The sequence below is a fragment of the Colossoma macropomum genome, unplaced genomic scaffold (assembly GCF_904425465.1).
Source record: "Colossoma macropomum unplaced genomic scaffold, Colossoma_macropomum, whole genome shotgun sequence".
Taxonomy (NCBI): Eukaryota; Metazoa; Chordata; class Actinopteri; order Characiformes; family Serrasalmidae; genus Colossoma; species Colossoma macropomum.
The window spans coordinates 25979647-26187974 of NW_023494795.1; the positions used below are offsets into that span (position 1 = coordinate 25979647).

The following is a 208328-nucleotide window of genomic DNA, read 5'->3' on the forward strand; positions in this document are numbered from 1 at the left end:
TGTTACCTCAATATTTCTATTCAATTACAAAATGAAAGTATTGATTTTTTAAATGGTGCAATTCAAGGCCTTTTAGCCAAATGCTGTATTTTTCAGTTCAGATTCTCTGTAAGTATATTACCTTATAGCATTAAACTCTGACATAGCATATATTATCACCACAGAATCTTTCTCTAAGCCAGTGTGTCCCAATGTTGCCCTTGTATTCCCCCTGTAGTACACAGTTTAGGGTCTCCTACTCTGACAAGCTCATTGTAGGGCTTATTAATGATGAGAGGCAGGGAAAACACTAAAATGTGCATAGCTGGATTTAAGTCCAGAAGCAGGACCGGGACAAAGTTATCTAAAGCAGTGATGCTTATGTTTTCTGGACAAAGTAGGCCAAATCTTTGACTAAAAGCAGCTGCATATCTCTCCAGTAAACACTGCATGAGAATACTATGAACATTCTATTGATACACTGAATTGACATTTCATTAGGCATGGCTACACCATACGTCCAAATGTTTGTAGACACCTGCTCATCCAGGTTTCTTTTGAAATTGAGGGTATTAACATGGACTTTGTTCCCCTTCCCTGCAGTAACAGCCTCTACTACTGGAAATACTTTATGCTAGATGTTGGAACATTGCTGTAAGGATTTGATTGTATTCCATCAAAAGAGCATTAGCGAGGTCGGGTGCTGATGATGGATGATTAGTTCTGGATCACAAACTCCACCAACTCATCACAAAGGTATTGGATGGGGCTCCATCACTCCAGAGAACACAGTTCCACTGCTCCACAGCTTTATATCCCTCTTTATACCTCTCTAGCTGACACTTGTCATTGGGCATGTTTACCTCAGGCTCATGTGTAGCTGCTCCAGAGCATCCCATTTTATTACCAATGCAATGCTATGGAGATGCTAACACCCATTTCAATGATACCTAACAATAAATAATAGAGCAATGCAAAATCCCCTCATACAGCACAAAAGCCAGCTGTGTTGGTTTTCCAGATTAATAATATTTATTTTACACAGATGTTTTTGCTTTAAACTGACCTACATTCATATTTCCTCAATTCCCAGACGTATGTTAGTGCTGGAAAATCTATAAATCCAGTTTATTTTGAGTAATAATTAAAAGTTTTTTAATGTATTCACCTGTGCGCTCCTGGTCTTAAAGGGGAATTTCACTGATTCATCCATTCCTGCCAGTCAGGCCTGCAATACATTCCAAAAAAAGTTGAGGTGGGGGCTGTTTAGGGCCAGAAATGAGGTAAAATCATTAAATAAGGATGTGATTTGAACCATGTTATGCCAACAAGTGATTCTAATCATGATTTGGCACTAAATCCAGGAAAGGCCTCGTCCTTTAGAAGCAAAGATGGGTCGAGGATCGCCAGATCACCAACAAATGTGCGAGAAAATTAATGCATTAAAAAAATGTTCCTCAAAGAAAGACAGGAAGGGATTTGGATATTTCACACTCTATGGTACATGATATAATTAAAACATTTAAGAAATCGGGGGAATATTATTAGGCGTAAGCCTAAGCTGAATAACTGTGCTCTCCAATCCCTCAGACAGCACAGCCTCAAGAACTGTCATTCATCTGTAGCAATACAACCGTACGGGTTCAGAATTACTTTGGAAAACCTTTGTTAAACACTACAATACATAGTTACATCCACAAATGCCAGCTGGACTAGCCTGCCTGCAGTCCCAACCTGTCCCCAATAAAGACTGAGTGGTGCATTTTAAAATACCTAAAAAGTGATCATGATAATTTTGTGTCTTTAGTCCCTAAACATCTTTTAAGTGCTTTTGAAGAATGGCAACATGACAAAGTGGTAAATGTTTTACCGTCCCAACTTTTTTTTAAACATGTTGTGAGAATCAAAACTGAAATATGTGTTTATTTTGAAAAAAAAATGACAAGGTAAAATATTAAATAATGTGCTGTTGTATTGTATTCAATGTAATACAGGTCAAAAATAACTTGACCAACAGCCACTGCTGATCTGCAAGCATCGGCAAATTCTATGTGTTATAAGTTTGTATTGTACTGTATCAGTGTAAGTCATTTTTAATGGTAATTTGAAAAATAATGGTCTTTGAGTTGGTCATTTCAAGAACCTATAGCAGTGTTTACTGCATAGAATCTTCACTTTATAAGTAGCCCTAGGTGAGCTCTACTTAAACAAAGACATTTAAAGCATGAAATATTGATTGATTAATAAATTCTTTACCCTGTTTTCTACAGTTTTACAGTCCTTCAGTGAGGCCTAACTGTGATATGTGCTTATCCTGATCATCACTCCAGTTGCAAACTAATTACTCGGCTGATTCATCACGAAGGTACATTTTAATCAGTCCATTTTTTAAACCAAGTATTTGATTTTAATCAAGCAATCATGAGCACGCTACTGCTCTGTAAGACAGATATTATCAAATGTGATTTTCCCACAGTTCATCAGTGGGCCTACGTGACTTTGCTGCATATATGTATGTTTGTTTGTGTACAAGTGCGTGATTATGCTGCTCCAAATCAGACACAATGAGGAGCATAAAGAGAGCTCCTGCCACAGCCTGGCTCCTCCACTCCACCACACGGCACAACAATGAGAGGAAATATCAGCCGAGCCCCATCCCTCTCCACCCAGATCAGCCACAGCGTCCCAAATCACCACGCTGTCTGCTGCACTGAGTCACCTACACTAAAGCCTCAAAGCGCTCAGGCCAAAGGGAAGTGTGCTACAAAGGGACACAGTCTATTTGGGACAAAGTCTTCCCCTTTCTGCTGGATCTTATCACTGTTTGTGCCGTAGCTGTGTAGAGTTCAGCAGGCCTGGTCAGACACAGCTGGCACTTTATGTGGAAAAACTGAGCCGCTCTCAGGCTCACAAAGCAAAGGCCTGAAATTTAATGACATGAAATCCAGAGATTTGTTCTGAAAAGCAGCACGCTGTAAAAAGTGAAGGTGCCTAAAAGAGATCTTTGGAGCAATGATGTAAACAAATCACTTCCCTAAAGAACCTTTCAGTGGATGGTGCTTTAAAGAGCCAGTCATGTAAATGAGACATTTTTAAAAGGCCCTGCTTTATTCCTGTATTTGTTTTGTATTTTTTCCAATTATAACATTTGTCTGGCTTCTTTTACCCTAAACAGTCACAGTTTATTATTACATGCCTGTTTTCCAACCTCTCTTAATCCTTAGAATTAAAAAATACTGTTGTTGTTGCTTGTCTTACAAACTGATGTATGTACATGAGCTCTGTTCTGATTGGCCACCCTGTATTGTGCCCCAGTTTGGGCTGAAGCACTCCCTATAACTTCTGCGTGAATGGGTGGAGCTAATCTGCCATAGGCGGAATAGGTGGATGTATGTAAATGAGTGTTTTTTTGTGACATCACAGAAACAATGATTTCAAAACAGATCATTTTTACAGCTTAGTTTCCTGATATGTACAGTATGGGAATGTGCATTTTGAATGGGACAGTACATTTTGAAATTTTAGCAAAACCAGCGGGCCCAAAGTCTTATTACACACTTCTATAACCTAAAAATTGTATTGAAGTCCCTGTAGTTACTGAATAATAAGCCTTAGTATGTAATAAGCCTGAGATTTTAAGGAGTTAAAGAACCTCTGCATCATGTCAAGGTTTTATACCAGTTAATTTTTTTTCTCAGAACTGTATGTCTAAGCCAAGAACTATTTATTTTAAGAATGTTCTTTGTGTACTTGTGCCAGGTTTTTCTAGATATTAGGCTTTGTCTTTTCATGATCTTTCTTTCTTGGATTTATCCTGATCTAGACTCACTCATTACAGTTTGTCTCACATCATTTCTGCATTTTGTCAGTTTCCAAGCATCCATGCCAATTCTCTAGTGGTTCAGACTGTGGTCAAACATGGAAAACGACTGAAAAATGTTCAATATTCTGCAGAAGACATTGTCTGACTGGCCTATATGTTTTGTTGTTGTTGTTGTTGTTGTTGTATATTGTTCCATTATATTTTCTTATACATAAGACATTTTTGATCATACACCGATCAGGCATAACATTATGACCACCTCCTTGTTTCTACGCTCACTGTCCATTTTATCAGCCCCATTTACTATATAGGTGCACTTTGTAGTTCTACAATTACAGACTGTAGTCCATCTGTTTCTCTGCATACTTTGTTAGCCCCCTTTTACCCTGTTCTTTAGTGGTCAGGACCCCCATGGACCCTCACAGAGCAGGTACTATTTGGGTGGTGGATCATTCTCAGCACTGCAGTAACACTGACGTGGTGGTGATGTGTTAGTGTGTGTTGTGCAGGTCTGAGTGGATCAGACACAGCAGTGCTGTGGCAGGTTTTGTTGATTTTCTAAGTAAAATATGTCAACTCTATATGCTGTAACATATGCCATTTTTCTGCAGATTTTCCTGCACAATTTATATTTATTTGCAGAGTACATGGAAAACACATCTCTGTAGAGGACGTGTTAACTTATTTTCACTTAGAAAATCATGGATGGATGATGGAGGGAGGAGAGAGGGAAAGTGCAGAAAGTGAAGACTTTGGGGGTGAGAGTGCATGTCTGTGATTAAGAGGAGGAGGAGAGAATGGGAGGAAGTGATTACACTCCAACAGTCCTCTCCCCACCTCTCCTCTCCTCCTGTCCCCATCCCTCCATCCTACAGGAAAACTGCTGCTGGCAGATAAGCACAGCCTGCTGCTAATTTTACACAGGAAACACAGGAAATGTGACAGCAAAGTTTTCCTCTCGGACAAACTGGCCTTGGAGGGGATCCTGTGTGCCTCTGGGCTGGACATACAGAGAGAGAGAGAGAGAGAGAGAGAGAGAGAGAGAGAGAGAGAGAGTGAGAGAGAGAAAGAGAGAGAAAAGAGAGAGGGGGTAATCAGACACATGCGTCCAGAGACGAAGCGCAAGAGAGAAGCAGAAAGGAGGATTCAGGAGGAGCAATAAAGAGAAGGAGAGGAGGAGTGAGGGAGCAGGAGGAGGCGGACTGAATGTGTTTCTTTCTCCTCTCTCTTCTCCTCTGTGTGTGGAAGGAGCGATGGCCGATAACAGCACTCATCCCATTCTGGAAATACTGCAGTCCTTCGGCTTGAGTAAGACACTTTACTGACCTCTCTCTCTCTCTCTTTCTCACTCTTTGTTTATCCCTGATGTTGTTTTGTTGTTGTTCTTGTTGTTTTGCTTTCTTTCTTGGTCTCTCTCTGTTTCTCCGTGAAATATATCCCCTCTCTCTCACTCTCTGTTTCTCTTACTCTCCTCCATCTATCCTTCATTCTCTTTGTATCTCTCTCAACTTTTCTTTTTCTTACATTCTCTCTCAGTCTACCTCTCTCTCATTCTTTTTCTACCACTTGCTGTTTCTTTCTTTCTTTCTTTCTGTTTATCCCTCTGATCTGCTCTCTCTCTCTCTCTCTCTCTCTCTCTCTCTCTGTCTGTCTCTCTCTCTCTCTCTCTCCTCTCTCTCTCTCTCTCTCTCTCTCTGTATGTTTTTCCACTGATTAACCAGAACACTGAGGAGTTAAAGCGTTCTAGACAGTGTGTGCAGTGCTGTGGTCAGTTTCTATCAGATGTGAAAACAGTAGCAGCTGAAGCTTTTTCTAGAGTGACCTGCAAAAACACTACAGAGCTGTTTTCCACTCTGTCTGTCCAAATGCCATTTCCAGATGATCACAGTCCGCTAGTCTAACTGCAGTGAGTAGCAGTTGGTGAAATAGTGATATAAGTTGCTGCTGAGATAGGCTAGTAGAGAGTTTGGACTGGTATATTCACACGTGTGCATTGCTGGCTTTTCCACCATGAATATATAGTTGCTGTTGGTTTTGGAGGTTAATAGAAACATGTTAATTTGGTAATGTCTTCAAGAATGAAGTCAGAGATGTGGAGAAAGCCTTGTTTATATCTTAATCAGTTTGCACTGTGGTCAATATAGCAATTAGGTAAAATCAAGGCCCACAATAACATGCACCTAGACCCCTTTCCAAAGGTGGTGCCTAATTTAATGCATGTGCTTGTGCATGTAAGAATATACTCACTGTTGTTTTTGTCACTTGAAAATGCCATTCGCGTGAATATTTCATGATGAATGGGCCAATAAAAATGGTTAAAATACATTAAAGCAAAGCTTGTATGGATTGGTCTACCAAACTGGTTCAAAGTCAAAGCTCAAAACACATTTTGGCCTTTTACCTGGCATAGCCTTCACATTCTTTTGCTAAGAATGACCATATGCCTTATGTTTATTTTATTAAAACAAATGATTAAACGTTCCATTCCATCACAACTAAAACAATCATAAGCTAATTTTTAACATTATGTAATAAGACCAGCCAGTACATGGCTAGCAAACACAGTTTTGAACAGTTGTACACACATAAAATCATAATATTTTATTATTATTATATTATTTAAAAGAAGAGTACCTAACTGCAGAAACATTTTGCGTCTTGGTGGTGACAATTCCTAATGTTCCATACTTTTTTTAAGACATTTACTTCAAATTTACTGCAAAACAGCGTGATCTAACTGCTCACCATGTGGCCATGAGGGACCGGGATGCAGTCCCACTTCCTGCTCTAAAATGCAGGGGTGTGGCTAAAATAAGACTCTGCCTAAGGACTAAAATTCTTTGGTTGAATCCCAAATCACTCCCTACTCCCTATATAGTGCACTACGTGAGTTCTGAAATGGTGCATTCTACACCCAAATATATGCACTGTATGTCCAGTAGGGACATGTGATTGAATCCCAAATGGCTCTTTGTTAGGCATATTTTACACTGTGTGGGTGTGGAAGCCATCCTTTTAAGACCTATGTAGGGCACTATGTAGGGAGTGGGAGCCATTTGGAATTCAGCCTTTTTGTTTTGGGAGTGACATGAAAATGTGGGACAGCATTTTCTGAATAATGCTTTTTTTAACAATTCAAACTAAAGGTAAATCTAAATAATTCACCTTAACTTTCAAATTCAAAATATCCTAAAAAACAATACTGGAAAAATATATAAAATATATAAGTATTATTTTCACAAGTTTAAATGTGGGGGTTAGGGTTTGGGACAGCCACCTCCCAGTAGAAAGTACTCTATAAATGATTACTTGTCATATGTTTAGCTTATTTCTGTCTCTATTAATATCTTTGGTTTATATCGATCATAACAAAATACTTGTAAATTTAACTACTGTCATTTCAAACCCTTAGATCAGTGTAGATCATTCTGCAGCTCGGAATTTTGATCATGTACCACAAGCACTGTAAAATGACCAAATAAGGTTTGTTTTGTTTATATTAGTGACCACAGACCAGGCATAAAGTGTGCTCTTTTTGTTCTCTGTTGTCATTTTAAAGAGGTGAAATGCTTCTGCCTCCACAATCACTATATATCTGCAGGGCACCTGGATGAAGCACTCTGTGCCAGAGTGAAGTGCTGAATGCCTCAGCAGAGCAGCACAGCCGGAAACTTCCGAAAATCTCAACTATTTTTATTGCACTTAGGAACAGAGCAGGAAGAAAAGAACTTCTATCGTCAGTCTATGAGTGATGCTGATTTACAATGGATCAAGGCACAGAACACACATTCCTGAATGACCCCTCATACGTCCCACCCTGATGATCTATAAGAACCGGATAGGTGGAGATGGTGGCAGAAACAAACCCTGCTGACCTTCTGTAGAGAGAATATAAGGCTATAGCTAGAAATGAGACATTAGGTGAGGCACCGAAATGACAATGGAGAACGGAAAACAGACACTTTACATGCAGTTGATGGCCGCTGATTTTAATAGACTCAGACTAACAATGGTGTTTATTTAAGTGAGAAAGCAACCTTGTTGATCTGTTGTACAGTGCTTCTTGATTCTAGGCTCCAAAACTATTTACAGTGAACTAAGGCTAAAAAATGATTAAAAGAAAAAAAAACATGTTGTTGTTGTAACAAAAAAGGAAAATATTAATTGTAATGTTACAGTATGATACAAAAGTCAGTGACCACCATTCATTTACAAATTTCCAGTCATATATTGAAACATATATTAAACAGAAAACTACACAGAAGCCTGAAAAAAAAATATATTTATTCTTTGTTACAGCTCTTCTACAGTTCAGTTTTAGAAGTTAGTTGCATTTTTTCAGTGATGCTGAGGTTTGGACTCTTGACAGCTACACATCCTTTCAGAACCTCATCCACAGGTGTTTCTGTCCATTCTTCTCACAGTGGAAGGATGGACAGAAACACCTGTGGATGTTTCCAGATCTGAAGCAAGAGTGGTGCTTGATTTTCTCCTCTCTCTCAAAGATGAAAGCTTTAAGTACTGTTTATCTGATGGGAACAGTTTTTGGTGGTCTACCGGGTCTTGCGCAGTTATTAAGAGTCCCAATTTATCTTCATTGTTTAATAGTTTTGGAAACTTATACTTATTTTCCTTTAACTTTTTCCATACTTATGCACATGGATTATGTTATATCTAATCTCTTCAGAAATATCTCCTGGAAAAAAAAATTGACTTAATGGCCATTTTGACTGGAAGTCTTTTGGGCAGTACTGTATGTTAATGTAAAAGGGTGGTTGGCACTTTTGAAATAGCGTTTTAACCCTTTAACACCTGTAACAGTGATTACCTGCCTCCACTCACATCTACAGTTACTGGATCATATGGTGTGGTGATAAGCAACACTGTAAAAAGTGGCTCATCAGACCTACCTAAAAAAATTACTTCATGTGGTAACAAGTAAATTAACTAGTACCTACCTAAATAACCTAACCCAACCTAAATAAATACTTTGAATGAACGATTCTTTCAATAAACTTAGTTTTTTAAGTTGAATAAAACTAGTTAAATTGCTTATTATCACATGAAGTAAATTTTTTAGGTAGATCTGATGAGCCACTTTTTGCAGTGAACCTTGAGTCTGAGAAAGGTGTTATTATTATTATTAGAGGTGTGCATCACTGACATCATAATGTAAATTTGATTGTTACTATTTAATTCTCTAGGAAACAGTTCAGTGCATCATAACATCTCAAATTCACTACAATTCAGTTTAATTTGATTATTATAGTATGAATCAGAATTTTTAGTTTAATTTTATTTTATTCAGAAGTTATACAGAAGCCATAAATATGCTGAAAAAACTGAAAGAACTATTTACACTGTCATGGAATACTTTGAAATTTGAAAATGCGAAAATATGCCTGAGAATTACATTTAATATTATTATAAATGATTACAATTGATTTTCACATTCAAAAATTAATGCAGTTCAACTGATGCCTTCATGACAACACTTCTAATAATGAGCCCCTTATTATTAAGTTATTATTATTATTATCATCATTATTATTATTATTATTAAAATACATCTGCTAACCCACACTGCTGTTTTTGTCGCTGTTGTAAACCTGCAGTTTCCTTTAAGATGAATAGATTTTTATCTATCAGTGTATATAGTATTCATTGAATTGTTCGTTTGTTTATTTATTTGTTTATTTATTTTCTCCTCACCTCACCTCACCCTTAGGGGATCTGATTCTGGCCTTCTGTCTCTCCATGGTGGTTGGTTTGGTGCTGGGCGCTCTGGTGTATGTGACCTTGACCTGGATGTCCCGTCGACGGGCTTCAGCCACCATCACCCGCCTGCCCTCGTCCCGCTGTGTTGGTCGCTCATCATCATCCTCCTCTCCGCGCTCCCGCGCCGCCTTTGGCCGCCACAACAGCGCCTATGACCGCCGCAGCAACAACAGCCTGGCCAGCGCCGCCTTCTCCTTCCACCGGCAGGCCTCCCCCACCAGCGACCAGGCTGACCTGCTGGGCCGCAAGTCCAGCTTCAGGGCCTCCACCTTCCATCCCCTGCTTCAGTGCAGTCAGATAGCCCGTGAGGCGGAGGAAGGTAGCCAAGGCAGTCTGCCCCGCACCCCCACCCTCACTAATAACCCCACGGCCACTGGCTCAACCACCACGGTCAGCTCCATGGTCACCCCTCCCAGGGCCAGGCCAAGACCGGACTCTTTTTGGGGGAACAGCGGCATGAGGGGTGTCCAAACCCCTCCACCAGCTTATGAGAGCATCATACGGGCCTATCAGGAAACCTGCACTTGAGCCATGAGTATGAGGTGACATATGGAAGATGAAGAGGTCCACAGACTTGGAAAAGGGAAAGGACAAGATGATCTGAGGAAGAAATAAAAGACTGGAGATGATGGACCTGAAAGGACCCAGGACATTTTTAATTTTTAAGGATTTTACAATAAAATTGAACAAGATTGATTATTTACAATAAGATTGATGCTACCAGTGGGGGTATAAACAATTATTAAAGAGATGTTCTATGGAATGGCTAATAACACTCAAAAAGTAATTATCCATGGCACTCTTCTTACAATTAATATGCCTTTAATATAAGCCAGTTTTATAACATTTCTATGGACAAAAAGTAAGATAAGTCTTTCTTATCTTTTGTCCATAGCCATGTTATAATAAAGGCTTTATTATATCAAATACTTATAAAAGATTTTATTATGACTTGGCTATAGACACAAACTAATACTTTGTCTATAGCCACATTATAAAATTATCTTTTTCGTTCTAAGAAGAATGTCTTAGATATATTTGATTTGTGCAGAGTTTTAATGCTTAGTTTTCATTGTATTGTTTGTGCTGTGTATACTTATGTGTGTGAAACAATGAAAAAAAGAGAGGGATTGGCAAGAGAGAGAGCGAGAGACAGAGAGAGTGAGAGAGAGAGAGAGTGAGAGAGAGAGAGAGATAAATAGAATAAAGGCCATGGGACTTTGACCCACAAAAGACAACATTCTAATGTTGGCAGTTATTTTCATGCAGTTTCAAAATAAGAACTGACAAGCCAAACAAACTAGTGTGAATAGAGGGGGAGAACATTCTACAACAGTGTAAATACGCAGAACACTCTAGAAAGGCATAGGCATGTATTGGAGGACAACATTCTAGAACAGTATGAATAGATAAATATATATATTATAAATCAGTGTGAATGGGGAAAATGTTCTTGACCAGTGCAAATGGGGAAAGCATTCTAGATCAGTGTGAATGGGGAAGACATTCTAGATGAGTGTGAATGGGGAAAACATTCTAGATTGGTGTGGATGGGGAAAATGTTCTAGATCAGTGCAAATGTGGAAAGCATTCTAGAACAATGTGAATGGGAGAGACAATTGTAGAACAGTGTAAATGGGGCAATATATTCTATAACAGCGTGAATGGGGAGAGCATTTTAGAAAAATGTGAACGTAGAACAGTGTGAATGGAAAAACAACCCAGAATGGTATGAATGGGATAGAACATTTTTAGACAAATGTGAATGTAGAACAGTGTGAATGGGGTGAGAGCATTCTAGACAGTGTGAATGGGAAAAAAGATCCAGAACAGTGTGGATGAGGTAGAACTTTCTAGAAAAGTGTCAGTGTAAAACAGTGTGAATAGGGTGAGAACATTAGGGAGTGTGAATGGAAAAAATAATCCAGAACAGTGTGAATGAGGTAGAACGTTCTAGAAAAGTATAAATTGTAGAACAGTGTAATTGGGGCAAGAACATTAGAGTGTGAATGAAAAAAACAATCCAGAACGGTGTGAATGTGGTAGAACACTCTAGAACAATGCTGGGGCTGTATGACTGCTGATACCAGCTTTCATCACTGTTTTGGCAGGATTAATGTAACCTAGACTGGGTGTTGCTACTATTTTGGAGACATTATTATGCAGACTGTGCAGCGAGTGAAATAGGTGGTGAGAGATTCATGACCTCACTAATTTTATGTGGAGTCATTCATTTAAAATGTCTCATTTTGAGTAAGTTTAGCCCACATAATGAAGGACTGACTTGGGGAACACACTGTATCATTATTTAACTGTCTATTTGCTTTTACTTTATAAAATGCTGACTTCATCCTTGCTGAGAAAAACGACTAGTTTCATGTAGGACACCTTTAAATCACATTAGGAACCCATCAAATGTATCTGGAATCAGTCCCAGAACACCTGCTAAACCATTAAAGTCCTTTACACTGTAATATCAACCCATTAGGAAAATACAAAACACAGTTACTGACTATTGGACACCACCAGAAATTAACAGAAACCTTTAATGATTTCTATGTTTTTTTTCAGCAGGAGTGTTTTTTTCTCACAATAAGAGATGGATTATTAAACATGTTATTAAGACGCTACAGTTCATGATCCGTCTTAAAAAAGTGAGCGTGTCTGAGTGATTCATTCAGTGTTTGGTGATCAGTAAATAGAAACGTGACTACACACCACAGAAGACACAAACATCCTGACCGTTTCAGTCTGCCCTTCACATCCCTGCCTGGATTTCCCTTTTCCCCGGAAAGGAATTCTTTCTGTGGGCTGACTTGTCTTTCACCTCGCGTATGATGACCTGTACCAGCTGCAAAATGACATCATTGCAAACTTCAAGAGGCCTCAAGTTAGTCAGCCAGCAACTAAACATCAGCCTGGGGGCGACACACGGTGGACTTAGCTACGAAATGTTCTATTTGCTCGTTCAGGCTTTGGTAAAAATATTACGGTATAAATGTTACCTTTAGATTTTAATGGTTTTACGGTAATCACGTGGCTTCGCCTTGCTTCCTGTTTACATTGTGATGGGCTGCTTCATTTTCCCCACCCGTTTTCGGCGCGCCTCCTTTGCCATGATTGGCAGACTGCTTGTGATTCTGAGCTACTAGCCTATCATAGCGCAAGACGCTAGATTCTACCAGCCAATCCCAAAACAGCAGGCGGGACTTGTCGGAGTACAGGTGGAACAAACGCCGCTTGTTTGCCCAAAAGTGGGCAAGTGTGTTAGTGAGAAGGTTATCATGCAGAAAAGCGAGTTCTCCTTGGCCATAAAACTGTACTTAGCATAGTCACTTCACACCAACTTACAAACAAGGTAAACAATCACATTTTCATTTAAGTTAGTTCCAAAATTAGCTCTAATGGTTGGCAGCAGCTGCTAGCAAGCCTGCTAACGCTAACCCAGTAATAGTTAGCTTTGCCCGCTGTGGATTCTCGCTTCTCGCACTACATAGTTAGTAACAGTTACAGCTTATTATTATTATTGTTTATATTATTATTAATAATAATTGAGTAAGTGAATGAATGGTTGCCTGTTTATTTGGCTACAGTATCCCATAGTTATATCATAAACACCATGAGCTGGTCTGACACGTTAGCAAACTTGTCAGACTTGGGAAACATGGGGTGAATCCCAAATCTCTCCTTGCTTGACATATAGTGCACTGATTAGGTGTAGATTCGGTGTAGAAAGCGTCATTTGTGCTGTGCAGTTCACTATCTAGGGAGTTAACCCTAATTAGGACTAATACACCCACGTACTATACCTTGGTTGTAACGTCACTGTACATACACTCTTAAAATGATAGTTATTTAAGGTTCTTTAGTAAAGTAAGTGGTTCTATTTAAAGCCATGAATTCTATATAGAACCATTCCATGCTTAAATGTTTTTTTGCGTGGCGAAATAGTTCTTCGGAATGACGGAGAATGGGTTGTTATGGTTCTATACAGCACCATACTGGTTCTATTGTTACAATCTCAAGCTTGTTAGAATAGAAGAACCCTTTTTGGTGCTATATAAAACCATTTTCAAAAATATATACAGCACATTCCCCATTAATCTGAAGAACCTTCTCATGATCCAAAGAACTCTTTTATCATGCAAAGGGTTCTTTGAGTGTTCATGGTTCCATATAGAACCATTTTCTTTAGCAAAGAACCCTTAAAAAACCATATTTTTTTAAGTGTATGTATAACCACATACAACACATTCTCCACCAGAACCATCATTTTTAAGAGTGTACAAAATGTGCTATACTAATGACTGTGCTACTAATGGTGGTGCACTGTTTTGACATACTATTTAGTGTGGTAGTATGTGGTTTTGGATACAGCCATAGGTTTGCTGTTCAGCCTGTGTTGAGTGCTGTTAACTTAAAGCCAAACATCTCTGTGATCTTTGAAGATGAGTTATTCAAATTAACCTGGTGTGTATGAACAGCTGTATTATACAGCCATACTCAGTAAAGCCACACTCTGTGATCTTACAGCTGAATTACACACATGAGGATTATGAATGTGGTGTACATGTATGTCCCTCCCAAAAAAAACCTCATGGCTTTTTTACCATACCAGGGCCTTTGATTTCATCATATATAAATGATAATAGCATTATTCTGTGAGATGAAAGGGCATAACATATCTCCATTGCTGTCATTCGGCTTTAAGGTGAATCGTGTATTTACTTAATTTATTTAAGATTATTTACTTAAAAATCGCAGATTGTAACTTTAATTTCAACATGTGAGCTGTGAGCTACACCAAAGCCTTGGCTTGAGTGAATAATCAGAGGTTTTGCTCACTTGCTGTTACCCACTGCTTCTCACCTTTTTGAGTCAATCTGCAGATGTCTGTGGCTGCCTTGCGCTTGATACCTTGCCGGAGGCTGTGCACTGCTGGTCCAGGCGTGAAGAAAGTAATTCCATGGAAGGATATTCGTAGGTTTTGTAGTATTCTCCTGTGGGTTATTATAATTGTCATTTAACTAGTACATGAAACTTGGCTCATTAACTATTGTCATTCATTTTACTCAATTTGTTTTCAGGGAAAATAGCTAAAGTAACTGGTGCTATCATAATGGGGTAAGTTTAGTATCTTACTATTTGTCCGTGCATTTGAAAAAAATGACTATAATGATCACTTTTTTCTACCCATTTTTTGTTAAACTATTTCCAATGCTGCTCCCTTCCTGTATAAAATGTGAGAAAAAGGTCCTTCAATATTTTTATTTAACTAATTAAAGTAATGTGTCAGAGAACACTCTTCATTTACTTATTGTCTAGTAAAAACAGCCACAGGGATGCAATTTACTCATTTTCTTGTGTCAGGAAAAAAAGGAAACGTATATTTAACAGAACATTACACAAATACTTCACCAACTAAATGTAGTATCTGTCTTTTTTTCGGTATTTAGTGGGTCCACTCTTCACCTTTATTACAGCTTCCATTCTCTTGAGGAGACTTGCTTTCAGTTTGTTTTTTGACACACCTCCAAAGTTCAGTCTTAGAAGTTGGTTGCATTTTCTGCTTCTTACCATCCAACTAATCCCAAACACATTCTGTGATGTTGAGGTCTGGACTCTGGGGTGGTCAGCTCATTGTTCTGAGAACACCAGCAGCTTCTTTGGCTGTTTTTCCTTTTCTCAGTAAGGGCTTCTTGACAGCTGCACATCCTTTCAGACTCATAGTGTTGAGTTGTCTTCTCGCAGTGGAAGGATGGACAGAAACACCCGTGGATTTTTTCAGATGTTTTCAGCAAGAGAGGAGCTTGATTTTCTCTTCTCTCTCGAAGATGAAAGCTGTACGTGCTGTTTATCTGCTGACAGTTTTGGTGGTCTACCAGGTCCTGCATGGTTGTTAGGAGTCCTATTTTCCGTTTTAATACATTTTTGAACAGTAGTTTTGGAAACTACTGTTTTTTTTTTCACCTTTTTATGTTGACTTTCTCCATCCTTATGCAAGTGGGTTAATTTCCATCTCCTGTCTCCTGAATATTGGATAACTTAATTGTACTTAATGGCCATTGTGACTGGAAATTAAATAAATGAAGAGTGATCCCTGATTTTACACAGTACTGTAATATTATATATTTTGTTAAAGTAATATTTTATGTCAGTCTCTTCCTAGAACAGAGAAATGAATTGTAACACTGCAATACTTCTTGTCACACAGCGGTTGTGTTTTCATCACTTACGAGGTCATCACCCTCGACCAGGCGGTCACCATCGACACTCGGGCTATTCTTCAAGAGAAGCAGAAGTCCTATATCTACCTGACCCCAGTCACTAAGAAAGAACAGGAGACCCTTGGCACCAGTATGTTCCTGCTTTTAGAAAAGTGCTCATCGATAATTGTATTGTACAAGAGAAGCAATTCAGGATTATAAACCTGTGCTCTGAATGACCTCTAGTGAGAAGCTAGTATATTTCACATAATTTTATAAACATTGCACTCCCACACGTACCCAACACTATACACTACAATTATATTCCCAGTCACAGATAACAATAGAGAAAGAGTAGCACTAAAACAAGGCAGTATTTTCCAGTATCCATCTTTTTTATAGATATAGATTTGGGAATTGTGGGCTGATACTAATATGCAGTAATTTTCATGTACATATCTGCAGAAGCCAATACTGATGCAGATATATAAAAATTTTTAAAATGTAGAAATTTGGACTGGATTCACCTGAATCACCATTAAAGAGTAATGTAACAATTATTTGTAGAGGGTTACAAATACAGTAAACTAAAGTAAAATGCTGATATTTTAGTGCTGTAAGACAGCATCAGCTAAACATTCTACTTTTCTGGAGTACAATAAATACTTCATTAACTATCGGTTGGAAAAATCAATTTAATCTTAATATCTGTATCTGCTGATACAGGTATGATTCTGATATCATTGTTTATAATGATGCCAGATCGTTTAACCTTTTTTTCAGGTCTCACTTACAAAGCCAGGAAGGAGCTCCATAAAGCAGCAAGAAAATTTATTGAAATTTCATCTCGGGTTCTTCATCATCCCCTGGATGGTGAGTAAATATTGACTTTCAAAATTGAGTTTTGCTTAATAGGTCGTTCTTTAAGTTCTTGTAGTGAATCTATAGATCGATGGCCCCTATTAAGCAAAGTTGTGTAAAAAAAGGCAGATTTCACCGTATTAATGACATGTAAAATACTCTGCATCTGATTCATGAAGCTTTCGTACGACATGAAAACGAACAGAGATTTTAGCGCAAATGATGAATCAGCTTCAGCGTGTGAAATCAAGTGCCAGCCTAGCTGTACCTCATTTACATATAGTTTACATGAAGCACGTCCTAATTCATGCAGGTGTTTCGGTAGGGAGCCAATAAAATGACAACATTCAGCGGCTTGTGAGCTCATGTAGGCGGAGTTTGAGATCCAGCACTGCTTCTCTCTACTGACCAAACTTTATAGTGTTAAAATTACAGAAAGAATAAAATGTGAAATAAAACAAAACATCTTAGTTTTTTAAGACAGTAGAATGTGATTGCATACTGTGGTTATTTTCCAGAAATAACATATTTAACACTGTATTGTTGCAGTGTACGAGATGCTTCTGCACTAGCTGTGTTTTGCATTGTTTATTTTTGCCACAGTGTCAGTAGTCTAAAAGTAAAGCACAGTGTAACATGTCTTTAAAAGTAACACATGTAAAATAGGTGCATCCACTTTCATAATGGATTGCCATGTGTAAAAAAATTAGTATTATCGTAATTTTCTATTGGTTGGTTAACTGTAATGTTTTTCAGGTTAAAATCTGTGCACACTCATGTTACGATCAGATTTGACTGTACGCAACTTAAGCCATTCAATTTGTGGAAGATAAATCTGTTTGAAAGATGAGTCTGTTTATGTATTGTGTCTGTTGATTCTGAATAGTGAGAACTTTCTGTATTGTCTCAGTTTGTTGTTCAGATACCGTTTGGCATGCGTGCATTTGTTCTTGCCATTTACAACCTCTGCAAATTCTTTGAAAGCAAACCCCACAGGAAGATAGATACAGCATGCATTATAGTTGAAAGACACAGTTCACAGTTGAAAGGTGCTTGTTTGTTGAGGAAACATCTGGCCTTCATATACTCAAGCTTCCTGTACACCTATATTTTTGCCTATAGGCCACTATAACTGTACACTTAGACAACCTACTTTTGCAGAAAGGCCTGTTAAACACTTTGGTCTAACTGTTGCTGATTTCTTTTTTATAGCTGTACATCTGAGGAAGTCAGGTTTGAATCTGTTGAGTAGCTTTGACATCAAAGAGTTCAGTTTTAGCAGTTAGCCAAATGCTAGAATCCAATTATAGTTCACTTTGTATTTCCGTCTCTGTAGTTATGTGCCGCTGGAGTTGATTTTGGTTTGACTAACCACACTAGGTGTGACTTACTGTGTTGATGTTTGAACTTATTTTGTATGTAGGAAGGAATGGAAAATCACAATGATTTAGTGTTATGAAATCTCAAATTTCACCACAATTTTATTACACAATATTAATATGACTTACAGTTGTTTTAGATATACACTAATTACATAAATTGACTGGTGAAATGGTTTATTGAATATTATTGTAATCAATTCGAGCATTCCAAAATCAATGCAGTTGAATGGCCACCTCTGGGTTGTTGTATTTAAAATGCTGATTTTTTTTCCAAATTCCTGTGTAATTTTAATCACTGAGATGTACACAGAGTCATTCAGAGTGGTTTTATGAGAGATGGTTCATTGAAGAGAAAGTTACTGACTCTGATTTCTTTACAGTGGGAGCACAAATATAGCCATTTTATTAACTACCACTCTCATGTAATAACTCTCTGTGAAGGAACTTTTAGAGGCATTAAAAACATCTGGTTCCTATCACCCCCACTGTGAGCAATTGAGTCAGTAAGTTTCTCTACAATAAACCATTTTAGATGTTAAAATGTAAAAAATAAAACTACTTTGAGGAGGTTTTCATCATTTACTGTGTAAACATTTTGCAAAACTTCAGTTCTCCTTTAAGTGTCTCATGTGAATGTGTCTGTGTTAGAGCGCCTAAGCCATCTGGATGCAGATCCTCATGAGTGTGCTCTGTGGCTGCTGCTGAAGAAGACCCAATCGACCATTTGGACAGAGCGACTGCAGGCAGTACGGGACCTGGCACACAATCATCACTGGCAGGGTGAGAAAAAACAGCATTTTTTCATTTCTAAATAATTATGTATACAGTACCTTTAGATTTAGTGTGGTTGACTTTAAAGTACTGCCTTATTAACATGTTGACGACATGGTTTGAAAGCAAATGACTGCTCTTTGGTTTAATGTTATTAATGAAAAGGAAATCATTTTCTCAGTCAGCTAGAAGGCACAACCGTCTAAGTGATATTGCAAGTTTGATCCTCAGTGATACAGCAGCCATCTGTTGCTGTGAGTCCAAGAGAGCATAATTGGCCTCACTTTCTCTGGGTTGGTAGGATGGCCCTCAGAAGCTGAGGACCTCCCTGCTGTTCCTACTGCCTTTACTGTCTTTAGTCTGTATACTATCTTTAGCCTGTTTTTTGATAATAATCTGACTAATCTAAAAATCCCATATATTTAAATAACGCTGAGCCTTTGGGTAATAAACTATTTCTGAATCTGAGTTATTCAGAAGACAATTAAATTATCTGTACGTTTCACAAAATGTGTATTAAAATACATATTTTTCACATGATGCTTGTGGTATTTCACAATTAAAATGTCAATTTGTTCCAAATGTTGAGATATATACTTTTTAGAAGCATTTTATGTTTTATCTCAGTGCTAAACATGCTCATTTGTGCTACAACATTTGCAACTTTTATAGCACCCATGCTCCATGCTCAAAATATTTATGTACAGACCTGCATTCACTAAAATAAAAAAAAACGATTTTAAATTTTAGGAGGTCCGGATTTTAGTTTGAGATATAACTATAGTTATAACTATAATTCTCCTAGGTGCTCAAGCCTATCCTAGCACTCAGTGGGCAGAAGGCAGGAAACACCCTGGACAGGTTGCCAGCCCATCACAGTTTAACTATAATTCTCTTTTAAAATAAGCAAATAACTAAATTCATAAATGAAGAAATAAATAAATGCAATTCATCAACTGAGAGAATTATAATCTACTGAGAATGATATGACTGACTACCTGACAGCTCTTATCAAAGTGTTTTAGGGCTAAATGTAGTTACCTGTTTTATGTTCATGACTGTCCGGTCTATTTCGCTAAAGTCTTGACTGTCATCTGCCTGTTTATCACAGCTATGTGACTTGAGATGCACTTGTTGGTCTATTATGCAATTTGTTTCTCTGAGGTGATTTACTGGCCTATTGTCTGTCACAGATTACCAGTATCGGACGGCTGCACAGGCTATAGACCACCGCACAGCTATAGGTCTGGCCCGTATGCCTCAGGTGGACCTTCGCTTCTTTCTCCCCCCACCTGCACTGCCTGAAGTGGAGGATGTGGGTATCTATCTCTATCTAACTATATAACAATACTTACACATTAAGGGCGTAACAATTTCAATATGTTCGAAACAGTTTTGAAATGTAAAACTGTATTGCCAGTATGCCTCGCTGTCTCTTCCCAATGTCTCTTATTTACAAAAAAACCTGACTTTTATGGAAATCACTGTCAGCACTAGGCATCTGGGTGCATCAAAGTAACGTGGGCAGGGAGGGGAAGGAGCATGTGCTCCCATGCACACTCCCATGCAGTGTTTTATTTTGCTAGAGGGCTTGTGTGGCAGACATTTGAAACATTTTCTATTTGAGAGCTATTATGGAAACAACAAATAAAATCAAGTAAAATATTTAAGACTGAGACATTTTTAATATATGAAATAGTGACAGTTGTTTGTAACCTGAAAATGTACATTGTTACACTCCTATTATGCATGTAATTGCATTCTGTCTTTGTCTGCTGTTCATGTTATGCTAATGGTGGATTATGCTGTTAGGAGTCTCTAATAGAGGATGGTCTGAGGCAGCTTCTTGCCTCTCTGCCTCAGTCTGAGGTGGATCAGTGTGTGCAGTACTTCACTTCACTTGCACTAAGAGAGAGCAGTCAGTCACTAGCCTCTCAAAGGGTGAGCACCAAACACACATGTACACACTATATTCTAGTGGTGGGCAATATGGAGAAAATATAACATTATGAAACACAATATTTAACAGTATTTATTTTTTTGAGGTTGGTAGACAAGTAGAAATGTGCAGATTGTTTTTTTGAGTTAAATTTTCAAATGCTGCCATTTTCGTTATATCCTATATTGTTCATCGCTGTCATAAGTTTTAAGTGGAGTAAGTTAAGCTAATTTTGCAGAGCTCGTGGGCTGGCAGTCTGGCACACTGGTCAGAAAATTGCAATCAGATGTTTTCCCCTAAATGTTCTGCCGTAGTTGTTCCGTGCTCTAAAAGAACTGACCACACCCATGATATAGTCAGTATTGTGACAAAATCTATCACGATAACATACTGTAGTGTCGGTGTAGAGTAAGACAAAGGGGAGGCCATGATTCCACCATGAAAATTGCTTTTTAGTATTAACCAGGACATACAAAACAATGAACTCACAAGGGAGCTTCACCCTCACAGTGACTCCTCCTCACACACAAACGACCCACCCACACCCCAGACACAAAACAAAACAAATAGCACATATACACACTTTAGACTAATTAACAATGACATTAGCAGCCAGTCTCTTTTATAGGAGGGCGCACACCTATTATGAGGCTTTGTGCCTGGCTGCTCACATAGCTACGTGTCTCGAGCTTCTCTGAGCCAGCGCCAGCCAGTGGCGGGTTCCTACAATACTTTCATATTGCCCACAACTACAGTATTCCCAAGCAGAATCATTGTAATGTAATGGAAAAATAAAGTGCTCTAGGGATCCTGAACTGGAATGGCCTCATTTATTTATTGTCCACTAGTGTCCTAATGGTCTTTGTGGATTTGTTACACTTGTAGGGTGGACTGTGGTGTTTTGGAGGGAATGGATTGCCCTATGCTCAGAGTCTTACCACCATCCCTTCTGAGAAGGTAGAGTCTTTCTGCCTGCAGGCCCTGGTGCAGCACTCAAAGGTGAACACATGAATACTTTTACAATTGCACTATATTGTGACTTTGTTTAGGGATGTATGGATCTTATTCGCTCAGTATCAATTCTGATGCCTGAACTCAGACCGTCAGTCGATACTGATCAATCTGGTACTAGTCATATTTTGTTTCTTATTCTTTAATTCAAAATCTGTATGTCTCAGTGTATAGAACTGCTTGGAATCATTCCTCAATGTGTAAGAAAGCATGTAGTCTCGCAGGGAAAGATGTGATCTCATAACCATAACGTCTGAAGACATCTATGAAAAATTTTGGGCTCAATGTAGATGGGAACATTGGCTTATGAGGGTGGGACACACTGAGTGTGAAATTTCTAAAACAATTCAATGCCTTGTGAAAGTGGAGCCTGGAGTAGGGGGTGCTGGGGCACTCATCGACATTGTCCAACAGACAACAAGCCTGTTGTTAGCTTATGGATGTATCATAATGAATGTTTCAGCGTGGCTGAAAGTCCCCCAAAAAACTAGCTAGTTTGTTTTCTTATTATTTGTACTCCAGATGTTAAAAGAGCATGGACTAGTGGAATTTGGGGGTTGGTTTTAGGGGGAGCTCACCATCATTTGTGGCAGATTTTGGGACAATCCAGCACCAAAAGTTGTCCCTGGATGTGTATTCATGTCACAACATCATGTCTATCCTCGTGAGAATAGATAACGTGAGGTTGTTAATACACATCACATTTTAATTGTAAAAGGAATAAAATAAGAAAGTAAAGTAACTGTTAGGCTACTAGCAACTGTTAGGATACTAACATGTGCTATTATAATTTTGTAACGGCCATGAAATAGGATTGAATGTAGATCTGCCATCTGATCTATATCCAATCTGTTTAAAAAGATTTTTTCCTAATAATGTTGCATACATTCTAATCCTGTCATCTGTCGCCTCTACATTTTTTGGCCCATTTCTTTGCTTTCTATCATGTTTTCTAACACCACGTAGGTCCCGAGTCATTGTGATCGCATAGTGGCCAATGGAGGGCTGCAGCTTTTGCAGAGGGTCTACCAGCTGCGACAGGATTCTCAGAAGATTCAGCGCAACATTGTGCGCATCATCGGAAACCTCGCACTGAATGAGAACTTGCACACAGCCATAGTGCAGTCAGGTTCGTTTCTTTAGACACTCTGCAGAGGTTCACATATCATATAAGCCGTTGGACCCTTCTCATTGGTTATTTGCACTTTCATGTGTACTCATTTCAATGCACCTGCTGTTATCAGTCTGACCAGATGTAGACCTTTGTTTATCAGGCTTTCTGCTAGTTTTTTAACTAAAGTAAAATAAAGTAAAAAGTAAAGTTGCTTGTCTTTAAACATGTAGTATAGAGAACGCACATCTATATTGATGAGTCTCTGCTTTGGGCCAATATCAGCAGAAAATGCTGGATCGGATATCGAAAGGGAAAAAATGAATGAATCAATTTAATCCTGTAGCAAATCTAGCTGGAACAGCACTCACTCTCACTTTTTGATGTTAGCTGTGTATTTCTTACTTTGAGGTAGTGATGTTTTGAATATTGAGTCAATAAGTTTTAAAAACAGCCAATTTTAAAGCTTAGTAGTTTTAAAGAAGTAAAATCAAATAGGCTAATACCCTACGTTTCTATATCAGTGTTGGTAAAGGAAAATAAAAAGTGAGATCATGCTGCCTACAAACATTTTCCAACAACTTTATTTGGTGTCTCTGATACAGCAATTCCTGGTGACCTCTGAGCCAAAACCACTTTCACTTGGGTCTGAAATTTTCATGGCACCATTTGACAATTGCCTGTCTGTACACGCAAAAACAGTGAACATTCTGTGAATAGTAATTCATTTTGCATATCAGTTAATCTATGTAAGTTTTTTTTTGTAAAAACTAAAAGAAGTAGCATTACTAAGTCAGGAGAAAAATACACTAAAGTAGGATGTGCATGTGCTGCTGTGAGTCTGCCTGTAAAGGCCAAAAATAATTTTAAAAAGTGTTGGGTCAGATTTTCCAGGGGTTTTTCAGACTTTATCGTATGTCTTTACATATTAACATCACACGCACAGTCAGAATGATGGCTTGATGTTTAGATCTCAAATGCAAAATTTACATATGATGATGAAGATATGATAACAATAGTAGAAAATTCAGTTATGTTCTCGGAAGGCATGACATTCACCAAGTTTTAAGTACTTTGAATACTCTTTCAAGGTGCTTGCAATCATCAGATTCATCCACTTGGGGAAAGGGTCCGAAGCACAGCCCATGTTACAAAATGCTGCTCCGCACATTGTGTGCAATTGCAAACGTCCACCAGAGAGGTCTCCAAATCCTTAAAGTGCACGTAGTGTAGCTTTAGGGGTCTTCTTCCTGTCCGAGTAGCCTTGGCCACAGTAAGCGATAAAGCCTTGCTAGGTTTGTCTGTCTCCCCAGTAGACAGATGGAACAGCTGTGACTTAATTTAATTTTTTGTCAGAATACATTCAGTACTGCTGCTGTGTGCTGATGTTGCATAACTGATGAATGTGCATCCCCTATTGATGTATTGGGCTCTTGGTGTAGGTTGGGTGTCTGTCCTGGCTGAGGAGGTGCAGTCTCCTCACATCATGCAGGCGTCCCATGCTGCCCGTGCTTTGGCCAATCTGGACAGAGATGCAGAAGTGCAGAAGTACCAGGACGGGGTCTATATTTTACATCCACATTGCCGCACCAAGTAAACAGTCTAACTTAACATCTTTTTAACTCATTCAACAAAATCATACACAGGTTAGGCTGGGGCATAGTCAGTAGGTGGAGGTATTTGGTGAATTATTCCTGATTAGCTTTGTCTCTGCACATTTTTAACTCAGTCAGCCCATCAAAGCAGATGTTCTATTTGTCCATGGCCTTCTGGGAGCAGCTTTTAAGACGTGGCGACAGAAAGACTGTGATTTAACAGAGGATGAAAAATCTGCAGGAGTACAAGAGGACTACACCGAGTGCTGGCCTAAGGTAAGGTATACATTTTATAAAGACGGATTACAAAGCAACAATTTTGGACAGCTTGAAATTCTTCACTGGTGAGTATTTTCCTTCATATCTGCTTTTATTGCTTACATTTCTATTTGACCTGCAGTCGTGGTTAGCAGCAGACTGTCCCAACCTCAGAATCCTGTCTGTAGAGTATGACACCCATCTCAGTGACTGGAGGGCCAAGTGCCCTGCTGAAAACCAGAGGTAAACACAAGAAAATAAAACACTTTGATTTTACAAAGCATTTTACCAAAACTCACAAAATAGATTCTGGTTAATTCTGTCTTTTAAATGTCTATGTCTTCCAGGAAGTCCTTAGCATATCGGAGTGGAGAGCTGCTGAAAAAGCTTAAGGCTGCAGGAGTCGGGGACAGGCCTGTGATCTGGGTGGCACACAGTATGGGAGGTTAGTTATTGGTGGGTCATAAATGAACCAGCATTCATCACTGACGTTATCCTTTTCAGTTTTCTCAAATTTGATGGTAATGACTCATTTAAAAAACAGGCGAAATGTAGTTTCCAAATTTCAATTTTTTTTTCAAACTTTCCTTAATATCATAAAGGGTTTGATGCAGTTTTAAAACATGCTCTTTGCTTCCCAGCCTATACAGCCCATATGTGGACACAAAGAGCCCGTTAAGACTACACTAAAAACCTGTTTTGTGATATAACAAAAATCATCACATTTACATATATGTGCCTATTCTGCCTACAGTAGTTTAAACCTTGCCTATTAATACTAAAGTTAGAAGGGGTGTTTCAGCCAAGACTGCTAACACAGCGAGACACAGTATAGGGCAGCCAATCAGAACAGAGCTCATTTATGTAAATTATTTCTAAAGCTTTGGGATAAAGAAATGTTTGAAAATGCTCATGTAAAAATAATTGAATTCAATGAATTTTTGGTACATAAACCCACACAATGCTATAGGTGTGAGGAAAAACTAAAATGCACAAAAAATGTAGAATATGGGCCCTTTAATGTACTGTAACTATAATGCATTTTGGAACAAAACTGTGCAGTTCAATGTATTTCACATTAGAAATACTATATTTTATATAAATACATTACAAATACACTGTCTATTTAAAAATACCTGCCCATGACTTTTTCCATAGTATGGCTGCCTAATAGTCTAATGGGTAAGGCTTCATCAGTATCTGAAGCCAGAACTGATGGCTAACTGATGTGTTACTTTACATATCTTCTTGTAATTTACTAGGTCTGCTGGTGAAAAAGATGCTCTTAGATGCCACAAAGGATCCTGAACTAAGTCCCTTGGTCAAGAACACGAAGGGTGTCTTATTCTACAGTGTGCCACACTTTGGCACTTTCATGGCAGAGTACTCAGTAAACGTGAGATATCTGCTGTTTCCCTCAATAGAAGTGAAAGAGCTCTGCCGAGGTTTGATGTTCTTTTTTTCTCTCTAAGCATCACAATTATCTTGTCATATATTTTGTGCAGTAATTCTGTTGCTGGCATTTGACAGATGACTTATCTTTCTAACCTCACAGATTCCCCAGCCTTGCGGGACTTGAATGAGAATTTTATTAGCATTGCCAAAGACCAGGAATTCAAGGTCCTGAGCTTTGCAGAGACACAACCCACGTCCATTGGCCCGATGATAAAATTATTAGTTGTTCCTGGTCAGTCTGCAGGTAGGTCAGCTTAATGGCACCCGCACAATTACGTAGTTTAGCTTTCAGCCACCTTAAAAGGGCATTCTGGCCTGAAACTAGCATTTAATATGTTATCTGTTGTGTTGCGTAATGTTTTTAATGCAGCATTGCACCCCTGAACTGAATTCACGATTTTGTATTCTTTTTTCATTTTCATCTGTCTCTTGCCACAATTCATGGTATTCTGATGACAACACACAATCACACTGCCATTTTAGTAACAAAAATAGATAACAAAGCCATATTACCGATCCAGCAAAGGTAATAAAAAAACTCACTTAAAGATGTAATAACCAGAAAACCATAATAACCAATATGTTTGAGTGTATTGAATTGCTTTTATTTTATTTGTTTCTGTAGGAATAACAAAAGATGAAATCTAAACAGCTGAGATTTCCTGCTGTGGTACTTCTGCTGCATCTCAAACCACATACTAGCAAACTAAATAGTGTAATCCAGCAGTTCCACTGGCAGATTACAGCTTTGTGGTGCTGTTCATTAGCTCATTAAAGTTTAGTGGTCTGTTCATATAAAACAAAATTGCTAAAAGTATAAAAATGTTTCTCAGCTGTGCGCATGTGTAACAAGGCTGATGAGTGGCCTGGATACAAGTGCTGCACCGTTTGAGGTGGAACAGAAAAGTTGAATAAGAAGCCAACTTCAGCTTCATATATATATATATATATATATATATATATATATATATATATAATATATATATATATATATATGTATGTATTTATTATTTAAGAGCTTTGGCAGCTTTGGTTTCCATTTTTATTAGTTTCTGTAAAATGTCACACATTAGAATTTACTGAACTTCAGAGTTATACGGAGTTATGCAGGTTTTACAGATTTAGTCTGCCAATTATGCAGATCTTCTCCTCATAGCGTTTCTGGAGAGTGTATGCAAAGTGGCCACATCTTTTCATCTTTTTGTGGCTATTTTGTTTGGTCTTCATTTACCTGTAGAGTTGTAGCTGTAGCAATCGTGATGAGACAAGCTATGTCGGAGTTACTGCTGTCTACCAAAATGGCGGTGGGGCGTTCTTAATGACTAATCAAATACAATGAACCAGCATGTATTGTGCAAATATGTCATACAATTATTGGCAATTGCCAGGCAATAAAGAAATTCACTAATATACCACTGATGTAGAGTCTAATAAATAGACGTGATATTTGACTTCCTAGAAGTAACGTTAGCTATCTGGTGTCCTTCTGATTTCCAAGTTTGTCCAAGTTAGACTTTGTTTGGGAGGAAAAAATAAACAAATAAACCAAAAAATGCCTCAAATATCCACCCTAATACACACGTAGTTTTTCAAAAGTTATTCCTTCTTTAAGAAACATCAACCAAAGAGGGTTTTTCCTAGTCTTTAAACCAGAAAATCTTAATCTCAGGACTGTTGTGGCACGTTTCTAGGAGGTGACTAAGCATGTTTACAACACATGTAGGAATGGTTCCATTTATCATCAGGTGCCCCTTTAAGAGTTTGGGAATTTCCCCTGGTGATTAATAAAGTACAGCTGATTGTCTATAATAATGAGTTTGTTGTTTGTGCATTTGGTTTTGTTCTAGAGCATTGTCAGAGATAATTACCACATTGAAACCCCTTTTTTCTAGCGTAAGATTGTGCAGTATCTGCATCACAAACTTTAACACCAACTTGTACTTTACTCTCCCTCCTTCAGATCTGGGTATTGGAGACCTGATTGAAGTCGACGTCGATCATCTTAACATTTGCAAACCTAAGAAGAAGGACACTTTTCTCTACAAGCGTAGCTTACAGTTTGTTCGAGATGCTCTTGGGGAGCAGATACTTTGCTGAATTTTCCTTCACTGTCCAGAGTTTCAACTGGGAGCTTTGTCTTTGTCATTCATCCACTTTCACATTTGTAGAGAAATGACTCAAGATTTATGAAAGAAGATAAATGAGAAGCATTTTTGAAACTGTACATTTGGGATACAGAATGTGGTAACTATTTCTAAAATAATCATGGTGCTTAATTTCTCTGTGATTTCACCTTTATCCCAAACCATTTTAACATTATACTGGCAGTTTTAATCCCACCATTCCAGTTAGAATGTATGTTTTTGTGAGCAGTTAACATGTCAACTCAACCACTATATATTAGCACCGATTTCCAGCAATTCATTTTATTTTGACTATGACCATGTCCTCTAACAGTTAACATTTTATTTATGTTTATTTATAATTTTTTTTAAACGTCATATAAACATTGATTACTGTACTTAAGGATGCCTTGTTTTACAGCTCACGAGCCTTTTTGGTATCCCTACCTCAAATGTACAGCCTAGAAAAGATTTTGATTGTATAAACCCAGTATTTTTGTGTACATTAATTTTAATGGCATAACTGAAGACTACGTCCTTCACATGGATTTCACTTTTAAATATTTGCCAAAAAGAATTGTCAGCGCATTAGCACAACAAATAAAGTGGCTGTGTTTGTCACTGTTTTGGATTTGGTTGTTAAAGTGTGATATACACATTTTGAGGATTGTTTTCAAACAGACAATGATTGATTACTTTCAGATCATTAACTGATGGTGCTCCATCATCCAGATAGTGCAGTTATACCCCTGTAGCTGACACTTATACATATAATTGAAGGTGACCATCCTGCATTTATTTAATTTCCAGTCAAAACTGCCACATGTTCAGGAGATTACATGAAACAAGGAGTTTCCAAATCCAGAGAAAATAATTGAAGATACAGGGAAAATAGGACTCCTAACAACCGTGCAAGACCCGGTAGACCACCAAAACTGTCCCCTTCAGATGAACAGTACTTAAAGCTTTCATCTTTGAGAGAGAGGAGAAAATCCAGCTGCTTCAGATCTGAAAAAATCCACAGTTGTTTCTGTCCATCCTTTCACTGTGAGAAGACAACTCAGCACTATGAGTCTGAACAGATGTGTAGCTGCGATGAAGGTCTTACTGAGAAAAGGAAAAAGACAAAATGAAGAACATCTTGTAATCAAACAAAGAAGCTGCTGGTGTTCTCAGAACAATGGACTGACCACTCCAGAGTCCAGACCCCAACATCACTGAATGTGTCTGAGATTGCCTGAATCATCAGAAGCAGAAAATGCAACCAACTTTTAAGACTGAACTTTGGAGGTTGGAAAAACATCCCTGCAGATTTCTTTGAAAATCTCAAAGTGAGTCTCCTGAAAAGAATAGAAGCTATAATTAAGGTGGACACAATAAATACTGAAATGGTTTATATTTAGTTGTTGAGTAATGTTCTGTTATATTATTGAAGAAGAAAATGAATAACTGGCACTTAGTGGCCATTTAGGCTGAAAATGAAATGAAGTGTGGGCTCTTGCCTTGGGGTTTGTACTCACATCAGTGTCACTGCTAGATTGAGAGTGGTCGACAGGGGTGAAAATTTGATCTGACAAGTCAGGTGGGGGGAGGGACCAGTGTCAGCTGGGCAGAACCTACATACAGCAATTGAAAAGTAAAACTACATGGAGAAAGTACACAGCAATTGTTACCCTACTGTTATATATCTAGCAGCCTGTGAACAATATTATTATCAGTTTTCCCCCTACAGTGGCAGTTACGACCCCACACTATGTAAATTTATGTCCTTTGTCTCATTTAGCACATCTATGAGCCAAACTCAAAACCTGATCTTTTTTTTATTCAACATTGATCATTTGTTTCTTTCTCCACACATCGTCCATCAAGCACATCAACACAGTGAAACGAAGTAGAAAGCTTTTATTTTTTTAATTTCGTTTTTATTATTTATTATTAAGGACGTCTATTGTCTATTTGGCAATGACTCCTGTAGCGGCTCATATAGGCCTTCCTTTCATGTCTGTACTCCACTACAGCAGGTGGCGCTGTCGCTGCAGAAACGTAAACGACTTAGTGCCAGAAAGCAACAAAGGGAGGACAGTGTTGTGTAAGTACGTTTTGCTCAAAAAGTAAAACGTTTTCAAACAATATTGCAGCCCAAAAGGATATAGATAGTAATATGGAAGGTGCGGGTGGGTGGTGTTTAAAGGTGATCAGTTGTGCCGCGCAGCATCGGATAGGTTTATTATTATTCTCATTATCGTTGTGGGATCATCTGGTTTACGAAGCTGAAGTTGGCTTCTTATTCAGATTTTCCGTTCCACCTTAACTGGGGCTGCAGTTACGTTCTGAGGCCTCAGTCCAGAATGTAACTGCTGCCCGATTTAAGGTGGAACGGGAAATTCGAAAAAGAGATGAAATGTTGAAATGTTCATATGCTGCCATCGTGTATAAACTGTTGTATGGTGTCTTTCTCTGGACAAACACTGGAGTCAAAGCCGTGAACTCCAGTAAAAGCAGACGGGATTCGCCCCACACAGCTGTCTGTGACTGGACCATGGCTAAGGGGGTCAGGGCTCCACTGGAGCCACTCTAGAGGCTTTATTTTAGTGGGAAACAGATTGTTTTGCTTAAATCTAGTAAGACTTCTAAGTGTAATTCCACCAGATTTCTGCATAATGAAATACGAAAACAAAGTAATCCAGGTCGTGATGGCAGCCTTAACTGCGGCCAAGAAATCAATCTTGAAGGTCTGGTTTGAACCTGACCTTTCTTTATCTCAGTTATGGTGTGGATATTTTCTGGACATTCTTATTCTAGAACGGACAACTGCCAGATTTTATAATGCCAAGGCAGCAACGATTCGCTTTTGGACTGAGGCCATTAATTATGTTAAGACTCTGTAATCATAGACATCTTGCTTATGTTGAATGTGTATGTGTATGTGCGTGTGCATGTCTATGATGTGTGTATATATATATATGTATGTACATGAATGTATGTATGTACATATACACAAATTCACATCTGAAGAGTTTAGCCCCTTAAAATCCCTGGCTTATTACATACTAAGGCATGTTATTTGATTTGATTATTAGATATATGCTGCCTGATGTATGACACATTGTTTTATGGTAGTTTTATGATAAAACTTAACATAAAATGTATGTTAATCTATTTATTTCAGTCCATTCATGGCGAAGGGGTACACGTAGGACATTGTGAGGCAAAATAATCCCCAAAAAAAAACTTTTTTTTTTTTTTTCCAGATTTAGCACTGTTTGCTATCAACATTACATAAAAACCCAGAAGACCTGAGTAGGGTCACTAGTGGATAGTAAATAAAGTAACTATATTTGTGTTGTAGACAACGATACCTGGTTCCTATCACCACCACTGTAAAGAAATCAGTGTCTGTAAGTTTCTCTACAGTGAACCATTTGACATCAAACCACTCTGAATGACTCTGTTTCAAGAACTGAATTATACAGAAATTTTGAAAAATTGGTGGAATTCCCCTTTAAATGGTTATGAATATATTGCCTCATGTCTAAGACATTGTTTTAATTAGTAATTAGTAATTGTTACATTTCACATCTAACCACTCTGAATGACATTTTTACACCTCAACCTTTGAATTATGCAGAATTATTTTTTAAAAAATAGTGGAATTTCCTTTTAACAATGTTTTCTTTATTCCCCCTGTAGATCTGAGTATTTATTCAGCGGTTTGGAAGTTGCTCCATAATTTTAAAAGATGGTGAACGTGCTGAAAGGAGTTCTTGTGGAATGGTGAGCCCTTTCTAATTGTAAACACTGATGTAGCTGTTATTTATGGCATTGTAAACAAAGGTTGCTTGACTTTTAGCTCACATTATATTTGTGTGTCAACCCATAGTGACCCTGCCATGAAGCAGTTCCTCCTGTATCTGGATGAGACGTCAGCACTGGGGAAGAAGTTTATTATTCAGGACTTGGACGACACACACGTTTTTATTTTGGCTGAAGTTGTGCAGATACTCCAGGAGAAAGTGGGGGAGCTCATGGACCAGAACTCTTTCCCCATCACCCAGAAATGAGCTCTGACATCTTGACTTTTCTCTGCTGTCTTTGTCCGTGGACATGACTGAGACTGAGTGGCACTGGATTGTCAGCATATTTTCTGTGATAAACATCTGAGACAAAACCAATCAAGAAGCAGGCGAAGATTTTTCTTTGTGTAGTTTATTGTGTCCATCCATTTGTTCTCAGGTTCAGTCGTTTACAAGTCCATGCAGAACGTTCCCATTTTTGACTATTGCATATTACAAACTTGTGCTACGGATGACTGTGCAATGCTTTTATTTTAATTTGAATGACTTTGATCTAAAATGACTGCAGGAAGAAATCTGATAAAATCATAATTTATTTCAATTGCTGTGAGAATATAAATCACATTGAACAGCAGTTCTCTCCAATATGATCATTGCTTTAATTTGTGTTTTTCCTTTGATTTATTGCACAAAGAGAGGAAATAAATCTCACTTTGAGAGGAAATGTTATAATACTCAAGTAAAGGTTCTTTGTACATTATTTGCTTCTGATTATTCTTTGAATGTATACCTGTAGCTCTGGAATCAGTCTGAAAGATGCTGAATTGGGTCTGTTTCTAATCAGTCAGCAGGAGTATGTGGATGACATAAATTATCAGGCTATGCAAAATGATTGGCATCCTGCAGTATTCAGCTAGACTAAAGAGCTGAGAGGAGGAGGTTCCTGCAGTGCTTTACACCTAAAAAAATAGGAAGAGAGATTAATGAGGGGCAAAAAACTAGAAAACATGCTAGTGAACAGTGTACAAGCGTAGTCCCATATGATATTACTAATGTACTACACACCCTTTACCTCAGTTCAGCTGTTCCCTCTGAAGGACGATCTGCTCTCTTGTTTTAAAGGGGCCATATCAAGGAAACCTAAATATTCCTTATCCTTTTTTTCTATGAAGTGTTTGATCTACTCTGTAAACAGATTAAAAACATACACTCCCCACGTCCATCCATTTGCAAAAACAAACCGGGTTGAACCTTTTGCGGTTGTGATGTCACATGATTAAAGTGATGCAGAGTATTGTTCCTGCAGACAATCTGTAGCGGAGTCATTGCAGTGGAAGAGGAGATGAAAACAATTTAACAGTTCCTGTCTGTTATTGTTATTTATATGTTCATGTGTTATTTTTGATAATGATGAAGAAAGACTCATTTTTTTATATATACATACATATATATATATATATATATATATATATATATATATATATATGTGTATATGTGGGTGTGTGTGTGTGTGTGTGGGGGGTGTATTTAATGAATGGAGTCAACCCTAGAAAATCTGTATTCATACATAACTATTTCATGATAGATGTAACAATTAAAATCTTTTAAGTACAAAGAAATCTAATTGAACATAAAATTAATTAACACATAAAATGAAATAAATCTAATTCAGCAGAAATTGAATTCGCACATAATATTCAATTCATACTGGTATACATTGTTCCTCCCACTATGAATTGGGGACAGTCATGTAGTTCTTAATACTGAGAACCAAATTCTTACACACAGTAGAATTTCGAGAATGTGCAGAATTATTTTTAGTAGTACTAATATTTGTTCAAATTGCATGTCTCATATTAAAAATTGCAGATTCCATACACAATTAAAAATGATGGTTCTTCAAGGGTTCTTTAGTATAAAGCTCTATAGTTCCACATAGAAACATTTCATGCTTAAATGATTCTTTATGTATAGTGAAATGGTTTTTCAGATTGATGGAGAATGTGTTGTAGATGGTTTTATATAGCACCAAAAAGGGTTCTTCAAGGGTTCTCTAGTAAAGCAAAAGGTTCTATATAGAACCATGAACATTCAAAGGACCATTTCCATGATTAAAGCGTTCTTTAGATTGATGAAGAATGTGTTGTAGATAGTTCTACGTAGAACATTTATGAAAAGGGTTCAATATGGCGCCAGAAAGGGTTCTTGTATTGTTAAGCTTGTTACAATACCAGAACCCTTTTTGGTGTTATGCAGAACCCTTGTCATAAAGGTTCTAACACATTCTCCACCAATCTGAAGAAACATTTCACCATGCAAAGAACCATTTAAGCATGCAAATGGTTCTTTGGGTGTTCATGGTTCTATACAGAATAACCATGTTTTTTTTAAATGGGTAAAACAAAACAACACGAAATATTCATCTGTGCGCGTGCGCGCGTGAAAGTTCACGTCGAGCGCGCGCCTTCGTCTCTCTCTCTCTCTTTCTCTCTCTGTGGCTGTGTTGTGTATCCGTCCACATCCAGTAAATGGACAAAAGCAGCGCCTCCTTCTGTTCTTCCTCCTTCTCCTCCTCCTCCTCCTCAGGTTCCTCTACATGAACCTACCTGTCTCCACAGCGCCATTCTCCCATCTCACGCACTGAATCCCCCCGGAGGAGGAACAGAAGCTGTAACATGAAGAAACGCTGCATGGACATCGGCAAGCTGCGGAAAATGAAGAAGCTCAAACTGACAGAGAAGCTCTCCGAGAGGTAAGACGGCCACACGGCGCTGCTTTTAGCGAGCCTGCTGCTGCTGAGGAGGAGGAGGAGGATGCTGTTGTTTTTGTGATGGTGATGGTTGTTGTTGTTGTTACGAGGCTGAAGCTTCTTCTTCGCCAGCTTGTTGTTCGAATTCTCCCGTTCCACCTTAAATGGTGCAGCAGTTACGTTCTGGTGCCTCAGGCCTCAGAATAGGAAGCCAAATTGAGCCTCGTGTTGTTGTTCTCGTTTTCTGTTCACAGTTCGCTGTAGGTCCGTTAATAACAGCACACTAGCTTCGACATGACCCGCTTAGCAGCCTGATAGTGACTACAGTCGACCTTTATCGATTAATGTTGTTCGAATCACCAGTGAAGAGGCCTGACTCACTCGTCTAAAAAGAGCCTTACAGCAAACATAGCTTCTCCACAAGCTTAACCACACTCAAGTTAGTTTCTTATTCCTATTTGAATATTCCGTTCCACCTTAAATGGTCCGGCAGTTACATTCTGCCGCCTGGACCATTTAAGGTGGAACGGAAAATTCGTTAAGCATCGACGTTGGTTGCTTTGTTCTCCTTTTGCATATCACATGCCTGTAAATATGTTTTTGCTTTTTTTTAGCCTGTAAGCTCCAGTTTTATTGTTACCACATCGTCAAGTCGAAAGCGCTTGAGCTTAGACGTTAATGTCTTTAGTGCATCGGAGATGCAGACAGAATGAACAAAGGAACGAAAGAAGAACAAGTCGAGGTTTTCTGATTGATTTGGGGTCTTTTGTGATCCATGTAAGAGCTGGAAATGAGAAAGGAGGGATATCAGAAGCGGAGGAGCGCACTGATGACCCTTGTTGTGTTTTGTTTTGCCTCACCGAGATGTATTGACTCAAGCCCAGGGCTCTTATTTATTGTAGTGTCGTAGATGGTCTTATTAGCATATCGTATCAAACATGTTTGTAAACTGTTTATGTAAGCATCACAGTTGTTTCCATCTTTCACGCTCCATAAATAGCAAACGCGTCAGGTCAGTGTCCAGCTCTGCTGCTGGAGAGCCAGACTGTTTTCTCTGTTCACCCACACATCTGATTCCGCTCATCAGGTAGTGACCAGGTCCAGTGAGTGAGTAAGTGTGTTAAAGAAGGTAATGACCACACTATGCTGGACTCCTTGCCCTTCTTGCTTTTGGTGCTGATGCAGCTGAGGAAATCAGACGTTGCCATGGTTACCAAACACAAAAGGATGCTGAAGGCAGAGCACAAGAACAAAGGAAATGAAAACAATAGGCCGTACATTCATTATGATAACGTCTATAAAGGTTCATATAGGCATGCTGTGTTTTTTTTTAATCGATGTCTCAGCTTTTTTTAAATGTCCTTTAACTGTAAACAAAGAATCCTAAGCTGGAGGAATCTGGTCCGTTTACTTTACATTCAGGAAAGACAGATTCAATGGCTGCCGTCAGCAAACAGTGAGGAGGGCACACGTTGTTTTTGTTCGTTGTGCCTTGTAAATTTTGTTGGAGAACAAGAAAATTAATTTTGAATGTGTTCCAAGATAAATACGTAAATGCAATAAAAGCAACTAAACCTTACTAAACCAAAGGTGTATCTTGCTTTTATTTTTACATGCTTTAACAGATTAAGGAAAGAATATCCATCTTTTATGAACATACACTGTTTGCCCAAATGCAACCAGACAGTGAATTCAGCTGCTTTAAAGCAGAATTCCACAGATATTTCAAAATTCAATAGCATTTCAGTGATTGATGTGTAAACAGAGTCTTTCAGAGCGGTTTGTTTTGAAATGGTTCCTTATAGAGAAATTTCATATTTCAATATTCATATTTCTTTGCAGTGGTGAAGAAGGGGTCTCAATGTCAGCAACCCGAGAAATTTCTTTGGGGGCTGATTTGATGTTTACATCTTAACTGTTTACTTAACTTTGAAAATCAGTGAGATTCTTCTTTAAAGCACATCCATTGCTGACACAGGCATTCAGTAATTCACACAAAGCTTGTATAATCTACTTAAAAAAGCATTATTAATGTGATGGGACCCTCTGGAGCTGCTGCACATGAGCCTAAGGTCACCATGCCTAACACCAGGCATCAGCTAGAGGGGTTTAAAGCCCCCAGCATTGGACTCTGGAGCAGTGGAACTGCTTTCTCTGGAGTGATGGAGCTTCATGGAGTACCTTTGGGATGAGCTGGAGTGGAGTTTGAAATCCCTAATGCTCTTGAGGCTGAATGCAATCAAATCCTCAGCAGTGTTCCAACATCTAGTGTAAAGCCTTCTCAGAAGAGTAGAGGATGTTACTGCAGCAAAGAGGGACAAATTCCCTGTTATTACCCTTTATTTTAGCCTTGAATTTAAAATTGCTTTTTCTCTCTGCTTTCAGTGCGTACTCTTTCCTGAAGTTCATGATAGTCTGGATCCTGGTGCTCTTGGCTGACTTTATTCTTGAGTTCAGACTGGAATATTTGTGGCCTTGTTGGCTCTTCCTTGGAACCGTCTACACCACGTTCCACTGTCATGGGCTGGTAGGCTATTTTACTTGCTGAATTTACTGAAACCCCACAGCAGCACCAGCTATGGCAATTATTAATGAACTATTCAGTTTGCAACAAGTGTATATGTAAACATGACATTATTCAAACCACTTACACTTTATGAGATTTTGGAGGCTTTAAAAACTACGTATTTGTTGAGTGCTCATGATTGTGAATTTGCAGTGAACGTTTCTTTGGAGCATGTTTAATACAAAATCAAATCAGTTTGTAAATACATGGAACTGTTAACATATCTTTGATAAAAGTTCTATATCGATGAATCAGCACTGGGAAGTTGGCAAACTGACTGCTGAAAATGCATATTTTGATTTCTGATGAGTTCACTGATGGGCACACTCGTTTATATGCATTTCACCATATAGCATTTGTGTTTTTTCCGGTAAAGTGTTTGCGATCTTTGAAAAGCTATGCATCATTTATCATTGTTCAGTTGTTTGGCCTCATTTTGTTTTTTGGCCTTTTATTACTCAATTAACAATCAGAATAATCAGTAAATAACTTAATTATTAACACAGTGACAGCCTTAATATACTACTACTAATATATTTGGTAGCTGATGGCTGTCTTTTTCATTTCTAGGCTATCTGTGTCGTGTTTGTGTGTGCAGCGTTTACCCTGGACATATTCTGCTTAATTTTTGTACCTCTACACTGGCTGTTTTTTGCTGCCAGCACATATGTCTTACTCAACTACATATGGCACACAGGTAAGCAGAGGAATATCCTAGTGTCATTTGACAGTTATTGTTATTTTAGCCTTAATATGCAGCTGTTAACTTTGTAAATGTAACAATTAATTTTTTATGTGTTTATTGAATACAGTTTATTTAATACCCATAGCAGACTTCAGGTGATATTTATGGGATAATGAGTGGTGGATAAGATGGATGGATGGATGGATGGATGGATGGATAGGGATGTCTGTCTATTATCACTGTCATATCTGCAACTTTTCTTTCCTTCCTCAGAGAAGGGCATCTGTATGTCCACTGTGACCTTATGGATTCTCCTTGTATATACGGAGGCCTCTCTCAGGTTGAGAGACCTTAAGAATCCATATGCCAACCTATCTCACTTGTTCGCTGCACACTGGTAGGTCCAGCCTTTCAAAATTTTTTTTGAAAAGATTATTATATATATAATGCATGCTAATGTTTTAGATAGTATTGTGTCTTGACATTGTATATACTATAGTTTCTTGAATCCCGTCTCCAGCAATGTACCTGATGTAAATTAAATCTGTATAACGCAATTATAATGTTCTTTTTTCCCAGCATTGGGTATCCACTGGTGTACATGGGATTTGATGCAACATGCTACTTTTCTAGCATCTTTAAACTTCGCACTCAAAAAGCGGTTCAGAGTGACAGTGACTTGCACATGCATCTCCTACAACAGTCCCTACCTCCATACACACAACTCTACCCAAAGCTGGGAGTGGAAGGCAAGGACAGATTCTCTTCTACCCATTTGTTTTGCCTTTGGTCTTGTAGAAAGCTTTGTGCAGAGGTCAGGATTTTGAATGTCTGGTTCAATGACCATAACCAATGTTTAACATGTTGTTGTGGCCGATATTAGGGCAGGACAGTACTGATTAAACTCAGTATCACAACAGTGTTGAAATATATCACATAGTCACAGTATCACAGGATATTTAAAGCTACAGTATGTATGTTCTGGAGATCTTGGAGATCTTTCTGGTGAAAATGTTTAATAGCATGCAACATTTTGAAATGGTGGCTGTGCTTCGGACCCTTTCCCCGAGCGGATGAGTATGATGTTTGCGAGCACGTTCAAAGAGAACTCAGTATGTTTAAAGAGAACTCAGTCAAAACTTGGTGAAGGAAGTGTCCTCTGAGGATGTAAGTGAATTATCTACTATTGTTATCATTTCTTCATCAGGATACTATTAATTTTGCAATTGAAACCTGAACATCCATCTGGTCCTTCTTTTTTGAGCCTGTGCATGTGACATTAATATGTAAAGATATATGACGTGGTCCGAAAAATTTTATTCCATGCTAGGCATGTTACAAATATTACATAATTACCTGATCAAAATTAGATGAGACACCTGCAATTATTTAAGCTTATTTAAGCAATTATTTTCACAGTTATGCTCCATATCGTATCACAACACACAAAATGTGAAATGAATGTGTTTATGTTGGTTTGGTTGAGAAAAAATTGTGAAAAAAGGAAAGACAAGTATAAGTTTTACAGGAAAACACAAACACAAGTTATAGCTGGGTGCTATCACATGTTTAGGGAAATCTTTTTGTTTATTAGCCAGATAGCTAGTGGTAATTTTTACACTCACATTCTTACAGTCTACATGTAAGCTTTGGTTGACTGTACGCTTTACTGTCATGACACTTGTCATTATGCATGCACAGGCTACAGTGCAGTATTAATGTCAGTATGACCTATTGTTAGTTACAAAAAGTAAAGATAGTTTGGAAACAAGATTGCCAATTTAGAACAAAGAACAAAAATTCCCATTCACCATGATTATATATGCATTAATGCATACATGAGCACAAATGGAGCACTAAATTATTGGTTGTGATTATCCTTATCCCAATATTAGACTAATAATAAAAGATTTTCTAATTTACTGAAAAATCATACTTTAAAATAACACTGATTTAATGTCCTTCCTTAAACTAGAAAATGCAATTACCATTACACACACATCTTAAAATGATTTGTTCTGTATTTAGATTCCAAATGGAGGACCAAACCAGGGCCCATGCAATACCAATGTCAAAATGATGCCATCATATCGGAGGACAAGCAGGACCTGGAGGACTGCTTCCAGCTCCGCAGACTTCAGGGCAGGGCTGAGAGAGACTCTGGGGACACAAAGACACTAAGAGACCCCAACCCTCAGCCTCCGGGGTCCAAGCCACATGGAGCTGAAGTGCGCTTAGCTTCAGCGCCTTTGCCCGACATCCCTGAAAACCTACCTCAGGAGGACTCGAGTGGTAAAGCTCAGAAAGCCTCCAAGACCTCCCAGGCTAAAGTGCAGAGGAGCTCCGTGAGCATCAGTACCAGCAAAGGGGAGAGGAAGCAAAAACCTCCCAAAGCCATCAGCTCCAGTGCAGATGCAGCAGAAAGGAGCTCAAACATCCAGAGTCTTCAAAATCCTCATGCTGAACAAATATCTAAGTAATGTGTACATTCTTTTAAAGTTGAACTCCTAAGCAAATCTAATCATGTAAATCTAAAAGAGTAAATAGAGTACTTCACTTCACAACAATTCAATGATTAATGATTTATTAGCAAATTGCTCAATGCATCATTAAATCCTGAATCAATTTAATTATTTTAATATCATTTTGGTAGAAATACACTGAATGTCCAAAATGCAGTCAGTGGAGAAACTGTTTACACAGTAAAATATACACCAAGAACAATGTGCCGAGCTGTTTTGGTATTGGAATAAAAAAAACTGGTATAGTATATATCAAAACTGTATTTGGACACACTATATGTCCACAGTATTTTACACTATATGTCCAAAAGTATCTAGACAGTTCACTTCTTCTTAAGTGATAATGTGCACTCATTGCTAATATAGGGTTCAATTGTACACACATAGCTTGTATAATCTACCAAGAAAAGCATTTACAATAGAGTGGGTCTCTAAGGGGCAGCCGCACGAGTCTAATTCATCATGTCCTGTGGCAAGCATCAGCTAGAGGGATATGGAGCTCCATCCTGTAGCTTTGGGATAAGATGGAATGGTAATTCATCATAATGTGTTGATGCACTTTAAGACCTAATTTCTTTATCTGAATCTTGTGTCTGCTGAAGGCTGGAGCAAGAAATGAGAAAACTGAAGATGGAGCTGCAGACGAGCCAACAGAATGAGCAGGAGTTACGTAGTCACATCTGTAACCTCACCAACAGCGAGAACAGCCTGCGGCCTGAAGTCTCACTGCTCAGACACGCAAACGAACTTCTGCAGAACAAGTGAGCTCTTTTACATGTTGCTTTGCTTTCCTCAGAGACTGTCCACTGAAGCTAAGCTTAACTGATGCATATACATATTTTACAGCAGCTTCTCATGTCTGGTGTTTTGGTCTCTTAATACTTGCTGCTTGCAATATAAAAAGTGTGGTGGTGTAATTCTGTTTGAATTATTTTTCAAACAGAAAAACAAGCAGATACACTCTGTTAAAAGCTCAGAGTTTTTTCAAAGCTTTCATTCCATTTTGTGTTTGTTTGTAAGCAAAAGAGGAGATACAGCACTGCGCAAAACTCAGAGCCACCCTTTGTGCATTTACTTTTTGGTCAATGCAGGTCTTTAATTTTTCATTATCATGAAAAAAGCAGAAAACATATTTAAAAGAAAATTACACAGAAGTATCAACTAAACTAAACTTCAGTTTTTTCAGTATTTAGTGTGTCCACCCTTTGCCATTTAGCAATGTTGAGCTCTGCACTCTGGGGGTGTCCATTGTTCTGAGAACACCAGCAGCTGCTTTGTTGTCTATTTGCTGTTCTCAGTAAGGACTTGACAGCTACACGTCCTTTCAGACCCATAGTGTTGAATTTTCTTCTCACTGCGGAAGAATCGACAGAAGCACTCTTTTAGAATTTTGCTATATATACAGTCTTGTATTGTGGAAAGAAAGTACATCCTTTACAGTTTTGCTACATTTTTGTCATTTCCTGACATTAAAACAAATGGAAAAAGACAAAATCTGTCGATACAGTATGTACATTGAAAAATAAGTGTAATTGTGTTACTGTGCTGTTTAATTAAGCGTGTAATTACACAATTCTATTTGAATAGTATAGCAAAACTAAAATAATAACTTTAAATTTCTATGAGTTAAAAAAAAAGGAGAGAATGAAAAATGCCCATAAGGCACAGTAAGCTGTGTTCACATCTTTCCTTTTTCATACAGTTCATTTAATCTTCTGATAAAGTCTTCTGCTGTGCATCCTAATCTCTTTTTCTCTCTTTTTCAGGCTTCAGTATCTAACAAAATCCAGGCAGAAGGACAAACAGAACTGTGCCATGTTGGAGAAGAGAGCTAGAGCAGAAACAGAGAGCAGAGTGGCGACAGAAAAACAACTTGCAGAAGTTCGATCCCAAAAATTCGATGAGGCAGCCTTTCTACTTCGCAGCGCACCGAACAGGTATGAAACAGTGTAATGAATGCACCAGTGCACAAAGAGACTAGTTACGAGTTTATAAAACTGCTGCTTGCTCATTTGCTTGTCCATAATGATTTTTCCTACCCTCCTTTCATTTTGCAATCGAGCTTTGCTGAATACGCTTGAAAATCTCTCAAAAAAGATGGCATTGTCGTTTTAGTTGTGAATAAAGTTTTCTTTAATGTGTGCAGAGCAGTTCATGAAGCGATTTTGCTGTCGGTTCAAACTGCTGTATTTTCTCCCATCTACTAGGCAGGAACACACTGAAACGCAGCTGTTAAGGAAAAAAGCTAGAGATCTAGACACAGAGTACAAACAACTACAGCTGGACTATCAGGGGAAAGAGAATCGAGTGCTAGCTCTAGAAAAAGAAGTGGAGGTAAAAATTTGTGGTTCACAAATACCTTGAACAGCACATCTGAGTAGTTGTAATGTTTCGTTTGTGGTTTTGTGTGTTCCCATCCTGCGTGTGTGACATCTGTGGATATTGGTGACTTGGTGTCTGAATGATTTTAAGCCTGTTTGTGTTGAGTTAGATATTTTTGAGGCAATGGTTTCATTATCATTTTCGTGCAGTGCTTTTGATTTTGATTGATTTCATTTCACGTTGTTTGTGCCGTGAGTTTCTAGTGTTGGTGTTTGTATTGTGTGCACATAAAGCATGCTTTCAGAAAAATTTTAAAACTTATTTTTTGTTCTGCAATGAAGTGAAACTGTAACAGTCTGTGTCAACTGCATATAGTTGGCTTGTAAAGTGCTTATTCAGCTGTCTCAAAGCAAAATAGGCTTATAGTTAATGTATTTCCATTTAATAGGAAAAGTATATAAGGACCATCATAGGGTTGCTACATATTCTTTCAAAAGTGTAGAGAATTACAGAACTGTGCAAAAGTTTTAGACACCTGGCTGAGAAAAAAAAAGCTGTTTTTGTAGTCAGGTAAGTGTTTATTTGTTCCTAAAACCACTAATATAAGACTATATACAAATAATACCAATACAATAAGTATTAAGTGTGCTGGTGAAGGAACTTAATAAATGCATGCAGTGTCTGGGGACGTCCAGCAGAAATCTGGGATCAAACTTTGTTTAAAAAGTAACTTTTTCTGAAAGCAAGAAAGTCTTGTTAGTCGTTACTGCGTTTATGTTTATTTGCATTTAATCTAATGAAACATGGTGATTTTACTTGTAAAAACACACTTATTGGCGATATAAATATTTTTAAACAGTGAGCTTAGGTGCCTAAAACAGTTGCACAGTACTGTACTATATTAAAGCAGTAAGCCATTAGAGGCCATGCATTACTGTGACTTTATCACAGGGAAGGGAGTTTTAGGCACTAATCTTCGTGACATGCCTAAGAACACCCTTCCCATGATAAAATCGCAGTAACGCCTGGCCTCAAGTGGCTTATTGCTTTTATAAAACGGCGGCCAACATAAAATCTCATAAAATACACATCTGTTCAGAAAACAATTTGTTATTATTAATAATAATAGACATAAACAAGTATTTCACCAAAGAATCGTAGTTGCTTTAGAGTATGGTATCGTTGCCAAGCAACCATGGACTGATGAATGAGGAGAATGGTCGGTTGCCCATCGCTGTGTATTACAGTCAGGAATGGAATACGTAGGAATTTAAATACTGGCTCCTGCACCCCAACGGTGCAAAATATAGCTAAGAAATACTCTTTTGTTAGGCGGTCTTAGTTGTGCGTATATCGTGGATTTTACAACGGCCTCGAACACGGCTCAGCCAATCAGATTTTATGACCAGAACAATCCGTTTTATAAACTCAAATAAATTCGCTTACAGTCATGCTGCAGATTTCCTGTGCTTAAAACTCATTGCTTTATGAATGGATGCATTTGGATTTTCACATCACATCCTGCACTGTTCAGTACTGCTACACTGACCCTAAAACGAAATGCTTTTCAAATGAAACACTTGGAGAAAAACACTAATGGAACTAACGTGTGTTTGGGGTCAGTGAAAAGTGGGTCATTAAATGTAAAATACCGTAAGTTTGGCCTGGCTGCCCATCCTGCATCGCTACATATGCTAGCATTTCCTCCACTATTCAGTCTGAAATTGATTTTTATTTCTAAGAACTTACAAAGCACAAACACATTATGACCATTCTAACTCATCTCTGGACAAACGTTTGAAACGTTTTGTGTTTCTGATTGTACAGAGACTTCAGTTTTACAACTCCACACATTTTGATACTTAAGAAAACAACAGTTGTGCCAGTTGCAGGCCAAATGTCCAGAGTGATCAGTAGAAGGCTAAAGCCAAATTCAGGATGAGTTGCCAGGCAGTTTTAAGTGATTAAAACATGCTGGATCTGTAAGATTTGTTTCACCAGAGGAGGCTCTGTGATGTAATTAGTATGAGATAAAGTATCTATGTAGTTTCCCCAGATTTCCACAGAAAGCCTGGATGTTCACGTCAGCATTAGTCAATGACACAACACTCAATAGCAGTGACATCACAGTTGTGATGTCACTTAATCCATTAGTGTGAGGAGAATTGGAACAGGGCCACTGTTATTGTAGGAGCGCCAGGTTCAGCCAATTACAGAAAACTCCACAATTACTGTAAAAACTACACACACTGCAAATTTATACAGGATTAAAATCACTCCACAATTATTACTGTCAGACTGCAAAAGCTATCCACACTGCAGATTCATACTGGATCAAAATCACTCCACAGCTATTACTTCACTGTAAAAATTGCACACAACAAATTCATACTGGATTAAAATCACTTCACAGTTATTACTTTCAGACTGTGAAATCTACACACTCTGCTTCTGCAGATTCACACTAGATTAAAATTACTCCACAATTACTGTCAGACTGTACAAACTACACACACTGCAGATTCATGCTGGATTAAAATTACTTCACTATTGTTACGGTCAGGCTGATGTGTAGATTTGTAGAGGACTAAATTCATAAATCTCCTTGGTAATCACGTACATTACAGTACCTCCCCTGGTACAGCTAATCCATCTTGGGCTTTAGATCTGTGTGTGTCTGATTTGCACTGTCTGCCTGCTTGTCCTCAGAGTCTCCAGAAGCACAAATGCACAGAGCAGGAAGCCGACGCTTTGCTCTCAGCGCTCTCCTCCTTGCAGGACAAAGCTCAGCACTTAGAGTACAACCTGAGCGCAGAAACTCGCCTCAAACTGGACTTGTTCTCCGCTCTGGGGGACGCCCGGAGACAGCTGGAGATAGCCCAAGGTCAGCGTCACAGGAAACCTTTTTCTTCACTTAAACATGTGTTTTAAGATTCACATCTACATTTATTGACTAAAGTTATTGTGATTTTGCCTTACATTCAGTTTACTTAACATAATTACTTAAATGCAATTCCAGAATAAATTACATGGTTATGTCTGTTCAATTTGTTTCAACTTTTCATCAAATTACAATCATAGAGAAATATCTCCGTTTGGAATTTCCCCACTTCTGACAGAGCTGACTTAGCCATGCTCTGTCCATAAACATGTCTTTTTGTAGCAACTGTTGTAAGGTAGTACAAGCTTTACAAAATTCAGTACAACCTAATGAGAAATTGCAGTGCAGAACTCAACAACTCTCCAACAGTCTAATTTTTGGTCAAAATACTTGAATTTTTTATATCAGGTCTCTACAGTGCTTGTTTAGAGTCCCTACACTTCATTGAGTTTCCAGTTTGAAATGCGTGCTGCTAAGCTGGACTGTGTAAGCAAAAGTAGGCAGTTTGGAAACATCAGAATTTCCTTGATGCTAACAACACCTCAGTTATATCACAAATGGCTACACCTGGGGGGCTCCCGAGTGGCGCAACCATCTAAGCGTTGGCCCTGTCATCAGGAGATCACGAGTTCGATCCCTGGTGATGCTACAGCCATCGGTAGCCGGGAGTCCAAGAGAGCACAATTGGCCTCGCTCTCTCCCCCATCACTTAATGCGATGCTAGTCAGTGCAGGCGTCTGTTAGCTGTTAGTTAGACGTAACAGATCTGAAGGTTGGCGCTTTCCTCCGAGCGCGTTCAGCTGTCCAATGACGTTGCGTGAGCGGCAGTTCGAAAAGATGCGGCGGCTGGTTTCACAGGTCTCGGAGGAAGCCTGTGTTAGCCTTCGCCCTCCTAGTGTTGATAGTATCGTGTGAGTGGGGGATTCCTAACTAGCGGGTGGAATTGGCGACGACTAAATTGGGGAGATAATTGGGTTAAAATCCAAAAAATATATAAATAAATAAATAAACAAATTTCTACACCTGTAGTATTCGAACAGCCTGACTTTCTCCATATAGGATATCATTTGAATTGAATAACACTACATTTCTCAGGTGCACCATGCCAATCTTAAATTTTTATGGCTGATTCCAGTTTCTTTACAGGCAGATTGACTGGTGGCAAATTTTTGACTGCATTTTATTTTATTACATTTTTTGATACATTTTATTAGGCTAATTGCAATATAAACAGCATTATTTATTCTTTAATGGGCCAAAATGACATTTTTTTTCCAATTTTAAATCATTTGCCTATTTAAATTGCCTGAATCAAATAAAATGCTATATTTTGGTTTAGGTGTAGTAGCAGCATTTAAATACAGTGCAAGTGCACTTATTTACCTTATACAATTGTAACACATCTGCAAAATAAATAAGCAGGCTGCCAGTTTCATGTTTTGTGCAAAATCTATCAGTTCCAAATTGGTCACTTCCCACTTGTACATCCCTACTAAATTTATGCATTACAGTTTCTTGTGCTGAGAAGAATTTTTTTTCCAGCATTCTATAAAGCTTGTTCAAGAAAGAATTGATTTGTGGGCAGAGCATGGACACTAGGTCCCTTTCTCAGCCTGTTTAATGAGTTATGAGTTAGAAAATGAACTAAATACAAAACATTCTTTGTTGTTCTCAATAATTGCGACTTCTAATGGTTCATTTACAAGCTAATGACAAACATAATATCTGCTGGTTAATAACTGTGTTTAATGTAGCGCAAAAAAGCCCATTTGAATAATTGTTACTATGGCAGTGAGATCATCTATCACTCATCTCGGCAGCTCATTTTGCCTGAATGTTTTCTCTCTGCAGTTAAACTTGTGAAGCAGGACCAGGAGATCAAGGAGATGAAGCAGAAGATTGCTGAGGTTATGGCAGTTGCTCCAGGTATGTCCTACGTAGCTCCACGCTCAGCCATGCCGCAGTACCTCAAGTTCCTCAACACTGAGCGCTACGTCCTGAACCCCCGAGGGCTCATGTACCAGTGTCTCAAGAAATAGACACAGTGACCTGAGACAAAACGGAGGCCTTTTGTTTTTTGAAGCTGTTTTTGATCAGCTCGTTCTGACAGTCCAAACGGAAGGCGACACATTTTGTCTTGATTGTCAGTCAGGCTGTGTGCCTGGGCTTCCCTGACAATGCCAGCAGCCTCCAGTAAACTTAGAGCTGTGTCAAGTTTACAACCCTGAGACAGTGAGGAGATTTTAGATGACCTTTCTTGGAGCCAGTGGTTCTTGAGAACACAAAGCTGATTGTACAAATGATTTGTGGTGCTACAGAAGTATACAGACGAAAGCAACGCTGACCTTTTTTAAAAATTTTAACACAGGTACCTCCAGACTTGCTCTTTACAACAGCAAGGTGCCATTCAGAAAAGGTTTTCACTTGTCAGTCTGTGGAAATTTCAAGATGCGCTTTGTGAAGACCACCTAGATCACGGGAGTCCAACTGCAGACCTGGAAGGTCGAGGCACAGCACAATTTGGTGATTTGCCTGATCAAACATGCCTGAGGCAACTCCGCAATTAAAGGGCCATTTCATTGAAAACCAAATTTAATATAGTTTGTAAACATGGATTAAAAACATACCATTCACTCCTCAGTCCATACAGACCTTAAATGGAAATCAAGCTGTAAAAACAACCCATTTTAAATTTGTTGTTTTCGTGATGTCATGAAAACCAACACATTTACATATCGCTGCTGTTGCAACAAAACCTCATTATCTCCAAAATAATAACTTTACTGGAGATGGAAAAAACATACTTTATTTTTCATGTAAGTCAATAGAACCAGACTTTTTTCAGGTAATTTTGGGTGGTTTGTTTTGGTCCATCCTTCATAAAATTTACACACAATGTAAAGACCAACAGGCATTTTCAAATTATGTAAAAAAAAACAAGTTTTTGTTCCGACAGCAGCGATATGTAAGCTCTTTCAGTCTACAGCAGCAGGTTAGCCCAGCCCACTCACATTCAAGTTGTAAGGAGTATTTCAGCCCGGACTGCTTTTTGAATGAGGTAAATTACGGGGAAGCCAATAAGAAAAGAGGTCATTTACATGTATTAGTCTTAAAGACACAGTAACAAAAACCACAGCTAATCTAAGGAATAAAGAGAGTTTAGAGAATGGTGTTAAAAATTAGTTATGGCTGTTTTTGGTACATGAATCCAGAGATTTCAGGAAAGTGGACCTCAGGGAAAAAATAAATGCCAGAAAAAAAAGAAGGATATAGGCCCTTTAATGACCAGTAGGGGTGCACGATATGGATGAAATACCATATTATGATCATATCGTAATTGCAGTATGCAATATAATATATAATATATTAAAACGCACATTTGTGAATCTTTGACATGGCAGCCAGCACAGTTCTGCTGTAATTATTTACATTTGTGGGATCATGTGAATGTATAAATTTTTTCCAAAACACCCATTGAAACCCATCTAGAACTGAATGCCCACAAATAAATTTGTGTTCATTTGCATAGCGTAGCCTTCTGTACAGGAAAGGCCAATATTGCGATAATGATTAAACAACATATCGTGCAGCTTTAATGAGGTGTGTTTGTACAGAGGAATCGCCAAACTTCCTTAGACTGCGACCCTCCAGGACTAGGGCTGGGTATCGTTTAAAATTTCTGATCTCAACAGCAATGCCTTGACTTCGACAGTGATTACTGAATATCCTGGTATTGAACATTTTCTAATACCTTCATTAAATATAACAAAATGAAAGTGTGCTGCTTTACTCAGAAATGAGTGCAAAGTGCTGCAGGTGGGTACTGACCGCAACAGATGAGACAAATCAAGAAGCGCTGACATTAACTACATGCTTAAGGAATGTAATCTAGACATCCAATCAGGACTCTAGATTTCAGAACAAGCATGTTATTCGGTTGACACTTTATTTTGAATGGTCCTTTTAGGTGAAACAAGGACTCAGTGGACTCTCAGTAACGTCAAAATCAAACGAGGGTTTGGATTAGGTTTTGGGTTGAGGTTGAGGTAAGGGTCATGTTTTGGGTAAGGTTGGGTTTTGCGTAATGTTAGTAACGTATTAACAATACATCTACTTAATGTAAGTATCAACAGAACATCTACAAGATATCTTCACTGGTATGTTGTTGATGTGTTACTGAAAATCTGTTAAGAGGTTATTAATCATCTACAAAGGACTCCAAATAAAGTGTTACTGTTAATTGGCCTATGGCTGCTGATGAGATTGCTTGGGTATTGTTTAAAACAGAAATTTTTGATACTTGATAGTATCGAAGTAATTCCTTTGGTACCATAAAAGTACTGAATTTTGATACTCAGTCCTATCTAAGACCACAGCTGGATTCCCCTGATCTTGATGATGTGCTAAGGTAAAGTTCAGAGGCCATGACTATTTTCATGACAAGAACAGCCCCAGTGGCTCATGATGTTGTGCCTCAATACAATATTCAAAATTAAACAGACTTCATTTCTATAAAAAGCCAATACCTATTGTCAGTTATGTGAATATAAGTGCTTTGTACGGTTTTGTATTCCTTTTTACATTCTACACATTGTAAAGGATTTGACTCCCAAAAATGTTTGTAGGTTTTCATGTTTATGGACCTGTTGCCTTTTTATGTGTCAATGGGGTGTTTTTTTAATGAGATATTTATTTTTCTGGCTTGATGTACTTTTTCTCCCTGAAGCAAAATGAGATATTGAATTGTGTTGTTCTGCATGCTGAGTTATGTAACGATTGTTTTTTGAATAACAAGATAATAAATGATGATCAGTTTTGATGTTTTATTGTGCATTTGTGCAAGGGCTACTGTTTTTTTTTTTCTTTCAATATTTTTTTGGAACAAGTAATAAAATGCTTTTCAAACGACTCTAATAACTGACCCTTGGCCTAAAGGTGGTTTGCTGACGAGTTTAGGCTGACTTAACAGGAGCTCCGTTTATAGAAGACTAACAAAATAGGACAGACTCAAAAAATAGGACAGACTCACAAGCAGAAGTGCTCTAAGTGTCATCTTTATATCAAGAAATGGTGCGACTTTAAAAAGATACAGAAGAGGAATTGTGTTGTCAAAGCAGTTACAAGCTTCTTACGGTCTTGTGTGAGAGAAAAGATAAAGAGGATTGTTTTGAGAATAAGAGTGTTCACTATTGTCAAGGTTTCCAAAACTGGACAGCTGCACTACAAACTTTGACATTAACATCCATTGCTTAGGTTCACAAGAAATATTGTCAACCCATCTCATGTCAGATGTTTGGGTGGTGCACAAAAGAAAAGAGTGAATGTGGTGAGCTTCTGAACAAAGTGTTGCTTTTCTCAACATGGTCAGTAAGTTATTTTTTCAGGGTGTGGTTATGTGGTTTCCTGAAGAGGGCCCCACTCTTAAAGCAAGTGTGTAAATTGGGCTTAAGTAAAGTCCATAAGAGCATCTCTAGTGGTATATTTCTTTAATAAGTTGCTTCAAATCTCTAAATACAGGGCCATTTTCAAACGTTTGGGGGCCCTAAGAAACATCCTACCCCACCCACCCCAATCACATTCTTTTGCATGCAAGAACAATAATTAAGAATCTTTATAAAGAAACAGTAAGAAACCATGGTGCTTTTTCACAATTAATCAAATCAGTTTTTTAAAAAAAATATATACTAAGGGCTCATTTTAATGTTCACTATTTACAGGACAATATTTTGCTGAGTTCACACCTCTACCATCACTTGAGAAAATGAACTGCATTTGGCCAACTGTCTGATTGGCCAACTAAACAACTTGAAACGTCCCCAATTTGAAAAAAAATGAGGATGTTTTCTTACAGTGACCACAATGAAAAGACAACACACTATCACAGTAAAAATGGGAAAAGAGCTTATGATGAATCTGCTACAAAAACAAAGTCAGTTATTCAATCCTCATCATTTAATTTGGACAACTCTGAATTGGTGCAAAGCAGCTTATTGTCAAAGTGGATTCAAATCAGTTGCTCAGAAGCCCACCACAATCATATTTTAATATACAGTATGTGTGTGTGTGTGGGGGGTTCAGAAGTGTACAATCCAGCAGAAAGCTGGAGCCAATAGATAAGTGAGGATCTAGGTGTTGACCTTCTTACCTTCTCAAATACCAACAATAACCACTGCTGAGAAACCGTTACATGCATGACACCTGCAGTTGAGTTCAGTAGACTCCATCTCCAAAAACACTGATTTGAACCTGATAAACAAACTCACTTTGACCGTTACAAGGCAAAAAGCAGGTTCTGCATTTAAATGCAGAATGACATCTTTAAAGATCGATCAACTTAGATATTTATACATGCATGTGAGCCGATGTCCATTATGTAATGAACAACTGAAACCGTACATCAGTAACCAGCAAATAAAGAGTCATAAAAAGGGTTGAACTGCCATCTAAACAAGGACAGATTGTGTCTTTTCTTCGTCTACAGAAGGCACATATTAACAAATCATATACGGTGTAGATTAGTAATCTATCAAAACTCATTTGTAATATACAAGGGGGGGGTAAAAATGGTCAAACCAAGTGCCCTTCCCTCACACACCATTTGGATGAAAAACTATACAGCAAACGAGAGCATACATTCACAAATAGTTGCCACAACGTTGAGAGTGAAACACGCTTTAAGATAGTCCTTACGTATATAATGTAGATAAATAATCTGCATTTTTTCTCCCCACCCAAACACTGACAGCCCCATCCTTTCACAGTATTGGCTTAAGTAAATGTTGCACTGCAGGTCAAAATTGAGCCACAGTTACTGTTTACCTTAAAAGGTGCTCCAATTAAGATTTTTCTTTGCATTCCCAAGAGCCTGTGATTCCTGCTAATAACACAAGGTGGACTCTTTCGGATGAAGGTCAGGAGATCAATCGTCCTTCATCATCTGTGCACAGTTGTAACGTGCATGTAACAGAATAAACATATTCGTACCATTTGTAAATCGTTACTGAACAGCTATAACAGAAACATAGGGGACACATCCTGGTTTAGTGCTACTCAATTAATGCTTGCATCAGATATATGGCCAAATTGGAGGGGGAGAGGATTTTTTAAAATTAGCACACCTTTAAAAGGAAAGATAATAACAACCAGCTCATACTTTCTGCTTCATGAGAACTAGTTAAAGCCATAAACGGTGGGCCACTTCTCATTTAAATAAGAGAAGACTCTGGGTAGGCAGGACAAGAGACTAATTCATATTTGATACAAGGACATGCACACTATGTGCTTCAAAAAAGAGAAAAGAAAGACCCATCCCACAGGTAAAAAGTAAAATACAGCTTGTAATACTGACTTAAATAACCTTGTCAATTTTCTTCTTTTGAAGCAGACGGCTACACTGAGAGAATAAATGTACACAAACATCAGGCAACAGTTTCTGCCACCTACAGCGGCGTGAAAAACAGAGCGCGGGAATTGTTTTTTGCTTTTTTTTTTTTTGTTTTCTTATTTGAGCGCAAGTCAAGGTCTTCTGATCCATCCCTGCAAAGCTTTCACCCAGTCCACTGAGCGATGAAGCACTAGTCCCGTCCAGGAGCAGTGGAGCATGAGGAGCAGTGGAGAAAACAGCAGCAACCGCCCCACCCTCGGCTACGAGGAAACAGTAACGGGATTCAGAGAGCCATTCCGGCTGTAGAACTTCGAGAAGGCCTCTTCCAGCACGGTGGTGAGACGAGGCTGATCACCCTTCAGACAAAGACAGACAAAGACAATTAAAGAGAGCATGAGAGACAGAACCAGAGAACAGGAGTATCAGAGAAGGGAGAGCAAGAAAAAAATAAAGGGTAAAGTGAGGGTTTTTTTAAAAAAAAAAAAGATAAAACATAAGTAGTGCTGGGATGTTCAGGCCTTTTCCCCTTATCACGTCTATTTTCACAAATGAATAAAAGCACTGAAACGTACATTTAGATGCACTCTTATTAAATACTCATGCAAAGAACATGATTTTTTTCTTTTACTGAGCTCAGCCTGTTTTAACGTGTTTTTGTCTTAAAAATTCTCTCTGTAGAAAAGCCTTGGGCTTTGTCTCACACCCTCTGGCATAAATGAAAACTGATATATATACTGAATGTGTTACTGTAAAATAACCTTGGTTGTGTATCAAATTTTCTCAATAGCTCATCACACTTAGACAAAAGATAAAAAATTGATTAATTTTTAACTAACAAATTAGCAACTGTTCATCCAGTGCTATAGTTTAGAAAAGCACTTGTTTTATTCATGTACGTTGGAACAGACAGGTTCATCATTCAAGTTTTTGAATTGTACACCTGAGGGCGCAACAAGTAATCGGTTCAGCTAGTTAGACCTACTAAAAAATGAAGCTTGCAAAATAAATAAATAATGTTTCTTCCATGTTCTCTGAGAGAAAGCATGATGATCGTACAAAATAAGAGAAGGAAGTGTACAAAATTAGAGAAGGAAGTGATGGACGGCAGCGACCCGAGAGCCGCTGAGGTATATTGAGCCTAAGCTAGCTCGGGTCATTTGTTTTAACATGGGTTAAAAAAGAACTTCAAATATAATTTCAGAATTTTGATCAGCCCACTATTATATTTTCCAGTCATTCTGATAATCTTTTAATTTTTGGTCAAATAGTCACGAAGTTGTCAACCTCTCAATTTAAACAAAACCAGGTTCTTATGTTTCATATTGTTTTGGGCCATTTATTTTAGTATCTCTCTTTAATATCAGTGCATCGCAGTACATTAACACAGCTTCAAATGCAGCTCAGCCAGTCAGATTCAGAACCAGAACTATGTATAATAACTGATATTTTGATGGTGTCGTGTCCTTGATCTTAGGTTTAGTCAGTTATCGGTCAGAAAAAATTGCCAAAATTCTCCATCCCTATCAAAGACAGAGTTGAGAGGAACGGTTGAATCAAGAGAACAGAGAAAAGGAAGAGGAGGGGAGGCAGAAAGAAATGAAAATAAGCGAGAAAAAAGCAAGAGAGCTACACAGATGGTGCGGCATCGGCTTTCACACAAGAGCCAAGTTGGACAGATGACTACATTAAAACACCAGTTAGCTGGGATTATTCAATCACTGCTACTTATCCCCCAGTAACAGACATCTGCTACAGAGGTGTGGAGAAGAGTAATCTCACAGCAAGTCATTTACTAAGCTTTTTTGTGGCAAGTAGAAGAAACAACGAAATGTTTGCCACAGAACATCTGAAGATACCTGGATCCTGTTTAGTCATTTCATATGACACTGATATTTTAACCACATGCATTCACACTTGATAGTCACCAACAGCTCCAGTTAGTCTAAATGAAAACTGATTGTAATATGGCTCACAATGTGCAAATTAACTTTTGTTTGGCAGGGCAGTGAGGTACATGCAGGTCATTGTATGGAAAGTGCCCAAAAAGGAGACATGTTCCTTCGGATTTACCATTATTTTACCATCAACAAAACGTTGAATAAACCACATGGAGGTTCACTAAAGGCTTTGGATAGGAAATGGCTATATCTGCATTGTAGACAATGTGAACCCTGGTTTCTGTAACTGCTACTGTAAAAAACTGCAGTGGGTACGCTCATATTCCTCAGTAAAATGTAACTGTTCTGCTACATTAAGGTGTTTTTTCCCCTCCATTAAAACAGGTTTGCCACTGGCTGCTATGTTATAAATATCATAGAATATAAATATCACTCTGTTTGTACACAGAAACATTTCTGTAGATTCAGAAACACTGACAAACCTAGGACCCATGGATTCATATGGAAGAACTGGCAAGTGTTTATAGTGTTGTAGCAATATTTTGAACTCAGCCCCAGATATAATCCTGCATGAAATGACCAGGTGTAAACACAAATGACCAGAAGCATCTTTACAATGAGACATATGCTAGAGATTGTCTTAATTACTTTCTAGGAGCAAAAATAAAGATGTCAGCCAGTTTGCCCCAAAATATAATTACAGTATAACTGGAAACAGCTTGCTTTTTTGACAAATAGGTCTAGGTTGATGTTATGTCAGCATCGCCCACAGTACTCCGTCAATCAAACTGAGATTCAGGAGGATCAAGGGGCGTAGGAGGTAAAACGTGGGCGGTATCTGTTAAATGTCACACAAAAAAGCTGAGCTTAAAATGATGAATTTGGCTTCTAAAAATAATTAAACTAACATTGAACACCACTGACATTGAAACAAGCCACTTCCAATTGGAAAAAGACTAATGTGGTATGAACCTAAAAGCACTTACATACATTAGATCATAAGCCTGGATGTTCTAGTGAGCTGTATTACCAAAACCTGTCTGATGCTTGTTTAGGTATCCATATTAGAATGAGAAAAATCAGAACGTCACTGCATTATCAACAGGTCCAAGATTAGCGCTGAGGAGCTTACCTCGCTGATGAAACCAAGCTGGACCAACTCCACAGCCAACTCCTGCACATTCTCATCTGCAGACACGGTTGCAACAAACCAACATTAACCAAGTTATTTAAAAAAAATAAATAAATAAATAAAAAAATCAATCACAGAGTACTGCAAACATAAGGCTGAGCAAAATACTCACTTGGCGCCAAATCACAGCTCAAGTGTCTATTCAGCTTATCTTCCAGTTTAAGCAGTAAGGTCAACTGTTGTAGGGGGGAAGGGTATATTTGAGTGATTCACAAAGCCACAATGGTTAATGAGATCTATGGCATATAGCACATGGTCAACATGTAAAAACAGACTCACATGATGTTTCGCCCCTTCCTCCACAGGCTCAATGTTGCACTGCATTTGAAGCACCTTAAAGGACGACAAACAAGTTCATCAGCACAGTACAGAGCACTTTTGACTATGGCTGTATTATGGAGCTCAGGAAGAAACACCAATGTGTACTCTGATCTGTAAAGCAGGTCAGTGTCAAGTGTATACAGTGTGATGTGCTGCTCAAATTTCTCATCTTGGCTATGTTTACATTACAAGCTTCATGATGATTCACACTTGTTTAGGTAAGTGACTTAAATCTTCCAATTATGTGAACGAACCTGCGTCCTAAAATAACCTACATGAGAAGAACAAGCCTTATCTGAGAAGATAATTAACTCTGAACATCTCTTAGCTGTTCATTATTAGAGCGAGACGAAAAGGGTCAGATGTGTTGCTTTTCCACCGTTTACAGGCTTTAACTTCTGTTCGGCGCTGCTGCCATGGTAACACTAAAAGATGGTGCATGCACAGTGGGAAAAAAAGCACATGAAATCTGATCTGAGCATTCACATTGATGTCGCATGGCCATAAATCGGATACGTATCCCATCTAGGACCACATACGAAAGTTTGAAAACATCAGATCTGAGTCGCATTAGGGGGAAAAAATTGGATTTGTGCCACTTCATCCTGGTAATATGATAACATCCCTTAATATCAGAGTATCTAATGCAAATGGTTCAAAAAAAGTTACCATACATTTCCTGTGTCAAGTCCATGTACTTTATTTCCATATCATTTCAAAATACTAGCTATAAGACAGATTTATTTACTACTTCAGATTTTTAGTGGGTCAAAAATTTACACAAACTTCACTAATATTTGGTGGCAGTGCCTTTTAGTTGCTTAACTTATGGGGTAGCCTTCCAAGTTTCTTAACACGGAACATCAGGTTTGTGGGCCTCCTTGCTCAGAGACACTTTTTCAGTTCATTTATAAAGCGATTCAGGTCAAGGCTTTATGATGGCCATTTGGATACTTTCCTTTTGTTGAAGGAAACATACTTTACAGCTTTACAAAAGCACTTTTCTGTCATGGAACAAATCCTGCTCTTCTCCCCTGCAATGCTATTCGATTCAAGGCAAATAATGTAGCATAGCTAGCTAATGCACATTATTTTAAATCAGCTAGATTTTAACAAATTAACTGTTAAGGCAGATTGTATTCATTTACCCTAACAACTACTTTAGTCTAAGTAGGTTACAGTTATGGTATGATATCAGCAAGTACTAAAAAACATGTACATGTACTTCGGTCTGAAAAAAAAAAAATAATAAATGGCACTAATGCATTGCTACTGCTTAGTACTACCAATGTTCAGTTAGGGATAAACTCTAAGTTCCACCTTTTGTATAAACCATTTATTACTCCAAGACAGAAAGGAAGTGATCCAGGCTCCCTCACATGTCTACGGAAACCACCAGTCAAATAACTGCCTGACCGATATCGTTTTACAAGTGTGAACGGCTACTGAGTGTGCACTCTTGTAATTTGTGCTCTCTCCTCCTGCATCCACTTAATCACTTCATTCCATTCCTTACCTTTCTGGTCTCGAGTTCTGCAGGTTCTGGCGTCGGCGTCTTGACAGAGGGTGGCACAATGGGGGACTTCACTGCTTCTTGCTGGGGCTGCTGTGGGCAGGGCATGCCAAATGCTGTCAGTGGATAGATCCCATTCCTACAGGCAGACAAGAGCACCTCACTTCAGTTTACAGCTCAGATTACAGCACCTTCTAAGCAAAAAAAAGTGGCAAAAGCAGAGCTATGACAAAGCATGGTTTATGGTCAATACTGCTTGTTATTTCTTCCCAGGTCTTCATAGCAGCATGAATACACTACTAGTTTGTAAACAAGCAATGCTGTAGTTCTTACCTCACATCTTCAAGGAACTTGTCAAGTTCCAGAGCAGGGAATTGGGAGAGTCTACGGAAGGGAATATGAATGTAAGTAAAACATTTAAAATACTAGAGAATCCCAATATCGATTAGTAAAATTAACTAAAATTACATGAAAGAAAACCCTGGAAATACAACCTCCTTTACTTAGTTTATACACTTTAATGAAAACATGCACTGTAATTAGTCTTTCATCACAGTTCTGCATGCTCAGTCGTATTCCTCAGCTTCAAGACTAAGTTGCATGATTAGATGTGTCACTCACTTCAGCTGCACTTCCTTCCTCTCCACGATCACCAAATTAGGGTCCATGTTCTTAGTTATTTCTTCTAGAGCATTTTCAGGAATCATGTCTACAAAAGAAGGCAGATTTATTTAGATCCCACTAACAAATGCAAACTTAACACCAGGTGCTGTGCTCAAGTCCAAATGCATGAAAGACTCACGTTGGTGGCTGACAATGCAGTGCGCTGCCAGTAGCTTTAGCAAAGGCACCTCAAACAGAGCCTGGTGGAAAAGCAACTCTTTGGCAGTGGGTCTCTTACTGGGGTCCCCTTCTAGACACTTCTGAATGAACTCCTGTATTTTCAGACACACAGAGAGAAACACAGGGTCACACACACGGAAGACCATTTGAACTGACATTTGATAAGTGTGCTTAAAAAACTGTTTGGCCCATAAATGTGATACAACAGCAGTCCACACATCTTTAAATTAGCACTGGCCAATATAGTACAGGCTTAAAAGAGTGATTCTTCTATTGGAAAAAACGTGTTGCAATTTTATGACACAAATATCATGAAGCTAGTAAGTGCGTTTGTGCTGTATTTCTGCTGCTAGACCTGTACCAAAATGTCATAATTACACATAACTCATTGTGATAAATAGCCAGTTGCCTCTTACAACATAGCACTTTATTTGATTCATGTTATACAAATTTCATTAAAGAATTCAAAATCATTTTGGCCCATTCAAGAGCAAATAATGTTATTTACATTGCAACTTTGGTTAACAGATATTACTGGAAAGTTTAATGTCTTATTTAGTCCACACAGTGTGAGCCTTGATCAGCCAATAAAAGTCATGATCAAGGCACCTCTACATATATTACACATCACACAATAGAAGTAGTATATCATGAGTTTTTTATTTTTTTTCCAACAATACACTATTTGCATACTAATAGACTGACTGGATTTATTAGTAAGCAAAAAAAAACAAAAAAAAACCGCTCTGGTGAGCTTCACTGATCAGCGCTGCTTGGACACATCAATCATTACTTCATGTCTGGGACATGAAACAACTCTGCACTCACCCTCTGTAGGGGGTCCTCCAAGGACAGGATGGCACTGTTAATGGCTTCTTGTGAAACATATGACGACTCTCCATTACTCTGGATTTCAAGGACAGCCATCTGTGAAAACAATTACACACAGAAATTACACAAATGGTGGGGGCTGCATCAAGGCTAGATCTGGAGCAAAGAGACCAGTCCCAGCACTCACCTCTAAGGCGCACATTCCGAACGAATATATGTCAACGGCTGTTGTGACATTGCCAACAGCTGGAGGTAAAGAAAAGAGATAAACCTCTATGCTAATAAGAGTCATATTCACATGCAAATGTTTACTATCATATCTGACCTACTATGAACAAAACACCAGCTAGTATAACATTTAATTTCTACAGTGGTTCTGTTTTGAGCATAAATTACTCCATTTCAGTGATTATTTTGAACCAAAGTCAATTCTCACACTACACAACATATCTTCACTCAATTTTAAAGTACCTCCATATTCTGGTGCAAAGAAATGCAAACTCTTCGGTTCTTCCCGACATGTTTTAACATGGTTATTAATGGTGTCCGGAGCAACTGCAACAAAACACAGAAAATCCTACTGTTAGCAAAAAGCTACGATCTGTGATGCAGACCTTTGCTTGTTCACTAAAGAAGCCCACCTGAGCCAATTTTGATAAGGCCATTGTGCTGTATGAAGATGGTGTCACAGGTCAGGTTGCCATGGATGATGGGGGGTTCACATGAGTGCAGATAACTGGAGGAAAAAAGGAAAGGAAGCTGAGCAGTTGCCTAAAACGTATTTTAGGGGGAAAGAGCAGCACTTCAGTACTTTTTGCATGCAGAGGAGGAGTAATGTAACTACTGGTGTTTCTCAGTGATTTTAGTCCCGCCCAAATCCACCATCTCTATCAGCCCAAAATGTACTTAAGTCAAATGCAACAGGTAACTAGTACATCAATTTATTATTTAATACACACATTTTAATTAGCCTATTGGTAGCAATAAAGCTACTAACAGGCATGGCTTATTTCTTCGAATAATAGAAACCATGACTATTATCAGTGTTTAAGTGTGGTGGACCTACAAGAGGCATTCACTTGTATTATCTGTGACCAAAAATCAAGCTGATATGTATAGCTGTATCTCAAAATAAAACACATAAAATGAGAGGAAAAATTTGTGTGATTTCATGTAGCATTGTTGACCGTTGGTATTCCCAAGCTAATGAAAATGCTAATAATACACTGCATTCACTTAAGACTAGGTAGGTAAATAAGCCAGGTAGATGGTTAGGGTAACCAACGACGTTTTCTGTTTGTGAGCAGCCGAACGTATTGCATATGAAACTCTTCATGAGCAAGAGGAAACATATAAATCAAGTAGCCACACCAATGCCCGTAATTCAAACTTCTTATCCCACCAGTCCTGTTGAAAAATTGCATTACCCCACCGTCCCATGTAAACCTAACCCTGTCCAAGTCGTGATTTTCTTCTAAATCAGTTAACATGACTATTTCAGCTCTACATAAAGTATGTATACAATGTATAATTTGAGTAGTTATAAATAACATTCTGAGCATTGTTTGCCTTAAAAATCAAGCAATGAATATTCACTTCAAGTAGAGGGTAACGTTATGTCTTCAGTCAAGAACAAAAATTGACAAACTAACCTTAAAGCAGATAATATTTGAGTACACCAACGCTTCCATGCCTAGGACAAGAGCATACAGTGTAAGCTAGCATAACAGGATGTTTACATATTACAACAGTACAACCAGACAGTACAAACTACTATCATTTTTCTTGTCTATAGACTATAAATGACAGTCCATTCATTACTTACTTTCAAAAAAATCATACCTTTTCATTCATAGTCTTGTGATTTTTCTTTGTCTTTTTCAGAAACTGCTTCAGACTCCCTGAGGACATGTACTCTGTTATAAAAATAACCTAAGAAAGATTTAAAATTTAACGTGTGATGCAGACCAAGTACAACTGTGATGCAGAATATTGCTGAATTTTAGGAACCTAAAAATGTACACAAACCTCTTCCATGTTTTCACATTTACTGTTCATATGTTCTGTTCACTCATAAAAAATACTCCTACAGATATTATACGTATGGTTGTATGTACAAGTTTCAACACCCCCCAAGTCAAATCACGTTTTGTTGATTTTCTAAGTGAAAAGTTCACACATGCTCTACAGGGAACAAACATAAACAAGCACTTTTTCTGCAGCTTTACTGCACAATCTGTTAATTTGTGGAGTTTAACATATTGGAAAAAATAAAACATAAAATATCAAATGGGCCAAGCTTTTGCACAGCTTTTCCCCCAATACGTCAAATTAAGCAAATAAAAAGTAATTCTTATTGGTGTGTTCCCTGTTGACAATGTGCACTTATTTTTACTTAGAAAATCAACACAACATGTAATCTGACCAGGGCGCTTTTGCATACGACAGGGATAAGCCTAGTTCTCGACTACATTCAGAATGCTATGTAGTCCAGGACTGAGCTTGATCCCTGTTCAAAAAACTGACCCATGCTGTCTAAGGACAGTGAAGGGGTGAAGGACAAAGAAAGTTGCCTTAGGTAATTGTAAGACTGCTACTGTAGCATTTTTCAGGAATTCTCCATTTCATACCAGCTTGTTTTCACATGTACTAAAGCTAACACGCATCTTCTTTTTGCAAATATTTAAGAGAAAAACATTGCATTACTCTTATTAAAAGCAAGAATAGAAACTTTGAAAATTTAAAAATACTGAGCATTTATAAGCCCTTTAAGTCCAGCTTTACAGATACAGGCCCAGAACACAGATTACACCTAAACCCGTCATCAACAGTGATCTCTTACTTTTAATCAAAGACCAGGTTTAATCAGGCTTGTTTAGCCCTCTGCTGCACTTTAACTTCAATTTGGGCTTTCCTACTGAGTCACTTACCCTGGCTCTGTTCTCCTTTACATCAGCCCAGTACTTGTGAAACTTGACAATATTCAAATGTTCCAGCTGAATCAAGTTATCAAAGACTGCTTTCACTTTTTCCTAAAAGAAAGGAGAAAAAAAATAAGTGAAAAAGAAAGCATAAAGACTATATGGCATACTTTGATAAGTAATCAGCCCAGCACTTTACTTAGGCCATGTGCAACAGGTACAGAGCACATTAATTTATTATGTAGTACAGAAATTCTAATTAGCCTATTGGTAGCAATAAGGCTACTTATGCAACATGCATGGCTTATTATTTACTAGGGATAACTACTGGTTTAAAATACAGGGCTGTCAATGTGGTGCATTTTTACAATGTAGTATACAAGCACAGTTTTGCCATTGATACCAATTAAAAAGAAAAACTTCTTCAAAATTAAAGTTGATGTAATATATAAACATTAAGTTTTGAAGCATACCATTCACTGCCCAGTCTACACAGTTCATATATAAATTAAACAACAAAAACAGCCCAGTTTCAATTTATTGTTTCTGTGATGTCAGAAAAAATGATCAATATATCCACCTATTCAGCCTACAACAGTTTAGCCCCACCAACTAATGCTGAAATTATACATGTTCCAGCCTGGACTGCTTTTAAATGAGGCACAACACACGGCAGCCAGTGAGAAGAGAGCTCATTTGCATATCTACATACATCAGTCTCAAAAGTTCAGTCACAAAACCAGCCTGTTTTGTTCCAAGAGATTAAAAGAAATTGCAAAATTGTCATGAAAAATTGAACAACTGTTTTTGGTACATAAACTCACAACAATATCATAAGAGGACGTCAAAAGACTAAAGGGCCCGTTTCCCACATTTAAGTTAAAGCCATGTCAAACACACTTGGTGGACAATATATACAGCGTAGCGCAGCATGCTGTGAGAACTAAGCATTGATTAAATTCCTCACACTCTCTGTGATGCAATCAACTAGTAAGGTGAAGTGCCCAGGAGAATATAAGAACAGAACAAAACTGTTTTAGCAGTTTGCTGTCGTTTCTTCTGAGATGTTGCCACTTCATCACATGATAGACATTGTATAGCCACCTCATGCTACTTTGCAAAATTCTCCCAAAGCTAAAGGCAAACAGGTTTTTTGCCCTCAAGAAGCTTTGAGAAGCAAATAACAGGGAAACTCAAACATGTGTTTTGAGAAGCAAATGATACTGAGATAACAGCCAATCATATCGAGTATTAAAAGGTTACAGGTTAACTAGTGCAAAATTTTATATGCACGATCAGGCAGACCATATAGCATTTCCTAATTTACAGCTCAGTTACTAAGCCGTAAGTGAACCCAGTCATTATAACTGATTAAAATCCAAGATGTACTTCTACCGAGAGGAGAACATGCATGCTGGCCAAACAGATGGAACAAAACCTGATTAACAGCTCATTAGAGACAATTATAAAAGGAATAAGTAGATCCAAAACACAGAACGACCTGTTCTGAAGTTCTATAATGACCATGAACACTTTTCTCTCTGCTAATTTCATTCTGGAGGGTTTGGCGAGTCCAAAGGCTGTGGGTAAGGCGCTTATAGCCAGCCGGGACGACAAGCTAATGCTGTTTAGACCTACTAACATGCATTGCAGGTAACTGATGAGAAGTAATGCCAATTTTTTGTTTTGTGGTTGAAAAAGACAAACAGAAAAGAGACAATCAATGATTTAAGCAGGAAAATTCACTTTAGAGTCAACATTCTATCTGTACATGTACTTTTAAAGGGCTGTCCTGAATAGCATTTTTCAGGCTTCAAATACCTGTTGATAGTCCTGAACAAATACTTAAACACCTGTTCCCAAAATCACTCTTAAAACTATTATACTTGAAGCATTTTAGTCACCTGTCTGATAGAACAGATACGCTTCAGATAGGTTTTGTTAGACAAAAGGCGCTCTAGTCAGGCTACAATGTTTATGGCTTACAAAAGACTGAGCTTCTGAATACTAAACAGACAAACAAATGTCAATGTAATAAATAAATACTTGTTCATGTTATTCAGGCCAGCCCTACATTTGTGTCACTTTCTACAGTATTGTCTGAGGTTTTGGGGCATGGATGAGAGCCTGGAATTAATCTGTCCCTGCATAAATGTTCTCCACATTCACCCAAACACAATTCCACCACACTGCACTTCCATGATGATTCAATCTTACCTCCTGCAGCTTGAAATTTTTCCTTTCAGAGAACATGACTTCATTCCACACCACCTCCACACCCTCCTCTGTGTCCATGGCCAGGTAGGCGTTGTCAATGCCTGGAACATTACGCTGGTTAACCTGTGGAAAGATGAACATGTTACTAGTAACTGATGAATCTGACATCCTCTAAAAGCAAAAAGGAAACATGTGGGCTAGTTATTTATCTTTCCCTGATCACAAGAAACACAGAGACCATTACATTTTCTTTACCGCTTGGACAGGAAAGTTTATTAGGGTAGCATGACATGCAAAAAGTTCTGTATATATTCCCTACGAGTCTTGTATAAATCCCGATTTTTAACAATAATGAAAACATAGTGTAGTTATTAACATCCCTTATTTCTGACATTATGTGTGGTTGTTCAAAAAGCTTTTCTCTCGGTTAGATTTCCAGCACTGTGGTGATGCATGACGAGTTATTAAGGAGAACCACAGGCAGTTGGTACTACACCTAAGGGGCGCTGAGCAGCGATGAATCTCGCAGAACTCAAGCCAACCCAAAACCCAGGGCGAAGCTACGTCTCATTTCCTTGAAACGGATCTTAAGAAATGGCAGAGGCAATATGAAATATGACTATTATACACATCAACTCAGCGCGCACCTGTATAGTCTGAGGACAGAGGAAAAGGGTGTGCAGGTAACCCCTGGGGTCTCTGTTCATGTGCCTGATTACAGAAATACCTTGATTCATTAAAACACCCATACAAAATCTCACACTGGAGCTGTAATTGATCAAGATTACAGAACCAGTAATACACACAGTGTTTGGTTATAAAGATGAAAAACAATATATTAGAAAGTCATAACATTTACAGGGCAGTATCTCAAAAGACTAGAAGAAACATAATTGTTGAGTTAATGGTAATAATCACCAGCGGTCCTGCAATATCATAATACTTGAGCCAAAGTACAATTTTATGTGATTTTTTTCAAGATTTGCAATGTATGAGTATTGCCATGACATACTATGATTTATTACTTTTGACTTATTACTTTTGTCTCAAAAGAAAACTGTTTTCTTTGTCGATGTACTTCAGTATTTACATTTAAGTAAAACAGAACTGCAGACAAGCCATTGTTTTAAAAACACCCGACATTCACAAATTTAGTAACAGTTCATATCAAGTGTGACTTAAGTAGATAATAAAACAAATATAATTACTATTTTTCCACTTAAAATACTGGGATACTATGACGCATTAATTTTCCCTCCTACCCCTAACCCTGAATATTAGAATTCATCTTCTTTCACAGTATTACAGCACTCTACCTCCTCTCTGCGTTTCTGCCAGCGTCCACATGGGCTCTCCTCCAGAATCTCAGACTCATCTTCGCTCTCCTCCTCCTCGTCTTCAGTTGCTGTGGTGGCTGCCGGTGGAGACTGTGTTACTGTGGACACTGGAGGAGACACGGAGGAGACGCCCTGACCAGCAGGGGCCGAGGCTGCTGACTCAGGCTTCACCTCCATGGTGGACGCTGGAGCAGGAGCAGTGGTCTGTTTGCCTTCTCCTTCCGACATCACTGATGTATGACCGACTCTATCCACAACCTCCGGCTACAAGCGCAGTCTGGATTGCTCGCACCACAAGGGTGGGAGGCAGATTACTGTGTGAAGAGAAACAGTACACAGCTATAGTTTGTGGAGAGATTTTACAGTGTCAGACACAGGCAGAGTGGGAGGAAAACACAACCATCAAACTGAATGACTACGCAGAACTGAACTAATGATACACTATGTCCAAAAGTATCTAGACACCCCTTCTAATTAGTGATTTCAGCTACTTTAATATGCACAAATTCCTGATGCAGTGTATCAACAGCGTTCAACTGCAGACACACATGTATTACCTCCAAAGAAACATTAAGCAATACAACAGGATGCACTGGAGCAGCCAGACATGAACCTAAGATCACTATGCCCAATACAAAGATTTAGCCAGAGGGGTATAAAACCCCCAAGCACTGGGTTGTGGAGCAGAACTGAATTAAATTAAACCCAAAAGGGACTTAAGTTAAATGTAAAAGATTACAGCAGAACTGAGATACAAGATTTTCTTCACAAACATACTTGAGTAGAAGTATCTGAATATACTCAAAAGAAATAAAAAAACAGAACACCTGCACATACGTACATGAAACAGAAATATAAACAGCTCCTGAACACTAAACACTACAATGCTGAATAACATATCCTCTATAACTGAATACTGCGAAAATGCTTGTCAGTGTTTGCAATATTTTAGCGATGCTGACAAATCATAACCCCATACAACTGTGATGTCTGTTTCTAGCAGCTTTATTAAAAGATATCCAATACAAATAAAAGTCTCACATTATTTACTCATGCTTTAAACTGTCTTAAAAGAATAATTCATAAAAAATAATAAAATCTGGAAGAATAGGTGGCGTTCTTTCTAGAAATGCATTTTCTGTCTGGTTATCTTTCATAGAACTGCACAAAATTGTGTCATTTTAACAATAAAAAAAAGAAGAATCTGCCAATTCATTGCCTTTATTTTGGCAGATGTGTGTTGCAATTTTTTGATGCAAGTAATGCAACGCAGGTAAGAGCACTCTGTACCAAAATATCATAACACAATTTTTTTCACATATGTATTTATAATTGTGTCTAATAAAAGTACTGCAAATGTGCTAATGTTCAATTTACCCAACGCAGCGGAAGCTTCAGATAAAAATGAAAGGGTCAATATGAGTTAGCCAAAAATAAAAAAAAATGGCTGTAAAGAAATCTGAATCAAACATAAAATTGATGATAAGCGCACCCCTAAAGAAAACAGGACTTTTCCAGTAAAGTTCTATATAGAACCATAAACACTCAAAAGAACCATCTGCGTGATTAAAACGTTCTTGGCATCGTGACAGGGTTCTCAGTCGATGAGAGTTGTGTTGTAGAGGGTTCTATATAGAACCTTTTCAAAATAGCACTAAAAAGGGTTATTCTACTGTTACGATGTCATGCCTGTAAAAGTAGAACAACCCTTGTTGGTGCTACATAGAGCATGATGCAAAGAACCTTTTAATCATCCAAAGGGTTCACAGTTCTTTATAGAACCATTTTCTTTACTAAAGAACCCTTGAAGAACCAACATTTTTAAATGTGCAAATTAAAAATCTCTGGATAATGTGATAAATCTGGAAAAAACTGTGATAAAGTTTATCAATCCCACCCAGTAAAGGTGGGCGACACAGCAAAAATACAATACTGCAATACTTTAAATGTTCACAAAACACAATATCACAACATTTATTCTTCAGATATCCGATCAGTTGGTGCAGAGAAAAAAGAACGATATTTTTAAAAATACTAACAAAAACTGTGAACACAATGACTTTTATTCAGTATTTGGCTCTGTTGCACTCAATCCAGTTAAACGGGACTCATTTTTCTCCCCTTGTGATTAAACACGCTGGTCAGTGTTCTATAAGCACTGCCGATATGCACGGTACGCTCAGAAAAGCATTTTGACAATTTATCACGATAACGATATAAAACTGTCACACTGCGCAGCATTAGCGCCCAGGATGGATTACTTCAGACTCGGTGTGTGTTTCTGTTCTGGTCAAACTTGTTCCTCCTGTTTGGCTTCAGCTAAAGGCCTCAGCACGAAGCTGAAGTCAGCTTCATCTTCAATTTGTCTCGCTCCACCTTAAATGGTGCCGCAGTTACATTCTGTTGGCTGCGGCTGAGGCGCCAGAGTGTAACTGCTGCCCCATTTAAGGTAGAACGGAAAATTCGAACAAGAAGCTGGTGAATAAGAAGCTGACTTAAGCTTCGTGGCCTCAGTTCTCAAACTGCTAATGATAAGGCCCTATCAGCACATCCACAGAACAATTTTACTGCTTTCTGCTGAACAATACTGACTAAAAACCACCAATACGTGGAAAAAAAGCTCAGAATTGAAGTTTTGTAGAGTTCATCTTTACCCCATTCAACACTTTTTGGTCTTTACTTACTGTGTTCAGCTGAAGCTCCGAGATGTCGCCAGCTTAACTCCCAGTAGACAGAAAATCAGTATCCAAACATTGAACTAGTATCCACTACGAAGAGACGCGACTGGAGACAAAATATTCAACCTTAACAGAGCTTTGTTTGGTCGTGTTTCAGCTCAGAGGAATGTTTTTATTCTCACTAGGTTAGCTAAATAACCCTCCCGAACTGGTAACGTTAACGCCACAGAGGAGAGGAAGGGGTGTAACTCAACGTTAGCTGAGCTAACAACACGGGGATTCAATCAGCAAACATTAAAGACTAAATATCAACTCAACTCGCACGGTACTGAGGTTTAAAACAAGGGAGAAAACGTAAAAGTTAACAGCGAAGTTTTCCTCCAAATCTGTCCCGACTGGCGGAAGAAGCCGTTTGTGTGGATTTAGCCGGAGATGCTAACGGAACAGCAGTGGGTTTTATTCTTTCAAAACTAACTACACAAGACTGACAATCCGCACGAAGTACACCAAGATTGAACGGCTCATATATCGAACACACGACCGGCTCGTCGAGTTTGAGATATCGGTTTAATTTCATGTGAACATGGTCGCCGAAGCGCTGCACATAAATGGCGACACTAACCGCTACCGCTGCTGCTGTTGCGCTTCTTCTCCTCCTGCGATCACAGACTGAAGCCGATCTGAGCGCAGCGCCGCCTGCCGGAGACACAGCAGCACTACTGGGGTCCAGCAGACATTTACTTCAGACACTCCTAATGGGTGAACTCAGCTGGGCCTGCTGGTGGACGTTCATATAGAGTATTTTACAAAATTCTTTTTCACATTTTATTTTAAGATTTGTTTTCATATTTCACAGTCATCTGCTAGGCCATAGCTGCTCCTGTTTTCTCCAGATTTCTGCACCACAATCTCATTCCAATATATGACGTGCACTACTGTTGTTTGCACTGACACACACACTTATTTGTATTGCTTGTCCCTACATAATCTATTTGTTGCTTGCATATTGTGGATTGTCTGCAAATAATATGCACACTGTCTGTATATTATTGTCCTTATATAGTCTGTATATTGCTTGTATACCATGTATATTGATGTATTGTCTGTAAATTATATGTACATTGTTTGTATTAATAAATAAAATACTAGATAGACATCAATGGCTTGAACCAGATTCCTTGTGTGTGTCAACATGCTTGGCCAATAAATTTCAAAGGTTTGGGACACATCCTGACAGTATCTAGTATACTAGTATCTAGTATACTGTAATGCTCATATCTGGCCTACCTCTGTCTTTTAGCTTGCCTGAAAAGAGATCAGAATGCAGCTGAGAAGGAGGGATCAAGTTGCACCAGTCCTCCAATCACAACACTGGTTAACAGAGTCTTTTAGAATTGATTCCAGAAGTATGTGATTTTTCTAAATTCTTCGTGGTCTGACACCGCTCTGCCCTATGACTGTCAGATATGTTCCTACATGGGCAATTAGGTCATCTGGTAGCAATAAAACACAGCTGAGGAGTGGAGAGGTTGCATTTAGTCATTACAGCCCACTACTGTGGAATTCTCTTCCTGAAGAGCTGAGAGCCACTGAATCACTTCATACCTTCAAAAAGAATCTTAAAACATGTTTGTGCAGATTAGCTCTCCTCTGATTTTAAAATGGACATTTTTGATGATTATCCTGTTTATAACGAGATTAACCTGTACAATGACAGACAACAATGACCCAGAGTTAATCCTGTGCTGTGATAGAAGATTTTTTTTATTTTTGAAAAAAAAAGATTATTCAATTTATAAAATGTGTTTTATGAAAATCATTTTTTTCTTGCTTCTTTTCTTGTTTTTCTTGCTTCTTTTTCATATTTATTCTGAATGTCACTTTTTCTTTCAATACCCAGTAAAACATTTTGAGCTGCTCTGTTGTATGAAAGATTCTATTTAAAAAAACAATTCTTTAACCCTGTACTACATCAAAATGATGATGTGGGTTAAAAAAGTGGCTTCTTTCTTTCTTTCTTTTTTCATTGTTCCTTTCTTCTTTTCCTTTTCTCTTTCCTCCTTCATCTTTATTTTCTTCATGCCATTCTTTCTTTCTTTCTTGCTTTCTTTTCTTTCTTTCTTTTTTTTTCTTTCTGTCTATCTCTTCTTTTTAACTGTTTCCCACTAGAAAACTGCTTGCATTGTTCTACTACTCAAAAAATGAACTAAAACCCTAAGCATACCCCACACACACACACACACAAACACACATATGGTGAAGCAGGCTTACGGTTTGTAAACTTTAACTGAAATATGGTGTACTTTTTTAGACTTTGTTAAAATGTAAACAGTGCTCAACTTGTACTCTCTGTCATTTAAAACAGGCTAATATGTAGTGTCTGCTAGTGTAATAGTGTGTGGGACGTTGTTCAGTGTTAAACGTGGCTCACAGTAATGTGGGTCTTAATTTTTAAGCAAACGAAGGTAAAAGGTTGGAATGTGAATGTGTTGGGGAGAAGGAGGAAAGACTCGCACTTCTGTTTGATTTCGTATTTATGCACAAATTCTTGCACAAATTTGCTCAAAATCTTCTGAAATTAAATGAAAGTGGAATCCACAGGGGTCAGTGTTCCCCAATGTGCACCTGCTCTGCACAGTTTAGTGTCTTTCCTGCTCTAAATCTAAGGAGGGAACATGTGTGCAGGAAAACAGTAGACTGTGCAGAAGCAGAGCTGTGAAATCCTGCACTACCTCACACTGCTCTCCTGCACTAACCAGAGGCTGTAAAAAATGTAATTATTGTGTTAAAATGTAATTCTTACATGTAAAAATGGAAAGCTGTACAGTGTAGTGATGTGTACCTTTCAGCTCATGGAAATGAAAAGATTTCACTCTGGTACAATGCCTTCTTGTTAGCTGTTGAGAAAGGCAACTTCTGCAAACCTTTCATAGAGAAGTTGCCCCTCACTGCCCTCACACTCAGAAACAAAAGGGTTAACTGAGAACTCTGTGAAAACCTGTGTCAATCCAATGCTTTTAAGTTTAATCAGCACTTTTAAAGCTGTCTTGTCTTCCCCTTAAAATCGGTCTGCCCTATATTCTGCCTTCATAAAGGCTGTAAGAACTGTACTAAACTGGTAGACTTGATGAAGAAGAAGGGGGTTTAGAAAATAAAGGCTCATCCAGACCATAATGTGCATCAACGTCCTTTGCTACTTTAAACAGCCCCATGCATTTAAAACCGAACCATAAAAACTACAACCAGCTATCTGGTTTACCACATTCTGAGGCTGTTTATCCTGACCCAGTCCACCAAACCAATGCCAAACCAAAGCTAATCCAAGCTAAGAGAGAGAGAGAGAGAGAGAGAGAGACAGAGAGAGAGGCAGAGTAAGAGAGAGAGAGAGAAAGGAGAGGGGGAGAGAGGGAGAAAAAAGAGAAACTAAAAGGAAGAAAGAAAGAAAGAAAGAAAGAAAGAAAGAAAGAAAGAGAAAGGAGGGGGAGAGAGAGTGAGAAAGAGAACCGAAGGAGATAAATAAGAGAGAAACTGAGAAAGAATGAGAGAGAGCTAGGGAAGAGGAAGACAAAGTTAGAGAAAGAGGGGGGTGAGAGAGAAATGAGAGGAGGAAAGAGAGAGAGGCAGAGTAAGATAGAGAGAAAGGAGGGGAGAGAAAATTAGAGACAGAGAGAGAGAGGAGGGGGAGAGAAGATTAGTGACAGAGAGAGAGAGAGGAGAGACAGAGAGAGAGAGAGACAGAGAGAAAGGAGAAGGGGAGAGAAAAAAGAGAGAAAGAGAGGGGGAGAGAAAGAGAAAGAGAGTTAATACAAGAGAAAGTTAGAGACAGACAGAATGGCAGCAAAGAAAAAGACAGAGAGAAAGTGAGTGAGAGAGGAGGAAGGTGAGAGAGAGAGAGGGTGAGAGAGACCATCTTGTGCTACTAAAATATCTATTAATAGCAGAGACCACTAAAAGGCCATGTGTTTGTGTGGCGTGTGATGATGGGGGGGGTGTGACTCCCTATAAAGGAGCTCAGAGATGAAGTAAAGTGGGATCAGGTCAGTCAGAGAAAATAAAAAACCTCCAATTTTCTACTTATCTGTGAGTGTTTATGAGGATTGTGCACGTTAATTAATCTCTACTGTGGCCCTGCACAGACAGCAGCCATGAACAAGGACAAAAGCAAAAAGAAGATGCAGGAAAAAGCAGTTAAAGATGAAGAGAAAGTGGCAGAAAGGAGAGCCCAAACCACAGAGGCCGCTCCTGGAACTGACAGCACAGCCGGTCTGTTTACGGCCCCCGGGAACATTTACACGGCCATTCTGAGCCGCAACGAGGCTGTCAAAGACGCCAAGAGGCTGAAGGACTTTCTAGAGCTCAGGGACAAATACATACGCAAGAAAGTTCTGTTTAAAGACCCGCTCTTTCCTGCTGATGATTCCTCACTTTACTTCAATCAGAAATTCTCACTGAAGTTGGTGTGGAAGCGGCCGTCGGTGAGTGAACCCATTCTTTTGAAGGAACACCCCAGTGTTTATCAACTGGCATGTGAAGCATAATGTAGACGTGTTTACATGTACTTAGAAAGGAACAGAAAACCTGCTGACTCAACACACACTTATAGCAGACAACTTTACTACATTGACTTCTGTTGTATTTGTGTTTTGAGTTTACAGGTTTTTTGGTTCTTTTCTATACACAGATAAACACATCTACATTATTGTTTGTGGTAATCAGTGGCATGGGACAGCTGCATAAGATAGAGACTGGGTTGAAAAACAAAGGAGTATTCCTTCAAAACAAGTTATTTCTTTGACAAGATTAGTATTCGGAAGGCAGATGGCATGTCCAGTCAATAGAGAGCAGCTTTTACAGAGTGTTTTCCCTTGATTGTTAATGCCATTCATTATACATATAATATCATATAATTGATATAAATACCTTGACCCTTCAGATTTATTATTCAGTTTTAAATTTTAAGACTAATTATTCAGTAACTACAATATATAGAACAATACTATGGTCTGATTTTATTCCTTTTTTAATGCCCTTTCTAAAACCAATACTGATTACTGGCTGATGTTAATACAAAGCCAATATTGTTTCTTTTTGTTCTGGATGGGCCAACTTTAATTTATCCATTGTTATTTTCTAGTGTTACATTTCACTTTAAATCAACCTGAAATCACAATGGACTTTTTATTTTACCTTGTTAGTTCATCAAATCATTTCACATTAAAGACAAAATTCTTCTTTTCTCATAATCTTTAATTGAAATGACGACTTGACATGAGTTTTGATTACATCACTGTGCACCAGCAGGCAGGGAAAAATCACGCACACGCACACACAATCCCAGCACTCATTGGACAGAAGGCAGGAAACACAGAGGACATGTCACCAGTCCATCACAGGGCATTCAAACTGAGGGTCAATTTAGCACTCCAGCTGGCCTGATGAAACCCACACAGACACAGGCAGAACATGCAAACACCACATAGAAAGGACCCCAGCCACCTAGCTGAGGAATCAAACTCAGGTCTTTCTCACTGTGAGGTGACAGCACTGCCCACGGTGCAACTGCACCACCACACTGACCCAGTTTCAGCTCCACCTCCACCTCCACCTCCCCCCACCCCCACCTATCATTGAGTCAAAATGCTCAGCTAATTCAGAGACCCTCCCTGATAACGTGGTTCACTCAGAAATACTGATATAATGCTATAGTTCACAATGCATTGATTTCCAATTCATGTTGGCTACAAAGAGCCCATTTCCTTGAAAATGACTTTTTTGAAAACTTCCTTTTTGTGTAACATAGAAACATTGTTAGAGTTTCTAACATACCATCCATACCCCAGTCCATACAGTCCATATATGGAAGTTAAGCCCTTTTAAAAATTTTCTGTTATAAATGCTGTCAAAAAAACAATGCATTTACATAGATCTGCCTATTTGGCCTACAGCAGTTTAGCCCAGCCCATACACACTGAAGTTATAAGGAGTACAGGGCCAAATTAGAGGTCATTTACATGCCACAGTCTTAAAGACACAATAACAAAAGAGTCTGGTTAATTTTAAGACATAAAGCATGCTTGTTGGTTTTATTATTTGACATGTATTGAAAGCCCCAGCTGCCCTTTACATTGTGTGACAATTCCACAATAAATGGTCAAATAGAAATGGTCCACTTACTTGGAATAAAATCTTACATTAAAATCTACATTAACTCATATTAAAAGTTAAGACCATTTTTTCTGCTACCATTTTGGAGATATAAGGTTCTGTTCAGACAGTGACGTTAGGCTGTCATGAAATGCTAGTAATTAGTGGAGTCTCACTCTCCACCCATTACTGACTATTGAATAAACAAGACGCATGCTTGTGATCACTTCCTCTCTGAGTGGGCAGCTATGCTGTAGCCTGAAATAAGTGGCCTCTGCTTCACCACATGCCGTTGGTGAATGTGAGAGTGATCCAGGCTGTGTGTTTGTTAGGGCATAACTGAGGCTTAGCGGACTCTTGGGTCTCGGGCAGCTGACTCTACACATCAGGCTCAGTAATGCGGCCACTGCTGGGCAGTACAGCCCTCACGCAGGGTCAGCTCCTACACACTCCCAACCCGATAATCAGCTTCTGTCACTGCATCTGTTTTACAGCTCCAAACCCACATCCTCGCTGTTTCACTGTCCTCTCATATTCACTAGAGTAAACACACTAGTGCTGCAAGAAATGCTATACTGAGTTCACTTGTTTTCTCATTAATTAAATATATTACATCAACACAATTTGGTTTTTCAGTTTATTTACTTTTGGCAACAATTGTGTATATGTATATGTGCATATTTTCTTCATATGGGAATTATTTACACATTTGGATTAAACAAAATCCACTGCATCACCTTTATCATCATACTGTAACAGCTGCACTATGTACGTAAATTTTTGGTAACATTGACAGAAGCATTACTGAGTCAGCAGAAAACACACACTACATGCACTGCTGAGAGTCTCCCTCTAAAGCCTGAAATGATAATAAGAATAATAAAAGTCAGATGTGTTGGGTTGGATGTTGCAGGAGCTTTTAAGACCACATCATACATCTTCGCATGTTAACATCACAAGCACAGACTCAAAAAGAAGGTCTGGCTCGATGTTTAAGTCTCACATGCAAAAGCAAAATCATCGACTCCAATCGATACTTCATTAACTTGATTAGGGAAAAAATCATGCATGCTAAAAGAATGACAATAAATCAACAAAATAAATAAATACTACATGATTGTGGAACCCCCCCTGATGACTTGGGGGGCCTTAATGGCTCTGCACTTCATATTGGTGGTCAGTCTCCTTATTGTGGTTCACTGAATGTTTGGAATGATATTCAAAAATTGTCAAAATGTGTCTTTTGTCAATTCATTCCTTATTATTCACAAACTACATGTAAAATAATGCAAATAAATTGTGATTGTTAAAATTATAATTACGAAACTGTGGATGTTAAGGGGTTAAACACATTTGTGTATGATTGAGGCCTAACAACAGATGAGAGGTGGACTATAAATTGTGTGGCAAAGTTGGCGTTACTGTGTCGTGGATGGCCTTGTCAGTGGCAGTTGTCAGCCTGCAAATGTTTCATTGTATTAGCCTTTGCCAACTCAGTAAAACAGTTTTGGACTGCGCTTCAAAGTTATAATGACGCGTATATACTTCCACAAATACTATAAGGAAAGAATATAAAATGTCTGTAGAGATATAAACACATACTGCTATGCACAGTGGGCCTATGCACTTTAATGATCCTTTTACTAACGGCTCATAAAACAGATATCAGTCTCTCTGCCGTGCAGTGACCTACAGCAACTGCTGTAGCTTTGTGCTGGTCTGTCATATCGCCAGCTTTACAGCTATGACAACAGTAGTTTTATAACCTGAAGGTCTAAATCAAGGTTCAAAATCCAGAGAGCCTTAGTGTGGCTGTTTTTCCTGCTCCAGTAAAAAAAAAGATTTACCTCCGAGTCATGTGAAGCCAACCACTGTATCTTTTTGAACTGCCACTAACACAACGTCATTGGACATATTGCTAGCATTACGCTGAGTGATGAGGGAGAGGGGGGCCATTCAACAGTTTCATAAAAAAAATCAAATGTACTCGGCGTTCCCCTTACGCAGGCCTGAGTGTACACTCTTTAAGCAGGTAGCACTGGTGCTACAAAAGTTGCAAATGTTGTAGCACAAAGTAAAATGTAGTAAGTCCATTATTATGCACCTAAAGTGTTAAGTGGTACAATTCAACTCTTTAACAGTTAAAAGTGCAGAGCAAATCTAAAAGTTCTGAATATGCTTTTGTGAAGTGGAAATTTTCTCCACAATAAATTGTATTCCCTACAATCAATAATCAGCATGCCGAGATTATCAGCTAATATGAGCTTATTGCAGACGAATTGGTGTAGGAGTTTAGAACAACCGATAAATGACAATTAAAAAAGAAACAGAGACGGAGGACAGATCTTTCAACCATGTCATGAGTGTTGTCGCTGTGTAGTTTGTCCATCAGAGGGCGCTCTGCAACTTCCCTATTAGCAGCACTGGTGTTCAAAACCACAAGTCACTGCAATCAGCTGACCCAAGCAGAGTAGAGCAGAGTACTCCACTGTAAAAAACAAGCAGCTTTTAAAAAAGGAAGTGACCAGGTTCATCTTGAATGTTGAGTTAACTAAACTTCAAATAATAAGTTAACAAATGTAAAACAAAACATTCTTCTGATGTTCATATTACAAGTTCAATGAACTCAAACTCAAGCTCAAGTTAGTTTCAAGTTTAATAGCTTTATAGTTTAATAGATATATCAAAAACAGGATTTGCAGAACGCCAGAGGGCGTCCACTAGCATTTTAAAATTTTAAATGTTGCTCAAATGCTCCAAATTAACCCATTTGTTTTGGACTCACTCAGGAGCGCCCTCTAGCGTTTGACAAACCCGGAAGACATTACAGGGTGGCAGTTCTCCTCTCTACATATTCTCTGCCATTCTTAAGAAGAAATCTTTTCCGTTTATGCAGTTTTTGCGAAGATTCTGACATTCACCAATGTTTTCTTATTTGAGATTTGTTCTTACACACACTCAAGAGCAGAGAGGTGCAAAGAATTTAAGGACATGTCATGAATCTGGAGTAGACTTTTTATTAGAACCTTGCACAAGAACAAGTTTAAGAAAAAGCTTATGAAGTTATTGGTGAATGAAGTCCAGTGAGAACGGTTTGTGATTGGTGGATGGCTTTGTGTGGAGTGTCGTATGGGACCCAAGAGATTCTGGGAATTGGAGTCCGGTAATGGATTGATGTGTTGGGCATTGTGAACTACAGAGCTGGACAAAGGTGTGACAGACAGCGTGTTCATAGCCATTTCATGTACACTGTAAAAAATGGCTTGTCAGATCTACTTAAAAAATTACTTCATGTGGTAACAAGTAAATTAACTAGTTTTATTCAAGCTAAATAAATACTTTGAATGAACAATTCTTTTTAATCAATGTAGTTTTTTTAAGTTAAAAAAAACTAGTTTAATTGCTTGTTACCACATGAAGTCATTTTTTAAAGTAGATCTGACGAGCCACTTTTTACAGTGTACACTCCAATTAGTTACCGGGCTGCCTGAAGATTTCGAGTTTTTTGACCGTTACAGATTCTTCTGCTGTTAACTTTTCAAAGTTCAATTAACTTCAAAATTTAAGGCAGCCTGGTTACAAACTTTTTAAGACCACCATTTTTGTTTACGGTGTAATAACTTTCTGTGAGGGAGCTTTGTACAGACTAATGTGGCTAGCGACTAATGGAAGTCTACGACCACCAATCAGCATTGTGCAGACTCCAGGCCTAAATCATCACACACTTGCAAAATAATGATAGACACGTCTCTAAGGGCAATTTCCTATGTTAAGTGGCAGGAAAAACTCTGACCAAACTCCAAAATCAAACGACCAAAAAATATTTCTTGTATGTGTAAAGCTCACTCCCAACAATGTGTATTATTGAAAAAAAGAAAATTTATGAAAGTGGCGTTGTATTTTGTATTGCATTGTATTTTTTAACTAAACCTTTCAAAGCTACATTGTTTATTTATAGCCCTCATGTGCTTGAGCTACATGCACTATTGATACAAGAAACAACTAAGCAGCCAACTTGTCAGTTCCAGTATTGTTCCGTGATCAGTTGTCTTTCCTCAGATGATTATTTGTATAACGTGAGCTTTACACCTCTTCACATGAGGCCCTTAATAAGCAGTAAGCTAGCTCGGACCACGTCAGGTCATCTGGCTCTGGAGTGCATGGAGAGGGGAACACATTAATTATAGCTTAGACATATTGAGTATCCTGATACTGATATATGCTTCTGTTTGCTTAACAGGAGATTTGCTCCAATCCCCAGTTCATTGTCGGAGGAGCTAACAGGACAGATATTTGCCAGGGAGACCTGGGTAAGAAATTCAATAAAGGAACAATTTCACCAAAAAATCAAAGCTATTAATTACCAATTAGCATTATATAAATAAATCATATTGGCTACTAGCTGTCATTTATTATTAGCCATGAAAGCACTTTAACCTGAAGTGTCCCTTATTTAAAGCTTTCTTGGGTGCTGGTCATTTTATTCTAACAAACAAATAGCTGTGTTACTCAGAGGTGACCCACTCCACACACATAAATGCAGTTGCCCCATAACTTGTGGAATTACAGTTATGATAACTGGTCTAAATGCTGTGTAAACAAAGTGGATTATTTTTAGGGGTGTTACAAAGAGCCACTGTTGGAGATCAGTTTAACAGTTCATATTAGGAAACTAAGAAAACTGTGCATTAGGGCTCAAAAATTTGTTTTTATACTGAAATCACAATTTGAAAGAGTACAATTTTCAAATAGCAAGAAGTGCAGTTTTGTCTTAACAAGTTTTAAGTGGGGAAATTGAATCTAATAACACAGAGTTTATGAACTGCCTATCAATGAGTTAGACCAAGCAGAAGCAACCAAACACCCACTTGCTGTGTATAACTAGGGATGTTATGAAGGAGGAGACAGGTCATTGGTTGAAAAATGAATGTGGAAGCTTGTAACGCTCAACATGGTGTCGATTTACAGAGAAAGTCCCGCCCTTCAGTAAAAAGAGCCAACTGGCGTCTTGGTAAGGTCGCAAGTGGGAAAAGCTCCCCCTCATTATAGAAATATGTGCACACATGGCAGCAAGAACAAGCTGAAAAAGCATGTTTTTTTGCAGTATTAGAACCATGCGTTACACATTATTTATACTGTTTTGATTTTACCAGTGATGTCAAATGTGTTTTTGAAATGTTTATGTGGCTTTTAGTCTGAGATTTATGTCCATTCCGATTCAAACAGATAGGAGCCTGGTCTTGTACGAGTGGAAATAACTGTCAGGAGGCATTGCCAACATAGCAGTCTTGTACACTATGTTCAGCATTCAAGCCTGAAGCCAAAGGTGGATACGCTGGTCTTCTTGGCCAAAAAAAAAAACAGGAGTGGACCTTAATTTAGAGAAGACGATCACGATTTATATTAAAGTCAGAGAATTGCTCAGAAAAATAGCCATTAGATGTTTTGCCTAAATCATTTGGCTCTAATGCACATGCTGATGATGACAGGGCGACAAGTTGCAAACCCACACCACAGCATGCATTGTGTGTCATTTATCTCCACATAATATTCTGATGACATATTACACTGCCAAGACTGAAATATACTGCATGGTAGTTCATGCATTTTGTACAATAGTGTGTATAATAGTACGTCATAAGAAAATAGGAAACAAACCTTTTTTAGTTTGTTGAAAATGAACACTGAATTTAAGCAAATTATGGGTGAAGCAGTCTTTTATTTTTTCTATTCTAGCTATAAGGCGATGTAGCTTACAAGTAATGGAAGCTAACAGCACATTAATTAGTAAGGTGCAAGATGTAGGTCTAAATCATCACACACTTGCCTCAAACTGTGTCAAGTCTTTCAGGAATCTAGACATATCTGTACAAAAATCAGACTAGAAAGACAAAAAAGGCACAAGTTTGATCCCTGGTGATGCTACAGTCAACCGTGGCCAAAAGTCCAAGAGAGCACGATTTGCCTCGCTCTGTCTGGATGGGTAGAATGGCCCCCCTCTCCCTCATCACTCAGCGTAATGCTAGCAATATGTCCAATGACGTTGTGTTAGTGGCAGTTCAAAAAGATACAGTGGTTGGCTTCACATGACTCGGAGGAAGCTTGTGTTTGCCTTCACCCTCCTAGCGCTGGTGGTGTTGTGTTTGGGGGAGACCTAGAATTGGATACGACAAATTTGATTTGTCTCCAAGTTGCTCCAAGAGGACAATCTGTGCGGAGGATAGTTACCAAATGAAAGTCCAAATGACTAAAAGTGACAAAATGTTTTTTGGGCCTTCACTTTTGGTCTTGAAGCTGTTATTTACTGAGAAAGCAAAAGTCTTGCTGCTTTTTTCAATAACAAGAAGCTTTTTGGGCACTGACAGTTGGAGCTCTTCAGCTCTTCCTGAGGCCAGGTGTGAAATCTTGACCCTTTCGTGACACAGAGCCAGGTGTTATCGGGCAGCTTGTGGCTGAGTCAACCAACCTAGCGGCCACAGGATCCAGCAAACATCACGAGTTTGGCCAGGCTGACAGAGCCCAATGTGTGAGAAGGGGTGAGAAAAGTTTGGAGGGGAACACATGAGTAGCCAAATGCGTACATGAGAAGCACTCTGTAACCTCACCCCCAGAGCATCTGTTTTCAGCTGGTTCACTGACGAGAGGGAACCCGTCCGTGTGCCACATAACACATCAGACAAAAATAGTCCAGCTACGAGCCACAGATGCCCCGTAAAAACCATCTTCATCTTAATCAGGGCAACATCAGTACGGTAAGCCACGCCAACAAGGAGTCCTGTTTCACATGCTAGGCGCACCAGGCCATGGGAAGGGCTTAAATCATGTCTGCTTCAGTGCCTGTACAGTCGTTTGGAAGCACATTTGGGGGAAATTGCGTGTCTAGCACTGAGGTGCTAGCTGAATGAATCTGGGTCATATCTATTTGTGTACATTTTGCACCAAGAGAAGAAAGGCATCCGGTATTTAGATGTTCAGACTGCATCCTTCATGGTACCTCCATCTCCAGGATCAAAAGACTTGCCACTTTACCTTGACAAACTGTCTTATATGAGGGTTCACTGTAAATATCATCTGTGTCTTTGAGGCTGAAACATGCTCGTCTGCCACTTTTTACAAACGCTTATTACTATTTTTCTCGAAAGAAAAATAATAATTTAATAAGTTATATAGTACAGTGCAGTGCACAAGTCCACAGAGACTGTCCCACACAGAGCCCTGACCTCAACCCCATCGAACACCTTTGTGAGGAACTAGATCAGAGATTGCGAGCCAGGCCCTCTCATCCAACATCTGTCTCTGACCTCACAAATGCTCTTCTTCAAAAATTCCCACAGACACACTCCAAAATCTTGCAGAAAGCTTCCCAGAGCACTGGAAGTTGTTATAGGTACAAAGGCGGGACAAACTTCATATTAATGCCTATGGATTTAGAATGAGATGCTCCTGTGTGTGTAATGTGTAGATGTCCCAATACTTTTGTCCATATAGTGTATTTATAGCTATTTTACCTGCCTTACTGGATTTATTTGCTGTGCTTTTACCAAACCCATAAGCGCTGCAAAATTCAAGTTTTTTATCATGTTCTGCAGGCGATTGCTGGCTCCTGGCTGCCATTGCTTGCCTAACTCTGAATGAAACCCTGCGGTACCGAGTCGTTCCTCCAGACCAGAGCTTCACTGAGAACTATGCTGGAATATTTCACTTCCAGGTATGAAATTACATTTCGACATTCTCTTTCCCAGAATGAGGAATGTGCTTTAAGCTGAATGTGAGTGATTAAGTCCAGCCTAAATCCCCTCTTGCTTTTTTCCTACAGTTCTGGCGCTATGGCGAGTGGGTGGACGTCGTTGTGGACGATCGACTCCCCACTCACAACAACCGGTTGGTGTTTACCAGGTCTGGGAATAAGAATGAGTTCTGGAGTGCTCTTCTGGAGAAAGCCTATGCCAAGTGAGTTTCAAATGTAGCATGTAAATTTTCCTCTTTTTTACATAAACATAATATTGATGTTTCTTAGCCCTGACATTTAGGCTCTATTTTGGCAGTGAAACAAAAAAACAACAGAACCCTCAGATTTATGTATTACCTGGTGTATTACTCCTGCTAGATTTAAGTCATTACAAGGATGTATTTGTCATAACATGGTGTCATTTTGATTCTAGACTACATGGTTCCTATGAAGCACTAAAGGGAGGAAACACTCTGGAGGCCATGGAAGACTTCACTGGAGGAGTAACAGAGTTTTATGAGATCACAGATGCACCAAAGGAGTTATATAACATCATGAAGAAAGCTTTGGAAAGAGGTTCCCTTATGGGCAGCTCTATAGATGTGAGTGTTTTAGTTTTAAAGCTGCACTATGTAAGCCTCAGAGCAGCATACAGCCTGAAATAGCAACAGTTGTGTATATGTATATATATACGTATTTTATTAATGCGGGAATTATGTACACATTTGGATCAAACTAAATCCACATTATCATCACTGCTGGAATGGTTGCTGCACTATGTACATTTTTTGTTTATATTGAAAGAAGTAGCATTACTGGGTCAGGAGAAAAACATGCGGAAATATGGCATGTGAGTCACTCTGTAAAGCCTATAATAATCATTTAAAGGTCAGAGGTATCGGGGTGGATTTAGAATTTTTCAGACATCATTTGACTATGCTGCATCTAAACATAACTGTCAGTTACTAGCATGAAATAATCAAAGGGATCTATCAAAATCAAGAAAACTGGACTGCACAGTTTGGAACATTATTAGAAGACATTTTGTCAGTTTTTTCTATACCATTGTCCATGTACAAGAGTGTGTCATACAGTGTAAGAAACCACATAGGCAAGTCTATTTGGGATTACTTAAATTGATTTTTTGAAATTTTTTCAAAATGTCAGCATAATTCAGTGATTCAGATGGAAACAGTTATTCAGAGCAGTCAAATGTTAAATACATTGTAGAGAAACTTACTGACTTAGATTTGTTTACAGTGGTGGTGATAGGAACCAGGGGTTGCGATGTCTACAACACACATATAGCCATTTTATTTACTATCTAAACCCACCAGTAAACCTATATGTGTCTTCTGAGCTTTTATATGTGATGCTGTTAATGTTAAAATAGTTATAAATCTGAAAGAGACGTTTTCTTTGGGTGCTTTTTGCATTAAAACACATTGCATAAAAAAGAAATTTAAAAAAAGCAAACCTATTTCATGGAATAACGTTTTGTGGGGGAGCTTTTAGACGCATTAAACTCATCAGACATCTGGTTCTTATCACCACCACTATGAACGATTCAAACTCAGTAAGTCTCTCCAGAGCGGCACATTTCATATCAGGCCATTCTGAATGATTTTGTTTACATTTTTACAATTTAATTATGCAGAAATTATGCAGACAAATCTGTGGACAACTCAAAGTGTTTTGATTGTGTTGATTTAGGCATGCATTAGCCTTGTAGCTTTAGTGCAAAACAAAAGAAGCAAAATTCAGACACCAAACATGTCTTAGATGATGCACTACATTTAGTGTAAATATGATTCTCTGCCTAACTGGTCCTTTAAGCCCCGCCAGCAGGCCCAAAGTTTATTACACATTTCTATAACCTAAGAATAGCTCAGTCAGTTTGCATTGAAGTCCCTGTAGTTACTGAATAATGAGTCTTAATATGTAGTAAGCCTGAGATTTTAAGGGTTTAAAATGCAAGGCAGTTTCATCTACGGTCCACATTAATTCAGCGTTAATTTCCAACCCACTTATAATAAGGTTTGTTTTCTTTTAGTCATTCTTTTATTTACACTGTGTTCTTTTCCTTCTCAGGCTTTGGTTCCAACTGGCAGTGAGACCAAAACTGATAAGGGTCTTGTGATAGGCCACGCCTACTCAGTCACAGCAGTGGAGCAGGTGGGAGATCAGGGCAAGAATCTAAACATGCCTTCATCATGTCTACACATCAGGGGGTCTTAGGCCCAGTCCTGGAAAACACCATACTCAGCACATTTTTGTCAGATCATGAAGAACTTGATGAATAGCTGAACACTGATACATGCCAAAATATGTTGAGCAGGCAATCCCTATATAGCAGTGGCTCTTTGACCTCGGTCCTATGGACCCCCTGTCTTGCAAACTTTATTGATTTTCATGCTCTAACACCAACGCTTCAGCTTGGGAAAGGCTTATTAATGAGCTGAATCGTTGGGTCACGCATGTTAGAGGAGGAAAAATAACAAAATGTTTAGAACAGTGAAACTCAGCATCCAGGTAAAGTAAGACAGATGAGTTCAGCAGGAGAGAAGCCCCTCCAAAAGAACTGCTTACAAATTCCCATAAAAATTGATGACATTTTTATTTTCACTTGCTGCCTTATCATGTTGGTAGGGTAAACAGGAGGATGGCAGTGACACACGTATTCGCCTTGTACGTCTGCGGGATCCCTGGGGGACCCCTGCACCTCCCTCCTGCAGGTCATGTGACTGGACAGCTCTTGCAACCTCTGAGGAGGACAAGAAGAGGCTGGAGCCTGTTGAGGCAGGGGAGTTCTGGTTAGTCCATCTATTAAAGAGTTCGAATTGACACTGAATGTGCTAAACTTTTTGAATTAACACTGGACTGCAGAATGTATTTTGTATTACAAATAGTATGTATTACAAAAAAAATTGGTTGGGCTCTGTTATAAACAAATGCAGTGCTGCGCAAAAGTCTTAGGCTGAAAGTGTCCAGTCCTGGTCTTGAAAATCTACACCTTGCACACCTGGCTCTGTTATTCAGACCGTCCTGAAGGCCTTTATTACCAGGATCTGGTGTGTTAGAGTAAGGTTGGAGCTACATTCCACAATGTGGTAGATCTCCAGGACCAGGACTGGCCATCTGAGAAAAATGTAGTTAAAGTTACATTAGAACATTAGAATAGTGGTGTGAAAAAATTAGATAAATGACTAAAGCCCATATTTTTTTTTAACGTCGTTAACACACTTGCCTACTTTGACCTTTTGAATGATCCGTGGTTCCAGCCTGAAGCCCCGCTGCTTGCACACTGTTGCTATGAATTTATGACTGTAGTTCCCTCATTCAAATACAGCTCTTAAATAGCATGAAGGTCCATTGATGATGGCTCTCTTGATAAAAGTTATTTCCAGTTACTGCCTTGTCATGGATTTGTTTATCACAGAAGTACATCGAGTCTGAAGTATCATTCATAAGCAAAACACACTGCTTAAGTGGAAATATCATTAATCCAGCAGGCTATGGATAAATCAACAAGCAGTAAACTAACAAAATCAACAGCAAAGTTTCCTTCAGGAGCCTCAACTGTAACAAGAATCCATGAAGTGTATGAACGAGAGCAAGACACTACAATCACAGAGCAGTTGTAACCGTTGACTGTATATACAGTATGATATATAAGAGATAAAAACTCATTCGTTGGAACATGTAGCCACTGTTGCTCTCACTGGACGTCTGTGATGAAAATTGGCAGCTGGGTTCACTCTGTGGAAATCACATGATTTTTATGTCCATGTTGATACATTATGTTCACATGATAAAAATAATGTTGAACTACTGAAAGTAATCAATACATTCTGATGAATCTTTATTTTGTCAATTAACTATAACAAAATGCAATGAAAAAATCTCTCTTTAGGGATAAATTTTAACAAATAAGGGCAATGGCAATGAATCACAATTAACTTTGTTTAAGATTGATTAATCATGATTTATTATTGTAATCTTTTGACAGCCCTAATTAGAATAAATACAAATTATTAGAATTTAAATATAAATAAATAGTGATTTTATGTGTGTAAGTTAGTTTAACTATTTCCTAATGTCTTTTCAATTGAGTTCAGTATTTACAGTTACAATTCAAAGGCTATCTTTTTTCTTTTATCGTATCAATGCTTCATTCATTCAAATCAGGTACTGCTGATTAACAAATCCAAAATCCAAGTCCAGTAAGAATACAGGAGTCAAACGTCTAATTAAGGTCTTAATAGTCATTTTTAAAACATAATTTGTGCTATTTGTACAGTATTTATGTTTGTTTGTATTTATTTTAACATGAGCAAAAGCAAAAACACACAGCTGAGTTAAAGGGTTGTGAATAATTTTCATGGCTGCCTAAGACTTTTGCACAGTATTGTAGGTTGGGTCGATGCTTGGATTGCTCCGTCTTCCAGGTATGCTCTGAGGTCTGTGTATGCACAGATGATCATGTGGGCCTGATTATCTGCATGTCCTAGTTGTAAGACCGGGTCCTCTCTCACTGTGCTTGCTGTCGTTCTCTCTTTACCACCAGGATGGGCTTTGAGGTGTTCCAGCAGACCTTCACTAAGCTGGAGATCTGTAACTTGACCCCAGATGCTCTGCAGGACGATCAGATGCTGAAGTGGACTGTATCAGTGATGGAGGGACGCTGGGTGAGGGGCTGCTCTGCTGGGGGCTGCAGGAACTACCCAGGTGGGGCCACTGCTGATGATCCCATCATTCTTTCCAACTATAAAATACTGCATACCACGTCCAATAAAAGTTCAGAGAAACTTTTTTTACATGTTTTTAAACAGATGAGTAGTACCTTTCATCTGTGTAGACTTGGAGCTTCCACAGCATAGACGTTGAATACGTAGCATTTTTAGTCAATCATTTTTGCCACCAATGTCACTTTAAATTAATTCATGTTGAGGGTCCGTCTTTAAAATAAAATATGATGCAGCACAAAATATCAGTATTTGCAATCCAGATGAGTCACCCTCTGTGTATTGTGGCGCAGACACATTCTGGACAAACCCTCAGTATCGCCTGCACCTGACTGAGGAGGACGACGACGAGCCAGACAACGGGGAGAAGGGCTGCACGGTGGTGGTGGCACTCATGCAGAAGGGCAGGAGGAGGGAGCGCTGCACAGGAGCCATACTGCACACCATTGGCTTTACCATCTACGAGGTGGGTCGGGAGAAATCCCCTAAAATCAGAGAGCCTGTTTGTAGGCCCATACTCACAAATGGAATCAACAGTATTAAATAATTTTTGATGGTTACTAAATGTTGAGTTAAAGACAAATTCAACAGCTTTTGCTAATTAAATTATTGAGATGTAAATAAAGTCATTCAGAGTGATTTGACGTGAAATGGTTCATTGAAGAGAAATAGAACAATAACCAGGATATAAACATCTAAAAAGCTTCTAGGTTTGTATATGTAATGTTGATAATGGTAAAACAGTAGTAAATCAAATAATAACTTTTTTGGTACTTTTTTCCTTACAACATACAACAAGTACATTTTTAAAAATTATGTTTTTGCCCAAAACATTATCAAAAAAATATTGTAAAACAATGTCTCATGCACTGTGTTCATAACCATTTTATGTAATAACTTTCTGTGAGGGAGCTTTTAAAGGCATTAAACTCTTCAGACGTCTGGTTCCTATCACCACCACTGTGAACAATTCAATACGTTTCTCTAGAATGGAGCATTTCACATCAAACCACTCTGAATAACTTTATTTTGTTTTCCGATTTAATTACACAGATATTTAAAAAAAAATGGTGGAATTCCCCATTAAGGTTGAAAACAGAATAACTAGCCTAGGGATCAAGGGGTTAATTCAATAACTGACACTATTCCGACAGTGGCACACATTTACTCTTTTGTATTGTAGAAATAAAAGAAAAAACATCAATTCCTGTCATTTAGTTTGCCATTTTGTTCCTCATATTTACTGAAATATTGTTTTGATTTAATACACACTAAATGTTACTTATTTAAGTGCATTATTGGGAATTAAGGTCAATCCCATTAGTGGATGGTGGTGCTTTGAAAAAATATCCTACCTGCTCCCCGATAACTGCCGTTTACTAAATTGAATTAGAAAACATCAATTAAGAATTAAGATGACCAGTAAGTTGGTTTTGTCCAGCCAGCCTTGTCCAGTCTTCTCTATTCCAAAATAACTATTTCAAATAACTTTGAAACAGGGCTACCTGTTCAGTGACGAACCTGGTTTCTAAATAGATTTTTATATTGTAAACAGGCCGCTCTCACTGATATTCTATCCTCTCTTTACACACAGGTTCCAGAGGAGGTACGACTGCAAGAGCTGCTTTTTTTCATCATGTCAGAGCTGTAAAGAGGAATGGGTGCTTCAGAGACTGTCTGTTTTCACTCATCTCTCTATCTCTATCTCTACTTCTATCTGTTCCTGCCTTTAACTACTGCTGCTGTTATGTTTTAGTTCTATCTAGAAGGGTTTTGTAATATGTTAATATGTTAAACCTTAAAACAGTAAGAAGTTTTGAATATTTGTTTAAGAAGCTGTTAGTTTGAGTTTGAGTACTGTAACTTCATTTATTTGTTTAAGTTGTTAGCTGACATTTTTTTGCTGTCGGACAAAAAGCTTGTATCTCCAAACTGTTAACTTTACAGGAGATAAAAAAAAAAAAAATTCTTAATTTTTAATGGAAGTCAATGCAAAAAATATTTTATTTTTTATGAATTTTAAATAAGTTATTTTGGGGTCATTTCAGTTGGTCTATTCATTAAGAACATTTCACATAATGTAAAGAATAAATACTGTGTTGAAATGATGTAGAACAATAAAACAAATGGACAAAAATGAAAGTTTTGTTCGGACAGTGACATTGTAATAACGTGAGCAAACTCAGCTTCTCAAACTGAGCAACAAATTATAAATTAATTCAATAAAATCAAATACAAATCTGACCTGTATGTTTGTAATATAATAGTATTTATAACAAAATCTAATTATATTATGTAACAGAAGGAACAAAAAGAGCTTTATGTTTACTATTTTCTCTATATTTACTGTTCTTTCTCTCGTATCAAGCTGTATTTCCTCTCCTCCTCCTCTGATAGGTTCTCTGCTGTGTTTTTTTGATCTCCTCTGGTCTGTATGTCCATCCTAGATGCAGGGTAACAAGCAGCACCTGCCCAAAGACTTCTTCCTGTACACGGCCTCTAAAGCTCGCTGCAAGTCCTACATTAACCTGCGGGAGGTGACGGAGCGCTTCTGCCTGAGTCCAGGGGAATACGTCATTGTCCCGTCCACATTCGAGCCCAACAAAGAGTCTGACTTCATCCTCAGGGTTTTCTCTGAGAAGACGAGCACCTCAGAGTGAGTTAACATAACTCTGAGCATGAATCCAGCCTGTCCTGAACCTGCTTCCTGAGTATGTCTGTATGTGTGTGAAATTTGACTCCATGAAGATGCCAGCATGGGTGAGAAAAGCTAATAACTGCTGATTTGGTTCTCCTCAGAGTCACTTTAATGAAACAATGACTCAAGTTGATGTAAAAGTAAGTACTTGAGTTAAAAAGTATCAGGTCAAAAATGTAGAGTTCCCTGCTGAACTGTAGAGATATATCCAGCATCTATCATCATAGGAGCTGAAGTTTGTTAGATGCTATTCTACTCATTTTGGATCCTTTCAGTCTAAAATAACATGCTAAAGCTTAAAAGAGAGCTGTGTGAATAACAGCAAAGCAGTCCAGGAGCTGAACCCACAAGATATAATGAAATCAGAAATTAGGGACTAAATGTGAGGTCCAAAAATAGAATAATAAAATAGATTCCTTTCCTCACAAATATACTCCATGTCGAAATGTTTGCAGACACCTGCTCAACCAGTGTTTCTTCTGAAATCAAGTATATTAATGGGTAGTTTGGACTTTATACCCCTGTAGCTGACACTTGGTATTGGGCATGGTGACCTCAGGCTCATGTGAAGCTGCTCTAGAGTGTTCTATTCTATTATCAATGCTTTTCTATGTTTGAAACATGTAAACAAGTGCACATTTGAAGTCAACAATGGCTGCACCTCAAAGCAGCTGAATTCACTACTTAGACAGGGTGTCTGGATACTTACTTTAAGTTAAGTTAAACTTAAAGTAAGTTAAGTAACTTAAGTTAAAACTTTCTTTTAGAACGATGTAGACTAGACTAGTTGTCAGGTGACTATAATCCAGCTGTATTTTGCTGTACAGCAGGCTGACTGTGGTTTATGTTCTCTCAGGCTGATGGGTGCAGTGATTGAGGCCGACCCCTGTTTGGTAAGTTACCGAGCGCATCCATATGTCCACAATACATCACGATCAACTAAATTAGAACGGGCAATAAAGAATGATCTCTCTTTTATTAGTGATTTCTCATTTATTAGTCCTAATACACTCCCAGTTAAAAGTTGGTAGGCTGATGCTTAAACAGTTGAAAAGGTGTGACCTAAAGAAACATAAATAGTGCATGTCATGCACTATGTGTATGAACTTATTTCCAAACTGAACATTTTACATTATTGATATTTAATGCATAGTAGCTCATACCAAAGAAGTGACCGTGCACTTTGTTGCGACTCAAACACATTCTGGGTTCATTCATTCATGATCGCTTCTGTGATGCTGGCGAAGATGAAACTGAACCCTCTGGGAGCGACTTGCATTCCTTCATAGTCATGACTGTTTACCTCCGGATGAGCCACGTAAAGCAACGTGAAGCATTGTTCTTTTCGGCGCTGATCTGTTCAGACTGATGTCACACGTAGGTCACATTTAAAAGATATTGTGAACAGCCAAACAAAAACATCGGATTTGGTGAGAAAATCAGATTTGGGCCAGTTTTACCTGCTGTGTAAAAGTAGCCTTTCTGACTAACTGACTAACTGGCTAACTTACGCACTCACTCACTCACTTACTCATGTTTAGCAGGCTAAAGATTCACCACAGGTTAGTGCTAGTAACACTTTTGGCTAATATAGCTTTTGGCACTTCAATAACAGTGTGTATCATTGTTTTTAGGAATGTCAAAAGAGTAGTTTTCAGAAGCCAACAGGTTTTGACCATACAAATGTGTGCACAGGTTTGGGCACCCCTGGTCGAATTATTTTTTGTTGATTTTCTAGGTGAAAATAATTGAACACATCCTCTACAGGGAACAAACTTCCACATGTGGTCTGTACAAACTTTGTGGCCCATTTTATTTTTTTATGATTTATTTTTTCCAACATGTTAAACTTTTCAGAAAAATGGCACATCTAAATGTGCTCTCTGTAGAGGATGTGTTAACATATTTTCACTTAGAAAATCAACATACCGTCACTGGAGGTATTCAAACTTTTGCATATGACTGTTTGTGTATCTTCTTCAAGCCTGTTGGAAAGGCATGAATGTACTCGAGAGAATGCCAAAGACATCTAGGCAAACACAAGCTACTTTTAAGAGTCTAAAATGGTCGTCATCTTTTTTACGGTCACTGCATATTTTCATAGTTTGATGTCTTCATTATTAATCAAAATTATAATCATAAGCTAAACATAAAGAAACCCCTTCAGTGATTCAGTGTCTTTAACCGTTTATCAGTAGTGTATCTGTAAAAGGCCCATATCATGAAAAAAAGAATTTTTATTTTTTTAAAAATAAAATAGTTTTATCTAATTTATAAACACTGCCAAAGTTTCAATAAACAGAGGCTGTTGCTGCAAAGCTTAAATTTCATTTCATGCATGTGCATATGAACACATTTACATGCAGTGCAGGTATCTTTTCTGAGCTGCACTTTGTAAACCCCGTTGTCCATTGGCATTCATCAAAGGCAGCATGTCAACTTTTATTGGCACAGTAAGAAACATTTGAAGAGATAAAGAGAGGTTGAGGTCATTTTCGATACATATAACCTCACAAATGTATTGTGTATTGTGTAAATGTACAAGTGCATCTCATTGGAAAAAATCTAATTCAGTAAAAAATTAGGATACAGCACATCACTTTTTCAGCGAGTTAGCATGGTGTCATTAGTTTTCTTGCAGCATGCATATAAAAAGTGTTCAGTCAGGGCTCTGCAGCAGCACAGTGGAGACACAATAAGTCAGCATATTTCCTTTCATTTATTCCCATGTTTGAATTGACCTCTTCAGCACAATGAATGATGTTGCTTTTAATATGCTTCTCTTTTCATCAACAGACAGATAGTGAAAAGAAGAAGATTAAGGTAATCCACACAACGCCACTTCGTCCAGTGCTTCTGCATCAAATACAGTGAAAGTCAACAAGGAAAATGTTTTGTCCTGTCTTACTACCACTGGCCAAATTATGTTTTGTTCTATGATTTTCTACATGAAAATTATGAACACATCCTCTATAGAGAAACATACTTCTGCACACTTTAATACACAATGACTGTTTATTTAATAAATTCAAATGTGAAAACAATAAAACAAAAGATGTGACCTGTGCAAACGTTATGGCACTGTTTATATTTTATGTTTGATTTTTTTTCCCAATATGATTAAAAATAAGTAAAAATTGTGCACTTAAATATGCAGAAAAATGTCATATTTAAGTGTGTTCTCTGAAGAGGATGTGTTAATTATGTTTCATTTTTATTACATGGCTTAATTTTATTATCCCTTAAGCTGACATGTATTGTCTTTAAATTTGCTGTATAAATATGACTTTAAACTTGACATGAGGAGGACAAAAAAAACAAAAAAGGGTTAAGAACTTGTGTCTCTGAAAGCTGCACAAAATACTGAATAAACACGACATCATAACCACAAAAGGCAGCAACGTGTCTTGTTTTATTTTTCAGCTCCCCAAACCTGAGGAGGAGGAGAACGAGGAAGAAAAACACTTCAGAGCCATCTTTCAGCAGATTGCTGGAGATGTGAGGTCAAAGATATCTAGCATATCATCACTGTCATAATAAAATCTAGTATCTCTAAAATGGTAGCTTCATAGCAGAAGAACAAATCATCCTTTATCTAAGCAATATAGCTAATATTCCTCATTTGTACATTGCTGTAAGGATAATATTATTTACTCTCTTATTTCTAGTTTGCTCCCCCCATAGAGTCAGTAACACATAATGCTCAGAACAGAATAAGACAATTTCACTAGATAAATTTACCTAAAACAAGTACAAATGTTTGGAAATAAGTTAAATAATCTTATAGTATTCTTACAACAATCTCAAAATGAAAAAAAAATACAAGTGATATTTTACAATACAAGTGCTTTTTTTTGCAGTGCAGTAATTTTAGACTATTTTGGACCAATTTTGGACCATATTGGCTCATTTCTCATTAAATGTGCACGCAACATAGAACACTTTTCAAATGGAGTAAACAGAAAAAAAATATACAATGCAAAACATGACAGTGATGATATAAAGCATAGTAACTGTGTAAAGCATTTTCTAATACTCATACCATCGATGTGACCTTCTCTTCTAGGATATGCAGATCAATGCAAAGGAGCTGAAGAGCGTCCTCAACAAAGAGCTTACGAAATGTAAGAGAAATGATCGATATTATTGTTGTTTATTTTTGTTTTTGCACTTAGTGTCAATTTGCATATTTATTTAATATTTATTTTATTATGGTGTCTTCTTCTTTGCTCAGTTAAAGGGCTGAAGACAGAAGGTTTCAGTCTGGATAGCTGCAGAAGCATGATAGCACTTATGGACGTATCCTGACCTGCAATTCATCCTCATTCTCAAGCATTTATATACTTGCTGCCCACTTTATTAGAAACACCTACCTTATATTTTCACCCACTGGCCACTTTATGAACTCTAAGTCTTCTATATAAGTGCACACTTACATACTGTAGCCCATCTACTCCCTCTACCCTGTTCATCATTGGTCAGCTTCTGTCCACAGGATTGCTGTTGGCCAAATGCCATTTGGGTGGTGGATGATTCTCAGCACAGCAGTGACACTGATATGGTGTGTGTGCTGCTGGTACAAGTGTACCAGACATAGCAGGGTCTTTTACACGTCACTGTCCCTGCTTGAGTGAGAGTGGACCCCCACCCAAAAATATCCAGACAAGAGCAGCTTTTTGGTCAGAAACTGGACGATGATGAAGGGTTAGAGGATGACTAACAGAAACAGTGGATCAACAGATTATCTACAGTCTTTAACTGTGCACCAGCAACACTCCTGCTGATTAGATGCCACAAAGGGTTCTCTAAGTGACCGCATTGAGGGATCTCTTTTGGTTCCTTAAACAGCCATGTTTAAATGTCGTATGTGAACATTTGAAATGGTTAGATTAAATGTGTCGACTTTTTAAGTGAACATAAGTTACCAAATCTTGTACACACCCAAATCATTTTCTGTTAATTTTAATACACAATTTGTATTTATTTCCTGAGTTTAACATATATGAAAAAATAAAACTTTTGCACATATCTTCCCCAATATGTTACATTCAGCAAATAAACAGTTATTGTGCCTTAAAATGTGCAGAAGTATGTTCTCTGTAGAGGGTATAACTTATTTTCACTTGGAAAATCAACAAAATATGTAATTTGACCAAGCCTCTGCACATGATTGTTAAGGTTTAAAGAAACTTCACATAATGTAAAAGTACTATACCAATTTAATTTCTAGAACATTACTACATTTACTTTAAACTTTAAAGGGCCCATACCTTACATTCCCTTGTATTTTTTGTGTGTTTGTAATGTATTTTACATATAAAAAATAATATTTTGAATGCACATTTTCATTTCAAAACATTTTCAAGTTATATTTCAAGTACATTTAAGGGCCCTACATTTTTTATGCCCTTTTTAAAAATGCTTTAAATAATTTATTACTTCTTTAATATAATGTATCTGTAATGTTCATATGTGTTTTTGTACCAAAAGAGTTATAATTCATTTTTACATGACCATTTTTCAATCTTCTGTGTGGAGTTTGTATGTTCTCCCCGTGTCTGCGTGGGTTTCCTCCGGGTTCTCCGGTTTCCTCCCACAGTCCAAAAACATGCAGTCAGGCCAGTTGGACATGCTAAATTGCCCCTAGGTGTGAGTGTGTGTGTGACTGTGTATGTCTGTTTGTCTGCCCTGCGATGGACTGGCGACCTGTCCAGGGTGTATCCTGCCTTTCGCCCAATGACAGCTGGGATAGGCTCCAGCACCCCACCGCGACCCAGTAGGATAAGCGGTTTAGATGATGTATGTATGTATGTATGTATGTATATTTTTCAATCTTTTTTTCCCGTAGAATCATAATATTTTGGTTTTAAATGTGCCATTCTAATTGGCTGCCATGTATTGTGCCTCATTCAGAAAGCCATCCAGGATTGAACACTACATATAATCTCAACATAAATGGGAGGGGCTAAACTGCTATGACATCAGGCTGTTTTTGCAGTTTTGCGTATACGCAGTATGACCACATACACACTGTACAGACTGGGGAGAGAATGGCATGTCTTGATGCTTTAATAGTGTTTACATACTACAACAAACTCTTTTATTTCCAAAAAGTGATAGATTTTTTTTTCATGATTGGGGCCCTTTAAAAGTGAAAACATGGACTAACCAAATTAAGTGTTTTTTTTTTTTCTGATTGATGTATATTCACACCTTAACTTTGTAAACTGTGAAAGACTGATGGGACAGGCAGACTAAACCTGGAAGAGTTCAAACACCTATGGAACAAGATCCAACAGTGGAAGGTACACAAACCCGTTTGTTCAGTCCTTTTCAAGTATGAAATATGCATTTGGAAAACATGCTTGTAAAGTTTTAGAACACAAATAGATTCCAGAAGTCTTGTATTCTCTATGTACTGTGTTTTTCCTACAGGTAATCTTCACTCGCTACGACAAAGACAAATCCAGCACCATCAGCAGCTTTGAGATGAGGAGCGCAGTTGCTGATGCAGGTGCAGCACTCGTTTTCCTCAGCAAACTCCACAAGAGAAAGAGTTTGGTCTTGTTTATTTATGCTTTCATCACTCTGTTCATGGTTTGGTTTCCCCTCAGGGTTTCAACTTAACCCCCAGCTCCATGACATCATCGCTATGCGTTACGCCAGTGAGCACCTTTATTTGGATTTTGACAGCTACATTTGCTGCCTGGTGCGCCTTGAGGGCATGTTTAGTAAGTGCACAATCAACATTCAGATAAGAACGTATAGAACCGATTGAATTGTGAATTGGAAGATAAATCAAACACACACTCTGCTGGTGCAAAGCTCACAAACTTCACAAAAATCAGACTTAACAAAGCTGAAAATGCTTGTACAGTATACCTGTACACCTTTTTAATAAAAATAACGCATGGCAACAACTTCCTAGGGCGGCATGGTGGCACTGTCGCATCACAGCAAGAAGGGCCTGGGTACCACAACTTAGTAAGGTGTGAAAATGAAATGGAACGGGATTCTAGTGTGTGGCACAATTCCTCATGGCCACGACTCAATAAGGTTGGGGAACAAGATAATTAAGTCATGGCCACAGCTTAGTAAGGCTGGAGAACAACTTAATTAAGTCATGCCCAGGACTTAGTAAGGCATGAAAACGAGATAATTAAGCCATGGTCACAACTTAGAAAGCTATGAAAACACGTTTCTTAGGTCATGGCCATGCATTAAAGATCCCATTCCCACATCTTAGTAAATTGTTGCTATGCACTATTTTTTTTAAGAAGTGGAGCTCAGCAGCAGAGCTCTATAAAACATATAAATGTTTATCTCTGAAATCCTTAACAAAAATAATCAAAAACATACCACATTAGTTTGACCATTTCTTTTTCCTAAAAAACCCAGAGGTAAAGTAAAACAAACAAACAAACAAGTAATAATAATAAGAAGAAGAAGAAGAAGAAGAAGAAGAAAGAAAGAATCATAAATAAAATATTGTCTTACAGGAGCATTTAAAGCCTTTGATGTAGATGGAGATGGAATTATCAAGCTCAATGCTCTTGAGGTAAAAGACTGTTCTAAAATGAAACTTAGCTTTACTGCTTAAAAGTGAAGTTATTGCCTGAAATGAGCACTTAAATCTCTCATTCTCTCATTACCTGCAGTGGCTTCAACTGACCATGTATGCGTAGGGTGATGACCACAGTAATCCAAACGGCTTCCCCAGTACATCAGAGTGCCAGTCTGAGGACTTTCCAGCCTTTAACACAAACACAAATAACAGTTACAGATTCATATCTGTATTTTACCTCTACCGGTGGACGCTGCTGACCCCCTGGAGCCAGAATGCTTCAGAGCGGGAGAGAAAAACACACTGGACTGAAAATGAGACGGACTAGAGCCAGTTTCATTTCAGCACACGCTGTCTGAGCAACACAACACTGTGATGCAGGCCCTTTATTTTTGTGACTGACTTGCTATGATATGGTGGTAATGTTTAATGTTCTGCAGTGATATATTTCTTTTGCTGTTATTTGGTGTCTTGTAATTACGTAATTCAAGTTATTTAATCAAATAACTATATTATTTACATATACACAGTCCAAAAGTTTACAAACATCTGCTCATTGAACGTTTCTCCTCAAATCAAGTGTATTAATAGGGAGTTTGTTCCACTTTGCTGCAGTAACAGCCTCTACTCTTCTGGGAAGTCTTTACACTAGATGTCGGAACATTGCAGTGAGGACTTAACTGCATTCAGCCACAAAAGCATTAGTAAGGTCAGGTACTGATGTTGGATGATTAGTTCTGGATCACTCCAACTCATTCAAAATGTATTGGATGGAACTCCATTGCTACAGAAAATACAGTTCCACTGATCCACAGCTCAGTGCTGGGGGGCTTTATACCCCTCTAGCTGACTAGTGGCATTTGACATGGTGACCTCAGGCTCATGTGCAGCTGCTACAGCGTGTCCCATTCTTTTGACTGTGCTTTTCTATGAAGATTATATAAGCTGAGTAAGTAGCTGAATTCACTAATTACAAGAGTTCTCTGGATACCTTTGGACAAAGTAATTTTTTTAAAAAGCCACACAGATTATTTTACCATTGTTATTGGTCAGCCGTTGTACTGCCATGTTGCACCTACTGACTCGATTTAAGTAAAAATTTCAGAGGTTTCACAGTGTTTTAGAGAGATTTCTCGCTCAACACAGTGAGGATCAGGTGCAACACAGGAACTCCAGTAAATACATTATTAGTCATAGTCAAGTGCATTCAAATTCTGAAATTAATCATTCATAAACAGCAGCAAGGTCTGCCAGACACAGGCTGAGACTGATCCTGGGAGAAATCACAATATTCACAGCCTATGGTCAAAGCAGCAAATGCAGGTGTTAAAAAGGAGCCTGAGTCTAGAACCACAGCTTAACCCCTGTGAACAATCAGTTTGTAAAGAGGAAAAGCTCAGAAAACACACAAAATAACAGTAATCTTAGTGTAATATTACAAAAAAGTAGGTTTTCCTTTTCATGGAGCTACTGTTCATTCAGATAACTGACCCTCATTGTGAGGAGCCTATCAATGTATGAAATGCATCCACACATCTATGGTATTAAAGTGCCTGTGACAATAGGCTGATGTTTTTATTAATAAAATGAGTCTGTTTTTCCTTTAATAGCACATGATCGGCTTCATTTAAGGTTCATTTCCATGCACTCAGATATTTTATATTGCCATAAACTGACTGTACTGCCATGTGTGGCACATTAATGCAAATACTTAATGCATGATTCTGCTTTCATACAAACAAGATATTGTTGCTGATGAAACAAAAGATTAAATCTCAAAAAGAAGTAGATTTATTTCTGACAGTGACAATATGATATTGTAACAACAGCAATATGATATTTTACTATTATTGAAACATTTTACTGTCCTGATCTTCTCAAAAAGGTCTAATGCTAAAAGAGAAATGGATAGAATTTACATTATTTGAATTTATGTACTGTGATTGCCTGTTGTTATTGGTGAATTATTTTTGGTGTGCTAAACAACAGCAAACATTGAATTTTGTTCACGTGTAATTCTTCTCTACTATTGTTATTGTACACTGAAACCACTCCATGCGTTTGAAGGCAAAGCTGGTGGCCTGGGACCTCCAGGATCAGGACTAAGAAACTTTGCTATAGATTAGCGATTCTCAACTAATCAGCTCATTTACAGCCCATGATTAAGTTAAAGTTGCTGTGTACAGGGTACAGGGCAGTGGGCCTCCAGGACCAGGGTTGGGAAACACTGCTCTAGATAACGTTACTATCCCTTATCATATAGCAGTAAGCTGATCTCTGTCGTTTAACCATTTCATGTATCTAAACATATTCATTGGTTTATTTAAAATTTCCAGTCCCTCCTAAAATAAAGGAGGTTCACTTTAAAACTTTGTAGAGGAGATAAACTTCCAGTCAATTTTTAAGACTAAGATTTGATTTTTTGACCATAATAATTGTATCTTCTGCTGGATAGATATTGACATGCATTTATAGTTAGAGATTTTGGAGGAAAATGCTTGAATAGTAAATACTTAAAATTCCAAATATGTTCACGCTTACTAGCAAACACATTACTAGTGGGGTCATTTTGAAAGACAGGAATATTGAACTCCTAATTAACAACTTGATCTTGTTTGGCAACATTTCTAAAAAGCTCCCCATCCTTTCAGTTTTCAAAATAAACTTCCTTTTTTGCTTCTCTGAGATGTGTAAAAAGCCTCAAAGCAAAAAACGTTATATAAACTTATTTTAGATTTGGAGTGGTAGAGACAGACAGACACTCCCTTAAAAATGTGTCCGTTTTTTCTGTTTTAGCTACTGTAATTTCCTTTCATTTATTGTCTTGACAATCTTCAGGACTTAATTCCATACACTGTATAGTATTTTATTACTGTTGTTTATGTTGCTCTATTGTGGTGACGTCTTTTCAACTATAAAAAAAAATCTTTAAAATTAAAAAAAAATATCGTAACGCTACAGACAAGTTCACCTCCAATCCACACTGTGGCGCTGAACCCACAAGGTGTCCATCACATTTTCGATCAGGGAACAACAGAGTGCGGAAAAACAATAAGCGAACTAGCTGTTCGTATTTTTATAAGTTAAACTCGTTTTTGTTCGTTTCTTTAATTAAAATGTGCTCTGGCTGTGTGCAGAAAGAATACCCAGACAGGGTGAGTCCAGAATCTACCTCCTCCTCACTGCGATGAACAGACGTTGAGTAACTTAGACGTTAATTAAGACCCGAAGCTGATCTCAGCTTTTCATTCGACAGCTGTTAGTTCGAATTTTCCCGTTCCACCTTAAAAGGTGCAGCATCAGGCGCCAGAATGTAACTGTGGCACCATTTAAGGTGGAACGGGAAAATTCGACCAAGAAACTGGCAGATAAGGAGCTGGATTCAGCTTCGTAATTAAAACGGAAGTCTCCTGAAATAAGCTAAACTAAATAAGATACATTCACATTAATCTCGTTAATGTCTGAAGCGTTTCTCCTCAGAAAGTTTATTTAGAGTTTGTTTAGAATCGTTTCCTGCGCTTTTATATGCGCATGCATGACGTGTTCATGTCCAAAAGTATCCTCCCTTTAGCGAATTCAGACACTTTTAAGGGACACTACGACCAAAATGAAAAAAAAAAAAACTTCTGGTTGAAAAACCCTTTTTATGATGTATCGTGAATGTGGGAGGAACTTTTGAAGAAAGTCAGATAGATACGGAGCCCCTAATGTGACATGGTGATTAATTTTTAATAAGATATTAATATATTGAGGCCACTAATTACTATATTAAGGCCACAATTTATGAGAAACTTAAGTCGTGGCTGCCGTATAGGAATTTGTGGCCTCAATATAATAAATCGTGGCCATGGCTTATTAAAAAATAATGTCACGTTAGGGGTTCTGTAGATAGATGACAGTGAGCTAAAATGTTTCTTCATAGAAAAGTACTAGCGATAGTATGTGACCCTCTGGAGCAGCTGCATGTGAGCCTATTGAATACCTTTAGGATGAGTTGGAGCACCATTTGTTATGCAGAGATAAACATCCAGCATCAGTACCTGGCCTCACTAGTGCTCTTGTGGCTGAATGCAATCATATCCTCACGACAGTGTTCCAGAATCTACATGTAGTAGTCTTCCCAGAAGAGTAGAGACTGTTACTGCAGGAAATATTCCCCATTCATTTGTCATTCATCATAAATGAATGGGTCATCAAGACATTTAAATAGAAGCACTAAGAGGCACTGACTAAATCTACATGAATATGAATACAGATCTGAAGAAATGAGATTTTTCTCAAAGCTGTTAATTAGTCAAAGTTAGTTCTTACGTTTTCCTTGTTATCTACTATTTAATCACATATGTTGTCATCATTACTTAGACCTATCTAATCTGCTTATCTGCTTGTGTGATCTCTGATGTGGTTTTCATTAGCATGCTTGTGCATCAGTTCCAGTGATGTGTTCTCATTGGGATGTTTACAGGGTAACACCTGCCTAGACAATGGCTCTTATCTCATGAACTTTCTGGGCTGTGCCAACTGTCAGCAGCGAGACTTTGTACTGATCAGTAACAAGACCATGGTGGATGAGGATGAGGAGGAGATTGTCACTTACCTGCGTAAGTTATAAAATAAATGGAAAAGGAAAATGAAATAAAACATAAATCAATAAATTAAACATAAATTCTTACAAGATGTTTCTCAAAGCAGCCTAACAAGCAACACTTATCTTTCCCACAGACAAGTGCAAGAATTGTGATCATGTCATAGCAAGACACGAGTACACCTTCACAGTGGTGGACGACTATCAGGTAAGGACCCTCTGTGAGAATTTCAGACCAACTAGAGCTTTTCAGTTTTTTAAAGTTTACAGTTTTACAATTAGCCAAGACGTGTTTAGTGCCTGTAGTTTGTTTCTTTTTTGCATTGAAGTCATGAGAAACGTAGCTAATAAATAAAAAAAGCTTATTACACCACTTAGCATGGTGTAAACTTAAACTGCATACTTAAATCATCACACTCTTGCCTCAAACCATGTTCATTTGTTAAAGTGCCCATATCATGGAAAAACATTTTCCTTTTAAAATAAAAGACTTTAACATAGTATGTGAACATTATTTAAAAATGTACAGTTCACTTTCAGGTTCATATGGTCTATATATAATCTAAGCTGCAAGAACAGTGTGTTTTGAGCCTTTGTTTGATTGTTTATGTTTAGGATAGAGGTGGAAAATATGTAAATGTGATTTTTTCCTTCAAAATTCAATGCTGCATGTATATTATGAAAGGGTAAACAGACCATAAGTGCACTGCAAGTTATACATTCTAAAAATAGGCCCACATGAAATTACTTGTTATCTTTTTTTCTCTTTTTTTTCCAAGGAATACACAATGTTGTGTATGCTGTGTGGAAAGGCTGAGGATTCCATCAGTGTAATGCCAGATGATCCCAGACAATCTGCCCCACTGTTTTAGATCGGTATGCACAGAGCAGGGAAAGAGAAAAGAGACAGGAAATCCTTCCTAAATAGGCGAGTTTGTCCCTGTTCTGGGGAAGTACCACATATGCAGGGTTCCATCCATCATCAGCTCTGGAGAAGACCATCATGTCCATGTCTAATTTTTTTAAAAACTTTATGTATGGTAGTATGTGGTAACATAGAGGAACCTGTTAACTAAAACTGAAATACAGGTCTGAGACAAGCTTATGAGTTTATGATCTATGATAAGGCTATGATCTGCTGATGTGTACAGTTGTATACAGAAGCGCTCCCTGTTTTGTTGATTTTCTAAGTGAAAATAAGTTGACACATCTTCTGCAGAGGACACACTGCACATTTTAATGCAGTGTGGTAATGTTTAATTGCTTAATTTGATATGGAGGGGGGCATATTTAAAATTTTTATTTTTTTTTCAAAATCCAACTTTTTAATCAACAACCAGAGGTGTTCAAACTTTTGCTTACAACTGTAACATACAGCCTCAGTATTGTTTCTGACATGCTGTCCCCTTATGAACCTGGTTGTTGAAACTAAAAACAGTATACAGAGTGGATATAATCAATGTGCAACTACCAGGCTTCAATCTAGGGTACTGCTAGAGTATGAATGATTTGGGGTGGACAAATAACAATAAAAGAAAATCACTGAAATTGTGTAAATAGGCCCTGTTTGTTTGAGAGATGAGAACATGTACTTCAGTTCAGTCACTGTTTCAGTATTTCTGCTTGCTGTATAGACACCTATGTATGGTAAAATTACTGAATACTAAATTTATTAAACTGTATTTCTAGTATAGACAATGGAAAAAAATACAAAAAATACTTTTGTATGCTTTGTCCAACAGAAATAAAATGTGCCATCACACATTATAGTAACTGTGGGCTGATATTTTTCATGTACATACTTGCTGATGCCAATACATAAACATTTAGGACTAAATCATTTGTACTGGCATTACATGAATATGTTGTGGGTTATGAATGCAGTAAAATGAATAAAATGCAGATATTTTAACACAGTAGCCCATCATCACCTAAACATTCTGCTCTTCCAGAGTACAATAAATCATCATATATCGGTTTGAAATATTGGTCAAATCCAAATATCTGTCACGTTTGACTTTTTTCTTTAACATCTGCTTATTGCAAAATGATTCCAATATCATCATGCATTCCTAAATAAAGCATGTAAATGTCTTTGTAAATAAAGATGACTACATGTGATGATGTCTTGCACAGTATTTATTATGTTTATATGAATACACATACATTCCCACGTAGTAACACTTTTTTTAAAGAACTGAAACATGTTTGTTAGCAAAATACATTACATGAAGCATGAAGTTTTCCCTTAATGTATTTATATCTATATACAGTTTAGATTCTGTACATTTCTTAAATAGTACGCCATGTCACTACTGTGGGTCTCTACTGATGTATGTAAATAAGTACCTTCAGAGGTCAAAAGAGACTTACCAGAACTAAACCACTAGTCTAACTACACAGTACACACAGAGTTCTCAGATATGGTGGTATGAAAGCATGATGCTACTGTCAATCAGACTTTTCTAGTTATGATCTGATGTTCAGAATAATTACAATCATTTGACATGCACCTCTGCAGGGGTCATTTACCTTTCAATCAGCTTTCAGTATAAAAGAATGCAAGACACTACAGAACCATATTAATGTAAGTGGGTTTTTTGATTATTAAATAGATGTTACACTGATTTGTTCAAGTAATATTGTTATAGTACTTATAGTGTTTTGTTCCAATTCTCATTTTGAGAGAAGAGTTACTTGCACAGTTTGTTTGAAGGGTCCACAGTGCTATTCAGCAGTTCAAGAAGTTTGTTAATAATGATGCAGGTATTTACAGGAAGATATTGCAAGCACTGAATAGATAATACTTGGCAATTGCAAAGTTGCTGACCCTTAATAACGTGACGGCAAAGTCACTCAGTAGCAAGTAGTTGAGCTACATCGTCATTGTTAACACATCTAATAAATAAATAAATACATTCTATAGATGATATAGTTTACAATACATACATTCCCTGAAGTACATATGTACACATGCTTGCTTAGACCGTATATGTCTATACATACAACAATTTTACACAGCATGGATGGCTACCGTTTGACATGAGAGCTAAATAAAAGACCAGCTTGCACTCAATGACAAATTATGGTTGCGTAAAAATAATGGTAAACAGAGAGAAATGAAAATAATAATAATGATGATGGTGATGATTGAGGCAAAATCCATATTAATAAACCAATGCCAAATCTGAGGTTGGAGCGCTCATTATTTGGAAGCATGCATTCCCTCAAAAAAATACAGTATGTATTTAATCCGTAGATTTTAAACAATCAAATAAACTTACATCAGGTTTGGGCTTCAAATGCATATCTGGCATCGATTTGGGCTTAGTAATATGTAAACAAGCATTTGTAAAGAATGAAATGGTTAGAGAGAGAAAGAAACATTGGCACAAAATATATGGACTCTCTGAATCCATACATGAGACATGAGCAATTCATTTACAAGGCATAAAGATAAGAAACATTAAAAGCAAGCGATAGAATGCCAAGGGAAAGGAGAAATGGAGAAGTATAGAGGAGCATGTGAATGCCAGAGGTATGATTAAAATGGCATATACATCATGCTTTCAAGTAATCTCAACCATCACTTGAGGCTTTCTGCCAAACAATCTTTCCTTTTTTTCGCTCCACATACTTCTTCACTTAATAAGAATACATGAGGTCCATCATTACCTATTTATAATACCTTCCTCCTTACCCAGTGAAAAGCTGCTCAGAACTGTACGATCCTTTTAAAATGAGTAAAGTCAGCCGAGGTCCAACAAAAACATTTTCAGCACTGTTCATTTTATTTGTTTACCTTTGTAGTGGGCTTGCTCTCTGGGCTTCCTGTTCTCCCTTTGGCACAGTATCCCACCACACGATTAGCTCGTACTTCACTGATCCGAGGGGGCGGAGAGCCTGAAATGCTAATAGGTGATTGGCTGTGGCATCCCTCGAAGCGAGAAGGGGAGGAGCTTAGAGAGCGCTGTATGGAGGAAGTGGTACGCTGGTAGCGAGAAGCAGCCATGCCTCCTCGTTCTTGCATCAACTGAGTGAGGTTGTCCAGGAGATCTGCATCACTAGTGCTACTAGCTCGGATACGGTAGCGCCTGCGCCTACGATAGAGAATCAGGGAACACCATGACAAATGCCAACAGTTAGTAACAGTAACAAAAATAATTAAACCACAAATTTAATTCAGATTAGTTTCAACAAAAAACAAACTACTTGCACATGGTTACACATACATGGCCAGACACATACATATGAAAAAAACAGTCACATGCAAAAGTTTGAACACCCCAGATTAAATTATGTTTTGTGTGAAAATAAGTTCATCCTCTACAGGGACCAACTTAAAGGAGAACTTTGATTTTTAAAAATATTATATGTCATCAAATGGTTGAGATGTAAACAAAGCCATTCAGAGTGGTTTGGTGTCAAATGCTCCATTCTAAAGAAACTTGCTGAGTCAGAACTGTTCACAGTGCTGGTGGTAGGAACTAGATTTAGCCAGTTTAATTCTTCTAAAAGCTACATTACAGAAAGTTATTACATGAAATGACTATGAATATGCTGCCTGATGTCTGAGACACATTGTGGTAAAGTTTTGGCTTAAAATGTATTTTAGTCCATTACTTTTAATATACTTAGGCAGTGAGGTACATGCAGGGCATTGTGAGTTAAAACAGTCCCCAAAGAAAACGTATTCTTTCAGATTTATGGAAATTTTATTATCATCGGCATTACATGTAAAAACTCAAAAGACATGTGTAGGTTCCTAGGTGGTTTTGGCTAGTAAATAAAATGGCTATATTTGTGTTGTAGACATTGTGACCCCTGGTTCCTATCACCACCACTGTAAAGAAATCAGTCAGTAAATTTCTCTACTATGAAGCATTTCACAGCAAACCGCTCTGAATGACTCTGTTTACATCTCATCCACTGAATTACGTAGAAATTTAGCAAAAATGGTGGAATTCCCCATTAAATATGCCATTTTTTCTACAGATTATAGTGAACAATTTGTATTTATTTGCTGAGTTTAACATATTAGAAAATAATAAAACATAAAATATGAAACATGCTATTTTACTTTTATTTTAATATGTTAAAGTCATCAAACAGTAACAGATGCATTAAAATATGTGGAAGTGTGTGCTCTGTAGAGGATGTGTTATTTTCACTTAGAAAACAACAAATTGTAGTTGGGCAAGAGGCACCCAAACTTTTTAAACCTACCACTGTATATCCTTTAAATTTGCTTTATTAACTAAGCATAACTATGTTGTTATTTGTCTGTTTTATCTTTCTTTTAAAAACTAAACTGGGACAAAGCTGCAAATTAGCTTTAGCCAGAAGCCTTATATACATTAAATTTTCCAGAATTTTATGTAATAAGAAATAAATACAACAATAATAACTTCATATGTATAGCACTCTTCATATATAGAAACACAGTGCTTTACCAAAAAAAAACAAATAATACAAAAAAAAATAATATAAAAAAATTGACAGGTAGGTCATCAGCTACATCTTTCTAACCTGTTCTCCCCTCCAGGGCGGAGAGGTGGTTTTCCTGGTGGGGGTCGTGGCATGAAGCGAGAAGAGAGCTGCTCTGGCACTAGAGTGGGGCTTATGGGCCTCGGTATCTTACTCCTGCTGGAGAGCGCACCTGAGGAGGAGGAAAGTGAGAGGGGATCATCTCCCTGATAGTCGGAGCCACGAGAACCTCGCTCAGAGGGGAAGGAGAACTTGTCGCGGAGCAGTGCTGAGGGGAAATGCTCGCAGGACAGCGAGAGAGATGGAGAGAGGGGGGCGGGAAAACTCCTCCTGGTAGGGGAGTCTGGGTCGCGGACCGGAATGCGGCTGGTCCGTGGAGACAGCTCCCGTGGCGAAGCTGGAACTGGAGAGGCAGGAGCTGCATCAACAGTGTCTCCGGTCGTCTCGCCCTGGTTCGGAGTGGTGGAAGCACCACCATCTGGACATCCTGAGTCACTCTCCACGTCTTTCTCAGTTGCCTTGACAGAGGTGAGGTGATCAGGGGGCTGAGAGGAGGTTTTGGACGGTGAACCTGTTGGCATATGGTTGGGTTCCTCTTCTGCAGGGACTGATGCAGTGTCCTGCACAGGATCACTTTCACACTTTTGCTGAAGCTGGGACGTACTGTGGAAATGCGCTGGACAACTACAGAGGCAAGTGGTTATAAGAGAGAAGACAAGAGGGAAATTAGGATCTCAGTTTGTATTCACTTGACCCCTGAGTCCTCTCTAGTGGTTCAGTTTGACTAAATAAGCTGATATATGTCAGAGAGGTCATCATACTGCCCACATGTTATTGTTACTATGATAAATTACATCACAATGGTACTTCTAGAACACAGAACTGGATGTATCATAAAAAAGACTTTATAAAACAGATAGTTCTAGTCCTAAAATCTGCTTGGCTGAGCCGCATTCGAAGCCGTTGTAAAATACTCAATATACACAAATCTATGACCACCTCACAAGAACTAAGTTCTGTATTACTGCGCCACGGCATGAAAAATCCTTGTGCTGTTAATGGAATATTCTTTGACTCTAATCCTGCCCGCATGGACCATGGCTCTCACAAAAAATACAAGGAGCTGGAATTAAAAACATGGTACCGTCTGAATCAAAACAAGTCACATTATAATAATATTGATAAAGTTTCCAAAGTTATTTTTGGAATTTTTCCTTGTTTTTCCAAAATTCCGATAATATTAGAAATATGAACTAAAAAGTCAAACAGAAAAAAATTTGTGGCCAGTTTTCCTTACTGTAATTTTTAAGTCTTTAGGTTTAAACGGGTTAAGCTATAATTATAGGCTTTGCATTTATGAAATGTGAAAACACTTCCATTTTTTTTTTTATCATTTGCAAACAGAGTTTACTGACCTGCTCTAGTTGAGTTCTGCTAAGGTGGACCACTGACGCTGGCTGGAGAGTGGGCAGCCTCCTTAGTCCAGTCACCCCAGATAACCCTGTTAGACCTTGCAATCCAGTTAAGCCGGACAGACGGGCAAACGGAGGGCCAGTGTGACAGAGAGCTGCATGGAGTTCCCCAGAGCCACTAAGGCTGCTGGCCCGCTGGGGCAAGGGGTCCGACCAGGTGCGAGGCAGAGCCAGGGGGCTAGAGGAACGAGGAGACACCCCAGAACCTTCCTCATCAGGCTTAGAGCCAGCAGAGCCACTACCGCCCTCCAGCTCAACGAGGACCCATTCCTGAGAGTCCCCTTCCTGTGGGACTGGGCTGAGGTTAACTGCTACATAGCCGCTGCTGGCTGCCCCCTCCTCATCCTCCAAAGAGCCTTGATCGATGCGACAGCCAGTTCTGTCCTGGACTAGTCCTGGTCGCTGCTTTCCTAAGCTTTTAATGACAAAAAAAAGAGGGAAAAAGACATATTTCAGCATTTCAGGTGAACACAAAAACTGATTAACTCTAAAATACACAAAGTAACGATAAGTAAGGATGAGCATTTCAACTATTTGCAGTATTCAAATATCTACATTTTAAGTGAACAGTGTTTAAATATCCCAAAAAGAAAACATTTTAATTTGTTAAGAATAAAAAAACACAAAAAGTTTAACATTAGTTCATTGCAATAATGGCTGACTGTTTAAAGATAACTTTTAGGCATATTAGATTACATTACATGACCTACAGAACAATTCCTGAGTGCAGTCTTACACTGTCTTACACTGTACAAATCTGCCTAAATGTTTTTTTTTCTATATGTTTATATCTACTTGTTTGAAGTATTTCTATGTAAAGCTCTGCTTAGCTGTTGCCATTTTGATCAAGATGAGATATCAGCTGATTATGTCCTGACACAAAGCTTTACAAAGCTTCTCAGAGTAAAACTGCTGATCTAGAATCAGGTTTCTTTCTTATTTACTATTATTTTACTGACAGGAACAAGTCCTAGATCAGCACTCCTACTCTGAGAAGCTTTGTGCATACGGGCCATTGTCTGCAGTTCTACCTCAAACGCCCAGTCAAAAACATTTAAAATGATAAGAAAATAAATTATTTATTACTCCAAAGTCTACGTGCCTGATTTGAATCTTCTCAGGATACCTGATTACCTGATAAAGATGAGCTTAGATGTCACTATATTCAAATAACAAAGGCCAACAAAAAAAGGAACCGACCAAACTTTTTTTTTTTTGCTAGGAAATGCTTTTACTGTGTGTGTGTGGTACTGACTAGGCCTCCAGGAAGCGTTCAATAGTGGGTTTGGGTTCAGGAGTCAGTCTCTTGTCCAGGCCCATACTCTGGCTATGACGTATCCTCCTCAACAGCGGAGCCACACGATCGATGAGTAAAGTTTCAGAGCGCACCCGCCTTGGAGAGCCTTGAATGGAGCCACTGTTGGGGCTTTGATTGCCCTCTTTACTCCTCTCCTCTTCACTAGCCACCTGAGGCAGAAAAAGAACTTAGCTAAATCAAAACAGAAGCAATGAGTGATGGGTTTCCACACACAGTAGTCTTCCTTCAGCTTATGAGAAAATGACAATAAACTCACTCTAAAAGGTGACGGGCTAAAATTTTCTTTTCAGTTCTTTAAGCATTTCTATTTGCTCCACTTTGCCCTTCCTAGTACCTTTCTGATCTGTGGCTGAACATGATTGCGGTTGCGGTCTCGACTGCGCTCCATCTCCTCCCATACATCAGCTCCCTGAGCATGCTGTGGTGGGATGGGGGGGCAATTGTCCGCTTCACTGAGCCGCTCGCCCTGAAGGACATCCTCTGTATTCTCACGCTGCATGTCACCAGGGATTGCAGAGGCATTGGCCATGCTGGGAGGAAGAACATGTCAGTTATATACCTCTGTTTTACCACTAAGACAAAACAACAGTATTCTATAGAGATCTGAACAAAATAGATATCCCCTCCTTCCTAATTATGTACCAGTAAAATTCAGAAAAAAAGGAACATTTAACCATTAAATGCATATTTAGCAACCCCTGATCTCAATTCCCTTCCTTTAACTGGACCCTAAATGACAACGAAAATGTCAAAATTGAACAAAACATTAAATTCATTGCTATCCTTTGTGTGGAGCACTCCAGGCACTTAAAAAGGTTTAACTCGAGGCGGTCAAGTAGCCTACGTTTTGAAGGATTTTTCTGCACAGAACAATCAGACGAGAGGTGCAGCCAACCTTCAGAGACAGTTGTAATAGAGAAGGGTGTTGCAGCTGCTGAGTATGGATTAAAATTATCATTACATAAACAAAAAACAGCTTTATTTATAGTGCCACAATGCTTTTTATTTAATTACAGATCACCTTTTAAAAAGGCAAGTGGCAGAGCTTTCTGCCTTACATATTGAACCTATAGCTAGCTAGCACAGTTGATCGACAGTTACAATGCTACAATGCTAAGCAACCTCAAAATGCAGTGTAAACCTCTAGAAAAAAAGACTGTGCATGCCTCATATAGTTTCAGCCTTTTCACAGTTTTAATGCAAACCTTAGGGGTTAAACTGCCATTGCAGAGATGAACTAGAATTGCTTAGTTTGTTATAAACCTAGTCAGTGTTGTGCTGATTTCTATAAACCTACCCCATGTATGCTGGTGTGAGACGAGTCAGCTGTTGGGCTGTGGTTGCAAGAGCTGCAACTGTGAGGGAATCCTCCGAGCCAGGTCTCTCCCAGTCATAGGGGTCATTTTCAACAACATTGTAACTCTTCATACTGTTCTCAAATACGGACATCAAGAGCTGGAACACAGCAGTCACAAAGAATAAAACACCTGCTCAGCACTGCTATACTTATTGACAGCTTCACCTTAGTGAGACAGCACAAGGCAATGACACCTAGTCACAAGTTATCATTTGACATATAAGAAACAGCAAAGTCCAGTAAAAGTACCTGATAGTCAGGTTTAGTGAAGTAGTCGAGGTTCGAGATGTGGTCAAGAAAAATGCTAAATTCTGCAGGAAGGTGCTTAAGCATGAGGCGATGGTCATACGTCTCTTTCAAATTACCTACTTGCTCCTGAATAAGAAAGAAAATAATAAAATGATGAGAAATTAAACAGAAAAGAAATATGTTTTAGGTTTTGAGCACCAAGTCAGACATGGTATCAGCCAAACACTCAAACTACAAGACAGAAAATCATAAACCATATCAACTACAATAAAGTGATCATTAGCAGGTAAACATGTAGGCAACAGCAAAGTCTGGTGAGCCAAACTGATGAAATAAGTTTATACATACTTTATCCTTGACTTTTCTCCAAGGTAGTTGGCCCACCATGAATTCCACAAGCATGTAAAAGAGGGACCACAAGTCATCATGCCGACCCATCTCCTGCACAGAGAAGAGAGGATAGAAGAACGGAAATAAGCAAACATGAACATAACCCTTCATACCTGCATATCCAACTGTGCTATACCCTAAAAAAGGGGTGACAAACTGGGTTCCTTCCAGGCCACAGCAGTGCAGACTCCTTCAAGCAGGTGTAGTACTCATTAAACACATCTCATTCAACTTAGCAAGGCCTTCATGAGTTGAACTCAGAGTGATAGAAGAGTATAACCATTAATCTCTGCAGAGCTTTGGCCTGGAAAAAACCCAGTTTGACACTCTTGCCCTAAAACATTAGGGCCCAAACACAGCAAGCCAACGGGGAACTAATGCCAACTGATGCCGATTGATGATCATCTTCCCTCAGCTCGCCGCCACAGCTTGTCTCCGGTGAAAACTTACACTTGACCACAATGCAAAGACTACAGCTGACAGCCAACACGTACGTACTTAACTTGCCTGCGTGAAAGGGAAACTCTCTATAGCAGGAGCTGGCAGTAGTCTGTAAAACTGCAGCATACAAAGTAAAGGATATACTGTTTGATTATCTTATAAGCTTCAAATGTCTGTGGTCAAGCTCAGCCTAGTGAGTTAACAGCCCTAAGCAGGTAAAAAGGGAATACTTAAAAGTAATAGATTTGTATATCAAATAGTGATATAAAATGCCCAGTAGCTACATATTCATAATTATATGACAAAAAGTAAAAACAACCATGAAACGACTCATGCATCAGACAAAGTGGTATCATGTTAAAAAAAAACTATCAAAAACTATTAATCAAATTACTTGAATTTATTACTTCACACTCTGTGCTACACTAAATCCGATTACACAGGACCAATGATGCCCTAATGTAAGTGTTTTAAGTAAGTGACAATATCCACAATATAGTAGTAGAAGAACAAGAATAGAAAAGCATAGCATGACATAATTACCAAAACAACAATAAATACTGTCATATTGCCGAATCCTACTTTGCATACTTCACAAAGGAGTTGAAAAATAAGTGTGTCCTCATTATGCGCCCTTTTTGGTGGTTGTGCTTTCTTTAGATACTCCACTTGTGGGTACTTCTCACAATGGCACTTCAACATGCTCAATCGGCCGAAAGCGCAGACAAGAGCAGACTAGATTTGGCTTGGTCTGTCAGAACCCCAAGACACGTCTTATTCCCATAGCTAAAGTGTCTGAAGTCTTAGATGCTTGTTACATTATCTTCGGCTAAATTAAGTAATCACTCATCACATTTACAGCAGTGACAGCATGAAAACAAACAGTGAGTATACCAAAGTATAATAGAGCACAGAACAAACATAATTTTAAGTTGACAAATGATACTTAAAAATGAATTATTCCAAAATAAATATTTCACACCCCTAACTTAAAGTTAAAGTTAGGTGTATGACTTGAAGGTGAATGTTCAATGAGGGTTTGAGTGTAGAATATTTGAGACTGCATATTATGACCATGTGTGAGATAGAAGCTAGAATTTATATACCTTGTTCTTGTGAGCGTTGATCGAGGCATAACGTACAGTTCCCCTGAATCCTGCCACTGGACGAGGCTTTAGAGAGTGAGGAGGAGTGTACAGAGAAAACAGTAGAAATAAATAAGAGTGGTTCTTACAATGCAGATTATGTGGTAAAGGCAGGATTAAAACAAACACTCAGGTCACTTACTGGACGGACTTCTTGACAGGAATTTGTGAACTGGCGTGCCAAACCAAAATCAAGCATGTAGCAGGTTCGGCAGGTTGTCTCCAAGCGTCCCATGGCAAAGTTGGACTAAATAGGAAAACAACAGCTGATTTAGGGGGCAGCAACAACATGTAAAGGCTCATTTAGACTTTATTTACACACGAAAATAAACATGTGTTTACTAGTGGATTCGTTATAGAAGTGTTTGAGAATAAACTAGACAGTCGTGCACATATGAAGAGAAGGTTAGATTTATTCCAAGACGTCTTTATAAAGAGATGTTTGCAGGTCACCAGTTTGCCTCCTTCTCCCACAAAGAGCAGCAGCAAACACCAATTGTACAGACTGTTATCACCCTCAACTGGTCCCAAACAATCCCCGCCCATGTATCAAGGTCATGTACCCGTGATAGAGTGGCATAGAAAAGTATAGAACATTCTATGATGACCCAAGAGGATCAGGCCCTTTGAGACAGAATGGCTATTCTGATACATAGAATAAGCATATATGAGTTATACAATTTACCACAATCCAACACACGTCCATTTTAAACGATGTAACTGTCACTGCCAACATACTTCAATGCGTCCTTAACGTTCATGGATGTTAAGCAATACATTCACTAGAGGGCAGTCCAGAGTTAAAAGTTTCTGACAACAACAGACATGGCGACAGTGGAGGACGTCATAAGAGACAAAAGAGGCAGCACTGTAGACGGTGGTGGACTGTGAGGCCATTAATTACTTCACAACGTGTTCAGAGAATTTTTTTCACTTATATTATCTATAAGAGAAACTGACTGTGTCTCGCTTGAACTATTGGCTACACTGCCCCCACGATTTTCAGTGCTACTGCCCCGTTTCGTCTGTATCCGGAAGCTTTCAGAGAATGTGCACAAATATGGATGAAATGAACGCAAAGTACAGACAGAAAGCTCCGTCTGTATCCATGTCTATATTTAACGTTAAGCATAAATGAGCCTTTAAAGGGCATGAATACATTCACAATTGTAACTGTATTCTTTACGGGTTTAAAGAATCTCTTTAAAGCCTTAATAAAACATTGCTGCAATAAAGAGTATGACAGGCACACATACTGTCCATTTGGTTACTTTGCTAAGGTTTTTATTGTCACAGTACTAAAACTAGCTGTAGTGATTCCTGATTGTAGCAAGATGTAACTAAATCAGCACTGATGCTAAACATTGGCGCCGTTTTCTCACCGGTTTTATGTCTCTATGAAGGAAGCCCACCGAGTGGATGCTCTCAATGGCCTCCAGAATCTGCCGGCCAAGCCTGAGTGTGGTGGACACAGAAAATGTACCATGGGTCATAGTGCGTCGAAGGTCTGCCAAGTTCCTTCCCTGTAATCACACGTTAGTTAGTCAGTTAGTCTGCTAGCTTTGTTATAATTATGACTGAAATACAGTATGTATATGAATATACAGTCATATGCAAAAGTCTGAACACCCCTGGTCAAATTACATGCTTTGTTGTTTTTCCAATGAAAATAACCTTCTACAGGGAACAAAATTAAAAATAGTATTTTCCTGCACAATTTAGTGTTCTATTTGCTGAGTTTGACATATTAGAAAAAAATAATTTTTAAATATAAATTGTGCCATAACTTTTGCACAGCAAACAAACAGTGATTGTGTGTTAAAATGTGCATAAAAGTATTTTCTGTAAATGATGTGTTTACTTTTTTGTGGATTTTCAACTGAATATTATTTTGCCTACGAATGTATATATATATATATATATATATATATATATCAATTACTACAAATTACTTCTCTTTTAACTGCAAATGACATTATATCATACCTGAAGTTCCATCACCACATAGTTGAATCGGTCATTACGTCCACAACCAACAAAGCGGCAAACATGGTCCTTACCTATAAACAAACATCAGATCAAATCTTATTAGCATTTGAATTAAAATTAAAGATATTTCATTTGTGGAGACACTGGCACAGTGGGTCAGTGTTCAGCATCATTAGCCATAAAGCAAGGGGAATGAGACTGCAGGTCTGCAAGGCCACAGAGCTACAGTTTTGGCTGTAATCAGCTAAATCTCAGTCATCAGCTAGACGTAATCATGTTAAAGCAGTGAAAGCTTGTAAACGTGCAATAAACATAATAAATTTTGTATACTGTATGCCAATTATATAAATATTCTGTATTTATAGATCTCTTACTGCTCAGTTACATTGAGCAGCTTGGCTTTGAGTGTTTTAACACTATGTCCATTATGTCCATTTCAGCTCATTAAGACTGATGATTATCTGATGAGTATAATGTGTATTTGTGTACACATTATCCCTACTATTTTTCAAAGAGAATGTTATTTTGAACTGTGTTTGTAAGCTTTACAATATTATGCAAGCTGTACAAGAAGCTAGCTGTGTTTTTATCATGTAGATCATACAGATATAAACTAAGCAAAAAAATTCAGCCATGAGCATCAAGTGAACTTCAGAATTCCTTACCCTGGAGCCTCTTTAGAACAGCTACTTCCATCTTCAGGACCTGTTTGGGCTGCTGGGCAGATTCTACTTTAAGTGCCACATTGTACTGGCTAAGCTGGTCCAGGACTTCATATATCTCTCCAAAGCCACCACCACCAATCTTCTTTATCTGTGCAAGAAGACAGGAAGATGGGCATTCTTATTTTGAAAAATCCCAAAAACATGTTTTATACATTTCCCCTTTTCGCAGTTAATTTAGTTTGGTTTCAGTTTAATGAAGTAGATTTCTCCATGCTCAACAGGCCTTCTCTGATGCCTGCATGTTTTTAAACAACTGACTGTGCATGACGATGCTAAGGAGATTCATTTAAATCTAAAATTTAAATGAATGTAGGCAATGAATATCTGAACCGCAATTTCCAAAAACTGCTTTAACCGTCCCATATGCAGAGAGGCTGACAGCCTGACTGATGCCCTGTCCATATTTTTATAACAATAAATCTTCTGCTATTAGGAGTGTAACAATGCACTGTGACAAGGTGATGTCGACACGACAATGTGCACTGAGGAGAATGGATATTCTTTTAAGTATGCCATCTAACCTAACTGCATTGTTTGAGTAACAAAGTTTGCAAACAATCAGCACCGATAAACACCTCTCTCCAGCACTCATCCTGCCTCTCAGCTCTAGCATTTTTAGTAAGTTGCAACAACATTATTATGGTCATTTTTCTTTATTTGAAGTTTGTTCAACATATTGTGAGAATACCAAATCGTAAACCGAGATTAATGAATCAAATCAAATCATGGGCTGAATGTATTGTTACACCACTAGTCTACATAAATATATTTATATATTTTGTCTACATATTTTATGTATCTGATAAGTACTACACCTGGCCCAGAATCTTTCATTAAATGAGCCTCATGAAAAGGTACAAGACCTTAAATAAGCAACAGTAACTCTTGTTTTGGACAGGCTCCTAAATCTGGCAACTACTTGGTAGAGTGCAGCAATCTTTCTTTTGATGATGACGAAGCTTTTAACACCTGCAGCCTGCAGCTTACTGAGTGCAACATTGTTTTAAATAAGATTTTTCATAAAGAGGCTACATGGTGTGGATTTGTATGATCAACCTGGCATTGGTGGGGGGATTAAACAGAGCAATCATGCCCTCATAAATACATACATAAATACATACATACATACATAAATAAATAAATAAAAGCATGACCTTTCTGCAATAAATGTTCCTAAAGAAAATACTACTCCCAATTTAAAATAGTAAACTTTTGAACCTTCTATCAAATGTTCAATCCACATATCAAAGGTTATTTAAATACTGTGAATCATATTTACATTTACATGTTTTTTTATTTGTTTATTTGAATGATGTTTTCATTTGTCTTCTCTAGTTAGCACCTAATCAGTACTCATTACAAAAAAAGCTAGACAAAATTTAAAACACTGATGACTTAAAGCATAATTACATATAGCTATACTGTAATTGACAATGTGTTCAATTATCCTAACTGACCCAAACCTCAGGAACAGTTCAGAAGGAGTTTTCTTCCAAACTTCATCATAAAAAAGACCTACGCACCACTCTCCATCGTTCCCGGACCACGTTCCCAACCGACAGTATGTCAGTCTGTTCCCCTGCTCCACTCATCTTAGTGCTCAAGCACAGACTGAGCACGCCCAGAAGTGATCAGCATCAGCATCAGTGATGCAGGCCCCTCACTGCAATTCAAAGAAAACAATAAACACATTAAAAATGCAGGAGTGGAAATTCTTAAGCGATTACATATGTTTTACTCCTTACACTTTCACTTACACTTTACGCTACACATCTCAAATGCCATCGGAGTTTTTTCTTGCCTATAAATGAAAATATCCTATCAAATTCACATCAGTTTCAGATGAAACTGCCCGGCACTATGCTAATTCATCTTTGTGCAAAGACCGATACCACCCATTAGTCACTGCACCACAGATGAGGGCAGGAGTGCAGCGTGTTGCTGCAGAACAGAGACTGAGCGAGGAATACCACACTATATATAATATATATATATATATTATATATATATATGTAAAGTGTGCTGTAAGGGTTTGAGACTAGGCAGACTCATTCTGGGTTACGCAGAGAGTGGTTAGCTCACGCCTGACACTGAAGTTGCTTTAAGGTCAAAAAATTTAAAGTCAAGATTTACTGATTTTTCAAAAATTTTTCAAAATTAAAGCATTCAAATGTAAACAATGTCATTCAAAGTAGTTTAATGCAAAATGTGCTGTTCCAAAGAAACCTACAGCCTCAGTATTGTGTATTGTGGTGATGATAGGAACCAGACACATGTAAGTGTACTGGTGGTTTCAGATTGTAAATAAAATGGCTATATTTGTGCTGAAGACATCACAACCCCTGGTTCCCATCACCACCCCTGTACAGAAATCTGAGTCTGTGTCACATCAGACCCCTCTGAATGACTGTTTATACTGCAATGATTTGATAAGTTTTGAAAAAATCAGTGGAATTTCCCTTTAAGTACAGTTTCTCTGTACTATTTCCACTCTTGAAAACATGACAGTGGAACTGTACAGCACTCCATCCACCTCCTTAGGAACTGTTCTGTGATGGTCTAGGTTGATTCATCTTAATGGCTGGAGGCATAAAGGATCATACTCAGTGAAGAGGACCTGACAGAACTACTCCTGCCAGCTAATGAACCTATTTATACTTCATCCCCTCTGAGAAGCAAAACTAAGACCTGTTTAAGGACCTTGCCCTGATTCCTTCTTCCAAGTCTATGGAAGGGCCCAGAACAAAACTGCTGAAGCCAAATACTGGCAAGTCCTTGAGGATAACAGGCTTGCTGACACTTCGTCTCCATGCCGGACAGAGACTAAAATAAAATGGTTGCCAAAGCTGCATTAGAGTGGCTTAAAATAAAACATCCATATAATACAGTGCCCTTTCTATGACATTAAAGAAAGGGGTTCAGTTTCATATACATATATTACTATAATACAACTACATATATTTTACGCAAACCTATAGGCTATATCCCTGTACAAACAAGTCTTAGGAGAAAAACAAAACAAGCCATCAATGTTAGTTTCATAATAAAGTAATGTGCCGCCTGCATTTACAAAACAGTGAATGCACTGTAGCGACTGTGAATGACTGTAATGCTGTAAATGTGACAGGATTATCACTGCAGCAGTTGAGAGAACTGCCTTTGCCATCAATGGCATTACAACAATGAGCCATTCAAAAAATTAGATGAGATCATGATTTACAAAGTTAAGATTCAACTAGAAGATACAATATCAGTTACTAACTTGTCTGGCTGACTGACCTATTAAAAAGTATACATAAATAAATGGTTAAGATGTAAACAAAGTCATTCAGAGTGGTTTGATGTGAAATTCTCAGTCCTAGAGAAACACGCTGCAATAGAATTGTTCACAGTGGTGATGACAGAAACCAGACGTCTGAGAAGTTTAATGCATCTGAAAGCTCTTTCACAGAAAGTTATTACATGGAATGGTTAGATATATGCTGCCCGATGTCTGACGCATTGTGTTATGATGGTTTTAAGAAACAAGTTTTGGCTTGTTGTATTGTACTCTATTCACAATGGAGAGGTACATACAGGACATTGTGAGGCAAAATAGTCCACAAAGAAAACTATTTTTTCAGAGTATTATTTTTCAGACTATTTTACCATCATCTACATTTCATACAAAACTCATAAGGCACTAGTGGCTTTGGATGGTAAATAAAATGGCTACAATTGTATTGTAGACATTGTGACCCCTGGTTCCTATCACCACCACTGTAAATAAATCAGAGCCTGTCAATTTCTCTACACTGAACTATTTCACATCAAACCACTCTGAATGGCTCTGTTTACATCTCAAGAGCTGACTTACTCAGACGATTTTGAAAAACTGATGGAATTCCCTTTTAAGCACCACACAGCTGGCAGACACAGATTTGATTTGGTGGCTGATAACAAAAACTGAACTGTGCAAATGTAATTCTTGCATGTAAAAATAGAAAGATGTACTAATTGCATGTAACAACTGAACTTTTACAAATAAGAACTAAGAATTTCTAGTAGTGGTTTCACTAGTAAAAACTTATGATATCAAAGGATGCAATTTATTATTCCTTAGCCGCCTAAACTAGCTGGCTGTGTTATTACTGCAACACCACTGCGGATGGAGTGAAATGGGTAAGACACCATTTACTCACTCCTTTGCAGCTACTAAACCAAGTTACTTTCCTATATTTTTCCTTGTATGTCAAATTCAACACTTCTGCCATCCCACAGAGACAGAGGCTAAAAGCTGGGGGGCTCCAATACAACACCAGAATACAAAATCAGCCTCCATTCACGAGGCAGTCAACGTTAGCTTAGCTTAGTTTAACTAGAGACATGCAAAAATGTGCGTACATCATTGCTTTCTTTGATTTAGTCTTCAAAAGAAGCGTCCACTCATCCATACACTCGACATAAACCGATAATCATGTTTGGAATAAACGCGGTTGTAAATTATTTCTGGTATTCAGTTTGACTTGAAAACAAGCCAACGTTGAACACACCACGTTAACAATAACTATGTAGCTACCACACTTCCACTACTGCTACTATTACTGTCAGTAACGTAGTAATTATAACATTAACACTGATAAAAAAAAAAATAGGGTCGCTGTATTAAAACACTAGTTAGCTCAGTAGCTAGCTAAACAGTCCATTTGAGACTAAATGTCCACATTACAAGCTATCACTAGCTACGTTAGGTTAGTTAAGAGTTGATTTAAGTAAAAAAAAAGCCAAACTGACATTTTTTTAAATCACTAACTTAAGCGTACCACTAACTAGGCTGTGTATTTTTGTGCCGCATGCATAAACAAGGCTAAAGTCGGCAGCTTCTTGTTAAATTTTTCCCGTTCCACCTTAAATGGTGCAGCAGTTCCGTTTTTGCCTCTGGCGCCAGAACGTAAGTGCGGCACCATTTAAGGTGGAACAGGAACATTTGAACAAGACGCCTGCAAATAAGCAGCCCCTCCAGCTTCGTCAGGCTCCTTCTGCAATCGCGAACAGTTAGGTTATGTCGTTAGTAGGCTAGTGTTTTCACCAGCGAGCTACTTTATGGTTCATTCATGTATGCTGAGCTAAACTGAGCCAAGCTAAGCTAGGCTAGGCTAAGCTAAGCTAGCGCTCCGTGTTCGCCGTTACCAGGTTACCGTCTCCTTCTTCTCCAGCAGCCGCAGCAGTAATCCAAACCCGAGGCGGCTCTCAGGACACATTTCTACGCTCTCCACATGGCATGGGGAGGTAGATGGCATGTTAATTCCATGCCGTAACAACATATAAAAAAATACGCAGTGATTTTTGTGACTGAGCGAATTCTCTGCTGCTCAGTAGCCTCTCATCGTTGTCACCCCCGAGTACCCGCTCTGTAGTTAGCTAGCAGGCTGCAACGTCACCAGCACAAGACCTCCTTAAGCACCCATCAAAATATGAAGTATTTACATACAGTATATGTCTTATCATAATTTGTATACGTTCAGTGTTGTGAAATAAAGGAATACAGGTATTGGGAATACGCATTCCGAATACAGAAGTATCTTCATTCAGTCCAAGGTATATTTTGTAGTGGCTGTTTTCAGAATACCCTTGAGATTTTTAGGATGATACTTTTAGAATTCTTACCTACTATTTTAGAGTCTGTATATGCAGCGAACATGCTTGTTGGATGACTTCTGAGAAACTCATTTAATGGCTTATTTACATACACCAAAGTTCTTACTAAAGCCTGAGTTTACTGATAAATCAAGGTGATGAGTCAGTTATTAATCTCAGTGTTACTGAAGTCTTTTAAAGGACAGATCAAACTGATAACCTCATCAGTGGTGGACATGTTTGTGAGTGATAAGGGGATTGTGGGAGCAACAGTGGACTGAAGCAGGAGGTGAGAGAGAAAAATAAGAGTTAAAAGTTTTCAAAACTTCATTCAAATGATAAGTGAATTTTCATGAAATGTATTAACAAAATAATTACATGAAGAAAACTGCCAAATAGCATCAGTGAGTTAAGTAAAAAAAAATTTTAAAAAAAATTGTCCCTCGTGCCTTTCCAAGACGGATTATTATGTTACTACGTTTAGGACAGTGTAGTTTACAGCCATCGCTACTTTTTTAAAGAATTTTGCCCAACCCTAAATAGATTTTATTTGTATGAAGGCTTCATTCAAGGTAGAGATGCACTCTTAAAAGAGATCTTCAAGGGTTCTTAGGGTAAAGGGTAAAGACAGTGGTTTTATATAGAACCATGAACACTCAAATAACCATTTACATGCTTAAATGATTGTTTGCATGGTTCTTCAGATTGATGGAGAATGTGTTGTAGATGGTTCTACATAGAACCTTTTTTGAAAATGGTTCTGTATAGAACCAAAAACACATTCTTCATTAAAGAAACCATTTAAGCATGAAAATGGTTGTTATCTAAGTGTTTGTAATTCTATATAGAACCATTGTCTCTACTGTGAGTTCACTATCACAATATTTTCTAAAAATATTTTAGTATCAGGTAATATTTAAAGGGGAATTCCACAGTTTTCAAATTTGTAATCTGCATAATTTAGTTAACATGTAAATACAGTGGTTCGGAGTGGTTCGATGTGAGACAATCCATTCAAGAAATTCAGTAAGAATCGTTCACAGTAAAGAGTTTAATGTCTCCATGTTCATTTTTAAAGCTTCCTCACAGAAAGTTATTACATGAAATCTCTCCGATTACATTGCCTGGCATCCTTTGTAAAATTTATTCATGGCGGAGAAGTACATACAGAGCACTGTAAGGACAGTTAGTCCCCAAAGAAAACATATTTTTCCAGAATATACTTACACCATACTTCCTGAGTGCTGGTACTCTGTGCTAAAAGAATGCCTTACATACCTGACATGCTTCTCTTGAATGGGCTGCTTTGTTCTGTTTTCTTCTCTTACAATTAGACCAAAGGGAATCATACACAGTATTGTAAACAGTAACCAGTTCTGTCTTTTGAGTTGTACTTTAAAATTGCTTCCCTCACTAACAGTTGGACACTTAGGGCAGCGGTGCTAGAACTCAAGCATGTTGAGGTGCAAACACAATAATCTAACTAAACATGACATTTTTATGAACCATAACATTTCCCACTGAGTGTGCCTTCCAGTTTTAAATCTCACCATCTGACTGTGGAAGTGACACAATCTGTCCAGCTCAATATTTTGGCCTCGAATGGAAAAATTAACCTTTTACTGATACAGATGTAATGACAACAGTAGATAATGTACTTACACCCTCAGAAGACACGTCCTTCACCAAGTTTTGACTGAGCTCTCTTTGAACACATGCTCGCGATCATCAGATATATGCAGTTACACATTTTCACCAGAGACATCTCCAAATCCCCAAACTGCACACAGTGTAGCTTTAACTTTAGAATGAAGTTGTATGTACTCCTGTTTGGGACTCTCTCTCCCTCTAGCTCTTAAAACCTGTAAACCCTCATAATGTTCATGTATGACAGAACAAGAAACTCAGTTACTGAGATTTAAAAAGAAACCTCAAAAATAAATCTACATGTCTCATATAGTCAATATAAACAAACAGGAATTTTGAAAATCATTCCAGTTTGAATGTACTGATGTATAGTTCTACACTGCCTATACTATAAAACTATAATATACTATAAAACAATATATAGTTATATATAACCTATTGCTAACATATTTTAAATACAGCTATTATTTCCCAAAGTAAGAATACTATCTGTTTGCTCAGGAGGTGTTTTAAGCCCCTGATAGACCTACATGAGCAGCTCTCTGTGGCAGTAGATTAGGTTGCAGTGCTGTCTGCAACAGAGACTGGTGATGGCAGATGGCTAATCAATAACATGTGAGAAGCCCAGAGGACCACAGAAAACAATATATTATAGAAAAAAAGCCCTGCTGGTGAAACGTCTTGTCTAAAACATTAATAATGAACTATTAAGTTTTTATATAAAAAAAATACTGAGATGATTTGTGTTTGCTAATGGGCTAAATACTGTTGTTGTCAGTGTTTTTTTTCCAGGTCCTGCAAATTTTGTCGATACAAGGTTTTGATCAAGATAGCAACCATATAATAATTCTATCAGACTGCCTGACACAATAACATTCATAATTAAGCTTTTATAATGCTGCTATATCCCCTTTTCCATTCAGTACATTCACTCGCCTCCCATAAGCAATGCATATTCACACAAGAGCACAAAGAAAAATTTAAGAGGAGATTTAATTAAAACAGAGATCCATTAAAGACAGACATTACTTGATTCATCACGAAATGCCCACTTCATTCAAGCATGACATTATCGGTGCCAAACACATTTAAACCATTAAAATAAGTAAGTGATTGCACTCAGAAACCAAAGCTATTTTTTCAAGAACAGGGGACTTGGATAATTACTAACTGTGATCAGCTGTTCATCCTCTATTTTATGCCTAATATAGTCAACACTGTGTTACACAGTGAGAATACAGAGAGATGGAGTACCTTCCATAACAATGCAGTTAAAAAGTTTTAAAATTGTTTAAAAGTGATAATGTGATGATGACAATTAAAAAAAAATTAGTAATGAACAGAACATATCAAATACTTTGGCCATTTACAGATGTTTGTTATCAACTAAATAAAAATTAAAACAAATTATACCATGTATCCCTTTTTTCTTCATAGTTGAAAGACATGCCCAGTTAAATGTAATATACTGACAATTAGTAAAGTATACCCAAGACTTGGATCACTAAACCAAACAACAACCCTTTACCTCTTACCTTTACCAAGATTTCTGAAATTGTAAAATTGAAACAGACCAACAAATAGGTCAAAAGTGTTTGCTGGATGTCCACGTCTATCCAGTCACTTCAGTTCAGTGCTCAACTAAACAGAGAACAAAGAGCTGATGCAAAATATCCAGAAAAGATATCTGAATAAACACGACACAAAGTTCAGAGTCCAGCTATGCTGTCAGTTTGGTTTACCGTTAATCACTTGTTCTCCTCTGCTACTCTGCTTCCTCCCAGTAGTCGCTCTCTTTCGGCCGCGTCTCCCGTCTCGGCGCTGTGCTCTCCGGCCCAGCAGGGCAACTTGGCCATCAGGGGCTTGTGAAGTCCATTGTAGAGCCCAGTGCCTATAAGTAAGATGATGAAGCCCAGGATCTGCAGGCCATGGAACGTCTCCCAGCCCAGCGCCAGACTCATCACCCAAATGACCAGCGTACGCAGGCTGTCCAGCACCATGCGTGTGGTGGCGCTGATTTCTTTGGTGACGCTGATGCCAGCGAAATTAAAGAAAGCAATGCTTACAGTGTTGCCCAGCAGTGCCAGCAAAATAAGCGGCTTGTGGCCGATCTGACAGAAAGCGTCCAGCGCATCTTCCAAAACCTGTCGTGGGTTGCTGCCGAAGTTGCCTACTGGGATGAAGTACATCGGGATGAGGAGAAAGGAGAGGATGACAAAACCGAAAAACCCTAAAGACAAAGAGAGGATGAAGTGTTCAGACAAGCAATGTTTATGACATCTCAACAGAGAACAAAGTACGATTAAAGAGAACTCTACTGTTAAAGGAGAATTCCACGATTTTTCAGAGTGGTCTGATGTGAAATGGTCAGTTCTAGAGAAACTTTTTAGGTCAAAATTCTTCACAGTGGTACTGAAAATAAAATATGTAGGGCTATTCTAGAGCCCACTAGACTTGTGACGACAAACTTATTTAGCAAAGGAACAATACTAATAAAATTAACCAAGTAATTAACTAGAAGGAGTAGATATAACAGTTAAAAATTATATTTAGTCCTTAGTGGCAAATAATTATAATGTTAATTTAGTTCCTGCTATTTACCCTCGGTTCCCACTGCTTTTAAAGGATGAACGTTGTGCTTATAAACAAACTTCTCTTCCAGCACCATCTGCACAGAAACGATGATCTGCGCCATGATGATCAAAAGGTCTCCTGCGGATTAAAGGCCAAGACATCAATAAAAGCAAAAACAAGCAAAGTCTTTACATTGAAATAGCCTGAACCCAAGACAAAACTCCTACAACACAACAACATTGAGCTTTAGTTACCTGTGATGACCTCACTGAGTTTGTGTTGGTCTCTGTTGCCGCTGATGAAATCAGCAAGCCCGACCACCACCAGGCCCACAATGGTGATTAGAATCCCAACCCACTGGCTGGCTACCAGCCGGCGCCCCAAGAAGGCCACAGACAGGAGGCCAGTAAAGATGATCACAGCACCTCGCAACATCTGGAAACTGGAGGCACTGGTCATGTTCAGTGCTAGATACAGGAAAAGAGATTTTTTTTTATTTGTAGAATAACAACAACGACAACAAAAGAAGAGAGTAACGACATGTGTCCTACATAACGTATAATAATAACATACAACAATATAATAAGTATAACAGTGTTCTACTGCTTTTATACAGTGCTAAGCAAAGAAAAAGTAAAGCAAAGGTTTGGGCATCTCAGTCAAACTACATGTGAAAATAAGTTAACACCATCTCTGCAGAAAACACATTTCTGCACATTAGAATTCATTTTATTTGCTGAATTTAAGCTAAAAAATAAAACGTGGCCTGTGCAAAAGTCCCCCTCCCCCAATATTTTAAACTCAGCAAATAAATGCAAATTGTACACTAAAATGTGAACAGGGGTATTACAATTTTTGCAAACGACTGTACGTTTTTAAGATTTCAATTTCTTCCACTACATTCCACCAGCTTACAGCAAAGAGACAATCGTTGTTACTTAGCAGCGGGTGGAATTAAACAGGAATGGTAAAGAAGCTGATTTCAGATATAACAACGAGTAGAATGCTCTTCAACCAGTCAGACTGCATGGCTCAATGTTATATTTGTTAATATGCTTTATTCCAGATTTGAGCAATCTAACTCATCTAAGATACTTAAAATGAATAACAAAAAAAAAAACTGTACTAAAACACACATTTCATTAAATGTATAGAACAGAGAGAACAGAAAGAACTGATCAAAGCAAATTACTCACACAGGATAGGCGAATAAATATGACACATGATGACACATGATAACACATGACTCACAGTGCTGCTGTCAGCTGGTTGGTAAGGAACCTTCTACTTACCAACATACATGATGGAGGTTCCGGTCATGTCACAGAGGGCAGGAGGGAGAAAAAGGAGGGGGTTGAATCTTTGCCCTGGCTCCATGGTGGGCTCAGGTTTGCGGCGGTCATGACAGACGAGGATGTAGAAAACAGCCAGGCAGCTCAGCTCACCCAAAAACATGCACACAGCCTGGAGGAAGAGAGCAGGAGAGAGTGAATGGAGACAGTGAGTAAAACAAAACAGACAGAAAGTAGAAAAAAAGGAACAGACAAATAGAGAGAAGACACAACGATGAGTCATCGGTGTTTGTTCCGACAAATTCTGAAATGTCAAGCTCTTTGCTGATCGGTGTGCAGGGGGCTTAACTGAGAGAATTAAAAAGGAGTATTCCACCTTTTTTTGCATAATTACATAGTTAAGATGTAAACAAAGTAATTCAGCGTGGTTTGATGTGAAATGCTCTGTTCTAGACAAACTTACTAAGTCAGAATTGTTCAGCTCCTCACAGAAGGTTACTACCTGAAATAGTTATTGAATGCACTGCCTGATGGCTGAAACCTTGTTTTCCAATAATTGAGATAATCAGGATACTTTTTTCCTGATTTAACACTATTTTACTAAAATCAGCATAACATATAAAAACAAGAAGGCACGTGTAGGTTTACTGGTGGTATGAAATGGGTATATGTGTGCTGTAGATATCAGTTTCTCTACACTGACCCATTTTTACATCAATTTTGATTTGTTTACATCTTAACTATTGCATTATACAGAATTTATGAAAAATCAGTAGGATTACCTATTAAGGACCAAAACATAAAAACTACCTGGAGAAATGGGTGGGAGAAGGCACGTTCAGTGGTGTCATGGCAACCAGCCGCATTAAACAAGTCAGCCCATCTGAAAGATAAAGAATTAATATTAACAAAGGCTCTAGTATTTGTTTTCAACTCAACGCTGTAACTATCTACATTCTAAATGACATCATTTTTGCTGCAATACAACTTTGTTGGTTCGCTGAAGCAATGACTCGTAAGGACTGTGTTTCCCTTTAAAAAACAAAACAACGTTCTTGTTCGTATGATTTAGACAATTATTGGTTAGAATAAGAATAATTTTCCCACTGTGGTAAGTAGACAAGCAAAACCGACAAACACCTAAAAAACAAAGTTAGAAAGTTAAAATGACCTGGGCTTGTATTCATGAAGCTTGTTAGAGTAGAAGTGCTGACCTAGGAAGTGTTCCTGTCAGTAAAGTCATAATAAATAAGAGAGGGATCTAATAATAAATATATAGCTAATATATAGGCTAATGGAAGCAAGCAGGATAAGAAAGAAAACTGCCATCCATGCATTTATGATGTCTGGAGCACACAGACATCTGCAGGCTCCAGCCTAAATGACCGACACTACTGAGTTTTGGGCTAAAACAAAGCACAGTAAGACAAAGACTTTTGCTTGTGCAAGTCGTTAACAGACACTCATCCGCGCTCTGTTACAGCTGACAAACGCGCCAAGCGATTGATCATCTTTTTCTTTGAATTAGCGTTTGGGGTAGATTAAGGTTAATAAGTGACTTGTCACATTATGCTGTGTTGTCTGCCAATCAGAGGTTGTTTGAACAGGCATGAGTGACATGTGGTTTCAATACCAGCAGTGCTAAGTTGCAAGTTTACGTTTTTCCTGATTGTCACCCTGAGTTTGTCTTAACAGTAGAATTTTTACTGTTGTTGACCAAAATCTGATTTAGGCTTACAAGTAAAAAAAATATGTGGATGCACCAACATGGAAATTGTAGACCAATGCCACATTTTTCATGTTCACACCTACTGAGGCTGATGCGGAAACATTTAAAAATGTAGAAACTGAGACTGAGATCCATCTGGATTAGCATTACAAGAACTGTAAAGTTTTATTTGTTGTAGTTACTGTATTGGTTACAAATGCAGTGAAATGAATTAAATACTGATATTGTAGCCCAGCCTCGAATAAACGTTCTGCTCCTCTGGAGCAAAATAAATAGGTCATCAAATGTTGATTTGAAATATCAGTCAAATCTAATGTGTCTGATGCCAATAATTTTCTAAAGTAAAGATCTGCTGATACTGATAGAGCATCCCTAAAGAAATATTTACATCTAACTAGTGAAAAGGTACTTACCAAGTGTTTTCTTTTGAGAAATATATAAAGAAACTACTGTTTAGGCCACTTCATGTGGAATACTTTCACTTCAGCTTCAGTAGAAGCAGTAGCCTCTGCGCCACTTCCACAACTAATAATTCTTGCTGACCACATCAAATAACATAATTCTGCATGTTTCCAAAGTGGACAGGTATAACTCAAGCTTCAAACATGATACTGCATACATGCCAAATCAAAAGTACTGAATGGATCACTTTTCTAATAAGAGGGCAGATAATGTTACATTCTATTCAGACTTGTTCAAGCTCTTCTCCCCCATATACATAGAAAAATCCTCTGAATATAAGGAATCAAATCTAATTATGCTTTTTTGACGTGTGACGACGGCCCACGTCATGATCATGAGAGTCACTTGGTCAGAGAAGACCACTCTGCACAGTCAGCAACTCCTGCATTGATTCTACGAGCCTTGACACCTAACAGCATGAGCAACAAAACAAAAAAATACTGATGTTTCTTAGATCATTGTGCATCCCTAAAGAAATATTTACATCTAACTAGTGAAAAGGTTCTTACCAAGTGTTTTCATTTGAGAAATATATAAAGAAACTACTGTTTAGGTCACTTAAGGTGGAGTCCTTTCACTTCAGCTCCAGCAGAATCAGTAGCCTCTGCGCCACTTCCACAACTAATCATTCTTGCTGACTACACCGAATAACATCATACTTCTGCATGTTTCCAAAGTGGACAGGTATAACTCAAGCTGCAAACATGATACAGCATACTTGCCAAATCAAAAGTACTGAATGGATCACTTTTCTAATAAGAGTGCAGATAATGTTACCTCCTATTTAGACTTGTTGGAGCTCTTAGCCCCCACATACATAGAAAAATCCACTGAATATAATTAGGAATCAAATCTTATTCAGCATTTATGACAGTGTGACGATGGCCCACGTCATGATCACAAGAGTCGCTTGGTCACAGAAGACCATACTGCACAGTCAGCAACTCCTGCATTAATTCCAAGAGCCCTGACACGCGACAGCATCAGCAACAAAACAAAAAAATACTGATTTGTTTCTTATAGTGCATCCCTAAAGAAATATTTACATCTAACTAGTGAAAAAGTTCTTACCAAATGTTTCCACTTGAGAAACATAAAAAGAAGCTACTGTTTAGGCCACTTTAGATGGAATCCTTTCACTTCAGTAGCCCCTGTTCCACTTCAGCAGTTCTGCAAGAAAGATTGTTCTTGCTGATTACACTGAATACCATCAAACTTCTGCATGTGTCCAAAGTGGATAGATATTACTCAAGATGCAAACATGATACAGCATACTTGCCGAATCAAAAGTATTGAATGGATCACTGTTCTCATAAGAGTGCAGCATCAGGTAGCACGTCCACTAAAGTCAGCACGTTTCAGAGATAATGTTACCACCTATTCAGACTTCAAGCTCTTAGACCCCACATACATAGAAAAATCTGCTGTAAATATGCCGGCAATCAGGAATCAAACCTAATTCAGCATTTGGGACGATGGTGTGATAATTGCCCACGTCATGGTCACAAGAGTCGTTTGGTCAGAGAAGACCACACTGCACAGTCAGCAGCTTCTGCACTGATTCTACGAGACCTGACACGCAACAGCATGAGCGACAAACCCAAAAAAGACAAATTAAATGTGATCAGTAGTTCCTGTTATAACTAAACATATCTGAAAGTAACCTTCTTTAGTCAGTGATTCCCTCGTGGAGGAGTAGGAATAAAAAGGTAAAGAAAAAAGTTTCATATAGAACTAGAGTACATTCAGCAAGCATCTATTATTAAAGGAAATGAAGTTTCTCAGGCTATTAGCTATATTCTTCTCTTGTTGGGATGTTTCATGTCTAAAATAAAAAGCTCCAAAGTAAGAGGTGAGAGCAAAATCAGCCCATGTGTTGACCCAAAAGATCATAACGAAATTAAACACAAAAAATGACAACAGGAACTAATTCTGAATGACTAAAATGGAATGCAGCAAAAAGAAGTTTCTTTTCCTCACAAACACGTCATGAGTGCAGGCTAAGTAAAAGGGTCATTTGGGAGACACTCTGAAAAGTACGAATCAATCAGAAAGATTCATTTACTCACGTGGTAAGTGAGTAAATGAATCTAGCTCTTAGTAACAGCCTCTGTATGTAAGGCGAGACTGGCTTCATATTCGCCAGCTTCTTGTTTGAATTTTCCCGTTCCACCTTAAATGGAGCAGCAGTTACATTCTACCCTCAGACGCCAGTATGTAACTGCTTCACCATTTAAGGTGGAACGGGAAAATTCGATCAAGAAGCAGATCCTAGCTTCATGCAAAGTAAGAGGCATTGGTAAAAAAAAAAAAATTCCATGAAAACATTAGACTGAAGACCAACGAGAGAGAGAAACACGAAGAAGAGGTGACACTTGTGTCTGTCTGCACTGTTTTACTTACTTTGCCGATAGTGTATTGATGGAGCCTGTAGTGACCATTAAGCCAGCCAGAAACAGTTGGTACTTCGTCCAGGCCATGGTGAACGAAGAGCGGTCAGCACACACAGAAGCCGCTGCTGCCCTTTTTGTCCCTCGCTTGTTTTTCTGCTTCTTCCCCGTTAAAACCTCATTGGAGGAGAACTCCTCACGCTCCGCCAGCGAGTCACATGACGCAGAGGTCAGCTGACGCGTCACCAGACTCGAACAAGGCTGCGTTCGATTTCAACGTTCTAATGGGCTGCGTTCTAATACGCGCGCTCAGAATTCTGTTCGAAAGCATTCTGTTCTCTTGGGAAGCGTCACATTTAGAACATACTGCACCCAGTATGTATTACAGTTAAAACACATACACGATCTAAACACACCAATTGGAACACCAGCTAGTTTGAATAGCGCATGCTTTAGCTGAGCCTTCTAGTTAGAACACTAACTAGTGTCCTAGTTAGAAAACTCTGTAGGCGTTACAGCGAGCCAGCATTCTAGTAATAGATTTTAAGAAGTGAGCATTGCTGGTAGAACACATCATATGCTCTTGCTAACCATAACCAGTTAAAGGGTTCTCTAGTTGGGGTTTTCACAACCTTTACATAAATGTCACCTGAGTTTCACATGTGAATAAAACACATGTTGTATTTTGCACACTTTACATGTTAAAAATGTCATAACGTGAAAAGACACGTGAAATAGTGTTCATATGCGAAAAAAAAACATGTTAAACGTGATCACATGTGAAATTGTTTTCACATGAAAAAAAATGTGTGATTACATGTGAAATATACGTGACTTTTTTCTGTAAGGGAAATTCTGCATGATTTTGATTAAGATGTAATCAAAGTGAAATGCTCTGTTGTGGAGAAACTTGTCAGAATTGTTCACAGTGGTGGTGACAGGAACCAGACATCTGAAGTGTTTAACGTCTCTTCTAGCTCACAGAAAGTTATTACATGGAATAGTTACAAACACCTTGCCTGATGCCTAAGATTTTGTTTACTATAGTTAGGTAAGTTTTTCGGCCTTAAACATTTTTTTAATCCATTCAGAGTGGAAAAGTACATACAGGGTGCTTTACCCAAATATATATACATACATACATATCAGATTTTGTGTACCATGTTTAGGCCAGAGGTATTACCCACTAGACTACACCAACTACCACAGCACTAACTAGCACCCTAGTTACGATGCATTAAAAATAAACTATCATAATTTATTTATGTTTCTTTAAATCTATATATATTTGAGGTGATTGTGTGACGAAGGGAAGCACATATTAATTCATTTACAGTACCAGAAGGAAGAACTAGTACTCTTGTCCATGTACTTAAAGGGGAACTCCACTGCTTTTTCAAACTTTCTGCATAATTAAATGGTTAAGATGTAAACAAAGTCATTTAGAGTGGTTTAGTGTAAAATGATTCGTTCTAGAGAAACTGACAGAGTCAGAATTGTTCACAGTGATGATGATAGGAACCAGTTGTCCACTTCAAAAAGCTATTTCACAGAAAGTTATTGCAAGAAATAGTTATGGATACTGATGTCTTAGACACTTTTTATTGTAGTTTTGTGATGAACATTTGCCCTAAAACATTGTAATCAATTTATTTTAATCTAGTCTTGGTGGAGGGATATGTAAGGGGTGTTCTAAGGCAAAACAGGCCCCTAAAGATAACTCTTTATTTCAGATTCACCACTATTTTACCATCATTAACATTACATATAAAAAACTCAGAAGACATGTGTAGGTTCACTAGGGGTTTTGGATAGTAAAAATGACTATATTTGTGTTGTAGACGTGGCGACCCCAGCTGGTTCCTTTCTCCACCACTGCAAAGAAATCTGAGTCTGTAAATTTCTCTACAATTAACCATTTCAAACCACTCTGAGTGACTTTGTTTATATCTCAAACACTGAATTATGCAGACATTTTACAAGTAACATTTGAAACGAATTCGGACTTTTCTGAGTATTTTCAAACAATTATTTTACTAAAGCATATGTTGAGGAATTGTTTGGTTCCAACAGTAATTCACAGTTTATTTCTGATTCATTTTTGCATTTAATTACACTCTTTTCTCAAATGAGCAATTTATTTGAGACCAAAACAATCCCAAATAATGCTTAAGCTTCAGTTCTTTTGTTGGTAGACGTTGCATGAAATAAAATGTGCCATTGATACTTCTCCTTGCTCTTCCTCAAGCGTTTTTTTCTTTGTTTGGCTAACTAATTTTACTTATACTTGAACTAAAACGTAATAATGCTTTAACAAAAGCAAAACAAAACAGTATTTTAACTTCAGTAAGGTTTCAGGCCACTCTGCCCACCTCCGCCGTTCGTACAGTGAACGGACATTGACAGTTGCTAGTGGAGATGCCGATGAATCTGGCGACCAATCACAGCTCACCTTGAGCGTTTCTTATTGCAGCGATTTAACCCTCGAACGCGCTGATTGGCTCCGAGGGACTTACGCGCTGTTTTGTTGATAAATAACTGGGAGAAGAAGGTCGACCGTTCTGCGTAAGAGCTCTGAAACCTGCGAAAGTCTCACGGAAGACACGCAAATCTTTAGCCTGAACTTTACACTGAGTTTTGTTTTAGTTTTCAGACGCCGTTTTTAGAGCCGTCCGAGTGGAGAGGCCAAGTGTGCAAGAGTTCACCGTAAAATTCGCCTCGATGCAGCGGAATGTTTTCGCGCGTGTAACTTTCTTTTAAGCTTGCTCCGGATCATACTGTAGCATGTCGACGTGGTGAAGCTCCGGACTTCCTACAGAGGGTGGATGGTGCCTTGAATGTAGACTGGAGTGAGCAGGGTGCATGCTCGGAGTCGACTTTGCCCGGGGCTGGAGCCGTTTCTGCTGAACTCGCCCCTGTCATCCGAACCTCAGAGCACAAGGAAGAGGCCGACGACGAAACTGCAAGAAGAAGAGTTAAGTGAAAGTAATCCCGCTGGACCGAGCAATCGCGTAAACGGTGAGGAAGACTGTTTTCTGTAGTGTGCATTCATTTGCATTGCGATATGCGTGCTTATTACACGCTTATACGTGCTGTTGTGTGCATTCCTTGCAAGGGCGAGTACACACATAACTGTTAGGCCTGAGCAAATGAGGCTCTCTGTTATTTATAGAAGCCAGTTTCATGACTTTGTGCATAACTTTTTGCGAACAGTTTGTAGTAATGCTAGTAATGCCACGGTGAGGTCTAGTTTGGCTGGCAAGGGAGGGGTCAATAATGGTGAAAAAAACTTCTTGCTCCCATATTCTCTCTCTCCCCCTTCCCTCCTCACTTCCTGTAATTCTTGTTGTCTTGCAGTGCACCGTTCACGCCCCTAGTTTTCTGTCTGCTCTGCTGGGTTTGACTGCAAATCACGTTTCCTCTTAGGAATCAACCATCAAGATAATTCTTCATGCCTCAAGAGTGATTGGATTGGATTTAATTGTGAATAAACTTTTTTGTTATTTTTCAAGGGAGGCCACTGGTGCTGAATCTATCACTATTTTGATTTGAGGAAGGGCTTTATATAGAGCTGGACGATATGGCAAAAATGTTATATCACGATACAGTTTTTACAATATGCCATATGCCACAATATTTATTTTTATTGATATCTGATAAGTTGTAACAATGAAAGTAGTGCCACATTTAAAAAGTATTATCAAAAATTATCAATCCAATTATTTGTATTTACCAATTCACATTTTGTGGTGTACTAAATCCAGTTAACAGGACAAATGGTGCTCTTTTTGTAGTCAAACATGCAGTCAGAAAGTGTTTTTAAGCACAGTTAATATCCACAGTATTCTCAGAAAAGCTTTTTGCTATGTAATTTATCATGATAATGATAAATATGGTCATATTGCCCAGCATTAGCTTTGTATTGGTCATGCAAATTCACCACCCTATAAAATGATTTCATATTTATCACTCCTGAAGGATTGCTCTTCAAGAGAACGATAGAAGCTGTATTCTTGCACATCTTTTCTGGTCCACGTTGTCCTGCCTTTGTTGAACAGTTTTACCTCAGCTTGCAATTGATTGCACAACAGGTTAAGGAAGTAATCCTTTATAAAGTAGTTACATACTCCACAACTGTGTAAACCGTTGCATTGTTTCTCCTTGTAGGTCACTGCTTTTCAGAATCTTGCCTGAGGGATGACAGTCTGCTTAGCTGTTTACAGCATATCTAGTTTGGAGAAGGGGAGCAAAGGGGGAAGTGCGAAAGTTCTCTTTCCTCTTCTTCATGACATCTGCCCACCAAGATACATCTTTCTGAAAGAGACAGTCAGGCTTACAGAGCAGGTTCCTCTTGGATGGTCTATACTTCTGCAAGGCCTTTGTAGTTTTACAGTTTTAACATGAGCCTCTCTCCTCATCAGAGAGGGAACATTAGTAATATCGCCAAGCAGAGCGTTGAAGCCATTGAGGAAGCGGCACAGCATTCAGGAGAGGTCTTCTACAACGTGGGGGCTCCTCCTTTGGAGCAGACTCACAGCAGTGCTGGTGGCAGGGGGGACCCTAGCCATGATCTCCAAGGCTCAGCTGTCTTCAAGCCTGAGAAAGCATATCAGGTGTGGGGTCACTTTCAGCAGTCAGGTCCAGTCAAGTGGGTGCATCAGGACCCGATGCAGACGTCCACTTGGTTTCAGGGGATTCAAAACCCATCCAAACTGAGCCAGAGCTTTGGTCCTTCTATGAGTGGAATCGACGATGCACGGGCTCATCAAGCTTTGCACAAGACAAATCATGATATGGAAGCTTTGCAGCAGGAAAAAATGGCTGTGGGTTCCTCTGCGTCCTTCTCTGAACCTTCACAAACTCTGGCACCAGGAATGGAATGGGATCATCACACGATGGCAGCCATGCATCATGCTCAGTTCCAGGCCATCCAGCAGGGTCACAAGCCAGGAGACCCACAGTACCAACCTCACGCCATGCGGCATGCCATGCCTGATTCCACTTTGCAGCCTTTTCAGTTAGCGTTCGGACCCACTAAACAACCCCAGGCCTCTGGCTTCTTTCCAGCATTCCACGGCAACAGTGTCCCGCAGAACGTTGGCTACAGTGAACAGCCGAAATCACAGCAGCAGCTCCTGCACCTACAACAGCACCAAATGCAGCATCAGCATCAAATGCAGCAACTGCAGCAAATGCACCAGCTGCAGCAGCAGCAGCAACAGCGACTGCACCAAATGCAGCAGCAGTACCATCATCAACAGAAACTGCAACAGATGCAGCAGCAGCAACTGCAACAGCAGATGCAAAGCGTTCAACAGCCAGAAACAATTGCTGTGCAAGCACGCTCGCAAGACCAGCGGCCAGCAAGACCTCAACAGCTGGACGATAGTCAATTAAAAGTAGATTCTAGAAGTTCAGCTCAGCAGAGGCAGCCCCCTTCTGTACAGGCTCAAACACAGGATCCAAGTCCCCAGTCTCCAGTTGGCCAGGATTCTGGACCTGCCAAGGCACCTCAAGAACCACAAGAACCCCAAACCAAACCTGAGGTCCTCCCTCGGCGCTCTAGACGGCTCTCCAAGGACGGACTCTCTCCTGTGAGCAGCCAGCCACCCAAAGAGCCTGCCCGTAATGGAGGTACGGGTGGCCAAGGGCCCTCTGGAGGAGTCATCCAAAGCACACAGAGAAGGAGGAGAGCTTCCAAAGAGATCAACCTTGAGACTCTTGCGCAGAAGGCATCAGAGATGGAATTTTTGCCAGCAAAGGTGAGAGTGCTTGTTAGTCTGACTGTTTGGTCACCTTGCTTGTTCTCCAATGGTCTAGGCATAGTTTCATGTACAGTACATTTTTGGCACAATGGTTGCATATAGTACCAAAAAAAATCTAACTCTAACAGTCCTGAAACTCTTTTTTTTGTTACTAAATAGAACCATTTCTAAAACGTTATTTGAAGAATCGTATATAGAAAGTTTTCAATCACAGAAAAAAGCCATTTGACCATGCAAAGAACCACGAATGCATTCAAATCGTTCTTCAGGTGCTCACGGTTCAATGTATAACCACTGCCTTTACTAAAGAACCCTTAAAGAACAATTTTTTAAGGATGCACTGTTCAAAAGTTTGGAATCCGACAATAGCTGTTACATAGACTAAAATGTTACGAATTAGACGCCGAAGTGTAAGGCAATGGTTTATTCACAGTTAAATTATTTTGGAGACAAGGTGTTTAAAAAGTAGCAAATGTTATTAAAAAATAAATTGTAATCAACGATTTACAGTAATTTCTTGTCACAAAATTAAACATTTTTAAAGTTATTATTAATTTATTTTTGATGTTCTTAAGCTTTCTCAGTCATTATTGAAGCATGAACAGCTTCATTCCTCATAGGAATGATTCTTTATTTTACACTATCCTATAATTTGTTTGAAACCTATGAAATTGTAAAGTAATAGCAATGTTGGAATCATTTTACAGTCATATGCAAAAAGTTTGATCATCCCCAGTCAAATGACATGTTTTGTTGATTTTCTAAGTGAAAATAAGTTAACATATTCTCTTTAGAGAACAAACTTAAATATGGCATTTTTTGGCCAATTTTAACACACAGTTTCTAATTATTGGCTGAGTTATTATATTGGGGAAAAATAAAACCTAAAATGTGCCATAATTTTTGCGCAGGCCACATTTTATGTTTTCATTTTTTTTCCAATATATTAAATTCAGCAAATAAACATTAATTGTGCATTAAAATGTGCAGAAATGTGTTTTTTGTAGGGGATGTGTTAACATAAAAATCAGCAAAACATAATTTGTCCAGGGGCACACAAACATTTTCACATGACTGCAAAAAAATGGTTTTATGTGACGGAAACTTTTGAATGGTGCATTGGTTATCTTCAGTGATCGTGTGAATGATATAAGTGATGGTGTGATGATAGAAGCTGAGTGGATAACCACCAGGCTTGGGTGGTTCAGATCAACCCATGCATGAAAAAGCACAAGGCAAATCACTTTGCAGAAAGTGAGAAAGCTAGTTTTGATTTAGATTTGAATGGTGACACTCCACAACTGCCTTCAGTTCACGTGAGACAAAGATGCTCTCGATAAATCGATTAAATATGTGAAAAAAGCTACCTAACTTGCAAACATAAGACTTGAAACTCATAACAGTGTTTTCAACTGCATGTACATTTTGTACAGGTTTAATGCTTTGTGAGTAATGTTTTGAGTTTATTTACACTCTTGATCCTGATGTGAACTGCGGTTTTTGGAACCACTGATTTGATGTCTTCTATGAGTATGTACAGTAGATTTAGCTCTGTAGGCTGACAGAGAGCACTTGCATGTCTGCACACCTACACATTCCACACATGCTCCAAACACATTCAGGAGTGCTAGGGAGGGGCTGACGGCGCACCCGCTCTTGGTGTGTTTGCTAACAAACACCATGTAAAAATTCTTTTCACACGCCCTTATTTTTCTTAGCCGGAATACCCAGTGGCAGCTTGCACAGTTTGTGCCAAAAATAAACTCAAAAGATATGTGTTTAAGCTGTAAAAGGGCAAAAGCATTGCAGTGTTGTGTAAAGCAACAACTATAGCTCCTGGAAATGTGGCAACACTGCAGTAGAATCTGGGAAGAGGAAGCGTGATTTAAAAATAAGTCATTCATTTTCTTCTTGCCAATCAAATAATCCTGTGAGGCGGGATTTACTGTCATTTTCCTTCATGTGCTGAATCCAAGAAACAGTTTCAATCTGATTGAATCAGATTCAATCAGATTGAAACTTACTTGATTGAGATTGAAACTTACTTGATTGACTTATCCTAAATCCAGATCCAACCACAGATACATATTGACTGCTGTTTTAACCTCTTAAAATTCCAGGCTTATCGTATTCTAAGACTTATTATTGAGTAACTACATGTAAACTATGCACAGTGAGTTATTCTTATAGGAGTCAAGACTAGAAGTTTGGACCCACTGACATGTCCTGGCCATTTAAAAGGTTTAAGCCTTTGCAGTTGAAAGCATATAAAGATGAATGAATTAATGTATGATTTAATTAGTGTGCACTGTAATTAAAAGACAGCAAGGCAGCACCTTGCTCTTCTCAGGAGCCAGGCTGCTAAGATCATAGGAGACAAACAACCCCAATTTAAGGGTATATGTTTTCAACATATAGACAAAACACACATTTTAGCAACTTATCCCCTTCTCTCAACATTCTAGGTCCTGCCATCAGGCCGAAGACTGAAAGTTCGTATGGCTAGAAAAGTAGTTATTAAGAATCTTTTATTTCATTAGCTGTGACAATTCTAAATAAATGTTGATTTAAACAAATTCCTTAGGGAATCAGTACTCCTGTACATGTATCTCTCTGTGGATCTGTAGTGTATTGTGGTTTTTTTGCCCCTCTATATTTGTGCTGAGTGTGTTGTCATGGTTAAATTGCATTTCACTTATATATTTAATGTGTTTCGTGTGTTTAGTGAAGTTTTCTATAGAGAAATTTCCATTTTGTATAAATGAAATGGACAATAAAGTACAACCACGTTTCCAAAAAAGTTGGGACACTGTACAAAATGTAAATAGAAACAAAATGCAGTTGTGTGCAAATTATTCAAACCTTATATTTAATTGAAAATAGTACAAAGACAACATATTAAATGTTGAAACTGAGAAAGTTTTTTGTTTTTTGGAAAACTATTTTGAATTACGTCCCAGCAACACGTTTAAAAAAAGTTGAGACAGGGCAACAAAAGGCTGGTAAAGTTGTCTAATGCTAAAAATCACCTGGTGGTTAAATGGCATCAGGTCAGTAACATGATTGGGTATAAAAAGAGCATCCAAGAGAGGCTGAGTCTTTCAGAAGTAAAGATAATGAGGGGTTCACCACTCTGTGAAAGACTGTACAGGCAAATAGTGCAACAATTCAAGAATAACAATTCTCAATGTAAAATAGCAAAAGATTTGGGGATTTAATCATCTACGGTACATAATATCATTAAAAGATGAGAGAACCCAGAGGAATCTCTGTATGTGAGGGACAAGGCCGAAAACCAATATTGGCTGGCCGTGATCTTCAGGCTCTCAGGCAGTACTGCATTAAAAACAGACATGATTCTGTAGTGGAAATCACTGCATGGGCTAGGAACACTTCTGAAAATCGCTCTGAGCACAGTTCATCACTGTATCCACAAAAACAACTTAAAACTCTACCATGGCAAGAAGAAACCATATATAAACAGGATCTAAAAACACTGCCGCTTTCTCTGGGCCCGAGCTCATTTAAGATGGACTGAGGCGAAGTGGAAAAGAGTCCTGTGGTCCGAAAAATCAAAATTTAAAATTCTTTTTGAAAATCATGGATGCTGCGTCCTCCAGGTCGAAAACAGTCTGGCTTGTTATCAGCACACAGTTCAAAAGCCAGCATCCGTGATGGTATGGGGGAGCATTTGTGTACATGGCATGGGTGACTTGCACATCTGTGAAGACAACATTAATGCTGAACGATATATACAGATTTTGGTAACATATGCTGCCATCCAGACGACGTATTTTTCAGGGAAGGCCTTGCTTATTTCAGCGAGACATTGCCAAACCACATTATGCACATATTACAACAGCACAACTTCGTAGTGAAAGAGTCCGGGTGCTAAACTGGTCTGCCTGCAGTCCAGACCTGTGACCCACTGATAACATTTGTCAAGTCAAGTCAAATTTATTTGTATAGCACTTTTTACAGCTGATGTTGTCACAAAGCAGCTTCACAGAAATCCATTAAAGACAAAGTTTTAACATGAAATGGAAATCCTCCAGGTGAGCAAGCCAGGGGCGACAGTGGCAAGGAAAAACTCCCTCAGAGCTGGGGAGAAACCTTGGGAGGAACCAAGGCTCACATGGGGGGACCCATCCTCCTCTGGTCAAACTACCTACATAATTATTATACTACTAATATTAATAGTAGTAGTAGTAATAATAGTTAGGAGTCCATGAAAACTTTAATGTAAGGTGGGCAGCTAGTCTAAGGCAAGTGCCGGTGACTGGGGCGTGGGCAACTGGTCTGAAGCAGGTAGCAGGAGAGCTCAACAGACAATCATCCATCAGTGTCCGGCCGGACAGGTGGGCAGTCGTTTACTCAGAAAAAGGTAGGGAGATGGAGTTAGTTTAGTTCTGTATGGGTGTATGTATAATAATAAATAAATCATTTCCAGAGTGTGGCTAACGACTCTGGCAGATCTGACTATAACAGCTTAACTAAAAGGAGCGAACCAAAAGGACACACAGATACGGGAGCACCCTGAAACAATTTGGCATCCCTCCGCTCCACCGTCCACAAACCTGAGTGATCGCGTGTGAGCAGCAGGACGACAGCACCAGCGTCTCAGTTTACTATAATTCCCTGCGTCCATGGACCCCTGGATCTGCTGCCTTTATCTAAGGGGGAACATTAACTACCAAAAGCTAAACTAAACAAGTGAGTTTTCAGCCTAGATTTGAAGATTGCGACTGAGTCTGAGTCCCGAACATTTTCTGGAAGATCATTCCAGAGTTTGGGGGCTTTATAAGAAAAGGCTCTTCCCCCAGATGAAACCCTCTGAATTCTGGGAACTATTAAAAAGCCAGCACTCTGTGATCTGAGTAATCGTGGTGGCTCGTAATGGGAAATAAGGTCTTGCAGGTACTCAGGAGCGAGCCCATGTAGGGCTTTATACATCAATAAAAGAATTTTGTAATCAATATGGAATTTAACAGGCAGCCAATGAAGTGATGATAGAACTGGACTGATATGATCAAATTTTCTAGTTTTAGTGAGAACCCTGGCTGCAGCATTTTGAACTAGTTGAAGTTTACTTAAATTTCTGCTGGTGCATCCTGATAGTGGTGTATTACAATAGTCTAGCCTTAAAGTAATAAAGGCATGTACTAATGTTTCTGCATGTTGCGAAGATGTAAAAAAGCTGTCCTAGTGATACTGCCTATGTGTTGATCGAATGATAAATCTGGATCAATTATGACGCCAAGATTTTTTGCTGCTGAACCTGGTATAACTGGAAAGTCAGCGAGATTTAAAGTTAAATCTGATAATTTATTTCTTGCCACTTTTGGACCCAGAAGGAGAACCTCTGTTTTGTTTTAGAAGGAGGAAGTTACGCAACATCCAGCCTTTCACATCTTTTACACAGTCCTCTATTTTCTTTAACCTGTATTTGTCATCAGGCTTGGCTGATATGTACAATTGTGTATCGTCTGCGTAACAGTGAAAGTTAATGCCATGGCTACTTATAACTGTGCCTAACGGTAACATGTATAATGTAAATAATAATGGTCCTAAAATAGAGCCTTGCGGAATTCCAAATCTTACTTGTGAATAATTGGAAGATAAATCATTTACCTTTACGAACTGATAACGTTCCGTTAAGTAAGATTTGAACCATGATAGGGCTGTCCCTGTGATTCCAACCATGTTTTCTAACCTTTCTAGGAGAATGTTGTGGTCTTTCGTATTGAAAGCTGCGCTGAGGTCAAATAGCACCACCAGGGATGTGTAGCCTTGATCAGAGGCAAGAAGAAGATCATTTGTTATCTTAACTAGAGCTGTCTCAGTGCTGTGATGTGGCCTGAATCCATATCGGAAATTTTCATATATGTGGTTTTTATGTAGATATGAACTTGAACTGAAGTAGTTGGGCTACAGCTTTTTCCAACATCTTAGATATAAATAGTAGGTTAGATATAGGCCTGTAATTAGACAATATGCTAGCATCAAGGTTTGGTTTCTTGATCAGAGGCTTAATAACTGCTAGTTTAAAAGCTCTGGGTACATGGCCCAGGCTAAGGGACGAGTTTACTATAGTTAAAAGAGGATTAATGATAACTTGTAGCACTTCTTTGAGTAATTTTGAGGGAATTGCATCAAGTGTGCAGGTTGTACAATTTGCAGAGGAGATAATGTTCTCTAGTTCTAGCTGTGGGAGTGGGTAGAAAGTTTCCAGCCTTTCTTCTGCAACTACTTTATGTTTTATATCAACCACATCAGATGACAGCCAAGTTGGATTTAATACTGTGGGCTCAATTTGTTGTCTAATATTTTCGATTTTATTATTAAAAAAGTCCATAAAAACGTCACTGGTGAGAGTTGCCGGAATTTGTGGTTCAGTACCTGCCTGATTTTTTTGGAATTCTGGAAATCACTCTAGGATTATATTTATTATTCTCGATCAGCGAGGCCAGATATGCTGAGCGAGCTTTAGTGAGAGCATTTCTATACTCTGTAAGGCTGTCCTTCCAGGCAAAGTGGAACACTTCCAGCTTGGTGGATTGCCATTTCCGCTCTAGTTTCCGTACTGTTTGTTTTAAGGTATGGGTTTTATCATTGTACCATTTGGCACATTGTGGAACGAAAAATACAACAAAGGAGACCCCAAACTGTTGAGCAGCTGAAATACTTTATCAAGCAAGAATGCGAAAACATTTCACTTTTAAAACTACAGCAGTTGGTCTCCTTAGTTCCCAAACACTTACAGAATGTTGTTAAAAGAAGAGGTAAAGCAACACAGTGGTAAACATGGACCTGTTCCAACTTTTTTTGGAATGTGTTGCAGGCATCAAATTAAATGGGTATATATTTTTAAAAAAGCTGTAAAATTTCTCAGTTTCAACATTTAATATGTGTGCAGGACGTTCAAGTGACTTTAGTTACTTTTTATTTTGCACCTTTACATTCATCACGTCATCACATTACATCATGTATGAAGTACTTTAATTCAAATGCTGTAATATATTAATGGAGATGTTGTTTTGCCTGTTAGCTATCTTTTAGCCCATTAGCTGGCTGATCAGCCTAGTCCTATATAGGAAAATAGGTTTGCAACCCCTCAGCTTAATCAGAACCAGGTTCTTACTTCGTCAGTACTCTCTGTGGTCCATGCGAGCAGTCAAAAATTATTAATTAACCTCACAAGGATTTTTAGTGACATGGTGCTGTAATACAGAATTTAGTTATACTGCAGCTTTGAACACGAATCAGCCAATTTTTGGACTGGAACTATCAGTTTTATAAAGTAATTTTGGGCCAGAACTATTGTAAAACAATGTCTTAGACTTTAGGCAGTGCATTCATACCCATTATAACTTTTGTAGCTTTTAGAGGTATTAAACATTTCAGACGTCTGAATCCCATCACCTCCACTGTGAGCAATTCTGACCCAGTAAATTTCTCTTTACAATCAAGCCACTCCAAGTGTCATTGTTTACATCTTAATGATTTAATTACGAAAAAATTATGAAAAAATCGGTGGAATTCTCGTTTAATTGCCCAGCTTCTGTAAGGTAATGACGTCTTTGTGCTTGACCCTTAATGCTCCAGTTTAAATGACATATCTTGGTTGCTGTTGAATAAAAACCTAGCCCATCATTTGCTGTTTAGAGATTTTGTTTAAAATAACAAAATCTGTATGTTACATTTTTTAAATAATATTACAATCCCATTTCCAAAAAAGTTGGGACGGTGTGCAGAATGTAAGTAAAACAAGAATGCAATGATATGCAAACAATATTATTGTTATATATAAACAATATATATTGTTTATCATGTAAACAATATTTTTAAAGAAAAACACTACAAAGACTTGTTTGTTGAAAAATGTATGCCTATTTTGAATTTGATGCCAACAACACGTTCCAAAAAAGTTTGGAAGGGGGCATGTTTACCACTGTGCTGCATCACCTCTTCTTTTAACAACACTCTGTAAGCGTTTGGGAACTGAGGAGACCGACTGCTGTAGTTTTGAAAGTGAAATGTTTTCCTGTTCTTGTTTGATATAGGATTTCAGCTGCTCAACAGTTCAGGGTCTCCTCTGTCGTATTTTTCAATTCATCATGCGGCAAATGTTATGTGTGGGTGACAGGTCTGGACTGCAGGCAGACCAGTTTAGCACCCGGACTCTTTTACTACAGGGACATGCTGCTGTAATATGTGCAGAATGTGGTTTGGCATTGTCTCGCTGAAATAATCAAGGCCTTCCCTGAAAAAGACATCGTCTGGATGGCAGCATATGTTGCCAAAACATGTATATATTGTTCAGCATTAATGGTGCCTTCACAGATGTGCACGTCACCCATGCCATGTACACTAATGTACCCCTATTCCATTATGAATACTGGCTTTTGAACTGTGCGCTGGTAACAAGGACACTTTTTCACTTCCCTTCAGTCCATTTTAAATGAGCTCGGGCCCAGAGAAGGTGGTAGCATTTCTGCATCCTGTTTATATGTAGTTTCTTCTTTGCATTTTAGAGTTTTAACTTGCATTTGTGGATGCAACGACGAACTGTGTACACAGACAGTGTACTCTCTCACAATCTCTCCGTCTTGCTTGTCACTGTTGTTCCCTCTGTCTGACCTCCTGTGGTCCTGTCTCCTCAGCGTGATGAAGGCTCATCAAGGCAGGCTGGAATGCTCCCGCTAGTGATCCCTGTCTCTGTGCCTGTTCGGAGGAGTCAGGGCCAGACGGAGCAGGCGGGCAGCTGGGGTCGGGAGCAGAAGCCTTCTTCAGAGAGCGTTCAGCAGCAGTACCAATACGACCGCAAGCCCTCCGTTATTGTAGCCCGCCGCCGCTCATTAAGGAACTCAGCTTCCGAAAGTTTTAACCAGGTACATTCAGAAAATCCACGAAGGTGTGGACATAAAACCAAATTTGTTGCAGATATTTTTGATATTATTTTTTTGATTTAAATCATTTGTAAGAAAATGTCTTTTTACTTGTCTGGAACGATAGAGCTGTATGATTTGATGAAAACTGAGAAAGCTGTATAACATCCAAAATGAACTCTATAACATGTCAAAAACATGTGGGTTAGGATTAGGTTTTGGGTTGAGTTTAAGGTTAGGATTAAGGTTAGGGCCAGGGTTAAGGTTAGGTTTTGGGTATGGTAGGGTGAGGTCAGGTTCTGCGTAATGGAAGTAACATATTACCAATACATCTCCTTAATGTAAGTAATGTATCAACAGAACATCTACAAGATGTTTCCCTTAATGCATTCAGATGCTTCACTACTCGTACTTTACTGATATGCTGTTGATGTAGTACTGATAATCTGTTAAGAGTTTATTAATCATCTATAAAGGACCACTCCAAATAAAGTGTTACCAAAATAAAATTAATATCTAGAATGACAAACATTTGCAAAATGGTAATAAAATCTTGAGGCAGATAACTGGACAAACAATTGCTATAAGTAGGTAATTATGTATTAATTATATATAATGTATTTTTTGAATTATTTTATTTATTTATTTAGTTATGTTACTTTTTAATCTAACTTTTAAGAATACCTTTTGGTGTCTAGTTGATAGTATTTCAAATAATGTTGAAGTTACTAATATGACAAGTGATACCTTCTAGCTTCTAAATGGAGTTGTTTTTCAAACCAACTATTTTTTTTTGTTTTTTTTTTTTGCATATTTAGCATATTCGATTTGTATAGAATTATTCAAATAGAAAAGCGATTTATGGCAGATAAATGGTACAGTTCAGCATATTTCTATCCCCATCCGTATCCTGATCAAGGATGAAGTGACAGAAGATGGGAAATCAGACAAGATAAAGCGTAGGCCCCGGCCGGAGCCCCTGGTCATACCCCCGCCCAAACCCTGCACCTTCATCGCTCCCTCCCTCTACTCAAGCATTACATCCTACCAGAGCCACCTGCGCTCCCCTGTCCGCTCACTGGACCACCCACTGATCTTGCCCCCCTACACTCCTCCACCCATCCTGTCGCCCGCGCGTGAGGGAACCGGCCTCTACTTCTCAACCTTTCTGTCCTCTATAGCAGGGGGTGCCCAGGGGCTGCCTCTACCACCTACACCTAGGACTGCTTCCAGAAGCCTCCTACGCTCCAGTAAGAAGCAAACTTACTGTTCATTTATTAGACAGTCCTTATTTTATAACACTTTAAAGTCATGGTTCTCAAACCAGTCCTCAGAACCCTCAAAAAGTTGGCTCTCTGTGCACATTCTTAGTGATACATGCTCTCAGGTGTTTTGGAAGCTCAAGACTCGTTTAATAACCACTGCTGAAAAAATGTATTTATAAATCATGCTTTGAATCATGTTAAAGCATTTTATGGAATTACCGCTATGTTGTTAAATAGGTTATTCTGGAAATTTTAAATTACATGCTTTGTGATGCATTTGTAGAGTGTTTAATGACTAACAGCTTTTTTTGTTGCTGATTTTTCAGGCAGTTCAGACATCACTCCTCCAGTGCTTCCTCTGATTGGAGAGGCCACACCTGTCAGTCTAGAGCCGTGAGTACAACCCCTTTTTGGTGCATATTAAATCTAATACTGTTTAATATTTTGATTTGTGTCATTTGGTCTTAAATGAACAGTTCAGAAAAAAATTATTGGTAAGTAATAAAAAGTGAAAAATGTACAAGATGGCTGGTACTAATGTTTTTAGCTATGTAATGTACTCTACAATTTCATAGGTTTTAAATAGTATGTTGGCAAATGGAAAATATAATATTTTTTATGTGTCCGCAATGATAAACCAATCTGTAGAAGATTGCAAGGTGACTTAGAAAGCCGTAGAACATCAATAAGGAAGTTAAAAGAAAAATAATATGCTGCTTAATACGCATACTTAAAAGTGGTGATTAATTGAGGCAGATAGCCAGTCAAGACACTACTGTAAGTAGGTAATTCTAGTATATTATTTGATGTGATTTATTTTTGTATGAATTATTGTATATTAGTTTGGTATTATTTATTCATTATTTATTTATGTTATTTATTTTTGATACCAGAAACCAGAAAAGTTGAATAAAACATATTCAGTGCTGTTTTAAAGTTTTTCAAAAATAACTTAAAACCCAAAGCGCAAAATCTTTCATTTACTAGAACTACAAGGCTATTGTAGCTAACAAGTAACATAAAACATTCAAGATAGCTTCTGTAACTGTTTTTAGCTATGCACTGTACCACATTGGCAAGTCTTTTTGAAATTTCTTAACAACTCAGTGTGGTTTAAGGCAAAGTCTGCTGCATTTGTTTTAACAGATAAATTTGTGGTTTTTTTTGTTTTTGTTTTTTTTTTGCTAAACTAATCACTTAAGGACATAACTTGCGGCGAGGGTCTTTTATAGTGATTATAATGCAAAAAGCATTATAATTACTATAATCAAGCAGATCAGTGCATTATAATCAAGCAGAAGCACACCTTATTACACTTTTTAATCAATTACATCTCAGCCTTTAAACAACTGCTAGGTTGGAATGAAATCCTGTAGCCTCACAAGTCCACCTGTAGATAAGACGTGACCCCGATTCACAGTGTTATAGTATCTTATTTAATTTCAGAAACAGTCATTGCTTAAGACAAAAAAAAAGCACATCTGTTTTGAGATTTCCAAATCTTCTCTGTATCACTGTATAAGTTCTTCCAATTTTCTCTCTCTTAGCCGCATAAATATCGGCTCTCAGTATCAGGCAGAGATACCAGAGCTTCAGGACCCGTCTTTGGCTCTGCAGGATCAGCACAAAGCTACTCTGGTGTGGCTGCCATTACCAGAGGCTGAATCTACACCCTCCCAAAAGGAGAGAGGTGACTTTGGATTAAAATGTCCTGCCTTCTGTCTGCGTACCCTCCCTTATTCGCATGTTGACTCTCTTTTTGTCCTCTAGTTGACAGTCTAATGAACGTGGCCTGCTCTAGTGTGCTGTGTGGAGGGGGGACCAACGTGGAGCTAATGCACCACTGCCTGCATGAAAACAAAGGTGACATCCTGGTAAGCTGAGAAGACCAGCTGCGTTGTGTTCTATTTAGTTCACTTTACACTCCTACACAAGCGTACTGTAACAATGGTTTGAGAATATACATGCTATTTTAGCAACAGAGAATGTAGAGAAACAACACAGCTAATTCAGTCACCACTTGAATGGGAAATAAACACATAGCCTGTGTATTCTTCTAGAAAACCCTGGAAATGTTGTTGATGAAGCACCCTGTCTTCTCCAGGAATCACCACCTCGCAAACTACCATTACGCAGGTGGGACACCAGTTTTACTTTTTCTGGAAGATGAGGGGTTGTAGCCTGACTCTCAGTCTGGAAACTAAAAGTCTAATTTCTGAACCCAACCCTTCAACTGGGGAACTTGTTACCTTCTCACTGATGGAGAAGCAAATTCATGGAGAGATATGGAGAAATGCTGCCCTTTGTTTATTTAATTTCCATTAAGTAATGGCCATTAAGTAAAAGCTGTAAAATTTGCAGGAGATATTTTTGAGAAGGTTAGATATAAGTTAATCGACTTGAGGAGCATAATAAGTTGAATCAAAATAAGCAAAAACACAACAGGAGCTTCTTAAACTGAAGTTCAGAAATTTTTTTAGAATATATAGAGAAAATTTGAATCCTAATAACCTGCTGGAAGGTTAAACAGTACTTAAAACTTTTATCTTTGAGATAGAGGAGAAAATCAAGCTCCACTTTTGCTTCAGATTTAAAAAAATCTACTGGAGTTTCTGTCCATCCTTCCACTGTGAGAAGAACTCAGCACTTAACACTGTGAGTCTAAAAGGATGTGTAGCTGTCAAAAAGCTCTTACTGAGAAAAGGAAATAGGCAAAAAACAGAACATTTGTAAATCAGACCAAGAAGCTAATGGTGTTCTCAGAACAATGAACTGACCGCCACCGAGTCCAGACCTCAACATCATTGTGTGTTTTTGGTTTTTTCCTGACTCGTGAGAAGCAGAAAATGCATCTCCTAAGACTGAACTTTGGAAGTGTGGAAAAATATCCCTGCAGATTTCTTTGAATTATATTTCAATTATATTTATTTGTGGAGGCTTCTGTGTAATTTTCTGTTTAATGTGTTTCCTGATTTTTTTCCTTGACTTCACAAAAATGAATAACTTAATGACTTACTGGACATGAAATAAATGAAGGGTGGTCTTGGTGAACTTTTGCACAGTACTTTTTCTATGTAGAGACAACAAGACCTCCCTAACACCAACCCTGCTTGGCCAAATGATCAGAAAAGTATTACCTGGTATAATATTTATCATTGTGATATAAAATTTGTAAGAGGAAGCAGTGTCAGACAGTTAGATCATGAGTAACATGTATTCCATAGGCTCATACTCAGGCTACGTGGTAAAGAATAATGAGGTGGAGTTCACAAGGACATTTCCATATCTGTCAAAAGTGCACCTCTTACCATTGATCTGATGAGAACAATGTGATGATGACTAACAGACCCCACCACAAAGCAACGCATGAAATTTACGCTGCGTTATTCATTTAATAAGTTCACCACATTTAACCTTTTGACAGAACCTATTCTGACATGACCGTGCGTCAGTCAGTAGGAGATATTCTGGGGCATGGCTTCAGTCAGTCAAATTGAAGTTGAACAAAATTAAATAGAAATTAATCACTGCTGTCAGTTCACATCCAGAGCTGTACAATCCAGCTCTGAAGGTCTATAATGACAGCTCACAACTGGCTTATTTAAAACCCACGCACGTCTTTTGCTTCCTTCTATGAAAGAGAAAAGCAACCCAAGCATTTTTCATATATGAATGTCTATGTTTGAACCCATTCACGCGAATCCTGGTCATGTACAGAACAAAAAACCTGATCTTTGCCCACAAACAAACATGCAACAAGCCAGGAACACATAATAATATAGTTTTGTTTAGATGTATACCAAAATGTCTTGTGAGCACAGCCTGTGAGTTACATCACATTTTATTTATTCTTGTACCTAAAAAGAAAAAATACATTAATAACACTGTGCCATTTCTGTCACACTACAGAATGAGGAGAACCACCCAAGACTTTTATGATGCAATTATAGACTGTAATGATAACATTTTTATATCTCTTATGAATTGTCAGATGATATTATGCACAATATGGCAGTCTGTTATCAGATTATACCTTTAGGTGTAAAGGTACATTTAAGTGTAAAGAATGAACAGTAGGCCTGAGTGGCACAACTATCTAAGCGTTGGCCCTATCATCAGGAGATCGCGAGTTCGATCCCTGGTGATTCTACAGCCATCTGTAGCCGGGAGTCCAAGAGAGCACAATTGGCCTTGCTCTCTCTGGGTGGGTAGGATGGCCCCTCCTTCTCCCCCCATCACTTAACGCGATGCTAGTCAGCGCAGGCGTCTGTTAGCTGACGTAACAGATCTGGTGGTTGGCGCTTTCCTCCGAGCGCGTTCAGCTGTCCAATGACGTTGCGTAAGCGGCAGTTCGAAAAGAAGTGGTGGCGCTTCACATGCCCTCCTAGCGCTGATAGTATCGTGTGATTGGGGGAGTCCTAACTAGCGGGTGGAATTGGCGACGACTAAATTGGGGAGAAATTGGGTTAAAAATCCAAAGAAAAAAAAAGAATGAACAGTAGAGCCAAGAACAGTTTATATAAATGTTCTACAAAAATGTTTGTTTGCTTGAAATTTTCATTATTTTGCCAAAGGAAAAGAACTGACGTGTGTTTATAATTCCATTAGGATCAGACTGTTGGACTGTGGATGAAAAGCGTTACTTCAACAAGGGGATCACGGCCTACAGGAAGGACTTCGTCCTGGTGCAGAAACTGGTATTAAGAATTCATTTTTCTGTTTATAATGGACACACTGTGCCTTCTTTTCATTGAAATGGCTTTGAAATACAAGTGTGTCTTTGTATTTATGCATGTGCAGGTGCGGAGTAAAACAGTGGCACAGTGTGTGGAGTTCTACTACACCTATAAGAAACAGGTGAAGGCCTCTCGCAATGGGATACTCATATATGGCCCCCCAGATCTACTACAGAGCACCTCTGAGGTAGGAAGCTCATAAGGAATACTGAAGATGGCTCAGAATGCATTAATTCACTATTTTAAATTGTTAAAATTGGCGAAAACTGCCCAGATGCACGACTGTGTAATTTGGCCCTACAAAAAAACGAGCTGTTTTTCCTTTTTTGGTGGGCTCATGAATAATTTGATGAGCTCTAATTCGATTTGCTGGTTTACAGTGAGGCACCGCGATGGCTCACAAAGAAGGAACTTGTCAAAGTAAACACAGGCAGAAAAATATCATACTGTTTAGTTAGATATGTGAGTTACTTGGAGCTTGCTAGCAGCTAAGATTATGTATTAAAGTTGTTAAGATGATCTGGCTTCAACCGTCAAAAAGTGAATAAAAATCACACAGTATGGCTGCAAATTACAGGTTGCAGTTGGGGTTATTAAAGCTGTCTGGGATCCTATTAAAGATGTGGGCACTTGTGGTTCGCCTGCTTATTTTGCGAATTTTCCGTTCCTCCTTAAATGATGCCAAGGTTATATTCCGAAGCCTATACAAACTGTAGCATTTAAGGTGGAACGGAACAGTCAACTTAAAAGTTGGCGAATATGAAGCCAACTTCAGCCTCGTTTAAAGGTGAACATCAGCCCTGTCCGTTGACAGTTCGGTTCTTTGGGATGTGTATGAAAAGTGCCGACATCCCTGTCACAACATGGAACAGTACATTTCTGCGCTTAGTCTGCCATTTTCATTGCTGTTGCACCATTTTTATTGTTTTGTTCTTCACAATACCTGCTGGGCTAGAACATGAGCTAGCGTATGTACGTTTTGGGGATATATATATATTAAGTCAAGACTGTTACGTAACAGTTCAGGATTTTTGAATTGGCCTGTTTTACTGCCCTCTCTTGCAAATGTGGGATTCTCATTTGATAGATAGATAATATATGAAATATATAAATATAAAGTATATGTAACTATAACTCTATGAACAATATATATACACAATTACAAATATATCTATGAATATATATATATATATATATATATATATATATATATATATACACACACACATTATACTATAAATACAGTATATTTGGTATGTTACGTACTGTTAGAGTAAGGTGCCACAAATTGTTTTTCAAGTGATTCCGTAAAAAAAGCATTTTAGGTTCCCTAAAGAACCAAAGACTTTGAAAAGGTTCTTCACACTTATTCATCTCAGTTAGAAATATATTTCTCTGAAGAACCAAGATTTTTTAAGGAACAAGAAGTGGTTCTTCTGTGGCACAAATTCTGGAAATTTCAGGTTTAGAAAATACAGGTCCCACAGATAGCCCAGACTGAAGAGTCATAGCCTGTAAATGTTAATGTTAGGCCACAGGACATGCTTAATGACAATACCAGTGCACCGCATGGCTGTCAGCAAGCTTTGTTATTCCTACGGCATAAGGAAAATTGAAACTGGCTTACTATTACTGAGAGGGCTCAGCCAACTACAGAAGGCCATTCACTCCACAGTAATTACTGCCAGACTGTAAACTACAGGCTGCAGATTCCTACTGAATTAAAATCATGGATCATGTCAGTAATCACTTAAATTACATTTCCTCCCCTGATAAAATGAAACCATCTTAAATAGGGCTCTGATCATTGGTGTCCTTGGTGGTTAACTGGTTTTGGTTGGTTAGCTGAGCATGAAACAGATTTCTCTCTTTTGCTCGTCCATTAAGATAACTCCGAAACAAGAACACTTTGATGAACCAGAGGAGAAGAAGCAGAAGGTGCAAACAGAAGAAACTGAAAGCGCTGGAGGTGATAACCTCAAAACCCTGCCCCAGACATTTCAGTTCAAAGAGGATGTAAGTATATGATTTGGTGTTTATGTTAACGTATACTAATTTGAACTGCAGTGAAATACTGTGTTTCTAGTTTTATTTGTAAGATAAAAGTAGCCTGGCTTTATACATTTTTTATGTCTGCCTTACAATGTTATTGGTAGAATAACAGGTACAATACAGTGTGCCATGCAATAAACTGCAGAATATAGTTTGTCAGTATGTCATATCAACTCCATCGGAGGTTGACTTTGACTGATGGTCGTGGAAGATCCCTGTCCTGCACATTTCATTGTTTGCACTGCTCTAACACACCCACTTCAGCTCAGGAAAAGGCTTGTTATTAGCTGATTAGTTGGATCAAGTGTGTTAAAGCACAGAAACACCAAAGTATGCAAGGCAGGGCTGCTCTACAACGAGGACTAGGAACCATTGATGCAAGATATCTTATGGTTGTCTGAAAGTATTTGAAGTATTACTGCTCTTGTCCAGGTGGATAAAGTGCTGGTGCTTAGCATCCCGAAAATCAGCTCTGTGGATCAGTTCACTGCTCTGAAGAAGGAAACTCAGACGCCTCCTTCTGCTCCAAAACCCCGTCCAGAAAGCACAGGGAAAAGGGCTCAGCCATCAGCCGCCTCCAAAAGTCAGGGAGAACCGGAGGGTATATTCCCCTGCAAGAAGTGCAGTAGGTGAGGTAGCATATGTCTTTGTTGCCTGTATAAAAATAATGTATATCCTGGTTCCCACTGATGCTTAAAAGTCTTAGAAAGTCTTAAAATACATGTGGAAAAGTAAGGTCAAAAAATGTCTGAAAATGTCTTATTTTTTACTATTGGTGGTATTAAGTTTGGGGATGTTGAGGCATTTTTAATAGATCAGGTGTTGTTTAAAATAAGTTGATCCAATTTGAATCCTTTGTTTATTATTCGTGCCATAAATTGACAATATCCACAACTTGCAGCAGTGAGGAGCGTTTTCAGATATTAACAAAGCAGTCTAAATGTCCACAGCTGTAAATGAGCAGTGTCTGTGTTTCTACTCTGTTTTAGCCGTCTTTTGTCTGAACACAGGCACGTAGAATGTGGGCAGTTGGATATTCTAGTCTGTTTTTAGCTGTTTGTCCCAAGTGACATGCTGCCAAAGCCATATTCAGTATGATTTTATATTGTGTGCGCAGCAGATGCTCCTTTCTCTCGGTTATGAACGTGCTGTTTCTGCTAACACCAGTTTAAGTCCAGAAGAAGTTCGGCGTGGCCAGTAAAGCAGATCGTTTCTGTGACAGTCTCGTTTTTAACCGGTCACAACTCGCAAGACAAGAACATGGCAGGAGTGTATTCTGTACTCATGAAACTAGAAAATGGTTGTTTAAAATATAATAGTCCACAAAAATTATAGATGTATATTCAGAGTGTACTGCCATGTACATATCAAAGATTTTACTTCATATTAAAGTAAATTGTAGCCACATGATCAGGGACGTCAACATTGAACCATAAGCCAAATATATCAAAATATATCAGTCCAGAATGTCACATTATACAGACACAGAAAGGTTAAGTATTTTTACTGTAGTTTTAATTGTCAGTGTAGCATATTTTATTTAAATTGTGCAGCTGTATGAAAATACAAAGATTGTAATAAACCCAGTATCAGCTACTATTCCATTTTAAAGGCCTCAAATCTTTTCGTATGGTGAAGGCAGGGTGTCGAATCAGGACATCCTCAATTAAATTATAAGCCAATCCCTAAAGAACCAGTCATTTTATATATTAAATTAATTCGGGACAGTCAGCTAAAACTGTCCAGCTGACAGCAGTCCCGTGGTCAGAAACTGATCACTGATGAAGGGCTAGAGGACGCCAAAAATGATAACAAAGTCAAACACACTGAGAAGAATGTGCATGGATCGTCATCTCAAAGCACACGTCCATGCTTTTACCAGTGGATTTGAACAATATAGACATTAAAACGTCTCATATTTACATTTACATGCAGACTCTTTTTATTTGCATTTCACATACTGTCTAAACTTTTGTGAAATTGAGGTTTGTGTATTAAATAACAAATACAAAAGTGTCTGAATACTTGTTTTCCCTCTGTGTAGCCTTTGTTTAGTTTACCTTGCTTTCAAATACAAACCTCTGAATAGATTTTAAAGCTCTTCAGTGTAAACAGTAAAGAGCATTTGGTACTTTGACCTGTGACCCACAGGGTGTTCTACAAAGTGAAGAGCCGCAGTGCCCACATGAAGAGCCACGCAGAGCAGGAGAAGAAGGCAGCAGCGGCAGCACAGAGACAAAGAGAGGAAGAGGAGCGGGCAGCGGCAAAGGCCAGGCAGGAGGCTGCGGTAGCAGGGAGGATAAGAGCACGGCCAGACGAAGAGGGGGATCGAGAAGACAGCAGTGAGCCGGAGGATGACCGAGATGAGGACTGGGCCTAAGGGGATTTAATGACACTGAGCTTTTTTTGGGCCATTGATTTGGCCAGATATACTTTTTTTCTGAGTTGAGTGTTTATACTGAAACATATTGACCAAAGCGGTGAGGGAAAATAGATTGTAAAAAAGAATACTTCTTCTATCATGTGAACATGAACTGTCACATCAATGAACATAACCTGTGTTAACATACATTGTGTGCTAGAATCTAGCTTTAGTACTTTTATAAAGGGTTCTTAACTGAGGCACTGTTTATGTGTACTTAGGTGTTAGACCTTATGATTGAATGTAAATTTAACATAAACTACACAACTAAACCAAGGTGCCCTATATTTGTAATTCTCTTCTAATGTGATCAGTGTTTCACAGCACCTTTTGTAATAGTGTAGGTGTTATTTTCTATGAATGTCAGAATTATGTATCTTTACATATAGTTACAGCTCTGTGCAAAAGTCAGAGACCACCCTTCATTTATTTTATTTCCAGTCAGAACGTCCATAAAATACAAGTTATTCGTTGTTCAGAAGCAGATAACAAATTTAACAGAAAAGTACACCCAAGGCTCAACAACTAAACAAAATATCAAGCTGTTTAGTATTTAGTGTGTCCTCTCTTACCTTTATTACAGCTTCCATTCATTTCAGGAGACTTGCTTGTACTTTTTCAAAGAAATCTACACCTCCAAAGTTCAGTCTTAGAAGTTGGTTGCATTTTCTGCTTCTCACTATCTAAATAATCCCAAACACATTCAGTGAAGTTGAGGTCTGGACTTCGGGGTTGTCTGTCCATTGTTCTGGGAACGGCAGCAGCTTTTTGGTTAGCAATTTTTTTGTCTGTCTTTTTCTCAGTAAGAGCTTCTAGACAGCTACACATCCTAGTGTTGTCTTCTCACAGTAGAAAGATGGGCAGAAACACCTGTGGATTTTTTCAAATCTGAAGCAAGAGTTGAGCACGAATTTCTCTTCTCCCTCAAAGATAAAAGCTTTTTTCAAAGATAAAAGTTGTTTATCTGATGGTGATAGTTTTGGTGGTCCCATTTTCTCCATATCTTTTAATAATTTTTGAGGTCTAATTTTGGAAAATTGTTTTTTCACTGATTTTCTTTTGAAGGGTGATCTCTGACTTTTGAATGTTGCTGTATAAGACACTTGTTTAAAATGATAGCCATAAGTGTGTAATCTTGGTTTTTTTCAAGTGACTGTTTCATATGATTCATATGTGTGAAAAGACTGTTAAAGTTAGGAGAAAAGAGATTATGATCAAAGAGATTGTATTTTATAACAGTTCTATTATCACTTCAAGGACACACTATTATTGAGATCATTATTCCACATTTTAATTGGATGTATTTTGTGTATGAAATGTATAAAATGATGGAAAAGTGTAATATTAACTTTTCTGTGTATTTGAAATGCTTTTCATCTTTTTTTATACAGAGTTTTTAATAGTTTTCAATAATGAGGGTGCACATTTTTTTATACAGAAGTGTAAGGTGTAAGGTGGTTGTTTTAATTAAAAACATCCATCTGGAGCTGGGGTATCTGTCTTCATCTTATAGCCATAAATCCATTACAGTTTTGTTTTATGTTTTTTGAATACAGAATAATAAAACTGTGCCTGCAAATACAAGCAGAATTGATAAAGTCTTCCATGTTTATTCATGTTGGGCAATAAATATGATTCAGAGTTCACCACAAGTAAAACATTGGTTTTATATGAATAACATTGACTGAAAAACAGGCCATTTCACTTACTACATGTTATCAGCTACAGAATGCACTGATACAGTCTGCTTAACATTTACTGCTATAAACCAGATGTGACACAGGTCAAATGAGGGACAGGATTAGTATCATGATCGCCAAAAGACTGACAGACATCTGTATTCTTCCAGCATGTCCACCTGCAGCGTAAAAATAAGAGTGGTCAGTTTCATCCTTATATATGACATACACAAATATGGTACAATAAAAAATAATTATTATTTAAATGTCTAAAACTAATTGTAAATGTTGTCCCTGTCCCTAATATGTTAGTATATGAGATTTAAGGAGAAGTAAAGTGACAAAAATCAATACAGTTAACTAGGCAGGCAGTATAAGAGTCTGTGGACTGCAGATGAAGTATGTTGTCCTATGTCAGCACTTGAGGACTTTGTAGTAAGGCCAGGCTGTCTTTACAGGCTGAAGGTACAAGAGGGCGCCAGTCACCAGCTTAAAGTAAGGGACTGCTGAAGCGAACTTAATGCTCTGTCCAGTTTTTGTGCCCTTTCCTGTTCAGACAGTGATCTAATTTAACTTTTCTAATAATTATCAAGTCACTCAAGTACAGATGGCTGAGCAGCCTAAACCCATGCTCAAGTAAAATTATTGTATGCAATGACTCAACTAGAAGGTGCCATTTGTGTTTTATTGATTGTAAAGTAAAGGTAAAATAAGTTTAACACATGTAAAGTGTCATTCACAACAACCTATTGGCTTATTTCAGATGAATAACTTAAAACATGAACAAAATCTATCTACAGCAATTAGAAAACATTTTAAGTGTCCTAGTCCACTATAACTACACTTCACCTGAAAATATCAGTATTATAATAATCTTATTATATTTGCATTGAAGTATGAATCCATTTAACATCTATTTCATTAGGTTATGAAAATGTTTACAGGGTCCATTGCAGGTTATGAAAAATGTACCTTTTATTTGTGTCCCACAACATTTACTCAAACCTGTTACCTGTACAAATTCACTTCTATGAATTATCTGGAATATTCCACAAGGCACATATTCAACGGAAACTGCATTATCCACATTTCCTGAAGATCATGGGAAGCTAAGCAAGTTCTCTCATTTTGAGGTTGTTACACTGATTGACGTTACTTTGAAAGAACATGTTGCTAACCCTGTTAACCCTGTGTGTCACCCCTGTTACTCGCTATTAGTCATTGTCAGTAAAGAAACCTTGTAAAAAACGAAATGCTGTTTCTGAAATGTGTTAAAACACGTTTAATGGTACATGCATGCTTTCTCATGTTTACTGTTGAAAAAATGTTTAAAAGTTCCATTTCTGAGAGGGCTAAATGGCACCTCAATCATGGAACTGATAGGACCTAACATCCATTAGGCCCTATTCTTCTCTTTTTGGGATTATTTTAGACTAAAACAAAATGCTTTCAAGGGAGCGGTGTGAGCAACAGAAAGACAGTCCAGGAGTTGAACCAACACAACAGAAATTAGATACAGAAAAATAATTAATAACTCACTACATCACTTTTTTCAGACATACGTGAGTATACTCATATACTTCAGTAAAAGTACAATTATGATTTGAAAATACTCAGAGAAGCATAAATCCATATAAATTGTAATTAAGTATATGTAACTGGTGACTGAGTAAATGGAACTAGCTACTCCCCTTCGCTGAATATAAGCATCCTTGTTAGCCTTGCAACTACAGTGCACAACTAAAGAAGCAGACTTTGGACATCAAACATGTCCTGACTCATGAAGTATGTTTGGGGTGAGGGTGATTAATGTGAAAATGAGATTTTGGGCTGAATCATCATATTAAGTTGAGATGTGTAGGGTGCCTGAGGCAGGGGGTGCCAGTAGGCATTTTAAGCCCTCTAAAAATGTAATACGCTGAGGTCCTCAATTGCCTTACCAACCTTTCAGATAGCATGCAGCCGTCGGCCACTTTTGAGTAGGAATATAAGCAACATAATTGTGTGTCAGGATATGAAACATTCTGTATAAACTGCTAGGTCTCATTTTAAAATATGCTTCCAGAACTATAAGGATGGAGGACCACATTTCATCTTCAAAACAGAAAGAAACTTTTTACAACATTTATACTTCAACCACAGTTGCAAACGACAGAGCTCACCTTCTCCCTGGATTGTAGTGGCAGCAGGTGTTGTAAATGCAGTTTGAGGGGTTGCTGTTGTTGCTGATGGAAAAAGGGGACATTTTTGACTCAGTAAGAAAAGAATTATGAGACTGTATAAATGCATAAATTATATTATGAATGCACAATGATACTGGAATCATATAGGTATCAGCAGGTATTTGCATGAAAGTGATTGGAATTGGACAGATGTCTAGATTTGGTCGATACTTCAAACCGATATTTGATGATATTGTACTCTAAAAGAAAAGGATGTTTAGGAGACCCTGGGCTACTGTGCTAAAATCCTAAAAATCTTATTTTATTTATTTTATCGCATGTGCAACCCTACAGAAATACATCTCACTTTTCTTTGTAATGGTAATCCAGGTAAATGAAGTCCCGTTTTCAGCATTTTATAAATGGTCAGCTTTGGGATCAGACTACGGTTCCCATATCAGTGCATTCCTACATAAAGTACAATCACTGTCATATCAAAATCATATATTATCAACCCTAACATTTAGGTTGTGGAACAATGGAGATATATTTGGTTACCCATGAAGGGAGAAAGCATTCATAGCATAACATAATGGATGCTCTTGTCAGTTTGAAGTTTAACTTGTATATTTCAGTGGTCCTGAGAATATTAAAGGGGGATATATAGGTGTATTCCAAAGTTTTTTAACCTAAAACTGGGTTAACACATACTTTGCAGGGGGGCAAATTTAAATATGTTAATTTCCTGCAAATTATGAATGCACAATTTTAACAAAGTTAAAAAAGTAAAGTATAAAATGTGACAACTTTAGCACAGTATATTAAAATACGTTAAATTCAGCAAATATATACTTTGAAATATGTCTTAGAGAAGCATTGCTGTAGTATGATAATGATATAGTTATTGGCTCAGTTTGGTGCCTTACAATCAACAAGTAATTTCCATGTATCTCATTGATAGGTTCAGGTCAAGGACTTACAAGCACCAAAGTTCTCCACAAGCATGCGTTCAGTGTCGCTGAGGGTGCCGTTGTTCGGGGCTGGGTTTACACCCAGCAGCTTGCACATCAGTGGGTAGATGCTGACACTGTCGAAAGGCTCAGCTAAGAAATTTTTCTTGAAATCTGGTCCAAATGCTCTAAATATCATTTTCATGTCCATTTCCTGATTATTGAAGCCATGGTCTCCTTTGTTCACATACAAGATAATCCTCTGCAATACAAAAATAAAATTATAGAAATTAGAAATTAAAATGGCTTAATGGATGTTTGTAGCAGAATTTCCTATGCTTAGAGTCAAAGTTTTCATTTAAAAAAAAAAGACACACAGAAAGGCCACACAGCTTACCGAGTTCAAATTGAAGCCTAAGTCTCCAATAAGAACAATATCTTGGATTCTACTGTTTTTCGCAATGTGAAAGTGTTCAGGAATCTCTTCTTTCTTGTAGACGGTTAAATTTGGGTGGGCATTCTTCAGCGCATCATAGACGTCCTGCTCTTTGCCTTTCCTGGGTCTTATCATGCCAAATCCACCATAGTCCAGTAGGTCAAAGTGAGATAACTGCAGGAAATTCATGTACTCAGAGAGTTTGATTTCCTTAACATCTGGGCTCTTCTTAATGGTGGTCATGCCATGATCTGACGTGATGATGACATTGAGGCTATCAGCTAAATTGTGCTTTTGGATCGATGTTCTTAGATACCCAATTGTGCGGTCAATCTGCTCAATGATCTTCCTTCTCTCGGGCGTCTCTGGTCCCACCATATGGCCCACATTGTCGGGTTCCCCATAGTAAAGAGTGACAAAGTCAAAGTCTTCTTTGGTGTACCATTCCATAACTGTGTCGATTTTCTGGCGCCACTCGGTTTCATTATCATCAGGGTGACCGTATTCCTCTACCAGGGATCTGTCCACAGCCTGCCCACTGTAGTTCACTCCCCCACCAGGATAGAAATAAGATGCAGTCTTAAGACCCTGTATTATATGATACATAAAGAATATTTAGTTTAACAAGCTAACATTTAAGAAAAAAACATTTAGCAAAGACTATTACTTCTGATTGTTGTAGGCCAGTTGTAGGACTGCATGATTAATCATTTTTTATCATCACAGTATGAGTGATAAACACACTGTTAAGGGCTGTGATAACAGAAATGATCAAGTTATGTAATTAGATGGAATTTGGCATTAGGAGCCTAACATCACAGCAGAGATGCCACTGCCTGAAAAGGGACTCAAACCCTGTTACCCACATACAGAGTGTCTTATCCACTTTGCCTTTCAACTACTCACCCACATGTGCAGCCAAACGACTACTCTGTCTTTAATTACTCACCTCTAAAACTACTTTAACACACTTTATACAACAGTTAGTTCCAACGGCACATTCTAATTTGCATTACAGAAACATTATGTTCAGTGAAATTTAACAGTGAACATTTTTTAAATCTATTTGGTTGTAGTTTGTTCTCTGTCTTTCAGAAGTAAGAAAATGCTTGTTTGGTCATTTTCTGGATGTTCATTTAATGGGAAATCGATCCAGCAAATTGTCAATATACCAACTTCACCATGCTATCCATATCGCAAAAGGATGCTACTTGTGTGATGAAAAACGTGAATAATTAAGCAAATTTGAAATAATATTCTTTGCTTTACTTTTTATTTATTTAGTTGAGAGTTACCATGAATAATATCATGGCTGTGATGTGGTTGCAGGCACGAATGTTTGGCTTTGTTAGATCACATTTTTTAGAAATTAAATAAATGCAACAACAGAACACATGAAATAAGGAGCTTTTTAAGTAATTTGTTCATTTTTGTAGTCAACGTAGAAAATCTGTTCAAGGAATGCTGACTGTTGTAACAGTCTGCCAATGCACATAGAGTACTTCTGCTGTTGTGCCTTAAGGAGCTGCATTTGACCAAACAGCATGAAGAATGCATAGAATCTGAAAAACATTCTCATCATTCTTATCTACTGTTGTATAAATGTGAAAATATAGATATTCATTTAATTACAAACATTACATTTAATTGCAACCATACTCATTTTAATGCAACCAATTTATTGTAGTATATGTTAAATTTTAAAATTTAAACGGCAAATTCAGGCTTAACCATAAGGCAAAATAATTCCTCACCTGATTCTGTGCTGTAATCCACAAAGGCAACGCTCCATTATCCCACCACTCGGATCGTTTCAGAGTTGCCTTATGAGTTATTTTCAGAAGAGATGTGGAATTAAACATCAAGTTATGGACAACACCATGATCTTCTATCCATCGCCCTGTATAAAAATAATACTGTTGTAATTTTATAATGAAAAAAATGCTAAAAGATGGTTAGTTGTAAAAAAATGAGTAGCGTGAGCAAAGAGAGATTTCATTATCGCTTTAAGAACTTCTAATCTGCTTAAGCGGTAATGTGGCACCTCAGGACCTTGAACACGGAGATATGAAGATTATCATTTTGCAGGCTAAAACTGGAGTCAGCTATGTATCTGTATAACCTTTGATAGGATTTGCCCATTGCTTGGAATAGAAAGAGTTCTGTCAAAGTGCTGAAGAGACAAGGAACTCTAGGTCTTATCAGAGATCTAACTAACCCTTGTACTAGTTTTAATGTCAACTCTGCATATTTTACCAGCATTATAATTTTGAGAACCTGATGAGTGAGCATATAATAATATTAATTTAATTTATTTATGTGAACTGTGACCTGTCCAGGGTGTGTCCTGCCTGTCGCCCAATGGCTGCTGTGATGGTCTCCAGCACCCCTCCACAACCCAGAAGGAGGAACGGTTTAGAGTTTGTGTGTGTGTATGTGTGTGTGTGTGTGTGTGTGTAAGTGTGTGTATGTGAACTGTAATGGAAAGCAAAGTTGCCTTGTTTTTCACTTATTGATTGTTCAGCTTTCATGATCAGTGGAGAAATATTGGCAGATTCTGGAAGTAGTATGTACGAACATATGAATAACAGTATGGAAGCATCAAGAATAAAACCACCAACCATGCTGGAAACTGTTCACATGCCTAAGTAAGCATATATCTGCAATTTGGACAAAGTTAAAATGATTATCCATCCACCACCACTCACTGATCTCATGAACTGCCATTGGTAGGTTGCTACCTATGTAATATTGTTGCTATACAGTACTGTGCAAAAGTCTGCCATGAAAATTGTTTAAAACTATTTATCTTTTCTATATTGTGTATGTTCTGTGATTCTGCCTTTAAAAACACTATATAACATTACAAAAAAGCAGATAAACCTGATTACACCAAAAAGTAACAAGAATTTATTGTTGTCATAAGAGTTTTTAGTACATTGGTTAGAAAAACACAGGTGACTTCTCCTCTTCCTGACTTCTCCCTGCACTCCAGCCATTGCATGAATACGTTAAGTCCATTGCCATCACCTGATTCAATTCACTGAAGGACTGATTAGATAAACTGGATATTGGATGATAACTAGGGCTGTACTAATATGAGAATCCTGGGCTGATGCCAATATCCATATCTGCAAATGCTGATGAAGAAACATTTATAACATATAGAAACTGAGACTACATTGACCTGGATTAACTTTAGAGACATTAACATTAACATTTGGTTGTATAGGGTTTAAACTGCAGTAAAATAAAAAAATGCAGGTACTTTGGCACAGTAGCCCGGCGTTGCCTAAAGGTTCTTCTCTTCCATAGTATAATAGATATGTCCTCAAATATCAGTTTAAGGTATCAGTCAAATCTACATCGGTCCTATTCCAATCATTTTTAAGCAGTAATCTGCCGATTCTGATGATTCCTGATATCATTGTGCATCCTTAATAGTAAATCGTCACTGTCCAAAGAAAAACATGATTCTCCATTTTTGTTGATTTTTATTTTTCTACATCATTTGAACATGGCAGTTGTTTCTTATCTTGTGTGAAGATTTAATGATGAATGGACCAACAGAAATGTTCCAAAATGAATTGGAATAAAACCCTTTTTACATTCACCTACAGTAAAAGTTCAGAGAGTTTTTGCCCTCTCCTGTAAAGTTAGTATTTTTGAGATATATGTTTTTCTTTGGACAGCAACAAAATACTGGGAAGAGGTTTGGATATTGTAACACATACATATAAATTCACAATTTTTTGTTAATTTATTTGGATTTATTCTAATGCTAGTGTTTTTATTTTTCAAAGAAATAAACACTACTGCTTACTGCTCAGAATAATAGTTGCTTTACATGTCATTTTCTCTAATGGCCTAAGACTTTTGCACAGTTTTAGGTCACATGTTGGAGCTCTGCCTGGGTGCACTCCTATTAGCATCATTACCATTATGACTAAAATGAACATGCGTTACAGTCCTGAGGGTTTCAGCAGAAAAGAAAGGGTCAGAAGTTATTGAGCGTAAAACCGTCTGTTAATGTTGCCTGTTATGTTCAAACAACTCTGAATGCAAATAAGAGCACTTTATACAATCATTTGCTGGCATATAGTTGATTAGAGACAGATGTACTCATACACTCTTAAAAAATAACAGTGATTAAAAGGATTATTTGCAGCAACATCATGGAAGAACCATTTTTAGGCCCCAAAAGGGCCTCATTTTTTTGTTTTAAGGAAAATGATATGTGCATGTATTTCTTCACATGCACTGGATTTATACCAGTTATAGGTGGTTCCTAGAACTGTATATACAAACCAAGAACCATTTAGGAACGTTTTAGCTTTAAGAGTGTAGATCACCCAGTCAAATCTTTGGTTATTGCTGCCAAAAGCAAAACATTATCAATGGCAGTTTCCAACACTGTGTAATAGAGACGATTATTATTCTGCTTGCTATTTAGACAGCATCGCTAGTCACCAAGCTCTTCCTGTTTATCACTCATATTCATTATGTTGGCTGTGAGTGTAACGAATGCACATACGGAGTGTTTTCTTACCTGTAATAGTAGTGAAGTGTGATGGAGATGTCATGGTAATCATGGGCGGCGTGATGTATTTTGCCTTCACACCCTCTTTTACCAACTGGTCCATATTTGGTGTGTCCACATCTTCATCATAGTTCCATCTGAAACCATCAAAAGATATTAGCAGCAGTTTGTTATGTTTCCTCCTCAGTGTGCTGTGGAAAGGCTTGCTTTCCACACAGAGGAAAAAAACAATTAGCAGCAGAAGCTCAGACTTCATGTTGAGAGACTGTCTCACCAAGCACTGTCAAGCACTGCCGATGTGGGTCTCTGCTTTATAGCTGCTGTCAGGTAGATAAGATTGTGCTGAACATTGTAATCTTACAATGCTGAACTTTAATACTTGCCCTTTCTGAGCTGTGTAGAATCTATAGTGCACAAATAACTTCTAATGGCATTAGAATGACACCCTTAAATTATAATCCTGTAGATATCTGCTAATCCAGTGTTTCTTCTGAAATCAAGGGTATTAATACAGAGTTTGTCCCACTTTGCTACAATAACAGCCTCTTGATTTCATTCAGCTCAGGTACTGATGTTGGTTGATCCATCACAGCAGACAACACAGTTCCACTGCTTTACAGCCCAATGCTGGGGGGCTTCATTCACTTGCCATTAGACATCATAATCTTAGGCTTTTGTGCAGCTGCTTTAGAGTCCAATCTACTGGCTCTACTTCTGTGGAGATTATACAAGCTGCATGTGTGCAGTTGAACATGAGTGTGTCAGCAATAGCTGCACTTAAAGTAGCTAATTTCACTAATTAGAATAGTAATCTGCACATGGTACACACTCTCAAATGATAATAATAATACTAATTATTATTATTATTATTATTATTATTACTATAGTTGTCTAGATTATTATTATTATTATATATTTATTATTTTGTCATCTACAGGAACATCTTCCCATGTATTCTTTAATGCTGTCCAGGGTGATTGGATACACTAGTGCTATGGGGATGAGTACCTGTGTCTGATACCATGACCATGTCAGTGTTACTGCTGTGCTGAGAATGGTCCAGCTCCCAAACAGTACCTGGTCAACACCAGTCCTGAGCTCAGAAAATGACCAATGATGCATGGAGTAGAGGGTGGACAACAACAGATTGCGGTCTGTAACTATACACCTAGCAAACCTGTAAGGCTAGTGGACCTCACAGGTAGAAGGCAGGAGTATCTAATAAACAGGCAACTCAGTGTATGTCCATCTGAGTAGTTCTTTTTGACTGCCAGTATATTAGTACATCACACACAATACTGCCGTAGACAACCCTTTGTTTACTTAACTTCTAGTCAAAACGGCCGTTAAATAAAATTGTTTTAGTGTCAGTATTTATTGTGTCTATTATCGCAGCTTCCATTCTTTGCAAGAGACTTACTTTCAGCTTTTCAAAGAAATCTGCAGGGATGTTTTTTCACACCTCCAAAGTTCAGTCTTGTAAGATGATTTGCATTTTCTGCTTTCAATGATCCAAGTAATCTCAAACACATTCAGTGATGTTGAGGTCTGGATTGTTCATTGTTCTGAGAACACCAGCAGCTTCTTTGTTTGCTTTGCAATTTTTTTTTTCTTTTCTCAGTGAGGGCTTCCTAGCACCTACACATCCTTTCAAACTCATTGCATTGTTGTCTTCTCACAGTGGATGGATGGACAGAAACACCTGTGGATTGTTTCAGATCTGAATCAAGAGTGGAGTTTGATTTCTCCTCTTCCTCAAAGATACAAGCTTTAAGTGCTGTTTGTCTGAAGGGGACAGTTTTGGTGGTCTACTAGGTCTTGCACTGTTAGGAGTCCCAATTTTGCTGTACTGAACTGTAGAACTGTAGTTTTGGAAACTTTGCTTTTTCCACTATATTCCTTTGATTTTCCTTTTCTTATGCAAGTGGTATTATCTTGGTATTTAATTTCCTCAGAAATATCTCCTAAAAGAGGAATAACTTGTACTCAATGGCCATAATGGAATAATAATTGAGGGGGAAGTCTGACTTTGCACAGTACAACCACCCGGGATACTACAGCGACCACCTAGCAACACCTTAGCAACCACCTGGGATACCATAGCAACTGCCTAGCTGCACCTTAGCAACCACCTGGCATACCATAGAAATGTACTTTAGCGACCAGCGACAGTCTACAACTGCTTTTAACGTTTCAACATTAATAGGTGGCTTTTTCAAGCCAACTTAAAGTTTGTTCATTAACTTCCCTTTTTACGTATTATTATTATTGTTATTATTATTGTTGTTGTTGTTATTGTTGTTGTTGTGAAAATAATAATGTATTCTATAAATCATAACTGACTGATGCTGTACAGAATCTCCCTTCATGGGTAGCAGCTGTGCTGTGCTCAGTGCAGTGTAACCCAGCGGCTGGTTCTGTCGGTTATATTTAGGTTAGCTATATAACCAAACCCTGAGCTGAGCTGCAGAGCGGAGCTTCTAGAAACATACAGCTGCTTCACAGCCGCCCCAGCTCCAGGCGAATACAGGACCTTTAAAACGGTTTATCTTGAATATTTTCGCCTTGATTCAGTGCGTGGGCTGGAGGCGGAGGTGTGTTGATCTGAGTGCTGTTTTTGTTTTCGGGCCGAGCTTTTCCTCCTCCGATGTTCCTTCACGGTGTTCATAACGACGCCATGCATTTTAAACCGAGCCGCAGCAGACTTTACACCACAAGATGCTGTGGATGTTGTCATGTCAGGACGGGGACGATCATTCTCGGCACTTGGTACATGGTATGTTTTTAAGACAGCTGAGTTCTACGTTGTTTTTTAAACGTTTATCTTTTCCAAATCGCTACCCGGACAGCTAGCTAGCTGGCGTTAGCCACTCTAACGTTAACGTTAGCCGTTTCGTCAGCCCGATGCAGCACATCAGTTCCTCAATTGCTGATAGAATTTACTACTGACATATTATTAAATATTTTATGAGAATATGTTCTTTTCGTTTCCAAATAACACCCTGGTTGCCTTATTTATGAAAAAGTTGTTTAAAACAATACAAGTTCATAGGCAGTTGGTTTAATCTTGTGCTAACGTTTAGTTCACATAAAATACTAGCCAGCTAGGTAAGTTAGCTAGGTTAGCTAGCTAACGCTACGTAAGCCGTATCGGAGCTAAAACTCAAATTTAATGTTATTGTTAATAATGTTTCTGATGGGAAAGTGGCAGTACTCTTGTTACTGCAGTCAGAGATGTCAGAGCTAACTAGTTAAGTCGGTTAATTTTGTGAGTGATTTCTCTAAACTCGTTCGTTGGCTAAGATAAATATGCGATGGTTACCGTTAGCGTCAGCTCAGGCCTAAACTTGTTGGCTTCGAGCTAACATTGAAGGGGAAATCCACCAATCTTTCAAAATTTATGTATAATTCCGTGGTTGAAATATAAATAAAGTCAATTAGATTTAATGATGTGAAATAATTAATATGCATAGGAACTTGCAGACTCAGATATCTTTAGAGTGGTGGTGATGACTCCTATATCTACAATGTAAATATCGCTATTTTATTTGCTATCCAAAACCACCAGTGAACCTACCCGTCTTCTTATGTAACGTCGATGACTGTAAAATAGTGGTCAATCTGAAAAAACACGTTTTCTTCGTAGACGGTTTTGCCTTGAAACACTCTTCGTTTATCTCTCCACCATGGATGGATTAAAATAAACTGATTAATATACGTTTTGCACCAAAACCTCATCACAAAACTACTGTAAAACAATGTTTCAGACACTGAGCAGGGAACCCCTAACCCTTTCATATAATAACTTACTGTGAGGGAGCTTTTAGAGGCGTTAAACGTCTCAGACGTCTGGTTCTTAGCAATTCTGACTGTAAATTTCTGTAAAACATAGCATTTCACACCAAATTACTTTGAATGATTTTGTTGACATGTTAACCATTTAATTAAATTTTGAAAAATTGGTGGAGTTCCCCTTGAAAAGAACCGTTACTAAACTTTGATATTCTTATTTTTAGTAAAATAATTCCTGTGTCTGGTTTTGTCTGATTTAAGGTACCTTCAGGTAGTACTAATAAAGAAAGATAACGCAAGAAATCTGACATTCTTTCAGATCTGTTGTTTTCCACTGTGGATATTGATAACTAATTTATTCATCAAAATTGTTTTGTATTGGAAGCAGTTGAATAAAAAGGGATGCACTATGATATCGGGAAAAACTATCGACATTTCAGATCTATATTTGGTCATGTGTTTCTTGTACTCTGGGTCAGCAGAACTTCTAGGTGATGCTGTATTACTGTGCTGAAATATCTGCATTTAATTCATTTTACTAAATTTGTGTTATGTTTATTTATAATTATTTATAATTAATGTCATCTATTTTTCTGTAATGCTAATCCAGGTGGATTTAGTCCCAATTTTTACATTGTACAAATGTTTACATATGGGCATCTTCATTGGAAAAGTATTAGATATTGGCAAGTGCCCACAGTGTCATATCGGTGCATCCCTATTAGTAAGCTCAGTAATTAAATATACATAACATGTATGATTGGTCACTAATCTACCTCTTACCATCTTTTTTCTCAGGTTGTAAACCTCTTGATGGGCATCTTGCTGACTGTGGCAGTCACCCACCCTGAGAACGTCCCCACTGTTGATCTGCAGTATGAGGTTATTGAGCATTACTTCGCCTCAGACAGAATGTCAGGTAGGTTATAATGGTAAAGGCAGCTATGATTGTGCTCTAGTCATGCTGGTATGGTTGGTAGGGGAACAGACCTCAATACTGTAGTTTGTAACTGAATGTAAATTTAATTGTTGTGTTTTTAACTTTTGCAATGCTTGCGCTGCATGGTATAACCTAAGAATAATGGGGAAACTCACTGTTTTATTTCTCTGTTGTCTCCTTTAGAAAATGCCTGTGTGGGATTTGCCATCTCTCTACTGATGCTCACCATCAGTGCCATGATGGTGTATGGCGCCATTACTGTAAGTGCACATGCAGGCCACAGTTGCTGTCTGGTTTTGTCTTATGTAGTTCTTGATTCTGAATTATGCAGCTTAGGTGTTCTCATTTTTATTTCTTATTCATACATTCTACTATTTAGTTTAGTTCAGGACTAGATCAGTTCACAGCATTCAGTTTGGGTGATGTTTAATATTGCTTATGATTGTTATATTTAGCTCAGGACAAGTAAAAGGACAACAGACATTAAATTAATAAGTAATGGCATAATTTTAATTGCTAAGTAGTGAACAGTGTTTCCATTGTAGTCATTCACTTCTGTCAGTGTTAAACTGTGGTCGCTGTAGCATAAAATTATTCATATGTGGGAACACTGGGTGTCAGTCATTAAAGGTAGTGACCCTAGTCATTGTAGTTACATGCTCACATTCTTGTTAGGCTTTCCCCTTAACTGATATGAATAACGTGCTCTACTTTAGTGGCTTTTAAGGTAGGGCTGTCCACCTTGTCAAAATTAACCAATATCTAAACAACAGTATAGCACAATAGCATATGCAGTGTTAAAAGGACACTCTAAGTTTGGGTTATTTCTAAATATTATAAGACTGCTGTTGCTGTGACACTTCTATAAGATGTGGAAAGGTATCACTTTTCTTGTCCAATAACAATGTGGAAACCTTAAGTATCAGCCGATTCTTCGAATTCTACTAAACCTAATAGTGAGGGTGTTTTTTACACAGTATAGTTAAATGGAAATAGTTACAGGCAAAATGTGTGAATAAGTAAATGGTTGCGATATAATCAGTCATTCAGAGTGGTTTGATGTGAAATTGTGCATTGAACAGAAACCTACCGACTTGGATTTCTTTACAGTGGTGGTGATAAGACCCAGGGATTGCAATGTCTAAAGTGCAAATATAGCCATTTTATTTACTATCCAAAACCACCAGTAAACCTACACAAGTTTTGTGAGTGAGTATTGGATACTATTTTGCAGCATAAGGCCCTCCATGGACCTCTCTGCCATCAGTGTATTTTATAAAATACATTTGAGGCTGAAGCATTCTCGAAACTAATCGGAAAACTATGTCCCGGGCATCAGGCAGTGTATTTGTATTTCATACAATGAACTTTCTGTGAGGGAGTCTTTAGACACTTTAAACTCTTCAGACATATGATTCCTTTCACTACCACTTTAAACAATACTGACTGTTTTTCTAGAACAGAGCATTTGACATTAAACCATTCTGAATGACTTTGTTTATATCTTAACCATTTAATTAGGCAGATTTTTAAATTCTTAAAAATTCTTAAAGAATTGTTGCTGGAATTTAAGGAATTAGAGATACACCCAAATTTGTATTCCTTACACAATATCAGATTTAGTTTTTTTTATTTTATTTTATTTTTTTAATGATTCCTTGTGGAGGGGTTGCTTTAGAGTTTGCACAATTGCTCATTTACATTGCATCAGATACTAAGTGCAAAGCAGGTTCCCTTTTTTTGCTGTAAGAAGTATTCAGTAGGGCAATGGCCACCAAATGTTCTGTGTAAAACAAACACATTTCAAACAGCTAATCAAGGACTTCTGAAGGCAATAATTAGACAGTAATAAGGGGTTAAACAAGGTTGGAACTGAAAGTCTACAGGAAGGTAGCTTTTCAGGAGCACGGTTGGTGACCTATGCATCAGTCCCACAAGAGATCCTGTATTCCTTTGGACAGAAACATGGATGATATTAGAATCTGTAAGGCTTATATGATGTTAGAATTGTGTTTTTTTTTAAGTGTCCTCATGTCATTCATGCCAGCCTACATTTCACAGTCTTGCGTGAGCTCAACGGTCAGAACAGGTTTGATGTTTTTTTTTTGTTTGTTTGTCTGTTTTTGTTTTTGTTGGTTTTTTTTTCTAACCTGATAGACAGTAGTGCCCATAGTTTCCAATGTAAAAGCACATCACATTCAGAGCTGCCTGTGTTAAGCTAGAATTGTCAAGCTCACTACTTATGACCTAGTGTATGTAGTTCTTTAGCAATATGACAAAAATAATTTGCCTTTGAACTTCCTTTTACTCCCTATATATTAATGTATTGAGTAGACGCCTCCTGTCCCATAGATTTTCCACACTAGATCTGCTATTTTTATATCTCTTTGAAGGATAAAATGGTAAAATGGTAAAATGGTTTTCCAATGTAAATTATTAGTGAATGATTGCGCTTAGTTTAATCTCTCAGAGATGCTAAAGAAACGTCTTAGAAAATGTGGATGTAAGCCTGTCACAATTGTTACAGAATCATCTAATCGCAATAATTTGAGCTGACTGTGATTATTTTCCTTATTTAATAGGTTTTGGTCACTTGTTTACATCACAATAAACAGAATGTAAATTGGGTGCGGGTTCATCTGTTGGGTTTGAGGCAAATACATGTAAATAAAAGAAAGCAGAATGCATTTATTGAAACATATTATGGATTTATAAAACAACGGAAGTTCTAACTTCTGACACCTTCAGACGGCAACACTGAGTAATTTTTTGAGCTCGAGCTATGTCAGTCCTCAGTTGAGAACTGCTGAGAATTGAGGAAGCAAGATAGCTAATCAGCCAATTTGACCACTTTAGGCATGTACTTTAATTGTTGCATGCAGTAAACAAAAAAGTTATTAATCACAGTTTTTTATTTGGGAATAAATCGTTAAACAAAATTCATGATCAACATAGGCCTATGTTGATGTAGAATTAGGATGAGGATATCACAGTGGAAGACGGTTTGAACATTATGTTCGCAGTTCTTGGAAAGTATGGTGCAAACATTTAGCAGTAAATGCATTCATACATGTTGTAACTAGGTATTTACGTTGTTTAGGCAACAGAAATACAGCAGACCACTGACAACATAACAAAGAAGCTGTGTGTTTATTTTCCTCTACGGCAGCACCGCGATGGCTGGCTCATCCCGTTCTTCTGCTACCAGTTGTTTGACTTTGCTCTGAGTTGCTTGGTGGCCATCAGCTCCCTCACCTACCTGCCCAGGATCAAGGACTACCTGGATCAGCTGGTCAGTGCTCTTCCTGGATCTTTCTTGTTGTTTATGTCTCTCAGTTTGGCTGTTGTAGATCAGCTTTAGCTGTTTACTTTGAAAGGCCCAGTGAAATTCTGCACACTGACCATTTTGAAAATCTGTGTAATTTGATGGTCCTTTTTTGTTTTTTAGCCGGACTTCCCATACAAAGACAACCTTCTCTCTCTGGATTCTAGCTGCCTCCTGCTGTTTGTGCTCATCTTCTTTGCAGTCCTTATCATCCTCAAGGTACCTCTTTTGTCCCTTGCAATTTAGAATACATATATTAGGCCATGTTCAGATTATATATTCTTTCCTCAACTGCAGCACTTCAGTCAGTGCTTTTTCAATGTAAACACGTTAAAACAGCTTTAATGGTTATGAAATTTACAAAACGTTAAAAAATTACAATTTATTCATCTGTTTTGTTTCACTCAGAAGCCTCAATAAAAAGTCAAACATTAAAAAAAAGCAAAACAAAAACACTGTTTCCTGTTTTGACCCTGTGTTATGAGTTTCGATTTCGGCCAAGAATTTTCGTTTCATTTCAGTGCATCACTACTTTTCTGTTAACTGGCTACGGCACCAGACATCTGTGTTCTGTATCTGGTTACTTTCAATATCAGTATTCTTTCATATCAAAATGACCTTTTTTAATTTTTTGAATACAGGCTTACTTGATCAACTGTGTGTGGAACTGCTACAAGTACATCAACAATAGAAACATGCCAGAGATTGCTGTTTACCCTGCTTTTGAGGCCCCACCTCAGGTAAACAATTGCAACAACTGCACCAGCTGCTCTCAGTAGGCTGTTAAGAGAAGAGTTGCTTTGCTGTTGGTCACAGTGCATATATTTAAGCATGATAGCAGTCACAAATTTGGACTTGTGCAAATCAGTATGCAAATTTGTGAGTAGCCCTTCATGTTTGACCTCACTCTTAAGCTGATTTCACACCAGATCTGATGCATCGCGTGTTAATCGCAATGTGTTAATCGAAGTAGGCTTTAAGTCCTGTTGAAGCTGGAATAGTTTTACTTGGGAGGTGCTGTAATTTGAGTGATTGCTCACGAGATCCATGATTTTAAACCAGTACAACTTTGCAGTGTCTGTAGTTTTTACAAGCCAGCAAAGTAATAATTCTAGAGTGAATTACCTTCTATAATTTGCTGAATAAGGATCTTCATCAGTAGTAGTAGTCCTGTTCAAATCAACATCACAGTAATGTAATAACAAAACTGGGTAATAGAAAACCGTGCCTCCATTCTTTCTTCTTTTTTTTTGGACTTAAAGACAAGGCTAACAATGGAGCTTGATATGGTGCAATTCATTAACTCTCAAGTTCATGACAAGAGTCCTGAAATTCACATTTGATGTAAAGTGTCTAATGTAAAGGCAAGTCAAGCAAGACTAGGCTCTGAGAATGGGGAGACCTATAAACCCAAAACTAAAAGTCACAGTATGTTTTCAGAAATATATTTAAAGTCACTGGTATAATCTGATGAAAATACTTTCCCACTTGTGCCTTTACCAACAAGGCGATTGGTCTTTTCAATACAGCAGCCATGTTGTGCGTTAAAAGCTGTCCAATTAATTTTTCAACCAGTCTCTTTTTCCATATTCAGAATAACTCCTTATGTAGATCAGTACACACAAACATATTTAAACGACGCTTTAAACAGCGTGAGCATCAACATAAGCTGGTTTTATATAGCTTGTTTTAGGTAACTAGCCACAGTGTCTGGTGAGTAAAACAAATCTCCTATTCAGATGTTAATATTAAGCCTCAGAAAAATGAAAGAAAAAAAATCTAAGAATAAATTGTAAATAAGTGACGGGCCATATGAAGCTGTGTTGTGGGCCAGATCAGAATCAGAAGTTTTTAAATATTTAATTTTAAACCTAACCTTCCTTTTATTTTTAGATTGTTTTGTCTTTTTGGCCTTCAGCCCACTACAGATATTACTGTTGAAGCTTAAAGTGCACTGGCCGTGTTTGACCAGCAGAGGGCGCTCACTGTGTAAATTAGTTTTAGTGTGCCTTCCCATTGTAAGGCTGAAAAATATGCTTCCATTTCATTTTGGGCTGTTGTTCCGCTAAATCTGTGCATATGAATTAGCACTGTCATAATAGTAGGCTTGACCTTTTATGGTTATGACTTTATGAAGGGATTGTATTAAATACATCTTACCTGCTTTTTTTGTCTCATACAGTACATCCTCCCGACCTATGAGATGGCCATGACAATGCCAGCAAAGGAGCCTCCACCTCCATACATGCCTGCCTGAAGTTCATTTCTTTTTCCTAATTAAAGTCACTGCAGTTACTCTACTTGGCCTTCTGATCCCACCTTCCACTCTGTAGAATGGAGGGTGTGAAGATTTCCCCACCACAAGTATCACTTTAAACCTCTGTATATTGCATAGACTTAACCATAATTGTCATTAGCATGACTTAATGCCTCTCATAATGTATTGTGACAGTTCATCACTTACAGATCTATTTTTGTAAAGTAATAGAAAACAAATGAAATAAGACTTTGCAGTGGGTTTTTGGGGAAATGGTTGTTCCAGTATGGGGGAATTTGATTTGTGGTGATTTTTGCCTCATTGCGAGCTGGGTCGCATAGCAAATTGTGCTTTAGAAAGCATTGTATAGTTTATTCCTTGTGAATCATTCTAATGACGAGTTTCTACCAACACGGGGCTGAAAATCTGCCAGCAAGTAATGCACATTAAGCAGTGAAAGCTTTCACATTTCTCACTTTTCCGCTTTTATTTTTCCATGCTTTTTTGGTGACTAAGTTGAAGAGATAATTGTGAAATTAACTTTGTTTTACTAATTTCCTGTCCTCTAACATTTAGAAGCACTACTTTCTCGCTCGGCTAATGTAAAGGAACCTGTTTCAGTTTAAACACCAGTCCTTGACAATCCAATGTGAAACTAAAAGAAAACCTTTTCCATCTGTGTATTTTGTGCGAAAGTAAGATTTTATCAAAGCATAGGCGAAAGAGGTCGTAGCACTTTATCTTGTTTTATATATTTAGTGTTGTGTCAGTCTACTCACCCATCCATTCATTGGGCCGTGTACCAGCATCTTTAGCAGCGTTCATCGTGCTCTGTTATTGTGATAGATAGTGGTCATGCTTTTCAACACATTGCCGACAAGAGAGGAGGCTCTTCTCTCACAAGAGATGATGCTTTGAAATAAACTGCTAGTGTTGTGAACATCAGTGGATGCATGCAACTCCCTCTCTCTTTCTTGATCTCTTTTTCTTGTACACATTCTGGTGAGCTGATGACTTAAGTAATAAACATTTTAAAACATTTGTATCCTTTTTCATTTCCCTACATTATACATTCAGAGCTACAGGCACCATTGATAGAGGGGAGCGAACTATGTAGCTGCAGCTTGTATACTGACATCGTAGAGAGATGATGTTCAATTAAAACATGACAGTTTTCAAGGTGATCTAAGATGCTGAGTGTAATTATAAGAGGTAGACGTTAGAAAAACTATGTAAGATTAATGCCAGTGCAACCACATAAAACGGAAAATGTGCCCCTGCTTGTGTTAGTTACAGGTGAATTATGTAAGATATTTTTTTCATTAAAATCAGGAGGAAAAAAACACGCTAAAATATGGAGTGCGAGCGCTGTTGCGAGTTGCCCTGTAAAGAAGTGGACAGTGCGATCATACACAGGCCTTAACCATGGCTCGGATTTGGTTTAGCAGGTGTACTGCAAAGGATCAGAGAAATGGGTCATTCTGAATCTTAAAAAATCTGAATCTTACAATTTTAACATGGTTGATGGTTCCTCTTGGAACTGAGATGGTTCTTTGTCTTCCATCAAAACACTTCAGTATTTATGTCTTGAGTGCAGTTTTACACTTTGTAGAAAAAAGAAGCAGGACGTTGAACTGTCACTCAAGTGTTTACACCAAAAACTCTTCTAAGTTTAGATGCCCTCTAAGCTCACTGGAAATCATGTGAGGCTGTGTTTGTTCTGGTTTCGATAGGTTTTATGCTACTGTCCAAAAGTTTGAAATCATTTTGGCATATTGATTATTTTGTTATTTCATATACTGTAATGTAAAGATATAAAGATAGTGTGGTTTTAAATATCACAAACATTTCACCAGAAGGTAGTTGTAGATGTTTTTAGTATTCTAAAAATTTTGTGAACAAGAAGTGAACAAAATCACAAATAATATACTATAATTATCTATTTACATTAATTTTTGTCGACCTATCTGCTTATCTCTGCTTTTCTTACAACTTCTAAGTCTCCTAATGATTTGAAAGCTGTGAATCTACACAACTGGAGATATAGGCTTGTTTTATCAAATTATATTATTGAAAACATTAATTCTAAGCTTTTGAATGCTGTGATATGTATGCATCTGTGTAAACAGTTAACATCTGCAGGACAAAATATACAGTCAAGTTATACATACTGGTTGCTGTTATATACAGATTCATTCTAATTATACATTGAATGGGGTTTAACTAAAATATTGCCCTAAAAGCAGTGGAAAGTTTGGACTGTGGAGAAAAAAACAATGACCAGTCCTCCTAGCATTATGCCACAGTTTTTGACACTTTTCCGACTGAAATCCATTTCTTTTATTGCACGTACTTTGGTTATTGTAGCTCTGGTTGTGAAGGATGAGTAAAAGACAGATCAGTGTAAACAAGCTGCTTAACATGCCATATTTTATGCTGGGCATTCCTAACCTTTTCAACCCTTATGGCCATCCAGAGAATTTCTCACCTCCGTGTTTACCTGAGCACAGGATGTGAAAATCTTTACCAGGAACATATTTTCTTTCCGTGCAGTAGACATGTATCCAACTGCTGGAGCATGTGTGCTCTCTGCAGTGTGACTGAATTTGATTTCATGAATTTGAATTCTGAATTCTTCTAAAATAAAGAATATTAATATGAAGTTTGTCCTTCTTTGCTGCAGTAACAGTCTCTACTTTTCTGAGAGGACTTTACACTAGTGGAATGCTGCAGTGAGGATTTGATTATATTCAGCCAAAAGAGCATTAGTGAGGTCAGGTACTGTTTTTGGATGATTAGTTCTGGATCACAAACTCCACTCCAACTCATCCTAAAAGGTATTAGAGCTACTTCACTCCAGAGAACACAGTTCCACTGCTCCACAGTCCAATGCTGGACGGCTTTATACCCCTATAGCCAACGCTTGGCATTGTTCTTAGAGCTAGGATAATGTTCTCTAAAAACATCATAGTATAACATAATCACTGGCCCTGACAGCATCCTCAGAACATCCTCTGACTGTTACAGTTAAAATGTTATGTCTTAGTGAACTTTGGAGATGTGGAAAATATTCCTGTAGACTTCTTTGAAAAACTGAAAGTGAGTCTCTTGAAAAGAATGGAAGGTGTAATAAAGGCAAAGAGTGGATACACTAAATACTGAAAACTCTAACTTGATGGTTGTTTTTTACTGGAAATTAAGTAAATGAAGGGTGGTGTCTGACTTTTGCACAGTTCTTTTTACTTTACTGTATTTTTTTTCTTGTTTTTAGCCTATTACTTTACTCATTTTAGATCAAAAGTGACATCAAACTATGAAAAACAAATGGACTTCAAAATCGAAATGATCTAATTAGGTTGTTGAAAGTTGACAGATTTCCTTCGTTTTCTTTTTTTTTTTTTGCCAAGCAGCTTTATGAGGAGCTGCCTGGGATGATTTTTTGTCAGGACTGAAGAAGATTTTCAAGTTTTGAAAAGTACTTTTTGTAGGCATTTCAAAAAACTGAATCATTTAAATTAATTGATTTTTGAAAATAAATTCATACATAGGCATGGCCTGCACTTTTTAATTTTTTTAAGGTAACAATTTTCACGGATTTAAGCATCAGCCTGTGGATCAGATTACAAACTTTTGACTGGTAGTGCAGATACAGGCAGGTCACTGAAAGGACAGCAGCTGTCTACAGTGTCCTGAAAGCTCTGTAGAAGCCAGCATACCTCTGTCTATCATTGTCAGTGAGTTTAGGGCTGACAGTCCAGCAGACTGGCTTTGGCACTGAGTTGAAGGATGGCGAGAAGGCCTAAAGATTACTGCTCTTCCATAAGACCTCAATGTTGGTGTTTGCTGTGAGAATTAACAAGGAGATTTGAAGTCTGAAGGCGGGCATCCGTCTGCCCTGCGTTTCCTGGCAACCAAACTAATTTTTTACAGTTTTTGCTTTGACAAACAGTGAAGACTTCAAACAGTACGTCTGTTGTTTCATGAAAAGTGCAGTGTCTACAGCTGTGGTTGGTTTTGGGATGATGTTACTTGGGCTTTCATCAAGTGGGCATTGTTTAAGTTTGTGTGTGTTTGATTGAAGCATCTGGAAACTGGATGAATGATTTAAACCAGTGCTTTGTCACTCCAATGAAAAACCAGGCTGGCCGACTCAAGGTCTGTGCCATTCTTCTGAAGAGGCCTGGAACTGTTGACTCAAGCACATCTCACACAAGTATCAGACAGACACATATTTCTGAGGTTTTTCTGACCATTTCATACTCATACCAAGCGTTCAGTGGTTGTCTAGTCTGTGACAGCAGACATTAAAGAAAGTTTACATCCATGTAGATTTTTCTACATTTCGGCATAATTAAATCATCTAGATGTACACAAGGTCATTCAGCGTGGTTTGGTGTGAAATGCTCCGTTCTAGATAAGCTTACTAAGTTAGAATTGTTCACAGTGGCGGTGATAGGAACATCTGAAGGGTCTAATGCCTCTAAAAGCTCCCTCAACATATAAAGTATATGAGTCATGCTGTGGTTATTTTTATTGGCTCTTCTTTTAGTGTTTAACAGGCATAATGGATAGTATACAATACATACTCAAGAGGTACTACAAATTTAAGAAAACCAAGTTAACTTATAATAGTATAAAGTTATATTTAAAGATATGTATATAAGAACTGTAAAACATGCAACATAATAAACATATTTGAAAGTCTGACTATGAGTGAATTACACATTTAAAAGATAAATAACTATAATAAAATGGTACAATGTGAAAAACATTTAGGCTGCTCTTGATGATTTTTCTCTTTATGACTGAAGCTAAAGTACGAACAGTGGCCACAATCTGTTCTGTGTCCATCATGACAGCTTAATGTTTCAGTATTACTTTTTCATATCAGACTTTTTCCAGAATAAGAGGCATAGTTAGTTCTCATCAGGGTTACAGATTACACTATAGTTTACACTCAAAAAATGAACCATTGGTTGTTTGACCTATAAACTGAAAATATGCTGATAGTGAATAAAGGAATTATATTGTCTTTAAGTAACTGGTTTACATAAAAGGGATAAAAATGAAGTAAAAACCATTTCAAGGAATGAAAATCGATTGTTTTGATCCAAAGAGAATTCCATTCCAATGAAACACAAAGAAATTGCACATAAATGTTTAAATTTTGTTCCATTAACAACTGAACCTTGTGTTGAGGTAAGGAAGTCTGTGTAGACTGACTCTAATCTATTTGACTTGATGTAAATTTGTGACAACGGTTTATTTTTTTGAGTGTATAACAATTCCACAAAACCTGGAACTGGATTCACAAAAGTGTCAGAAGAAATAGTTGTAAATGTAAAAAACTGAAAAAAAAAAAATATTTCAAAAATTCTGAGAGTCTGTGAAAATGAACTTATTATGATGTAAAATAGATGCTCAAATACTAATTCAGGAAAAGATCACTGTTTAGTCTGGTTCACCCAAGAAACGGCGCGCTTAGCTAACTAGAGATGCAGCACTGGTCTCCCTCAGGGCAGCTCTAAAGCAAATTGGTTTACCCAATTGGTCCTTCATAGCTTAGCAACTGTACTTATGCCCAGGATACTTTACAACATGCAACAGCGTATTTTTAAATCTGAAAACTTGCCCAATTTCCCACGTGTTTGGTGGAAGACAAAAGAGGAGATGTGTAAGATCTCAGTTAATGTGTGGAAGAGCGCATTACCAAACCAGAAAAGAACATTTCAAAAGAAAATTTAAACCAATTACTTTGCTGCCATTGAAGCTAACATCACCCATGCTGGAGTAGCCAGCCAACATGGGACCCCCCAAATACCAGCGTTTATTTCGCATACTGTTCTTATGCTTTATATCACGTTTATGGCAGATAACATCACGGCTGTGATTCGTGAGAAAAATAAAAAAAAATTAAAAAGTTAAAGTAGTACTCTTTTGTTATAGTTAGAGCCATAAATTGTCGCAATATCATGTTAAGCTCAGTTTTTCAATAGTTGCCAGAGTTATCCAGTCAGACTGTGAAGCATTTCACAGCTCATACTGTTTGCTGAATTTTATTGTTCATTTCTGGTTAATTCCAGTTTGTTTCGTTGTTCTGCAGTCACAACTGCTGACTGAAAAGCTTGCTTTCGGGCAGCGACTTATTTGTTGTTCAGAATCAGACCAAACGGACTGCAAGTCAAATACTATCTTATGAAAGTTTTCTGATTTCCATTTTGCTACAATACAAGGTAAGTTAGCTAACGGTCAACTGCAGTGTAAAGTGAGCTGTTACTTAGCAACCGGTGTTCAGCGGAGTGATACAGTCCTGGTGAAAACACCGCAGCACACTTCTGATCCAGGCTGCGTAGTCAGAGCTAACTGTTGTATGTTCTTATATATTTTCTCAACTTTACTATAGTACCTCCTTGTCTTAGCCTGTAAGAGACTGTAAGAGCTGACAAGGTAAGCTTCGTAAACCATAACTTCTAAAGAGTTTCACAGCAGTTCAAACAGAGCAAGTTCACCTCACAGTTAACCTACCATATCTTCAAAAGGGGATTTTTTCTTTCGCCTATTTCCTCCGCCATCACTTCTAGTTCTTGTTTGCTAAACGGTTTTGAACGTTTCCTTGCTTCTTTCTGGCTCTGACTGGTTGGATTAAACTGCCTTTAAGCTTGGAAGTAAAAAAAAACAAACGTATTTGTGTTTACATTTGACGTGCATCTTGACCTGTTTATAGTAAGCAGTAAAACATGATGATATATAAGAAAATAATTATATAGAGAACATGAGATTTTCTTAAGATCATTCTTATTCATTTATTAATGTTTGTCTTAAGACCCATTGTAATTTTATTCTTAGAAAGCTTTTGTGAATCCAGCCACTGATTTTTAAGACTTGATCATGAGCTTGCTCCTTGTGTCCCAGATGCACTGAAGCTCTTGTGGTCTGCTGGAGGTCAGGATGGTCCATCGTGCAGCTTTGGTAAAATGGAAAAGCAGTGGAGAGGTTTCCTCCGCTTCCGTGGTCCACACAGCAGGTAGCTGAAGCTATACAACGCCAGGCTAACCTTCAAGAATATAAAAGAGGTTAAGCAGTTTGGTTCATGCATTTGGCTTCTGAAGACTATGTTGAAGAGAATAAGCACTTACCAAAGCATGGCCTATTACATCCGAGCCAGCATTCTTTCCATTTGCTCAACTTTCCTGGTGACGTCAGCTAGTATGACGGCTGTTAAGGTTCTTGAATTCTTGATCTTTCAGGTCCTTCAGGTACTATTTGATTTGAGGATGAACTTCACTCTCAGATATGCTCAGGCAGAAAGTTAAAGTGTGCATTGGCATCTTCAGTCCATAGACAAAATTGCTAACTATTTGGTTACTTGTCAATGGTAATATTTGATTTTAAACAAGATGTCATTTAGACCACAGTAAGTTTTTCTCAATGTTAAAGGGTAATTCCACCAGTTTTTCAGAATTTCTGTCTGTTTTGTCTTATAATACCCTGCATGAACCTCTCTGCCATTAATGGATAAAAAATATGTTTAACACCAAAATCCTTTCTCAAACGTATCATAGAACAATGTCTTTTAGAGACATTAAATGCTTCAGACATCTGGTTCCTATGACTACCACTGTGAACAAATCTGACTCTGGTAAGTTTCTCTAGAACAGATCATTTTACATCCAGCCACTTTGAATGACTTTGTTTACAGCTTAACCACTTAATTATACAGAAAGCTTGAAAAATCAGTGGAATTCTCTATGAAAGACTCATATTTAGCTTTACCCGTAAGCATGAATGAACTGAAAGGATATGTTTGGAATTGAGGTTCTGGATGGAGGTTTGTGTTTGCCTCTGGAAGGCCAGTCTGGCTTCACAAAGACATGGATCCTGCACTATTTCCACCTTCATCTCTTCACATCAAAGCAAAGACCATTAGACATAAGCACCATGTAAATTCATCATGCCAGGGGTGTTCAAACTTTTGCATACGACTGGACTTTGTTTACTTCGCTTTGAACTCAAATGTATGCACAGTGGATCATAGTGCTTTTTTCTTCCACAGTTTCAAAGCTTTAATAATATTTACAGAATAATTCAGACTTTACTGTCTTCATTGATAAAACTCTTACAGACCAGCTGTTTTGTGAATTCCAGATGTAACACCTAGCAATAGCTAATGCAATGTTGTGGGTGGGTTTTAACAACATTGCTGAGTGTTACATACTGTTTTGGAGGCGAAGGCACAATGTTGAATCAATAAAGAATTGATTCGGATTAAAAGACAATTAAAGACAGATGAGGTTTTGCCCAGTATTCAGTGTATGCTTTTCTGACACTGAAACAGATGATACTTTTTCAAGTTTTTGAAAACATCCTCCGTTACAGAGCTTTAAACAATGTAGTTTTCCTTTACTGTTGTAATTACTAGTAGTCCAAATACATGCTAACTGCTTTCCAGCTTTCTATACAGCTTCTAAAGCAGGGGTGCCCGACCTTGGTCCTGGTGATGTACCATAACACCTGGCTTAAGCATTCTGATGCTCCTGAAGGACTGAATTAATTGGTTCAGTTGTGTTAGATTAGACTTCTCAGGGGAGTAGATCACAGGAGCAGGCTTGGACACCCCTGTTATAGAGAAACTGACCTTTAGATTTGACCCTACTGTCTACAGCAGGACTATTCAGTTTTGGTTCTTGAGGGCTACAATGTCTACAAATAATTTCTCCAACCACCATATCTGTACAGTGCACCATAGTTAATCATTAGTTTTAATTTCACCAATCATGAATTCTGCAACAATGTCTAAATGGGCTAGACTGGGGAATTAAGTCTAGTTAAGCACACCACAACCTGGGAGCTAGAAATTAAAACTACGCATCAATCAATGCGAAATATAAGGATCCAATATAGGCTGCCTGATTGGAGTGAACATTGGAGTGCCCTCAGCTGAATAGCCTGGTCCACAAGGTCTTACGTGAACATGTTTTCTTGTCTTCGTTCAAGACAAAGCCCATCCAGCATTCGCAGTGGTAGGAGCCATCACTGCTGACACAAATGTGCTCACAGTCATGTCCCATTCCACAATGGTCCAAACCTGCAATAAGCCGTGAGTAAGACACTGGAACAATCTAGACATCACACCCATAATTAACTGAGTTCTGTATCACAACATCTCTATGGGGCTTCTGTCAGTGGTTCCCCCCGGTCCTGGAATACCCCTGCACATTTTAGCACTGGGATTGCCAGTGTTTAGCTTGTTGATTAGTAAATGAGTTAAATCAGGTTTGCTGGATGAGGGAAAGCATAAAAATGTCCATGGGATTGGGAGCCCCTGCATTAGTGTTTTACTTATCTCCAACACACCTTATCCAACTAATCAGCTAATTAACATGAAAGCTAGAGTAGAGAAAACACTTAAGTGTGTAGAGCAAGACGACTCCAGGACCACGTCTGAGGAACTGAGGCTAAGCTACTGGACCAAGATATCTAGGAGAACTGCCAACTCTGTCTTTGTGACACCTCAACTAAAATCTACAAAAAACCTGCCAACTTGGGGAAATGATCTTCAGATTTGATATAACAGTCTATAACAGGACTATTCAAACAGTTCTTGAGGGCTGCAATGTCTACCAGTAGTTTCTCCAACCACCATATCAGTAAAATATGCCATATTGATTCCATAATCTTGATTTCACCAATCATGAATTCTGCATCAGTGTCAGGATGTGCTAGTTAGACTGGGGAATTAAGTCTAGTTTAGTTGCCCCTCCCACAACCTGGCAGCTAGGAGACTGTAAGTCAATGAATTAGAATTTCAAGGATCCACCTTATTCCTAAACTCTGATGTAGTGCCTGATTGGAGTGAACATTGGAGTGCCCTCAGCTGAATAGCCTGGTCCACAAGGTCTTACGTGAACATGTTTTCTTGTCTTCGTTCAAGACAAAGCCCATCCGGCATTCGCAGTGATAGGAGCCATCACTGCTGACACAAATGTGCTCACAGTCATGTCCCATTCCACAATGGTCCAAACCTGCAATAAGCTGTGAGTGAGACACTGGAACGATCTAGACATCACACCCATAATTAACTGAGTTCTATATCACAACATCTCTATGGGGCGTCTGTCAGTGGTTTTCCCCGGTCCTGGAATACCCCTGCACATTTTAGCACTGGGATTGCCAGTGTTTAGCTTGTTGATTAGTAAATGAGTTAAATCAGGTTTGCTGGATGAGGGAAAGCATAAAAATGTCCATGGGATTGGGAGCCCCTGCATTAGTGTTTTACTTATCTCCAACACACCTTATCCAACTAATCAGCTAATTAACATGAAAGCTAGAGCAGAGAAAACACTTAAGTGTGTAGAGCGAGACTACTCCAGGACCACGTCTGAGGAACTGAGGCTAAGCTACTGGACCAAGATATCTAGGAGAACTGCCAACTCTGTCTTTGTGAGACCTCAACAAAAATCTACAAAAAACCTGCCAACCTGGGGAAATGATCTTCAGATTTGATATAACAGTCTATAACAGGACTATTCAAACAGTTCTTGAGGGCTGCAATGTCTACCAGTAGTTTCTCCAACCACCATATCAGTAAAATATGCCATATTGATTCCATAATCTTGATTTCACCAATCATGAATTCTGCATCAGTGTCAGGATGTGCTAGTTAGACTGGGGAGTTAAGTCTAGTTTAGTTGCCCCTCCCACAACCTGGCAGCTAGGAGACTGTAAGTCAATGAATTAGAATTTCAAGGATCCACCTTATTCCTAAACTCTGATGTAGTGCCTGATTGGAGTGAACATTGGAGTACCCTCAGCTGAATAGCCTGGTCCACACAGTCTTACGTGAACATGTTTTCTTGTCTTCGTTCAAGACAAAGCCCATCCGGCATTCGCAGTGGTAGGAGCCATCTCTGCTGACACAAATGTGCTCACAGTCATGTCCCATTCCACAATGGTCCAAACCTGCAATAAGCCGTGAGTGAGACACTGGAACGATCTAGACATCACACCCATAATTAACTGAGTTCTATATCACAACATCTCTATGGGGCGTCTGTCAGTGGTTTTCCCCGGTCCTGGAATACCCCTGCACATTTTAGCACTGGGATTGCCAGTGTTTAGCTTGTTGATTAGTAAATGAGTTAAATCAGGTTTGCTGGATGAGGGAAAGCATAAAAATGTCCATGGGATTGGGAGCCCCTGCATTAGTGTTTTACTTATCTCCAACACACCTTATCCAACTAATCAGCTAATTAACATGAAAGCTAGAGCAGAGAAAACACTTAAGTGTGTAGAGCGAGACTACTCCAGGACCACGTCTGAGGAACTGAGGCTAAGCTACTGGACCAAGATATCTAGGAGAACTGCCAACTCTGTCTTTGTGAGACCTCAACAAAAATCTACAAAAAACCTGCCAACCTGGGGAAATGATCTTCAGATTTGATATAACAGTCTATAACAGGACTATTCAAACAGTTCTTGAGGGCTGCAATGTCTACCAGTAGTTTCTCCAACCACCATATCAGTAAAATATGCCATATTGATTCCATAATCTTGATTTCACCAATCATGAATTCTGCATCAGTGTCAGGATGTGCTAGTTAGACTGGGGAATTAAGTCTAGTTTAGTTGCCCCTCCCACAACCTGGCAGCTAGGAGACTGTAAGTCAATGAATTAGAATTTCAAGGATCCACCTTATTCCTAAACTCTGATGTAGTGCCTGATTGGAGTGAACATTGGAGTACCCTCAGCTGAATAGCCTGGTCCACACAGTCTTACGTGAACATGTTTTCTTGTCTTCGTTCAAGACAAAGCCCATCCGGCATTCGCAGTGGTAGGAGCCATCTCTGCTGACACAAATGTGCTCACAGTCATGTCCCATTCCACAATGGTCCAAACCTGCAATAAGCCGTGAGTGAGACACTGGAACGATCTAGACATCACACCCATAATTAACTGAGTTCTATATCACAACATCTCTATGGGGCGTCTGTCAGTGGTTCCCCCCGGTCCTGGAATACCCCTGCACATTTTAGCACTGGGATTGCCAGTGTTTAGCTTGTTGATTAGTAAATGAGTTAAATCAGGTTTGCTGGATGAGGGAAAGCATAAAAATGTCCATGGGATTGGGAGCCCCTGCATTAGTGTTTTACTTATCTCCAACACACCTTATCCAACTAATCAGCTAATTAACATGAAAGCTAGAGCAGAGAAAACACTTAAGTGTGTAGAGCGAGACTACTCCAGGACCACGTCTGAGGAACTGAGGCTAAGCTACTGGACCAAGATATCTAGGAGAACTGCCAACTCTGTCTTTGTGACACCTCAACTAAAATCTACAAAAAACCTGCCAACTTGGGGAAATGATCTTCAGATTTGATATAACAGTCTATAACAGGACTATTCAAACAGTTCTTGAGGGCTGCAATGTCTACCAGTAGTTTCTCCAACCACCATATCAGTAAAATATGCCATATTGATTCCATAATCTTGATTTCACCAATCATGAATTCTGCATCAGTGTCAGGATGTGCTAGTTAGACTGGGGAATTAAGTCTAGTTTAGTTGCCCCTCCCACAACCTGGCAGCTAGGAGACTGTAAGTCAATGAATTAGAATTTCAAGGATCCACCTTATTCCTAAACTCTGATGTAGTGCCTGATTGGAGTGAACATTGGAGTGCCCTCAGCTGAATAGCCTGGTCCACACAGTCTTACGTGAACATGTTTTCTTGTCTTCGTTCAAGACAAAGCCCATCCGGCATTCGCAGTGATAGGAGCCATCACTGCTGACACAAATGTGCTCACAGTCATGTCCCATTCCACAATGGTCCAAACCTGCAATAAGCCGTGAGTGAGACACTGGAACGATCTAGACATCACACCCATAATTAACTGAGTTCTATATCACAACATCTCTATGGGGCGTCTGTCAGTGGTTCCCCCCGGTCCTGGAATACCCCTGCACATTTTAGCACTGGGATTGCCATTGTTTAGCTTGTTGATTAGTAAATGAGTTAAATCAGGTTTGCTGGATGAGGGAAAGCATAAAAATGTCCATGGGATTGGGAGCCCCTGCATTAGTGTTTTACTTATCTCCAACACACCTTATCCAACTAATCAGCTAATTAACATGAAAGCTAGAGCAGAGAAAACACTTAAGTGTGTAGAGCGAGACTACTCCAGGACCACGTCTGAGGAACTGAGGCTAAGCTACTGGACCAAGATATCTAGGAGAACTGCCAACTCTGTCTTTGTGAGACCTCAACAAAAATCTACAAAAAACCTGCCAACCTGGGGAAATGATCTTCAGATTTGATATAACAGTCTATAACAGGACTATTCAAACAGTTCTTGAGGGCTGCAATGTCTACCAGTAGTTTCTCCAACCACCATATCAATAAAATATGCCATATTGATTCCATAATCTTGATTTCACCAATCATGAATTCTGCATCAGTGTCAGGATGTGCTAGTTAGACTGGGGAATTAAGTCTAGTTTAGTTGCCCCTCCCACAACCTGGCAGCTAGGAGATTGAGATTGAGAATTCAATGAATTAGAATTTCAGGGGTTCAGCTTATTTCTAAACTCTGATGTAGTGCCTGATTGGAGTGAACATTGGAGTACCCTCAGCTGAATAGCCTGGTCCACAAGGTCTTACGTGAACATGTTTTCTTGTCTTCGTTCAAGGCAAAGCCCATCCGGCATTCGCAGTGATAGGAGCCATCACTGCTGACACAAATGTGCTCACAGTCATGTCCCATTCCACAATGGTCCAAACCTGCAATAAGCCGTGAGTGAGACACTGGAACGATCTAGACATCACACCCATAATTAACTGAGTTTTGTATCTCATCAACTTTATGGGGCTTCTGTCTAAATCAGTGGTTCCCCCCGGTCCTGGAATACCCCTGCACATATGAACACAGGGTTCGCCGGTCCCAGTCATACAGATCCCATGCTCTGAACATTTTTGTGTTTTTTATACTCTAACTCACCTGGCTCAGCACAGGGAGTTTGTTGATTAGTAAATGAGTTAAATCAGGTGTGCTAGATGAGGGACAGCACAAAAATGTCCATGTGGGGTTATCAGGACTGGGATTGGGAATCGCTGTATTAGTGTTTTGCTTACCCCCAACATAACTTATCCAACTAATCAGATCATTGGCATGGAAGTTAAAGCAGAAAAGACACTGAAATATGTAGAGCAAGAGTACTCCAGGAACAGGCCTGAGGAGCTGTGGCTAAGCTACTGGAAAAAGATGAGAGAAATATGCTAACTCTGTCTATATGGCATCTCTGAAACAAAAATCTAACCTACAAAAAACCTGCCAACTTGGGAAAATGATCTTCAGATTTGATTCAACAGTCTACAACAGGACTATTCAAACAGTTGTTGAGGGCTGCAATGTCCACCAGCAGTTTCTCCAACCACCATACCAGTAAAATGTGTCATATCAAGTCAATAATCTTGATTTCACCAATCATGAATTCTGCAACATTGTCTGGATGAGCTGGTTAGACTGGGGAATTAAGTCTAGTTTAGTTGACCCTACCACAGTCTGGCAGCTAGGAAACTCTAAGTCAATGTATTACAATTATAAGCATCCGGTTCATTTCAAAACTCTGAAGTAATGCATGATTGGAGTGAACATTGGAGTGCCCTCAGTTGAATAGCCTGGTCCACACGGTCTTACGTGAACATGTTTTCTTGTCTTCATTCAAGACAAAGCCCATCCGGCATTCGCAGTGATAGGAGCCATCACTGCTGACACAAATGTGCTCACAGTCATGTCCCATTCCACAATGGTCCAAACCTGCAACTAAGGGCCAGAATTACTAAAAGAGGCACTAATTTCTGACAGTCTACTTACACTTTGCACTGGTAGGGGTGGTTGATTTAGTGGGTTAACTAGTGAGAACTTCAATGTCAATAAACACAGGCGTAACTTTCGAATTAATATATGACCAGTGCAGTATAACCATGCTTTTTGTATGGATGTTTGTGTCCAGCAGGTATGAGAAAAGGGCTGCATCCCAAACCGCATACTACAGCACTAAATGGTGTGTAAAAATAGCGCACAACCATTGGAAGTACATTCAGTAGTGTCGCATTTTTCACTAGGTGTCAATGTCCTTCTGATTCTAGCAGTATCTGAGCTTAGGACTGGCTTTCTCTCTAACCTATTGGTAGCTAGCGAAGATTCTTTCTCTGGATAGACAAAGCACTTTTTGTAAGTCGCTCTGGATAAGAGCGTCTGCTAAATGATGTAAATGTAAAATGTAAATGCATGTAAAGTATAGAAGTGTGTGGTTTGGGATGTAGCCAAAAAGTTGTGACTCATTAGGTTGAAATAAAGACTAATTTTCCCAGGCTTTTGATTTAGTAGGTCAAAAATAATAAATGATAATTAATGAACAATCCTAAATTTGTTCTGTATTTCAGCACCTTAATGAGGCTTTATGAAGCCAGTGGTTCCTAATCCTGGTCATGGAGTTTTGCTGCCCTGCACATGTAAGCATTTTCCCTGCTCACAACACACCTGTTCCAACTACTCGGCTAAAGAATAAGCCCTTGATTAAAATGTACAGGACAGGAATACTCCAGGACCACTGTTGGGTTAAGCAAATGGAACAAGATGTCTAAGACAGTTGCTAGTTCAGTCAGTGTGACACTGTAAAATCTAACAACCACCAAACATTTGCCAATATAAAGGCTCTTCAGGAAGGCTTGATCCAACAGTCTTCAACAGGACTATTCAAACGGTTCGTGAGGGCTGCAATGTCTACCAGTAGGTTCTCCAACCACCATATCAGTAAAATGTGCCATACAAAGTAATTGATCTTAAGCCTACCAATCATGAATTCTGCAAATGGCTGTGTTTACATGCAAAGATTTTTGCCAATCCGAATGAATACATTCCGATTACAGATTAAGACTGAGGTGTTTATATGAACACACTATTGAACAGTCTGATGAAAATCTTCGTTTACATGCTCACTACAAGTAATCGCGCATGCGTGGAGTACCCCTTAGTGTAAACATTACCATGACAGCGATCATCACGTGAGGTCCAGTCAGAGTGAGATGAGTTTCCAGTTGGCGCGCTGGAGTTTTTAATTACTTTAAAATTATGTCAGACTCAGAAAAACGTACCTCACATGTCCTTATTAAAGAAGGCTGAGAGGAAGACGTCGTGTTCTGAGACACATAAGCTGGACGTCCGTCTTTTAAAGATCAGAGCATAAACTTCGGTTCCTCTGCAGACCAGTTTCTGCTCCCCTCATGTTGAACGTTATAAACTTTTGCCAGAGCTGGTTTATGAGTTCTGTGCCTTTGCTGTGATGCGACGCACATGCGCAAAACATACTTACATGTTCTGACTGGAAATGTAATCCGATACAGGCATTTACATGGTTATTATTCTTCTATTTAACGGATTATTTACAGGATTACCCACCTTGTTCAATCGGATAGAAATTGTATTCCGAATGGCCTCGATCGGACTAGACTATTCCGATTGAAGTGTTTACATGGACATATTCGATTCCGATTGAGCCATTAGTCGGTTTATTAACGGATTATTAGGCTGCATGTAAACGTGGCTAATGTCTGGATACGCTGGTTAGATTGGGGAATTAAGTCCAGTTTCATTGGCAGCTGGCAGCTAGATATCAAAACAAGTCAGATTGGCTGCCTGATTGGAGTGAACATTGGAACACCCTCAGCTGAATAGCCTGGCCTACAAGTCTTACGTGAACATGTTTTCCTGTCTCCGTTCAAGACAAAGCCCATCCGGCATTCGCAGTGATAGGAGCCATCACCGCTGACACAGATGTGCTCACAGTCATGTCCCATTGCACAGTGGTCCAAACCTGCAATAAGCTTTGAGTGAGACACTGAAGCAATCTAGACATTACACCCATAGCCTACGTAAGACAATAATAGACTGGTTTTATATTTCAACCACTTCAAGAGTCTTCTGTCTAGGTTACTAGATTTTCTTTCAAAAAGGTCATAAAGTGGCATGAAACAAATCAGTACCATTAATAACAAATAACTTACTGGCACTACCATCACCATCATCATTAGTGGCCTTGAAACATGATCTCTTATCCTCCATCAAGACAAAGCCGGGGGGGCATGTGCAGTAATAGGAGGAGCCGCTGCCCACACAAGTGTGCTGACAGTTATGACCCAGTGCACAGGCATCCACACCTGCAACGAGTCACAGCTGCAGCAAAATATGGACACAATTGCAGTTCTATTTGAAAAATCTTAATTCATATTCGATTCCCCTCCTTTTAGTCTGACTAGTAAACCTTTCATGCAAATTTGAGTTGAGTGTTTTCTCTATATGATAGGTGACAGTGAAAGGGTGGAGCTGAAACTTTACATTTTAGAGCTGGGCAAAAGCCACTACACTTTGATGGAAGATTACAGGAAAACAAGAATTTTGTCTTTTAAATGGTATAATATGATGAGCATGGTAAAGAATGTCCATTTTCATTTCAGGTTGACTTTAAAGTACAGAAATCAGTGTTCAGTGTTCTGAACCAAGGATATATGGAGACAGATGCTTTTTAGTCGGGTTTGTAGATTTCAGTGTAAACACGATTATCTTCATCTGGTTCTTGAGAATCAAGTCTTGTGACTTGACAGCCATGGAAAAGACTCTATTTGAATCCTTTTTAATGAAGTTCCTGACAGCGATGGCCATAGAAGAATGGCTCTTCATGTTAGCAAAGGCAGTTTTGCTTGAGTATAAGATTGTGTCCCAGACTCAATGGAGAAGTCAGTGATGTACGCAGTGTGTCATCAGTACAAAGGGAAGAACTTGCTAGATGCAAGGCAGTCTCCAGAGGAACAAGTTTAAAAATAGAGTTAGAACTACTGAAGACGAAAGCAGAAAAAGTAGTCAGCTAGCTTCATGCTGGATCAAGAATCATGTTGTTTCTATTAGCATCTGCTGGACAATCGTCTACAATGCAGAATGAAGTTCTAAGACACGTTGACTCAGGCGAGACGTCTTTCAAAGTAAACGGCATTCATAATACAGTTTTATGGTGATACCAGTGATTCATACATAGGGGCAAATCATTGGAATGTTCCTCAGAATTTTAGAGGCAGGAACATGGAAATTGCAAAGGACAGTCAGTTAACAAGGCAGCCGAAGATTCTTGTGAGCCTTATTTCTGAATCCTGAAGAGTCTTGTGAGTAAGTGGTTGTATTTGGCACGTCCACAGTCAAGGGCGCTATCATTTTAGCTTTCCTTATGACCCAGTAGTGAGTTGTGACACTGAGTGAAGTAAATGATGTGGTTCCTTAGAAACCTGAATAAATCCTGCAAGAATACTATGAAATGGCATGAATCAAAGTCAGTACCATTTCTAGTATGACATTGTAAACTTACTGGCACTACTTTCACCATCGTTGTGACCATTGTTGAAGCCATCAGTGCGTTGATTGCCGGCACCATCATTAGCTATGGAGCATGTTCTCTTGTCCTCGTTCAAAACATAGCCAGGGCGACACTTGCAGTGATAGGAGGTGGTGTTTCCAACACAAATATGCTGACAGTCGTGCCCCATTTCACAGGCGTCTACGCCTGTAATGATTACAATGTAGAATAATAAGGACAATATCAAACACCATACCAACTCCCTCTGCTGAAAACATGAGTTAAAGATATTATTGGACAAACTAAAAGAGTTTGCTTTAGGTGTCAGGGTGGAAATGACTTTGCAGCACCAGTTATGATGTTTAATTCTGGCTGATTTCATATTTGGATTGGACCAGTATATATGATCTCCGCTGCTCTTGGACAGAAACCTGGTGGCCCAGTGAGATTTTTGTGTGGGATCAGTGAACTCACATTAAACTATGACCTGTAATAATATTCTGTTCATGTTTCATGTTATTAAGAATAAAAGAAATGTGAAATAAAGTGGGTTACCCAAGGTTGATGCACAGACATAAATGAGATATTATGAGCATATGAATTCCAAATGAAGTCAGTGGTAGCTGTCCATGGTTCCAAGGTACCACATTTCACTAACTAATTTGTTTACTACTAACTCCATACTGTATACTATCCCAGTAATCCTGTGTATGTTTGAGGCTACAAACACTTTTCAAGCCTGTGTATGGTCAGGTCTGACCATACACTCTTAAAATGAAGCAGTCAAAAAGGTGATGCCATAGAAAAAACGCTTTTAGTTCCCTAAAGAACCACTTTTGTGAATGAGATGTGTGAGTGTGAAGAACATTTGTCAAGTTTAAAGAACCCCCACATATTGTAAAAGTTCTTTACCACTGAATTTGTTCCTAAAACTGTCCAAGCCAAAAACCTATTAGGAACCTTTATGTTTTAAGAGTGTAGCCATAACACACAGCTAACGTATCCAAATACCACAGTACTGCAGAACCACCAGTTCACAGGGCAAATGTTTGTCATCTGTCTCGCTAGTCACAGAGAGAACGATGTATCATAGAGCAGAAAAGAACAGTAATAACAATGCAAATCAGAGTAGTGTTGCCTGCATGCGTCTTTCAACATGACAGTGTTGCATGTTTCATGCAGGAAGACCATCCATGGTAATTCCTCACTGATTTAGCATAGGATGGATCAGTGGTTCTTAATCCAGTTGATAGCTCTGCTGGATTTGGAAAACCTTAATATAAAAACAAAAGATATTTTTGATATACACATAGCTTAAAATATAGTCATGCTTGCACACTGGAACAGTCTAATATGTATCATGTAATATGCAGTATTGTATGACTTTTAAAAGTCATGACAAACACAGCTTTGGTAGTGTAGCTGGGCAATAGGTTAGTCATGTAGGATTTCATTGATGTCCTGCTGTATGCAAGCTTTAAAACAAAGCGATTTATCGAAAGTGACTTTTTTTGTATCTACAGAACTGTGCAAAAGTCATAGACCATTTACTTTTTAGTCACAATGGACGTTAAGTACAAGTTATTCGGTTTTCAGTGTCAGGAAAAAAGCAGAAAATATATTTAAGAGAAAATTACACAGAAGCCTCAACAATTAAGTGTCAAATTTTTCTATTTTTAAAGTTCAGCCTTAGAAGCGGGTTGCAGTTTCTGCTTCTCATGATTCAGGTAATCCCAATTACACATTAGGTCAGTCAATAAAACCTTACGGCTTATCCCCGATGTCTAGTTTTGGTGTTTTACTGAAAATTTTTTTTTTGAAAATTTGTTTATTTTCTTTTCTCATTAAGGGCGACATGACAGCTACACATCCTTTCAGACTCATAGGCCCAATCTCATTTCACCCCTTGCCCCTACAACTTTGCCCTTGGTGAAAAAAATTGCTAATGGTATGCTAATGTCTCGGTAGCTAGCTAGCTAAATTTCCTGTTCCACCTCAAAGAGTCCAGCAGTTCTGGCTGAGGCTGAAGCGACAGAATGTAGCTGCTGCTCCATTTAAGGTGGAACCTGAAAATTCGAATAAGAAGCTGGTGAATAGCTGACTTCAGCTTCATATCATACCGAAGAATTAGGGGCAAAATAATTACATCCTCTTTCTTTGAAGGCATATGACACCCAAAATTTAATTAAAGATCAGTAGCGAGGTTGCTGAACTTCCTCTGCCATCACTGCAGACTGGCACGGTCGCCTACAGAGCACCGCTAACAGCCTGTTAATGAAGTAGTGTAACTCAGTTCCAAGGGGCAAGGTGAAATAAGGGGTAGGGGTATAGGATATGGGATTGGGCTGTGGTGTTGAGTTGTTTTCTCACAGTGGAAGGATGGACAGAAACACTTGTAGATTTTTTAAGATCTGAAGCAAGAGTGAAGCATGATTTTCTCCTCTCTCTCAGAGATGAAAGCTTTAAGTGCTGTTTCTCTGATGGAGAGAGTTTTGGTGGTCTACCAGGTCTTGCACAATCATCAGGAGGCCTATTTTCTCTGTATCTTTTCATTATTTTTTTAACTGAAGCTCCTGTTTTTTAACTTTCCTTCATTTGATTTTCCTTTTCCTTATGCAAGTGGATTATCTTATATCTAAACTACTCATAAATTATCCCCTGAAACATAAATAACTTGTAGTTAATGGCTGTTTTGACTGGAAATGAAATAAAAGAAGGTGGTCTCTGACTTTTGCACAGTACTGTATTTTACTGTATATATCCAACATGATGTATTAAAACAGAATAGTATTAGTCTGTATGCAGTCTACAGACTCTTACGTTTGAGGGAGCATGTTTTCTGGTCCTTGTTCAAAATATAGCCCTTCCGACACTTGCAGTAAAAGGTTGAGCCACTGCTGACACAAATGTGCTCGCAGTCATTTCCCATAGCACAGGGATCCACGAAACCTGAAACAAGCTATGGTTACTCATGTAAAGCCCCTGCCTTACAGCATCATTACAGGAGCAATTTGCATAATGCATCTTTTGTCTCCTACCAGACTACACTCTTTTCTTACAAGCTTTTCCCATTATACATGATACATATGCTTTTACAGTTGAAGAAGTGAGATCAGGGGGAAATACAGTTGGGATATGTCTCTACAAAACTTCACACCAGTTAATTTCACTGTGGAGGTAATGGGAACAATTTTACCACAGCCTGCTTCAGTGAAATTGCCTGTGCCATACATTTATGACTAGATTAACTGCAAGGTTTAGATGCATGTTTAGCAACACGACTCAGCAAGTGCGGTTGACTTCAGGGTCCTGAAAAAGATAAATTACATTATCCACATACAGAAAAGATCAATTATAAAGGGTCAGCAGGAACAGCCTTTACAATGTTACAAAATATAAAAGGGTTACATGCAATTACGTTTCATATACACTGTGTATACAGAGTAATATCTGAACAGAAAGAGAAAATATGGTTATTGTGAAATGTCACTGAAATACAGTTATATGCAAAGGTTTAGGCACCCCTTTTCAAACTGCACAATTTGTAGATTTTCAAAGATGTTAACACGACCTCTGCATGGCACATTTCTGTAAATGTTAATGTACATTTGTGATTTATTTGCTGAATTTAACATGTTGACAAACCAGATAAGAGCCTTTCTATTCTTGATTTAGGCTTTTTTCACTGTTCCTTGAAGAATGCTTTCAGTTCAGAAATATTCATAGATCCCCTTGCATGGACCTCATGTTTGAGATCATTTACTCTCAGCTTTTCATAATATTCAAGTCTGGAGGGTAAAGGCCTTTTCAAAGTCTTAATCCTTTGTTGGTTGAAGTTATTGATTTTGATTTTGATGTATATTTTGGATCATTGTCCTCTAATAGAACAGGGCCTCGTTTTTAGTTTTCTGACTGACTGTGGGACATTAGCTTCCAGGATCTGTTGATATTTAGTAGACTCCTTTGTTCTCTCTATCCCCACAAACAGGGGCGACATGTAGCCCAAATTCCAGGGGGGCATGATTAGAACATTGCATTGGGGTCCTTCCCCAGAAAAAAAAGAATGAAACAATGACACAATTTCCTGCAGTCTGAGAATTCTTTCTATATAGAACCATTTTCAATCCATTTTCTATATAGAACTGTATACAGCACATTCTTTATCAATCTGATGAACAGTTTACCATGCAAAGAACCATGTAAGCAAGAAATGGTTCGATATAGAACTATTGGTTCTAAATAAAGCCACTGCTTTTACTAAAGAACCCTTGAAGAAAGATTTTTTTAAAGAGTGTATCACTATAAATCTCACCTAAGTTAACCTACTTCTTGCACTGCGAACCTAACTGAGGACAGGCCTGGGGCTTTCTGTTGAGTTTTTTTACTATGTGTACAACTAGTCAGGACTAAGGCCTAATGAGTCGAATAAGCTCTGAGACCTTGCAATGTTCCATGCAGATGTTGTGTTAACTTCTTTTCACTTAGAAAAACAACAAAACGTGCGATTTGACCAGAGGTGCCTAAACTTTCACATACAGCTGTATGATCCCGGGAACACTTATTGTAATTTTAACAATGTTGTGTTAAATCAAACACACATGCAGCAACCCACTTGGTAATACAATCAAAACATACAGAAAAAGGAACCATCAGAAACAACACATGTCAAGCAAAAGAACAACATAAAGTTGCTAAATAAAGACAAAATCTGTGCTATTATTTGTTGAGCTCTTATTGTTTTTAGATGCAAAACACCTAACTGACTTGGCTTGTAACTCACTCACTCACACTTGGCAGGGTGAAGATTCTAGCACTAGCTTTTGGAGCTTTATAAGAGTGCATCAGTGACACTGTGTGTCCTTGTTCAGGTAACTTATTATAAGACTTATAAAGAGTGAAGAATAACACCCCCCACCCATTTTCCTACCGCACAGAGTCTCCCGGAACTTGGAGGTGAGCTTCTCGATGACTCCATAGGTTTCCACGTAAAAGACGTGGTCATCCAGCGGGTTGCTAGCCATGAGCTTCAGCGAGCCTATGTCGGCCCGATCCACTCCCACAGCATAAATTTCGATCCCCGAGGCCCGGGCTGCAGCGGAAACCTCCTCTACCTGGTCCTGAGGACGTCCGTCTGTGACAATAATGGCCACCTTCGAGATGTTCTTTGACTTGGGTCGGGCTCCTGACTTCTCGGTGAAGGCTTCGTCCATGGCCTTCTTAATGGCCAGGCCGGTCATGGTGCCTGCAGCCAGGGGCTCAATCAAGCTGATTGCTTGCTTCAAGCTTTCCTTCCTGAGATGGTCCTTGAGGAAGAACTCAATTTTGACCGTGCTGGCGTAGTTCACCACGGCAACACGAGTGGCATCTGCACTGACGTCCAGCGTGTCCACCATGTCTGAAAGGAAAATCTTGACCTTCTCAAACTCACCTGGCCGCACGCTACGGGAGCTGTCAATGATAAACACAAGGTCCAGTGGGCGGCTCCTACACTGGGAGTCAGTAGCTGAGAGTGAAAAAGAGACATTTTATTACTGATGATTAACACTATGTGATGAAGGCAAATAAGATTAGAGAGTTAGTAAGACATGCTGAACCACTGTGGACATCCCAAGTGCGCAAACTTAAAGTTGGACACAGAGTTTAGTATGATGATGTCCAGGAGCGCTATCTGACCCAATGCCATCAGAGGTGAAAGTAAGGTTCTACAGACTATGCTATAGTTTGATAAGTTCAAAGGTTTGTAGACATCTGCTTATCCAGCATTTCCTCTGAAATCTGGGAGGGTTTTACACTACTAATGTTCAAACATTGCTTTAAGGATTTGATTGCAGGTACTGATGTTGGGCGATTAGTTCTGGATCACAAACTCCACTCCAACTCCTCCTAAAGGTATTCAGTGGCCTATTGCTTCAGAGACCGCAGTTCCACTGCTCCACAGCCCAATGCTGGAAGGTTTCATATCCCTCCAGTATCCGCAAAGGGCCAGTGCGGCTGCAAGGCGTGATTCCAAACAAGCAGGAGCATGCCTGATTCCTGATTCCACTTGTTTCCAGCCTTCAAACAACTGAGCATGTGCACTCCTGCTTTGTAAGAATGAAAACCTGCAGCCACACCAGCCCTTTGCGGATAAGATTGAACACCCCTGCTCTAGCCAATGGGCATGGTGACCTTAGGCTTGTGTGCAGCTGCTCCAGAGTGTCCCATTCTACTGGTCAGTGCTGTACTATAGAGATTATACAAGCCATGTGGTCACAATTATACAAGCCTGTAAAGCAATGAGTTCAGCTTAAAGTAGGTAGTTTTGGACATGCAAGTGTATACCTGATTTTTTCCAACTTCTACACTTGTTTCAGTTATTTCTTGGATTTTTATCCATAGCTAAGGTATTGTTTATACATAAGGTAGAAAGTAGATCGTTTACATATTTGGCATTAAATGTTAATAGAACGGCCTAGTTACTAGCTGGCAAAAAGAGCAAAGCCCTAGCATCTTACTTTGCATTCAGTCGAGTACACTGTCACTTTTTGCTTTTTGGTGTAGAGCTAATCTATTCAGTGTTGTTCAAATAGAACAAACAAAAATGCTATGTCACACTCTGAATAGAAAGTCTGAATAGAGGCCTAGAACTATTTCCTCAAAAAGTGCATCTGACTCTCATGCTGAAAAAACTACAAAAGCACAGCATGTGTTCTTGTGGCATTGGGTTGCTTGTAATGCTGACAATAGCTGCTTTTTAGTTAACTTCTACTAGCATTTGGCAGTTATTCAACATTCTAAAAGCCAGTTGGGTTTTATTTTTAAAAAATGGTCACCCCCATTTTTTAAAACAGTCTTAAAGGAGGATTCAGTAAGATGACATCATTGTGTACAGCATTATAAAATATACATAACAGAGAGATTAATATTATGCTGCCCAGTATTGCACTCTGAACAAATACTATGATTGAAAGTGGTAACTTTTGATTTTTTTTTAACCTTATCTAAACAAACGTCTCGCTGGCGAGCCATTCTGAGAATTTAGTGATGGTCCCTTAAACCTTTTTAGAAGAGTTACAGCGTCCACATTGGACACAGTGAGATGTATGAGTGTGTGAAATAGGGTGTGCTTTCTGTGTGCTACCTTGTTTTTATTACTGTACGTAAAATACAAGAGGCTTCCTTTATTGTTGGATGCAGTGAGATTTGTTCTGAGCGAGTGCATGACCTCATGCAGACCACAAATCAGTATAAGCTTCTTATTGATTTGTTTAACCAAAGTAATAATAGAATGTGACCAATGTGTCACTTATATTCATGCGTTTTCTTGTTTGAAAAGATTCACACACTAAATAAACATCCACAGATTCTCAGCTTTGTATCAAATAATTGCAACAACAGCACTGAGAAATCACTCAATTAATGGAGAAGATCAGATTAAACAGCAGAAACGCAGACGTTTTTGTGTCACACTTAAAAGATTAAAGCTATTATTTATAAATGTTCTACAAAATGTGAAATTACATTTTAAGTCAGGAGTGTCAAACTCAACCACTAAAAGGGCCATTTTAAAAAATCTCAACAAATCTGTGGGCCAGAGAACACCGATGTTTTTATTTTGTTTTTATTTAACATTTTGCCATAACCCATTTCAGACCTACCTATTTGCTTGAACTAAAACACCAAGTTGATTAATTCTTGGGCCCAAATTCTGAGCTGCTGAGCTAATGTTAAGCGTTTATGTTGGTTGAACTGTAGCTGAAACACAGCTTGTGTGTTTGGTGATATCACTGGTGTGGAATTGTATAGAATTGTGTAGAATTAAGGTGTAACTGCTAGATTGTTGTTGGGGTAGGAGAGTCAGTGTGCACATTGCATTGCAGTGCATGCTGGGGCTGTAGTGTAGTGCATTGTGAAGCGAGCTAATATTAATAGAAAATTAAAAGACTTTTACGAGCCAGATAGGATTGCCTCATAGACCTGATCTGTGGGCCTTGTGTTTGACACATGAGTTTTAAGTAAAGAAATCAATATTGTGCACATAAAGTCAATCCAACATAAATTGTGCTTGGTGGTGCAGTATGGCCTGTCTGTTAATCTGTCAGGATGGCCAGTAGTTTTTTGTAGTATGATACAGTTTGATAAATACATTTCTTTTTTCCTTTTGAAGAACGAGCTCTAGTGAAATTTCATTTGCTTTTCTGCTTTATAGGGCAAATTTTGGCAAATCATTGCTTTTCACCAAAACTTTAGATACATTGAAAATACCTCTCTCAGTTTTTTCTGCGTTTTTCCCAGTTTACAGACAATCTTCAAAATAGAAGTTAGTTGTGTATGGTCAGTTCTTTATCTCTAATTGAGGACTCTTTGCTTTATGGTTTTGAGGAAAGGAACTGGTGGTAGTTTGGTAGTCTATCCTCGCATCTTTGGTTAATAAAACCTCTCATAAAGTCACAGCCACTTATTTTAAACAATATGAAAATACTGATTATAAAAGCAGTATAGGCTCACTGATGTCATTTTGCTAAATCTGCCTTTAACACACTGTGTTTTCGAGTGAATGAGATGAGGATGGACTTCTGCAGAGTATTCTACCTGTCCTCCCTGCGAGGGCTATGTCACCATGTGCTCTGACTGGAGCCTCTGGTTGGCCTGAGGGTCTGTGAGGATATTGCTCTGGTGCCAGAGTGGACATTGGCAGGGATTTAGCTGATGTGGCTTCGGGGTACAGTTCTGGTGACAGAGTGGACTTTGGCAGCCAGAGATTTGGCAGCAGTGGTGAGGTTACCCAGGCCCGGGGGTAAATAGGAGAAGGCGGTGGTTGGAAATGTGACGCTGGTGCACTGGTTGCCACAGCAGTCTGTTTAATAAATGATTGTTCTTGTGCTGCCTGTGACTGTGCTGGACCTTCCAGTGATTGCTCTGGGTCTGCAGGTGATGGTTCTGGAACTATGAGTGATTGTTCTGGAGCTATAAATGACAGTTCTTGACTTGAAACTGATTGTTTTGGAACTGCCCTTGTTTGTTCTAGACCTACATGTGATTGTTCTGGAACTGCCCTTGTTTGTTCTAGACCTACATGTGATTGTTCTGGAACTGCCCTTGTTTGTTCTAGAGCTACATGTGATTGTTCTGGAACTGCCCTTGTTTGTTCTAGACCTACATGTGATTGTTCTGGAACTGCCCTTGATTGTTCTAGAGCTACATGTGATTGTTCAGGAACTGTCTTTGTTCGTTCTTGAGACTGTTCTGGAACTACACGAGAATCTTCTGGACCTGCCAGTGATTGTTGTCTAACATCAACTGATTGTTCTTGGCCTGCATGTGACTCTCCTGTAACTGTGTCATGTTGTTGAGGACCTGCAGGCATTTGCTGAGGAGCTGGTGCTTTGCGGCAAACAACTGGCGCCCATTCACCTTTCAGCTGCTGCCTGGCCTCTGTGCCTACTGGTGCCAAGTCTTTTTTCCATTCATAAACCTTGGGCTGGAGAAGCACTTGTAGGTCCAGGATAGGCTGCCATTTGTGGCAACATCCTTGGCTGGTCTTTGTGAAGGTAGTGGTGTCGATTAAACCTGTAATTACTATGTACTATGGACCACCAATGGGTAGACGATCAAATTAGGTGCATGAGACAAAAAGAGGACAGTAAAACAGTTGTTAGACAGTATAATTCATGCCTCCTTAATGTTACAACCTGATAAATGTCATGGAGGCATGGAATTTCTTACTGAAACACATTAAAAGGAGACGCCAGCATTTTGCAGCCTAATCTTGATCTGTCATATCTGCAGCATATGACCAATTGTGTGTTTCTTGTTAAAAAGAATTCTGGTATTTTCCTTAATACAGGGACATTATTGTCTGTGGTAATTGATCTTATGCTACAGGTGTGACAGATAGAGATTACGTCAAAATACGCTCGAGTTCCTTTAAAATATTATATCAATGCATGTTACATGGGTACAGTTTTTGTAAACATACATGCACTTAATGTTTACATGAAGAAGGGTTTGAATGCATTTAAATCTGTGATTGTGAACATCAGATTGGCATTCCTTTATGGTGTAAATAAAGCTGAGAGATTTGAACTGCTTTATGTGAAAAGCGGAGAAGTCATGTTTGTGATCTGACGAATGTGGTGCATCAAGAACAGTAATGGAACAGTTTGTTCCCCTTACTGTGATGCAAACTGAGCTGAAATCTAAACATGACTAAAAGGTTTCGCAATGGAGTATCCACAATCAGTCCAGTCAATCCAATCTAGCCTCTGACTAGGCTTAAAGGAGAATTCCACCAGTTTTTCTAAATTTCTAAATTAAAATGCAGTCATTCAAAGTGGTATAATGTGAAATGCTCTGTTCTAGAGAAACTCATTGAGTCAATTGTTCACTGTGGTGGTGATAAAACCCAGATGTCTGAAAAGTTTAATGCCTCTAAAAGCTACGTCACCGAACATTATCACATAAAATGGTTACTAGTACACTGCCCGATGCCTGAGACCTTGTTTTGCGACAGTTTGGAGACAAGCTTTTGGCCTATAATGTATTCTTTTATAATCCCTTTAGGACAGAGAGGTACGTGCGGGGTGTGGGAAAGGCCACAACCTACCGATATAAAATTCACCACCACTGTAAAGAAATCAGTCAGTAAGTTTCTTTACAATTAACCATTTTACATCAAAACACTCTGAATGAACCTCAACTGTTGAATTCTGCTTAAATGTTCCATTTAAAGTGGCTAAAAAGACTCAATATGTATTGTAAACACATAACACAAAACATTTTGCGTCCCTGGTCAAATTACATGCGAGTTACATGTCCTCTACAGAGAACACACTTTTGCACATTTTAATGCACAATTATTGTTTATTTGCTGAATTTAATATATTGTGGGGAAAAAAACATAAAATGTGGCCTCTGCAAAAATTAAGTCATATTTAAAACGGTATATATGTTATATGTTTTTTCATGTTAAACTCAAATAATCTAAAATTGTGCACTAAAATTTGCAGAAGAAAATACCATATTTGTGTGTTCTCTGCAGAGGGTGTGTAACTTATGTTCACTTATAAAATCAATAAAACGTCATTTGAACAGTCCTGTTCAAACTTATGCATATGACTCTGAACATACACTGTTGCTCACCTTACAAACTATATCAGAATAAAAGTAGGTGACACAAATTTACAGGTAGTTAACTTAAAACACACCTGCTGGATTAAGTGTCCTCTGTGGTGGTCTGGCGTTTGGTGGATTCCCGTAATTTCTTCTTTGTGCATAACTCTGGGCTAAAATCTCTGATGGAGTACTGTAGCTTGCAGAGATATCCGCCAGGAGAAATGAGAGGCAACAGAGAAAAACCCCAAAGAAGGACTTCATTGTGTCCAGGTGATCTGCTCACTTTGCTCTGTCTCTGCTGTCGACTGACACCAAAGTGCCGGTGAGTACTGTCTATTTGAAGACCTCAAATGAAAACGTGTAAAATTCTTGTCCAATCCAAATATTAGAGGGGTGGATACTAAATGATATATGATCACCCCTCACTGCCTGAAAGGCTGTCTTGTCTAAAGATGTTGTATTTGATAATGCATTTAAACATGTGTGTACAGTTCACTTACAGTCATTTATTTATTAGTCAGTTAATTTTTAAAGACATTTCTATTTGATTAAGGCTATAATATTAACATTTATAGAATAAATGGACTTTAATATAATATGTAGTCTGTATACATGTTTACATAACGCAGACAGAAAACAGAGACAGACAAACAGACAGATAGATAGATAGATAGATAGATAGATAGATAGACAGACAGATGAGAATTAATTTATGAAAATGTTAATGTCCAGAATTAATTATATTTCAGTAGTAGTAATAAAATCTCAAGGCAGCCAAAAATTATTGGAAGTATATAGTTACTATATTTATAAAATATATAAAATGCATTTTAGATGTTTTAGCCAAGATATTATATTCAGTCACTTCAACTTTGTATATAGATATATACACAGATATACATACACACATCTATAGATAGATATACATATAT

General features: G+C 38.4%; 13 protein-coding genes across 17 annotated transcripts; 8 read left to right on the top strand and 5 right to left on the bottom strand.

Moving 5' to 3' along the window:
* Window positions 1-4757: 4757 nt before the first annotated feature.
* Window positions 4758-12234, top strand: myct1a (myc target 1a). The gene is made up of 2 exons (XM_036582016.1): window positions 4758-5110; window positions 9531-12234. Exons 1-2 carry the CDS (start codon window positions 5056-5058, stop codon window positions 10106-10108), a joined length of 633 nt encoding a protein of 210 aa, XP_036437909.1. The 5' UTR covers window positions 4758-5055; the 3' UTR covers window positions 10109-12234.
* A 532-nt stretch (window positions 12235-12766) lies between these two features.
* On the top strand, window positions 12767-28921 carry serac1 (serine active site containing 1). 2 transcript variants are annotated; one of them, XM_036582014.1, is made up of 17 exons: window positions 12767-12938; window positions 14470-14560; window positions 14668-14704; window positions 15795-15937; window positions 16570-16659; window positions 18678-18809; window positions 19994-20115; window positions 20613-20741; window positions 21625-21738; window positions 22717-22879; window positions 24304-24454; window positions 24591-24732; window positions 24857-24957; window positions 25062-25159; window positions 25977-26159; window positions 26270-26413; window positions 28130-28921. In XM_036582014.1, exons 2-17 carry the CDS (start codon window positions 14470-14472, stop codon window positions 28264-28266), a joined length of 1977 nt encoding a protein of 658 aa, XP_036437907.1. In that variant the 5' UTR covers window positions 12767-12938; the 3' UTR covers window positions 28267-28921. The 2 variants fall into 2 exon arrangements, with proteins under 2 accessions (XP_036437907.1, XP_036437908.1); XM_036582015.1 differs by lacking the exon at window positions 12767-12938 and having other exon boundaries at window positions 14503-14582.
* Window positions 28922-30339: 1418 nt separating this feature from the next.
* Window positions 30340-32825, top strand: gtf2h5 (general transcription factor IIH, polypeptide 5). 2 transcript variants are annotated; one of them, XM_036582019.1, is made up of 3 exons: window positions 30340-30381; window positions 31983-32066; window positions 32173-32825. In XM_036582019.1, exons 2-3 carry the CDS (start codon window positions 32032-32034, stop codon window positions 32351-32353), a joined length of 216 nt encoding a protein of 71 aa, XP_036437912.1. In that variant the 5' UTR covers window positions 30340-30381; window positions 31983-32031; the 3' UTR covers window positions 32354-32825. The 2 variants fall into 2 exon arrangements, with proteins under 2 accessions (XP_036437912.1, XP_036437911.1); XM_036582018.1 differs by having other exon boundaries at window positions 30367-30385.
* Window positions 32826-34652: 1827 nt separating this feature from the next.
* On the top strand, window positions 34653-48553 carry si:dkey-12h9.6 (macoilin). Its single transcript, XM_036582020.1, has 11 exons — window positions 34653-34838; window positions 37221-37362; window positions 37972-38098; window positions 38360-38483; window positions 38666-38835; window positions 40115-40562; window positions 41211-41369; window positions 42375-42545; window positions 42816-42942; window positions 45640-45814; window positions 47663-48553. The coding sequence occupies exons 1-11, from the start codon at window positions 34762-34764 to the stop codon at window positions 47848-47850; spliced, it is 1908 nt and encodes a 635-aa protein (XP_036437913.1). The 5' UTR covers window positions 34653-34761; the 3' UTR covers window positions 47851-48553.
* Window positions 48554-50849: 2296 nt separating this feature from the next.
* Window positions 50850-69601, bottom strand: nrbp1 (nuclear receptor binding protein 1). The gene is made up of 18 exons (XM_036582021.1): window positions 68953-69601; window positions 66248-66582; window positions 64932-65054; window positions 62724-62825; window positions 61636-61725; window positions 61446-61486; window positions 60435-60529; window positions 60265-60348; window positions 59981-60039; window positions 59791-59889; window positions 58922-59054; window positions 58741-58828; window positions 58453-58503; window positions 58123-58258; window positions 56565-56618; window positions 56398-56461; window positions 56226-56281; window positions 50850-53551 (listed from the first exon to the last, which is right to left on the bottom strand). Exons 2-18 carry the CDS (start codon window positions 66494-66496, stop codon window positions 53456-53458), a joined length of 1620 nt encoding a protein of 539 aa, XP_036437914.1. The 5' UTR covers window positions 66497-66582; window positions 68953-69601; the 3' UTR covers window positions 50850-53455.
* A 3155-nt stretch (window positions 69602-72756) lies between these two features.
* Window positions 72757-99435, top strand: capn3b (calpain 3b). 2 transcript variants are annotated; one of them, XM_036582023.1, is made up of 22 exons: window positions 72757-72983; window positions 73083-73421; window positions 79331-79400; window positions 82680-82798; window positions 82907-83040; window positions 83253-83421; window positions 84911-84994; window positions 85469-85632; window positions 87387-87547; window positions 87858-88030; window positions 89159-89170; window positions 90012-90220; window positions 91119-91155; window positions 93059-93085; window positions 93686-93760; window positions 94329-94386; window positions 94497-94561; window positions 96499-96567; window positions 96698-96776; window positions 96877-96993; window positions 97762-97820; window positions 97921-99435. In XM_036582023.1, exons 2-22 carry the CDS (start codon window positions 73092-73094, stop codon window positions 97945-97947), a joined length of 2238 nt encoding a protein of 745 aa, XP_036437916.1. In that variant the 5' UTR covers window positions 72757-72983; window positions 73083-73091; the 3' UTR covers window positions 97948-99435. The 2 variants fall into 2 exon arrangements, with proteins under 2 accessions (XP_036437916.1, XP_036437915.1); XM_036582022.1 differs by lacking the exon at window positions 72757-72983 and having other exon boundaries at window positions 72984-73421.
* A 1414-nt stretch (window positions 99436-100849) lies between these two features.
* churc1 (churchill domain containing 1) lies at window positions 100850-104178 on the top strand. Its single transcript, XM_036582024.1, has 4 exons — window positions 100850-100981; window positions 102292-102427; window positions 102549-102619; window positions 103191-104178. The coding sequence occupies exons 1-4, from the start codon at window positions 100943-100945 to the stop codon at window positions 103281-103283; spliced, it is 339 nt and encodes a 112-aa protein (XP_036437917.1). The 5' UTR covers window positions 100850-100942; the 3' UTR covers window positions 103284-104178.
* A 351-nt stretch (window positions 104179-104529) lies between these two features.
* ttbk2b (tau tubulin kinase 2b) lies at window positions 104530-122426 on the bottom strand. The gene is made up of 15 exons (XM_036582026.1): window positions 122154-122426; window positions 118508-118647; window positions 116925-117072; window positions 116257-116330; window positions 115653-115793; window positions 114413-114517; window positions 114232-114297; window positions 112643-112735; window positions 112295-112420; window positions 111986-112143; window positions 111023-111218; window positions 110626-110837; window positions 109272-109785; window positions 107941-108539; window positions 104530-106511 (listed from the first exon to the last, which is right to left on the bottom strand). The coding sequence occupies exons 2-15, from the start codon at window positions 118574-118576 to the stop codon at window positions 106202-106204; spliced, it is 2811 nt and encodes a 936-aa protein (XP_036437919.1). The 5' UTR covers window positions 118577-118647; window positions 122154-122426; the 3' UTR covers window positions 104530-106201.
* A 2795-nt stretch (window positions 122427-125221) lies between these two features.
* slc35f6 (solute carrier family 35 member F6) lies at window positions 125222-132905 on the bottom strand. 2 transcript variants are annotated; one of them, XM_036582028.1, is made up of 7 exons: window positions 132708-132905; window positions 128924-128996; window positions 128114-128285; window positions 127076-127288; window positions 126849-126959; window positions 125990-126477; window positions 125222-125888 (listed from the first exon to the last, which is right to left on the bottom strand). In XM_036582028.1, exons 1-6 carry the CDS (start codon window positions 132782-132784, stop codon window positions 125996-125998), a joined length of 1128 nt encoding a protein of 375 aa, XP_036437921.1. In that variant the 5' UTR covers window positions 132785-132905; the 3' UTR covers window positions 125222-125888; window positions 125990-125995. The 2 variants fall into 2 exon arrangements, with proteins under 2 accessions (XP_036437921.1, XP_036437920.1); XM_036582027.1 differs by having other exon boundaries at window positions 125222-126477.
* Window positions 132906-135233: 2328 nt separating this feature from the next.
* mideasa (mitotic deacetylase associated SANT domain protein a) lies at window positions 135234-159416 on the top strand. The gene is made up of 13 exons (XM_036582029.1): window positions 135234-135712; window positions 136862-138456; window positions 147123-147350; window positions 148267-148597; window positions 148939-149005; window positions 150160-150302; window positions 150383-150486; window positions 150673-150748; window positions 153221-153309; window positions 153413-153535; window positions 155236-155364; window positions 155833-156029; window positions 157552-159416. Exons 2-13 carry the CDS (start codon window positions 137095-137097, stop codon window positions 157778-157780), a joined length of 3078 nt encoding a protein of 1025 aa, XP_036437922.1. The 5' UTR covers window positions 135234-135712; window positions 136862-137094; the 3' UTR covers window positions 157781-159416.
* Window positions 159417-159568: 152 nt separating this feature from the next.
* zgc:153896 (uncharacterized protein LOC569930 homolog) lies at window positions 159569-167845 on the bottom strand. Its single transcript, XM_036582030.1, has 6 exons — window positions 167599-167845; window positions 164804-164949; window positions 163011-163637; window positions 162644-162875; window positions 161664-161726; window positions 159569-159680 (listed from the first exon to the last, which is right to left on the bottom strand). The coding sequence occupies exons 1-6, from the start codon at window positions 167843-167845 to the stop codon at window positions 159607-159609; spliced, it is 1389 nt and encodes a 462-aa protein (XP_036437923.1). The 3' UTR covers window positions 159569-159606.
* A 2135-nt stretch (window positions 167846-169980) lies between these two features.
* laptm4a (lysosomal protein transmembrane 4 alpha) lies at window positions 169981-178944 on the top strand. Its single transcript, XM_036582031.1, has 7 exons — window positions 169981-170365; window positions 172180-172300; window positions 172505-172581; window positions 175491-175613; window positions 175770-175865; window positions 176288-176386; window positions 177829-178944. Exons 1-7 carry the CDS (start codon window positions 170237-170239, stop codon window positions 177901-177903), a joined length of 720 nt encoding a protein of 239 aa, XP_036437924.1. The 5' UTR covers window positions 169981-170236; the 3' UTR covers window positions 177904-178944.
* Window positions 178945-184782: 5838 nt separating this feature from the next.
* matn3a (matrilin 3a) lies at window positions 184783-207695 on the bottom strand. The gene is made up of 9 exons (XM_036582692.1): window positions 207489-207695; window positions 201230-201805; window positions 196315-196509; window positions 194966-195118; window positions 194656-194775; window positions 192589-192722; window positions 185706-185802; window positions 185040-185109; window positions 184783-184957 (listed from the first exon to the last, which is right to left on the bottom strand). The coding sequence occupies exons 1-8, from the start codon at window positions 207655-207657 to the stop codon at window positions 185054-185056; spliced, it is 1500 nt and encodes a 499-aa protein (XP_036438585.1). The 5' UTR covers window positions 207658-207695; the 3' UTR covers window positions 184783-184957; window positions 185040-185053.
* Between the last annotated feature and the right edge of the window lie 633 nt (window positions 207696-208328).

What these genes read in the sequence shown, in the direction of transcription:
- nrbp1 (XM_036582021.1), bottom strand. Translation starts at nt 66,496, where the DNA reads ATGTCGGAAGGAGAAGGCAAACAGACCACTGCTCCTGCTCCAGCGTCC. An exon ending in CTTTGCACCAGAATATGGAG is followed by an intron (nt 60,040 to 60,264) that starts GTACTTTAAAAT and finishes CTTTACCTCCAG; the next exon opens with CTGTTGGCAATGTCACAACA. An exon ending in AAGTTCCTTGAAGATGTGAG is followed by an intron (nt 58,259 to 58,452) that starts GTAAGAACTACA and finishes GTCTGCCTGTAG; the next exon opens with GAATGGGATCTATCCACTGA.
- slc35f6 (XM_036582028.1), bottom strand. Translation starts at nt 132,784, where the DNA reads ATGGCCTGGACGAAGTACCAACTGTTTCTGGCTGGCTTAATGGTCACT. An exon ending in ATCAATACACTATCGGCAAA is followed by an intron (nt 128,997 to 132,707) that starts GTAAGTAAAACA and finishes TTTATCTTTCAG; the next exon opens with ATGGGCTGACTTGTTTAATG. An exon ending in TCTCCCACCCATTTCTCCAG is followed by an intron (nt 128,286 to 128,923) that starts GTAGTTTTTATG and finishes CTCTTCCTCCAG; the next exon opens with GCTGTGTGCATGTTTTTGGG.
- churc1 (XM_036582024.1), top strand. Translation starts at nt 100,943, where the DNA reads ATGTGCTCTGGCTGTGTGCAGAAAGAATACCCAGACAGG. An exon ending in AGAAAGAATACCCAGACAGG is followed by an intron (nt 100,982 to 102,291) that starts GTGAGTCCAGAA and finishes GGATGTTTACAG; the next exon opens with GGTAACACCTGCCTAGACAA. An exon ending in CAGTGGTGGACGACTATCAG is followed by an intron (nt 102,620 to 103,190) that starts GTAAGGACCCTC and finishes TTTTTTTCCAAG; the next exon opens with GAATACACAATGTTGTGTAT.
- capn3b (XM_036582023.1), top strand. Translation starts at nt 73,092, where the DNA reads ATGAACAAGGACAAAAGCAAAAAGAAGATGCAGGAAAAAGCAGTTAAA. An exon ending in CAGTCACAGCAGTGGAGCAG is followed by an intron (nt 84,995 to 85,468) that starts GTGGGAGATCAG and finishes TCATGTTGGTAG; the next exon opens with GGTAAACAGGAGGATGGCAG. An exon ending in ACAAGATCCAACAGTGGAAG is followed by an intron (nt 96,568 to 96,697) that starts GTACACAAACCC and finishes TTTTTCCTACAG; the next exon opens with GTAATCTTCACTCGCTACGA.
- si:dkey-12h9.6 (XM_036582020.1), top strand. Translation starts at nt 34,762, where the DNA reads ATGAAGAAACGCTGCATGGACATCGGCAAGCTGCGGAAAATGAAGAAG. An exon ending in CGTTCCACTGTCATGGGCTG is followed by an intron (nt 37,363 to 37,971) that starts GTAGGCTATTTT and finishes TTTCATTTCTAG; the next exon opens with GCTATCTGTGTCGTGTTTGT. An exon ending in CATGCTGAACAAATATCTAA is followed by an intron (nt 40,563 to 41,210) that starts GTAATGTGTACA and finishes TGTCTGCTGAAG; the next exon opens with GCTGGAGCAAGAAATGAGAA.
- serac1 (XM_036582014.1), top strand. Translation starts at nt 14,470, where the DNA reads ATGTCTGTGGCTGCCTTGCGCTTGATACCTTGCCGGAGGCTGTGCACT. An exon ending in AGTCACTAGCCTCTCAAAGG is followed by an intron (nt 20,742 to 21,624) that starts GTGAGCACCAAA and finishes TTACACTTGTAG; the next exon opens with GGTGGACTGTGGTGTTTTGG. An exon ending in TGCCCTGCTGAAAACCAGAG is followed by an intron (nt 24,958 to 25,061) that starts GTAAACACAAGA and finishes TATGTCTTCCAG; the next exon opens with GAAGTCCTTAGCATATCGGA.
- mideasa (XM_036582029.1), top strand. Translation starts at nt 137,095, where the DNA reads ATGAGCCTCTCTCCTCATCAGAGAGGGAACATTAGTAATATCGCCAAG. An exon ending in CGCAAACTACCATTACGCAG is followed by an intron (nt 150,749 to 153,220) that starts GTGGGACACCAG and finishes TAATTCCATTAG; the next exon opens with GATCAGACTGTTGGACTGTG. An exon ending in TCGTCCTGGTGCAGAAACTG is followed by an intron (nt 153,310 to 153,412) that starts GTATTAAGAATT and finishes ATGCATGTGCAG; the next exon opens with GTGCGGAGTAAAACAGTGGC.
- laptm4a (XM_036582031.1), top strand. Translation starts at nt 170,237, where the DNA reads ATGTTCCTTCACGGTGTTCATAACGACGCCATGCATTTTAAACCGAGC. An exon ending in TGGTGTATGGCGCCATTACT is followed by an intron (nt 172,582 to 175,490) that starts GTAAGTGCACAT and finishes CCTCTACGGCAG; the next exon opens with CACCGCGATGGCTGGCTCAT. An exon ending in AGGACTACCTGGATCAGCTG is followed by an intron (nt 175,614 to 175,769) that starts GTCAGTGCTCTT and finishes TTTGTTTTTTAG; the next exon opens with CCGGACTTCCCATACAAAGA.
- myct1a (XM_036582016.1), top strand. Translation starts at nt 5,056, where the DNA reads ATGGCCGATAACAGCACTCATCCCATTCTGGAAATACTGCAGTCCTTC. An exon ending in ACTGCAGTCCTTCGGCTTGA is followed by an intron (nt 5,111 to 9,530) that starts GTAAGACACTTT and finishes CCTCACCCTTAG; the next exon opens with GGGATCTGATTCTGGCCTTC.
- ttbk2b (XM_036582026.1), bottom strand. Translation starts at nt 118,576, where the DNA reads ATGAGTGGAGCAGGGGAACAGACTGACATACTGTCGGTTGGGAACGTG. An exon ending in TGATAAAAAAAAAAATGGAA is followed by an intron (nt 108,540 to 109,271) that starts GTGTTTTCACAT and finishes CTTCAGCAAAAG; the next exon opens with TGTGAAAGTGATCCTGTGCA. An exon ending in CGCCCTGGAGGGGAGAACAG is followed by an intron (nt 106,512 to 107,940) that starts GTTAGAAAGATG and finishes TCTCTATCGTAG; the next exon opens with GCGCAGGCGCTACCGTATCC.
- matn3a (XM_036582692.1), bottom strand. Translation starts at nt 207,657, where the DNA reads ATGAAGTCCTTCTTTGGGGTTTTTCTCTGTTGCCTCTCATTTCTCCTG. An exon ending in TGATGGTGATGGTAGTGCCA is followed by an intron (nt 194,776 to 194,965) that starts GTAAGTTATTTG and finishes AGCTTATTGCAG; the next exon opens with GTTTGGACCACTGTGCAATG. An exon ending in AAACATGTTCACGTAAGACC is followed by an intron (nt 185,803 to 192,588) that starts GTGTGGACCAGG and finishes TGATGTGAAGAG; the next exon opens with ATGAAGGTGGAAATAGTGCA.
- zgc:153896 (XM_036582030.1), bottom strand. Translation starts at nt 167,845, where the DNA reads ATGAAGTCTGAGCTTCTGCTGCTAATTGTTTTTTTCCTCTGTGTGGAA. An exon ending in ACACTTCACTACTATTACAG is followed by an intron (nt 164,950 to 167,598) that starts GTAAGAAAACAC and finishes ATTTTTATACAG; the next exon opens with GGCGATGGATAGAAGATCAT. An exon ending in CACTACAATCCAGGGAGAAG is followed by an intron (nt 159,681 to 161,663) that starts GTGAGCTCTGTC and finishes TTTACGCTGCAG; the next exon opens with GTGGACATGCTGGAAGAATA.
- gtf2h5 (XM_036582019.1), top strand. Translation starts at nt 32,032, where the DNA reads ATGGTGAACGTGCTGAAAGGAGTTCTTGTGGAATG. An exon ending in AAAGGAGTTCTTGTGGAATG is followed by an intron (nt 32,067 to 32,172) that starts GTGAGCCCTTTC and finishes GTCAACCCATAG; the next exon opens with TGACCCTGCCATGAAGCAGT.